Here is a 244176-nt window from a genome sequence, read left to right as displayed (position 1 = left end):
GCAGTTGTCTGAAAATCACACTGAGAAAGTTTTATTCTAGATTAGGGGTCTTCAAACTTCAACATGCATCAGAATTAAGAATTACTGATTAAGTCGGGTGGGACCCAGGAATTTGCATTTCTAAGTGTCCAGATGGTGCTAGTACTGCTAGTTAGGAAACTGCACTTGGAGAACCTCTGCGGTAGTGGATCTCTCATGTGGTGTTCTCTCAGATGAGTGAAGCGTAAATACTCTTGCTGTAAAGTGGAGTTCTTCCATCTGGTTTATTGAAAAGCTTGAAGTATATAGTTAGACCCTGAAGGTAATGTGAATATGCAGGCTTTGAAATTACAGTAGGTGATGTGACATACAAATTGCTCTTTCCACACCGTTGGGTACTGGTACTTGTTCCCTTTACCTGAGTTTCTGTCATTTTGACCAATTTTCCATTCTTTAGAATGAACTTAGCCTTCCTACATACTCCCAGGTAGATTTCAATGTTTTTGCAATGCTTGGTCATTCCTTTTTTTTTTTTTTGCCTTATCACATTGAATTAAGCTGGTTACAAATCTGCTTCCCCTTGTACACTAGGAGCTCCATTCCTTCTAGGATTTAGCAAATCACTAGCAAAACTGAATCTGCATGATTCAGAAATGTTTTATGGCAAGATTAGTGACAAAAAACCTGACCTGAACTGATGTGGGACCATTTTATAGACTCAATTTATTTCTCATAGTGTAACTGTTCTTCCATTTCATTGTAAAGTGATTAGGAGGTGCTGTTCTAGATCCCATGGGGAGTGTCATGTATATGCGGGATTATTACCTTCCCAAAATCTGAAAGTCTTTATTCTGGAACATCTGACTTGGAATTTTAATATAAGGAATTGTAGGACCTGTTTTAATAAAATGCTGCTTATTTCTTCCATTTCCTCATTCATCATTCTTTCATTGCCTACTGCATGCCAGGTCCTGTAATAGGCACTGATGGTATAGTTACAGACCTTGCCCTCAAAGAGTTCATCTTATGTGGAAGAAGTAATGGAGGGCTTGCAAACAATGCTTTTTCTACTTATTTACAAAATTGATATGTCTTATTTTTGACTGAACATCTACTCTGCTTGTGACCTGTTCTCAGCAACAACTTTTGACTGTATTTGTACACTGACTCCAAGCTGTTATGGATTTTTTCATCTTTAAACATAGCATGTCTTTAGGTGTCCTGGTGCTAACCCACTTTGTCTTCTGCCTTATTTTGCAGAGCTGTATGACTACACCTTGCCCTCTAGTGCTCATGTTCTGTACACATGTATCTTACCACTGTTGGGTATGCCTTGCAAGTGATTCTGGGGATAAAGTAGTTCTGGAAATCCTATGGAACATCACTGGCAGAGAAGCATTGGAGGATGACTTCTTAATCAGTTTTACATTGGTAGTCTTTTGAAGCTATATTGACTCTTTTTTTTTTTTTTTTTTTTTTTTTTTTTCAGTGCTGGGGATTGAACCCAGGGCCTTGTGCTTGCATGGCAAGCACTCTACCAACTGAGCTATATCCCCAGCCTGCTATATTGACTCTTGATTGGCTTATTTTATCTCTCAATCCATTAGTAATACCCTCTGTTAGTCCATTAGTTATACCTTTAAACTCTACTAGGTTCCTTCTTATCATGACACTTAGTTGTAGTGACAGTCTTTACCTGATATTAGCTTTAGCATAGAAAGGAAAGTTGGTCCTAAGAGTACAGAGAAGTCTTGGTAAGTCTAAGTACAGATCTGCTTCTAGACCCTACAGAGAATCTGAAAAATTCTCGGGATCTCAGTGATTCTCTGCCTCTTTGTGCATCAGTGCTTTATTCTTCCTGCCAGTTGGGTTTCTACCACTTCCTCCAGCTCCCCCCCAGCTCCTGAGTTTACATGTAGTAGAGACTGACCAGCTGTTTCTGAATGCCAATCATATTCCTGCTGGGAAGAAATTAGCCCAAATGGATCAGTTTTCCAAGGGGTCTAAATGGGATAGAGAGACATGGTCTTGCAGTGCCAGCATGGCTTCTGAGAGTCTGCCTTTGAAGATGAGAATGGACATGGAGGTAGGGGTGGCTCCTGGAATCTCCCGGGATAGAGGATAAAATTTAGAGTTTAGGACCTGCAAAGAGGAGTCAGTAAATCCCCTGGCTCTGGGTTGAGATCTCAGAGTGCTGTACCCTAGGAGAAAGTATGATGAGAGTCTCAAATTGTAATTGAGTTTCAGTCCTTATTAAATTGGATTGAGATGATCTCTTAGTATCACCAGGTCCCAGTAGAAGCTATCATAAATCCTCGGGGAGAAAACACCCTAAACCTCAATTATTTCCACAAATTAAGTTTTCAGATACATGGCCCACAAAAATGACCAAGCACAGGAAAAGATAACATAAGCGAAAACCAACAAAAGTAACAGACTCATGGTAGCGCTAGATATTGTCATTATCAGACATATTAAAATAATTATGATTATTGTGTTCAGTGAGATTAAAACATGAAATTCTAATTCATTAGAGAACTGGAAACTATATATATTATATTGTATATATATAATATACATATTTATATATATATAGTATATTGTATATATATATAATATACATACTTATTTATTTACAAAAACCATAAAATTTGAAAAAGGCACAAATTCTAGAACAGAAAAATGCCCTGAAAGGAACACAATTCCATATTTAGTATTAATCTTCAAAAATGATTGCGGTAGGCTGGGGTTGTGACTGAGTGGCAGAGTGCTTGCCTGGCATGTGTGAAGCACTGGGTTCGATTCTCAGCACCACATATAAATAAATACAGATCCATGAACAGCTAAAAAAAAAATGGGGAACAAAGACATTCTCAGACAAAACAAAAGCTGAGAGATTTTGTCAACAGGTCATACTAAAGGGAATTTAATTTGTAGAGCAGAGTTTTTTTGTTTTTGTTTTGGTCAAAGAAGCAGAAAGAACTTAAGGACAAGAGAAAAGGCAAATATGAATATTGATCTTACAGGTTTTTGTTTTGTTTTGTTGACCAGGGATTGAACCCAAAGGATCCCCAGCCCTTTTTATTTTTTATCTTGAGGCAGGCTCTCACTAAGTTGCTTAGGGCCCCACTAAGTTACTAAGGCTGGCTTTGAACTTGTGAGCCTCGTGCCTCAGCCTCCTGAATCACTGGGTAGGGTTTTAAATATATAGGTTAGAGCGCACAGCACAATGGCAGAGAAATTAAAATACTTGGGTGTTAAAGTGTTCTAAGGTTGTTATGTTGGAAGAATAAAAATGCCAGTAGTAGGCTTTCATGTATTAATTTAAAGATAACTACTAAAGGAATAGTAGAAGTTTCAAGCTAAGACAGGGAAAGAAGTGAAAAAAGCAAAAAATAAATAAATAAATAAAAGATCTAAAAACAAAAGGCAAAAAAATAGAAAACAGGGCCAATAGAATACACAGGGTAAAATATAAATTTAACCCAAAATATGTCAATAATTACATTAAGTATAAGTGGACTAAATGTTCTAACCAAAAAAGCAAAGATCATTAAACTGAATTTAAAAATTCAACTGTTTACTGATAAGAGACACATCTAAAACATAAGGATAAAGTGAAAATAAAGATAGAATAAACATGCAAACATGTATAAAGCTAATATGGTTGTATTTTGACAAAGTATACTTAAAAAGCCTTATAGGAGATAAAAAAAAAAAAATGGCCCTTAAAAATAATAAGATGTTCAATTCATAAGAAAGATACTGGGCTGGGGAGATAGCTCAGTTGGTAGAGTGCTTGCCTTGCAAGCACGAGGCCCTGGATTAGATCCCCAGCACAGCAAAAAAAAAAAAAAAAAAAAAGAAAAAGAAAGAAAGAAAGATACTGTTCTAAATATTAATGCACCCGATACCCATTCCTCAAAGTACAAAAACAGTACGGGTAAAAGATGAAAAAGCACTTCCAAAAAGGAGTTTATTCACATTGCCTATAAGATGAGGTGGGTATTCAGCAATGTTAGTTATTAGGGAAATAAAAAATTTAAATATAGTGAGATACAATTACATAACTATCAGATGGACCAAAAAGATTGATAATGTGTTAAAGTGTGGAAAAACTAAAATATGATTGCCAAAAGGAGTAAAAAATTGACAATATCTGCTACAGCTAAGCATGTGCCTACCCTAGGACCTATCAGTTGCAGTAATTGGTATATGCCCAAGAGAAATGAGAGGATATAATCTCCAGAAGTCATGTTTACAAGGATGCTTATGGCAGAATTTTTCACAATAACCCTAAATTGGATACAAATAAAATGTCTATCAACAGTAGAATGGGTAAATAAATTATAATTTTGTAATGCAATGTGACATAGTAATAAAAAGAATAACTACTTTATTTAACAACATGAAGGAAGCTCATAGACATAATATTAAACAAAAGAAATCGGACACAAATATGTACCTTGATTTTATTTTATGCATTTCAAGAACAGGTTAAAGTTAATAAAAAAGCGGTACTGCAGAAGAAGGAAGCAATATTGTCTTTGAATGAATAAAACTGATGCTAAAAGTGTCTCTATCTTGACTTGATAATTATGTGGGTGTGTACATACAAAACTTCATTGAACTATGTATGTGAGTTTTGTGTACTTTCATATATGTTATGCCTTAGCAAAAAATACATAAAAACTTCTTGGACCACAAGGAGAAATGGACAAATCCACAATTAACAAGGTATTTTACACACCTCTCACTTACTGATAGAAGATGATTTTAGAAATCATTAAGGATACAGAATACTTGAAGGGCATAAACTTGATCTAATGTATACATAGGGCACGCCGCACCTGCCCACTGAAGAACATGCATTCTTTTCAATCTTATGTTGAGTGTTTACACATCTGGCCATGTGTTGGTCCATAAAGCAAGTCTCAACAAATTTCAAAGGATTAAAATAAAGTATGTTTGTCTATAAGGCATCTAAGGTGGAGATAAATTTCAGATGATAATTATAGCATTCTGTATGTTTTGAAATTAAGAAATACATTTTAAAATCATTCCAGGTCAAAGAAGAAGCCATAGACAGATATCAGAAAAATACTTTTCAATGAGTGGTAATAAGTACATGTTGAAACTTGTGAAATATAGCTATGCCCATACTTAGAGGGGGATTTAGACCTTTAAATACGTACTCAGAAAAGAAGAAAGGCTGGACGTGAGTGAGCTAAGTGCCACCTTAAAAAGCTGGAAATTAGGTTTATTCCCTTCAGTCTTTGCCATGTCTTTTCAGCGCTCATGCTGTCATGTGTGACAATGACCAATGTCCTGTCCTTTCCAGTGGCCTGAGTTCCTTGGGTTCAGAGATAATGTTTTATTCTTGGTGTCCCTAGTGCTACTAAAGTACCTGATATTTGTCCAAACTGAACTGAACTCATCATCACCATCTCAGTTGTTACTAACTTGGGGTTTCAGCCTCATGTTTACAAAAACTGGGCAGGTGACGAGATGACCAGCTGACCCGGTAGGGGATGCAGCAAAGTGGGGAGCAGATGCCCCATCTGAATGGATGCTCTAATCGATGGTTGCTATGGGAGACCCTGTGTGTCTAGTCTCCCCATTTGTTCATAAGGCAGAAATTTGGATTTTTAATATGAAATCTCCATTTTTAAAGTGTTGTCAACTAATTGATTTTTTAAAATGCAGCAAGTGCCAAACCAAACTATGCGGCCCTATGACTGCCAGTTTTCAACCCTGTTTCATTCCACGCCTTAGCAGGTGGGAATGGGCTTCATATCCCGCTGCCCCAGGCAACAGACTTCAGCAGCCTCTTCCATCCAGCGTGTTTCTGTCTGAAGAGAAGGGTCCTCCTGATGCTTCCTAATTGGATTGCTGGGTCATTTCTGTAAGAAGTTTGTAGGGTTTTCAAAGCTGCCTTTGGAGTTGGTTGTTCACCGCAGCTGAATCAGACATGTGCTCCCAGAGGTTTTCTCCCCCTCCTTTTGTTGTAACGTTCTTAATGATGCATTTTGACTTTTTCACTCTGTTTTCTACACATTTGTCACCACTTCTGCTTTTGGATTTTCATGCTGGAAAATCTGAAGCTTACATGGAAGATTGATTTTTAATGCCCCCCTTGCGTTGTTTTTCTGTTATAACATTTGCATGCAATTATGAGTTTTTAAAAATAGGAGACCACGGAGTTTGAAAAAAAGAAACTTCTGGGCGGATGAGCAAATGGAAAGGCCGGCCTTTAATTTTGTTAACATCCCAATTACATCGTGGTAACCCTTGTGACGATTTCTGTCCCTTGTAAAGCAACACCTGGTTTTAGTTCCAGGGATAGGGACCAAGACTGACTCACTCAGACCTTGCTCTGTTGTGGGAGTTGATTGGAAGGCTCGTGTTTTCCACTGGCCAGCAGAGGTCACTATTTCAAAGTTGTTAGAGAAAAAATTGTCTACAGTCCACACTACTGTTAGTGGGAGGTTTTATTTCACAGTACTGATGGGACATTTTTAATTCATACTTTTTCATATTTTCCAAGTGTTGTTCAAAAATGAATCATTTGCATAAATTATGTTAAAAAGTAGGCTTCTGTCGATAGTTGCTCATGGAGTAACAATAGCTCTCATATATTGAGCATCTGCTAAGTGCTGGACCCCACGTACCACACTGTGCTCATATTGTCTTTAATAAAGAGGAGTCTAAGGGGAAGAGAAGTGAAATGATTTGCCTAAGAACACAGTTAATCAAAATGGATTCCTAGGCCAGGAGATGTTTTTAAAATCAAGCTCTTAAGTGTTTTGGGAGTATATTTTTATACCAAAGAAGGACTATTAGCAATGTAAAGCAATAATCACCAAAGATATATGAGAGAACTGTGTATTCTTAAAGCCAAACCTTAAAAATAGCTTGATGTTTTTTCCTTACAAAACTTGTCTGCTATCTGTCTGAAAAAGCTGGGCTTGGCTTCTTGGGCCTTTTGGAAGTGTGGGGCTCTGTCAGGCTCCATTCCTCCTTCATAGGAAGATCTCCCTAGTACTGATGTTTGGTCAGAAGCCTGAAGGAAGTCAGGGAGGTAATACACTGTCTCCAAAAATGTCACCCTTAAGACTTACGTAGTAAATACATTTTACTAGAAGATTTATTATTTCAGTTTTCAAGACCAACTAAAAATTTCCTAACTTTGAAAAGGAATAGAAAAGATAGCTCTGTTTTAGTGGACTTTTATTTATTCATGTTTTAGGATTTATCACTGGGCTTTCCCACAAGTGGGAGACATCTGAGAGGACAGCTGTGTGCCTCACTGGGTAATGAGTGGTCAGTTTGACCCTTCTCACTGAGAGCAGGAAGAAAAGACTTTGCATTTTGGGGCGATATAAAAAAGCATTTGATTCCAGAGTCTCACAAATGGGCCTGGTGAACTGCTGCTGCCAGTTTCTTATTTCTAAATTTTTAGTGTTTTGTGGTTGCTATTAGTCACCATAATTATGATTTGAATAAAAAACCGTATTGTCTTTTAGATTTTCTTGGTTAACTAATAAGACAAAACTGGCTTATTTTTATTGTCAGTAAATATTTAGCAAGTTTTCACAGGAATAGCAAGTAGCTACAGTAGCAGTACTGCCCCTGGAGCAAATGGCTTTATAAACAGTGCACTTGTACCTGGATTTTAATCAGAGGCGGTGTGAAAATCTTAAGGGACACAGGCTTAGTATTCATTTGCTCATTCATCTGATCCATACACATGCATTGAGCGTCTGCTGCATGCTTGGCACTGTTCTGGGCACAGGGAGCACAGCAGGAACAAGAACAAGTTTCTCCTAGTGGGTGGTGAATATAACAAAGGCGGTGGTGAGTGCTCCAAAGAACCAGTGGAGAGCAGAGTGGGGTTTTGTTTTAGACAGCATGGTCAGGGAACGTCTCCCTGACAACAGGATGTGGTCAGAGGCCTGCGGGAGGTAAGGGAGAGAACCTGCGGATACCTGCGGGGAGAGTTCCCAAAGCAGAAGGGCCCCAAGGCAGGACCATGCCTGATTAGTTCAAGGGACACCAATGAGGGCAAGGGCAATGCGCTCAGTGGGTGAGGGAGTAGTGAGGTCAGGTGCCTGGGGGTGGGGGGGTTGGACCAGACCTCATCAGGCCGCTAGCTCTGAGAAGGACTTTGCTCTCACTAAATCAGGAGCAGCCACTGAGTCCTGAGCAAAGGAGTAACATGGGCTGACTTGTGTTTTAAAAAGTTAAGCCTGGCTCTTGTGTGGAAAGTAGACTGGGAGAGTGAGTATCAGGCAAGAATGAAGGCTGGGAGACTCCTTTGGAGGCCATTGCTATAAACCAGCAGAGAAGGATGGTAGCTGGGACCAGAGCCAAGGCAGTGAAAAGGCAAGGAGCTGACAGGTTCGGTCTATTGAAAGAAGAGTTAACAAGAATCGCTGGTGGGCTAGTTGTGGGGTGTGAAAGAAATAGAATCGTTAGTACTGACTTCAAGGTTTTTGACCTGAGCAGCTGGTAGAATGGAATTGTCACTTGCCAAGATGGAGGAGGGGGTTTATGGGGTGAGGGTGGGGGGGCCCAAGTGGATGAGTTAAATTTGGTTGCATATAACTGAAAATTAAAATTAAAAGAAAAAAATGTAGATCAAGTAGCAGCAATTTTATTTTATTTTTTCCTCATGTAAAAGATCCAGAAATAGACTTCAATGCTGCTGTGGTGACTCCCTGAGCTTATCAGGGATTCAGGCTCCATTCTAGATAATCAAAAGAAAGAAGGAAAGGAGAATGGGGTACCTCTCCCTTTCTGAAGTTCCACACACCTGCGCTTACATCTCGTTGGCTAAAGCGTCATCACATGGCCACATCTGGTCACAGGGGAGTCTGGGAAATGCCTTTTAGGGATTGTGTGTGACCCCTTAATAAAGTTGTTTTTTTCTGTTCCTGGAGGAAAAGGAGAGAATGAATGTCCAGGTGGGCTGCTAGCAGTCTCTTTCCTTGAGTTCAGGTTTGGAAGAAATGAGTTCTAGTCTTACCTCTGGCATTCTCTAGCCCCATGAGCGTGAGTTAAGATTCCATATCACTAAACCTCGGTTTCATTTGCAAAACCAAAGAACCAGACTGAATGATTTTAAAGTTTGCTTCTAACTATAACATTGTGTGAATTGAGTTTGGTACATAAGAAGGTAAATATGGGTTTCATAAAAGAGATAAAGTCTTTGAAGTAAAGATTATACGAGAAGATGTCTATTAAATGTTCTAAAACTGATTTTGTAATTGAAAGATTTCAAAATTATTCATGAAGTCAGTTCCATTCTTCTGTTTTTCAGAATGCTTTCTGCATGTAGGTCTAGAAGACTTCCATATGTGCCTGAAAAGAAGCATATGAATCTATATAATACTTGTATGAACTTGCTATTTATTTTGCAGGAAAAAATTTAATAAAAATTCAAATAATCAGCTGTTCTGTTCTTGCTCATAGATGCATTGTTTTGACCTCATTTACCAACTTGTGGACCTGGTGAATCCACAAACCACTAAACATCTGTCATACACAGATGAAGTCCCTGCCTTCAAGGGCTCCATAGCTTATTATTGGGAATACAGTAAATCCACAAATAGATGTGGAACAATATAGCAGAAAATAAATGCTCTGAGAGGAATGGATGGTGAGTACGGTGGTCTTGGGAGAGAGTAGTGATAGAGGCTATGTGTGTTTGGGTTTGTTGGGATGAAGCAAGCTGTGTGGAAAAGGGGCCAGTCAGAGACCTGGATGGACTGGGGTGGGAGTGGCCAGCTGGGAAGGCCTTCTGTGGGAAAGGAGAGGAAGGGTCCAGTTCAGCTGAAGGTAAGGTGTGGTGGTACAATGGAAAGATGGTGGCATTTGGGATCAGGCAGCCCTAGGGCTGAACCCTGAATCTGCCACTTGCCCACTCTGAGACCTCAGGCAAGTCACCTAACATCCTTGGATCTCATTTCCCACATCTATTGTAGGACAATACTCCTACCCTCTTCATTGGATTGTTGTCTGTGTCGAATATGTGTATAGAGTCATATATATCAAAACACCTCCCAGAGTGTGGTACTGTGTGCTTCCATAAGTAGCAGGCCCCTTCTCCTATATGGATAACCCATATAGGAGATGATTAACAATAATCATTGTCCCTCATGATTTTTCAAGCTGTCAAAATCTTATTGTCTTCATTAGCAGCATTTGATGTGCATTTTATATTGTCTGATTCTGTTTTCTCTATGAATACAGTGACGTGTTGAAAACCAATTAAAATTTGTATAGAAAAGCAATTGCATGTGATGAGCATGAGGGAGGGGGTTTAACTTAGTAGATTGGTACTTGTGACATCTTTGTTTCTGGAAACCGCTATTAAAGACAAAGAATGCCTTGGGCCACCCAGGGGAAATTCCAGACTCTAAAGCTGCTGTTCTTCCAGACCCCAGCCTCTCTTGTCCCTTCAAGTCCATCACCCAGGCGTGTCCAGCTTGCTTCCTAAGTAAAGCAGCCTTCCAGCCCCTTCTCCCCATCCCCACAGCCTTGGCGCCAAGTCCAGACCCTCAGCACTCTCTTTTGGACGTCTACCTATTCTTCCTGCATGCACTCTTGCCTCTTTCTCAGCTCGTTCTCTGTGCAACAGCTGGCATACCATTTTCAGAACAGATCTGATCATGCCATCTCCCCGAAATCCTTCATTGCCTTGAGGACCCAACACATTCCCTTCCCCCATCTCCTTCAGTGCCCTCCTGTCCCTTACTCCACAGCTCCAGTCACGCCACCCTTCTGGAAAGAACCTCAGTTCCCTAGTTTCTGAGCTTTTGTATGTACTCTTACCTGGTGGAAGCTTTTCCTCAGCTCAGCAACCAATTCCTTCTCATCCTTTTTGGTTCTCGGTTAGCTATCACCTCCAAAAGAAAGCTTCCTTGACCCTTCAAATCCCCCTTCCCACTTCACATCCTGTCACAGCATGGAGTCTTTCTCTCTTAGGGTCTTCAAATTGTGTCAAGCATTCATTTGTATGATTCCAGCAGTCAGAAACTCTGGAGTCTCAGGCAGCTAGGACAGGGCGAGGTATGATAGGTATTCCAGCAATATTGTTGGATGAGAATGCAGAATGCTCTGGAATGTGAACTTGGTGCTTCCTCCTTACGCTCTTATCCATTGCCTTCTGACTTCTCTATGAGAGGTTTTGGAAGGCTTCGCCTCCTTCAAGATTTCAAGAACTCCTTTGTGCTGGGTGTGGTGGTATGTGCCTCTAATCCCAGTGACTTGGGAGGCTGAGGCAGGAGGATTACAAGTTCAAGACAATTTAGTGAGACCCTGTCTCAGAATAAAAAATAAAAAGGACTGGGGATGTAGCTCAGTAGTAGAACACCTCTGGGTTCAGTCCCCAGCATATGTCTATCTCACACACACACACACACACACACACACACACACACACACACACACACACACACGACTGTTCTTCCACTGAATTGCTTTTGTAACTTTGACAAAATCTTTTGGCCAATATGTGGACCTATCTATGGACTCACCAATCCATTGGTCTATGTCTCTATCTTTTTGTCAATACCACTCTGTCTTGATTACTATAGCTTTACAGTGGGTTTTAAAAGCAAGTTGGTGCTTTTGGCTATTCTAGTTCCTTTGCTCTTCCAAAGAAATCTTAAAATTTGGTTATTATTTACATATATATATTTTTTGTTTGTTTTTTTTTGTTTGTGGCCAAAACTTTATTTTTGTTTGTTTTTATGTGGTGCTGAGAATTGAACCCAGTGCCTCACACATACTAGGCAAGTACTCTATCATTGAACCACAAACCAGCCCATAGGTTATTTCTTAAAAAAAAAAAAAAAAAATCCTGGGATTTTGATTGAAGTTGTGTTGAATCTATAGGCTAATTTGGGGTGAACTGACATCTTTATAACATTTAGTCTTTCAAACTATGAACACAGTATATCACTGAATTTTTTAAAGGCCTTTAAAATTTTCATTCATCAGTGTTTTGTAGTTTTCATCATACAGGTTCTGTACATATTTTATTAGGTTTCCATCTAAGAATATAATTTTCAGTGCAATGATAACAAATACAATGGGTTTTTAAATATTAAATTTGTATTCTGTAACTTTGGTAAACTTATTAGTTCTAGGAGGTTTTTGTTTTTGTTTATATACTCCATGGGATTTTCTGTATAGACAATCATGTTGCCAGCCAATAGAGAGTTATTTCTTCCTTTTCAGCCTGTATACTTTTTATTTTTATTTATTTTTTTCTTACTGAAGTTGCTAGAACTTATAGAATGCTGTTGAATCAGAATAATGAAAGCAGATATCCTTGTTTTTGATCCCAGGGGAAAACATTCAGAAGTCTTTATACTAAATGTAGAGGTAAGTGTGTCATGTTAGCTGTAGGTTTTGGTGTTTTGTTTGGTTGGTTTTGTGGGTAGATATGCTTTATTTAGTTAAGAAAATTTCCTTTTATTCCTCATTTAAATTGATTCTTTTTCTCTAATCACATATAAATTTTTATTTAAAACATCCCTGGTGGTCCTTTGTGGCTGTTCCAGGGTTTTCTCTTTAAAAGAGCATCATAACTTGAATACTAAAAATAGTGGAAGAAATAGGTTGGGTGCTTCATTAATAATCATCATCTTTGATTTTCTGATTGATTTATATTTTCCACCTTTTCATTGAGTCTCTATGGAAGCCCTGGTAGGTCAGGTATTATCATCTGACAGGTGTGGTATTCAGGATCCAGGGATGGTGACTTATTCATGTCCCACAGCCTGATAACACCAGAGGCATAACCATTACAGAAGCCATCCTATGGACTCTCCCCAATGGATGTGTCACAGCACCCATCCAAGAGTTTTATATATTCTAGATATTAGACCCTTGTCAGTTGTGTGGTTTGTAAATATTTTCTCATTGTGTTTTTTTTTTTTTTTTTAGAGGTGAGTTCTTGCTATGTTGCTCAGACTGGCCTTGAATCCCTGGGCTCAAGCAATTCTGCTTCAGCCTCCTGAGTAGCTGGGACTGTAGGGTGTGCCCAACCACATCCAGCTCAGTTGTCTTTTCACTGCTTTAATAATGTCCTTTTTAATTTTTTTTGATAATGTCCTTTGATGCAGAAAAGTTTTAATATTTGTCGAAATCCAATTTATCTATTTTTTTCTTTTGTTGCTCATGTTTTTGGTGTCATTAAAGAATTCATTGCAAATCTAAAGTCAAGAAGTTTTACCCTTAAGTTTTCTTCTAAATGTTTTATGGTTTTTATTCTTATATTTAGGTTATCAGTTCATTCTGAATTATTCTTAGTATACGGTGTGAGCTAGGAGTCCAACTTCATTCTTTTGCCTGTGGATATCTAGTTTTGTGGATATCTTCATTTGTTGAAGAGCCTGTTCTTTCCTCAGGGGGAGGTTTTGGCTCTCTTATCGAAAATCAGTTGTCCACAGATGTATGGGAGCGAGGCACTTTTAACTGTGAGCACTTTGGCAAATCACTTAATTTCATACTTCTACCTATAAAACTGGGATGTTCACCTCCTTATCTCAGAGGTCTTGTCAGGATTAAATGAGATCACAAATGGGAAGATCATAGTATCTGGCACAATGCATGTAAACTCTGGCCTTGCTACAAGAAAGAGTATCAGAGTAAGCAGTGTGACATCCATCACCTCCATTCCTTTTCCTTCCTCATGTCTCCAGGGTACAGGAGACCTTAGACATAGAAATGTCTGTTTTTACCTCAACTATTTGCTGAGCATATGCTTATATTGAACTGGAAGTCAATACTTCCCCCTGGCAACTTTGGGCTCCTCTTGCCTCTGAGTCAACAGGTAACAAGGGAGTTATGGTGTTGGTGGGGGTGACTGCTCTAGATTACCAAGGGGATATTGGATTACTACTCCACAATGGAGGTAGGGAAGAGTGTGCCTAGAGTGCAGGAGATCCTTTAGGCATCTCTTGGTATTACCATGTTCTGTTATTAAGGTTGGAAACTGTAATAATCAATCCAGGCAGGATGACAAATGTCTTAGACTTTTCAGGAATAAGGTGTGGGTTACCCTTCAGGTAAATAATCAAGACCTGCTGAGTTGCTTGCTGAAGGCAGGGGATGTGTGGCTGGAGGAGATGGGTCACTAGGGGCATGCCCTGGAAGGGTGCATCTGCCCTGCAGCCCCTTCTCTTTCTTTCTCTCTCTTCACTGCCCCCCCACTTTCTCTTTCCTTCCTTGCTGCCATGAGAGGTGCACTTTCCTCTGCTGGGTCCTTCTCCCATCATGTGCTGCTGCACCTTGGCTCAGAGCAATGGAGTTGGCTATATATGAACTGAGACCTCTGAAACAGTGAGCCAAAATAAGATTTTCCTCTTCTCGGTTGTTCTTTTTTTAATTTTTTTTTAGTTGTTGATAAATCTTTATTTTATTCATTTATTTATATGTGGTGCTGGGAATCGAACCCAGTGCTTCACACAAGTGAGGCAAGCACTCTACCACTGAGCCACAACCCTAGCTCCTCAGTTGTTCTTGTTGAGTATATTGGTTGCAGTGATGCAAAAGCTGACTAAAACACCCCTGGACAAAGATGGTGAGGGGAAGCACTTACCTAGAAGTTCAGGCAAGCAAAGAAAGTAGTGGTCACTCTTTGTTAATTGAGCCAGTATTCAGCAAACCTTTGCTTCATATTGACTGTGCAAAAATCTCTTCTAGGTTTTGGAGATCCACACACAAAATGCTACCCCTGCTTTCCCAGAGCTCAGTCTAGAGGTAAAGACAGATTGTTAAATAGGCACTTACAAAACAGTGTGATAAAGCAAAGAGGGTTCTGAGAGTGTGTGAGAAGATAATTTTAGCCAGAGAATTCAGAAAAGGCTTCTGGGCGAAGAGTGACACTTGAGCTGGGTATTAAATGACTCATGGGCAGAAATATGCAAGGTGGATAGGAAAGGAAAGTGTTAACACATGAGACATCAAATACACGGTTCTGAAGGTAAGAGTATAAGTTCTGGGTTCTGGAGATGAAAACTATTCCAGGGCGCTTGGAACATAGGGTTGAGTTGAGGGTAGGGTTAGAAAATGTACAGGACTATTGGGAGCAATTGCCGAGGTACAGGGAAATACTATGGTCAGTAATATGCTTAGAGATCAGTAGAGAGACCAGAGTGTAAAATGGATAATTAGGAGGAGTAGGATGGAGGCAGTGAGAAGAATCAGGAGAAATGTAGTGAGGAAGGAGAGGAGGGGGATTGTTAGATGGATTTATGATAATCAGATTTGGGAGTGTGGGAGAGAAGGGGCCTAGGATAACTCTTAGATTTTTGACTTGAGGGACTTGGTCAGGGGGCCAGTCACCTGGAGAGGAACAAAGGTGTGAGGATAAAGTAAGAGAAGAAAAAAATGGTGTTTGCTTTGGTAGGTGGATTCAGGTGGAGTTGTCCAATAGACTGTCTGAGACTAGAATACAAAGCGGTTTGAGCTGGAATATGGTTTAGTGTGAAAAGCACATATTTTTGTCTAAAGCAAGAAATGGGTTTCATTTTGCTTTGTTTTGTTCTTGACAATTAAAATATTAATGAACTTAAGACTAAAAATACAAAGAAAAAATACAGCCCATAATTCCACTGTTTAAATAACCCCTGTTGAAAGGGAAGGAGGATAGTATGTATTGTTAGACAACACAAGCAATTCAGAAAAGTATAGAAATGAAAAGTTCAGGTCTTGCCTGAGTCCTTAATCACTGTAAACAATTTCCTGTGTTTAAGGAAAAAAAAAAAAAAAAAAAAACCTGTTGGATTGGATCCTATATATCCCCAAGGGACCCTGCCTTCTACTGTGTTTAAGAGGTTTGTTGTATTGAGCACATTAAACTTCTCATTGCTTTGCCAGACTTCACAAGCCATCTGTCCTGGTAGGATAGACCTGTGAGCATTCTTAGGGAAAGACAGGTAGTAGACTGGCCCAGGGTAGGTGTGCAGTTCAGCATAACTGAATGAGCAAGCTGCATTTGGAAATTTGGAGAGTCTTTGCCTACAGGTCCAGTTGGCTAAGTGATTCATTCAGTAAATGTTTCCAGAGTCTCAACTAAATGTTCAGTGGTGTGTGTGTGTTGGGGGTGGGAGGCCATAGGACTCAGCTTCTGAACTCACTGAAGGGCAGAACTGGAAAGATTAAAGATCTTTCAACCTTCCTACTTTTTCAGGGGAAACTGAGAACTAGTATGAGGTTATGATTTGGCTAAAGCCACATGAACTGTTGGCGGTAGAGCCAGTACTAGCACATCAGAAGAGAGAGAGAAAAAGTGAGAGGGCTACTCGTTAGTGGTTAGTGAGCTACTTTGCTCCTTTCTACCTCTTCTCCTGCCATAAAAAGTAGCAGCAATTCCCAACTCCAAATCCTCAGACAGGCAAGACTTTGAGATGCCCTGTGCAGTCTTGGTTGACACCTGTTCCTTTAAGAATCAGCATGAGTTGTATAGCACTGGATTGGGACTTAGGAAGCCTGGATTTTGGTGCAAGCTCTGCCATACCCTACCATGTTGCTGCCAGCCAGGCACATCATCTCTCCTTTATATGTAGGGGTGAGTGTAACTAAAACTCCAAGATTGTTCTTACATTATTCCTCTTTGTAGGATACTATGTTTAATAAATTACAGGAAATTAAATCTTATGATTTTTGGTTCTAACATCCTTGTTTTCAAGATCCTGGGAATGCTGCTTGGGGTATCTCATTCTATGTAGAAGCCTGTGCTGTAAATCTCACTTTTGCAGTAGGAAGGAGCTCCATATGCATTTTTCCAATTTGAGACCAAGGACAAAGAGACCAGACCCAAAAAGAGTGCCAAGTCACACAGGTCAGGTCACCAGCAAACTGGACGGGGGGTGGGGGTAGATGACATGCAGAGACACTTTCAGGGGCATAATGGATCCTCCAGTAGCCTTGGCAGATAGGCCAGGCCTGGGTGAACAACCCCATTTCACAGGGGAGGAAACAGGCTCAGGAAGGGGATCTGAGCCACCACTTCCAGTCACTGTGAAGCCCCCCCCCCCCTTTCTTTAATCTTTTGGGACTGGGAATGGAACCCCAGGCCTCACGCATATAAGGCAAGTGCTGTACTCAATGAGCTTTATCTTCAGCTGGGACATCTTATTTTTTGTCCAGTGCTCTTCCTATACCGTTGGGTAAGACCCCGAGACACAGCTGTATGTGCGGGAGCCCAGAAGGCCAAGAGAACTGGGTAAGGGCCCAAAGGCACTTTGAGACCCTCACACCTGGAGGAACTCTGACCAGTGCAAAACACGTGCCCCCAAAGCAAAACGGGATCAAGTGGGCTGTGAGGCCTGGATTGGGTCCCAGCTTTGCTGATGACTCGCTACAAATCTCTGTGAGTTCTCCAGTGAGCGGGTTGGATCCTGAAAGAAACTGTCAAGCACTTTCTTATCTGTTACCTCTGCGTTAAAGGTGTTCCCTTTAGACCGGCGCCGGGTTGGGGGGAAACCCGACTTAGAGAGGTGATGGATCCTGTCCGAGGTCACTGGGAGGGGCGGGGACAGAGCCGGGGACAGAGCCGGGTCCAGTCGGGCTCCGAGGACGCTCAGCAAGCTGACTGGTGTCCAGACTCTTCTCTCCCTCTACGCCATTCCTCAGTCCAGTCCGACTCTGTGGTCAGAGAGCCGCAGGCGGAGCTGGGGTCCAACCGGCCGCCGCCTGTCAAACCCTCCGCCCAGCCCCGCACCGGGCCCCGCCCAGGCCCCCAGGCGAGGAGTCCCGCCTACGCACTGCGATTGGCTTCGCCTAGGCGGCTGCGGTGAGCCAGTGGCCTGAGCGACTGTCGGGCAACCGTGGGCCCGCCCCGCCCCCGGGGTGCCGCCCCTCTGGACGCGGCGGCGGCGGCGGCTGCGGCGGCGGCGGGGGCTGCGGCGCCAGAGGAGGCGCGCCGAGCCGTGCGTCCCGCGAGCTTCAGCGGCCGCTGCGAGGTGAGAAGGGGCGCGGCCCGCGGCCTGGGGAAAGGGCGGGCGCCCAGGGCCCGAGATCCGAGGCTGGAGTACCAGTGGTGCCCAAAGTCCGGGAGCTTTAGGATGGCGTGGGGAGCGCCGAGGGGAGAGTTTGGGGGTCCGGGCCCTCGCTCCGGGAGGGATCATGGGAGGACCGAGGCTCCGGCGAGCAGTTCTAGGGTGCGCGCGCGTGTCGAGAGCGTGAGACTATGTAGCTGTTAGCGTTGCAGTATCTGAGCTGGTGAATGAGCTTGTGTGGCACATCGCGTCCCCGAGTGCGCACTGACTGGGGCGTGCGGTGTGCGTGGGAGCCAGCCTTCACCGGCGTTACTGACTCCGTGCCGTTTTGCGCGCGCGGTGGGCTTGTTTTCTAAGTGCGCGTAGGATTGTGCGTGTCCCGGGGTGCGCGCGAGAAATTCGCGCAGCGCGGATGACCTCCCATCGTCGGACTACGGTTTTCTGGATTTGGGGGAATCACCAGTGAGTCTCAGAGGATCAGCGCCCAGGACCCGTAAGTGCGCGGTCCGCGGCTTCTACGCTCAGTTCGGCGCCGCAGAGCCCTAGAGGTGCGCAGCCATTGAATACCCGTAGCGGTCTCCGCGGCTTCGCCGGATCCCTGCTGTGTGAATCCTGACGCCGCTGGCTCCCTGTCCCTCTAGAGGACTCCGGACAGGCGCCCTCCGCTTCAGGCCTCAGTTTCACCATTCGTTCAAAGAGGGCTGGTCTCGGTGGAGACAGATTTGGGCGGGAGGGCCCAGGGGGCTCCACAAGAATTCGCGGATGACAGTGGCCGTCCCCAAGTTTGGGATCGTGAGAGCCCCTGCTGCGCGGACTAAGAGGCTTGTGCGTGGCATCAGGTGAGTTAGGGTTGAGGTAGGTGTGGTGGCGCTAACCTATTTTAGAGAAGAGATCTAAACCGTGGGGGCAGTGAACTGCCCAAAAAGGGGCCCAGCAAGAGAAGAATCTGCCTCCCTTATTCTAATGCGCCTGTGCTGTCTCCTTACCTCAGGAGCCTGGGCGACCACCAGCCGTGCGCCACGTCCCGGAGCCATGCATTGCGAGGTGGCAGAGGCACTTTCGGACAAGAGGCCCAAGGAGGCCCCCGGTGTGCCCGGCCCAGGCCGCGGGCCCGCTGCCCTCGGCGCGCACATGGCCTTCAGGGTCACGATGAGTAGTGGTGGCTGCGGTGATGGAGGCCCGCGGGACCTGTTACCTCGGCCGCCTGTGCCATCCCAGCGCACCCACGACCTCCTCAGGCCCCGGAGTCCCCGAGACTACAGCTCGTCCAAGGCCACCGCAGCTGGGAAGGGTGAGTCGGGGCCTGCCAATGTGCCTGGCCGCGGGTGTGAGAGACTCCTTTGGAGGGATTCTCTGGAGAACCTGGCGGCACTTTCTCCGGAGTTCCTCAGTTTCTCTTTTGTTGTTTGGAACTAGCTTGACAGTCTTGAAAGGATGCTTGCTTTAGGAAGCATCTAATTTAAATCCGGTAAGCACTTTTGGGGGAAACGTGTAATGAGAGTTCAGATTACATAATTTTGCTTCTGTATGTTTCTGATAAAGGTTGTGTGAAATGTCAAAATTTTATTATATGTTAGTGGGAGTAAGAACTCCTGTAACTGGTATTTGTTTGAGTGGCAGAAAGTATACTTTGAAGTGTTCCAATTGCCTTCAATAACAAAAACCAGAGGCCTTCAGCAGGATCCCCCTCCCCTCTAGGGACCTCAGTTTCCCCATCTGTCAAGTGAGGAATTTGTTATGCCAGATGATTTTTAGATTCCTGATGGAAAAATTTCTGAATCTATAATCCAGCCTGGGCCAGGTCTTGACTTAAAAATATCTTTTCTGTACTTGGTGCTCCAGAAGGATCCTCTTGGCCAGAAGTCACTTTTCAGTGCCCTCTACAACCACTGAAGCTGGCGAATAGAAGGCAGGCCCCATACAGGTTACGGCTCCAGTCAGGGATGCCTTTGCTATTCTCACAAACACGTTCATCTCATCATAGTTAATTATTGAGCCATTATTTATAGGCTTCATGCTGACAGATAATTAACCAGAAATTGGAGAAATTGTTACGTTGCTGTGCCCATCCTCCCCCTTTTTTTCTCTTTTGGGAGAAACTGGGGTTTGATTATGTCAGCACTTGGGACTGTTTCATTCTCTTTTCAGGTGATTTTTAAGGAAGACGAGAATTGTGTTTTATGGCTGTGGGCATCCCTTCCTCAGCATGGGTCCAGCTCCTTAGAATAGGTAGTCTTCCCAGTTTGGGGCCTAGTCAAATGAAATAAATGTACAGTGGTACATTTTAAAGGAAACACCTGACTTTGTACACAAGAGCTTTTTCTTGTCTTGTCTTAAGTGCCAGTCTCTTCTCCTGGAGATAAATATCATGGTTTAGGATAGATATGGAAAAAATGCATAGCCAGTATTATTGCTGGAATACACATAAGAAGTCTCTTTTATCAGGCAGAAAGGAGTGCTGTGTAGAAAGACCAGTTATGTTTACTGCTGTGCGTCCCTGACTTGCCCTGCTCCGCACACCATCCGCCCTTCCACACATACCCTCTTGCAAAGATCTGTGTTTAAAAAAATCATGGCTGTCATCTGCAGGTCGAGTTCTCTGAAGCCTTAGTGAATGCCTGTCCCAGACAACCTTTATTCCATGCTGTGGTTAGAGACCTTTCATTGAATGCGTTGCCTACGATCTTTCTACTTGTAGTCCTCCAAACCCCAATTATTTTTGCCCATGTCTAAAATGAGGCACATTTCATTGGAAAGGGCAGAGGAGGATAAAGGGATAGAAGAAAGAGCCCCTTGCTTTGTACCTTAAATTGGACTCTGTGGTAATTTTTTCTCTGAGAGAATTCTAAACTGCTTTTCTTCACAGCCTCCTGGTGAGGTTGATGGGATGGGATTTTACACACATTTGAAAGATGAGGAAACTGAGGTCTGCGGGTGGGAAAGTGTCTGGTATGTAGAAGGCCACCCGGCAGGTCAGGGGCTTTTGCATCATCCCGCCTGGGAAGAAGGGAAGTCTCAGGACAGGGACTACAAGAGGTTCCGACCTGGTATCTGTATCGCTACAGGCATGTTCCTCAGAGTCAAGCCAAGTGACCCGAGAGAAAATCAGCTTCCCCAGGGAGTTTTCAGCAGCCCTCTTAGACATGTCATTAAGGAAGGGGCAACTTCTTGCTGTGCTCACCCCCACCAAAATAGTCACCAGACCACATAACCCTTTGAAAGCGAGGTGCCTAGCTCCAAGCTCTCAGGCTTATTGGAAACAGACAGAAATACCAATTCAAACATATTTATTAGCTGTGCTGGAAATGATAAGACCCCGCCACCTATGCTCGGTGGGATGCTGGGGGATGTTATTTCACTCCTCTGAGCCTTAGGTTCCCTCATTTATGGTGAATTTACCCTGAAACTTGAATGTGAAAGAACCATCTTTGATGCCTGGTTATTTTTAAAATTACTAGTATAAGGCATTTAATGTTCTCAACCTCTGGTTTCTCATTTGCTGGAGAGGTAATAATGCCCACCTCATGGAATAAATAAAGCAAGGGTCATAAGACTTCTTTATATACTAAAATGGTAGAAGAGGTCACTTTTATTAATTTGTGCATTCTAGAGACAGTGATATTTTAGGTAAAGGGGGTACAGCAAGGAGGGAGAATGACTTGATTTTTAAAATGTTGAATGTGAAGGGTCCTAACCCTGGTCCATGAGTCAAGGGAAGCTAAGAGGTGCTACGCTTCAGGTCTTCTGTGACCACTGCTACCCAGTGACCGGAGAGAAGACCATACTGTTTGGTCGGGGATGAGGTTTCAGATGCTCTGTCTTCTGCTCAGGACAGACGCTAAGCAGAGGAAGAGAGTGAGTTCTAGAATTCAGCAATATATCCATACTTGTTGGGTCCTGTGTGTTTCCAGATCTGAACCGGGAGGCACTGGGCATGGCGCGACGTCATGGACTAACATTGTCATCATTTACAATAAGAATCACGATCTGTTTATGGCAGAGTCCCGCTTATCCAGATTCCAAACAGCTGGGAAGGCCAAATTGCCAGATGCTGCGTTTTTCTTTCTTATTATTAAACACCAGACACTGCTTTTATAAGTCCTGACGAGGAAAGAAGGTAAACATCTGGGCTTTCCACGGGTGGACAGCTTTGTGGCGATGGCTGATGATGCTTATTCTCTGTGCACAGTGCTTTACAGTTGTCAAAGTGTTTCCACACATTCCCTCATCTGGCTCTGCCTACCTTGCAGGCCCTTCCGAGGGAATAGATGTAGAAGTGCTTTGTGTCTGTAAAGTGCAGGGAGATACTGGCTCTTGTTGACGTGACTCCATTTTATAGATGAACACATGAAGGCTCAGAGATTTGATCATATCTACGGACAGTAAGTGGCAGTTTTGGAGGCTTTCAGCTCCAGATAGTGGATTCTGGTTCCACAGCTTATACCTTCTGCATGTGTGTGCTGGCAGCTAAGAGCTGATGTATGTAACCACGGCCTCGTGAACATTCCCAGAGAATTTAAAACATTTTGCTTTTGGTATTTCTTCGTCTTGAAGTTTTGGAAATTGGTAACTCGTCTGTCTGCCATGTAGTTTACCAGATGATTCCATGTGTCCACATCAGATAATGAGGTCACCATTTAATTCACAGCAACTCCCTGGACCCTTTCCACTATGTACGGAGACTGGATACATCCAAGGAAAAAGGGGATTGATGATCACTGTGAACATGAACTCTGCCATTAGTAAAAACAGCTGCTGGGACATGGCTGTAAATGCCAGGAAGTACTCAACCTTGTAGCAAATAAATAACTAAATAACTAAATAAATAAATCTCTGAAAAGAAAGAAAGAGAGGAGGAAGGCAGTTGTTGGCTGTGTGTATAGACATCAGGGCCTGGTGGCGGTGGGACATTATGGTTTCGTTGTCACAACCTGGTTGAGTTTCTTCATCTGAGCAAGAAGCCAGTGTGATGTGCTGGGGAGGTTTGGAGAGGCCAGCGCTATCCGTAATAGAAAGGTATGAGTTATTTTTAAAGCATTTCCCCCCTCTGGCTCTGGTGGGCAATTTGCTTGCATTTCATCCATTTTAAAGTGCTGGTCCTGTGATCCGGAAATAATCAGATCCAAATTTTTTCGGGGCTTGAGGTTTCAAATACGGGGGAGAAAAACCTGCTGGCCAAATGTCAGGCTCAGTGAGACAAAGAGAAACAAGTGTGTGTGTGGGTATACAAATGAGATAGGAGCATGTTGCGTCTACAGTCCTGAGAGTTATGTATCCGACAAATCTTTTATAGACATGTAGCGGAAATATAATTCCCCAAGATTCCCTAAGAATCTTGTGCGGCTAGAATTTCTCTTCCCTTCCTGCCTCCCCAGCTCTCTAGAAGCTGTTGAGACTTGGCGGGCAAAATGGAAAGGGAACCATCACACGAGATGGTGACTTCATTTGGGCCCCGTTTCTCGGTCGGTTGGTCGTTTACCTGTGGCGCTCAGCTGGCCATGGTCCTGGGACCCTCCTGGGTGTAGAAGCTGGGTTGCTGTGTCTGTGCAAATTTCTCTGTGTGCTGTGGTTTTTCTTCACACTTCTGGGGAGGGGGTTACAACAAACCAAAAAACCCACCCCATCTCAGAGTTATTCATCTCCCTGCGTTTCATTTGCGTGAGAAGCCAAGTTAGCCAGCACACTTATTTTTACAGTGCGTTAAAATCCCATTATAGGCATAAGTGCACAATGAATCATTTAAAAAATATACTCTTATGTTCTTTGTTCTGAATGTTGCATAATTATCATCATTTTCTTCGGTTTTATTTTGTGGAGTTTGGCCAGCATCCTAGAAGAGAGGAGAGACTAAAGTTCGGAAACATTTTTCAATCCTTTTTTGGGTAGGATTAGAAACAACAACAATAAACAAATAAACTTTCCTTGGAAGCTACCCAGCGGCTATCACTAACTGTGGCTTTTGCATCAAGAAGATAATTTCTCTTCCTTCTCTCAGTTTTCTTGGGAGAGAATTCCCTGTTTTGAAACTGACATGGTGGTACTTCAGTAACCTCACCTTACATGTATGGTTACAGTCAAAGTTAAATTATCATGTGTGGTTTCTAACTTTTTTTTTTTCCTAATACAGATTTTAATTGCAGTTAGTTTGGACCTAGAGAGTTGAATTGTTTCTTTTGGTAGGGGGTAGTTTGTTTTTGTGTTTAAAGAAATGGAGACAGTTTAAGGGAAAAGAAGAAATGAAACAAACTTCACCGAGCTTTGAAAAATTCCACTGCATTATACAAAAAACGAACTGTAATAGTAGGCTAGGAAAATGATCAGACTCCTGAAATATTTGTGGTGTTCGTTTTCACAGTGCTAATGATTCTAGCAGTTTAAAAATGGACTTCTTGTTTATCAACAACTGCTGCCCCAAATTAATAGTTTACAATAAAAAAAAAAAAAAATGCTTTCAGCATTGGAGGCAAAGTCCAGGGACTGACAGCTGAGTTACTGAGGAAAGCAGAATAGAGCGGGGAAGAGTTTTGTGGCTGCTTTGGTCTCCCAAAGCCTTATTTATAAGAAACTGAAAGAAAACAGGCTGGGTTGGGGTGGGGGTGGAGAGAATACAGCCTTAACCCAGTGGTCTTACAGTTGAAAGTCACCGAAAGCATCTGTTTTCTTCTTTTCTGTCTTCCCCTTAAACTCCAAAGGGTTATTCCTTTAGAAGGGTTCCGGCGGATCGAGTGGATTGTGTTAGCATTACGAGCTGTGTTTTTAAAAGTCAGCGTTTGAGTCAGATGCACCGAGAGGAGCCCTTCAGCCCGTTAACTGAATAATGCATTTCCTGTATGGCCTGAATTTATTTGGTGGTTATGGTTGGGCCAGCCTGGAGCACACACATGTGCCATTGTGTAGCTTCGATGCACGTGGACATTGCCCTTCCCTTTGAACCTCGATTTCCCCATCTGTAAAATGGGGAGCAGTTTGATTGGATGATCCATAGCCCTTCCTGCTCTGATACTATGGGATTCCGCACCAACTGAGCTGGGAGGTTTGGGAAGGATCCTGGGTGTAGAATGAGACTGCCTTTGTCTCAGGCCAGGTTTTGGACTCGATCTGTCCTAGGGAGGCTTGGCTGCTGAAGGTGAGCACAGAAGGAACAGAGGAGGGAGGTCTGCTGACCTTTATTGAGCACCTACCTACTATGTGCCAGGCCAGACACATTGTAACTGTGATCACATTTCATTATGTCCAGCAGCCCTAGTGGAGTGGAAACATTGCTGTCATTTACAGGTTGTGAAAGTGAGGTGATTTGTCCAAAGTAGTTTAGGCAATAAGTAGTGGAGCTGGGAGTTTTAAACTCAGGTTTGCCTGAAAGCAAGGGCAGTACTTTCCCCAAAGCACACTGCTCCTCAAATCCATGCAGTGTAGCTGTGGCCGTGGCTGTGGTGTGGCGTGCTGAATGCGCCCCTAGCCTGGGGGAAGGGAACAGGAGGCCCCCTGGAAGACTCCTTTCTGAAACTCCACTAATGGGCTGAGGTGTGATTTCAAGGGCAAGCTGCTCCTTTGGGGCACTGTCCCCAGCCCTGCCACAGCCATGGGGGAGGAGAATGGTTCCCAATTGTGCTTCGGGTCCTCAGGAAGCCGGGGTATGGTGAGGGCTCCCTGGGGCCATGGAGTCCCCCTTTCAGAAGCAGCGGCACTCCCTGCGCACTGGTTTTTACGGGTGATAGCCCATCTGCTGCGCCTGTGCTGAGGCCCTGGTTGTGGTCTCCCTTCTGCTGCTTCCGAGGACATCTTTGAGATGAGAATTCCCGCTCGGCCCCAGCATTCCTGGTTATAGAACACATGCATCTCCGAGCATGGTGGCTCAGGGAGCTATTAAACAATTATTTCTTTTTAAGCACTTGGTGACATGAGGAAAGACTCTGGAGGAGAACAGGCCAGGGATCCCGTTGAACTTGAGAGCTTGTGGGAAATGGGTCTTCTGTGTTAAATGATGAACAGGCCGAACACCCTGCAGAAGGCAAAGGTCCTGCTGCCAGGTTGTGTCCATGGCCTCACACGCACGTTCCTGAAATGTATTTCAGTGAGTTCTCCCTCAAGAAGTCACACTCATTCCAAAAACGATTCGTCCAGAGGCTTCTGGTCCAGGCTTTTGGCCTCTTTGTGGAGACCCTGGATCTGAAAGGGAGCGGTGGAGAAGGATTAGAGATGGCCCTGGTTGCAATGTGGCCCCGGTTTTCCTATCTGTGTCTTTAGCAGCCAGATGACTGTGTTAGATGTCGTTGCTTTTGTTTTTAAATAACAGGATTGCTGGAAAATAAAGCTTTCGCGAGAAACCAGGGAGGACCGTAAACCTGACTTGAAAAAGACAGATCCCATTTGCTGCTTTAAGCTCTCCAGAGGCCTGGAGATTGGGTTTATTTTGGAACGCTGCTGGACTATATGAATTACTTCTCTGAGCGTTGGGTATTTAATACCTAGTAGAAGTTTGTATAAGAGTTGATGATGTATTTTGCCGACTTTCCAACCCTGTAAATAAATTACACGTGCCGGCAGAGGCTGCCAGGATCCACTGTGTCAATTGAAGCTTAATTTTTATCCCAAACCACTTAATACTTTTGTCCCAGCGAGCCGAGAAAGTTACCGGGTTTCACCCAGCAGCGGGCCCTTAGCAAGATGAAGGAGGCTTAAAGAGCCCAGCCCAGGCCTCTGTGGATTCACCGATTTTTGCCACAGTTTTTGGTGGTTAGGTAGCTTCAGTTCTCTCAAGTCTAACCCTCAAGGCAGAGGATGATAATATAATTTTAAGTGTATCGTAAAAATGAAACTCAATCGCTTCCACTCCCCAACCCTGTGTCTCACCCGCCTCTCTGGAGAAAACGGCTGTAATTGTGTGTTTCGTCCCAAGGCCGACTGCACATTTTATCTCATTTGAGTGCAAAGCCCAGGTAATAACGTTGGCATTTCCAGCGCGAAACAAAATAGGGTTTCTAATTTGGAGACACTATTAAATATTTCATGCTTCAACCAAACTCAATTCTTTTTTCCTATAATAAGTTTAAATATTAATTCTCTGGAATGTCAGATGCCTAAAGCTAGGCATTTAGTGATCTGCAGTTTCAAGTATCTCGAAGAAGGTTTATGAAACAGGATATTTCACTGGGAGGGATGAGTAGTGTGTTTCAGAGATATCTGAATTCAAGGCAGTGTCTTCTGATTTACTTTTTAAAGGGAAAAGGTCATAAAATAAGTTGCTTTACGTGCTGAAGGATTAAGTGGCTTAGACTGAAATAACAGCAGGGACTTTACTGCCCCCCCCGCCCATTTATATTTTAACAATGCTTTTTGGGGGAGGGGGGGTGGGTCATTTTCCCGCCTGCTTGTCTCCTCCCCCCAACCCCCCCCCCCCAACAAGCCAGATGGCTTTAATTCTAACCAAATCCCACGCTGAGGCCAAATGATTGATCAAACAGTCATTTGTACTTACGTAGTACTCTTTGTGAGAATATCTCTGCACTAGAGCTTCTTGCCGGGCAGGCTCTTCTTAGGGGCCTTTAAATGGTTGATTTCAGACATTGGGGTGGCTTGGAGAGGTGGGGGTACAGGGGCAGATGGAGAGCCACAATCCCAGACCTTGACTCCTCAGAATTTCTTTCTTAAAGCCTTTCTGTTACTTTCCATCTCAGATAGCAGAGGGATCTGAGCTTTTTAAATACGAGGACAGAAATCTTCCCTCTGGCCTCATGACAGCAGTTATACTTTTAATGCCCATTGATGGAGAAGATACCTGTTGAGGTGTAGGTAGCTACTAATTTTAAGAGCTCTTTTAAACAGATTTGTATTTGCTCAACTGTAGCAGCACCTACACACATCTGCAGAGACATGGATTTGTGCTACAGAATGTTCTTGGTACATACTTTAAAGATTTTCCCTGAAGTTACAGCTTGGTTTGTGGATTGGCCACTAGTTGACCAGACTCAGTGTTGGTCTGAGAGCTGGGAGCCTGTCGATGCTTCTCTTTATCCCCACCTGGGATGGAATTACGTGGAGTTCCTGGGGGATTGTATTGTTCTCCTTACCCCTTTCTGAGCACCATTGTGGGCTTTTAAACTGGAAAGATTTTCCAAATCATATGGTTTATCCAAGTCCCATAAGGTTTGGAGAGGCCATGTTACTTGTGAAAGGTGGCCATGGGGCTTTTGGTTTCAGGTCTGGGTGCAGATCCTGACTGTACCACTGGCTAGACCTTGGGTAAGTTCACTGAATCTGAGCCTCCTTCCTTGCCTGTAAAGTGGAGATAATTCCTGTCTTAGAGTGTTGACATGGAGTTTGGGGATTGAGATAAAAAGTCTGCAGAGCACGTGGCTCAGGGGCTGGTGCACAGCAGGTAGGTCACAGAAGGGAGTTGGTTGCTGGTCTCTCTGAAGATGGAGCTGGGACTAGGTCTGGGTTGGCTCTTATCTGCTGCTGTCTTTCCTCTGCACGGTATTGCCCTATCCCCTTACTTTTTCTTTTTTGGTGTAATTGAAAGAGTAAGAACTTGGAATCAGATTGAGGTGTGGAGAACATAGATCTGATTGGTTTCTTGGCTTCACTCTGAGCTAGGGGAAGGTTAGGAGTTATGGTCCTTTGTGGAGTGGGTGAAGACTCACTTACAGGTCCTGGCCCTGGGTCAACCCAATATGCTCAGGTAACTGATGGTGACTCTGGTGTCCAATAGGATGCGTATGGGGCTGTCTGTGAGGTGGATCTAAAGGCACAGACCCCTCCACCTGCCCTGGTTTGTTGGGTTGGGAGTTGCCATTGTACTCGACCATCCCTTTGAATTACCTAGATTTTTCCTCCTCAATTTTTTAAAAAATATTTTTATTATAGATGGACACAGTACTTTTATTTTATTTATTTATTTTTATGTGGTACTGAGGATCAAACCCAGTGCCTCACATGGGCTAGGCAAGTGCTCTACCACTGAGCCACAACCCCGGCCACCTTCCTCCCCAATTTAAGGTGCTATTCCCCTCTGCTCTCCACATCTCCATGTGTGCCTGCCTCTGCAGTACTGCTGTGGCTTCTGCCTGTTGATTCCTGCTGGTGTAGATATCCCGTGAAGCCATTTAATTCTCCCCCCATTCACTTCTTGTGAGGTGGGTATCATGATTCTCATTTTAGAGATGAGGAAAACTGAGGCCCAGAGAGGTTAGGTGACCTGCCCCAAGTTTTGGAGCTGGCAGGTGGTAGCTACAGGCCCACCTGGCCTTTCCCACTCCTCGCCACCTTCCGGGTCCTGCTGCCTTGGGTCTGATCTGGCCTCCTCCAAACTCATCCTCCTTCGTCAACCTCATCCTCCTTCGTCTTCTCACTGCCTACGTCCCAAGTCAGGCCTGGCTCATGTGTTCCTCCCTCAGGGATGCTGGGCTCCTGGGAAGTAGGGTCTGTGATGAGTGCCTCTCTGACTTGCTGAGTGCTGGGCCCCAGTGGGGTAGATCTGTCCCTCTCCAGTGGATGGAGGTGGGGCTTCCTGGAAAGTTCCCAAGCAGATTTTCAGTACAGCAGCCTAGAGGGCCTGAATTTCTAAGACTTTCTTCCCCATTTGTAAAGTGGGGAGAAGGGTCACTGCTTGGCCAGCTGTCGGGGCACATGTGATGGAGTGTGTCAAGGTATCCTGGAAACTGGAAGTGCTCTACCTGTGTTTGGTGGGTGATTGGTTGGTTCATTGCTATTTATTGAATGCCTGTTCAGGTTTGGGGTTCAGCCTGGGACCCTGTGGTGGATTAACCAAGCCCTCACCTTCACAGAGCTTGGAGCCTGGAAGGCAGGTAGACAGTGATCGGGCATTCTCAAGGTCCCTCCCAGACTGACCTGGTCCCCAGCATCACCGTCGTTTCACTTGGTGTTCTGTCCTAGGCAGACTCCTGCCTTCCAGCCAGTGTCAGCGTGGTAACCTCAGACGATCTCACCGGGCTTTGGTTTGTGGAGTTATAAAATGGAAATTTTTGCCGTCTCCCCTCTTGAGGCTCTTCTGAGAATCAGTGAGGTCAGGGTAGGAGAGGGCCGGCTGCTGGGGCCTCTGAAGACAGGCGGGAAATCCGGTTCATAGAGCAGCCTTCTGCAGGACACTGGTGGTGGTACTCACTCAGGTTAGTCTGGTCAGGGTGGGGGGCTGCCTTGACCAGCCCTTCTCTTGCATCAGTTGCCAGTTTCTGCTGGTTAAGCTCCTCTCGGTGTTTCTGGTTGCTGTACACTCAGAATACAGAGGAGCTGTTTGCAAGGGAGACGTGGAGTCAAGGGAATTCCCATTGTATTGGCCACTCAAGTAGGGGGCCCTGGGACCATTGTACACCCTCATCCTCGTCCTTCCCTTATCATTTTCATTATGCTGTAATCACTATTTACTGAGCACTGCCAGACACTGGGTCAGTCTTTTTTTTTTTTTTTTTTAAACACATCATCTTGTTTAACTTTATAACCACACTTGATGTGTAAGTGTTCTTCCATATGAACACTTATGGTTATTTAAATTAATTACAGTTAAGTGAAAAATCCAGTCTTTTTAGTTTTACTAACTGTATTTCCAGTGCTCAGTAGAAACATGTGGCTAGTGGCTACCGTTATTGTGCAAATGTAGAACATTCTCATCATCACAGGAAGGTCTGTTGGACAGGGCTAGTCTGGAATATCATTGTTTAACCTGTTCATTTGTTCATTACACATTTCCCAACAGCCTCTCCTCTGCTAGGCTCTGTGTCCTTGGCTCTGCCTTGGGGAGCCTCCAGGGGAAAGGGCAGGCAGGTGGATGTACCAGCTTTGAGATGGGACCAGCATGCTGGTTACCAGGTTTGGCTCCTGTTGGGGAAGCAGACCTGAGTCTTGGGGTCTCAGGTCAGTACAGGACAGTACTGACAAGAGGTCAGAACAGACTTTCTTGAGAGGTGGTCTTGAGTGGCCAGGTCCCGGTAGGTGGGCTTTTCTGGTCTTAGGGAAGCAACCCAGGGTATGTGGCTAGTTCTTGGAAACCCATCTCTGCCTGGAAACAGGCTGGCTGTGCCCCATGCAGCAATTTAGATAGGAACCTGGGGATATTATTTTATCCCTGACTTCTAACAAAGTACTTAGTCTTTCTTCTAATCCTTCTTTGGGAGATGGCTGACCCTTTGAAGATACTTTAATGTATTAATCTTTATTTTTCCACTTATGTAAGTACTACATACTTATAGAAAATCTGCAAACTATAGAAACATAGAAAGATGGAAATAATACTTATACTCTCACTCCTTTTATTTACAGTTTGGTACATTTCTTTTCAGTTTTTCTTCTGTCATTTAACTGTATATTAATATATTTTTATATCATTGAGATCATTCCAAAACATAGTCATGTATTTATTTCTACATTTAACATTCTAACATAATGAAACTTTCCCATGTCAATAAAATTCTTCATAAACATCCAAAAATAGGTTAGATTTTGTTGAATTTGTTAAATTATTTTGAGTAGGTCATACATTAAAATGGTTCCAAATTTGGAAGTTCCAAAAAGAGTACTTAGAGCTCACCTACCTCTTCTTTTTTTTTGATTGAACCCAGGGCCTTGTGTGTGTGAGGCATGCGCTCTACCAACTGAGCTATGTCCCCAGCCCTTCACCTACCTCTTCTCTTCCCAGCCCCAAACTAGCAATGCTGGAAGTTTCATCTGGTCTCACAGAGGTAGTTTATGTGCATACGAACAAGTATGTATATGTATTATTTGGATATGCATAATGCTTATAAGTTTTCAGCCTTTCCCCTAGGAGAGTTAATGCTGCAGTGACTATTTTTCTGCAGCAACCTTCATTTGTGTCTCTGATATTTCCCAAAGTGAAAACTCCTAGGCCAAGGGGTAGTACCGCTTAACACGTCTCACTACATAGCCCTTCACCAGGTTGCGCTAATTTGCCCAACTACAGGCAGCGCCTCCTTGGAGGACGTGCTAATCTGCATCTTCACCACAGTTTCAAAATTCCTGTCCTGATTTGAAGGTAGCAGTGACATCTGGTCACCATTTCATTTTGCATTCATTTCATTATTTGAGTGGTGGAACCTGTATTGTGTATTGATTGACAGTTCCTATCTGTCTGCAAATTGGTGTTTGTAATTGGGGTCTGAATGTTCTACTGATAAGATTTAAAAATTGACATCCTTTGAAGTGCTCTCATCAAGAAGGTCAATGCTTTATTCATCGTGTTCATTGCTAATATTTTTATGAGTCTGCTGCTTAAACAAGTTTTTATGATGATTTTGAAATAAAAACTGAAAATTTTTTATGTAGTCAGTGTGCCAAGATTTTCCTTTGTCGTTCACTTCATTGCTTTTCTTTCTGCCTCTCAGCAAGCCCCATTGTTTATTGTTATTGCTATTTGTGGTAACTTATTTTATTAACGTTCTAAAAATAAATGTTTACTTTTGGCAAAATAAGGCTAAACCTAGCTTTTTAAATAACCTGATGCAGTAGGGCTTTCAAGAGAGCTCTGTGCCCCTGCCCTCCTGACCTGTGGAGCTGCCCACCTCCAGGGGGCACCTGCCGTGTGCACTTTTGTGACACGCTGGCCTGCCTTGGGTTAGGGTTAGGGTTGTCGTTGTTTTTTAGCCTTTTCTCCCACTCATCTCAGTTACAAAAATAAAACCAGTCCTAGTGAACCCTCTCGTGATGCCCCGGCTGGCACAGTCACCGCTGTCTGCCCATCACAGACACAGTCCCTTTTGTCCTGCCAGCAGCCCTGGGAAGGAGTTACTGTTCTTTTCTCTGATTTGTAGATGAAGAAACAGACCAGAGCCTGGTGTGGTGGTGCATCCCTGTGATCCCAGTGACTTTGGAGGCTGAGGCAGGAGGATCGCAAGTTCAAGACCAGACAGCGAGGTCTTAAGCAACCTAGTGTGACCCTGTCTCAAAATAAAAATAAAAATGAAAATGAAAAGGGCTGGGGATGTGGTTCAGTGGTTCAGTACCCCTGGGTTCAAACCCCAGCATCAAACAGTGCCCCCCACAACCCAGACCAGAGGGGAAAAGTAGCTTGTCCAAGGCTTCATAGCTGGGGCTGAGGGGGAGCGGTGAGGAATAGGCCTCTGTAAGGATTTCTGCGACTGTGTCGGTGACTGCCTTTATTGTCTGGTGGCTTCCTACTGTGATAAGGTGCGGATTTTGTTCTCTTCAAGGCCCCCTTTTGCCCAGTCTCCCATCTGCATGCCCCACTTGGTGCATCACAGTTCTGTGGTCAAACCAGGGTCCAGTTGGGACCTGAGTGATGTGTGGGCAGCTGAGGTGGGACCTGTGCTCTCTGGGTTCTGGCTGAGCACTGAGTTAGTGGATGTGACCGAGGCTTTGGCTGGTTCTGAGGCAGGACCTCAGGTGCCTAACATACTCTGGGTTTGAGACCCTTGCCTAGCCAGCTTTCTTTAGAGGGTCGTTGAGGCACCGTGACATGTTCTTCCCCATGCCAGATGGCGAGGAGGGCGCTGTTCCTCCTCACATAGCCTGAAAGCCTGAACTCAAAGGGGACCACGCGGCGAGCAGGGCACAGCCTGGAGGGACTGCTAGTGGATTGCTTGTGGAGATAATAAAGGCTGTGGTTGGGTCCCTGCCAGGTGTCAGAGTGGGTGGGCATGCACTACCATGTGGCTCTACCCATTTCATAGCGAGGTGTGTCAGGGACCTGCCTGGTGGTCATTCTCAGGCCAGCCCTGCCCAAGAGGACCTCTTGCCAGGCAGAGGTGAGAGACTGCAGGGGTCCCATGGGACGCAGTGGGCGTGGAAGGAGTCTGCCTCTGGCGTGCCCCAGAGAGCCCCATGGCACCTGGCTTTGCCTCCATCCTGCTACCCCGCCCCAGCCTAGGCAGGCCCAGCCAGGCGAGGGGAAGAGGTGGCCTGTGAAGGAGGCTTGGAGTTGGGATTATTAATCTGGATGGGACATCTTGATTACTAAATGGAGACCGTTCTTGGGACTAAGAGTTCTTGGGACTAAAAGATATTTTATGATCTAAGAGTGATCCAAAGAGTGGAGGGAACTTCCAAACTTCAGTGACTCCACAGGGGTGGGGACAGGGAACAAGTATGTAGATGGAGTTTTGAAAGGGACACGGGGTGGGGGGGAGCGCGGAATGCTGGGTAATGACACAGTTGTTTCTCTAGCAACCTCTGGACTTCACTTTCTCAGTGTAGCGGGTACATTTGGGAGAGCATATCTGTCAAATCACATGCCTTGGGAATATTTGTTTTCTGGCACAACCTTTTGTTTTTCTGAGGTTAAATTTGACCTCCTGTTGCTTATGGGTCTAGTAACATTTTCCTCTAATTATTCCATCAGTCGATCAAATACCTGTCGATCATACTTTCCTAAGTATGTTCAGATGCATCAGGCTTTCTTAGTCCAGGTCCTAAACTGGTTTGGTCTGCAAAGCCCCCTCCTGGGATGGTTCTTCAAGGCTGTCCTGTACAGGACCACCTGATCTTGGTTCACCCACCATGGTTCACAAAGCCTGGCTGATGGAAGGAGAAGAGAGATTGAAAGGATGCTGGGTAGTTCTCAGAATTTCTTGTTAATGATGGAGTGCTGGGCTTGGAAATGACATAGACAAGAACCTTACCCCAGAGCCACTGCGGGGCCGCCCGTGGAGACTCCACCAGCCCAGTGCACAGCGTGCACTGCTGGGACTGGGCTGCAGGTTTGAGGCATTCCCCCTGGGTCGCGTTCTTATGACCAGAGTCCTTTGATGGGCAGAGCCTGCATCTTGTTTGCATGCTATGGCTGCAAGGGAGGCTGAGAAAGCAGGGTTTTTTGTTTGTTTGTTTTGTTTTCTTTTTTACTTGACAAATTTTTATTGAACACCTTGCTGGAGCTAGGCACTTTTCTAGATCTGGGGAGAACAAACAGACAAAAATGTGCCCACGAAGCCTACATTCTACAGGGGGAAGACATAGTAATCAAACAAATAACTTAAATATAAACTTTTATACTGTGGGATAAAGGCAGGGAAGGGGCCTGGGGCCTACTGTTTACAGCATGGTCAGGACAGGGTGATGCATGAACCCAGTTAAAGGATCTGAGGGATGTGACATTGTCAGCCTCTCTGTTTTTTGGTGTGTGTGTGTGTGTGTGTGTGTGTGTGTGTGTCCTCACTGGGCTCAGTGAGGGCTTCACCTTTATGATGAGTCGTTTTCCAAGTAAAGGAAAGGTGTTCAGCTGCTGGGCATCAATGGACAGAGGCAAATGTCCTTTGTGCTGTTGTGCTGTTTTCTTTTCTTTGGTTTAAGCCCATAACCTGCCAGGGCACATCTTCCAGTGGTTTTCCAAGAAGGGTGAATGAGGAGGTGTGTCTCACAGGGTCTCATCCTGATACTGTTTTGCCTGGGTAATTTAAATGAGAGCTAAACACTAAACGTTTACTATTACAGTGTCAGGCACTGTTCTCATTGCTTTGTGTGAATCAGTTCATCCTTATGATAATCTTTGGAAGTATGTAGCAGACTATGGTTATGCCCATTTTACAGATGAAGAAACTGATACTTATTGAGCTGAAGTGACCTTGGCCATGGTCACACAACTAGTTAAGTGGCAGGTCTGGGATTTGAACTCGGGCTGTTTAGCTTCAGTACTGATTGGGTTAAGAATCAGCCAGCTTCCCACATTGCTGTGGGGTAGTCCAGAGCCACACTGATTCTGGATACTTTGATACTTGGTGCAGATGCTGCAGGCCCCTCCCCTACCCACCCCACCTATTTTCTAGAAGGGTTTAGGATATTCTGCACATCTTTGGTGTTCTGAAAATTTCCAGCAGTGTGCCTTGGAGTGGCTTTCCCCCATTAATTGCACTGGTGCTTGGTTAGCTGCTTATTCTGGAGGCTCATAACCTTTAGTTCTAGACACTTTATTGCATTTTTTCTTTGAAATTCTTTCCCATACTATTTCTCTGTTGTCCTTTTCTCCAAATCCCAGTAGTTGCCATGTCTGGCTTTCTGATTTAATCCTCTAATTTTCTTTTTTCCCCAATACTGCTTTTTTTTTTTTTTTTTTTTTTAATCTCTTTTCTGAGAACTGCTTTGAACTTATCTTTCATCTGATTTTTTATTTTAGTCATTTTGAGTTTGCAAGAGCCCTCTCTTGGTCTCTGGTGGCTCCTTTTCCTGGGTCCCATCTCTGCTTATGGATGCAATATCTTATTGTACCTCTCAGAGGAGATTGTTTTGAGGACATCACACGGTGCTCTCTCCTATTTCCTGTGTTCCTGTTTTCCATTTGTTAACAGGTTGTCTCATTCTTCCAGGTTGAGGGCTATTCTTGCATGCAGATGCCAGCCTTTGGCCTTAGGAAGACCTGACTCTGCTGACTGCACACTTTCCACTGTCTGTCACCTTGGAATCCTTGCTTCCCCTTCTGCAGCCTTGCGCTTATACTTGTGACCCCATCTCCCTCTCTTACTCTCATGGTTCGGCCCCTTGCCCACCCTGGTTAAAACCGAATGGCATCTCTTATGTGGTGTCAAGGAAACATGCAGCGCCTAGAGTGACGGAGTCTAAACGTGGGAGCTCAGAGCTCGGGGTTTGCTCCCATTCCTGGTCCCCCACATCTCTTTGCTGGGTGCACCTTCTTTATCCAAGGTCAGACTGTCCTGCTGTCTTCACACCCACCTCTGCTTTCCCTCCAACTTTGCTTTTGCAGTGACGGCAGCTGTAGCTGGGTTTGCCCTTGGCACGTGCATGTGCTGCAGGAGCTGCCAGCTTAAGTGGCCATGCCAGAACCTCATCTCACTGCCCTTCTGTGCCCTTGCCTGTCCACAGACCATGCTTGTCCGGGTCCCTGTGGCCCCCATGTGGCCAGACCTAGCCATTGTTGCCCACTTCATCTCACTTGTCCTTGGGGCCACAGGGACCACTCCTGGGTTGCCCTGGCTGCCGACCTGCACTGGCTGCACTTTCTCACTGACCTTGGCTGGTGGCTTGACTTGCTGGTGTCGCCCAGCCTCAGGGCTCAGTCCTGACCCTGGGTAGTGTTCTGCATCTCCACCACCACCTGGCCTGTGCCACTCCCGGCTCCTCTCTCCTGGTTGTTGTGGAATCTCCACGTTGGTCTCCCAGCTGTGAACTCCTTTCTGTACCCAGCAGCTTGTGCAATTGTGACTTAAAATGTGAATGGTACCACAGCCCTGCTCTGACACCCTCCGCCCATTCTCTCTTCTGCCCTGGCCTACGGAGCAGATGTGGCATTCATCATTGTGCCTGTGTCATTCTTTGCTCCCCTTGCTGTACCTCGGCCATGCTGGCCTTTCTGTTCTGTGAGCCTGGCAAGTTTGTCCCTCCATAGGGCCTCTGCAGTCCTGTCCCCCTGCCAGGTGTGCTTTTCTAACTCCCCTTCCCACGGCACACTCAGGGCCGAAGTGTCACCTCTCAGTGGCACCTTTCTCGACACCAAGTCCCTTTGTGTTATTACTCAGTTGGGTTTTCATCTCAGCACTTGTCATTATGCAGTAATTTGCAGTAATTTGCTCTTAACAGTGAGAGCCCCGTGAGCAGCAGGACCGGGGCATCTAGGGCAGCATTGACCTTAACCTGGGGGTGGGCGGCATCTTCCTGCCACTCCTCACCACCCTGGCGGCGGTCACCTTGGGCGCCCATCCTTTAGGAGCAGTACCACACTTCACTCATCTCTGTTTCCATCTTGGGTACCAGCCTGGCACAGTGATAAAAAACGCATTTCTTGTGAATCTTGTGAGAGCCGTGGTTTTGACGCTGCCTGCAGCTGGGACAGTGGAGAAGATGGGGGCTGGCAGTGAGGCTGTCGTGGACCCGGATTTACAGTCTTGGGGACCGGGGTGCTACATAAGAGCTCTCAGTCTTCTCTTCTGAAAAAGGGAGATGATAATCCATGCCTGGCTTCCTGTGAAGCTCAGAGGGACACTGGCAAGGGAAGGACTTAAAAAAAAATCCCTCATTTTTTGCATGCATAACCCACCCTGCACTTCAGGTGATGTGCCTGCGTGACTGTGGGCTCAGGTGCACCCAAGCCCACAGGCAGAGAGCTGGGTTCATCTTGCCAGCACTTGGAGGCGCCTGATGATTTTGTCGGTGAGGCCCTGAGGCTTGGAGAAGACCAATGACTTGCTGGCAGTTCTTGGGGCCTGTGCTGCCTGTTTTCTTAGAGGCCTTGGACCTTGTTTGTTTTTAGAACAACAACGACAAAAAAAATCCAGGTTGTTTCTAGTTTATCATTCTTTGCTTAGTCATTTCAGCGGGGAGGGGGGACTGGAGAGGAGGAAAGGAAATGAGGAAAAGGCCTCAGAAATTCCCTGGCCAGTGATGTACCCCATGCCTGGGGCGCAGGTGGCAGGCACCTCATGAAGAGACCGCAGGGCCTGGGGACTGGGTGTCCTCCTGGGGGAGGCTCCAGTGTACCATCTAGATGAACTGGTGTCTTTAGGACCAGCTAGCCAAGGCTTTGGCCCTATCTACCCACCTTGAAGAAGTCTTTTCTGCCCATCTCTTCTTTCCTTCTCTCTTGTGTGCTAGTGTATCCTTTGTTTCTTTTTAGACTTTGTCACCTCTTCTTTCTGTTTCCTTGTTTCCCTCCTTTTTGGGTCTTCCTTTTTATTGTCACTGTTCCTGACTCTTGTTTTGCCCTTCTGCATCTTTCCATTTCTTTCCATTGGCTTCTCTTGGCTCTTTTTTGTTTTGTTTTTTGTTTTTGGTACCAGGAATTGAAGCCAGAGTGCCTAACTGTAGAGCCACATCCCCAACCTTTTTCTTTTTAATTCTTATTTTTTATTTAGAGACAGGGTCTCACTAAGTTGCTTAGGGCCTCACTAAGTTGCTGAGGCTGGCTTTGATCTTGGAATCCTCCTGCCTCAGCCTCCTCGGCTGCTGGGATTGTAGGCATGTGCCACTGCACCTGGCTTCTGCCTCTTTTTTTTTTTTTTTAAACCCTCTCTCTGTTTCTACCTTCCTGGGTCCATATTCACATTTGGGCTCCTGCCACCTACCATTTCTTAAAAAGGGGCAAGTGACCTCTTTTTAAGAGAACCCATGTCATAGCCCAGGGCCCTTGGTGGCTCTGCCTGAATTAGAACCTGGCATGCCTGGCCAGGGCCTCCCATGGTCCAGGGCTGGGCAGAGGGCAGGAGAGCAGGCTCTGTGGGCCTCTCTGGCTGCCAGAGCTTCTGAGCAGGCCTGGGATAGACCCCGCTACCCGTGACCTTACTCGGGGCGTGCTCACTGACCCCATCTGTGTGCCAAGTCCTGTGCTGGGCTTTGTCCTCTAGGGGCTCTGTGTAGGGATGTGGACTTGGAAGCTGCTCATTGTGACCACAGTGTGGCAGGTGATCACCAGTTATGCACAGGGGAAACTGCGGGGCCTTTCCGGAACCTGCTGCGGCTATAGGCCCCTCAGTGGTGGGGCAGCTTGAGCCAGGCTTTGAAGGGCAAGGAGGTCTTGACTGCGTGGTAAACAGGGAGGGAGAAAGACATTCTAGGTCCCCACAACCCAAAGTGCAGTTTGGGGCAGCCGCGTCAGCGTTGCCTGGAGCTGTTGAAAATGCAGAGTTGCAGCTGCACTCAAACCCTGAGTATCTGCTTTTCACCAGAACCCAGCAGACCCATGTGCCTGCAGAACTGAGAACCACCACTGCAGGCAAAGCCTGTGCAAAGGCCTGGAGCGGGTTGTGAGCTGCTGTGTAGACTCTGGGGTGGGACTTGGTGTTGTCAGAGCAGAGATGTCCTGAAGGTGGCTGGAGTCAGGCTGTGAAGGAAGATTGGACTCACACTGTGCTGGGTCTTGAATGATCCTCCGAGGTCGAAAACGGAGCTGAGCTAATGCCTGCTACTTCCAGACTCAGCCCCTCAGACTGCTGTGTCATTGAAGGTGTTTAGGGATCACTAGGTCCTGCCTTTCCATTAGATGAACAGGAGCCCAGAGACCCCAGGTGACTTCCTTAGGGCCTCACAGCAAATCAGAGAAGAGATTGGACTGAAAAAAAAAAACCACATGAGGGGTGGGATAGGGCTGAGTGGTAGAGCAGCTTGTCCAACATGTGCCAGGCCCTGGGTTCCATCCCAGCACTACACAGAAAGAACAATAGCAAAAACCAAAACATGCTCCATGCCAGACACGGAACCAAATGATCCTCCTGGGACTAATGAAGTGGCTCATTCCCCACTGGTAACCTTCTTGTAACAGGCAGGAAACTGAGGACCTGAGAGGCAAAGGCACTCGTCTAAGTACTAGGGAGAGCCAGAGCTGGCCTTGACCTCGTCTGGCCAACTCCAGAGTCTGAATTTCCTGCTGTGCTCTACTCACCTGGAGGCAGCAGACACCCCTAGAGGTTTGTAATCAGGGAAGGACATGGCCAGGCCAGGTTTGGGGAAGATCACACTGGGAAGGGACTGCTAAGCTCTCTTTGTGGACTTGGATGACCAAGTTCTTTCCTCCTCGTTCTCACCTGTTGGGTTTGCATGCAATTCCGCAGAGGTCCTCTCCGAGTCTGACTTGGTGTTTGTTGTGCTGTGATGGCAGAGGTACTAGTGGGTGTCTTGGCCCTGGAACCGCAAGGGATTTCCTTTTGGCCTGTGTGGGTAGTTTGAGCCCTAGGGTAGGGGCTGAGGGCAGGTGTGCTCAGAGAAGCTCGTGTCAGGGACGCAGAGGGGTGGCAGTCGTGTTGGGGAGGGGACTGACCAGCCCTCCAGCGTGGCCACCCTGGCAGGCTCCATCCCACATGTGATTCTGATTTGGAGGCCTGTGTAAAAGTTACCTTTACACCACTCTAATTACTCTGTTTAGGAACGTTCTCATGTGTGGGAGGGTGCCTGGCACCGGCTCCCCACATGTGCTGGGGGCTATGGGCGGCACTGTGTGTGCACGAGCGTGACAGGCACCCGGCTGGGGGAGCCTGCGGCATGGGTCAGGGAGCTCCTCTGGAGTTCCTTGTAGAGAAGGGGGCGTCGGAAGCTGTCATCGCCCTGTGCATAGGTGTTCTTGTTCCCACAAGGGGAGATAGAGCCTTGAGGAATTTATAACAGGGCATTATCTGCCTTCGCTGTGTGCCTTTGGGCAAGTCCCTTCACCTCCTTGAGCCTGGGTTCTTTGCATGCCCAAGACCACCTGCCTCGCAGGCTGTGAAGGCAGAATGAGATGAAGCGCCTTGTGGGGGGGAGCCGTCTTCCCAGGGCTGCGGTATCACACGCACGGTTTCTGGCGCTGCAGCCTCTCTGTGAATCGTGAAAGGCTGCAGGGCTATTTCGTTTACGGCCAGTGGGGGAGATGCCTCCCCACCTGGGGCTGGAGGGGCTGGCCCAGAGGGGGCTGGAGAGACATAGGCCAACACCCAGGACTCTTTGGAGCTTCAGGAAGAGGGAGCCCCTCCTCAGAGCCAAGTGGGGTGTCCCAGGAGGGTGTGCAGTGTGTGGGTGGGGGACTGTCCCAGGGAGCCATGCTGTTGGTCTCTTGTGTTCCCTTCCCCACCCATTCTTCTGCTCAGGGATAGGATGTCCGTGGGTCCTCCCATGCACCTCTGTGTCTGCCCATTCACCAGCCTCCAGCAGTAAGGCTGCCCCCCATCCAGCTGTCCAATGTCTTTTCACCCGTCCAGCCCTGCTTCCATCTGCACCCGTTTGTGTGGACACCCACCCTCTCAGCCCCACTGAGCATGCTGCTCTGCTCTCCTCTGGAGTACACAGAGATGAATCTGAAGCTCTGCTCGTGGGGGTTCATGGAGGTAGTGAGGCTCTCGTCTTGGACATCAGGAGGACCATCAGCACCTTGGCCTGCCTTTCGGGCTGAATCAGATCAGAGAGTTCATCTAAGAGTCTTTCCATCTCTCCATGCACTTGTATGTTTACCCATTCACCTGTCCACCCAGTGCCCAGCTGTCTAACCCACCCTGGCGTCTGCATCACCAGACCTGATGCCATCTACCTGCCAGGGACCACCCAGGTACCTGCTCCCCACCCAGCCACCCAGCTCCCCACCAGCTCATTCACCTTCACACAGCCGACACCACCCCTTACGTGTGGCAGGGTGTTGGGTTCTGGAATATTCACCTGTGGACGACCTGGGCCAGCCGTTACTTGGTCTTGATTTTAAAGTTCCTTCCAGCTGTGACATTCTGTAACACAGAAGCAGAAGCACACGGTGGGGCTCCTGCTCTCGTTTAGGAATTCATGCACTAGCAGTTACTGAGTGCTTGCTGTGTACCTGACACTTTTCTAAATGAGGGATACAATGGTGAGCAAGACAGACAACCCTTGACCTCGTAGAGTTGACATTCTAGTGGGGAGACACACGTTGCACAAGTGGACAATGACGTGGGGGGGGGGTCCATACTGCTGTGGACCCAGTTTCCCCAGGGAGCTTCCAGTCCAACTGGAGGTGAGGCAGGTATGTGCAGAGGCCACACTCCTGGGCTCTGCGGGTATGCTGCGTCCCAAACTGGAGTGCACTTTAACAGCAAGGACGACAGGTGGTCAGTGGGACAGCCAAGGAGGACTTCCTGGGGAATGGCAGCCAGAGTTTACTTAGGAGGAGGGATGGGCCAAGAAGCAAGTTGGGCTACAGTACGGGGGGACCTGTTGAGACATGCAAAGTGCCTTCTGTCCCTTAGCAGCAGTCCAGTGCCTGCACATTGAGTGTTGGCCCTGCTCTCAACTTGCTGGGTGCCACCAGCCTCTTTCCTCCTCTGAATCCCAGTCCCAGAACCACAGAACAAAGGAGCTGGATTAGAAGAGTTGTAAACTTCTCTGGACCATGACTCTGAGATCTTTGAGTTTATAAAAGGGGAGACATATTTATATGATGTTTTATGGTGGCATTCTTTGAATCCACCATTTTAATCAATAATCCTTGTAACACAGTCCTGACGGAGAGGGGGTGCTACCCACTTTTGACAGATGAAAAAACTGAGCCTACGCGGTCAAGCTGCCTCTGGCCTTTGCTTTCCCTGCACAGTTCTGGGCAGAGATCCACTGGTGGACCAAGTTCAGATCAAACTGGAGCAGGCTACATGCTGGGGTCCGTGGGCCCCATCTTTGTCCAGTACCTACGCTTCGTTTCTGTTTGGGGAGCAAATGGTTTCAGTGTCTTTAATAGCAAGAACGCTCCAACAGGAAGTTGTTATTAAAGGCTTCCTAGTAGACAAGGATCAGCCAGGACGCTGACACAGCTGCATGGCCCCAAGTGGCAGAGCTGGTACTCAAATCCTAGGCTCTGACTCCTCAGACCTCGTCCTCCTCTGTATCTGATTCAGGGCTTTCGCAGCAGCCTGGGAGGGTGCCGGGAGAAGGGAATTGGAAGGAAGAAGGAAGGTCTTTATCATACCATTGTCTCCTGCACCCCCCATTTGAGGAATGTGGGGGAAACACCCCTCTTTCTGGGGCTTCAGGGGCTCTCATCTTTCCACAATGGCCATAGCCAGGTTGTGGTCCAGCCAGGAGTGCTTTGCGATTTAGCAGGTGCTGCCAGGAGAGTCTTTTGTTGAAGGGTTCGGTGTGCACTTGGATTATGCAAACTGAGTAGTCCCAGCCTCCCTATTAATTATGTACCTTCAGAAATGTTCCTGACTATACCCGGAGTTCCTGCTCGTGAAACTCCACAGGTCAGAGGCCACACGTGTTTTGATTTTCTTGCTTGAGGTCTTATGTGTTCAAGGTAGATTTATGCTACAACCTTTGTTTATTGACTTGTACTTTTCCCTGTGAACCTGATGGAACATGACAGACGATATTTACAAGGCACGTGTTTCTGATTAAATCATGTGAGACATTAAAGCTCGATAAATGAAAGCCCCTTTGAAAGACCAAGTTCAGAGAAGGAGGCAGCCCCTGGCGGGGCCTTGAAGGTGCAGTCTCCTCTCAGCTGGCAGTAGAAAGTGCTGAAGGTGGCAGGAGGTCCCTATGCCTGGATGGGACTCTTTGTCACTACCCAGCCAGGGACATGGGCTGCGGAGGGGTCTATGAAAACAGACCCGAAGAGCCCCTCTTACTTTTACTTTCTTGGGAAGAAGGAGGAGAAAGGGATGCTCTTTCTTGAACACCTACTGTGTGCCCATCTCTGGCACCTAAGTGCTTTCCCACAGAGTCCAGTTGGACAGCCCAACAGCTCTGAGGCTGTCACCGGCCTGAAGGGGATTTGGAATGGCAGGGTTCAAGAATGTGAGGGTAGTCACAGGCTGCCCTGCCTTCCATTGTCTGTGACTCTGGAAAAATTACTTTACCTTGCAGGCCTTGGTTCCTTCATCTGTAAAATGGGGACAACAATACTGTCTCTTAGGTGTGCTCCACCATACATTAGCCAATGTGGCAATCACTGAGGCACTTTCCAAGGTCATTGCCAGTAGGCAGATGAAGCCAGAATGCAGCTCTTCAGTTCTCAGGGCCTTTCCTGGTGCTGCCCAGGCTGGTCCAGTGGGGATGGTGCAGGGGCAGCCCATGGCCAGCAAGGTGGCCTGGCTGGGTGTACCACAACACATGGGACGTTCCCTTGGCCTGCCTCGGACTCCTGAGAGCAGTGATGGGGATCTCGGTAGGCAGGATTAGTCTAATCGGGAGTCTCTCCATGGAAGTCAATTAAAGGATTTGAGTAAATCTAAAAAGTGGAAACAGCTTGGAATGACGATCCCCTGCCCCTCCCTCCCCGTCCCCGTTGCTCCTGCCTTCCTACTCTTGCTCCTGTTGCCTTGGAAGGAGTCTGGGGGTGCTGCTGACCCATGGGACTGTGCACAGCCTGGACACTCACCTTGTTTTCCCTGCCTGGACCCCTGGCAGCAGGTGGCTTGACAACCCATGAGAGCAGGATTGGATGTTTCTCATATTTCAAGTTTTTCTTTAGGAGTTGCCCTAGCTGGTTAGCTGCCTTGTGGGACAGAGGCTGACAGGGAAGAGTGGAGGCTGGTCCTCCTCCCTCTCCTGCCCTCCCAGTGGAAAAGTTTGCTTTTGGAAACATTGACACTTTGTGTAAGGGCCTTATCCTTCGTCACCTGCCGTTTCCCTGGAGATTGCACATCTGATTTTTGTCAAGATGTGGGGCAAGGGAGGACACTATGGGGTGGTGGGCAACTGGCTTTGGATTCAGCTACTTGAGTTCGTCCTTTGGCTTTGCCCCTCGTCAGCTGGGTACCTTGGGCCGGCGACTCTCTGGCCCTGGGCCTTTGTGTCCTCGTGTGATAAATGCAGTCATAGATGCAGTTGTAGAAATGAAGGTTCTGGATGGGGGCCAACACGGAGTTAGAATCTGCTAGATCTTCCCAGGAGGCAGCACGAGGCCTAGGAAAAGCCCTGGCAGGTAAAAAGCCCCTTGTGGGCCTGGTGCCTGGTTAGGTACAGGGTGAGCTCAGGTCCTTCCCCTGGCCCTTCCCCCCATCCTGGCCTCCCCTTCCTTGTCTGCAAAATGGGAAGGAGAAGCCCCTTTCTGCCTCCCACGAGCCAGGGAGTGCAAACGCACTGAGGAAAACAGACGTGGAAGTAGCAGTCAACCATGACAGCGACCTTGCTTCCCACAGAAGGTCATGGAGCCTGCTGGCCTCCACCTCAGGGCGCTCTCTGTGGCGGGTGTTTCTCTCAGAGTGGGATGTGACTTGCTCAAGGTTCAGGGCTGCCAGGTTCCACAGAGTTAGCAACTAGGCCGAAGTTCGCACCTTGGCAGAGACCCCCCACTCCTGGGGACGGAGTGGCTCCCTCTGTCCTAAAGTGAGCCCTCTGTCCCCCGCCCATTGCTGCACCCGGGTGTAAGGGTGTGGCTCTGTGGTACACGATGGCAAGTCCACTGAACCAGCAGCTCCACCAGGACAGGAACTGGCTCATTTTTGAGTGAGGGAGTGTGTGGCCTTGCTACTAATCCTGTGTCCTTTGCCAAGTTCTTTTCCCTCTCTGTGCCTTCGTGCAAGGGAATCAATGAAGCCTGCTTTCTTCCTGCCACTGATTTGTTGTAAGGAGTTAAAAGCGTTGCTGACGGTGAGCAGGCAGGAGCCCATCTAAAGCGTTGTTCTACAAGGTGCTGTTGTGAGTGCGGGTCCTGGGGGCGGGCCGGGTTCTGCGGTGAGTCAACCATTCTTCCACGTAGGGAGAGAAGAATTTTTAAAGGCTACGTACTGTGCTAAATGCACCAGTGGCGCTGAGGGAGCAGGGTTTGTTTCTTTAGTAGGTAATGCTGATTCTCAGAAAAAGCTAAACAAATCCCCCCTTATTGAAGAATGCTGCTCGGGGCGAGACTTGATTAAAATCGGAAAATCTAAGAGGCTTAACTGTGTGCGGTTTGGGTTGTGGGGGGGAACAGGAGTGCTCTGCCCTGCACTGTGTCTTGCTGGCCCTGGTCACAGAGTCTGAGGCCATGGAGGGTCAGAGGCAGTGACAGGCCCACCCTGCTTTTTACCAATGGGGGCTGGAAAGCCTTCCCAGACTGGGCAGGCAAAGTGCCGAGCCGAGCACCTTCCCTGGGGCTCTGCTGCTTGGGTTGGAGGTTTGTGTCAAGGGCTGCCTGGGGGCCAGTTTGCTCCCATGGACTCTTTGGGACAAAAGCTGTCCTGTTACTCTCAGGGTCTCAGCCTTGCCTCAGTCAACTCGAGAGGGAGGTCTCGTGCTTTCCAGCAGCTCTAGTGCCAGGTCTGTGCAGGTGCTGTGCATGGGTCCTTCCTTTATAGCTCTCAGCTTCTGCATCCTCATCTGTAAAAAGGGCATATGGATAGTCCCTGCTTCAAAGGTGGAGGACGAGATTGAGCAGCTTGTACGTGGAGAGTGCTTAGGACAGTGTAGACCACAGGTCACATGGGCAGTACATGGCAGTGCCTGTGGGGCCCGGTAGGAAGGGAAGTCACTCTTTACATCAAACATGCTGGCAGAGGCTTGGAGAGGTGAAGTCACTGACCCATGCTGGAGAGGCCCAGAGTGGGGGATTGAAATCTGGGTCTGGACAACTTTGAAACCAGAGAAGGTCTGTTGAACCCCTGCCCTGTCTCTGCCCTGCCAAGGGGACAAACTGCAGTGGCCTCCAGTGCCACTTACCCTTGTGGCATCTTAGGACAAGATTCCGAGGCCTGTGGGTGGGTGTTAGCAGATTGTGCAGGGCTGGCTCTCTGCTTGGACTTTTATGGTCACTCAGAGGATGTTGCTGGAGTTCTCAAGGTGGACGGTCCTTGCGGACACAGTTGTTCCTCATTAATTGGGCTGATTGACTTTCAGGGCACAGTGCCAAGTAGCAGCAGGCCCTGCTCTGGAGAGCAGTCCCTACCCTCACACCTTGCTCTCTGGGCTTCTTGGGAGGGGTGTCTGGTGCCTGGGCCAGGATGGTGAGAAGAAATCTTTGGCTTATGTCCAGGTAGCCCGGGGCAGCCCTTGGTCCCCCCCCATTCCTACCCCAGCCAGCAAGCTCTGCTGAAGCTCTCTGCCCCCTACCTTGTCCCAGGTTTATGCCGAAGTATATGTAAATGCAGGGAGGCAGGAACATGGGAAGCCTGCATGCCTTCCCTAAGTACATCTTAAATTAACTCCAGGCTGGGGCTGGGCTGACCGTGGAGGAGCCTGGGTTCTTTGATGCAGTGACAGCTAGTAGTAGCAGTTATTTCGTTTTCAAACCAACAGTGCCTTCCTAGCCAAGTCATTTTGACTCAGAAGGCACAAGATGGTGTAAAGGGCCAGGGATCTGGAGCTAGACTCCATCTTGAGGTTGAACCCTGATTCTGCCTCCATCAGCTTGAGCAGTCACTTCTTTCTTTGCCTCAATTTCTGCATCTGTAAAATGGGGACAATGATAGGGTTTAGGACAGATTCACGAGCACTCTCAGTGAGACAGGAGAGGAGGGTGTCAGACAGGAGGAAGCCAAGGCAGAGCAGACTCTGGGAGTCTCTGAACCCTAAATCCCACCAATACTGCCAGAGATATCACTTCACACCCACCCAAGTGGCTATAATCAGCAAGACAGTAATAAGCGTTGGTGAGGGTGTGCACAAACTGGACTCTTCACAGACTACTGGAGAGCATAAAATGGTGCACGTTCTCAAATAGTTGAACATTGGACCCAACAGCTCTACTCCTAGGTCAGTCCCCAAGAGAATGGAAACTGTGTTCAAACAAAACTTGTTCCCAATGTTAATAGCAGCATTGTTCACCACAGCCAGAAATGGAAACCACTCCAAATGTCCATCAGCTGATGGATGGATAAATAACACCTGGTATATCCACACCATGGAATATTATTCAGCTATGAAAAGAACCAAGTCCTGATACTTGCCACAACATGAATGTACCTTGAAAACTGTGTGCTTTGTAAAGAAGCCAGGCACCAACAGTCACCAAGCATGTGGTTCCATTTGTATGAAATGTCCTGAAGAGGGTAATGTACAGAGATGGAAAGTGGATTAGTGGTTACCAGGGATTGAGAGGAGGGGATATAGGTGTGGGAACTGCTCATGGTGTGGGGATCTTTTGCTTGGTGAGAATGTTCTAGACACGGTGATGGGTGCACAACATGGTGAATATAGTAAAACAACTAAATAGTACACTTTAAAAATCTTGTGCTATGTGAATTATATCTCAGTTAAAAAAAAAAACAAAAACAAGAAAAGCAAGCCCCACTCCGGCCTGATCAGTCCCCTCCACCCCTTTGGGACATGTTCTTCACTCTGCTCCAGGCGACATGAGGTGTGGGCCAAGCCCTTCTCTTGCTGCTCTGCATCCTGCCCCTTCTTGACAGCCTGGGTGAGCCAAGAAGTAAGCGCCTCCCAGGGCATATTGCAGGAGGAAGTGTGGAGTTTTCCTTTCTGAAGATGGGTGGAATGAGGGGTTGCCCCTGTGGCGAGGACCCCCATGAGGGGAAGGGAGAATCAGGGGCAGGAACATCGGAGTGCTCCGTGGGGCAGGGGGCTCTCAGGCTGAGTGCCTTGTGCTCTGCCAGTGTTCCGGAACGTTTGGGGTACTGTGGGACTGTGGCGGGGCTGAGGCCTGGCTGAGCACATCGCCGAGCTCTGCCCTTCCCTGACAGAGGCAACCCAACTCAGGGTCTGAACTTTGTGTCAGAGAGACCTGGATTTGAGTTTCAGCTCTTTTCCTTCTGGCTGAGTGACCTTTGGCCAATCACTGAACCTCTCTGTGTGTCTGTCTTCTTTAGTGGATGTGGGTTGTAATAGGCATGCTGTGGACTGAATTGTGTCCCTCTTCCAGCTGAAGCCCTAACCTCCCAATATGGTGGTATGTGGAGATGGAGCCTTTGGGAAGTATGTAGGTTTAGGTGAAGTCATGAGGGTGGAGCCCCCACAATGGGATTAGTGCCCTTGTAAGAAGAGACACCAAAGAGCCTACGTTCTCTCTCCTCACCATGTGAGTTCATAGCAAGAAGGTGGCCTTCTGCATGCCAGCAAAGGGCCTCCACCATAAGCCCCCATGCTGGCATCTTGACCTTGGGGTTCTCAGCTCCAGAACTGTGAGAAATCAGTGTCTGTGTTTGGGCCACCCCTCCCCATCAGTGGCCTTTGTGACTGCAGCCTGGATGAACCAGGAGCGGAGCTCAGGGGTGGGCGCACGCAGCACAGTGCTTGGCGTGTGGTGGGAGCACCTGTGATGAGCAGGTGGCTCCTTCTGGGCGTGGTGGTGGTGATGGGCAGCAGGACCTTGGGGGAGTCATTCACACTGTGAGCCCATTCCCTCCTCTGGAAAGCAGGGTCCAGGTGCTGCCCACGGAGGGGCCAGATGAGATGATCTAGGTTGAGGGCTCGTAGACTGCGAAGGGACACATCTGTGGAGGGGCTGGGTTTTTACGGGATGGAAATGCTGGAAGACTTGGCCGAAAGTGATGTGAGATGAATGGCCAGCCGCTCCAGAGGGCAGCAGGTTGAGAGGGCACCCCCGCTGGAATGCTCTCCCCAGGGAAGAAGCGGAAGTGACTGTTTCAGCAGCATCCTGTCTGCTTGCACCAGGCGGTATGGCTGGACAGAGGTCCCGGCCTTGACCCCAAGGGCAGGGGCTCCGAGCCTACCCATGCCACATGTCTGAGCAGGGCAGCGGGCAGTGCCCATGAGCAGTGGTGCATGCTTGGGAGGAGTGGGGCACTGCCTGCCAGCAGCTTGTTCCCTGTGACTGGGGGTGGCGGCCAGCCTTGTCCCCGAGAACCTGGGGTTATAGGCACAGACTGCAGCCAGAGCTGCCCTTTGGGAAGAGTGAGGACAAGGCAGGGAGCTCCTGCTCCTGCCCCCTGACATCAGGGATCCGGAAATCTCCGGATGGAAAATCCCCGCCTGGAACTCCTGCTGCGTCATCCTCCCGAGCGTGTTCTGGGGATCCTTGCCGTCCTGTTTGCCTACAGAGCCCTGGCTGAGGTCGTCCCAGCTCAGACATCCCGCAAGCCTGGGAGCGCGGGGAGGGCGTGCTCCCGGGAGGGCCCATGGGGTTTTCTGGTTGGCTGTCTCCTGGTGTCCTGTTTGTTTGCTGTCTGGTCTGGGGCGAAGGGGTGGGTGTGGCAGGGAGTCCTCGGAATGCTGGCCTGGGCAGCTCAGAAGGCTTCTCTGGGGCAGAGGAGGGCAGACGTCAGAGAAGGGATGTAGAAGCGGGGAGGTTTTCAGACCTAAGAGGTTTGGCCTGCCCCTCCCCGTGGGTCCCTGTATTTTCCCGAGGGGTATTGTGAAGTCATCGTAATAGTAGGAGGCGTCCTCGTTGTTGTTAGGATGAAGTGAGGTAGTACATGCAACCGTGTCCAGAGCGGTGTCTGGCACAGAGTAAATGGAACTCGCACCTCAACTGGACAGTGCAGGAGGCATGGAGGATGGGCGGCTCCTGCCAACAGAGCCACTTGTCCGAGCTGCTGTTCAGTGCAGCTCCACTGACACTTCTGAGCCCTGAGTGGGGCCACACCCTTGCTGGGGGTGGAGGGTGGATCTGATCCTAACCCTGCCCCAGAAATGTGCACGGCCTGGGCTAGGGGCTCAGGAACAGGCAACAGCCCCCTAGAGGAGGGTGGGGTTAGGGCATTGAAGTGTGAAGAGGGGCCTCAGGCAGGTAGAGGGCACCTGCATGTGCAAGGCCACTAGAGTGGAAGGTGAAACCGGGAAATGTGGGAGAGGCTCATAAAGAGCCTCCACTGCCCAACTAGGGAGCTCCCAGCTCCCCCACCTGTGCCCAGCAGGCAGGGCGCCCCTGTGGGAGTCTGGGTGGGGTGACCCGCTCAGCCCAGCATTGCTGTCTTTCTTCCATTTTGCTTAGCGCATTATCACGCCATTGGGGTTTGTGCCGCACGACTGTCCTCCGCACTACCTGGGTAATGTCCAAAGGTCCATGCCCTGCCTCTTCCCAGCTGCCTTCCCTGGCTTGAGAGAAGCAGGCCTCGGGGGTCACTGATTCACTCATTAACTCATCTGGTGAATACAGACACACCTCCTGTAGAACTCTGGGCATCATGGTAGGTGAGGTGAGGGGGCATCCAGAGCAGGACGGGGATGGGCCACCATGCCCAGCGTGTTCTGTTCCTGATCTCTTGTGGCTGTCTGGAGAGACTGTCTCTCTTCCCAAAGGGGAAGTCTCTATGAAACAGAGTGCTGCAGAAGTTCCAGAAGTTCTGGGAGGGGATGGTCTGTTCCTGCAGAGGGACAAGGATTAATGCGGGTGGGTGGGGCTTGGTGTCAGTGGGGAGGGAATGCCAGGTGGTGTGACCAGCATGGGTGAAGGCAGAGGTGGGGAGGCATGTGTGCATGCATGCATGCACGTGTGCGAGGGACAGCAGAGTGCTTCCTGGTGGCCTGGAGAGTTCAGAGAGAGGGGTAAGGCTGGGGCCCTAAGTGCCAGCCAGGTGGGGGTGGTGCATGGGGAAGTTTTACTCATTTCCATGCAGACCCAGGGTCCTGGAGAGTGACTGCTTGGTAAGATCAATCTTTACACACCAGTTCTTTGGAGAAAGAGCAAGAAGTGAATTTATCAGTCTTGAAATGGGGGTGCATAACAGGTCCTGTGTTTGCAGAAAGGTAACTTGTTTTTTGAAGCCATTGTAAAAATCCTCAGAGGTTTCTGCCCTAATGCAGGAGGCAATATTTCTCCCGTGGATTCTTTAAAATTTGAGTTTCAAGCGGGGAATAGTGATGCATAATTTATTTCTCCTGGTGCTTGATCTGAGATCCCAAGGGAAAGAACAGGAAGGAATTAGTGAGCTCTATATTACAATTTAATTGCTTGAAGGAAAAATATTATTTTTGATTGTTAACCATTAGCTGCTTTTCGTTTTATTAAACTCCAGCCTGTGCCGAGCACAGCAATAGCCACTTGGAGCTTGCCAGCTCCTGAGGGTGGAAAACCCTCAAAATTGTCCCACCTTGTAAACCAGGGCTTACTGCTGGGATCTGCGGCCCTGGGAATTCTTGCGTTTCAGGCATCTGTGCTTAGTGTGCAGCCTCCTGACTGTGTGTCCTGCTCCCATTGGTCCCAGGAAAGGCCCCTGGTCTGACAGCCCCTATCCTCCCCTGAGTGAACCTGGTTATGTTTTATAGTTGGAGAGTTTTCTTTTCTAGAAAAGAAATACCACAGTCTCATTTAGTTGCTAGGGCTAAATGAGACTGTGGTATTCAGTAGGTGCTCAATAAAAGCCACTTCTCTAGGCCTTTGTTTCTGTTCTAGGCTCCACGTTCATGTCTGCCAGAGGCCTGCTCAGAGGGCCAGCCCCACCCCTCCTGCCTCCACGGCAGGGAGGGACCCAGTGCTCCCAGTGAGGGAGGAGGCGCTGGCCAATCCAGTGGCCCTGTTGGGCTGGGCCTTCACTGCTGGATGCCTGCGCTGTCCCTGGTTGAGTGGTGACACCACATACACATGCCTCCAGGGAGCTTCCCGCTGGACAGATGACCAGTGAGTAAAGGCCACATTGTAGAGTGACCAGGGTGGTGTCTCATCCTGCCTGGGGTGTAGGGCTAGGCATGCGCTGGAGGGTGGCCGGTGGCAATCTGAGGGGATTGGTGGAGGAAGCTGTATTGGTCCACTATTGTAGTCCCTGGTCAGCCACCTTCTGGTGCCCCATCTGTGGTGGCTGCCCTTGACCTTTGCCCCCCCCCCGCATCCTGCTTTTTCACTCTTCACTGATGGTTTGTTTTTCACGCATCCTGTCTTTGGACTTCTCCGCAGCCTGGGAGGCCTCTCTCCCCCTTTTATAGGTGGGATCTGGGAGCTCACAGAGGTGATGCTCCACCTGAGGTCCCACAGCCTGAGGGCAGGGTGTCCCAGGGCTCTCCTGGCCCTGCCGTAGGGGCCTGCTGGCCTACAGAGTCTTTCACACAGAGAGGGCTTATGAGCAGATGTGGGCCGACTGTGGACTGTGACCTTTCCGTGGACTTACCTTCCCTAACGTGCTAGGAATCCTGGCCCCTTGGTTGGGGAGGTAGTGAGTGACATTTTCCCAGAGTAGCCTTCCTCCAGAGTGGCATCCTCCCTTCTCCCACGCCCCGCTGGTGGCTACGGCTGCTCTTCTTCATCAGGACTATTGTCTTCCGCGACATTTTGTGCTTCATGACTGACCCTGTGGCCGGGATTTTCAAGACAGCCTCAGGATTTAGCTCTCTGTTGAAGACTCATGGTGGGTGCAGGACTCTGCTGGGGACCCTGAGTAACCTTGTCTACAATAAGTCCTGTGGCTCTTGAATCCAGGGTCTGAGCCCTCGAGTGACTTGCCCAAGGTCACACAGCCTAGAAGAGGCAGAGCCTGGGTCCTGGTAGCATCTGCCTGGCGTGGACTTTCTTCTTGGGTCCCACTCTTGCCCCACTAGTGTGCCCTTAGCTCGTCCCACCTGGTGCCCAGATGGGCAGGCCAGTGGTGCCCCTGAGTTGGCTGGCAGGGGCAGGAGCACAGGGCCCCAGCACATAGGGAAGAGAAGGCAAAAGGGGTCCAGGCCAGGGCCACCCATCTTGTGAAGAGAGAACATGAAGTTCTGCATTTGGATTGACCCGGTTCTGAGCACCTACTGTGTGCAGTGTGCTTTGCTTTGGTTACTTCCCTGCCTGCCCAGCTTGTGAGCCACTCTTTCCACTCCTGTCTCTGGTGTTTACCCACATCCTTCTCTGCCTCCATTTGGCTAACTCCTGTTGCTCATTTCAAGGCCACCAGAAGAACTGCCCTGACTCCCAGGCAGGTCAGAGCCCCTTCTCAGGGCCCCAGTCCCTGGAACATCCCTCCACACAGCACCGACTACCCATGTGGCAATTGCCTGTTTTCTGTCCCTCTCACCTGGCGGTAGCTCTTGGGGGCCTAGATCATGTGTATTCCCCTGTGGGATCCAGGCGCTGTCGCGAGCGACAGAGAGGCGAGTGACTAGAATTTGGTTCCAAACAAATTGGCTTTATTTGATACACTCGGGATAACACAAACCTTAATCTTTCTAGTATCACACATCAATCAAATCGAATGGCAAATAAACACACCTCAATCAAATAGTCCAAAGTTTTCTCTGCCTTGTCGGTTCTGACGACCCCGAGTGCGACGTTATCTTAGTTGGAGAGAAGATGATGACTGGTTTTGGAACTCCCTCCAGCCGATGGTCTGGGAATCGAGGACGGGTAGGCTCCACTGATTGTGAAGCCATCAGAGTAGCGGAGTCTCGGTAGGCTTGAAGGATGGATGATCGATGGGGCTCACGAACCTGGCTGACGTGGATTCGCCAGGAGATGTGGGCTGAGCCGAGGAGCTGTCTGAGAGGGGAGTTTATGTACCCTTTTTCTTGGTTTGTTTCCAATTCTGGTCCAGATGGTGTCTTATCTCCTTGGTGTAGCGCTCTCGTGACACTTATGTCTTTTTGGCTTGCCGTCCACTAGGGGCTTGTTATTTATTCGTCAGACATCCATGTCTGCTCCTTTTAGGCACCCAGCACCCAGCACCAAGCCTGGCCAGGACAGGTACTCAGGGAAAGTTGGCTCAGTTGGCGGATAAGGAGCCTCCTCCAGTTTGAACTAGATACTCTGTTTCCCAAAGTGCCTTCATATCCTCATGGCTTTGCGTTCACAGCCGTCTGGAGAATTGGGTGAGGCAACAGACACAGATGTGTTTTCCAGGTGAGGAAACTGAGGCTCAGGAAGCTTCCCAAGGTGATGCGCCATTCTCCTCCCCTTTTGACACATGCCACAGATGGCGCCTGCTTTATAGCGCCCACACCCTTGGCGACCCCGTGGCCAGGACTGCTGTAATCAGATGGCCTTCCTCCCCACTGAGCTCATGCTGCTGAGGGAATGGAAATTTGGATCCGTGGGTGGGGGTGAGAGGCTGGCTTGGGGGTGGCTCTGGCTGGGGTGCTGGGGGACCAGAGTGGGGTGGGGGTGGCTGGGGGAACATGCCAGAACCAGACTTAGCTGTTCTGGCCTCTGGCACCACAGGCTGCTGAAAACCATCCCAAGTGGCTGGCAGACACCAGCCCCACACGTCTGGGTGTCCACAGGCTCTGCGTGCTGGGCATTGATGGGAAGATGGGTGCGACTAGCTGCCTTTTGAGGCTATGCCGACGGTGCTGGCTGGAGGCCTCCAGAGACTTTGAGTACCCTTGAGATTGGGCTCAAATTCTGCATGGTTCCACCAGGGGCTGTGGCAAATCATTGTGCTTCTCTGCCTCAGTGTCCTCTCCTGAAAAAGGGGTGATGGTAGTCTCGGAGGACACAGTTGGGAGGATCCAGTTACTCCACAGTGCACAGGGGTGGATCTCCCTGGGTTGCTGAGAAGTCCAGGTGAAGCGCTGTGCACACTGTGCCTGTGAAGGACATGTCTTGTCTCAAAAAGGGTAGAAGTGGATACTGAGGGACAGAGCCTGGCTCTAAGCTGCTTCCCGAGAAAAGGGGGTCCCCTGGAGTCACCCAGGGCCCAGCTGATGGATAGGCTGTCCCAGCCATGAAGATGGTTCCAGTGGGCCAGTTCCAGGAAGAGCTATGGAGTGTTCTCAGGGGGCAGTGCCTGTCCAGAGAACCAGTCCTGCCAGGGCCTCGGGCAAGTGTGTGGTTCCAGCACAGCCAGAAGGCCCAGGCTAGCGTGTTTTGGATTCCCCCAACTTCCCTTCTTGGCCCTGCTCCTAAACACAACCCTGAATGCTCAGTCAGATAATGGCAGCACCAGCTGGCAGGTTGGTGTGAGGGCTGATGTACCTGGCGAGGGTAACATGTTAGTATGCTTAAATCACACAGCGAGTGCTCAGTAACTGTTAGGTATTTTATTGTGTTTGTGATATTCTTCATATTATTACGATATTATTTCCACACACATCCAAAGGATGTTGGATCCCACTTGCTATTTTTATGGCTGTGCTGATGCTTTTATCCTTCAGGCAGTGTGGAGTCATGGAGGTTTCTGAGCAAGGGTATGACATGGAACTGGGTTCCAGGATGATTAATCTGACAGTGGGCTTACATCTCATTATGTGGTGTGGTTAGCTCAAAGAGGGATTTATTGTTTTATGATATTGAAAAAAGTTTTTCAAATCCATTCCTCTTTAATTAGGGGAAAAAGAGGTTGGAGAAGAAGGGAGAGAAAGCTGGTGTTAGGAAAAAAAGCGTGCTGGGTGTGGTGGTGCACACCCGTAATCCCAGCAGCTCAGGAGGCTGAGGCAGGAGGATCACAAGTTCAAAGCCAGCCTCAGCAATGGTGAGGTCCTAAGCAACTTAGCGAGACTGTCTCAAAATAAAAAGTGCTGGGGATGTGGCTCAGTGATAAAGGGACTCTGGGTTCAATCCCTAGTAACACCCCCCATAAAAGCAAGCAGTGTTGGGGTGTCAGGTATTTAGCAGACATAGGAGCTTTAGACTGGCCTGGTGTGGCCCGCCCTGTCCCACGTTAAACTGTGACTGTGGCAATCCCCACCTGATCTCCCCCATTCATTCGGGCCTTGAGAGCTGCTGTGGAGGGACTAGAATAATCTGAACATAAATCATCTCAGTGCCTTCAGAGATGCAGACTTGTGGGGTGGGGCTGGTGGTGGGTGTGATTCTGGATTGAGGTTGTGGGGAGAAGGAAGGTTGGAACTGATCATGAATGGGATAGAAAAGGCCATTTAGAGAAATCAGAAGTTCTATAAGGTGGAGCCGCGCAGAAATGAAGGACCCTTTTTAGCAAACCCGGAGCTCAGCCAGTGTATGATTTGATGCTGGCTGAGTAGCTGCAGGGAGTGGCAAACAGAAAAGGCCTGGAATCTGGGGGTATGCTAGGAGGAGCCCGGGGGCCAGGGAGAGAGGGAATGGGGATGGAGGAGATCTGCCTGTCCCTGGAGACAGGGGTGGGGTGGATGGCTCCTCCCCATGTGTGTGTATGTATTTGGGATTTTGGGCCCAGGGGCTTCTCAGGCTTTATCCCCAGTGATTCTGACTCATAGAGTCCAAGGAGAACCCCAGATTCTGTGAGCAGTGGGAAAAGGGACTTTGAGGAACACTGATTTAGGGTCCTGTACGGCTTTTGTGATGGTGGTAGAGGAGATGATGAGACCGGCCAGGCTGGGTCAGAACAGGAGTCTGTGGGTAGCAGGTGGTGAGAGGCTGGGCCTAGGCACCCCCCACTCTTGGTGCAGCTGGTAGAAGGACAGAGGGAGGAGCAGCCCTGGCCTGGGTAGAGGTAGGGGACCCTGGCCTGCTAGGAATATTTAGAGGACTTTGGTCAGAAGCAGGTTGTAAGTAGTGGTAAAATTGAGGGTGTGTGGAGGTCCAGCAGCTGGGTGGAGACTGGAGATGGGAGTCTGAGCGGGCAGAGATGGGGGTCCATGGCGTGAGAGACAGGCAGGGCCAGAGCAAGCCTGACAGAGGTATGGTCAGGGAGGGCAGAGAATAAGGCGGGACTCTGAGAAGGACCAGTGGCTGCCCAAGGGCTTTACACTGACCTTTCTAACAGCCTCACAGGTTTTCCTGCGGGAACAGAGCCTGCTGGGGAAGGGCAGCCTGGGGCTGGGTGGTCCAGCCTGTGGTGAGGGCTACAAGCTGGGGGCTGGTGCTCCAGGTGGGGAGAGAGGTCTGACTCCCCGTCGCCCACTGTCTGCTCATTCTGTATTTCTTAAGGGCCAGGCTACACAGGCTCCCTTCCTTGCTGAGAGGCAGTGTGGCCTAGTGGTTAAAAAAAGGGGACCCGGAGCCCCGGTTTGCATCATCCTGTGCCTTCACCTGCCAACTGCACAACCGCAGGAAAGTTCCTTCATCTTTGTGTTTCAGTGGCCCCACTACAAAAAGCGGGGAATTGTGCCCACATCAAGGGGTTGTCATGAGGATTAAATGTCTAAATATACACAAAGCAGTTAATGTGGCACCTGGTTTTCATTATTCTGGCTCCAGCCCCGCCTTGGACAGTCCATGCACTGTCACCAGCATCTGTTCTACTGATGCCAGTCCCTCCACCCAGATGCCCTCTGCTCCCACCTCTGTCGTGGCCAGCTTAAATGTGCCCTCAGACTCTCTTTCCCTTCACTATACAGAGGGATGAATCGTCCCTGCCTGCCTGCCTCCCTCACTGACCAAGGGACAAGTGGCACCCTGCACAGCGCTGGACAGCGGGGGCTGCTCAGTTCCTTCCTTGTTCTGTCATGTCCATTTCAGGATGGAGAAAGTTGAGGCTGGGCGGTGTTTATTGTGTGAAAGTGTCTTCCCTCCACCAGGGGGTTGGGTGGTCAGCTCAGGCAAAGGCCATCTGAGGGGACCCTGTCATGTCTCAGGTGAGACTGGCTCAAGCCCCAGAGAGAGGGACCTTGGAGGTCCCCCTTCCCCGGCACAGGGTCGGAGTGGAGTCATGGGCCTCCCTCTGTGGCCCTGAAGGTGCTCCAGCAGGGTGCTGGGTGGACACTGGAGGTAAGGCTCCCTGCCTGATGCCTTTCTCAGCCTCTGACTGTGGCTGTGGCTGTTTGAGTCCTGTTCTTCACCCTTTTTTGGCCGGTGCTGGATGCTGAGAACACAGGGATGAGTCAGTTCAGGACAACAGTGCAGAGCTCACAGCTGAGGGCCAGGGTACCAGTACCAGATCATGACCATAGGGTAACTCGGGGTTGGGGTCCCAGTGCAGGCTCTGAGGAAGTGTCATTCAGGGCTCGTGCTGGCCTGGCAGGAAGGAGACAGATGTTAGCCCAGCACGTGCAGTCCAGGGGTGCAGGGCAGCCCATCAGATGGGAGCCGTGGGCAGGGCTGACAGGTAGGCGAGTGAAGGCTGGTGAGACAGAGTCCCGAATGCCAGGCTGAGCTCCTCGGACCTCGCCTGTGCTCCAGGATGCTTCCCAGAGGGGCAGGGTGATGACACACCACACTCCTGGAGAGCATAGGCCTGGCTCATGCCTTGCTGTAGGCCCAGAGAGGGACAGGAGTTTGCCATCGTCACACAAGGCACCGGCACCACTGTGACTGGATGGATTCTTAATGTCTGTGTTTGGGCAAGATGCTGAGATGAAGGTCACAGGGTAGGGGAGTCACAGAGCAGACCTCGGCTGGTCTCCCATTTCTGTGATCACCGTTTGGTGCAATGGGGCTCTTGGCTCCGGAGGGTTCAGGTTGGACAGAGCTGGGCAGGGAGCCACCCCTGTGGCCTTCACCTGTGGGCAGAGTCGTCAGGACAACCCGGGAGTGGTAGTGCTCCCAGCAGCGGCCCTCCTTGCCCAGGTGTGTGGCGTTCCCCCATTTCTCTCCTGGTTCCAGGGTGATGGGGCCAGCTGAACTATGGGACCCCCGACTCCCCATTCCTGTCTTCTCCTGGAATGCTCTTCTTTCACATTCCTCCACGTCCACACCCTCCTCCTTTCCCAGGCACAGCTGAAGAGCACCTACTCCAAGAAGCCTTCCATGTCTGCCAACTGCAAGCCCAGTTCACATGTGCCTCTCTCAAGTCACCAGTCACTTACAGAAATGTCTCACTGCCCCTTAGGATGAGGTCAGGGTCTCACAGAGACTGCCTGAGAACAGCCTGGGATACCTGATTTGGCAGTCCCTAAGTCCTGGCTGTTCTTCAGGAATGAGCGTTGCTTCAGGGAAGAGGCCGTCTTGCAAGGTGCTGGAGGCTGAGTGCCTTTGTTCCAGGGCCCTGCCAGCTCATGTCCTGAGGTCCTGTCCCAGCCCTCACATTCCCTGGGATTTTTCTTACTGGGGGGTAAGGTCATGCTGTGTGTGGCAGCCCACCCCTTGGCACTGCAGGGCCTGTGACATCAATAGCGAGGTGCCCTCCTAGGGCCTCTGGAAGTGGTAGGTAACCACGCCCCATGTCATGGACTGCCCTCCCTGGAGAAAGGAGCTGTCATCTGAAAGCATCTAGCAGGATCCCCAGGCTGCTGTATAAGCAGATAGCAACCCTGAGGGGCGCCACTGTCCCCTCACTTCCCACCCCCAGAGACCCTTTTGCACACCCTCCTCACCCTCAGGGTTGCCTGCTCCCCGCCCTGCCACCATCTCCTGCCCAGGCAGGACTGGCTTCCTGGATGGCCCCTGCTTACACCCTGCCACCTCTGCCTTGCCACCTTGGCTGTGGCCACAGCTCTTTGTGCACATCCCTGTGCCTCTGCCTGTGCAGGGCCGAGGCCCCGCGTCTTTCTTTTGGTTTTCCTGGAGCACTTCCTGTGAGCCTTTTAACACTCAGTTGTACTTCTGCAAATCACCCCTGAGCATCTTTCCCTCCCTTCACTTGGGGTCCTCTGCTGCTGCCCGCCTCCTTTCTCTTCCCTTGCCTGGGCCTGGACCCCTCCCCTCTACCACAGTGCTCCCCATGCCGGGCTCACCCTGGGCTCTAAAGCCAGCTCTGCTGTCTATGTAAGGACTGGGGCTGCTCTCGGAACCACCCCGCCCCACCCACGAGGGTGGTGTCTAAGGAAACAGCCTGAGAGAGTGCTCAGTCACCCACAAAGTGCTCTTGAAGCAAAGGTGGCACCTTTCCTAAAATCACCATGCCTGGTTCTTGGGTCCACGGATGCCTGGTGTGGAGTCTGCCCAACTCCCAGGCCTTGAGGGCTGTACGCAGGAGCCCCTAGAATCCTCAAGGTGCTCCACAAATGAATACTCTCCCACACGCCAGACTGAGCACTCAGTGTGGAGACAGTACTTACTTACCTGGCCCAGTTTCCTTGAGCCCACTGTTGTGCAGGACACTTGCTGGCACTGCGGGCCTGCCCTCAGGAGCTTATGGTCCAGCAGGGATAGCATGACATGGTGAGACCCAGGAGGAGCAACGTGCTGGGGAGGCGCCAGGGAAGATTTGAGGAGGAGGCACCCTTCAAGGCAGGTCGAGGTGGCAGGCTGTGGGGTGGTGTGGGAAAGGTAGTGCAGAGGCACGAGGAGCTCCTGTGACCGGCTGCTGCTTTTGTGAGAACCTACACAGTTGTCTGGGGAAAGGAGGAGAGCCCCCCACCCTCTCACCTTCCCCTGCCCCTTCTCCACCCTTCCTTTGTCAAGTGCTCAGAGCACATTTTGTAGGCAATAGTCAAAATCTAGACTCAGACAGATTTATCCCCATGAGCCCCTGTTGGCATTCCTGGGCACAGGAGGGAGCACAGGCCTGTGGGGTGTTTGCAGAGAAAACAGAACCTAATGAGAATCTGATGAGGTGCTTGCCTGAATCTGGGATGGAGCCTGGGGGCTGCCACCCACGGGGCTGCCACCAGCAGTCCTGCTGGGGTCCGGCCAGTCTGGCTTCCGGCTGGGCAGCCCCAGTGCCTCAGCCTCATGGCGATCCTGACGGCTCAGGGGGGCTGGAGGTTTGTGGTCATGGAGGAATCATTTGCCTCTGTGACTCTTTCCTTGGCTGTGAAGTGATGGATCCCACTGCCCCCAGTGAGAGCGAGGCCTGTCTGTGAAGCCCATATTTGTGGAGCCTTCACAAATGGCAGCAGTTATTGCTGTCACCTGGAAACAGGGCTGAGGATGAGAGTACCAGGTCACTGGAGCTCCTTAGCCAGAGCCCCTGTCATGCATCCTTCCCTGGGCACTGAGGCGCTGGGCTGGGTTCAGGGGTGGGGTCCTCTCTCCTGCGCTTTGCTCTCAGCAGGGGGCCCATCCTGTGTTGTGCACATCTGGGCTGGAGAAGAGCACACAGGCATTGGTCATCTGGGTGCCCTTTAGGGGGTTCCTTGGCCTCCCATGGCCCAGGGGTGCTGGGGGTGATAGCATCCCCTGGAGGAGCTGTGTGGACAGACCGTACAGGCCTGGTGGGTGGTTAGGGCTTCAGATTCCGAAGAGAGTGAAGTTGGATGGTTGGACGAGGCGTTACCTAGAATGACTGGGAGTGAATAACTGAGAACCCCACTGGAAGCCCTCAGGAGACCTGGTGTCTTCCCTCCTTCCTGACATTCTCTTCTGCCCCCTAGATGAGGGCATTTGCAGGGTAAGAATGGTTCCTGGACTGGGAGCCCCTTCCCTCCTCTGCCGAAGAGGCCAGTGGCCCCTCTCCAAGTCTGGCTCTCCTGCCTGGCTCTGGCCCTGGTTCTGGCTCCCACCTTACCTACCTCCTTCATCTACCTCCATCCTGGGAAAACCTTCTCTCAACTCCAGGAAATGCTGGGTTCCAGCCCAGCCTCCGCTCCTTATAGGCTGTGGGACCTCAGCTAGGGCCCTTGGCTTCTCTAAGCTGCAGTGTCCTCGCTGGCACTGGAAGAGCTCTTGGAGCCTTTCACACACAGCTCTAGGATCCTTTGTGTGAAGGAAGGGCTCTGTACTGTCAGGAAGTTCAGTTTGGTGACAGGTACAGTAACCCTGCAGGACACGGTCCCACCTCCCTACATGGTGGACAAGGCCCTTCATGATCTGGCCAGAGTAAACTCTGGCCCCACCCTGCCTCCATGCAGGCCACCCTGAACTTCTTCCATTCTCTGAACCTTTCACACGTTCTCGTACTTTGATGCTTTTGTACAATCATATTCTTGGCTGGAGGGAAAGCTCCTATTTGTCCCTCAAAACCCAGCTCAGAGGTTCCCATTCTGAATCTTCCTCTTACAAGCAGAGTCAGTTACCTGACGAGCTCCAAGCACCATTTACCCTGTTCTAGTTTCTGCGCTCCCCTCGTGGGCTCCCCAGAGGGTGTGAGCTTCCCAAAGAGAAGGAGCAGGTCTGATTCACCTGTGCCTCCAGCACCCAGCTCAGCGTCTGTTGCAGACCAAGCAAGGACCCTTTTCCTGTGCTCAGGAGGAGCTTGCTCCATTTTCCACCTGTTCCTCTCTCCCCATTGGAAGGAAAAGATAGTACTATGAATGAGGACAAAGCAGTGTCCCCTATCAGAAAGGCACGGGAGTGATAGAAGGTGGAATGGGGCCAAGACAGCGGGGAGGATTGTGCTCTGCGATACCAAAAGATAAGAGGGGCCACGATTTGACATGGCCATCTACTGCCTCCAGAATGGGCTGCAAGGGATCCTAACTGCCTCCCTCCCTCCGGCGTCATGACAAGCATTTCTTGTCCCTGGGGTGAGGAGAGCCCCCACCTAAAGAGGCCTGCGGCTTGGTGGGAGAGGGAAGAAGTGACCACAGGCGGGCCGCTGTGATGATGGTGGAGATGGCGGTGGGAGCCGAGCCCCAGCCAGCAGCCTGGTGTGAGCCAGCAGAGCGGAAGTGTGGACCAGATGCAGGGATGCAGGGCGGGTGGAGGAGAAGGCGGTTTCTGACAGAACCTGTGCGTGAGAACATTGGGGACAGTGTCGCAAGTCCACAGGTCTGCAGGAGGATCAGCACAAGTTGGGGACAGCACAGGTTCCCAGGAGACCTGGGTGCAGTATAGAAGAGGGGTTGTAGGGCCAGATGGGGGCAGGAGTTCTGGGCCATGATGCTGTGGCCAAGGTCATGGTCCCTGGGGATGGGGTTAGGAGCCAGTCCTGTAGATTTGGCCACTGACTGAATATAGAGGATGAGGGTGAGGGAGGCGGCAGTGACAGTTGTCTCAGGAAATAACTTGTTGGAAGAGGGGAAAACACACAAAGAGCTCAGAGGGGATCTCTGCAGCTCAGGGTAATTTTGGCTGCGGAGAGCCAGCCTGCTAATCAGATTGTAAAAATCAGGTACTGGGGTTTTTGCAGAAAATGCAGCAGATCAAAGCCAGGGTCGATTAGGCTCTGATTAAACATTGCTGAGGAGGGTCAGACTCATTACCGAGGAATGTACACAGGCCGGCAGCGCTGACGGGGGATAATAACAGATCGCGCCTGGCAGCGCAGACACCACGGCGCTCTGAGGACACAGTCCTCCATGGCGGGGTGGCCACAAGGAATGGTATGTCCGCAGGCTATGATGGGAATGGGGGTGCAGGGGTGTGTGTGGCAGCATTAGGGTCAGCGGGCTCTATCTGGTCCCTCTCTGCAGCCTCTGCTTGCCTCTTTGCAGCCTGTGGATAGAGACTGCCATGCGCTGTGACCCTGGCAGCCAGGGCCGGGCAGGGCTGCGCCTCCACCTTCCTCACCTTCAAATGCCTGCTTGCTGATGCTCTCTTTGCTATGCGTTGTGCTTTCCCCTGTCTCATGTGTCCCTCCCAGAACTCTGCTCACACCTCCTCCAGGAAGCCTTCTCTGACCTCCAGCCCAGCTCAGGTGGGTCCCCACACCCCCATTCCTCTGGATTGTCCCCCTCCTGTGAGTCTCTCAGTAGCAGCATGCCTCAGCACATCCTGTTTCCAGCTCAGGTCAGGCACAGAGCACAGGTCCAGCTGTGCTCACAAATCTGGGCAGAGCTAGTCCCTAGCCACTTCGCAGGGAGAAGATCCAGGACCTGTGCTGAGAGGCTGCCAGAGGACAGGTAGGTGTGGTAGCTGCATGAAGGAGGCTTATGTAGAGGAAGAAGGGAGCAAATGCCAGGCCACAGAGCCTGGACTTGATCCTGTGGGTCCTAGGGAGCCACTGAAAGTTCTTGGATTGGGGACAGCTCACAGAAATCAGGCTGAAGGGCACTGAAGGGACCTTGGTTTTCTCTTCTGTGAGAGGGGGAGTCCCTCTGAACAGCCAGCTATCCTGGGGGATTTGCCTTTTACAAATTGGCTCACTTTGCAGGGTAAAGTGAGGCTGACCTGCAGTGGTCCCCATGTGGGTCCCAAGGGCCCCAGACTGGTTCTGATCATGGAGAGGCTTCATCGGCCCAGGTGTCCAAGAGAACAGGGAGACCTTCAGAGGTCTCTGATGGGTTGGCTGGCCTGAAATCAGGCTGAGCTTTTGGTTTATACCTTTCACGAACAGACATACCTCTGCATGATGTGGCAGCCTGGGACCCTCTGAGGTTCTGGCAGCCTGGCTTCCTCTGGACAGGGCGGGAGGAGCTGGACTGTAGGGTTCCAGCAGGAGTGCCACTGATGCCAGGGATGCTCTGTTGACAGGTGCTCGCTCCCTCCCCAGGGCTTTTGCTTCAGGACTGCACCCTCTGGCTTCCTCCCCTGGACCTGCATGTCTGGCCCCCTTGCTTGGTCCTTTGCCCAGCACTCCTGCCCTGTGCATGGTACGCATTCAGAGAACAGACCATGGGTGGGTGATGAAGTTTTAAGAAGCTTGTGTCATTTGCAAACACCCCTTGCATCGTGCTCACGAGGGGCCTGTGTGTGCAGTAGTAAGAGAACTCAAGAGCACTGAGAAGGGAAGTCACCAGAGCACTCCCAAGGTGGCGGAGGGAGACGTGGACATGCCCTGCCTGGCTGGGAACTTTTGGAGTTTAGCAGGAAGGAACACAAAAGCCCTTAACCTCCCAGCTGGAATGTGGACACTTCATCCATCCTGCTCTTCCGTCTCTCCTCGAGGCCCATAAATGTCCAATTTGGGAAAAGGATTCAGCTCTAAGCCCCAGCAGAATAAGGTTGATTAAGAAACTGAGCTTCATAAAATTGTTCATGCTCCGGCAGGCTGATGGGTCAGACCTGGATCTCAGGCCTGGGAGGGGTACAAAGCGCCTACCCTTCCAGTATAGGGCCTCTCTGTGCCCAGATTCCTTCTGTAACACCCTTTGTAAGCGACCAACCCAATGTCCATCATAGGTGCTCAATGTCTCTTAGGGCTCTCACTTTAGAACAATATTGCTCCTTCCTGGGCCCCTGGATTGCTCCTTCATTCCACACTCCAGCTCTGTGCCGGGCCTTTGGCTGGGGCTAGAAACACAGAGGAGGTAGGAATGGCACTTGCTATGTCTTCAGTGCTTACTGTGTGCCAGACACAGTGCTGACAGACTAATGCAGACCATCTTGTTTGACTTGCAGGACCCTCATAGTAGGTGGGTACCATGTTATCCCGTTTCCCAGACGAGGCCACACAGAGGTAATTTGCCCAGGGTCCTGTAGGAAATAAGCAGCAGGACTGGGGCTTGAACCCAAGATCCTTTGGTGCCTGTTGCTGCTCTTGGTCTGTGTGTGGTGACTAGATGAGGGCCCTTGGTGAGGGGCTCAGGCCCTGGGTCTGTACTCATGCCCACCTGGGCAGGGTGGTCCCGAGGGAGCTAATGAGTGTGAGTGCTCCCCTGAGGGCCTGGCCAGGGGCAGACACCCAGGAGGGCTAGTGGCGTGTATGACAGTGCGGATGGAATGGAGGAGAGTGTCCCTGAGAAGTAGGACCCCAGACTGCATACGCCAGGACTGGGCTCCCCATCTTCCCTTCTAAAGCACCGTGTCTCCTTCCACAGCCTCGCTCACTTAGCATGGACGATCATGTCTCAGTTCATGCCACTTCTGCAGGGAAACCTCCCCGGCTGCTCTCACAGTTCCCTGCATGCAACCTTGAATGCATTGACAGCTAATTTTTTTATTTGTGGGATCCTTGGGTTACTCTCTGACCCCTTACTGGGTGCTAAGCTCAAGTCAGGGACATGTGTTAGGCACATCACCATGTTAGGGGCAGCCCTTTCTCTCTTCTGGGCTTCAGTCTTCTCATCTGTAAAATGGCAGGATTGTCTGAGGGATCTTTGTTTCCTCTTGTCTGTTTTCATTGCTGTAACTGAAATAAATACCTGACAAGAACAACTTAGTAGAGGTTAATTTGTTTGGGCTCACAGTTTCAGAGGTTTGGTCCATGGTTGGCTGACTCCATTGTTCTGGGCCCTAGGTGAGGCAGAACATCATGGCTGAAAGGTACAGTGGAGGAAAGCTGTCAGCTCAGGGCTACTGTGAAGCAAGGGGCAGGGAGGGCAGTGGGGAAGATGAACCCTTGCAGGGCACCAGTGACCCACCTCCGGTCTCCAGCCACACCCCACCTGCTGACAGTTGCCACCCCGTCCATCAGTCCTCTCCTGATCTAGTCATTTCACACCCTGACATTCCGCGTCAACACAGGAGCTCTTGGGAGACACTCTGTACACCTCCCTGCTCTGGTAGGGGTTTGCAAACTCCTTGGCACTGTTTCTGTAACAGACAGGCCCTCCCAGACCAACAGAAGGTAAAAAGCCCTCCTGGTCCTTTCCTTCCTTGCCTGTTCCCCTGGCTCTGCAGTTAGTACTCATGAAGAATCCGTTCAGACAAGGGCATGAGGTATTCTCTAATTGATGCCAACCACCCTTTGTGGGGTCACCAGTCCGTAGCACTTAGGATCACCTCCAGGGCCTTGGCCAGCTCCAGTGCCCCCTTGTGGAAATTCATGTGGCAAGGCATCCCCCAGAGGAAGGCCCTGATCGGGCAACAGTTTATCCCACTCACATCTTTGAGGGGAAGTGAACGGCAGAGGGTCATTTCCCCACCAGACGGTGAGCTTCTTGCAGGGGCAGGGACAGCCTCCTTCACCTTCCACCCCGTGCCTGGCCCAGGGCCTGCTGCCAGGGACTGGCCTTGCTGGTGAGTGGTGAACAGCTGGAAGGGTGAATGAGTGGTTGCAGGGTGGCCCCCGAGCTCGGGTGTTGAAGGGACTTCAGAGGGAGGGGGCTCCTCACCTTACAGCAGGAAGCATCTGCGCAGTGCTGGAATGGGCCCCGCCACCCGTGCCAAGAGCTTATTGCATGCAGCACAGCGATTGCAGATTTCCTTTATTCTCCAAGAGCCGATGAATTAGTTGAAAGATTAAGAACACTTGCAAAGTAGCCTACAAAGTGGTTTAAATTAGTGTAGCATAAACTTAGCACACAAGTGTGGGGCCGGGAGGGGAAGTGGGCAGAGAAGGCTCCGGAGTGAAGAAACATGGCTGATGGGGAATGACTGGCTCAACGGAGGAGCTGATGGGAGATCAGAAGGCAGCTCCTGCACTGCCCTCCTCGAGACCTTGAGCACATCTTAGTCTCTGAGCCTGTTAGGGAGAGCATGAGATGTAAGCTCCCCGGGGCAGGTCCTCTTTGTGCCCCAGGCATGGAACAGCGGGTGATTCACAGGCGTTTGTGGGATGGGACACCCTGGACAGGCTCAGCCCCTTCTTACCTGCCCTTGATAGTCCTTGACAGGAAACCACCCTCTTGGAGCCGTGGAGGCTGCCTATGGCTGGGCACAACTTGCCACTGGCAGCGTCCACTTCTTTCCTCCTGCTTGTAGTTTGACATAAATACTCTCAAGTCTCTGTCATGGGCCTGGGCCCCTCTCCTGGCTCTGGCCAGTATTTTCCATCTCCTTGGCATCATCCCTGGAGCAGCAGGCCAGCGAGGGGGCTGTTGTAACAGGCCAGGCAGGAGACGACCAGGCCCTGAGACTGCCTGCAGGAGCCAGCCCTGCTGGCCCGGTCTCTTCACCCACTGTAGGCTGCATTCCTGGTTTTGCTGAGCAGCACTGGGGAAGGACATGCCATGTGCCAGTAACCTCCTCCAGCTATTTGCAGACGGAACCACATCTTGCCTGCCCTCCTGGTGCATGTGGAGGTGCCAGGGAAGCAGAAAGGTGCTGTAGTTGTCTTCTTTCATTTAATTTCAGTAACTCAGAAACTTGTGTGGACCCAAGGTTGGGATGAGGGCTGGCACACCTCCCTCTGATCCTAGCATTTACTGTTAGCATTTGGGCCCAAGGCCTGGAAAGCACTGTGGGATCTGTGTCCAAGGTGGAGGTTATCTGACCAGTGTCTGCTGCAGGGTGGACGTGTTGGAGGTAGTAGATGTGTGTGCCACCTTTTGGAGAGGTTTGCCTTAGGTGCCATCAGGAAAAAACTCTTGCCCAAATCTTCAGACATGTTTCACACTGCTCACTTAGACAGCAGTGAAATCAGATCTGGTATTTTATTCCTGCTTCGGAGTTATTAGAATTAGGCTTTAAAGACTTGTAGATGGCCTGAATGACTTTGGCTTTGGACTGTCATGTATTCTTTCACTCATTCAGTCTGCATGCATCAGAAGTATCACACACTCATATGCCTGTCCCAACCCACCAAATAAGGATTTGTCTTCTGACCATGTGAGTTCTAAAAATCATCTCTACTGTGAGCAGGATGATCACTGTACTGTTCCATGCTATTTGCAGCTCACAGAACACTTGTCATTCTGCAGTTACATTTACTATTCTCAAGATAAGGTGGTTTTATTATCTCTATTTTGCAAGAGAGGGAGTGGGCTCAGAGAAGCTAAGTATCTTGCCCAGGGTGACAGAGCTGTCAATAGCAGAGATCTGTGACTGTCTCCATTTGTCCCAGCACCCTAATCTGGTAGTGGTGCCAACAGGTGGCAGGCCCAATGCTCATGAAGTGGGTAGTGTCCACTTCCTGCTGAGGGCATGGACAGGGAACTAAATTTTCTTAGTCTTTTGGGGTTTCTGTGTTCCCACCTATTAAACTGGTGTGATGTTTATGAAATCTTTCTCTTCACCTTTTCTTGGGAGGACATGAAGGGCAGATGCTCTATTTAAATAAAAAGGTTTTGACACTAGTGGTAGCTGAGACATGAAGGGCAACCTGCCAGACCTTTTCTGAGTGGAGTGAGTGAAGGTCTCCCTCCCTTCCTGCCTTCTCCCTCTGTTTGTTAAGCTGCCTCTCTCTCCAGCTGTGACCTGGCATTGGGGACCTGGCGAGACCAACCTGGTGCCTGACCTTGAGTTCACAGCCCTGACCTAGCCTGGGTAGGGGTAGGTAGGTGAGAAAACAAGTAATTTCCTTGCCTGCTATAATATGAGGCCACCCTGGGTGCTGGAAGAATGTGGGGGTCAGCAGGTGGTCAGCAGTGCTAAGTGTCCTTTTCATAAGAAGAACTGGTGAGCTGAAGAGGGAGGTCAAGAAGTAGGGCAGTCTTTGCCCCCATGGAGTCCCTGTCTGGTACTGTGCAGGGGCCTTCTGACCTCCTCCTTCAGCAGAGCAGGAGGCAGGTGTGACTGCTGTCCTAAGGCCACAGGCTCAGAGAAGCACAGGGGCTGGTCCAGGATGTACATCTGGATTCGAACTCTCATCTCTGGGCTAGACTTCTTTCTGGAACTCCTCACCATCCCCTGGGCTCTCTGTAGGTGGGGGAAGTGGCTTTGTGGGGCCCCCACAGGAGAACTGTGGTTTGGGGCTGGGGTCTAGGCCTCAGGGTCTTCACTGCCCTGTTCTGGGCTCCCCCAGCCCTGGCATACTGGGGTCCTGCAGAGCAGCAGATGCTGCAGGTCAGACATTCAGCCTCACATCTGGGCTCCCTCCTCCTTTCATCTGAAACTCAACGCAGATAGTCTCAGTAAACAAACAGTAAATTCAACAACACAGTCTTCCTGAAATGCCTTGTAGTTATTTTAAGGCTGTTTGGGGGTTTATTTTAATTGCAGGCCCTGCTCCCACAGTCATCCAGCTGCTGGGGACACTTGTGGCTGCTGGTTTCCTCCCCTTCCTCCTGAACCCCTTCCCCTTCCTACCGGGGCCCCAGCTTGGCCTGGAGCTGGCAAAGGAGATAAAGGCAGATGTGAGGCCTCTCCCCCAGTGCTCCCCAGAGTCTTAAGAGCCCAAGAGCCTGGGGCTGCAGTCACAAGAGAACCTGGCCTGGTGGGAAGAGGACACGGAGTGGGGGTGACTGCCTAGGCTGTGAAGGGGTTGAACAGCTGGGGCTCTCTTAGATTTCCCACTGGGAACCAGGGCTACAGGAACATCCCACTTGACAGCAGAAATGGTTTGGAAAGTTGGGTGTAAAGAAGCTAGGTTTTCGTCTACAGCCATACCACCCTGAACGCGCCCGATCTCGTCTGATCTTGGAAGAAGCTAGGTTTTCTGGCAAGGATAAGGCCCCTGGGGACCAACTTGTCCATTGCTGTCCTTCTACAGTTAAGGAGACTCCCTCCCCGCTGTCCTTCCCAAGCTGGCCCTTCACTCTTGCTCTGCTCCCAGCTGACCCAGTTTGTTCTGACTGACAGGTCCAGGTGCAAGCCCCACCCCCACTACCCAGTGATGTTCCATTTAGCTCAGTGGGCCTGAAATCAGAGCCTCTAAGTTCCAAGACAACTAGGCAGTCCTGGGGTGGGCACTTGGATAGGCTGTGAGCCCATGGTTCTGGGCCCTCTGTACATTTCTGCAGCCCCCCCACCCTATCCATGGCGTGAGCTGGTAGGTCCACCAGCCCTTCCTCATTAGTGGGAATTACAAAATTATATACTGGGGCTGAGGGCTCGAAGAGCTGGCCTTCTGTCTGACAGACGAGTGAGCTAACCTTTCTGGGCCTTGGTTTCTTCATCTGTTTGGTGGGATGAAGAGCTGTTGCCATTCGGAGAACATGCCTCACAGAGCCATTAGAACTGAGTGCCTCGCTCTATTTGAAGACATAGTGGTTCTCCAGCAGGGGTGGCGGGGCACCTCCAGGGGTGGGCTAGGAGTGCCCCCTGCCTCAGGAGCTGGCGCAAGGCTGGCTCACCAGCCCGTCTGCTCCAGCATGTTTCCCAGGGAAACACTGGAGGAATCCCACATTTTTTGGCCTATTTTCCAAGCCCCAGGCACCAAAGTGGGAACTCCAGGTGTTTTTTGTCTCCACGGATGGCGCACCATTATTCCCGTTTCACCCACGAGGAGATGGACACTGGTGGGGATGGGCACGCGCCACAGATTCACTTTTCCCCTGAGAGGGAGGAGGACTGGAGGGACTCCTGCCGACATACACACTGCCTATGGGCTGTGCTTGAGGTGTCAACAGAGAGGTGAGAGAGGAGAGGAGAGGAGAGGAGAGGAGAGGAGAGGAGGAGGCATGGCGGATCCAGGGATGGCGTGATAGCGAGACGTGAGGTGCTCCTTGCGGGTGCCCGGGGCCGGATCCAATCGGAGTGGGGCCCAGGCCCTGGGAGACGTCTGGTCTGGGCCCCTCTATTTATTTGCACATCACCAGATGTAAACTAATTTGTTTAGCAAGAAAAAACACATTTTTATTGCCTTCCAAACTGGGCTGTTTTTCCTCTGGCCATCCGTCGTGTGCTGATGGCCAGGCCAGGGCGCAGAACTTTTGGGAACAGGCTTAGGTGTGGGTGAGGCCAGGCTGTCATTTGCAGGGTGTTTCTCCACAGTGGGCCCAAGAGCCAGGAGGACGTGCATTCCAACCCCAGCTCTGTCACCACTGCCTGTGAGACTGTGCCTGGCAACTGACTCCTTTTAGCCTCTGTGTTCTCTTCTCTAAGACAGGACTCATCTCCCGGCCTTCACGGAGGCCTGTCTGGTTCCCCCAGTGTTGCTTGTTGGTCATGTCGGTTCTTCACTGTGCTGTTATCACCTGTCGCAAACCCACCCTCCAGGTGGGAACGTCCACCTCTGCGTGGAGTCCATTATACCTCTTGTTGCCCTTGTTTTAGGGCAGCAGGAGGAGGAGGGCTGGGGACAGTGGCACAGGCCTGTAATCCAGGCAACTTGGGACACTGAGGAGGATTGCGAGTTCAAGGCCAGCTGCAGCAACTTAGTGAGACCCCGTCTCAAAATATAAAACAAAAAGGACTGGGGATGTGGCCCAGTGGTTGAGTGCCCCTGGGTTCAGCAGTAGGTGCTGTTCTCAAAGGGAAACACCCCAGGAGTGGGGAGGAGGGGAACTTGGGTGCTGTATCACTCACCCATTGCTTTGGTTGGTGCTTTTTCTATGTTACATCATTTGCTCCTTGAGGTCCTGCAAAATAGGAATTATTAACATTCCTGTTCGAATCATTGAATTTGAATTTGAAGGCATGTTTGTCTAAAGTCCATATCCTTCTGCATTAGGCAATGTGAGAGAGCAACTGTAATGCTTGAAAGGGGTTATTAAAGCTCCCAGTCCCAAAATGAGGCAAGAGAAGGGTACAGCCCTGACTGGGCCCTAGAGGGTGCTACAGGTCAGGAGGGATGCTGCTTTTGGCTCAAGGACAAACCTGGAAGATCTGCCCATTGGCCAAAGAAGGCCTGGATGCCTGGCTTGATTCAGCCTGATTTTCCTTCTGTTGTGTGCCAGCCCTGGGTGATTTCTGAGTTCCTGCAGAGCCCAGGGATGTGCCGGACACTAGGGATCTGCCCTCAGGGGGCTCCGAGTAAATGGATCATTAGAATGGAAGACCAGGGCAGGGCTGATGGGGTTGTAGGGAGACCTCTTAGGGGTGGAGGTTCCAAATTGGGTTGCTGTGCCACAGTGTGGGGGAGGGGCGAAGCAGCGAGGAGGGGGGTGGCCCAGCACTTGCCCACGTGAGGAGACTAAGCTGGGCAAGGGGGAAGCTTCTCTGTCTAGGCCCCGGCTCATTGCTGTCAGAGTCAGAAGGAGAACTGGAACTTCTGCCTGGGTCTCTCTGAGGGTCTTTCCTTACCCCTTGTCCCTCAAATGGAATCACTGGGCTGAAACCTGTGGGGCCCGTGGAGTGGGGTGTCCCCAATTGTTGCTTTCCCTAGACTTGACCAAAACCTCAAGCCCCAAACCAGAGCAAATGGTGCTAATTTGCCGAATCCCAAACCCAACCCAAGGATTAATTTTTTGTTCCTGAACCAAGTCTGTGATTTCCTCCTCAAAATAAAAGAAAGTTCTGTTCAAGAAATTTTAAATCTGGACTAGAACTTTCCCCGCTCCTTCTAGTTGTGCCTGGGAACTCTTGGATAAGGTCCTGGTGGCTGCTGGCTTGGAACTCAACTCTCGTGGCCAGGTAGAGAGGGGAGGTGGGGTGGGGCGTGGCACGTCGGTGGAGTGCTGGTGAGGGAGGTTTTGGTGAAAGAGGTGGCTGAGCCCCGACTGAAGCACCGGCCCGGGACCCAGAAGACCCGGGTTCGAGTGTGACTTTGCTGCTCCTTACCTCTTTATATCCTCTAAAATGAGGGAGACAGTCCCCTTGCCTGCAGACTTGTGCGGAGAAAGTCCCCGAAAGTGTCTGTGCTTGAGACCAGTTGTGTGAGGTGATCCAACAGTGACACCGCCTGTTCATCAGCTTCTTGTGTTCAGCTTCCACTTAGATTCCCCAGACAGATGATATGGTCCCTGCTGGGTTCAGAGACTCTGGGTTCACACAGAGCAGGGCTATGACTTGCCCAAAGTTGGGCCCTCAGGTATGAACCTGAGCTTCCGATTTGGGGGAGCAGCAAGGCATGGACGGGCACAGGCTTCCATGTCAGAGTGTTCTGTTTGAGCTCTGTGGCCACAGGCAGGTCACTAGACCTCTCTGAGTCTCATCTCTAAAAGTGAAATAAAATCTCAAGGAACTGATTTCTCGTCCTTGCTAGGATTAAACTCACCAGCACTCCTAGAGTCTGGCGTCTCAGAGGTGCTCAGAGCGTTAATTGTTGCATGTGTACAGGAACCAGGGTGAGTTTGAATCAGGGTTAGGGAAGAAGGCCGCTTTGGGGAGGTCCAGGTTGCTGGGGTTGTGCAGACTCCATCTTTAGTCCTAGTCTGGCAAAACTGGGGGCCCCAGAGAACCAACTGTTGCCAGGTGAGAGGCTGTGCTCAGCCTGACCCGCCGCGCAGGGGAGGTCCTATCCAGTAGCAGTAGTAGCAGCACTGTGTGCAGGCGCCCTGTCCCCGGCCCTGTGCCATGGCAAGGGAAGGGTCCTGTGGGGCCCTTTTTCTTCATATCTTCCTGGAGTCTACCTAGAAGCCTGCGTCCCAGGCTTGGCTCACCCCACACTGCCAGGACGATCTCAGGCTCGTCTTGGCTTGCTCTGGGGCAGAGGATTCCTCTTCTGTAGATGGAGCTCACAGATTCCTGCTAGCTGCACTGGGGCTGTGAGCCTCTCTTTCCTTCTGGGGACAGCATGGCTCAAGGACTGTGTAAGTCTCAGGGTTTCTCTGACTGACATGAAGCTGGCCACGCCTTCTTGCATACCTCTCAGGGGTAATGTCTTTGTTTTGGACCTGGGCTATGTCTGCTGCATTCCTCCCAGTGGGCCGCAGGGCTCCTGGCTCAGCATCTGGAGAATGGTGACAAGAACTCAGGCACAGAGGACTGAAGTAACTTAGGGCCGTGGTGGAAACCAGTGCTTCTCAAGATGATTGTGCATAAAAATCCCCCGCAGCCTTGACAAAATCCGGGTTCCTGGACCCTGTCCCCAGAGTCTCTCTGTAGGGTTGGGGTGCCTAAGAATTTGCATGGTGGGTGAGTTCCAAGGTGAAGCCGATGCCACTGGACTGTGGACCACACTGAGTAGCTGTGAGCCAAACCACCCTCACACACATGTTGGCCATGGTAGAGGAACTGTCTCAGCTGATCCTCCACCACAACCTCCCATTTATTCTTGCTGTCATTTAGACATTGGCATTGAGCTTGACTGGAGGAACATGTATAGTAGAGTGACTTAATTCCTATTCCAGAGAAAAATATGTTCATGTAGTTGGAACTTTGCCATCTTATTAAAGAATCTGTCCATCCGCCAGAGGCTCACTGGTGCTACTCTATCCCAGGACCGGAGCTGGATGACTTAACAGATTTGTCCCTGACTAGGAGGACATCCCAATGTGGTAGGAGAGGTATGGGCAGCTCAAGGAGTAGTGGGTGTCCATAGATAGGGACTATGGGGGTAGATATCAAAGAAGGCTTCCTGGAGGAGGTGACTTGCCCAAGACCACATGATTGATGAGTCAGGCTTGAAGTCAGATCTCTCCTGCACTGTGCCACCTCTTTATAGAGCCCTTTTGGCTCACTTCAAATGTGATTTATTTTGTTTTTCCTCTGCTGGGGCAGTGTTCCCTGGGCAAGTGGCCCCAATACTTATCCAGCCTTTTAGAGTCATCTCATTGCAGAAGCCATTCCAGTATTCTGCTGACAACAAAATCCTGTGGGGTGGGCGTGGACAGGAAGTTAAAGACATATAGCAGTAGAGTCCCAAACTGAGAGTGGCTCAGGAAGGTGGGAGGTCGGTAGGGACCCAGACTGGAATGAGGCTTCCATGAACACTGGCGCCACCCTGGCCTTTATAGGCTGGAGATGGTGCAGAACACAGAGTGCCTGCCAGCTCAGGGAATAGTGCACGTGACACCAGTGTCGCCCGGCTGCCTGGACCTGGCGGCGTCTGACCAGGCTGGGCCAGAAGGAGAGCCCCATGCACAGCCTGGGGGTGGGATAGGAGTGGCCAGGAGCCCCGTGGCCTGTACCAGCAGAGAGGAGGGTGGTGCTGCGGGAGCTCCAGGGCTCTCTCTGGCCTGGGCAGCTAGCTTGGGGCAGCCATGGTCCTTTCTGTATCCAGCCCTGAGATGGGCATTGTGGGGCACACATGAAAGGAGAGAAAGGATGAGAGGTTTATGTGGGAAGATGGAGGAGAGGAGCAGGCGGACAACCCCTCAGGGCACACCAGATGGCATCAGAGGCTGCAGGCCGACTTCACAGGGATCTGCAAATGCTGTCCATCCAGCTTACCATCCTGCAGCTGGACATGCATGGCATCTGCTCCAGGACCCATGGGTAAACAAATAATCCATGGGTAGGGGATGCTCTGGGCTGGGGATAGAAGGTGATCAGGGAGGGCTTCACAGAATAGCTGAGTCTGGAGGAGTGTGTAGGCATTCACAGACAGGAAGGTGAAAGGGCATTGCAGGCAGAGTCATGTATAATAGTTCCATTTGCACAAAGAGAGGGAGGCAGGGAGGTGGAGTGATCTACCCACAGCAATGGAGGCCAGATCTCCTCTTAACTCCTTGTGTGCTATTCTGCCCACCACCCCACACTGCTTCCTAAGTCTGGTCTCAGCCACAACAGGGGCCCTGGGCTTCTGTCCCATTTTAGCACATGGAACAGAGGGAGTGACTTGCAGGGTGGGCTTGGGTTGTCTGAGGGCAGGACTTGACTTCATTGGTCCTGGCCCTCCAGGGTACTGTGAAAGGCCACCAGCAGCTTGACCAGGGTTCCAGGCCACAGCTTACAGAGAGAAGGTTGAGAATTTCCTATTCTACCAGTCAGGGGAAGTCTGATTGAGATTGTTGCTAATGGTCGAGAGATTTAAAAAGTTAAAAATTGGGAATGAAGGAAAGGAGCTTTGGACTTGAGCAGATCTGGTTCAAGACTCCGCCTCACTTCAACTGACTTGGCAGGCCTAGGTCAGCATTTCACCTTCCTAAGTGTATCTGTAAAACTCTATGAAGAGGCAGCTCTCGTGGAGGCAGCTAGTGCGAGGCTGGGGAGCGCTGAGCCACACGTCGTGCCCTGCGCTGCCCAGACTAGCGAACAATACAGTCAGGATGGCTAAAGGTGACCCCAAGAAACCAAAGGGCAAGATGTCTGCTTATGCCTTCTTCATGCAGACTTGCAGGGAAGAACACAAGAAGAAAAATCCAGAAGTCCCTGTCAATTTTGCAGAATTTTCCAAGAAGTGCTCTGAGAGGTGGAAGACAATGTCTGGGAAGGAGCAATCTAAATTTGATGAAATGGCAAAGGCGGATAAAGTGCGCTATGATCGGGAAATGAAGGATTATGGACCAGCTAAGGGAGGCAAGAAGAAAAAGGACCCTAATGCCCCCCAAAGACCCCCGTCTGGATTCTTCCTGTTCTGTTCAGAATTCCACCCCAAGATCAAGTCCACAGATCCTGATATCTCCATTGGAGATGTGACCAAAAAGCTGGGTGAGATGTGGAATAACTTACGTGACAGTGAAAAGCAGCCATACATCACTAAGGCTGCAAAGCCGAAGGAAAAATATGAGGATGTTGCTGACTATAAGTCTAAAGGAAAGTTTGATGGCGCAAAGGGTCCTGCTAAAGTTGCCTGGAAAAATGTGGAAGAGGAAGATGAAGAAGAGGAGGAGGAGAAGGAGGAGGATGAATAAAAACTTTATCCGTCTCCTTGTGAATACCTTAGAGTAGGGGAGCACCGTGATTGACACATCTCATTTTAGATGTGTCTGTTTCTCTCATTAGTTTCAGTTACAGAATTTGATCACGATCATATTGTAGTCTCTCAAAGTGCTCTAGAAATTGTCAGTGGTTTACATGAAGTGGCCCTGGGTGTCCAGAGCACCCTGAAACTATCAAGTTGTACATATTTCCAAACATTTTTAAAATGAAAAGGCACTCTCGTGTTCTCCTCACTCTGTGCACTTTGCTGTTGGTGTGACAAGGCATTTGAAGATGTTTCTGGCATTTTTTTTTTTTTAATTTGTAAGGTGGTGTTAACTATATGGTTATTGGCTAGAAATCCTCAGTTATCGACTGTACATATCTAGAGTCTGTAAAAAGAACAAAACAACCAAGAAAAACTCTTGATGCTCCTTGCTGGCGTTGAGGCTGTGGGGGAAGATGCCTTTTGGAGGGGCTCAGGGCGTGCACTGTGAGTCTGGACCTGTTGACACTGCGGTGGGCATCCCTTTAGCTTCAGGTTGTCTTGTTTTTGTATGTAGTGATATAGCATTCTGCTGCCTTTCTTAGTTGTGGAAAAAGGGGGGTCAGCTGGCATGAGAAGTGTTTGAATTTTTTTTAGTTAAGTACAGTAGATTTTAAACTTTGTTTTCAAACAAACTGTAGAACTTTTCATTGTCAGCAAAGAGCCACTGCATCAATGAAAGTTCAAGAACCCTCTGTACTTAAATACAATTTGCAATGTTATGTTATCTTTTGTATGTTTAGAATGCTGAAATGTTTTTGAAGTTAAATAAACAGTATTACATTTAAAAAAAACTATGAAGATTCAGTGAAATAAGTGCATTCTAATTTATATAGGTACTTAATAAATATGCTTTCATATATTTCAGTTTCATATATATGACATATATATAAAATTCATCTGCCTGCTTCCCTAAAATAAACTCCATGGAAGAAGGTCTCTAGTCTGCTCCTGAATACCTCCAGTGATAGCAAGCTCACTGCTTTCAAAGACTCTTCTTTCTTAAGTGAGATTTGTCCCCTTGAAGCTTCCTCCTTGGTCCTGGTTCCAGTCTGTGAAGCCTGAGGCACTGAGCCAGTGAGCCTCCCTTGTTCAGGAGCCATCAGCCAGGCGACCATGGGGCACCCTTGTCAGAATGTGGGGTACCCAGGTTTTTTTGAGCATGTGGTGCCAGGAGCCAAGCCTGGCTCAGCTGGCCTAGTGGGACTCCACAGAGTTTTTGCACGTGAACGTTTTTCTTCTCGTAAATGCAACTTGAGATCTCATTACCCTGTGAATGCTGTGTATAATAGCCACTCTGTCCTTCAAAACATTCTGTCCAAATGATATTGGCCAAGTTATATCCCACCATTACATACTATAATGCACCAGTAAAAAATATGGAAAAATAAAGTATAAAAAAACCAAAACCCTCTGTCCTTTAAAAATATTTGCTACATGTGCATGCAGGAATATATCACAGTGAATCCCAATGTTATGCATAATTATAATGCACCAATAAAAATTTTTTAAAAATGGGCTGGGGATATAACTTAGTGGTACATCGCCTGCCTGATACCCATGAGGACTTGGTTTTGATCCCTGGAACCACAAAAAAGTAAATAAATAGATAAAAAAATCTGCTGTTATGAAGACAGGTTCTTCCTTCCTTTCTGTAGATTATTTTTAAGAACTTCTCTACTGATAGCATTATAGCAATAACTAATTCAAAATGAGATGCATTCTTTGACAAATGCACCTTCACAAAAATATAATCAGCTTCTCCTGCTCACGGCTCCTTTCTGACCTCTGTCCACATGTATGATTTTTAAATAGTTTGAATCATTCATGGATGATACTTTTATAGTCTACTTAAGTTTTCTTCATGAGCTGCATGAGCCTTCACAGTAACAGTCAAGGTATTTTTATTACGTGTATCCTCCCTGACACATAATCCTTTCTCCATTGATGGACATTCAGGTTGTTTCTTGCTTTTCATGCACGGTTATGAATGAAAACGTAATGAATGTCCATTTAACAAAGAGCCAGACAGCGCCTCCTGCAGGCCAGGTGACGCGCTGGTGCTGCAGAGTCAAGAACAAGGCACCTTGGAGGAGCGCTGCTGCGGAGCCCTGTATGTGGACAGATGACTTGACTGAATCTGGTTAGTTCTCCTCTGGGAGTCTACAGAGAGGCAGGAGCCCTGCTAGGGCGCTCAGAGACCAGCATGGAGCAGTCGGACCTTCACCCTTTGGGATTTCATCTGGGTGGTGTCTTAGGGTTGGATGAAAGATGTCTTCCTTTTAGAAAACTGCCGAAGATGTGCAACCCATACGTTTTCATTAAGCAGCTGCTGAGTACCTGGATCTGGAGCAGAAAGCAAAGAGGGGGGCTCTTCTTGGCTTTAAGTCAGAAACAGTCCTGTTGTTAAGATAGCATGGCCTCTAAGATGACGTATTAAGAAGCTATGGGCTGGGCTGGGGGCGGGGTACCTCAGTGGTAGAGCACTTGCCTACCATGAGTGAGGCACTGGGTTCAATCCTCAGCAACACATAATAAACAAATAAAGGTATTGTGTCCATAAAAAAAAAAAAAAAAACAAAAACAAAAACAAGCAGCAGCTACTACAGGCTTAGAAAAGGGAGGCATCAGATGGGGGTTTGTGGGATGAGGCTCATTTTGGGGGAATTGATAGTCCAAAAGCTCGTCTCATCTGCAAACCTCCTGCAGCCTGAGTCACTCTGTTTGTCCAGGTGCTGTGTGACTGTGGGAAGCTACGTCCCCTTGCTGGGACAGCCCTCAGGTTCCTGCCAGCTGAGCCATTCTTGGCTAGAGCTGGTTTAATATTGAATCCAGAGAGTGGTCCAGTTCAGAAATAGGATTCCTGCCTGGACTGTGGTTGCTGAACTGCCTTTGCTTGGGTCATTTAGATAAAAGCAGATAAAAAGCCAGACCCATAATCTCCATGTGTTGTCACAGTCTGCACAACTTTAAGTGTCTGCTGCTAGTCTGACAAAACAACACTGGCCGGCCTGGCTGGGCTGCAAGCTGCCCTGGTCAGCAAATCATCTCCGGAGCAAACAACCTCTTCCCTGAATCCTCAGATGTGTGATTTGTTCAGTTTAGCAGAAGGTCCACTCTGGGCAGGCTTGTTTTGGGTTCTGAGTGGGGGACCCAGCCCTGATCTCAGGTTGCTCTCAGTCTGTGACCATGTGGTGGGAATGCCTGGGACCCATTGGAGCTATGGAGCCCAACGTCCTGCCAGCCTGCAAGGCCCACAGGGGCTGGGATGTGTCCAACTTTCTCTCCACAGTCCCCCCAGCAGCTGGCACACTGCCTGGCACAGAGCAAATGCCCAGGAGATATTTGAATAACTAGGACGTGCCTACCCCAACCCAGGTAAGTGGTGGGGGCAGGTCATCACCCAGCCTTACCTGGTGGGAACTGTCCTCCTTCCCTCCCTCCCTCCTCCCTCCCCCCTCCCTCATTCCTTTCCTCTCTCCTCTTTCATCTATTCCTCACTGAGCTCCTACTGGCTACAGACAGTGTCCACAGGGAAACCGTGGAGCTCTGTTCACACCCCACCCCCTTGCCATGGATCCTCGGCATCCTACGACACTAGAGTGCACATCTCTGTTGTCCCTGCCTCTCACCTGGGAGCTCCTCTGGTACCAGCCCAGGACAGAGGACATGTTTAGCTAAGGACTATGGGTAAGCACATGCGAGGAGGCCCAGAAAAGGCCTCCAGAAATGCTGAGCAAGGAAGGGCTCATTTTAACTGAAGACCATTTGGGAGAAGTCCAGGCCCAGTTGAAGTGCTTCCCCTGACCAGTTACATGACCTTGGGCCTTACTTTCCCTGATCTGGGCCTTACTTTCCTCTTCTATAATGCAGGGCACATCATACGGTATCAGGAGTGCCAAGAAGACCATGGGTATAAAAGCACCTTGTGAAAGAAACTGCTTTTCAGAGAAGTGAGGGATGCAGATGGAACCCACGCCTCACCCTGTCTTTCAGTATCGGTGCTGCTGAACATCCTGTAATGTACAGGACAAACTCGGGAACAAGTTGTCTGGCCCACATATAAGTAGTTCTGGTTGAGAAACCTCGGTGTAACTCGAGTTTAGCTGGAGGAACAGATCCCTCCCAGTGATCTGTGGAGAAGGTGAGGTGAGCCAGCGTCTTTGCCTAGGGAAGAGATGTCAGGGGAGCGGAGGAGGCCGTTGTTCAGAGGGGCCAGATGAAAATTTGGAGTTTTACCCAAAGACAGCAGAAAACCACTGAAGGCACATGCGTTGGTTGGAATGTGTTCCCTCTGAAATTCAGGGATGCCAGTGTGATGGTACTAAGAGCAGTCCCCTAGCTGGGAGGGAGCTACAGCTCAGCCTTAGAACATTTTGCCCTCTGGACCCCAGAACCTCCATGGAGCTTGGGCAGCAGTGCTTCCAGGGCTCCAGCTCTGTGCCAGTCAGGCCAACGATTCACTGGTGCCACCCCCTCAACCACTCGGCAGGCGCCAGCCACCTTGCTGGGAAGGATGGCTCTGCCCCACAGGACAGATGAGGAAACCCAGCCTAGAGCCGTGAAAGTGACGCTCCTGTTTTACATCCTGCTCCCTGCTCACCCCTGGGGTCTGGAGGAGAAAGCCTCAGCTGGTAGAGCTGAAGGAGCCTCCATCTGTCGAGAGGTACAGTTGCCCCTGGAGTTCGTGTGTGGATGAAGTGGGAGAGCACAGGGAGAACGTGGGTCCCCTGCCCAGTCCCGGAGCCCTCCGTCTGCTGCCTGTGGTCCTTCCTCCCCCAGCAGTGCCCCATCCCGCCAGGGCGTTGCGTTTGGTTCAGTGTGATCAGCGCTCACTGATACCGCATGCCAGGGTTTAGAAACCGAGGAAAGAACAAGAAAGGCCCACGGCCATGGGCTACTCAGTTGGCTGTGGAGACAGGTCGTGGGAACAGATGGGGTTGGTGGTCATGGACTAGGTGCTGTGGCCTGGGCTGGGCTGGTGCCTGTGGTCCTGGAGCAGAGTGGGGAGAGGGGAGAGGCATTTGGGAGGTGGCAAAGGCCATTGGTTGGCTTCAGATGGCCTGGCTCCAGAGTTTACCAGGTCTGACTGTGGGCAGGTTATTTACTCTTTCTGTACCTTAGTTTGCTCATCTATAAAATGGGGCCATTACAGTGTTTGCTTTGTAGGGCGAGGGGAAAAGCCTCTGTAAAGAGCTGAGAATAGCCTTAGCCCATATTGGTGCTCAGTAAACAGCTGTCACTATTATGGTGATTGACCAAATGGGTGAGTGGGCTGAAGGAGGTGTTGGTGATGTTGCTCTGAGTGTTGGGAGTTGGGGAAGGGGTAGATTTGGGGTTGGAGTGGGAAAACAGCTCAGTCTGGTTGACTGGGGTACTGTGGGGCATCTGATGGAGACCTGGAGGACTTTTGGGGGTTGGCCAGGCCTGTTAGAAACTGCCTCCCATCTGCCTCCAAACCAGGAGGTAGATGGCCATACACAGGACAGATCTGCCCTTGGGATCCCCCGTTGATGATTTTGAGTGTCTTTAGAGCTCTGCAGCAGAAGACGAGAGAACAGCACTGCCATCATCATCGCCGTCGTCACCGTGATAACGGCAATGATAACGACTACCACTCGTGCGGGGTTTACGTTGACCAAGCGCGTACCCGTCCATTACCTCATTGGGAACACATGGTTCCAATAGCAGGCGAAGGATGCATTTCTTTTGGGTCCTAGGGGGCCCACTCTTCTGAAAGTCTGTTTCAAATAATAATACTGCTGCACATTTTTATAGTGCTTTGTACTTTGTAAAGTGCCCTCACGTCCTCGCTCTTATCTGGCCCTCACTATGGCTCCTCACGTGGCCCATCAACCAGGGAAGAAGATCCCCTTTGACAAATGAAAATCTGAGGCCTTGGGAATTGCGTGGCTTGCTTGAGGGCTCCCAGCTTGTGAGGCTGGGACTGTGGGGTCCTCATTTTTAGTGAAGCCCTCCTTCAAGGGTGGCCTTGCTTCCATACCTCCAGGGACAGGAAGCTTCTTGCCTGTGTGGAGCAGAGACCTGTCCCCACCTTTGTGGCCCCCATTGCTCTCCACCCTGGTCCTGGCACTTTGCCCGGAGACACTCAGGCAGCTGAGAGGTCAGATGGGGAGCTTCCGCTGGGCTGCCTGACCCTTCACGGGGGCTCTCACGTGGCCCCATGGTACGCAGCTGCCCCAGCCCCACCTTAGCCTGGCCTTAGTGCCACGTCTGTTCCAGTTCCTGCTCTCTTGCTCCACATTTGGGCACACCCTGGCTCTGCCCCCGAGCCTGGGCAGCATGGTGACTGTGTGGAGGCCATGGAGAAAGGGGGGCCCAGGGTGTGTCTGGAGCCTGGGTACTGCCCAAACCTGGCAAGCCACACCTTCCCTAGGCCGTGAGCCAGAGGGGCTTTCCGGTCCCTCAGTAACTTGTGCCCTTCCCAGCATGTCCCCTTGAAGGTGATTCCAGCAGTGTGGGCCTGTGTGGAGTGGTCTGGGGAGCCTCGGAGACCAGGTATTCTGAACATTTTCAGTGTTGGGTTTTGTCGTTAATGAGAGCCAATAAAGCCAATTAGGCTTCTCTGAGCATTTTGTTCCAGTTGAAGCCCAAACACAGCCGGGCAAATGAGCCATCCACGAGGAGCCCGGTCTGCCTCTGCCCCTCTCTCTTCATGTGCTGCCTCCTCAGTGTCCCCACCCTAGCCTCCCCTCCAGCTCACATACACCCTCCTCCAGGAAGCCTTCCCAGGCTGTCCAGGGCAAGGGGCTTTTTCTGGCCTCCCGGAGTCTTTGGGTATCTCTCTGTCGCCAACGACTTGCTTACCTGCCGACCAGTGCATCCCACCCCTGTCCCTCATTCCTAAGAAATGTTGGCATTTCTCACTTTGCACCCTCTACTTGGCCCTATGAGCCTGGTGCTGCTGAAATGTATACATCTTGTCCAGTCCTACAACTCTGTTGGGGGACACTGCCCAAGGCCACTCAGTGAACTGGTGGTGAATGATTGAAACAGCTCTTCCCATGCATGTCCCACCTGCATGGCTGCTTCTGCTGCAGTGAAGCCGCTGGGGCTGCTGGCTGCTGCCTATCCTGGCTAGCTGGCAGAGTGGGCACCGGAGGTGGCGGGGGAGGGGCCGAGCTCTGATTTGCAGAGAACCACTGCTCACCTTGAGTCTCTCCTTCCCACAGAGCGCTGGGAGGTATAGTCCTGTAAATCTGAGCACCATGGAGAGTCCCAGTTTCCCCTGTCCAGCCAGATGACCGGATTAGAGGGAGGTGTTGTGGGCGGGGCCCCAGCTCAGGGTCTGAGTCTGCGTGCTGGCCCTGGGGCCACCCTTCTACCAGCCCCAGTGTTCCCTTTTTGCCCCTTAGGCTAGCAGTTGGGATCAGGGCACTGTGGTCCAAGTTTCTCCTTCCTTATCTCAGGGTCTCTGAGGCATTTGAGGGTGGAGTTTGGACCTTGATCTCTAGTTCATTGTTTGACACGCACGTGACCAGGGGCCAGTCCACCACATCCCCTCCGCCCACTGGCTTCTGGGTGCACGTGGGGTATGCAGTCCTCATCTCTGAGAGCTCTGATGGAGGAGATTTGGTATCTGAAAGACCTGGTGCCCTGCCTGGTATGCAGTAGGTGCTAAATGAAGAATGTGCTTTACACTACCTAGGAGAAACCAACCTCTTCCTTGCTGAGAAGCGTGGGTGGCTGGGTGGGAGAGTGTGGAGAGGGGGTGACGTGAGCCAGAAAGACCTCGCCAAGCCTGGAAGATGGAAGAGAGGCAGTGGATCCCTGCCTTCCCCGAAGGGAGGCCCTAATGCCTTTCGGATGTTCCCCCACTTGCGGGGTCTGGGAAAGGGGTGTGGCTCCTCATATGCTAACAAGATGGCTCCTCAGCTCTGAAAAGGTCTGGGAGAGCCTAATGAAGACGTGAAGAGCTTCTGAGCTGGCTAGGACCTTTGTGATCACTTGGCCAAGACACCCCTTGAGATGAGGCAAAGGGGCTCAGAGAGGGAAAGAGGCTTTCCCAAGGCCACCCAGCCAGAAGGGAGGAGAGCTGGATCCCTTCTAATCCAGGCCTCAGACAGCCAAAAGAAAAAGGAAATAAAAAAAGCAACTGACTTCTATTGAGCCCTTATGAAATAAAGGGCTGTTCTTACGGCTTGCTATCTTCATCTCATTAATCCTCACAGAAGCCCTTTGAGGTGGGAACTATTGTTTCCATTTTACAGATGAGGAAACTGAGACTTGAAATAGTTGACTGCTTTTGTCAGGGTGGCACAGTTGGTGAATCTTATTCCCTTTGCAATGCTGCCAGGGGACTGAGAGGCCTAGGCACCAGTGGCAGGTGGGGGGGCATGCCTGTATCCCCACATGAGTGCCCTTGGCTCTGCTCAGCCCAGGACAGCGGTGTGGAGTGTTGTTTTGACACCACTGTGGAGTAGAGATACCTGGGTGCAGGTGTGTCGGTCACCCACTCACTGTGTGACCTTGAGCAAGACCTTTGGCATTCCTGGGCTGTTTCCCTTGGTGGTGAAGAAGATTGAAGGACTGCATGTCCTGACATCTCTGTCCTAAGAGGTTGCTGACCTCCTGTGACCACTTCTTCCCAGTGCCGGCAGCTCTCCACTGCAAGCTGAGTACTAAAGATTGATCTGTCCTGTGCCCTGCTTACCCTCCTCCTGGGCTTACTCCAGAGACCTGGGCCTGTGCTGTGCTTTGGAAATGTTTTCTTGCCTTTCCAAGCCTTCCTCCTTCCCAAGGCCTTCTCCAGGGTTGTCCCAAGCATCCATAGACTAGTGTCACTGGGTATCAGTAAATGCTACTTTCTGTCTGTTATGCATCACATCTAGTCTGTCATGATCTCCGTCCACAGGAGGGGAAGCTGTGGGGGGTCGCAGGGCCAGGATGGAGGTACAGAGTCTGAGCCAGCAAATGCCCTGGATTTGAGCTGGATGCTGAAGGATGAACAGGAGCAGGGCATTCACAGAGGGGACAGCCTGTATGTCAGCCTGTGTGCTCCATGTGGGGAGCAGGGAGCACGGGTGGGCAGGGGAGTGGGGGATGGTCAAGGCTGCACTGGTGGGGAGGCCTGCCCATGACCAGAGCCTCAGCTTGACCAGGTCACTGGAGGCCAGAGGGAGTGGGCTAGAAGGGGACCAGCTTGCAGGCTGGGAACCCAGGCAAGGGTGTTCCTCCAGGCAGAGGGGATGAGGCTGGGAAGGAGGGGACAGGAAGAGTGGGGTACAGGCAAGGATGGATGAGCTACATAACAGGCTACCCCAAACAGAGGGACTTAAATCACCCCAAATTTTGTCATGTCTCCCAACTTATGGGTCAGGACTTTGGGACCAGACTCTTCCTGGTGATCCTTGTTCTCCATATGTCATCAGCTGGGGTCACTGTGGTGGTATTCGGCTGGCAGCTGGCCTGGTTGTGGGGTCCAAGACAGGTTGATTGGTCATAGTTGGCATATGGGTGGGGGTGGCTGGAAGGGCCCCTAGTGGGGCACTTCTCCCTCCTTGTGTCATCCTCGTGGGGTGTCTCCAGCTGGGTAGTCAGCCTTTTGTGGAGACCAGGGCTTTAAGGTTCCAAAAAGGAGGCTACCAGTCCTCCTCAGGCCATGCCATGGTCAGGCACAGTGGCACCTTGCGTGCCATTTGTCAAAGCAGTCATAAGCCAGTTCAGATTTGAGGGGAGGGCCCACAGACTGAACCCAGGGGTGCCCTATCACCCAGCTGTATCCTCAACCCTTTTTCTGATTTATTCTGATTTATTGTGAGACAGGGACTTGCTGAGTTGCTGAGATTGGCCTTGAACTTGTGATCCTCCTGCCTCAGCCTCCTGAGTATCTGGGATTACTGGGGTGTGCCATGGCTACTAGCATGGACCCACCTTTTAATGAGAGCAGTGTAAAATATGGGGCCACCCTGATGCTGCCCACCCCCCACCTGCCATCTCAGTCTCTCTTGGTTAGGTCTGAACCATTTAAGGGCTGGGAGGTAGAATTGTATGGGGCCTGGTTGTCAGTCACTTGGTAAAGAAGCTTGGTTCTGTGGTGCAGATTTTGGATCTCTGTGTTGGCAGCACACATTTTAGCTACTGACCTGTAGCTTTTTTCTTATTTGCATACACCTAGGTCACTAAGAGTCTAAGCACCGGGCTGGGGATGTAGCTCAGAGGTAGAGTGCTTGCCTAGCATGTGTGAGGTCGTGGGTTCAATCCTCAGCACAACAGCCTAAGCACGCCTATTCAATTCCTGAGCACCAGCTGACACTCCAGCCACCAGAACATACACCTCAGCCCAGTTTGCACAACAGTATGTGGTCTCAACCCAGTTTGGGCCACTTACTACAGAAACGTCTTGAGGATTCTGAGCTTAGCAAGAAAGAGATGGTGTGATCTACTAGTGATGTCTGCCTTGTCGAAGGCGAGGGGAGTGGCAGTTTTGCTGTCCATCAGCCCACTGATTCTATCATCCTCTTTCCCCTTAGGACTTCTCAGACCACTGCCATTATCAGGATCCATCCGCAGCTCTGCTAGTCACATAGAACCAGAGGACCAGCAGATTTGCATGGACTTGTCCCTTGGAAAGCCTGCCAATGTGCCCTTTCCCCTAACCCTTGCAGCACAGCTGGCTCTCCAACCCCAAGGCACTTGGTTGACAGATGGAGCGGCACTCCCCACCTCCCGCGGCTAGCCCATACCTGACGCCGGCTCTGCGAGCGCTAACACCAACCCTTATCAGCCTCACACCACATGTCTTAGCTTCGCCATCTCCCGCGAGCCCCCTCCGACCCCGTTCTCCACCACGGAAGGTTTAATTGTTGCAAATGGAATCCGTGTTCTACAGAAGTCCAATAAATCTGCAGTCTGTCTTCCTGGTAATCCATCACAGATTGCAAATCGCACGAGGAGAAGTCTATAAGATATGTTCTTCATGTCTAGTATGTTGGGTTATTTTCATGTCTTGTGGTTTGAATTTGGCCACTGTCATTTTAGAGGAATTTCCTGCCATCTGCGTTCAATTGAATTTTCTCACAGATTTGTGCTTGCTTGTAAATACTAGAGGCTGGCAGAAAAGAGAGCTTTGTTCTTGGTGACATTTCAGAAACCCGTTCATGCAGCCTCACTGGCCGATCTGCAGTGCAGCCAGGAGGGAGGAGTGGGGTGAGGAGAAGGTGCTTTGGGGCTTTAGGATGCACTGCTCCCTACAGGGACAGGGTGGGGCACCAGGGCAGCGTCTCCTCCCTACCGTCCTTCCTGCCTGTGCAGGACCGATTCCGAGGAGTGTGTGCATTTGCACTGCTCTGCCTCCCTGCCTCCTCTGCTGGGGGCAGGACAATCAGGCTGAGCCCCTAAATGGCCACATCTTGGCACTCTGTTTTGGTGTGAACTCTTGATGATGGGAGAGGCTGCCAGACCTGAGTAAAACTTCAAGTGACGTGGGTCAGGGCCCCAGTTCTGCTGTATCTTGCTATGTGATCCCAGACAAATCACTAGCCTCCTCAGAGCTTCCTGTCTCTCATTGTAAAATGGATTATTGAATTGATCCTTGCCTCAGTTGTTAAGGATTAAGAGATGCGTGGGATTTACCTGGTAGCAGGTTATCTATTTATTTATTTATTTTTGGTACCAGGGATTGAACTCAGGGGCACTCAACCACTGAGCCACGTCCCCAGCCCTATTTTGCATTTGATTTAGAGACAGGGTCTCACTGAGTTGCTTAGTGCCTCGCTGTTGCTGAGGCTGACTTTTTTTTTTTTTAATATGTTTTTTAGTTGTTGATGAACCTTTATCTTCTTTCTTTATTTATATGCTGTGCTGAGAATTGAACCCAGTGCCTCACACATGGTAGGCAAGCGCTCTACCACTGAACCACAACCCCAGCCCCTGAGGCTGGCTTTGAACTCACAATCCTCCTGCCTCAGCCTCCAGAGTCGCTGGGATTACAGGGGTGTGCCTGGCATGGTGAGTCTTTATTGCAGCAGCAATTTATTGCCAACCTTCCATGTCTCAGGCCCTCTGCTAGGCATGGGAAATGGAAAAGTGAATAAGAAAGATATGACCCTTGTCCTTGAGAGCCTCGCTGTGTGGACTAGCAGTTACTAGGATGGGGTGTCCGCCATCTCTTGGGTGGGAAGGACTGTGATTTATATTGATGAAGCATCTCGTTGTTGGAATGGTAAGGATGATGGTCCCGCGTGTCAGGTGCTGTTCTGAGCACTGCACATCCTTAACTTATTTGGTTCTCCCAGTAGCCTTTGAGACAGATGCTCTTTCCATTGTATACAAAGAAACTGAGGCACAGAGAGATTACATGGGCCTACCCAAGACTTCAAGCCGAGCATGTGGGAGTGCATTTGATAGTATAAATGAGAATAGTTAAATTCATAGGTGAATACATGTTGTCCTGATAGGTAGTATGCAATGGGAAACATTTGGGAATGGCTGTCCAGAGCAGTGACCATCCACTTCAGTGTGCACAAGGAGCTTCAGAGAACCTGATTAAACTGCAGACCCCTGTCCTCCTGCTTGGGGCACACAGGAAGTCAAAGCAGGGTGCCCAGCAAGGAAGGAAACTCCAGGGCCACTGATCTAGATGTGCAGGTGAGCCGCCCCGGCCCCAGGTTTCTTACCTGAAGATGAGTACGGGTGCCCCTGCCTTGCCGGCCTGTGGGGCTGAGCGTCTTGCTGGCTGTGAGCACCAGGACACCTCACCTGCTCCAGAACAGGACAGTGCCCTTCTGGGGAGTCATTTCTGTCCCCACATAAGCAGGCTGTTACTTCTGCAAAATTAAAAACACACCCCGCTCAGAGAGCAGCTCCATCCCTTCCTTCCTTGTGGGCAGAACTCCTTCACAGTCAGCGGTCTTTCTGTCACGGTTCTCTCCTGCCCTCCTCTGAGCCCATTCTCGGCTTTCACGTCCACAGCGTGCCGATGCTCCTTGTGGGAGGGTTACCAGCGGCCGCAGTGTGGCCAGGGCTGTGGTCATCTCTGTCTTTCTGACCTTGGTGCGTTTGCCTCTGCTCACTCCCATCCTTGTGGACATGGCTCTGTGGCCGTGTGCTCTGAACACCTCTCTGCTCCTTCCCAGACCTCCCTCTTGGCTCCATCTCATCGCGGTGACCTTTTGCGCACTCATGGTGGTCTCAGCCTGACTGGGGCTTTGCGGGGCACCCTCTTGTTGATGGCTCCCAGGTCTGCGCAGCCCAACCTTGCCTGAAGCTCTGACTTGTCTAACTGCCTCCCCGGAGTCTGCACACAGATGTGGAGGTGGCAGCCTGGATTTAACATGTTCAGAATCAAGTCGGGCAGCCTGGCCCAGACCTGCTCCCTCGCTCTTACTCTCTGGGCTCTGACGGTGGAGGTTGCTCCCTGCCTGTCTCCTCCACATGGGTGGGGACTTGGCCCACTTTGCTTGCTGATTTATCCCTGTACCTAGTGTCTGGCACAGAAGAGAGCTCAGTAAGTATTTGCTGAGTGAGAGAATGGATGGGGAGTTGAGACCTTGGAAGCTGCGTCCTGCTGTGCTCACAGGTGCTCTGCTCTTGTGCTGAACTGTCTTGCTGTCAGTCCCTAACCAGATGAAATTTGGTGCCTCCTGTGTCTGCCCCATGGCGGGGTGATAAGACTGAGAGCCCCTTCAGGAAAACCAACCCTGTGGTCCCATGGACCCTTTTCCTGATGGCCTGGTCCAGGTGAAGACTTCTCCCTGTGGAACCTTCCTTCCTCCTTGCCCACTGCTGGCAGCCAGGAGGGCCTAGCCAGGGCAGAGTTGGGGATGGAGTAGGATGAAATGTGCAGGGAGGGAGGGGCATGGCAAAAAGCCAGCCTTTCTCCACTGCAGGCCCTGCGTCACAGCTGGCTTCAGGCCACGCCCCCTTTCAGCAGGGATGTCTCTCTCACCCTCCTCCCCTCCCTGGTTACAAGCAGTGTCTCCCTGGATAGAACACCTGCAGGCACACCTGTGCCAGCGGGAAGTGGGGTGTTCACGTGGGAACTGGGAAGACAGGCAGTGGGATGAGAGGAAGGAGAGAGGGAAAGAAAGAAGAAGAGGCAGAGGCCAAGAGGAGGGATGGAGAGAGATACCCACTTGTGGAGAAAAGTGGAACCAGACAGTAGAGGTCAGAATGCTGCAGGAAGACACCAAAAGTCAGGACAGAGATGTCCAGGGGGAAAGAAATGAGACAGCACGAGGACAGAGACCTGGGAAGGGGTCTCCTGGCCACAAGGCATGCTTGTTTGCAGGCACTTCTGCTGGGGGTCATGAGGAGCAGACTGGGGACAGGACACTGCATATAGCCTCCATGAGCAGAGGAACTGGAACCCTGAAGTCAGATTCTCCATTCATTCATTTGTCCCCATCCATATGTCTGTCTACCTGGCCCTCGTTCAGTCCAGTCTTTGCTAAGTTCCCATCTGTGCAGTCGTGTGTCCCCAGCACCTTCCTTTTCCCTCCTGTGGCGGCCAGCCTTGGTGACACTCAGTTCCCACGCTCACCTCCAGTTCAGCCCCAGCCTGGGCTCGTCTCAGTGGGCTGTCGAGGCCTGCCCACGGTAGGCATGCCGTGAATGTGTGCTGGGGAGAGAGATGTCAGAAAGAAAGGGTGGGCTGCCGCACGTCAGCCCTGCCACCCTATTTGGTGGTCAGCGTGTTCACCTGACCAGCTGGAGGTGGGTGGGGAGCGGGCGTTGCTGCTCTGTTTATCCTCGTTTGCAGATGGAGAAGTGGAGGTGCAGTGACCACTGGGTGACCTTCTCAGAGCCACATGGCCAGGAGAGGGTGGGCCAAAGTCATCATCACCCTCCCCTCTTTTGGGGGCATGAGCTGGTCCTGGTGCCTTTCTAGGACTGGTTGCAGAGCCTAGATCCTGCCGTGTCCCTGTGGACCTCAGTTTTAAGAGGGGCAACCCAGGAAGCTCATTTTGCACAGGGGTTGGGAAGCCACAGAACCCACGTGGACAGTATCACTGGGACCTGAGTTTTGGCCAGGCACTAAGGACTCAGGTGAGTGAGACGGTGTCTCTGCCCTCAGGGGGCCCACAGTCACAGGGCCTGGGGACACAGATATAGACCACCATCCAATCCAGGATGGTTTGGGGCCCACAGAGATCCCCTGGCCATGTCACCAGAGCCTGTCCTTCTCAGCCGTCCTGTCACCCTATTTCCTTGCCAACACTAGTCTCAGGAGCTGGTGACCAGGGACCCTGTCCAGGCATGGCCGACGGACTTCAGCCCGGGCCTCAGCCAGGCCTCCCGCCCTCCAGTGCCTGCATCGTGCTGTCTCGGCTGCTCTGATGAGCTGTTTTCTAACAGGAGCAGGGCCTGGCTCTCACCTGGCATTGCGACTGCGAGCTGGCACTAAAGCAGAAGAGTCCAGCATGCCCAGCATATGCGAGGTTTATCACATACAGGCACATGGGGTCCACAGGACAGCTCTACTGTACAGATGAAGATGCCGAGACCACCAGAGGAGGAAGCAGCATAGCTGGGAAACCCTGCCCGCCTGCCGCCAAGCCTGCCTGCCGTCTTTCTCCTCCACTGACTGCCCCTGTGATCATGTGCTGGTCATGTATCTCTGGAGAGGCCTAGGGGACTTGCCACGTTTCATTTGCCCTGAAGCCCTCCCACTCCTCTACTTTGGGGGAACCTAGGGCCTGCTGAAGCTTTCTGCTTGTAACTGATGGTTGAGAAGAGTGGGGACAGCACCCCACTTACCAGCCCCCCAGCCCAAGGGCCTGCCGCTTCCCCCAGACCCACCTGAAGACAGCATCACAGGGACTTGGGGCTCTAGTCCCCTTGGATCTGGCCGAACAACACTGGAAACATGTTCCTGGGAATTATGTGGTTAATTTTGTGTTTTTGTTTAGGCAGGGCTGGGAGTGGGAGCCCTTATTAGTATCAGTTTGGAAAAAATACTGAGGCCTTCGCGGCCAACTGCTTAATAGTTTTCATTGAATTAATTTTAAAATGAGAACCTTGTTTCCCTTATTTAATAGTAGAAAACGACTTCCACATTCTGCAGAGTAACAACCTCAGTTATGGGCTCTCCACAAACAATATGCACATTAAAGGCATCTCTCTGCCCAGATGTGGAATGAATAATTTTGTGCAAACTATTTATTATAAGCACACACTGCACTAGGATATATTTTTTTTAATTTTTATTTTTTACTGTTGTGGTGACAGATCCAGCCCAGAACTGGACTATTAAATGGCTCAGACTCTGGGTCTTTCAAGCTATGAGAAAAAAAAAAAAAAAAAAAAAAATGGAGTAGCATTTTAGAAACACCATAGGGCTAGCAGGAATTGTTAACTCATTTGGACTGACATCCAGGGCTCCCGGGCCAGTGCTCAGTGTCTGGGCAAGGGTAGTGGAGGCCGTGCTGTCAGGTCAGTGACAGCTCCAGGTAGAGGCAAGCCCAGAGCAGGATGTGGTGTACGGATGGTGGGACTCCAGCACCAGAACATGTCCTGCTTCACCCGTTCACTCTTCTGTTCATCTTTTCATCTGGTTCTTAGTTATCAGAGATCCACCTTATTCCAGATGCTCAAAACAAAACAAAACAAAACAAAACAAGAAAATAGTATTTATTTTATTCTAGCTTCTTGTAGCTTTATGCTAGACAGAGCATTACATCATTTGATCTCATGATTCCATCAGGTGTGGGTGGTGTCCGGAGTTCATTGATCTCTTCCTGGAGCATGGTCCTTTGTAGGTATTTTTATGTTTATAACCTTAAGTGCACAGAGCTGGATTTTTTTTTTTATGGTCAAAAAAAATTTTTTAATTCATTTTTATTGAAAACAAATGGGATACATCTTGTTTCTCTGTTTGTACATGAAGTAGAGTCATACTGTTTTTGTAATCATACATTTACCTAGGGTAATAGTTTTTGATTCATTCTGTTATTTTTTTTTCTTCCCCCCCACCCCTCCCACCTCTCTTATCCCTCTATACAGTCCCTCCTTCCTCCATTCTTGCCCCCCTCCCACCCTCCATTATGTGTCATCATCCACTTAACAGCGAGATCATTCGTCCTTTAGTTTTTTGAGATTGGCTTATCTCACTTAGCATGATATTCTCTAGTTTCATCCATTTGCTTGCAAATGCCATAATTTTATTATTTTTTATGACTAATATTCCATTGTGTGTGTGTGTGTATATATATATGTATACACACACCACAGTTTCTTTATCCATTCAAAAATATGGAACACTTCACGAATTTGTGTGTCATCCTTGCGCAGGGGCCATGCTAATCTTCTCTTCTCTGTATCGTTCCAATTTCAGTATATGTGCTGCCAAAGCGAGCACACAGAATTGGATTGAACACACATATTGGTTTGGGTCACTCGTCTTTGTCACTGTCTTTGGTCCATTAATGTACCTGCCTATCTACCTGTCTCTGTTTCTGTCCCTTTCTGTCCCCCATCTCAGTGTAATGAACCACCCAAGCCGTGGGTAGGGTGGTCTCGCCCCATCTCATCTCCTGCTTCTAATCTGGAGGTGGTAACCTTAGTGAATTCTGTTCCCACTGTTCTACTTTGATTCCCCTCTTTATTGAAGTAAATCTTGTGTTTATAAAAGCACACAGATCACAAGTGTGCAGTTTGATGGATAGCACAATGTGAAACCAATCCTCAGGTCAAGAATATGCTGTCACCCCAGCGAGGCCCACTCATGCTGCCTCCCAGCCTCTATTCCCAGCCTCCTCCTCCAGAGTACCCAGCACCGTGGATTTGTTCTGCTTGTTTATGAACTGTATGTAACTAGGGTCCTATGGCACATATTCCATCTGGCTCATTTCACTCAACGCTATATTTCCGAAATCTATTCATGTTGCTGCGTAGCTCTGGTTTATTCATTTTTATTGATATATAAGATTACGATTTATCTTTTCCACAGCTAGTAAACATTTGGCTTGTTCCCAGTTTTTTTATTGTTATGGGTAACATTGCTATGAATATAACTGTACATGTCTTACAATGTGCATGTACTTGTACTTCTGTTGGGCACATGGTAGGAATGAAATTACTGAGCTATGGGTTTGTTTATTTATTTATTTTTATATAATACCAGATAGTTTTTGAAAGAAGTTATACCATTTAATTCTCTTAGCAGAATAATGATGTTAATAAGGATAAGGAATCAGGGGAGTTTTCAGTGTTATGTTTCTGGACGTTGTAGGTGATGCTAGTCATTCATTTTCACTGCTGTGTTGTATTCCATTGTAGTGTTATCCACTCTGGTTGGTGGATATCTAGCTTGCTTCTGGTTTCTTTCTTTCTGCTATTATAAATGATACTGCTGTGTGAACTGTTTTGCACATTTCTTGGTAACGTATGCAAGGGTTTCTCTAGGGCATTGCCCTCAAACTTTGTCTGAGGACCCCTTTACACTTCTAAAGATTCTTGAGGACTGCTAAAAACCCTTTGATTATGTGTGTTGGGTCCAGTGTTGTGCTGGTAAATGTCTAACGACTGTCTCTCAGCGTGGGCCGGGGGCTGACTGTAGTGTTCCTTGATTTCTGTGGTCTTCCGACTCCCCTTCCAGAACTCTTTTGCTCTTGGATGTCACTGAAGGCTAGAACCCCAGGGCTAAAGGGCATGTGACTTCTCCTTTCCAGCTGGTCTCGAGGGTGGTCGACCAGTATGCTCCCCCACAGTGCATGGAAGATTCTGTTCCCCCATAACCTACCCCACGTTTGGTACTGACAGGCTCATTGCTTTGGGCCTTTTAAGTGGGTATAGATGGCCGCTCGCTCTGGTCTTGAGTTGCATTCCCTGCGGTCCCAGCTTCCCAAAGGGACTCATAGGAAGGCCTGGTGTGGTTGAATCCCACCTGGTCAGCCTCATTTTGCAGGGTTCCACCTGGTGGACCCCCCCTCCCCCCCGCCCTGCCCAAGGCCTTTCCGCCTTGGTCATCCTCCAGGATTCTGCCGCAGGCCCGAGCACAGGGTCAGGAATGGCATGGTGCGTCAATAAACCTCTGACTGAATGAGAACTAGAAGGACTCAAATAGACTTGGGTTTGAGTCCCAGGCCGGCCACCTCCCTGGGAGAGTCGCTTAGTTCTCTGGACCTTGATGTTTCCTTCTGGGTACTGTGAAGGTGACGCCAGTTACTTCTTATGGTTGTTGTAACATGAAACTACCCAGCACAGATGGCGTGGTCCTCCTTCCCACTCTGGCCTGTGCCTCCAGCACCGTGGTTTGCAGGGGTCTGTCCCCTTGCCCTACTCCTGGCACCCTGGCCTGCCATTCTTCTCACAGTGAAGGAGCAGAAGTCACTCATCTGTTCAGCAAGCATTTGCTGGGCTCCTGCTGTGTGTCAGCAATGGTCCCAGACACTGGGGATTTATCCACAAGTAAAACTGACCCAAATCTCTATCTTCCAGGAGCCTATTTTCTAGTGGACAGAGACAGCAAGATAGGAAAATATGGAGTATGTCCCTTGGTAACAAGTACAATACAGAAAAATGAGCAGGGAGGGGAGACAGAAGTGTTGGAGAGGGGCACTTGGCTTTTTAAAGAACATGTCAGGAAAGGCCTCAGGGGCCATGTGATGTTTAAGAGCTGAAGTATGGGAAGAACTCTGAAGCTGTCTGGGGGAAGCACTGCAGGCAGAGTGCACGCAGTAGGTGCAAAGGCCCTGAGGCCTTTGTGAGAGGTGGCCAAGAGGCTGGTGTGGCTAGAGTGGCCTTGTTTGTTTAGTCAATTAATTCATTGACATTTACTGAGCACCTGTACCTGCCAAGGTCTGTTCTAGACACTGGTGATGAACTCAGACCAAGGGCTGCCCTCCTGAATCCTGTGTTTTTGTGAAAGAGTCAAGCCATAAACCAACAAATAAGCAAGAGAGTATGCTGTCATCACAGGGCCCCAAGTGATCCTTTATATCGTGAGTCAGATCTGTCACTCCTCTGCCGTTGATCCCCACTGCTGTGAGACAGCACCCACTGCACTCAGATGGGAAGCCTGCCTCTTCACACTGGTCTGGGGTGCGATCCCAGGTCCTGGGTCCCGGCGTCTTCTCTCTTCTCTCTGCCTCCTCGGGGCCCTGGTGCTGCTCCTTCTTCTCCCTGCTGGAATTCCCTTCCACAGGATATCTGTAGCTGCACCCTCTCCCCTTCTCAGGTGCCCACGGTCCACACACTATTTCAGGGTGCACACCTGATCCCCTGACCCTGCTTTGCTTTTTCAAAGAACTTTTCCCATTTTAATACATTATATTGTTTAATATATTTTTCTTATTGATCTTACTTCTTATTTGCATACATTCGTTCCAGGAGGGCAGGGACTTGTGTCTGTTTTGTCCTGTGTCATCGCCAAATGTCTACAACAGCATCTGGTTTAATTAAACAGCAATTGGTTTAATGAGGAGGTGTCGTGGGCACAAAGCAGGTGGGAAGCTGGAGATGGATGGGCAGGGGTGTGGGTTAGCTGGTGGTCAGGGGGCTGTGCAACTGAGCGGGGCTCCTGGCTTGCTGGATTGCAGGAATGGGAAGCCCCTCTCCAAGCGTCGTCATCTTCATCTGTGACATAGGGACATCACACACCTGCTGACTGGTCTGAGGGAAGTAGGACGAAGGGTTTGGAGGGGCCTCACTTGTCAGCCTGGTGGCAACACCCCTGGGGCAGTGTGGAGGGGGCCTGCCGTGCTGCCCTTTCTCTGCCAGCCCCCTGCGGGCTCCTAGTTGTCCTGGAGGTAGGTCATCCCATGCTGAGTCCTCGTACTAGCACTGTGGAGAGTGAGCAGAGGATGTGAGGGTAACATACTGGTCAAGGCTAGGAGGATTTCCAGTAGGATTTGAACCCACAGCCACTGTGTTGTGCTGTGTCCTTGAACATCAGCTCTGGATCTGCCTCATGCCTCCTTCCCTGTGGTCATGGGGAGACGGAGTCCCAGATGGGGAGTAGCTCATCAAGGCCACACAGCCTGTGCATCGTGGAGTCTGGGCTCTGCTGTCTAGGCCCCCAGCCTGAGCCCATCCAGGCCCTGTGACACCAGGACAAGCTCAGGTGACTCCACGCAGGGTTACCTGGAGGACAAGAGCAGCTGGGACCTCCTCCCCCTAAGTAATAATGGGCCATTTCCTGCTGCTCTGAAGGTTTGTTCCCAAGGCTTGCTGGGGCAAAGTTAAAACTTTACAGAGCTTCTGGAAAGAAGAAACCTGAGTGTAAATCTGGTTTATGGCCAGGATAATAAAGTGTCTGTTCTAACTGATACTTGATGCCTTGGCCTCTTGATTCCTTCCATATGAAGCCCTCTGCTCTTGGGTCATGACAGAGCCCAGTGGTTTCAAGCGTCAGGTACCAGGAGCCAGGAAGGCAGGATACAGAGGACTTCAGGCCAGTCTGCAGTGTCAGATTGTCCTGGCCCATTGTTAGTGACAGGATTCATTGCTTCACACCTCTGAGCACCTACTGGGTGCCAGGCCTGTGCTGGGGCACTGGGAACAGAGAGCTGCCAGGTTAGGATGGGTCACAGACATGCAAACCAAGGGAGAGTGCAGAGGGCAAGAGCCGGGACCAGGGTGCCAGGCAGCCTGTGGGCGATCAGGGAGGGCTTCCCAAGATGGGCAAGATGAGTGGAGTCACAGCTGTAGGAGGAGGTGCTTCTGGCCAATTGGGTGGCATATACAGAGCCATGAGGGAGGACAGACTAGAGAGACCAGCCCCAAAGCATGGAGTAGGGAGTGCTTCACTCAGAAGGCTTCCTAGAGGAAGGGCGATACAGGATGGCCCGAGTTCACGAGCACAGAGGTCAGGGGGGCTGGGTGAACACTGATGAGCAGTGCTGGGGGGTGTGACAAGGTGAGGGTCAGGTGGAGGCCCAAGTGCTGTGCTCCACCCGAACCTCGCCAACACTGGTGCAGGTGAAGTGGACGGGGACCCGGCTCCTGCCAGCTGTGCCCACGGCTCTCTCTCTGTTGCTGACCTTCATCAAAGCAAGGTGGCATCCTGGTCCTGGAGCACTGAGCTGCTGCTGTTTATGATGACGGGGTCCCACTTATCAGATTCCATTAGCCTGATTGATTCAGGTGCACTGGTCCTTGTAATGGGGAACAGAAGCAAGGACAGCTTTGGGGTCACTGTGCTCAGTGCTGACTGAGGCCAGGCTTTCCTTGGGCACCAGTCACACCATTGAGCCCACCGTCCTCCTCAGGGCTGGGGGACTAAATGAGATGCTGGCTGCAGGTTCCAGCCCAGGGCACTCCGTGGGCCTTCATTCCCTGGCTCTTTCCAGCACAGATGGACATCCTGATGGTCCCTGGGAAGCTGGAGGAGAGTGGAGCTGTTAGGGCTCCACCGCGTTCCACCCCCAGGGGAACGGAGGAACTCACCATCACCACCACCTACCCTTCGTCCTCCGTAGGTCACGGAGTGCCTCCAGCCTCAGCCTGTGTGACAGCCCCACACCCGCAGACCAGAGTTTGTCACATGTGCTTTCTCCAGTGAGGAGCCCAAGTCCAGAGAGTAGAACTGAGGCCTGACGTCACACAGTTGGCAAGTGGGGGAGGCAGAACTTGCACCCCGAGCTCTTCCCAGAGGGCTCAGGTTCCTTGCCCCACCCCTCCCTTGTTTCCTCCCCAGACACAGCAGGCACTGGGATGTCACCGGGGATGTCGCTGGGGGAGCTCACAGCCTGGGAGTCAGTGCCAGGCAGGGCGAGAGGCCCGCACAGGAGAAGAGAGCAGCTGGGAGGGTGTGGGCATGCTCCTCCAAAGGGACGGTCCTCCCAGGCAAGGGACCTGCATGTGCAGAGCTGGGAGCCACCTGCGTTGGGGCACAGTGGCACTCCTCATTTGTGAAAGGACAGCAGAGAGTTCCCAGGACCTGCTGGTTTTGCCACTTTGGGGCCACAGCTCCGTGAGAGCAAATAATGGTCCTTGTGCAGGTGGATGGGCAGGGCCAGAACGAGTACAGGCTCAGTCAGGTTCAGGTTAAGATATTGACATTAAGATGCACAGGTGGCTCTGGGCAAGTCCCTTTGCCCTTATGAAGCTGTGTGCAAGAGTCGGGTGGGAGGGCCTCAGTGGAGGTGGGGCTTAATGCCTGTGCTGCTGCAGGTGACCTCCTGACTTTCTCCAGGGCTCCGTGGCTGCATTCATGGCCTTCGGGTTTAGGTTTGTCTGTGCACGAAGATGGAGCAGAGATATTTGTTTTGGGGTCACCCCATAGAGAAGCTGTTCGAGATACTCTGAGGCCAGGTGTGTGAAGGATTGACAGGATTGGCAGGGTCTGAGTTGGGTTGCAGGTCTGACTTGTTGGGAGGAGAGGAACAGGGAGGGCAGGAGTTCCTGGTCACATGGTGGGGCATCGACCCCGTAAAGTTTTTTTTAACTCTTGGAGCCTTAGGGATGTCGGGTCAGGCATCTTGCTTCTCCTCTCAGAAAACCTAGACCCAGGAGTCTCGTGCTTCCATCTGCTTTGGCTCACTGCTGTCTCAGACAAACCACAGCACCTGAGAGGCAGGGCGCAGGCCCTGGGCTCAGACAGCAGTGGGTGCGGCTCCTGACCTTTCTGTGGGAAGCACTTGGCGCAGGATCTAGTTGCAGTGGTGCCTTCTTGAGGGATCCAGTGCCCTGTCCATCCATCGGTCTGGTGACCTGTCATCCCGCACTCATGCAGCCAGGGCGACCCTCTGGAGCCAGGAGGCCTGGCTGCTGCTGTTGAGAGCTCCAGCTGGGCTGCTGATTGTTCAGAAGAGCTGGGGGCTCTTTCAAAGGAAACTGCAGTCAATTAGTGGAGAGTGGAATTTGAAAGGCCCAAATCCCTTTTTACCCCAAACTTCAAATCTGGTTTTCGTCAGTGGCTTTGAAAACAAATACCAAAAGAACCCTTTTTTAATTCCTTTTTTCCTTTTCCCCTTTTCCCTTCCCTCCCTCACATGCTCTTGTTTCCTGGGCTTTTATCTCTTTGCAGAGTCAGCTCTGGCAGCCTGGCCTGGCCACACCATGGTGACTGAGCAGGTGGCTGTGTGGATGTCACAGGCCCTACCCTTCCAGTACATTCTGGAGCCTTGCCTTTTCTTGTAGTGGTTGGTGAGGAACCCAAGGGGACACCTGAACCTTGGGTTTGTAGCATACTGAGTCCCTTGGGCCATTTCTATCCCAGTCCAGAAAAGGTGCCCTGGAAAGAGAAGGGTAAAGGAGGTGGTGGCAAGATGCTTTCGGGGACCAGAGAGGGCCCAGTGCACAGCAGGGTCCTCAGGGAGGCGCCTGGTCACCCATACCCGCATCATCCATTGCTGAATTACTGACTCATTCATGCCACAGACATCACCAAACATCTGTTCTGGACCAGACTCTATGCTGGAGTTCCCAGAGTGACCTGACCTAGCATCAGTCTTGGAGCAGCCTGGAGCCTAGCGGGCGAGCGTGGAACAGCTGTGCCAACCCTGGGTGAGCAGGGCTGGAAGGAGAGAGCCGGGAGCAGGAAGAGCCTGGCGGGCACGGGCTAGCCTGTGGTAGTCAGCACGGGCTTCCTGGAGGAGGAGCCGTTGAAGTGCATCTTGGTGCTGAGTGGAAGTGCCAAGGAACGGGATGAGGAAGGGCATTCCAGGCAGAGGTTCAGAGAGCAGGGGCCCAGAGGCAGCAAAGGCGGTGGGCGCTGCTGTACTGTGAGAGCAGGTTGTGGGGAGAGGTGGGCGCCCTGTGTCCTGTGCACCCTGTGTCTCACCATGGTGCTCTGTGACGTCCCTGTCCCATTAGCTCCTAAGGACAGGGTGCCGTGTCACCTGGACAACCCAGTGAGGCAGGTGTTGTTACCCCATTTTACAGACGAGGAGACAGGCTCTGAGGGACAAGGGACTTTACTGAGGTCCAGCTCAACCGGGGACGAGTGCCTCTTGGGCGCAGAGCCTGGTCTGTACACTCTGTCACCCTAGAGGAGCTTCCATGTTGGACCCTGCCGGTGGGAGCTCAGGACATCCGGGACGCTATCCCCGGAGGGGCTTGTGTGGGACCTTGTGCTGTTTTTGCCTGGCCGGGCTCCTGTGCTTTGACACCCTGTTCTGTACCTCTCAGTTCTGCTTTTCCTGCAGCTCTTCTCATGTCACAGTCCCGCCATGCATCTTGGCCTCCAGGAGCTGCCTCAGTGCAGGCACTAGCGAGTGTGTGTGCACGTGTGAGACAGGAGAGGGGCAGCAGAGTGGCCTGGGTTGCAATCCCTGCTCTGATGACTTTGGGCGGGTTTCCTCACTCTCCTCCATGCAGTGGCCCGGTGACAGGGCTCCCTCCCATGGGGCTGCACAGAGGAGAGACGTCCAAATCAGTGCTTGGCATAGTGCCTGCCTAGCAAGTGCCAGGCCAATGGCTGCGTGGCTGCTGGGTTCCAAAGGCTCACGAGACAGGCCTGGTCAGATCCAGGCTCCATACAAGAGCAGAGTGCTGGGGACCTCAGAAGTTCTGCCGTCCAAACCCCAGGTGTCCAGCAAAGAGCAAACCTGGGGAGGGGCAGGGCAGGGCAGGGCAAGACTCTAGCCAGAAGAGGCGTGGGGCTCTGGCCTGCTTTTAACCCGGCTCCCAGCCGTTTCATTCAGTTACAGTGGAAAGGGGTTGACTCTGTTGCTCCCGCGGGTTTTTTCCCTTCTCAGTGGGCAATCTTCTCGAAGGGGCTCTGTGGAGTCTTCCAGAGGCAAGTTGGTGTTTGTGTGCCTGAGGCCTGGCATTGGCAGAGAACTCAGTTCTGACACTGCTGTCTCTGGCCCCCTGTACTGGCTGTGTCCCATTTTTGAACAATCATAATAGTGACAATTTATGTAGGCCGCGCGCAGGCACCTTCTGTGTATTATTTTAATGTGAATTTCCCCGCCTCAGTATTTGTTACGTGTATCACCTGTCTTATAGAAGAAGAGACGCTGCAGTGTCAGACTTGGGATTTGAACCCAGGCCCAAAGACAGCAGAGCCACAGCTTTTCACCATATCCGCATTCTCCTGCCTCCTGGGTGGGGTGGTGGTGTGGACAGTGGGCCTGGGGAGAAGGTGTCTGTGCTTGGAGGTCCTTGCTACTACCTTGCCAGCCCCAGGCCCTATAAATATTCACTGAATAAACCTGAGTTTGCCTTTCGGCCTGGAGAGAGGGCTGAGAAGAAATCCCCACCCTGTCTCCAAGGTAAGACAGGAAAGAAAATATTATCGTCACCCTCTGGTGGATCTAGCTCCAGGCCTCTGTCACATTGTGAGTCACCTGACTGTCTGGTCTCACTGCAGCCACAGAAAAAGGGCCCGGGTTCCAACGAAAACAGCTTGTGAGCACCTGCTTGGAATGTACTGATTGATTTACGGGGCACCTGCTGCCAGCCTGAGGAGATGGACAGGTCTCGGAGTAGGCTGAGCCCAGTGGGAGAGAGAAGGGACCGAGGAAATTAGCATTAGCTTCCATGAGGGTAGCCCAGCTGCAAACCGGAGAGACTTTCCTGGCAGCCTGGCATGGTGGTGTCAGACTGCACAGCCAGGAGGGGTTCTGTGGTCCTGCTGGGCCCACTGATCAGTGGCCCCTGTGGCCACACCCTCCCCTGCCTCCCCAGGGCTCCCTCAGTGTAAACCAGAGAGTGCCACCAGTGTCGTGTGGCTCCTCTGTGTCCTCTGGTGCAGTTCGATCTCTAGAACGACCCTTTGGGGGTTAGTGATGTTACCTGCATTTTACAAGTAAGGAAATCAAGGCTCAGAGTGACTGAGGACTCGCTCCAAGTCACAGTTACCAGTGACAGATTCTGGTTTCAACCCTCGAGTTTTGACCTGTGCTCTTAATAACTCTGCAAAGCTGCAGGACCCTGGGGGTCCTCTGGCCTGCCACACCCCCTCTGCTTCCCCTCCCTGCCCCCAGGTATGGATGAGGCCCCCAGCCTCAGAGCACCCACAGCCTGCTTGAGATCTTCTGTCAAGTCGGGCCTTTCCCAGGGACCTGCCACTTGTTTCCTGGTCGACCTCTTCTCAGGGCCTCCCTCACCCCCCTCCAGTTCACTCCCAGCCTCGTGTCTTCTGGCTACTTCTGCCTGTTCCTCCTTTGGCCTTTTACTCTATAGAATTTTAGGGTTGGAAAGGGGCCTTTGGGCAGTGAGGTGGGCTGGCCAGGACCTCACAGCAGTGTGTAGTTGTGACATGGACATGGGATTCCCCACTCCCCGAGTCCTAGGGTCCTTGCCACTGCTCCACAGAACCCTGGTGGCCCTGCTGGGGTTGGGAGGTAGCACACGGAAGGAAGGAGGACATGCTGGGCTCAGGCTCAGTCAGCCAGTCCTGGGCTCTGACTCTGCAGTGACCCCTGGTCAGTCTTGTGCCGCTCTCAGCCTCATCTGTCAGCTGAGGGCCTGAGCCCATCTGGAGGAAGCCTGTCTCTTTGGGCTGATACCGTTTTGCTCAGCCTTCCCTTCCTGTAGCCGACACCCTTTGTATGGTGCCATACAAAGCATTTATCCAAAATGCTTGGTGCCAGAAATGTTTTAGATACCAGGGTTTCTCAGATTTTGAAATATTGCATAGATTTTACCACTTGCTCATCCCTAATTTTGATACCAAAAATATTCCAAAAATCAGAACTTTTCAAGCATCCTGTCAATGCTCAAAAATTTTTGGATTTCAATTAAGGAAATCAGTATAGAGGTTCCTCAAAAGACTAGGCATGGAACCCCCATATGACCCAGCTATACCACTCCTTGGTATTTATCCCAAAGAATTAAAGTCGTCATACTACAGTGATGCATGCATACCCGTGTTTAGAGCAGCATGATCCACGATAGCCAAACAATGGAACCAGCCTAGGTGTCTGTCAGTGGATGAATGGATAAAGAAAATGTGGTGTGTATGCAGCCACAAAGAAGAATGAAATTATGTCATTTGCAGGAAAATGGATGGAACTCAAGAACATTATGTTAAGCGAAATAAGCCAAGCTCAGAAGGTCAGGGGTCCTATGAAAGTCAGAGAGAAAAAAGAAGTGGGAGGTGTCTCATGAAAACAGAAAGGACTTGGGGGGAAGTGGGGAGAGGGGAGGGAAGAGACAGGGAAGGTTCTGGGAAACAAAATGGACCAGATTATGTTGTGTGCGTGTGTGAATATGTAACAACTAATTCCACTATTGTGTACAATTATAATGCACCAATAAAAACTCCAATCAAGATGTTGCAGAATTATTAAGCACGATTTATGAAGAAAAAAAGTTCTGGATTTCAGAGGATCTTGGAGTTTGGATTTTTGGTTGCAGGTGCTCAGCCTGTGGTGGCTGTGACCGTAGTGGAGCCAGCAGGCGCCCCACTTTAGTCGTTTTGGTGTCCAGCACCAGCCAGACAGGCCTGTGGTTATTGTCTGTCAAAATGAAAAAGAAAGGGAGCCCTCCCTTACTCCAGAGACGCCTTCCCTGCTTCCACTCCCACGTACGCTGCCACCCAGGTGGGAGCCCCTGTGCCCCAGTGTTGTGTGGCCACCGGCTCCCCCTGCATGGCAGTCGCTGCCACATGTGGATCCATCTTCAACCCAAGCAGAGTCATCTCTCTGAACCCAGCGTGGATCCTGGCTGTCTCCCTGCCCCGGTTATTTATTGTCCAGGCCTGGAGGTCGTCCCACAGGGTGTCTCCCGTGCAGGTCCAGTCATCCCCTGGCACTGGATCCTCCAGTTGCCCCATTTGCCAGCTTCTCTGATGCCCCTGTCTCTGCACATGCGTGTTCTGCTTCAGGAACATCCTTCTCCTCCCCGCCTGTTTGGCCCTGTCTGTCCATCACTGCCTGACACGGGGAGCACTCGGCTGTCGGCAGCTGTGGGGTGCTCACGAGGAGACAGTAACATTCCCCCATCAATGGGTCACTGTGGGTCCTGAGTCCTGGGTCTCAGTGTCCTCCAGCAATGGCCAGCAGAGAGAGGCAGCTTCTTGCATGGCAGCGTTGAGAAGCCAGTACTTGGTGAAGTGGGCAGACCTGCCCAGGACACTGCATCCCCATGCCGCGCTCACCTTCCATCCACCCATTGGTCATTCAGCAAGTGCTCCCTGGAGCCGAGGGGCGGGGGCCAGAATTAGCCTAGTCCTGCCCACAGGAGCCGAAGGAGCTGAGGTGGGGACAGTGCAGCTCACAGAGCAACACAGCAGGGGTCGTTGCACCAGGCACACAGCCTGTTGAGGGAGGGGGAGTCAGACTCCAAGTGGAGAGCAGCAAGAGGCAGAAAAATGCCAGGAGAGTAAGTGACTCACAGAAAGCCCAGCAGGCATTTGTCAAGTGGCCAAGTGAAGGGGCAGGTTGAACACAAGTAAAATTGGAACAACAGGTGGGAGTGCTTGAGTGGCTGGAATCAGAAACCTGGGAGTGGATATCTGCTTGTCTTATTTGTTTTCTGTGCTATTACAGAATACCTGAGATTGAGTAAAGAAAAAAAAGTTTATTCTGGCTGATAGTCCTGGAGGCTGGGAAGTCCAAGATTGGGCACCCAAACCTGGTGAGGTTCTTATACTCTTCAATTTGAGGCCGAAAGTGGAAGGGCAAGTGGGCATGTGCAGGATAGAGAAAGGGGGACTGAATCCCCACACAGTGCATTCACCTATTCTCTCAAGAACTGCATTAATCCATGTGAGAGAGCTCTGCTCCCATGACCCAAGCACCTCCCCTGGGCCCCACCTCCCAATGCTGTCATGTTAAGCAATAAAGGTTTTAATGTGAACTTTGAGGAGACACACTCAAACTGTAGCACAGCTCTGTTCATAAATTCTTAATCTTTTGATTGTTGTTTTCCTTTCCATGCAGGGTAATGTCAAATAGGAATGACCGTGGCTGGCCTCCTTGTCTTGCTCCCAGTATCAAAGGGAAAGCTTTCAATATTTTACCACCAGCTGTGGTGTTTGTTGTTGACTTTGTGTAAATACTCTTTGTCCCATTAAGGAACTTCCTTAATTTTCCAGGTTGGCCAACAGTTTTCTTTTTAAATCGGGAATGGATGTTGAATGCAGAAATGCTTTTTCTGTAGTTGAGATGATTGTATTATTTTCTTTTTAAATTTACTAACGTGGTGAACAGCATGAAGTGATTTTCCAATGTTAAACCAACTTTGAGCTTTTTGGATATATCCAACCTGGTCATAATGTATTTTTCCCAATTACACATTGCTGGATTCAATTTGTTAATATTTCGCTGAAAATTTTTGCATCTGTGTTCACGAATGAAATTATCTTGTAATTTTCCTTCCTTATGCTTTTCCTTTTGAGGTCTCATACCAGGGTTTTCTTAGCCTTATGCAATGTAAGAGAATTATTTCTTCCTTCAATGTTGGGTAGAAATCACTGGTAATGCTATTTATACCTAGCATTTTCTCTGTGGGAACATTTAAATCCATTAACTCAATATGCCTGTGCTTACAGGATTATTCAGGTTTTCTATTTCTTTTTTAATCAGTTTTGTCAAGTTATATTTTCCTAGGAATTTGTCCATTCTGACAGCAGTTCGCAATTAATTGGCATAAAGAAAACCATAATATTCTCTAAGTATCTTTTTATTGCCTGTAGCATCGAGTGGTGTCTCATTTTTCATTCCTGACACTAATTGTACCTCCTCCTTCTTTATTGTAATCTTCCTTGTTAGTCATTTGCTAATTTTATTAGTCTTTTTGAAGAACCAGTTTTAGATTAGTGTACAGATCCTCTCTGTTGTGTGGTGTGTATGTGTGCATTTATTCTTAGATCGCTTATTTCTTTCTGTATCTTTATAATTTCTATTTTATCTTGACCTTTTTTTTTTTTTTTTTTTTTTTTTGACATCTTGTGGTGGGTATTTAACTTATCGGCACTTCTTTCCTGACAAACACAGTGAAGATATTAACAACTATAACGCTTCTCTAAGTACTCCTTTAGCAGCATCCCACAAGTTTTGATAAGTAGAATTTTCATTTTCAATCGTTCAAAACAGTGTCTAATCTCCATTATATTTCTGACCCATTATTTATGGAGTTTGTTTCTTATTTTCTGGGTATGTAAGGTTTCTAATTAGCTTGGTCAGAGAACTTGTTCTGTTCATCTCCATCCTTTGAAATTAGTAGAGACTGGCTCCCTGGCGCATTCGGGGTCAGCTTTGTAACTGTGGATGAGGACCCGACTGTCACTTGCTCAGGGCTCCACGGCATCAATTTTTGCCTCTCTGCTGCTCGTTCCCATCAGTATACAAAACTGCTGTTATTTCTAGCATCTTTTTTAAAAAGCCAAGACCAAGCCAACCTGTCTTGACTCTGCATCTTCAGCTTTCTCCCTGTGTCTCTCCTTCCCATTTGTCTAAGCCTGGCTTCCTGTGGAGCAGAGGCTTTCTTGCTCTGGGACGGTTCCTGGGTAGTTCCTTGGAAAGTGGTCCCGGGAAGTGGGAATGAGAGTCAGGCAGCAGGAAGAGCCAATGCTGCTCCTTCCCAGGGGCCTTCGCAGTGCGTCGGGAGTCTGGTCAAGCATTGACTCCTGGGCTCCCATGGCTATGGATCCATCTGTCGATCAGCCAGTCAATTGTGTAGCCTCCACCCACTTGGAGGTTGGGACTGTGTGTGTGCCTGGCTGGTGCTGCTTGTAAGTGGCCTTATTCAGCTGTCCCTGCCCAAAGCTGGAGCCTGTGGAGGCTGCCTGCAACAGAGGATGGAATGAGAGGTGGAAGCAGAGGATGCCACAGGGGCACAAGAGGAGCCAGGAGCCCATTATTGCTGTACCAGAGGAGCAGGGCACGTCGTGTGCTGGAGTGTCGCCCTCCATCGTGACTGAACTCCAGTCAGGCCCTCCTGCCGCCCTCACAGGGGACAGCTCTGGGTCCTTGTTTCCCCTGTCCTGTCAGCAGCCATGGACACAGTCCGTTGTTCTCTGGGCCCAGAGACGCGTCCTTTCACAGCCTCAGGATGCTTCTCTCGCCAGGCCTGCCTGCCCTTCTGTCCCCTTCCTCCCGCTGCCTCAGCTCACTCACCTCTAAACGCTGGCGAGCCCAGGGCTACAGCCTTGGACCGCAATCCGTCACGCTCTCCCTAGTGGTCTCATCCCGTATCACAGCGTTTCAAACCCCGTCTACTTGCTGTGGATCCTGATCTGCCCCCGAAGCCTCTGTAAGTCCAGATGCCAGCCCCATTTTCATTAGCAAATCTGAGACTCTAAACCTCGCTCGGCCAGGATGGAGCTCCGGCGGTGTCCCCTCAGTCAATGGCAGGGAGCTTCGGGATGAGAAGTGTGGGGTCACCCTTGATGCTTCTCTCTCTCCAGCTCCTCAGAACTGATCTGTCAGCCAGTCCTGAGGTCACCACACACATTCATCCAGAACCCAGCTGCTTGTCCTCCTGGCTGCTGAAGCTGTCACCATCACAGGTCCCTGGTGGATCTTAGTGACTCTTTTTTTAAAAGATGGGGTTTTGCTATGTTGCCTTGGACTCCCAGGCTCTTGTGAGCCTCCTGCCTCTGCCTGCTGAGTGCCGGCTTTGTAGTTGCCTCTTGACTGGCCTCACCGCCCTTGCCCCGTGGGCACCGCGGCCAGAGGCACGCTGTGAAGACAGTGGTTCTTGCCTGGTGCAGTGTGCCCTCCAGGGGACATGTGGCAACGTCCAGAGGTGTTTTGATGGTCATGCTGGGAGGGGGCCTGTGCACTACTGGAGAAGCTGCTTGCTATCTGGAGACGCTCGAGATGGCCCCCCAGAACAAGGAGCTGCCCAGCCCCATTCACCAGGAGTGCCGAGTTGGACACGTCCTGTGTTGAAACCCAAGAACTGCTGCTCGTCAGCTTCAGCTCACCCCAGCTCCTTATTTTATCCAGATGTGGTGGTAAAACAAAATCTGTTCAGAGATCACCGACACCTCTTTTTTGGGGGGGGAAACCAGGGATTGAACTTAGGGCCCTAGACCACTGAGCCACATCCCCAGTCCTATTTTGTATTTTATTTAAAGACAGGGTTGCTCACTGAGTTGCTTACCACCTCGCTCTTGCTGAGGCTGGCTTTGAACTCGCGATCCTCCTGCCTCAGCCTTCTGAACAGCTGGGATTACAGGTGTGCACCACCACACCCAGCCCACACACATCTCTTGCTCTTTTGGTTTCATCTCCTCCTTTGTGCCCTCTGGTTTATCCCAATCCAGCCACACTAGCTTCTAACTCATTCTAGAATATTAGTTAGGTCAATTGCTGCCTCAGGGCCTTAGCACTGGCTGTTGCTTCTGCCTGGAATGTCCCCGCCCCTATATCCATATGACACTTAGTGAAAACTTCTTTGGACACTGTAAAAATGCATCATTTCTTCAAATACGTCCTATTCTCCTTCCTGTTTTATTTTTCTCTTCCTCACTCCCGTTCTGCACAATTTACTTATTTACTGATACTGTCCATTAGAAGGGGAACCCCACGAGAGCAGAAATTATTATCCATTTTATTCACTGCTGGCACATAGCAGGTGCTCAGCAAAGATGTGGTGAATGAATGATGAATGAACACCGCTTCGAGAAGTATGATGTTTAAGTTCACACACGTGACACTTACGATCGTGGCTACTCTGTGGTATTGCTCAGGGAGATGGTAGATACCCTGCCGTAAGGATCTTGAAAAATATAACACAGATGGGGACAATTGGTTAACTATTTGAGGGGAAAAAAAAAAAGCTAAATCCTCACCCACATTATCTTACAAAATATATTCCAGATGGATTAAGGAGTTAAGTGTGAAAAATGAAGACACAGAAATTTAGAAGGTATTTTAGGGAAATATTTATCCGATGTCTAGTTGGAAAGGGGCGAGGTTTACAGAAGGGCCACGGGGGTGATTGAACCCAAATGCTGCTAGAGTACTTGAAATGTTTTATAGGTAAAAACTGATCAACAACAAGAGGTGGTCTAGAAACGGGAAGTATGTGTGCTATGAAGAGAAAAGGGGGTATATTTAAAACACAACAACAGTCCTCAAAATGATAAGAGAATCGTCTGAAGGACGGTAACAGATGGCAGAGGAAGAAACACAGGGAGCCCAGTGGTATTTTCAAATATTTGCCTTCACTGGTAATCAAATCCAAATAAAAGTGAAGTATCCTTTCAGTCTCACAAATCAGCACAGATAAAGGAAATCCTGACGCACATGGCTGCTCCGTGCAGGATAGCGGGCCCTCTCATGGTCACTGGCGGAGAGTAGATTGGGACGCTCTTTCTGGAGGGCAATTTGACAGAATGTTCTGCGAGCCTGGAAAATATGCAGCCCCTTTTGCCCTGTCATTCCTCTTCTTGGAAGTGAGCCTGAGGAAGCATTTGGAGCTGCAGGCAGTGATTTATGGGCAAGGGTGCTCATCACAGTATTATTTATAAGAGCAAAAAATTGGAAACAACCTAGTGCCTAATGACAGGGAATGGCTAAATAAATGATGGTATAATCCCATGAAGGAGTACTATACAGCCGTTCAAAAGGGCTTTGAAGAATCCTTAGTGAAAAGGGAAAATGCTCTTGATTGGGTATTTTTTATAACAAATACTAAATAAATAGCAATCTGTAGTAAGATGCTACGTGTGTGTGTGTGTGTGTGTGTGTGTGAGAGAGAGAGAGAGAGAGAGAGAAATATACAGACTTGAACACATGCAATTGTAGTGGAAAAATATATCAAAATCTTAGCAGTTTGAGAGATAAGATAATGAAATTACTTTCATTTTGTAAAGATGTTTGCCCCCAAGTTCACCACAAATGAACGTGTACAGCCAGCCACAGGTTTCGCTCAGAAAGGAAAACCCAAAGTGCACATATTGAGTTGTCTCAGTGCTTTCTCAAGGGCTGTGCATGTGTAGGAATGATCCAGAAGGCTCTCCAGGCTTTGCACAATACACAGATCTAGCAAATAGAGTCCCAAGAGAGATGACAGCCCCGAGGAACTTGTGTTCCAGTGACGGAAAGACAGTGAGCAAATACAACGACTTGGAAGTAGTCCTATGCTAAGAGGAAAAGCTGACTCCACAGACCTCTGCAGGCAGTGTGATCCCACGCAGCCACCCTGAACTGTCCGGCACAGGGCAGCTGGAACAGCTGGTGAAATGGCCCATGTTCACGCGTGTGTGAGTGGTGGTTTAGATTCAGGTTATGAAGGACCTTGAATGAAGGTGACCTTATTTGGGAGTGTGGTGGTGGCCAGATCTAGGGAGGGCTGGCAGCAGCAGTGCAGCGGGGTCCTCTGGAGCACCCACAGAAGCACGGCTGCCTAGCCCCCACCCCCAGCTTCGGGTGTGATGTCTGTGGCAGGGACCAGCTGTAGTTTCAAAAGCTCCCCACTGCTGTGGATGAAAGCCACTGAGCTGAAAACAGGCAGAGCAGGAGCCTGGCCTCTGCCTGTGAGCCTCCCCCGATGGCCACCCCTTCTGATCTTCCGAGGTATTCTTTTTCGGTCCCAGTATTTGAGCCTTGCTCATGGAGTCCTCCCTGTCTCCACCCCGCACTTTGTACAGGTTTCATATCCGGTGCTCACACCTGCTAGGTGAGGGGAGGGGATCTTGTGGCAGTAGCGGGCAGGCGGAGCGCACAGCCCACTTGTCCTGGCCAAGTTACTTGACCGTCTGAGCCTTGGCTTCCTTGTCTGTCGGGTGGTGGTGACATCCCTCCCCCAGGGCTGATAGCACATAGGTGCCAGGTACTCAGGTATGGCGACGAGGCTGCCCCGCTATTCTGCCACAGTGTGTTGCAGAGTGGGTGCTCAAAAACGCGTGCGGTGAGTAGGGTGCTCACCTCTGGCACCCACCGGCCCTCATTAGATGTGATGCTGGCGTTCATGTTGCTGGGACTCTGGGGAGTTCCATTAAAGCACAGCACTGGGCACCTCCTGTGTGGCCATGGAGAATACAGGGATGGAGGAAGTCACTCACTTCAGGCAGGCTGTCTGGGGATCCATACAAGAAGCATAAAAATGCTCTCCCCAAGGGCATGCTCTGGAGAGCAGAGACGCAGGCCGTGTGCTGGCAGGAGCATAACTTGAGAAATGATCATGGAGGGGTGTCCAACCTAGCTAAAGGTCTAGAGGTGGACAGTGCATAGGTCACTCGGGGGAATGGCCCCACAAGGCATTGGTGGCACTCACACCCTTGCTGTCTCTTTCCCAGGTCTCCTGTGACCTCAGACTGGATCCCCTTTTCCTGTACCTTGTTGGGTGGGAAGAGCAAAGGCTCTGGAGTCAGGAGACAAGGCTCTGGCCAAGAATCAGTCATTTTGGAGTATCTTGGAGTCCTCCTCCATAAAATGGGCACGATGTTGTCTTCTTCACACATTTGGTGTTGTGGCTTACGCAAAATAAGCCACGCCCAGCTCAGCAGGTACACAGTTAAAGCTCTTTCCTGGGTTCTTCCTTCCTCCCTGCCCTACCTTTCCTCTGGTGGATACTCAGCTTCAGGAAGTCCCCATTGGATTTACCAGCCAGGCGGATTGGCCCTGTATTCTGCTATCTCTTCGAGATAATAAATACGAACAAAACCCCAATCCGTTATTAGCTTCTTCTAGACTGTCTGCATGATTTATGGCTTCAAAGTGTCTCTAGTTAATCTGTCGAAAGGGATTTTAAATTTCATCCGTCTTCTCTGCTGGCAGCCCCCTCTACCTCGAATTCAGCTGTTTGACATGTCTAGTACTGGGGTCCCATTTTAAAAACATTTACAGTGGGCCGGTGGGGGAAAATAATCGGAGATGGAGCAGCGAGCAGGAGGCTCAATTTGGCACATCTGCTTTGAATTCTACGCATCTCCACAAGTGCAAATAACTTGAAAGTTCGCCCAGGGAAGAGGTCTGCTGTGCCCACGAGGGCTGCCTTAGGTGACTTTAAAGGAGAGAGGGATAATTACTGAAAATGAATTGTCACTGAAATGGAAACCTCCCGATCCGCCGGGCTGGCCATCTGCTGCTCACATGTGAGGGCGGCCCACTCCCCCACTGCCGGGGCTGCGGAGGGCTCCACTCTTGGGTTTTTAACCTCAGCCTCCCAGGCCACTCAGGTAACGAGTTGTTCCAGATTCATGCTAACCAGGGTGGGGGCTCCCAGTGTGCGGCTGTGGCTGGGACATGGGATTAGGGCAGAGGCAGTCACTGGCCAGGATTCAGTTCAGCAGACAGGTGGTAAAGGCCTCTCTGGCCAGCAGGCCACGGAAGATGCGTGTGCGCACACACAGCACTCCACAGTTCCCAGAACCCTTACACCATTAGTGCATGCGGGGGCTGAGCTGCGTCCACATACTATTTAGTGAAGACGTGTTAAGCCTTGGGGGCGGGCCGGTCATGGTTGGGTGAGGGTGCAGGGGTGTATCAGCTGCGGTCCTGCCATTGGGTTCAGGGAGGGAGATGATGAAGGAGTGTGCCTTGGGGTCTGCATCTCTGAGGGGGCAGAGCAGAGATGTTCAGGAAGGATACACTGAGGGCGTCACTTAAGGTGGGCCTCCCAGAATTTGTGCATGCGTCAAATACTTGACGAATCCCTATTATGAGCCAGGCAGTATTCTTGGAACTGGGTAGTGATCAAAACTGACCAAGTCCCTGTCCTCAGAGAGCAGAAAACAAAAACGTCGTCAAGAAACAAGATGTTTTAAGTAATGATGAGTGCTGTTGGATGGTAGGATCGGGCGGTGTGTTTGGGAGATTCCCTGGGGTGGTCAGGGAAGGCCTCCCCGGCCAGGTCAGAGGCCCGTGGGTGCAGGCTGGGCGCATCAGCCCTAGGGCACAAGGGGCACAAGAGGGGCTTTGCAGTCGAGCTGGGTGAGGGGGCAGTGTGCAGAGCCAAGGCTGCGGCTGTCGAGGACAGACTTGGCAGGAGCTCCGGGGCAGGGCAGGGGAGGCAGCCCCTGGGGAAGTGATGGTTGTCTGCTGTTTGTTTATTTGACTTGCCTCTAACTGGATTAACGGCCCCACTAGCTCACAGTAATGGGAACTGCAGTATTTGGCCAGAGTCTGGTCACGCCAAAGAGGTGTAGGCTTGGAGCAGAGGAGGATGGAACCTGGATGCCCAGCCCTGTTCCCTCCCTTGCCATTCCCAGAGTAGCCCCCACTCTGCCCTAGGAGGCACAGGGATAGTGCGGCTATTGTCCAGAGTTGCTGGAGAAGCGGGTCAGTGAGACTGGCTGCTGCCCTCCCAGCTACTCCAAGGTCACTGGACCCGGACCCCTGTGGGGGAAGGCAGTTCTACCTCTGACAGGAGAAACCGTCCTGGCAGGCTGGCGTGAGCTCCCCTGTGGCACCACGGCCACCCACGCCCAGAGCTGGCTGTGGGGCCTGGCCTTCAACTTGCATGTGGGCACTGTTTCTGCACAGATGTATGGACCCAGCTGAACGGGAGTCTGGGAATCCTACAGATCTGAGTTTGACTCAGTTTCTTCCTGTGAGCTTCTCATTTTCTCATCTGCTAAATGGAGAAACATTTTTTAAAATTTTAGCTTACATTAGCATGAGGCCTAGTTCCTGGCACACAAGAGCTTACTCCATGATGGCTGCATATCCCAGGGCTGGGAACAGGGGGTGCCATCTAGGAGGAGGAGACAAGAATGTCAACTGTTGAATGAATTCTTGAATAAATGAAGAATGAATGGATGGGTATTGTTTGCTTATTCGAATTTGGTCCATTCCTGGCCAGGTGATGGAATCTGACTCCGTCATGACAGGCTGAAGTCCAAGGTTACTGATGTGGCCTCCAGGCCCCACCCACACAGCCCTGCTCCTCTTACTTCATGGACTTCCCCATGAAGCACCCAGAGTCCTCAGTACCTTCCACGATTGCATGTCTCTGTCTGGAGATTGGCCTTGCACTTTTACTGCTCTTCCTGACCTGTCTTCTGGCAAATAATCTTTCAGGATTTAGCTCAAGAGTCTTCTCCTTGAGGATTATTTTCTGACTCCCTCCTACTCAGAGCAAGAAAAAGCAGTGGTCAATGAAGCCAAAGTTTGCCAACCAGGCCTGGAGCTGCCAGCAGCTAGACTTGTGGTTTGTTTTCTCTTTGGAACTGACCATCAAGAATAAAGCCCTTGATGACAGAGTAGGCATCAGCCAAGCAGGCTGGCATTGCCTCGCCCTGGCTTTAATTCTTATTTCCCTGGTGACTAAAGATGCAAAGCTTCTCTGCACCTTTCATGTGCATATTGGCGTGTGTGTAGTGTCTTCTTTTGAGAAGCGTCTGTTCAAGTCTGTTGTCCAAATTTTGATTGGGTTTTCTTTTATTCCCCCCTTGGTACTGGGGATTGAATCCAGGGATGCCCTACCACTAAGTTATAACTTTTTATTTTTATTTTTCATTTTTTAGTTTTTAATTTTGAGACAGGGTCTCACTAAGTTTCTTAGGGCCTTGCTAAGTTGCCCAGAGTGTCCTTGAATTTAAAATTATCCTGCCTCAGTCTCCCAAGTAGCTGAGATTATAGGTGGGCACCACCATACCTAACGGATATTTATCCTTTAATTGTTTAATTATAAGAGTTCTTTATATATTCTGGATACAAATATATATATACACAAATATATGTATATATATATGAATACTTCTCCCACTCTCTGCCATGCCTTTCTAAATGGTGGTTTCCAGAAAACAAAGGCTTTTAATTTTGATTCAGTTCAGTGAATTGACTTTTTTTTTTTATTTTATTTTATTGTAAACAAATGGGATACATGTTGCCTCTCTCTTTGTACATGGCGCAAAGGCATACCATTTGTGTAATCATAAATCCACATACAATAATGTTGTTTGATTCATTCTGTTATTTTTTCCCCTTCCCCCCACCCCTCCCATCCCTCTTTACCCTCTATACAGTACTTTCTTCCTCCATACTTGCCCCCCTCCCTAACCCTAACTCTAACCCTAACACTAACCCTTCCCTCCCCCCCATTATGTGTCATCCTCCACTTATTAGCGATATCATTCGTCCCTTGTCTTTTTGAGATTGGCTTATCTCACTTAGCATGATATTCTCCAATTTCATCCATTTGCCTGCAAATGCCATAATTTTGTCATTCTTTATGGCTGAGTAATATTCCATTGTGTATATATACCACAGTTTCTTTATCCACTCGTCAATTGAAGGGCATCTAGGTTGGTTCCATAGTCTGGCTATTGTGAATTGAGCAGCTATGAACATTGATGTGGCTGTATCTCTGTAGTATGCTGATTTTAGATCCTTTGGGTATAGGCCAAGGAGTGGGATAGCTGGGTCAAATGGAGGGTCCATTCCAAGTTTTCTAAGGAATCTCCACACTGCTTTCCAGAGTGGCTGTACTAATTTGCAGCCCCACCAGCAATGTATGAGTGTACCTTTCTCCCCACATCCTCGCCAACACCTGTTGCTTGTATTTTTGATAATCACCATTCTAATTGGGGTGAGATGGAATCTTAGGGTGGTTTTGATTTGCATTTCTCTTATTACTAGAGATGTTGAACATTTTTTCATATGTTTATTGATTGCTTGTACATCTTCTTCTGTGAAGTGTCTGTTCATTTCCTTAGGCCATTTGTCGATTGGATTATTTGTATTCTTGGTGTAGAGTTTTTTGAGTTCTTTATAGATTCTGGAGATTAGTGCTCTATCTGAAGTATGATTGGCAAAGATATTCTCCCACTCTGTAGGCTCTTTCTTCACATTACTGATAGTTTCCTTTGCTGAGAGAAAGCTTTTTAGTTTGAATCTATCCCAGTTATTGATTCTTGCTTTTATTTCTTGTGCTATGGGAGTCCTGTTGAGGAAGTCTGGTCCTAGGCCGACATGTTGAAGATCGGGACCTACTTTTTCTTCTATAATCTGCAGAGTCTCTGGTCTGATTCCAAGGTCCTTAATCCATTTTGAGTTGAGTTTTGTGCAGGGTGAGAGATATGGGTTTAGTTTCATTCTGTTGCATATGGATTTCCAATTCTCCCAGCACCATTTGTTGAAGAGGCTATCTTTTCTCCATTGCATATTTTTGGCACCTTTGTCTAGTATTAGAAAGTTGTATTTATTTGGGTTTGTGTCCGTGTCCTCTATTCTGTACCATTGATCTACCTGTCTATTTTGGTACCAGTACCATGCCGTCTTTGTTACTATTGCTTTGTAATAAAGTTGAAGTTCGGGGTGAATTGACTTTTTAAATGCTTCTTCCTTTTTGTGATCTAGGAAAATTTTGCCTGTCCCAAGGTGTGCACTCTTCTAGTTTTATGGCTTTAGCTTTAAGTTCAGATTAGTGGTGCATTGTGAATTAAGTTTTGTGCATGGTGTGCGTTAGAGGTCAAGTTCATTTTTTACATATAGTTGTCTAGTTTTTCTAGCACCATTTGTTGAAAAAGACTTCTTTTCTTCATTGGTTCACCTCGACACCTTATGAAAAGTCATATGTAAGTGTGGATTTACTTGTAGATATTTCAGACTTTCCATTTTTTCCATTCATTTGTATATCATTTCTTACACCAACACCATACTGTCCTGATTGCTGTAGCTTTATATATAGTGTGAGTCCTCAAACTTTGTTCTTAATCTTCGATATTGTTCTGGCTGTTTTAGGTCATATACACATGATGAGATCATCCTGGACTATCCTGTTGGACCCTAAGTCCAAGGAGAAGCATAGATATATATATCTCAACCTTTCAGATTTTATCAAAAAGTTTGCCAGGATTTTGATTGAGATGGCATTAAATTTATAGGCCAATTTGAATATTTGACATTTTGACAATTTTGAATCATATCTCTCCCCATTTGTTTAGGTCTTTGGTCTTCTTCACCATCTCTCAGTGGCAGTTAATATTTTTCAGTGTAAATTTCTTACACAACTTTTGTTAATTTTGCTCCTAAGCATTTTTATGTGTTTTTGATGCCGTTATATGTGGTATTGCTTTTAAATTTGATTTTCCCATTATTTCCTGTAGTATAGAATTACGATTAATTTTTACAAGCTGATTTTGATTTCTGTGACACTGCTAAGCTAATTTATTCTTTTTATTTACTTTTGTTTGCTTTGGGAGGTTCGTTAGGGCTTTTTTGTGTTGTCCAAGGTCCAGGCATTATGCTTCTTCTTTCCTCCTGTTTTAGTCAGCTTTCTTGCCACTGTGACCAAAAAGACCCGACAAGAATAATTAGAGGAGGAAAAGTTTATTTGGGGGTTCACGATTTCAGAGGTCTCAGTCCATAGCTGGTTCCTTTCCTTACGACTCGAGGTGAAGCACATCATCAAGGCAGAATTGTGTGGTGGAGGAAAGCAGCTGGGAACATGGCACCTGGAAGGGAAGGGAGAGAGAGAGAGAAAGAGAGGCTGATTGTCCTCATCATGATCAAAATATAAACCCAAAGTCACATCCTCCTCAATGACCCACCTCCTCCAGCCACACCTGCCTGCCTACAGTTATCACCCAGTAACCCCATCAGCAGATTAATGCACTGATCAGGTTAAGATGCTCATAACCCAATCATTTCTCCTCTAAACTTTCATGCATTGTCTCACACGTGAGCTTTTGGGGAACACCATATCTAAACCATAATACCCACCTTTGTGCCTTTTTCTTTTCTTGCCCATTTCACTAGCCAGGACCTCAGTGTTGAATAGGAGTGGAGAGTGTTGTGTTCTTACTTCATGCCCAACATTAGGGAAAAAGCATTTCCTCTTTCACTGCTAAGCATGATGTTAACTGTCGTCGTCATTGATATACTTCTTTATATGGAGGAAATCCTTTTCCATTTTTCTAGTATGCTGAGATTTTCATCATGAATGACTATGTTTCCTCTGCATCTGCTGAGCTGATCATATGGCTGTTCTCCTTTATTCTTCTGCTTCAGTGAATTGTGTGTATTGATTTAGAACCACTCACACTCTGAACTAATCACACTGGGACATGGTATATTATTGCCTTGATATATTTCTCAATTTGATTTGTCAGTATTTTTAAAGAGCAGATATAGGATTGACACACATATTAGCCATTAATATGAAATTGTAAAAAAAGGATTTTAAAAGTTGGTTGTAAGTCATAAAAAGTCCTAAAAGCTGGATAAAGTAATAAACTAAGAAGCCGCACAAGCATCCATATCACACTTATGTGTTACTTGCTAAAAATAAATAAGCCAAGGTTAATAAGTTTTTCTGAGAAATTAGTAAAAGCATCCTTTTAAAAGGGATAAGAATTGGCAAGACAGAAAATGGTTTAAAATAATGATTTTTTTTTTTTTAAAGTGTGCATTAGTTTCTTGAGGCTGCTGTGACAAATTACCACAAACCTGGAAATTTAAAATGATGAAAAAAAATCTTAAACAACAGATATTTATTCTCTCACAGTTTGGGGGGGCCAGGAGTTGAAACCAGGGTATCGGCAGGGCCATGCTGTCTTCTGGTCACTCGTCTGTCTATGTGTCTCTCCTAAGGATGCTTCTCATTGGATTTAGGGACAAACAGGACAGTCCAGGATGATCTCATCTTAAAATCCTTAACTTTATTATTCTTCAAAGATCATTTTTCCCAAAAGGTCACATTCACATGTTCCAGAGATTTGGCAGGGGAATATCTTTTTAGGGGCCTCCATTCAACCTAGTGCATGGTGAATCCTTAAGATTTCCTGTGTGAAACATCAACATTTGATTACTGAATCAAATGAACTAAACTGAATAGTAAACACTAAATAAGAAGACTAAACCAACCCATGATCCTAGATTTTTGACCAATTTAATATTTTTTAACATGCTCTGAACACAAAATGAAAACTTACTAACTAAAACTAAAAGCATCTCCTCTAACATAAATTATTGTCATCTTTATAAATGGTTAAAATAAACAAGTTTTGGGTAACTGTTTATTTGGAAATTATGGGAATGTGGCCATTTGGCAAAGTAATTTGTGACTAATTGGCTTTTGATGAATTGGTCATTTGACACATTGGTTTTTGTCCAGCTGGCTCTTGGAGAATCAGTGTTCATCAAGTTGAACTGCCTCCCGCACGGGCCTGGGGCTTGATGTCTGGGACCTGGCTGTGAGGCCCACAGGGGCGCCAGGCAGGCTGAGTGCTTGGACAGGGATCCAAAGATGGTCTTAGACTAGGAGGGAGATCCCAGAAGACCTGGCTGTCCCCGGCTTTGGCCAACCTGGGTTCTCCTGTGTGCCTGCTCCCAGTTGGCTAGATGAGACTTTGGGGACACAAATAATGACAACCCTCTGTTGATCACATGCCAGGCCCCAAGCTAGGTGCCTTTTTGGCAGCACTGTCTCATTCGATTCTCTCAATGAGTCTGTGCAAAAAGTATGCCCTGCATTTTACAGGTGAGGGCTCAGAGAAGTTAGGTTACCTGGCCAAGACTGCACGACACTGCAGGTGAGTGGCAGCATTCAGATTCTAGACCAGGTTGTCGGTCTCTAAAGCCCATGCTCTTAACCATGGGGCCAGAATGGATCAGATCTAGTCCTTGTCCTCAAACAGCTGCTGATCCTGTCAGCTCGTTCGTAATTTATTTGGGCCTCACTACAGCCTAGCTTGGAACGCATTCCTGTTTCTCCAGAAGAGGAAACCGAGGCCTGGGTGAGATGTGGGACTCGGCCGACGGCTCAGCATCAGACCTGGGACAGAAACCAGGCTGGACCCTGTTCAGTCTCTGGTGGCTGCCTCCACTTCCAGGGTGGTTCCTGGATTTCTGCTCCATTGTGTTTTCGTCTCTGAAGGTGGAACGGGGCTGTAGCCCCTGCCTTCCGTTCCCCAGCCCTCCTTGTTTATGTCCACGTTAATGGGCCTTTGCAGGCTGGCCCAGCTGCTGAGTGAGAGCCAGTACGCCACCTGGAGCTGCGTCTGCCGCAGAATGTTTACGGCGCACAGAACCGAAACGAAACAACATCCATCTTGTTGACTGGTCCCAAACACTGCGCTCATTCATAACTGGGCGGCCAGCGGGGTCCCCAAGCTTGGCAGTGAACTGCCACAGCTCAACCAGCACGAACGGCAGTAGAGGGTAGGGAGAAAGCAGGCCAGCTTCAGGGGACTCGCACCCTCAGCCCGGGTGGCCCTCTTTCCATCTTCTGTTCACCCTCTTCTCTGAACAGATGTGTTACAAAGGTGGAGCACCGTGACATCAGGGTTGTCTGAAGAAAAGATGCTGGGTCTCTGAGCTGGCCTCAGGAGCACAGACGGCCCCGGCCATGGGCCTCAGCAGACTGATGAGGTCATTGGTATGAATGTGAGGTGCCACGTTCTAGAGGACCGTGGCCTGGCAGCCTAGCAGAGCTTTGTCCCAGACAGACCTGGTTTGCAGCCTGGCACGGCCCTCGTGACCTCCCAGACTCAGTGTCCTAATCTCTTCAGAGAGATTGATGTGGGCTGTGTCTGTCAGAGCAGATGAGAGAATCTTGAGACACAGTCGCAGAGCCATTTGTCCCTATAAATGCCCCAGCTTCTCCAAGCTGCCAAGACAAGAGTGTTGCCTTCTCTGGCCGCCTGCAGGAAGCAGCAGGGAGGCGCCTTGGCTAGAATTGTGGAGAACTGGTTCTGGTCCTGCCTTCACCGCTGGCCTCAGTGTGACCTGGAACAGGGCCCTTACTCTCACAGGGCCTTGGCCTTTCTTTTATATGAGAGGCAGAGATTAGGTTCTCTCAGGGCCCTGTTAGTGCTGACATCTTACAGTGGGCAGCCTAGCGATTCTCACTGTGTGCCTTTCCTCTAGGAATGGCCCTCCTTAGCCTGTCGTCAGCCAGTGGACTGGAACTGACTGGGCTGATCACTGGGAACTGCCCTGGTTGAGGACTGTAGTCTGGAATCTCCAGCCCTGGTGTTAAAGCCTAGGTCCCTCTTTGTAGGTGTGTTATTCCAGAGAAGTGTTTTATCTTCCTGGGCCTGTGTCCTCATCTGTTTAATGAACTAATTGATCTATTTTAAAAGATTGTTGAGAGGTTTAGATGCGACCTTTGGCAGAGTTCTCTGGCCCCCTGGGGTGTGGACACAATACCCCATCCACATGGTATGGGATGCAGAGGAGGGACCCTGGCATGTGTGGGAGTAGTCAGCCACATGGGGAGAGGGTGGCAGGAGAAGGGGGGCTTCATGGCAACACTGATGGGAGGAAGGACCAGGGAAGGCAGATTTGTATTCTGGTCCTTAAGGGAATGTCAGTCCTAGCACATACATCACAGCATCGTTTGCTGTCTCTGTGGCTCACCAGAACAGGTACTGTGAGACAGCAGCAGGGTCAGGCTCATCTCTGTCCCAGCGCCCAGCCTGGGCCTGGCTCACAGGAAGAGCTCAGGGGGCAGGTACATGGGGCCTTTTTCGTCTAGTCTAGAGAAAGCCTTGGGTTCTGGGGGACAAGGCCATAGGCCAGACCAAGCAGGCTTATCAGTCAGGAGGAGTCCCCAGTGTCAGGACCTGGAGTAGGGAGGAGCCCCTTTTCTGGATCAGGAAGCCTTTTGACAGGGGACTCATGATGCTCGTTGGGATTAGGTGTGAATGTGAACATTTAGAGGCACCTGGGGTCTACTTCCTTTGTTTTATAGAAAAGGAAACTGAGACCCAGAGGCTGAGAGTTAACAGGTAGGGAAGGCCCAGAGCATGAGGCTCTGCTTCTTGCTTTTTCTTTTTTCTTTTTGTTCCTTTTTGGTACTGGGGATTAAACCCACAGGCACCTTACCACTGAGCTACATCCTCAGCCCTTTATTTATTTTGAGACAGGCTGAGTTGCCAAAGGTCTCACTAAATTGCTGAGGCTGACCTTGAACTTGTGATCCTCCTGCCTCAGCCTCCCAAGTGGCAGGGATAAGTGTGTGCCTCTGTGCCCAGCTTTCCCCTGGACTCTTCACCTTAAGTGTGGGAAAGAGGGTGGAAACTGTACGTGGGACTATTGAACCCAAACACAGAGTCCATCTTGCCAGAGAACCCGGCTGCCTCCCGAGGAGATGAAGTGAGATTTCAGAGCAGGCTTTCTTTCCCGTGGTTGTGGCAGCAGTGTCCCTGAATGGGCCTCCCCCCATCAGTGTGTTCCCTGGAGCCCCCTTGCAGCCTCAGAAGTCAGGGAAGGGTGGTCCTGCATGGCTGGGCAGCCCACTGCTGAGGCGCCAGCTGAGCCAGTCTCCCGCCCTCGAAGACGCCCACTGCCGTTCCAAGTGAAAACACGGCTAGGTGCAGGCACGTTTCCTCAGACACATCTCTGGGAGCGTTCCTTGTGTCTCCACACCCATCTCTCAAGGAGGTCTCTTGAGTGGATTTCAGCCAGTCAAGCCATCATGGCTGGAGTGGGTCTGCAGCCGCTGGCCCAGCGGGGGGACCAGCATCTAGGGAAGGACTTCTTGCCTCTAGTCTCCTAGACTGGTTTTCCCTGGTGCAGAGGATCAGGCCTCACCCGAGGCCTGGCCCAACTCTCCCCTGATACGCTGATATCTCCATTTGTTCTTTTTCTCATTTGCTTTCCTAGCTGGCATTTGATGCACTTATATGAGAGCCACTGCCTCACAGGGCAGACAGAGCACAGAGAGGGAGTGCACCCAGGACCCTGTGGCACAGAGGAGGTGGCGAGGGCACACTGGGTGTGGGAACAACTGAGGGCATGCTGGGAGAAAGAACAGGGCGGGTCTGGGCAGCTGTGAGCCGTGGGGCTTGGGGGAGGGGCACGTATGCTGGGAACTGCTGGAGAAGGTGGGCTGGGAAAGTGGGAGCCACAGAGGGTTAGGAGCAGGGGAGACGGCCAGATTTTTTTCAGGTAACCCTGGCTGTGTTGGGGGAGGGGACAAGACCGATCAGGTGGAGGATGGTGGTTTGAAGTGAGGCAGAGTTGGTAAGGCAGGGAGGAAGGGAGGGGGTGGGGACTGAGGGTGGGGATGGGGACTGAGACAGGCAACAGAAGGGGAAGTTTGAGTGGGCAGGGTGTGGACATGAGCTTAATCTCAGGGGTCTCATTTGTGTCCTACAGAACCACCTTCTGGGGCCCCCTCCTCTGTGATTCCTGGAGTTAGCCTGACACTTGCCCCCGCCATGTTCCTAGCACAGGGCCTGGGCTGCCAAATCCCCCTATTGAGCATGGGGACACTGTGAGCCTTCCTCTGGGTCCTTCTGAGTTCAAGACCCTGTCCCTGAATCTATAATCAGACCCTGAGTTTCCAAGAAATCAAGACCCAGTCCTGCCCTCTGAGGGTGCCCGTGAGGTAAAGGAGCACATTTGGACCAAACCCCGACTCTGTCACACTTGCTCTGTGCCTTGGGGCAGACCTGGCTTTCCTTTTCTGGAGAACGAGTTGCTGACTGGGGTCACGGTCCTCTGCAGCATGAACTTTCTCTAATATGACCTTCTTTGTACTGCTTCCTTTACGCTCCTGATGTGAAATTCATCCATAATGTAGTCCACCTCTGCACCATCACTTAGAAAAATTCCCTATACTGTTTTAATTGTAATATAAAGGAGAAATGAAAGGAAGCTAACTCCTAAGTCACGTGTGATTCCACGTGTCCATGCTCAGCTTGAATGTGCCAGAAGGTGGGGTGAAGTTGTCAGGTATTTGCACCTGCGCGGGCATCCCCAGCCTGAGGGGTGCACAAGTGTCACGGGCAGAGAGGCCCAGGGTGACGTGGTACTCAGAAGTGGTGAACAACCCTTGGTCAAGGTCCAAACAAAACACAGTACAGTCTTTCCCTAATTTACATGGTAGTTCTTCCATGCCTGGAAAATTTTGTGTATGTCAAGACCATGAAAAAAGTACTTTGTGTTTATGTGTAAAATGGACCTATGTTCTAGGCTTAGATGACCAGGGTGCTTGTTTGCAGATAGTTTGAATATCTGGCAAGATATTAAAAAGTTAGTGTAGGATTGACCTACCCTTGGCAGCAGTGAGTTGGCCCCTCCCCACTAAATGCCAGTGGTTCCCAGTTATGTGACCTCCAGAAGTCTCCCAGGGGTTTCCAGTGTGCCCCTGGGGAGATCCTTGCTGCAGTGGGGTCTGAGGGTGCAGATGGGAGCCCTGGAGGAAGGCAGCAGAGGAGAGGACAGGTCTGGCCACCAGGGCTGGTCAGGGGCAGCCTCTCAGAGAAGGGGCCCTGGGAGTCGGTGGATTCAGATCTGGGGTGGGGAGGGGGCATTTTCAGAAGCCAAAGCTGTGGCTTTGCCAGCCTTTCTGACCTGTCTGTGGAACAAATCACCTTTTCCATGGGGTGTAGAAATTCTGCATCTCTGCGGGACAGGGAACCCTTCCCACTGCCTGGTCTCTGAGCTGTGTCTCTGCATGGTGCCCTTTTCCTGCAGGGCAGAGGTGCCAGTGCTGCTCCACCTACCATGGGGACATGGGGATAAAGCCCTCGGAAAGTTGAGCATATCCTAAGTGGAAAATGCATTTACTATTTGTCCCCTAGCAGACGTGGTGCCCCACTGACAGAGGTGCTGGGACCCACTTCTGCCCCACAGCAGGACTGTCTTGGGCACACCTCTGGCCAGGGAACAGATCAGAATTCAGAATTCAAGTGCGGGAAACTCCTGCCAGGGACTAGAACTCTCTGATCCCTCCCACAGAGACGGGGGGAGGGGCTTAGGTGCTGCCTGGCTGCCCCCACCTCAGGCAGTCTGGACCGGGCAGGCCCCCATTGCTGTCCTCTTGCTGGATACCTGCCTTTTGGGCTTTATATTTTTTCCATTGGTCTGAAGGAACATTTCATCGTTTGGGAAAATACCAACATGGGCATAGGAGTTAACTTATTAGCTTGATTTAAGGGGAGAGGATTAAAAAAAAGGCTGAACGTGAAATCATAAATATATATCTGATGTTAACATTAACATTTATGGTCCTGTTCTTGCTGGAAAAACAGGTAGACTACTTTTGCCTTCAAGAAATTTTTGTAGATTTCAACAGTCGTTTCCTCTAGATTTCTTGACATCCCAATACTTTCCTGAACTTAGATAAAAATAGTTTTTGGTGAACATCCCTGTTCTCCTGGTGACTGGGGCCAGGCAGGGGCTGGTGACTGGGGCTCCAGGGCTGACTAGGAAATGGCAGCCGTTGGATCTGAGTATAACCTCGAAATTAGAAAATGTCCCCCTGCCTGATACATGCCATCATTGAATCTTAGAAACATAGAAATTGAAATGCTAAGCATCCTCTAAGAGGGAGAAATTGTTTTAGGCTCCCAGATGCATAGAAATTTCAACTCTTGAGTTTTGGAATCAGGATCATTTGGTATAAGACATAGAATCTGAGGACTTTAAGGGACATCCTGGTTATTGGCTTGGCCACCCCTCCTCCACCCCAGATACTGAAACATGCTAAGTACATGGAATATTTACTTCTGCCAGGAGGAAAGTTTCTTCTTTCCTTGGGCTTTTGCTTTGTCCCCTCCCATCCTAGAGTCTCTGCCACTCGTGGTGAGACAGCAACCATCTCCTCCACTGGCATGGTGCAGCCCCTCTCAAGGAAGGAGCTGGAGGCTGTGGGGTACAGAGGAGGGAGAGGGCATTGGCACCTGCAGCCCCACCCTGAGGGAAAGGGAGCCCTGAGTCCTGGGAGGCCCTGGGCAGCACATTCCTCTGCCAGCTGAATGCCCTGTCTCCTCTAAGGCTGTCCCCCTCTGTCAGCTGTTGAGGGGAAGAGGACAGGGGGTGGTCCACTGGCCTGGCATCTGGGAGTGTCCCACTTTGTCCGTGCCCGGCAATTGCTTGCAGTGGGCTGGGAGGAATGGGCACCTGCACCCAGACCAGACACCTGGACAGTGCTCACTACAGGCTGCTTAGGGCCCGGTGTCTAGTCCCACTCTGTCTCTGAATGATTTGTTCATTTTTAAGACAGTATGATATATTTTGATATATGTAATATAGAGAGTTTTAAAATTTTAATTTAAAATACATGTGCCACAAAACTCACTTTGAGAGAGATCAGTTCTGAGACCGAGGTGCACGGGGTCTTGCTGTCACCACTGCCATCTGGAGACAGGACGGGTCCCTCAGCTCAAAAGAGCAGTGGAGAGAGTTGAAGAAACACTCCTAATCGTACAGCCACCATTCTCCCGCAGCTGCTCCTCCTCCTGAATTCTTTTTTCAACCCAGAACCCGGACAGGATTCCAGGGCTCCCTGCACTCAGCTCACGGTCCGGTCCAACAGCTTCCTGCTGCCGCTGGGTGAAACCCGGCATCCTCACTCCGCCTCCCCAAGGTCCTGCAGATCTCCCTCAGCTTCCTTGTGGCCTCACTGCCTTCCTCTCGCCCTTGCTCACACTCTTCATTTAGCATAATCCTACAAACATTTTCTCTTCAGTAAATCCAGGAAAATTCATGATGAGACGCCTCGTAATGAGACCAGGTCCCGTAACACACGCTGGCTGTCGGCGGTTGCTCCCATCCTCCGTCCTGCTCTTCACGGTGTGGGCTGCAGCTCTTCCTTTCTGTGGAGGTTGGGCCTGGGGAATGGATGGGTTTCAGAAGTGCCTGCCTCCTAACCACTGGAGACCTTCTCAGGTCCCATGTGGTGTGGATTTGGTGATAGCGGGCTGTTCTAATAAATAAAAACACTTCCCGCCCATGCACTGGAAAAACCCAGCAAAAATACCATTTTTAATTAACTGCATAAGAACACATCTCTGAATTTTTAAGTGAGTGAAGTTTGGGGACCATGCTTAGTGCATGATGTGGTTTTATTGCATCATGTTTAATGTCTGTACAATTTCTGTTACTTAGCTATAGCTTAATCATTCTACTAATATATGGGCTACCTCCTATTATTTTCCAATAATTCTTTTCTAATTATATCAGCAGCTGGTCTGGTGCACACCTGTAATCCCAGAGACTCCAGAGGCTGAGGCAGGAGGATTGCAAGTTCAAGGCCAGCATGGGCAACTCAGTGAGAGCCTGTCTCAAAATAAAAAATAAGAAGGGCAGACGAAGTAGGTCAGGGGTAAAATGCCCCTGGGTTCAATCCAGAGAGAGAGAGAGAGAGAGAGAGAGAGAGAGAGAGAGAGAGAGAGAGAGAAAGAGAGAAAGAGAGAGAGAGAGACAGAATGCAGAATATGCAGGATAAGGCGACACTGTCCTTCTGGAATGCAATTTGGATGGTAGGTAGGACAGTTCTTAAAATTTTGTATATCCCTGATAACAATCCTGTGTCTAGCTGATTAGACTGTCTAGGCTGTCAATATGGATGACTAGTAAGACAGGTCCATGAACACATTCGTTACTTGTTTCTAGTTTTTCACTTTTCTAAACAATCTTAATCCCACCTTTGAAGGATAAATAAAATATTTACAACCATAAAATAGAAAACTTAATTCAGTCATTAAAATTATTTGTTGGAAAGGGCTTTGTGCATCTGATATAGCAAATCATCTCGTATCAGACTAACCTTCTGTCTTGGTCTATTTTATGCTACTAGAATATGATGCCTAAGATTGAGTAATTTATAATGAGCAGAATTTATGGCTTACTACTCTGGACGCTGGGAAGTCTGATATTAAGGTGTCTGGCCATATTTGGAGTAAGGAACTAATTAAGGTTAAATGAGGTCATAATGGTGAGGCCCTGATCCAGTAGGACTAGTGTCCCCAAAACAGGAGACACCAGAATGCTCCCTCACTCTTTCTTTCAGTTCTCATGCCCACAGGAAAGGCCATGTGAGAACACACAGTGAGAAAGGGGCCTTCTGCAAGCCAAGGAGAGAACCCTCACCAGGAACCAAACTAGCTGATATCTCAATCTTATATTTCCAGCCTCCAGAAATGTGAGAAAATAAAATTCAGTTGGTTAACCACCCAACCTATGGTGTTTTGTTATAGCAGCCAGAACAAACTAATACATTGGGAAAACAATCAGCTATATCTACCCTAAGTTCCTTAGTGATGGGGAACAATGTCAAGGTTCAAAATGTCAGTGCCTTCCAAATCTGGTAGAGCTGGCCTTGCATCCTTACTCTACCATTTACCAGCTGCATGGTCTTGGCCATGTCCCTTCCTCTTCTTTTTCCTCTGGAAAATAGGCATGGGAAAAGCCTAGGACTGTGTCTGGCACATAATAGATTCTCCATCAGCTTCAGTATTCATCATACAGCATCCAGTGAAAAAGCAGAGGACAAGAAAATATGTATATTATCCTTCTACCCTGGCTTTTTAAAGTAAAAAATGCATACAGATGCCTGGGAAAGCACAGCATATGCTGTGGCTCTCTAACTGGTAACCTTCGGATGATACCAATTTTCTAATTTCTGCCTATCTTTATTTTCTCTCCCCTCCCTCCCTCCCTCCCTCCCTCCCTCCCTCCCTTCCTTCCTTCCTTCCTTCCTTCCTTCCTTCCACAAATACGTGCTAATTTGGCAACAGTCTGAGGAAGAGCTGACCCTTCCACATATTTGTATACACACATATCTGCACTTATGTGTGACCAGCCTTGGGGCTGTGCACTTCCTGGCCCTGGACTGGGATGGAACTGATGTCTCGCTTGGTTTCTTTGCAGGGCTGTCCTGAGGTGAGTCTGCTCAGGTTTTATTGGCCCAAGTCCCTGTAAATCTAGCTTAGTTTTAAAGGGGGAATTTATGGGATTCTTGTGGTCTGGGATAAGAGATGGTGGGCGGCCATAAGCCCGGCGTAAGGCCTCGACCATCAGGAGCTGTCGCTCTGGAGGCCCTGACCAGGTTACAGGCCCCCTGATGGCTGTGAACACTCTAAAGTGGCTCCAGCAAGTAAGTGGGCCTTGGCTGCCCCGCCCTGCTGGGCTGAGGTGACTGGAGAAAAAGCCTGACTGTTCCCTTTCCTGGTTCTCCTGAACAGGGAAAAGGGGGTACAGCAAAGCGTCTGTTGGGCAGATAGGGCCTTGGGAGCTGAACACAGCTCAGATTCTGCCTCTGCCGGTTGTCCTAAGGTGAGTCACTTGCCCTCCCTAGGCTGGGAAGTGGGGCGCACCAGGCTTCCCGTGCTTTATCAGCTCTGTGCCCCTCTCATCAGAGCCTGGCCTGTGGGAAGACCAGATGCAGAGGGGATGCAGCCCTGCTGCCCACTGCTTGTAGAGTCCCTGCTCAGACGCCTGGGGAAGGGGACTGGTGAGACCTTGTTGGCCTGAGGCTGCCCTTTCATGGCTGCTGGTGCACACTGCCCAGGAAAGCAGGCCTGCCCCAGGGAGGCTGTGACCTTGTCTCCCCTCCTACCAAGGTACCAAAACAGAGGGACCTTTCTTAAGGTATCAAATGCAACAGGCACCATGCCAGGGAGTCCACATGTCTTATCTCACTTAATCCTAACAGCTAACCTCTGTAGCTACGATTCTTATCTCCATTTTACAGATGAAGAAACTGAGATGCAGAAAGGTGAATTAGACTCATTCTAGAGTCAAATACCAGAAAGTTAATGGCAATCTGGGGCTTCAGCCTAGGTGCATGTGTGTGACCAGAGCTTGTCCAATTCCTATAATCACAGCTTCTGGCCTGGAGTAGGCATGAAAGTGAACGTGGGTCAGTCTACCCAGCCAGCCACCCTCCCTGTGTCTGCACCCTCTATTGTGGGTCTCACTGTGTGCTGGGAAGGAGGGCATGTCCCCAGTGGGGCCCAGGGCCTAGAGACCCTGCCTGCTGTGTAAGAGTTAGATGAGCCTCTTCCACAGCCTGAGCCCTGTCTTTCCTTCTTTGTGTGTAATAAGCTAGGTAAAGCCACATTTTGGGATACACTGATATTCAGCAGCCCTGGGGACTCAAGGTCCTTGTCCTGAAGGCTCTCACAGACTTGCAGGGAGGCAGGACTTTAGCTGCACTGAAGAGCAGTGGAGTGGCAGTACTGAGTGTTCAAAGCCACCTGGAGTGATAGAATACATGTGAAATGCCAGGCCTGTGCAGGGGTACAAGTAAACCCTGAGTGGCAACTGCTCAGGGACTCTGGGAGCTGTGTGTTGCAATCAGGGAGTTGAGAGCCCAGGGAGAAGAAGCTGGACTCTGAGGGCCCACAGTGTGTGAGAGGGTCAGGCACCCTGAATGGGTGGCAGGGATGTGGAGCTGCAAAGCCTTGTGGGAGTGTAAGGTGACATCCAGGTGACAGGACCCTGGCTGTGGGGCCCTCAAGCCAGGCTGAAGATACTTCCATTTATGAAGTGCCCAGCAGAGCTAGCCCTGTATGCAGTATTTTGATTACCATGTCATCTACTCCACCCTGTAAAATTCTCCCCATTTTACAGATTCAGGAAAGTATGATCATTTCCAATTCTGAATCTATCTCTAACTGCTGCATAAGTTCAGGGATTGGCAGATTAATAGTCTAGGAGCCAGAGATCTGTTTTTCTAAATAAAGTTTTATTAGACCACAACCCCACTCCTCATTTACATATTGCTCATGGCTGCTTTTTATGGTACAACAGCAGAGTGGGGTAGTTCTGGCAGGGACTGGATGGCCATCAGAGCCTAAATTGTTTCTTATTTTGCCTGGTAAAATTTGCTAACTTGCTGTGTGGACTTGGGCAAGTCACTTGCCCACCTCTGAGCCTGCCTAGCCAACTCCTGAGGGTTGCAGTGAAGCTCTAGGGTGATAGCTGTGAACCTTTACTGTAAACTGTAAAGGGCAGTGCTTCTCCCCAACCTGCTGCTGGGCAGGCACTAAAAGCCTGCCAGTCAGTGAACATAGGCCTTCCCGACCCTGCTGCCGGTGCTACTGAGGCTGTAGGGCGGCGCGTCTGGGCCCGAGTTGCTGAATGCATCGTTGTCCACTCTCGAGCAGACTTGGCAGGTTTCAGCATAAATTAAAATTCCTGTGGGGAGTCACCTTATATGTGGTGCCACTTCACAGCCAACTCATTATGATAATTTGCGAAGCTCTCTGGTGTGTAACTGGAGCTATTTACTTCAGATTTGCTGGCTGTGACCTCATCCAGACTGCCCAGCCCTACATTTGGTGAACCTCAAGTCTTGGAGGCTGGTCCTCCTGAGTCTGACCTCAGGGTCATCCGAGTTTGATCTTTCTGGGGATAGAATGCCTCTCATACAGCTCCCTGCCTCCCTGCCTCCCTGCCCCGAGCTGGAGGAGAAATAGAAGAAATAAGTATGATCATCATTCCTTTCCGGGTGCTTCCTGCAAGCTAGGCGCTGTGCCAAGGGTGTTGTATTTATAATCTTGCTTTTACCATAACCCGGTAAGGTAGGTGTCAGCACCATTTTACAGATAAGAAAACTGAGGTTTGATGAGGAAAGTACACCAAATTCTTACCTGACTTCAGAAGTGCCAGTCCAGGCTCCACTGTGGATTTGCTGTGTGACCAGGGAAGGTTCTTGCCTTCTCGGAGTCTCAGTTTATGTATTAATGAATAGATGTTCAGTCAGTTCCAGCTCTGACATTCTAGGATTTCTCTCCAACTTGTAAAAGTGAGCACAGGTCCCATCCTCTCCAGTGAAGAGGAACTTCATTTGCATAGGGAAAGTCACCTCCAAACTCCACTCTTGGCCCCTTGTGGCACAGAAGGAGTTGTGACTGCTGGGTTCCAGCCCCTTCTCAGGGCACCCCCACTTCCTCCTCAGGGCAGCAGGGTGGCCCCTGGAGACAGTGTGAACAGGAGTGGGCCTCCCCATCTGGGTCTTGTGATGCCCTTGGAACAGAAAGGCCAGATTCCGTCAGCTGGAGACAGCACCCACGTCTTTCCTGACAGACTTGCTAGGCAGCACCCACATCTTTGTGATGGTGGTGGCATCTCTGGGACACACATCAGCCCGCTTGTTTAACCTGCTAGCCTCCAAGCAAGCAGAAAGCCTGGGGCAGTCTGGTATGGGCTTTAGGAGACCTTGCTGTGGGCCCTGGCTAGGCCTGCAGTTACTGTATGACCTCAGTGGCTACTTGGCAGCTCTGGTGTTCAGTGTCCCTCAGCGAGATTGGGAGGTCAAAGCTTCCCTCCAGGGCACTGTGGCAGTACAGGAGAAAAAGGGCTGGAATGGGCTTGAAGCACCAACCAGTGCCCAGCTGTGACCTGAGAGGCTCTCTCCTTAATCTGGCCTGTTTATTTATTGTAGGAAAACCTCTTACTGTCTCCAGGCAGGAAGCAGCTGATAATGACTGCTTCTTCCCATGGAGCTGATGGGTTTGACCTCAGCTCAGCCTGTACTGTGTACTGAGCAAACTGCTTAACCTCTCTGATCTTCCCCGGAGTCCCAGTTGGGGATGCTTGTTTGGGGGTCTGTAGTTACTCATCAGTTGACTGAGAGACAACAGGACAGAGCAGACCTTGAAATCTAAGACATCCGGGTTTGGATTGTGGCCCCCCTCTTACAGACCTCTGAGCCTGGACCGAGGCAGCTAATCTCTCCAAACCTTGGCTTTTCCTCATCTGGAAATGGCTGTACCAGGCCTGCCTCTGGGACGGACACTGGATGAGTAAGGGCTTCATAAAAGCGAGGCTCCCGCCGCCCATCCCAGGGTCTGGAGTCTTCCTTTGCTAGAACAGCTCCTATGTGAGGGAGGGGATAGGGGACCCAGAGGCCCCCAAAGGGCTCAGCGTGTCCTTGAACGAAGCTCAAAACTGCCCCCGCCCCCTAGGACCCTGGGAAGAAGACCCTGGCGAAGCAGCCCCGAGTGATGATCAAGTGTGCTCTGCTCCAAATGCTATTAATGGTCATAAAATTATCCACAGTTTTCTGAGGCTCCGTCCCAGGGCTTGCCTCAATGGGACCATAAAATCACATGCAGGAACGATTTGGCAGAGGCGAGCACGGCCAAGCGGAGACGGAGTTAAACGAGCTGCAGCCTGCTCTCATTAACTCCGCCATTCACTTTGTTACCAGGGATTTCTTTTTAATTAAAAAACAACCAAGTTATTAAAACATAAGCCTGTGAGGGGCTGGCTGAGCAGCCGCCGAGGCCAGTGGGGCAAGTGTTCCCCACAGCAGGGTGGGCTTGGGGCCCCGGCCGGGAAGGTGGCGTGGAACAGATGCTCATCTGAGCCCCCAATAGGCTGCCTGAGCCCCTCGTCTCCTGGGGACCTCGGGAGCACTCATTCTCATCTGCAAACTAATGCGCCGGGCTGTGAACCCTTGGGGCCTGTCCAGAGCCACAGGCACAGGCTAGTTAGGACCATCTGGCCCAGCGGAGTAAAGGCCCCCCTAGGGTGGGCTAGAATTGGGGTTGGTGGAGGTGGGCCCCTGGGAGTGGACTCTCTAAAAGGCCACTTATTACAAAGGGACTAAGATGTGGGGCTTGGGTCTGACAGACTTGGCCAGAAACCCAGCTCACAGGTTCACTAGGTGTGTGTACTTGGGTGGGAATGTCCCTTCCCTGAGCTTCTTCTGTTTTCTACTCTGTCAAATGAAGACAATGACATGCATACCTCCCTCAGAGGGCAGCAGGACCCCAGGTGTTTCTTTTGGTGCTTGTCCTTAGCTTAAGGGATTGACCATGCTCTGATATTCACTTTTTTTCTCACCTTGATTGTTTATCTTGCTCAGTGTTGATGGTACCCGGACAACACGTGGGCCCCTTAATAAAATTTTATGGCATCTGTAGGACACCTTATAGGTTTTGAAGTGCAGTTTAACCTCGAGACCGCTTTCTGTTCCAGACGCACCTGTAGGTGCCGGCACTATGCCAGGGCCTTTGTGTTTCTTCTTTCAAAACCTCACCACCTGGAGAACTGATGTGACTGTCCCTTGTTGCCCAGGGGAGAGGAGGGTCAGCCACACGCAGGGATTTGCTGAGTGGCATGGTGGGCTTGGTCAGAGGTGGCCCAAAGGTTTTGCAAAGTCCATGTCCTTGACTCCTCTACATCACCCCCAGAGGGGACAGAGCAGAAAGCCCAGGACGTTTCAGGTCAAGCATCCACATCTATAGGAGAGAAAGAGGCCCAGAGAGGGGAAGGAGCTGAGAGCAACCGTGCCTGATGTCTGGATGACACTTTATGTGTTTTCAAGGCCTGTCATGTCTATTGCCTCAGTTAAGCCTCCTGGAGATCTGTAGCCAGGCAAGGCAGGGCATCCGACAGGCTGCCAGGGAACCACGGGCATGTGGAGGGGAATGAGCACACACTGCATTTGTGCTGTGAAATGTGACTTGGGAAGCAGCACAGGTACGGCTTTGGTCCTGGGGATAGTAGATGCTGTTGGACTGCATCTCCTCCTTAGCACACTTATGCCAGTACCCCTGGGGCCTCAGAGCCACCCATGCTGGTGTAGCAACTGTGCAGGGATGGAGGTGCAAGCAGCAGGGATGACAGGCTATCAACTCCAAGATGCCAGGGGTTTATCCTGCTCACCAGTTTCCTACTGCTAGAATAGTGTCTGGTACACATTAAGTGCCCAGTGTTTGCATAATGGTCTAAGCACTGAAGTCTTGGCATCTGCTTTGGAGGTTGGGGATTTTATTACTGATCCTGCTGGCTGGGTATGGAACTTCAGCAAAGAAGTGCAATCCCTCAGGTGGTACCAGTCTCTGTCCCAGCCACCCCAGATGCCCACCCTCTCCCCGTGTCCTCCTGTAGCCTGTCCCCACTCACTTGTCTCCTCTCTCCCTGTGGTTTTTGCCTAGTGAATGGGAGCTATGGTCACTGCACCCCCGGCTCGGAGAAGGGTCTGCTGGATCTGGATCTTGCTGAGGGCCCCAGCCCCACCTGCCACCAGGGCCTGTTTCTCCCTGCAGGAACCCCGCCACCCCGGGGCCACCCCCCAGCCTGTGAGAGGCTGCTGCATTTCCCCCACCCTAACAGGTACGTGCCCATCCCCTCCTGTCCACCAGTCCCTGTGGACAGTCCCTGAGGTCCAAGGATCAAGGGCCTAGGATCTCACCGAGTCTACCTGACATGGGACATACCGGGAAACTGAGGCTCAGGAGGGCCAGGGACTGGTCAGAGCCTACTGGCATAAAGATGCCTGGTCTAGACCCTCCTGCTTTGCTGGAAGCCCAGGATTAAGGTGCAGCAGGTTTGGTTTCTCCTGAGACCTTGCTCCTTGCATTGCAGATGACTGCTTTCTCAATGTGTCCTATAAGGTCATCCCTTGATCTGTGTCCTAATCTTCTCTTCTTATAAGGACATCAACCTTACTTAACCTTAATTACTTCCTTAGAAGCCCTGTCTCCAAACACTGCCACATTGCAGGGTTGGACTCTGACATGTGAATGGGGTGGGAACAGTTCAGTTTCCAAAAAGCAACACACATCTTTTTGGCTTTAAGCTGTGCATGGTTTAGCAAGTGTCAAGTGCTTCTCTCTCCCTGATTATTCATGAGGCTTCCTAGCAGTGCCCAGGTTCTCCAGGGAAGTTCATTCTATGTCAGGTGGAAGCTGTGCTAATCTAGGGAGACTAGTGGGATTTTGTTTGTTTGGTACAGACAATCAAAAATATCACTTGTCACTTTGAATGTTGCCTTGACAACGTAGGGCAAGGAGAGCCTGTACCCAGTGAACTACAACTGGCAAAGTCACTGTGCCCTGCTACCAAAGTGGCAGAACTTGAGCTGACACTTTTAGAAGCTAAAAGGAAAAGAAGGCCCAGTCCTAGCCCACAGCCCAAATCCTGTTCCCTCCCCACCACTGCTGGTACCGTGTGCTTGGGTCACCTCCCAGTCTCGGACTCCTTGATCTGCCACCTGGGCCCCTGCCACAGCCACTTGCCAGCCTTCTTGCCTCTAGCCTAACTCCCTGATACTAACCAAATGGCTCCCTCTCAGCCAGAGAGACTGCACGTGCATGTTCTCCCACTGAACCCCCTCGGTCCTGGGGCCCAGGAACCATTGCAAAAAAGCAGTAGTCACAGGTGCTTACTGTGGGCCACAGGCTCTGCCGAGCTCTGCATAAGGCCTGATTCCCTCAACCCACCACGGCCCCAGGGTGGGGAAACTGGGCCAGGGGGGCGATGTACATAGCCCAGGGACATCTAGCCAGTGGTGAGGAGGTTTAAGTAACCTCAGTGACGTCCTGATGCTGTCATTCCTGGGCATAAAGTGACTGCCTCCACGGCCATGGTTAGAATGATGTGGAAATACAGCTCAGGTCCTAACTCCTTCCCTCATTGGCTCTCTGGGTGACCTTGGGCAAAAGCTGAGCCTCCTTTCATTAAAACAAGGTTAGAAATACTGAGTGAGCCGTGGACCCACCAGCATGAGGAGACCTTGTGATCTGGCCCGGCAGCCCACACTGCAATCTCTCTGCAGGACCCACATGCTGACCTCTCATGTCATGACCCCTAAGCCCAGTCCCCCACCCTTCCCACCCTTGATTTTTTTTTTTTTTTTTTTTTTTTTTTTTTTTTTTTTTTGGTACTGGGGTTTGACCTCAGGGTCATTTAACCACTGAACCACATCTCCAGCCCTTTTCTTTATATTTTTGTTTTAGAGACAGGGTCTTGCTGAGTTTCTTAGGGCCTCACTAAGTTGCTGAGGCTGGCTTTGAACTCGTGATCCTCCTGCCTCAGCCTCTCCAGCCACTGGGATTACAGGCATGCCCATCCAAAATGAGGACCTGGTTTTGGTTTCATCCTGTTACTAATGAAGAGCCTATTGAGTGCAATTGCTGACCCTTAGCCCGGCTGCAGTCCCTGAACCCCCTGAGGCCTGGGCCACAGGAGGCCAAGGTCCCCCTTCTCCCACAAGTCTCTGCTTAAGGAAACTGATTACCCCAATTTGAGCAGCTCCCCTCCAGAGTCAAGAATGGTCATCAAAAGGACATTTGTGTCCTTGATACTTAGAATGTCAAAGCTATAAGGAAATGAAATGGCCTTCACCTTAAATCATATGACTGATGGGACACTGGCACCCTGTTGGCAGCGTCGTGGGAAGCCCAGGCTCTGGATTCAAACCCATCCGGGTGCCAGTCCTGCCCTATCATTGCTTGCTTCCCGGGCTGTGGCAGGTGCTTCTGCTTCCTCACCATAAAACAGATGTAGTGTCTCCCTTGAAGTATTTGTTCCTGCAGTCTGGAGATGCTCCCTACTCCACCCTGAACTGTTCAGAGCACAAGAGATGGGCTTTGGGAAGGTGCTGGATGCCTTCAGCCCTCAGCTGCAGTTTCTGCTGTCCAGAGCCCCGTGCACAATTTCTACATAGGTTGTGGGAATTCCCCAGGGTGCACGGGGCTCAGCAGCAGAGTGCCAAAGCCGCCTGCCATGCCTCCAAGGAGCCAGGAGGGTGAAGGAGGCCCTGCCTCGGCTGCACTTAGGAACCATGTGACCTCAGGGCCTGAGCTGTCCCCCTCTCCTCCTGATGCCAGTCAGTTTTGCGTCCATCATTCCAGTAGCTCAGTCCCAGAATGCTACAGCTGCTCCTCATGATTGCCATTAGTGATTAACCTGATACTGTTTCCCAAAGGATGCTCCAAACAGAGGCTTCCCTGCTGCCCTTTGCTGCCCAGCCCACCTGTGCCAGGCCAGCACTGCAACCTCCTAAGCAGCATCTGTGCTTTTACTTTTTTAAACTCCACTAGGTCCTGACTGCTAGGTCTTGACTGCATGGAGCTTTCGCTAGCACTGGGAGCAGGGTGTGCATTTGCTGTCTGCCTCAGAGTTGAAGCCCCTGGTTCCCCTGGGCACAGACTGGGCAGCAGAGCCCTTGGATGGGGAGAGAGTTTGCTACTGAGGGAGGTGGAGGGTTGCTCTTTGTAGCTGAGAAACAAACAGAAAGCCCTTCCCCCACTCCTTGTACACAGGAAAAGAGAGCTGTGCTCCTGGTCCAGGCCTGGGCAAGCCTTGGGCCCTCTTGACTCCTTCATCTCTGCGGGGATGGAGCTAGAACTCGGGCCCAGGGCCTCTAGCTCTGAATCCTCCTCTCCTCTGCCTTGCACTTGTGACTAGAACTGAGAGTGCTGTAGTTATGGGGAGCCAGAAAGGGAGGGGCTGGGGCTGCAAGACTGTCTAGGGAACAGAGGGACCAGCTATGCCCCACAGCAGTGCTGTAGCAGCGGCAGTAATAGCATCGTGCACCACGCTATCCTCTTCCCAGAGGCTGCCACTTGCTCCCTACAACCACCCTCCGAGTTCTACACGGAGGCTTAGTCCTTGTTTCACAGGCAAGGAATCTGGGACTCAGAGTCTGGGGAGGTCTCAGGAGGTGTCCTTGTCAGACTTTGGGCACAAAATTGGGTCTTTTGTTCTGCCAGCCAAATAGAGGAGCTCTGCTTTCCTGGTCGCTCTCCTTTTTGGAGTCCTCTGGTGACAAGCAGGCCCTGGTGATTCTGCCTCTATCTAACCTGGTCCCCACCCAAGATGGTAGGCACTGCAGTGTGAGAATCCCTGTGTCTTCCTGAATCAGGCCTCCTGTGAAGTGGGCAGAGGGAATGCCCGCATTTGAGAGAGGCCTTCTCTAGGAAACTGTGTACCATGTTGAAGATGGCCACCGTGGCAAACCCCAGTCCTGGCACCTGCGCTATCCTCCGCACTATCATGGGAAGGATCACTGAGATGTCACTGGTGAGAAAAGAGGTCCAGGACTTGTCTGAGTTGGCACGGCTGGGGCAGGGCTGAGTCTGGCCTCAGGCCCAGGCCTCCTGCCTCTGTGTGCTGCCCTGCCTGGCCTGCTGCTGGCTTCTTCCCAGAATGGCAATTTCATGCAGTCCTGGTGTCTGGGCCTGAAGTCCCAGGCCATTCACCTGGGAGCTTCTCCTCGGTTAGTGTGAAGGTACCCCTGTACCATGGCTGAGCCTCAGGCACCCATCCACTGATGCCAACAGCAGGGAAGACAGGCTGCTTGGGGTAAAACTTCAGATGTCATTTTTAGAAGGTTTTTCACTTCCAAAAAACTTACAGAGATTAAAAAAGATGTAAGGGGCCTGTAAGGAGAATTTAAAACCCACTGGACCTGGGTGTTCCTCCACATGCCAGCCTCAGTCTCCTTCCCACAGAACTTGCTGGGGTCAGAGAAATTTCTGACCCCAGGACAGGGAAGACCCCAGGCAGCCTGGGAGGAGGGCCCCAGGGCTGGAGCCGGTCTGGCTTTGGTAAAAGGATGAGGGGTCCTTCTGGCATCTCCTCTTCACCTGTTCCAGCCTCCTGCCTCTCAACTCCTCACCCCCAGCCTCTTCTCTCCCCCACCCGACTCTTCCCTGCTCTCAGACAGCCCATCTCTGATCTTCCTCTTCCTCTGTTTTCAACCCTCAGCTTCTCTGCAGGACCCTGTGAGGCCTCCCTGCTCTGCAGTGCCCACCCCCTCATGACTTCTCTGACCACTGTCTTCCAGGTCACCTAGGCCCCAGGCCACGTATGTGAATGGCGGCCTCCCAGCCACACAACACATCAAGCAGGAATCCCTGCCCGATTACCAGGCCATGGCCGAAGCTCGCACAACTCTGTTGACTCACTGCCGGGCCCCGCCAGCCACCGGCCTGCACACAGATTTGGACCTCCCCAGCCGAGACCTCGCCAACCCTGCACCTTCCTGCTACCTTCTGGGCAGTGAGCCCAGCTCTGGCCTGGGCCTCCAGCCTGAGGCCCATCTTCCCGAGGGCAGCCTGAAGCGCTGCTGCCTCTTGGGCCTGCCCCCCACCTCCTCAGCCTCCTCCGCACCCTGCACCTCTTCTGACGTCACTCCCATCATCCGCACCTCCCAGACAGCTCTAGTCACCTGTGTAAATGGACTCCGGAGCCCACCTCTGTCAGGAGACCTGGGGGGCCCTCCCAAGCGGGCCCGGCCGGGCCCTGTGTCCTCTGAGAACAATGAGGGCACCTTGCAACTTGAAGCCTGCCGGAAGACGGGCTTTCTGAAGCAGGAGCCTGCGGACGAGTTCTCAGAACTCTTTGGGCCTCACCAGCAGGGCCTGCCGCCCCCCTACCCTTTGCCTCAGTTGCCAGTTGGCCCTGGCCTTGCAGGGCTGGGGCTGGGCCTGGCCAGCAGGATGGTGGCTGGGCGGCAGGCATGCCGCTGGGTGGACTGCTGTGCAGCCTATGAGCAGCAGGAGGAGCTGGTGCGGCATATTGAGAAGAGCCACATAGACCAGCGCAAGGGTGAAGACTTCACCTGCTTCTGGGCTGGCTGCGTGCGCCGCTACAAGCCCTTCAACGCCCGCTACAAGCTGCTCATCCACATGAGGGTGCACTCTGGTGAGAAGCCCAACAAGTGCATGGTGAGTCCCCGCAGGCTGCCAGGCCTCACCCCAGCCCCACGGAGCAGTGCCCATCTCACCGCCCTGGAAAGGCTCTCTGGGGGCTAGGTACAGTGCTGTGGGTGTGGCCCCTGGTCAAGATGGTCAGTGCTGCCAGGCATGGTGGTACACGACTGTAATCCCAACAGCTCAGGAGTCTGAGGCAGGAGGATCAAGAGTTCAAAGCCAACCTCAGCAACTTAGTGAGGCCCTGTCTCTAAATGAAAAATATAAAAGAAACGATTAGAGATGTGGCTCAGTGGTTAAGTGCCCCTGGGTTCTATCCCCGGTACAAAAAGAAAGGTTAGCACCACTGTCACAGGGAAACTTGGCAATGCCACACTGTCATCACCGTGTGCTCTGTCCCCGACCCTGAGGCACTGGACATGCATTAGATGTGCTTTAGCATACCATGAGGCCCAGAGCTGCGTGGCCTGAAAGTTAAGCAGATTTGGCCAGCCTCTCTCTCACATGCACCACCTGGTGGTGGCCATGACAGGCTGGGAGCAGGACTCCTCCAGCACTGGGCCTTCACCTAGTGTCCTTCCCAGAAAGGCTTCTGGGCTTCCTCCCAGAGCTGCCTACAACTTGGACCAAGGAGCACTGGGTCCTCATAGGCATCTGGCCTTGAGCTCTCTGGACCTCTGGAGGGGCTTTGGGCTAAAGGGTCAGCAGGTAAGGCCCTGCTTAGCGCCAGCAGTGTTCCCGCTGGGGTTGAGACTGAGGTTTCTGGGGAGGTAGAGAGAGAGACACGTGTGTGTATGCACACAGATTCGCGCACGTGTGCACACTGACTGCAGGTAGCCCACTCTCCAGCAGAAGCGCCTGTCTGGGAGTGGAAGGGCCAGGCTTACCGTGTGCTCCATAAGACAAGAAACATGGGCCACCCAGGCCACAACTCAGTCCTCCCTGCTGCTGGGCAGCAGCAAGTCTGGTCTGCAGGGGTCAGTATTATAGCCAAGGTCGATTTCCTCCATGCCTGTGCACTGTCACTGTCTCTGGCCCCACCTTGTGGAGGTTAGGTTTGGGAAGGAGCAGTGTCCCTGCTCAACAGTCTGGGAGGCCAGGCAGGAGGCAAGAAGCTCTGGTGACCACAGTGTCAACTCATCTTCCTTCCTGGAGTCAGCGCTCACCTTGCCTCAGGCCTGTCTGCCTGTGGAGCTGTGAGCCAGGCACACACCCATCAGCTGAAGGAGTTGATTTCATAGGCAGGTGAGCGGCAGTAAGCCGTTGGTGCCAAGGACAAGAGAAGAAGGGAGCCAGCTGGCAGCCTGGTGTGAAGAGGAGGTGGGGAGGATGGACTGAGCAGGCCATGGATTTGACTTGTCACCTGCCTTTGGGCTGAGAGTATGCCAGCTGGGGGACTGGTGGCTGGCCAGGCTGGGGATGCCCCAGCTCATTTGGGGTCACATGTGGCTTGCTGGAAGATGTGCCCCTGCTTGGAAGGCCATGACCAACAGATGGCCCTCAGGCCAGGACTGCTGGGAGGCGGACTGGCCTTTCTCTCCTGGGACCTTGGAGGGAGGCTGTGGTTCTCCTTCATGTCTTCTGTCATGTGGGTGAGCCCACTGGTGTCTATGGGGGCATCAGTGGAGGCTGCCTGGTCCCATGAACCCTGACATGATGGAGTCAGTGGCTTTCTTATAGTGGGGCCTCCGGTGTGGGGTCACAATGTCCAGGAGTATTTGTGTTGGATATCAGGGCCCTCAAGGTGATCTAGGCCTTCCTGCTCATTATCCATCTTGGGAAGTGGAGGCCCAGGGAGGGAGGCCGGGAGCCTCAATGCATTCTCAGGATCTCTCTCCTAGACCTGCTGGGATCTCACTTGATTCCAGATTCCACGGGACACTGGCTCCTGCCTGGCCCAGCGGCCCACCTGGATCTGTCACAGTCCTTGCCTCGGGGGACCGCATACTCAGGGATGGGTCCCTGATCCGTTAAGGACCAGGACCAGTGACAGGTCCTGGGATGGAGTTTGCATAGGTCCAGGGAGGGGAGGCCCACAGGCTTCCTGGAGGGGTGATGTCCAGGCTCCCTGGTGACTGCGTTTAGTCTTCACGAGAGTGCTGTAAAACTCAGGGCTTCTTTTTCAGGTGAAGAAACAAAGTCCAGCCAGCCTTCCTCTTGCTCCTAGGAGAACACTTGGTCTTGACCTTCAGGGTTAGGAGCACAGTGATGGGTATTCTTGCCGGCGGTTGCTGAGTGCTGACCACGTGCAGTTGCTGATCTAAGTGGTGGAACCACAGCCCTGTAGTAGATATTGTTAACCCCTGTTTGCAGATGAGAAAACTGAGGATCAGAGAGAGTGCTCAATTGAGCTAGTGAAAGACAACAATAATAGCAACAACAATAAAAAGAATTGTAATAGTAGTAGTAATAATTAAAATAAAGTCTCAAGTTGCCCGGCTAGTAACCATTGGAGTGGGATTTGAACCCACGTCTTTCTAAACTCCCATAAATTTTGTCCATAAATTTTCTGTTGAGCTCATGCTTCTCTGGAACCTTAGGGCCGGCCCTGCTGGGTGCCACCATCTGCAGCAGTCTCCTCCCACAGCTTCGGAGGCCTCTCAGCTCCTCCCGGAGCCCCTCCTGCCTGCCATGGGGTGGGAGTGATCCCCCCCCCGCGATGCTGGTGTAGAAGGTGACCCAGGGATGGGACGGGCCCCAGCCCGCACCCAGATTAGTACGATCTCCCTTCCCTGTGAAATTATTAATTTCTCATGACAGGCCTCTGCTACCATGCGCTGTAATAGACAAAGGAATTTTGGACCTGGAGCCTCTGGAGAACAGGAAATAGATGAGACATTTTGATTGAAGAGTAAATGGCCACTAAAATAGCAGTTAATCCTTTTATTATCTCTCCAGCAGCCGTTTCCACTGTTCTTTCATGAGGTAAGCCCCCCTCTCCTCATCCAGCCGTCACACCCCCAGCCTTGCAGCTGCTTTGAATTTAGTCTGCGGAGTCTCTGCTCAGTACCAGGCAGGCCCCAGGGTGCTGGCAGGAGCCAAGCGCTCTGCCGGGGCACCTCAGTCCTTCAGCCAGACCTGGACTGGGGACTCACTGGCCCCAAGGGAAACTGCGCCGTCTGTCCCCAACCCTGCCCTCTGTGCAGTCCACAGGAAGCTCCCTGATCTCTTTGCAATATCCTGTTATGTTTCTTACGTTGCCTGAGTTGTCTTAGCCTTATGAAATCTGGGGCTTCATCTGCCTCGCGATAACAAGGTTACATCCAACCCAAACACTGACGCGACGCCTCCAAGACGTCAGCTCTGGAAAGATCCGTCTCGTGCTTTCTTAGGTTGGTTCTCCCAGACGGCCGAAATTTTGATTGTCTGAGACTGCAGAAAGGAGCAGCCTGCAGAGCCAGCTTCTCTGCACACCAGGAGAAAGAGGCAGAGTGAGAAAGGACAGCTGCTCAGAGCATCCTTTTCCTGTCCTGGGTTTTATAAATAACGACAGGAAGAAGGATCCTTCACCTTGGTACAGAGTTTAAGGAAAGCTGGGAGCTGGGACCCTGCACGGGGAAGGGCAGAAGTGAAGAGCCCAGGTCTATAGTCCCACACACCTGGGTCCCAGCCTGGTTCTGCCGCTGCCAGCTGTGTGACCTCAGATAGGTGATCTACCTTCTCTGAATTAGAGGATAAGCGGTTGTAAAATGGAGCATCAAGTGTACTTGCCTTTTAGTGTTGCTGTTATTAGGGTTAAAAGAGATGGTGCAGGGAAAGGACTTGGATCATTCTCTTCTTTCCCCATCACACTCTTTCCTATTTGTCATCTCAGGAGATCAGTACAGTAACCCCAGCAACGAGAACAGGGTTGTTTAGAGCTTTTTATCTTTTTTTCCTGATAAAGAAACTGAGGCTGGGCACAATGGCATAGGCCTGTAATCCTAGCAGCTCGGGAGGCTGAGGCAGGAGGATCATGAGTTCAAAGCCAGCCTCAGCAAAAGCAAGGTGCTAAGCAACTCAGTGAGACCCTGTCTCTAAATAAAATACAAAATAGGACTGGGGAATGCGGCTCAGTGGTCGAGTGCCCCTGAGTTCAATCCCTGGTATCCACTGCCCCCCCCCCACAAAAAATTAGAAAAGAAACTGAGGCTCAAGCCAGCCATCAGTGGCAGAGCCTGGACTCGATGTTGGTGAAGCCAGCAGGTTCGGCAGTGCTGAGCTGGGTGCTCCTGCAAGGGCAGCTCACCAGCTGTGCCAGCCACGTCTCCCAGGCAGCCCTGATCCTTTGTGCCTTGTCCATTCAGTCACTTACAGGTGACTGCTCTGCACCTGACAGTATCTGAACAGGATGCCCAGCCCTGGCATGAGGGCAGCAGGGCCAGTGGCACTGGGAGGAGGCCCTAGTGTGTGTGCCCTTCTCTCCAGGTGAGCAGTGACAGCCTCAGGGCTGGACTCCATCCTGCCCAGGCTCTGCTATTGCTGAAGCTGCCTTGGCCTCTGGTCTCTGCCTCTTACGTCCCTCTCCACCATTCGCCAGTCTGTCCCAGATGTCTTTGAACCTGGGGCCAGGAAATATGCCTGGTCAAAAGCTGAACATTATTGATTAGTTAGATTGAAAGTCGAAAAACTGAGGAAGCTGGTTGCCTGGCTGGACCTCCTGGGGGCACCTTGCCCACCACCTGGCATGGTCCACACTAATTCCCATCCCCGCAGACCCAGAACTTCAGGCTCCCCCCTTGCCTGGGGTGTTCAGAGGAAAAGGGGATTAATGTAGTCTGGGTCACAGTATGTCCAGCTGTGAATCTGCATGTCCATTTTACTGAAGAAACTGTTTCTGATGTTCATAACCCGATGGCTGGCTCTGTGTTATCCAGCTTGGCCTCCTGCGCCATCCATGGGCCACACTGCTGTTGACCACCCAGCACCTTTGCTCAGCCCTTTCCTTCAGCAGAGCATGGTCACCTCTGTGTTTCAGATCCCAGTGGGTGTAGTCCCTGGACATCTGCCCTTGCTTACCGTGTCCTGAAACCAGCCCCACGGGCTTGGGCATGTTTCAAGGCCAACACCCCAACTCATCTCAACATCTGTGCCTCACACTAAGGCTTCCCTGGGAGCCTGAAAAGTCTGAGCAGACAGATCTACCAGTCCAACACCATCATGTACAGATAGGATACAGAAGACAGACCCAGAGAGGGTGGTCAGGAGCCCAGGATTGCACAGCAAATGAGCATCAGTGGGAAAACAGATAACCAAAATTTGGGGTAGGTTTAGGCTACGGGAAAGTGGCCCACAGACAAGGGAAGATGCTTCCCCGTATCACCAAGAGGCAGGCTCTCCATGTGCTAGGCCTCATGCTGGGACTAGAAGGTCCCGAGGTGCAGATAATGGGACTTGAGACTTCTGACATCATGGGAAGAAGGCTGCCCTTGAATTCTGTGATATTTTTGCTGAATGGTGGAGGGAAGTAGGAGAGCCAGGAGCTGAGAATCAGAGGCCTGCTGCACGACCTTGTCCATGTTGTCAAGGGGGATGGGAACGTTATTAAAACAGTTGAGTGCTTTTCAGCTTGTGTGGGACCTCCATGGACACAGTCAGCCCTTAGAACATTCCAGAAGCCTGGGATTACTATCCCTGTTTTACAGATGGAAAAGGGAAATCTAATTCAGGCCTAAGTTCAGATCCCAAGCACACTGTGAGGTCACATTTGAACCCGGACTCCAGACTGTGTCCCAGCTCAGCTCCATGCCACCTTCTAGGCAGAGGGTCATTGGTCTGTTTACAAGTATTGACAGAACACCCAGACCTGAAATTAATTCAGCAAGCTGACACTGGGCACCTCTGTGTGCGCCTGAGTGGACCCCTGGATCACACCCTGCCTGGCCTCCAAGCCTTGGTTGGTGGGGAAACTGATGGGCATTTTCATGGAACTGTTTTGCCCAAGAAGTCAGTGTCCCATGATCTTGGGCTGTCCACCGTGGTTTGATGGGATTTTTGCTGTCTTGGAGGGGAGGACACCTTGTGGCCTGAAGAGTGAGACATTTCACCTATTCCAAAATCAGTCACCTGAAAACAGTCTCCCTTGCTGGAGGCTAGAGTTTATGGCCAAATTAAAAAGCTGCAAAGTGGAACATGTTTTAAAGCCACTGCCCTGGAGAATCCTGCTGTAAACGAGTCCGGATAGGCCAGGATGGTCCAGCCAGCTCAGGTCGCCAAGTCCACCCTCTTTGGGAACAGGCCTGAACTTCACCTCATTCCAGGGTGGAGAAGAAACCGGGTAGGGAAATGGCTTTGGGCAAAGGCAGTCTGCAGGTTGGCATCCAGAAGCACCCACGTTAACGGTCCCTCCTGGCATCCTGACTTCTCCCCATCCCGAGGCTGCTTCCCTTAAACTCAGAGAGATTGCATTCTCTAGGTTCATTAAGGCCTTTGGGCCTTGGCTCATTCAGATTCCTCTCTCTAAGATGCCTCTCCCAGCTTGGCAAACTCCTACTCATCCTTCATAACCCAGTCAGAGCTCCTGCCCCAGCTCAGAGCCTCCTTTAACAGGGCTTCCTGGTGTGGCCAAGTGTTTTGGGGATTACAGGCCCTTTGGCACCTGGCCTTGATGGTAGAGAGCTGAGCCCCTAGGACGGGGGCTCTCACCCATGGCTCTCCAGCCTCATTGCTCCAAGGTGGACACTGTCCTCCAGAGCCCTGTCCTGTGAAGTCGTGATACCCACGGGACCTTGAAGATTGTCATGTTCACCTGGGGCTTGAAGCTTTTCTGCAAGAAAGCCTGAATTTGAAAGCCGACTGTGTTCCCAGCTGTGTGACCTGACTTCGCAGTGCTGTTCTCTCTCCTGGGAAGCAGAGGGTACAGTTTTGTTGTGAGGCTCCACTGAGGGCCTAGATGGCACACGACACATGACTCTGACTGTGCCGGACTCTCCACATTAGCAAAGGAGGAAAAGGGAGTAAAAAATGGGCAGTGGCTATTCAGTTTTGAGCTTCCCCAGAGGAACAGAAAAGGTGGTCGTAAGTCCCAGCCCTTCCTGGGCTGGTTTGGTGACCTTGGAGGGGTCACTGTCTGTTCTGGCCCACCTAGGTTTCCCAATCTGTGAAATGGAGTCATGTCTAACACTCCGGTTGCAGTGAACTGTTCGAGAGGGACTCAGGTCGCTGGTGCCCTTTTCTCTCAAACCTGCATGCCAGCACCCCTGATCCAGGCTGCCAGCATGCTTTTCTCCTCCCCTGGCTTTCGGAAGTCAAGCCCAGGGGGCTGATAGAGAGCAGGCTCCTAGAAGCCAGGGTTCTTCCTGTTCTCTGTCCTTGTGGTCAGGTGAGAGCCCCAGGGACCACTCCAGCCACTGTGTAGAGGGGAGGCTGAGGCCCGGGGTAGAAATAACTTGCTGGTGAAGGGCAGAGGAACTGGAGGCAGATGGGACTGAACGCCCACCCAGCTCAGCTGCTCGCCCCTGTGCAGCCTGGGACAAGGCACTTTACTCCCAACTCTGTGTGTCTGAAAAGTGGGAGTTGTGATGCTTACCCCAGGAGACGTGGGGGGCCATGCTCCCCAGACTGCCAATTCCCTGTTGGCACTGCTAGGCTCAGGCTGAGCTGCTGACTCCCAGTTAAGTGCTCCTGCTTGTAGGCAGAGCTCTGTGTTCACAGGGGTCACCTGTGCAGGTGTTCCTCTACCTGGGTGCTCCAGCAAGAGTGGACCCTGCCCATTGGGCCTCTGCCTACTGCTCTCCTGTGCCTCCTCCCTCCTTCCACTCACCCCACCACCCTGCCCTGGCTGCATGCCTGCCCCCCTGCCCATCATATGAAATTCTGACCCAGGAGTCAGTGACCAGGCCAGGCAGTGGCTGGGCACACAGGACAACCACTGGAGTTCAGATCTCCACCCTGCTCCTTAAGCAGTTGTGGGACTGTGCAGTAGTGAGTCACATGACCTCTGAGCCTCAGTTTCCTGCCCAGGGAAAGGGGACCGTGTGGTGAGAACTGAGGTCACGTGTGTGGAACTCTAATCCCATGCTGGGATCATACAGGGTACTTGAAGACAGGAGCCCCGCGTTGTCTTTTGTTTTTTGTTTTTAAGTCATCACAGGGAGAATTCCTGGGAGCGCCGAACTTGAGAGAACAGGAATACCAGCCAAGTTCTGAGCTCTCAGTGCTGCCTGATGGAATATGCAAAAAATTAAGGATGAGAAAACAACCCTCTGAATTGAATTTAAAATAATATACGAAAAACGGCTTTTGAATTTAATGTAAATGGAATTGAAATGATTCTCTCATTGGAATGAGAAAGTCAGATAAAATCAACAGTGACTCCGAGAAAGTATCCAGACCGTGTTTTCAGAGGGGGGCATCCTGGAAACGGTCAGTGAACTTCGAGATGGAGCACTAATAGGCTCTGTCTCGCGGGCTGGCAGAGGGGTGAGCCAGAGCCAGGGCTGTGTGCCTCTCTTGGACCTCAGCATCCTTCCACATCCGTTAAAGGGGTGGTGGGCCAGATGACCCCTACGGTCTCAGTCACCTTGAACACACAGGATGCTCAGGAGAAGAGGAGTGAGTCTGTTGTCCTCCCTCTGGAGGGAGCCCTGGGCTCCCCTCTGGTCCCCCTCCCCTCTGCCAGCCTTTCCGCATGGCTTTCTCCATGCTCGCACTGTGCCAGGTACCTCAGAGATGAAGAAGCAGGGAAAGGCCCCCTTCAGGATATCCTGAGAGTGGGGCTTGGATGAGTGGGTAGGAGCTTTCCCGGTGCAGACTGAGGAAACGTAGTCCAAGGAAAAGGAATGGCAGGTGCAAAAGCTTTGGGACGTGGCGGTCCTGGGGCCGGTGTGGGTGTCTTCTTGGGCCTGGAGTGATACTTGCATGGGGGCTGGAGACAGGATCGATGATTAGAATTGGCCCTCAAAGGGCCTCGAAGTCCAGTATGAGGAACTTGCACTGTACCCTGCGTGCAGCGGAGAGAACCCCAGAAGTTTCTTAGCAGAAGAGTGACATAATCAGTTTAGACTTAAGAGTTTTGGTGTGGTAGGTACAAGGGAGGGTGGCAGGGCACAGACGAGGACTCCAAGGCCCAGGTGGGCATCAGTCCCAGTCTGGACCCTTTCCCCAGCTCCACCAGAGCAGCCAGGGTCAGGCCGTGCCCCTGGACACAGGTGTGGCTGTCGGGCAGCATCAGCATCCTCCAGCCAGGCCAGGCCTCAGGGTCCGCACATGAGTGGGTCACCAAGCTCAGTCCCCCTTTGGAGACAACTGCCAGCACATTTGCCAGAGGGAGTGGAGGGCATTTCCCATAATGCGGTGCCGTAAAGTTTGCACAACTGTTCTTTGTTTTCCATCCGTCCCCACCATAAATCTCCCTCCTCTGCCAGGACGGGGCCTCTGTGGTCTGCAAGTGATTAGGGCACAGGCTCACACAGCTCCGCCTCCTCCTGTGCATTCTGCTGACGTGGGTAACGATAAAACGGGGCTGCCACTGAGACCGTGGTCCTGCAAGTCGCCGGGAGTCAGCCTGCCCTTGCTCCCTCCGAGTACCCACCCCATGCCTCCCTTGTTGGGCGTGCTGTGTTGGGACATCAGCCTGCGGGGAGCTGGGCCATATGTGTCTTAGGATGGGACACTGGGACCAGAGGTCTCTGGTGGGCCTGACAAGTTGGCCTAGTGAGCAGCTATATCAGATCCCCGAAGTACGGGGCTTTCAGGCAGAGAGTCGCGTTTGCACCTTCCCTGGGCAGGGCCCTGGGATGCAGCATTTTGTTGGATAGTTCCTGTGCTCTGGGAATGTGTAGGGCAGTGGCCGGATCCCAGTTTCACAGTGGGGTCACTGAAATCCACAGGGTGGAAGGTCCCTGGATGTCACATCTAGGACTTCATATCTTGCCCCATGATGCTCCCACTGCTTAGAGTAACCTCCAGACCCATATTTATCCACAAAGCTATGGCACCCAGTCTGCTGAACCCCAAAGTTTTGGGATTTGCCTATGGGGTTATTTCTGGTCAGGCTTCATTGCCAATGAATTTGATAGTAACTGGAACCCAGGGTTGACTCCAAGCAGGAAAATGGGTCTTCTGTACCCCCAGATACTTCTTTAAGATCCTCCCTGCCCTGCCTGTTCCCACCGCTCTTCCCCACAGGCCCTGGCCAAGGGAAGGTGGCTCACCCAGGCCACCAGTCAGACCCCCTGGGATTGCAGTTTTGTTCCTTGCAGATGTGGAAACTGAGGTCCAGAGAGAGGATCTGGCTCATGGAAGATCTCAGAGCCAAAGAATCATAGCCCAGCATCCTTGCTCTAGCATCCCCGTAGTCAGGTTTCCCAGGTCCCCCGGTGAGAGCTTACCTGTCTCGCCTCCCAGCTCTGAAGAACACTGGCTCCTGCATGCACGAGAAAAGAAACTTCGAGGTTTCAGCACCTCATCCGATGCTCCTCCCAACCCCTGCTGCACCCTTTGACGGCCCTGAGGCCCAGGGCTGGGGGTCACGCGGCAGGAGAGGGCTGGTGGTGTGTGCAGCACTCGTGTCAGAATCACCTTCCCTCCTGGCCGAGTCTGGTTGACAGAGCGCCACCTGCAGGCTCCAGGGAGACTGACCAGCGTGGGTTTTAACCCTCACACCTCCTGACGCACTGGAACAGCGCGGATACACAGTGACTGGCTGCTGTGCGTGTCAGGCCCACAGGAAGCCTGGCTTGTACAGAGAGCCACACAAGCACACAGAAATGAGCTCTTTGCTTCTCCCAGGGTTCCCACCCGCTTTCCTTCATTAACACAGAGCCTCAGGGCCCATGTGTCTGTGCGTGATGAACGCTTTGATTAGACGACGTTCCCAGCCATTAAGGTCTCACGATCCTGACTCAGTCCAGTGGGAGACAGCAGGGCAGGGGACCAGAGCTCAGCTCTCTCCCTGCCACTGCTCATGAATGCCCTGTGGCTCCGTGTCAGTCACCCTACCCCTTTGGGTCACTCTTCTCATCTAGCAACTGGAGGGTTTAGACTCCAGCATCCCCAAGATCCTTTGAACTTAGACATTCAGACAGCCATAGTTTTTGTTCCACTTTCCTGATGGGGGCCCAGGGGAGGAGGGAGGTGATGGGAGATAAGGAGGCAGCAGGTGGTCCCTCCTGAGCCCTCTGACCCCAATTCCTTCCACACTCGTCCCTCATGCTCTCCTGCAGCCACGGTGGCCTCCTGGCTGTTCCTCAGATGTGCCAAGTTCCCATCTCAGGCTCTGTGTGCAGCTGTTCCCTTTGTCCAAATGCTGTTTCAGCCCACCCTCTGACCACTCACTGGCCTCTGTAATAATGTCCCTGACCGCCTTTTGGAAGTAGCACCTCTGGCCACTCTGCCCCCGTTCTGCCTGATGTCCTGTTACGTGTTGTCTGTGTTCCTCCATTCAGCCGTAAGCGCCACCAAGTCTCAATCTCTTTGGGTCTCGTTCCCTCCTGTGTGTCCAGCATTGTGACCAGTTCCTGACACACACCATATGGAATCCGTAGGCATTTGCTAAGTGCAAGTCACTGAATGTAAAAGGAAGAGTGGCTCAGGGGCAGAAGGGATGGGGAATGTGGAGAATCCAGGGTTTGTCCTCTAAAATTAGGTGTTTATAACATGGGGTTGTCTTGGGGACTCTGCGGTGCTGCCCAGGAGGCATTTCAGATTAGGCTGACTGGGGCAGTCTGCTTAGGAAGCTCAGCATCTGGTATACAGTAGGTACTTAGCACTTCCCACCCATCCCTGGCCCCTTTTCCCCTCCCTTCTTCATCTATAATATAGGTGCTCTGCCCTGATTCCCAGGTTCATGGAATGTCAGACTGAAGAGCGTATATATCTTTACAGATTTGGAAACCGAGGCCAGGAGAGGCTCTTGCCTAGCTTCCCACACTGTTTCCATAGCTTGGGAGGAAATTGACCATCAGGTCCTCCATATAGTACATGCTTCTTCATTAGTTCCTGCTGTGGCTGCTGTTTATCATTAATTCATTTCCACAGATCCTATTTTATAACCACAGGCACAGAGATGGGGCAGGAGTCAATTTTGCATTAATTGGCAACAAAAGGGCTGATACAGGCAAGAATGCAGCATGGGAAACAGGTTGCTATTCCAAAGCCGGTACTCTACAGTGTAGGGAAGGCAGGCAAGAGGTCCTTGATAGCAGTGTGCTCTTTCGCAGATATCAGATTAAACCTTTGTGCTTTTTCAGCCAAACTTTTGATGTTGGCATTACTGTCCCATTTTATGGATGAGGAAACAGGCTCACAGAGACCCAGAGCTGGGAGTACACCCCCTGGTCCACCACAGCTCCAGGGTACTCTCTGTGGTGATTTTCTGTTATTGAGTGAGCTGATTGCCTGTCCCCCTTTTTAGCGAGCTCACTCCTAAGGACCCTGAGAGGTCTCTTAATTAGTTCCTGCAATTCCTCAAAAGCAATCACATCTAATTTGGGTTTTTCTCGGATCTGGAGTCGAGCCCTCCGTTTAACCTGTGCCTGGGAGGTTTTCTTGAATCGAGCGTCACCTATGTGAGTGTGGGAGGGAAGGATAGCCCACCTCAAGGATGGGGGGAGGGTGCTGGGGGCAGCTGGCCTGGGGTTCCAGCCCTGAGAAAAGGTGGGAGCTCCGTTCCAGGAGGAAGGGCTGCGTATGCTGGGGCAGAAGACAATGAGGGAGGCCCCGTGGCTGGTGAGAGTCATAGGGGACTGGAATACAGGTGTGCCCACAGCTGTAAACTCCTCAGGAAGACTGGGCCCTGCCCTCGGGGCTCCGCACCTGGCCTGGCCTGGCCCGATCTCCTGGGCATCATGACCTTGGCTGGCCAACTATCACCTCATTCTGGCCTCAGTTTACCTGTCTGTTCAGTGGAAATGATAACCCTGCCCCATCTTCTGGGTGATGCTTACCTGCCCTGCACCCCATATCTTTGGGAACCATTGCTTATTTCCCTGGTGGATGAGGACCCTGGGGCTGGAGAGGCCAGATGCAGGTGGAGTCACACAGCAGGACCGCGGTGAACCCCTGTGCAGGCCATTCCCTGCCCCACGTCTCCCTGAGTTCTGTTGCTGCTTGCGCTTGGTGTGGTGCCATTTCTGGGGCCAACTCTGCTCCCACTGCTGTGCCCCCACTACCCCCATAAGCCCAGCTCCAGTGCTGGGGAAAGATAAGGTGTGGTCCTGTGGGGTGAGGGCTGCGCCTGGCTCCAGTTGTTAGGAACGGAGAGTCTGCCGCCTGCAGTCAACACCTCTGCAGGGAAGCTGGCGGCTCGTGCCTCCAAAGCGCCAGTCCTTTAATTGTCTCCACGTTGTGAACCTAGGAAGGTTTGTCTTGACAACTCGTTGGTGAAATCAGCCAGGGGAAACTCCCAGTCCCAGCCCCAGCCCCAGCCCCAGCCCCAGCCCCAGCCTAGTGGTGGGTTCAGCCTTTCAAGAGCTGTCTGAAGTGGTTACTCAGAGTCTAAATTAGATTCACCTGGCAGGACTCCACTCCCCCTTGGCATGTTGGTGATCCTGTTAGGGAAAAGCGGGAGTAGGCCTGGAGCCCACGTGGCCATCAGGGAGATGGGTAAAGTGAACAGGGCCCTATCATGACATTCTTGAGCACTTTTGCCTCCAGGCCTCTTCCTCCATGAAAAATTTTAAAAGTATTTTTTTTTTGACAGCATTGGTATATAGACAAAATTAGTATCAAATAACATCAATTTCTTTGACCTAAAGATTCTCTTCAAGCTGGGTATGGTAGCACATAGAAACTCAGGAGGCTGAGGCAGGAGGATTGCAAGTTCAAGGCCAGCCTCAGCAAGTAGCAAGGCCCTGAACAACTTAGCAAGACCCTGTCTCAAAATTTTAAAAAATACATACTTTTAAAAAGGGGCTGGAGGTGTGGTGCAGTGGTTAAACATTCTGGTATCCACCCCCAATTTTTGTTTTTTGCATTATTCTTCCACTTTTAAATCAAATTTAAACTTTTTCATGAGTTCTTAAAAACTGGGGACTCTGGGTTCTGTACCTGATGGATGTCCCCCTGACAGCAAGGCCTGCAGAGGCAGAAGTGGCACAAGCTGTGCCTTGCTTTGTCCCTTCCCTTCTCTGGGTTTCAGTTTCATCCTCTGTGAAAAGAGATAGGTAGAGGAAATGCCAGAAAATCCTGCTGTCATGTTCTAATTTGTTCCCTTCTGTTCTAGATGATTTTGTTCCTTATGGACAAGTTCTTGTTTTCCATTAAGAATCCATGGGTATTTTACAATAAAAGATCTATATGCAGTTAACTTGACATAAATTAGAGAAAAGAATGTAAATTACATGGGAGCCCTAAGCCCATTTAGTTACCGTGATTGAGCTGTATTTCTTGGAGCTTCCTGGTAACCAAGGTAAAGAGGGCAACTTGTTGAATTGCTGAATTCTTTTGGTTTAGAGAAGGAAACAGACTAGCCAGCTTATATGTTGGGACTGGTTTTACCTGGATACCAGAACTTCTGAAACCTTGATGAGAGTTACATGAGCTGATGGCTAGAGGAAGGCTGTACAAAGGAGAGAATTTATTAACACAATTATAACCCCCTCACCGAACAAAACAGGCCCTGTTTTCACAAATAACTTTGCTAACATTCTTTGAGAAAAGCTGAGGGTGAATAAATAGCAGCAGTGAAAGTCCTTGGGTTGTGTTCTTGGTCCATTCATACTTCGGCTCTCTCAGCCCTTTACAGTGAGGAAATTGAGGCTCAGAGGAGGTAACTTGACCCCAGCCAGCCAGTGGGACCTGGCTTCAGGCTTCTGTAGCAAGCAGTCTCTCTCTGCAGACTTCCAGACTCGGCCTTACTCTGGCTGGTGCCCTCCCTTGCTCAAGCAGCATGTAGCATAGTGGATCCTTTGAGTTTTAAAGAAGAGGGCGACATTGTGATACCCAGGACCTGGTGAAGAGCCATTGATCTGGGCCCAGGGCATCACAGGAGCACCGGGCAGGAGGTGGAAGAGGAAATCCCAGGAGTTGTTCAGCGCTGGCCAGTGTGGGAGGTAGATGCTGACGCCTGGCCCGCATGGTGTGGAGGAGGAGAGACTGCTGCCTGCCAGGTTTCCTAGTTACAAGTGAAAGAAAGCAACTCTGCAGTGATGAGTGCCGCATCCCCACTTGGAAATTTATGGGCAGGCCCTGGGGACCATAGACCGTGTCTATGGGGGGAGAGCCAGACTAGATGGGCAGGACCCAGGACCCCAGGGGCCTGCAAGCAGGGAGCCTGCCCCTGCCTGTCCAGGATCAGCAGTCACTCAGACCCATGGGAGGGGTCCTCACCTCCCCAGCCCCTGCGGCCTCGCTCCAGGGCCCTCACAGCTGTCGCAGGACATCCCACGGACCAGGCCTGTCTGGCCCTGTAGGCTGTTGGGGATTGGCCCCTCCAAGTGAGAGGCAGAGGAAGCTCCCCCGGCCCATGCACTCTCCCCATGCTGAGTGATTGAGTCTTTGCTGTGGGAAACAGGCCAACCAATCCAACTGGCATGTTTGTCAGCTACGGAAACGATTGGGTTTGAGAGAGAATTGGAGGGACAGTGGAAGAAGGTAGGGAGTTTGTGGCATGCAGGGGCCACAGAGGGGCCAGTGCTCAGCCTCTATTCTGGGTTCTCGAATGAATGGATGCCAGGTATCAGCCTGGCAGCTAGGGGGAGGAAGGGGTGACTTGTTTGGGGCATGCTGAATAGGGACTTGTCAGCCAGAGGTCCCAAGGGGACGTGGGATTTGCAAGTCTGGGGCTCACAGGACAGGAGAGGGTGTGGTCATCCCGGAGGTCGGTTTAAAAGTGGAGGGGGCTGGAGGAGCTGGTCTACGAGATGTGGTGGGCCCTTGAGGAAACCCATAGGGGACAGGAGCTGAAGAAGACAGCAAAGTGAGATAAAGAGGTTGGTGGCCCAGGGAGGGTAGTGCAGTGGGGTGGGAGGAACGGGTTGAGGGTGGAGCCACGGGCAGAGCATTTGGAGTGGGGAGGGTTTCGTGTAAAGCAGAGGGAGCCTTGTTGGAGTGTGGCAGAGGAGAGCAAGAAGGGGTTTTGCTGGGTTGTTTTAATTGGTATTACGGTTGTACATAATGGTGGGATTTGTTGTTACATATTTGCCATATTTGCACATGCACACAACTTAACATTATCATTTGGACACGATCCCTCCCCAGCACTACCCCCTCCTCCCTGTCCCTGGTCCTTTTCCTCTATTGTACTGATCTAAGCAAGGCATTTTAGAAGTGGCCGAGGGGCACACTAAAGAGAAAACTGCAGGATGGTTCTGGGTGGCTTGGGCATGGGGGACAGAGTGGAGCCCTTTGCCCTGTGTTGGACCAGGCTCTGTGTGTGTGTGTGGGTGTGGGTGTGGCTCTGTGTGTGCACGCACGTATGTGTGCAGTGTTGTGGAGGGATCCACGTGGGCAGAGCTTGGCTGTGGATCAGTTCTGGGGGGGATTGTGCTGGGCACGTGTCGGAGGACCTGGGGTGCTGGAGGAGGCAAGGCCAGAGGCCTGCTGGACAGGAAGGTGGGGGAGGTCAGTGGGTGAACTGACGGGAAGAAGAGGTAACTGTGGCCATCATCATGGCCTTGTGCCAGGAACTTCTGGAGCATTCGGTGTGGCTCATCACAAGCTGAGCTGGGCATTACTGTATCTCTCTTACAGATAGGATTGCTGAGAAGCTCAGCCACGGCACACAGTGAGTGCTGGAGCTTAGCTCTCCACTGCAGTCAGACCTCCCAGTAGGACCTGTGAATCTCCCTGTGGGGTGGGTGGAGGAGGAAGATTTGGGGAAGTCATTGGGAACCAGGAGGAAGCCTGGACTCAGGAACAGGCTTTCCCTGAACAGGGCCTGAGGTGCCCAGGGCACGTCTCCAGGAGCAATGGAGGGGCTTCCAGAGGAACAGTGGACCTCCAAGGCAAGGCTGCGTGGCAAGCCAGGCTTCCTGTGGCCGTGCTCTGGAGTCACAGGTGCAGTGAGAGCAGTGGGTGCTAGTGCCGGCCCTCTCCTGGGTCCACAGGAGCACACAGGGCTGGGGTGGTTTGGGCTGCCCACACCCGCTGGGCCCTGGGAACGCTTGTGCGTGTCCTCCTGGCTGTGTGCTTGCCCTGAGTTCCTCAGAAGGTAGCAGGCCCACAGGCTGGAGTGCAAAGTCCTCCACAGTAGCCCTGCAGCCACCCGGCTCAGAGCAGCTTCTCTGTATGCACAGTGGTGTGTTCATTCATTCACTCCTTCGTCACCAAACACCTGCTCTGTGCCCTCCTTGCACTGAGTATGGGCCACACGACAAAGGATTCTGCCTTGGAGATGCTTGGAGTCTAGACAGGGAGACACACTTGGGACTGGAGCTACACAACCATGTGATGAGTCCCCTGGAGGAAAAGGAAGAGGAGCCCAGAAGAGGGCCCCTAACCAGCACGGGAACTTTCCAGAGAGAGGCTCAATGGGAGTTATCCAGGTGTAAAAGGATGGGAAGGGTGTCCCAGAAGAGGGAAGGGCATAGAAAAAGGCCAGGAGGTGAGAACTATTGGCCAGAACACCGAGTTGCTGGAGGGAGACTGAAGGGATGTGCAGAGGCCAAATGGGGGACCTTGTGGGTCAGATGGAGCCACTCAGGCTTGGTGGGCTGCAAGTCCCATGGGTGGGTAGGAGCAAGAGGATAAAGCCGTGCATGTGAATGTAGAAGTGCATGTGCTTCTTGGGCCTCGGGAGGGCCAACACATTCTCAGTTATGCAGGGCATTCCCTAAAATCTGTGCCCTACTCTTGTTAACTAACAGGTAATAATTTCATTCTGGAGCTTTTTCCAAAAACATAGTTAGTGTCTTTGGTTGCCTTTTCCCAGGGTTTAATAACCCCTCTTCTCCAGGTTTATATAGGCGGCTGGACAGTGTGGTACTTGAGAGCAGTTTTCCAAGTTGGCCACAGAATCCTCTGTGTGGGGCCAGGGTGTCCATTGAGGACCCAGCCGAGATGTCAGGCCCAGACGGCTGCCGCCTCTGCCCCGGGAACAATTGTGCTGATTGTCCAGAGGGTCCTTGTGAAGGAGCCCCAGCTTTGGGCAGAGAAGGTGTCCTCCCTCTGGTAGGCCTGTGGTCAGGCCCTAGCTGAATTTGACACCCCCACCCCAGATTTTCACTGTATTTAAGTCCAGACTGCGTAGCTAGGCCCTGCTCACAGTGCCCACTGTTACTGGCACAGCTAGAACTTCACATATGGTTTGGACAAGAGGACCAAGTGGGGCTGTCTCTTTATCCATTTTGGGGACCAGCACACATGAGGACCTCACCTGCCATCCCAGTCACATGGAACAGACTGTGCTGTGTGACTTTGGGCAAGTTACTCTGCCTTTCTGAAGCTTTTGTTTCCTCATTTGTAGAATGGTGTACAGGTGAATGTCCCAAATGCAGTCCCTTGGAGGAGGATTCATGTAAAAGTGACCTCATGGGAGGCTATGAGGGACAGTCCGCTACACGTAACAGTAACAATGCCTGTTTTCCAGGGTGGGGAAGCCATGTATTGAGTACAAGGGGATCTGAGGGGAAGGTGGGCCAGGTGGGCAGTTGCAGGGGAAGTTGACCAAAGGCCCGGTGACATCGGGGAATCTGAGGCGCAGCTTGACCAAGGAGGGCCTCCCAGAGAGTAACTTGCCAAGCACTGGGTACCAGTGTGGCAGCAGTGGAGGTCAGAAGCCCAGGGCGTCAGGCTGTGTCACACCCGCCCCAGATCACAGTGCTACTGTTTGGAAGCCTGGGGCAGGTGGTTTAGGAGCAGAGGTCTCTGTACACAGGCCAAGTCGGCCCAAGTCATTGCCTTGCAATTTGAGCAGCAGTTTGTAAGGCACAGAATGGAGCAGAAAGTAAGCCTGACGCCATGTTCACTGAGTGACCCGGAGAACCGGTGGTCTCCTGGACATGGTCAGGGTAAACCAAGTCAGTCTTGAGGAAAGCACTGAGCCCGGGGCCCTGGCTTCTCTGTGCATCTGAGTCCTTCTCTGAGGGCTGTGTTTGCATGTGTTTGTGTCTGTGTGCTCTTCGCGTGTGCGTGCACCAGTACCTGGGCTTGTGTGGGGGCCTGCCTGTTGGTATCCGTGGGCATGTTGGATGGGTCTCCATAGACCAAGATGGCATGTGTGTTCCTGTGACTGTGTTGGTGTGTGACTGCGCCTGTGTATACCAACGGTTCGTGTGTCCACACAGCATTTATCTGGGTGTGGGCTCTGCAGCCTGAAGAAGGCATTGCTCCTCCAGGGCAGGATGGCTAGAGGAGCACCCCTGGAAAGGGCAGGCAGGGCTAGGGTACTGAGAGTGGATGCCAACAGGGGCCTGGGGGCTGCTGCCCACAGTCCTTCTGCTCCCAAAGCCCAGCGGGAGGAAGCTGTTGACACGGTTTTAGCTCTGTATAGGAAGAACTTTCTAACAGGCAGGATCTTCCCCAGGGGACAGGAGGGGTGAGAGCCCCATCCCCCCAGTGTGGCACAGAGGCTGGCCTGCCACTTGGCAAATGAGTTCAGCAAACATCCCCGAAGTCCTTTATTCCAATCAGTCCTTGAACTGGACTCAGCCTTATTTCAGGTTGAAGTCCAGCTATCAGGGATCCTAAACGATGGTGATAACCCTTAAGACTGATTCCCCAAAGGAATAATAAGAGCTGGAGTGATTGAGCCCTTCCGCACCAGGTGCGGTGGTCAGCGGACTAACAGCTGAGCTAGGTGTTGTTTCACAAATCAGAGGCCAAGCAGAAAAGCGACTTGCCTGGGTCCCCATACTGTGGGATTGGAGCCCGCAGCTCTGGCCAGGGGAACTTGGCTGCCAGTCCTCCTCCTTGCCCATCTCCATGCAGCGGGGCTAACCTGGGCCTGGAAGAGGCTCGTTTCTGTCTGCAGAGCTTACGTGTGTCCCAGTGGTGCCTGTGCCACCCTGCCTGCTCGTGGTGCCATCCCCTGAGGGTGCGCAGCACCAGGCTGGGCATCACCAAGTCCGTGGTGGCTGTGGAGCCTGCTGGGATTTTAGTCCATCTGGAATGTGAACGTCCCCTGACTGTGGGGGCTCTGGGCCATGGTGCTGCCTGGTGCAGCTGCTCCTCTGACAAGGCCAGAGTCACCCTTCTGCAGCTCACAGTGGCCACAGGTAGAAAAGGCAACTGGTGTCTCAGAGGGAGCACTGGGTCAAATGGAAGAGGTGGCCTGGCTCCCTGCCCTCCCTGCATTGACTGTGCCAATCATTATTAACATAGCATTAAAAATAGCAGGCAGTGCTTAATACATGCCAGATAGCCCCTAAGTTAGGGTTCGCCTCCAACACCCGTGAGGGAAGCATCACTGTCCCCACTTTACAGACGAAGAAGTGGAAGCTGAGGGAAGGGAAGAGACTTGCCAAGGCCGCCCCTGAGGGAGAGGAGACACCAGGATGTGAAGTAGCACTGTTCAGCCTTGGAGCCCTGACTTGTGTTAAATTTTTTTATTGTATCATATTTGATAGATTCAGAAGAATGCATGAAAATATGTGTAAGTAATAAAGCGTAACAAAATGAACATCCGTGAATTCCTGGAACCTCTCTCCATTTTCTGTCCAGCATTCTCTGCTTTTCTTAACATGGTTCCCTTGCACATACATATCCTGAAACAATGTATTGTTTAGTTTTGCTTCATTTAAAGTTTTATAAAAATAGTTTACAGTATGTGGTCTCTGCAGGTTTTTTTTCAACTTATGTTTTAAAGATTTTTCTATATTGGATATAGCTATAATTCATTTATTTTCACTACTGCGTAACATTATATTGTGTAAATAATTCAAATTTTAATCACTCTCTTGTTGATGGACATTTGGGGAGTCTCAGTTTTCTGCTAGTACAGACTATGCCACTGTGAACATTCTCGTTCACGTCTCTGTGAATCTGGGGACCAGTGTCACTAGAATGTGTGCCTAGAAATGAAATCGCTTGGTTAAGGAGTGCAACAGTTCCAAGCTGTTTTTAAAAGTTGTCTTAGCAGTGTGCACTCCCTCCCACAGTATGTAGAAGTTCTTTGTTCCACATTCTCGAAAGCATTGTGTGTGTGTGAAGTGGCATCTTATCCTCATTTTCAAATGGGGGATTACTGGTAAGGTCGAACCGCTTTTCTTAGTTGTAGGCCATTCAGGTTTCCTCTTCTGTGAAAGGCCCTTCATGTCCTATGCCTGTTTTTTTCTTTTCATCAGTTGTCATCTTTTTCTTATTGAATTATAAGAATTCTTGGTATTTCCTGGCAGTTTATGACTTACGTGTTCACTTTCTTGATGGTACTTTTCCTAAATAGAAGATCTTCATTTTAATGAGTTGGATTTATCAGTCTTTTATTGTCTGTATTTTTGTGTCTCTTATAAGAAATCACACTGCATCTTGGCATAAATGAATCCTCTTGTGTCATAATGGGAGGATTTCTTTTTACATTTTACTCTCACATTTGAGTTTTGATCCACTGGAATAAGAGTGTGTGGTGTGAGGTGAGGATCAATTTTTTATGACTTGTATATCCAGTTGTTTTGGATATCACCTGTTGAATTGATCCTCCTCCTCCTTCATCATCATCTTCTTCTTCTTCTTTTTTTTTTTTTTGGTGATCTATAATGCCATCTTGTCATATCAGATTTATGAGTCTGTTTCTAGGTGCTTCTGTTCCATTAGTCAGTTTTTATTATTTCTGTAACTGCCACCACATCTCCTAATTACCGTAGTTTTGTAGTAAGTTTTTGCTAGGATCTTTATGTCTTTTACAAATATTTTTTAGTCTGAGATTTATTTTCTCATTCTCTTAACAGTGACTTTAAGTGCAGAGAAGTTTTAAATTTTCCAGCTTATAAATATTTCTTCCATGGATCGTGCCTTTGATGTTTCTAAAAAGTAATCACCAAGCCTAAAGTGACCAAGATTTTCTATGTTATCTTCTAGGAATTTTACAGTTTTGTGTTTTACATTTGGCTTTATGATCCATTTTCAGTTAACATCTGTGGCGATGTAAAATCAGTGCTACATTCTTTCTTCCTTCTTTCTTTCTTTCTTTTTTTTTTTTTTTTTTTCTTTTTGGTATATGGATATCCAGTTGTTTCAGCACCATTTGTTGAAAAGATTTTATCTTTTTTGCCATTGTATTGCATTTACTCCTTTGTCAAAATCAGTAGATACTATTTGTATGGGTCTATTTCTGGGTTCTGTTCTGTTCCACTAATCTATTTGTCTATTCTTTTGCCAATATTAAATTTTCTTGCTTACAGTAGCTTCAAGTAGTCTTGAAGTCTGGTAGTGCCAGTCCTCTGAGTTTGTTGTCCTTCAATATTGTGTTGACTTTTTTTGCTTTGGGTCACCTCCCCACTCATAAACTTTAGAATCAGTTAATATCTACAAAATAAGGCTGGTCTCGTAGTTCAGTGGTAGGGTGTTTGCCTAGCATGCATAAAGTCCTGGTTTGGTTTGATCCCTAGCCCCAATGAAAAATAAAAATATAACTACAGAATAACTTGCTGGGATCTTGATTAGTATTACATCAAATCTGTAGATCTAGTTGGGAAGAACTGACATCTTGACGACAGAGTCTTCCTATCCATGAACATAGGATATCTCTTCACTTATTTGGTTCTTTTGTTTCTCATCAGAGTTTTGTAGTTTTCATCACAAAGATCTTCTACATACAGGTGCTCCTCAAATTATGGTGGGATTATGTTCTGATACTCCCATGGTAAAGTTGAGAAGTCACAAGTTGAGCCATCTTAAGTCAGGGACTGGGCTTAGCATTTCATTTTTAGGGAGTACTTAATGTAAATAATATTGTGTTTTAATTTCAAATTCCTCTTGTTCGCTGCTCGTATATAGGAGAGTGATTGACTTTTGTATGTTAACCTCATATCCTGCAACATTACTGTAATTGTTCATTTGTTCCAGGAGTTTGTTGATTCTTTTGGATTTTCTATGTATACCTCCCTGTCACCTGTGAACAGTTTTATTTCCTCCTTTCCTATCTGTATTTCCTTTAGTTATGACTTCCAGCACAGTGTTAAAAAAGTAGTGATAGAGGGGACATCCTTGTCTTCCTTCTTATTCCTAATTTGCTAAGAATTTTAGAATATATGAGCTTTGAATTTTATCAAATGATGAATTTTGTCAAATTCTCTTCCTAAATTTATTAAGGCTATCATATATATATGATAGTCCCCCCCATATATAGTTTATTTACTGACATTTGTAAATGTGGTGGGTAAAATTTTCAGACTTCTTTCATTTTAAATGTTAAATCATTCTTGGGATTCACCCAACTCATTTATGTGTTATCTTTCTATACATCATTCAATTCCAAGATTTTTAAATCTTCCTTTATAAGTGATATTTGCTTATAGTTCTCATTTTTCATACTTTCCTCATTTGATTTTGATATCAGGGTTTTATTGGTCATACAGAATGAATTGAGGAGTGTTCTTTTTTCTGTTTCTTGAAGAATATGTGTATGATTAGAATGATATGTTCTTTGAACACTTGGTAAAATTTGCCTGTAAAACTGTCTGATGTTATCCTTCTGAGAAGATTTTAAACTGCTGCTCTAATTACTTTAATTGGCATGGAGTGATTAAGGCTTTCTGTTTCTTCTAAAGTTAGCCCCTGCTCCCCACCCTAGGAATTTGTCTGTTTCCTATGTTTTCAAATTTATTGCCATTAATTAGTTATAGTGTTCTTTTATTATTTTAAAAATCTTCCCTGGGTCTGTAACTGTTTCCCTCTTTGTTCCTAATATTACTCTTTTTTGTGCCTTATGTCTTTTTTTCTCATTCATTTTGCTAGAAGTTTGTCTTCTGCAGTCTTTTCAAGAACAGATTCCTGACTTTGTTCTATGGTACTACATGAATTTCTGATTTTATCTTTATTATCTCCTTCCTTCTACATTTTTAGTTTATTTTGTTGTACCTTTTTTAATTTTTTAAAAAATATTTTTAGTTGTAGATGAATGCAATACCTTTATTTAATTGATTTATTTTTATGTGGTGCTGAGGATTGAACCTAGTGCCTCACACGTGCTAGGCAAGTGCTCCACCACTGAACCACAACCCCAAACCCCTTTTCTAATTTTTTGAATGGGTCTCCTGGCACCTTAATTTTCAGCCTTTCTTTTTTCTCTGGCATCATCATTTGCAGAATGAATTTTCCCTTTAGTGCTCTTTTTACCACATCTCAGAACTGTTGATGTGTAGTGTTGGCATTATGATTCAGTTTTTGATCAGTATTATAAACATCCTTTATGATGCTCTGATTGATGTAGTGAGTCTTTAATTTTCTAAATGTTGGGACATTTTTCCCATTTTTAAATTCATGTCTAATTTAATTTTACTGCAGTTGGAGAAAATTATATGATATGAACCTTTAGACCTAGCATATGGCATTTTGGGGGGTAAATATTTCATATGTGCTTGAGAAGAATGTTCATACCCTATTTTTAAATTTTTTTTAAAGTTCTGGATGGACCTTTCTTTTATTTATTTTTATGTGGTGCTGAGAATCGAATCCAGTGCCTCTCACATGCTAGACAACGCTCCACCACTGAGTACAACCCCAGCCCCTCATACTGTATTTTTGTTCAGTAGATCAAAAGTCTTGTGTCATCTAAAGTTCAAAAATTAATATTTAATTAAGTTTTTTCTTTGTTCAACCTATTATAATTAAGAGAAAAATATTGAAACTTCCCACCAAGGTGGTAAGCTTTGAATTTCTGTCCACATCATTAGGTTTGATTGCAACACCATTAGGTTTTTAGAAATGTAAAACTTTTATTGTTAGGTAATAAGCCTATCCCTAAAAATTTTTAGTTTAAATTCTACTGGCTCTAATATGAATATGGCTATACCAGCTTTGTTTTGGGTAGTATTTGCATGTTATATCTTTTCCTATCATTTAATTTTCAACTTTGCGTGGTCTTATGTTTTAGCGTGTTTATTGTTAAGTAGCAGATGGGGGTTTGGTTTGTTATGCTTTGTTTCTTTAGTTCACTCTGACATCTCTCAATGAGAGTTCAGTCTATTTTTGGTTATTGTGGTTACTCAGGTATTTGGACATGCTTCTGTGATCTTACGTTTTGCTTTCTACTTTTGTTTTTTCTATGCTTCCTTTTCTTGTGTTTGTTTCTATCTGGGTTGTTTTAGTTTGCTTTTTTGATTGTTTAAGAGGTAGTGGTCATTTTTCGTTTGCTCCCCCCCAACCCCCACCAAAGTGGTTTGGAAAGTTATGCACGCTAATTCTTTTCCTTCGGTGTTCACCTTTGAATTTTGAGCAAGCCTTCTTGACCCGAGAGTGGAAGGTGAATACCTTAACCCTCTCTCTAGCAGCACAAGAGTCCTAAGGAGCTGTCTGTAATCACTTCAACCAAGCTTACCTGCTACAGCTGTACGGTAATTCTAAATCTGACCTTTTTTCATTTTTTCAGTTCCACGTTCAGCATTATAATTTTGTGAAACAATATGTGTTGAACTCTACCTACAGATTTACAAATGTGTTTGTGCATCATTGGTTCTTATGCATTTTGTACCTTTTCTGGAAGAATCTTCCTACCTTCTGGAGTTCATCCTTTGGGAGTTCCTTGAGTCTTTAAATCTTCCATCCTTACCTGGGAAGATAGTTTTCAGGAGACGCTTCTGGGTTACGTTTATTTTATCTCAGCACTTTGAAAATGTCTGTCCAGCACGGTGTGGTGGCACACACCTGTAATCCCCACCGTAATCTGGAGGCTAAGGCAGGAGGATCACAAACTTGAAGCCAGCCTCAGCACCTTATCAAGACCCAGTCTCAAAATAAAAGGGACTGGGGATGTAGTTCAGTGGAAGAACATCCCCTGGGTCCAATCCCCAGTTAGCACCCCAAAAAAAAAAAAATTATTCCATTGCATCTGGCTTCTCTTTGGTTGTGAACAGTCTAATTGCCATTTTCTTATGGGTTCCCTTTGTTTTCTTAGTATTGACTTGAAGAGCAGCTACTTTGATAGTCTAAGCTTTCACCCCTGTGAGTAGGAGTGAATTTGATTATCGATTATCATTGTCCTTGCAGCTCTGGTGGCTCTCAGCCCCTGTCCCCTTGGCTCTCGCTTCTCCCTGAGGCTCTGTTCTTCCTGCTAGAGGCTCTGAGTGAAGGCGTCCTGTGCTTCCTTATTCTGGCTTCCATCTCTTATTTTCTAGCTGCTTGTCCCTCTAGTCTGGATGCTGTGAAATGTTTTCATTTCTTTCTTCCGGTTCACCTGTGTCTAATCTGCTCTTTGACTAATTTCAGTCAAAAAAGAAAAAAAGAAAAAAAATTAGATTAAAAAGTTTATTTTAAAATAAAAGTTAAAAAAATAAAGTGACATTATTTAGTCAATGCATTAAAAAGTTATTTTAGCTTTTTCACTTTTTAAAAAATTTTTTAAATTTATTTTTATTGTAAACAAATGGGATACATGTTGTTTCAGTTTGTACATGGAGTAACAGCATACCATTTGCATATTCATACGTTTACATAGAGTAATGGTGTTTGATTCATTCCGTTATTTTTTTCTTCCCCCCACCCCTCCCACCTCTCTTTTCCCTCTATACAGTCCCTCCTTCCTCTATTCTTGCCCCCCTCCCACCCCCTGTTACGTGTCATCATCCGCTTATCAGTGAGATCATTCGTCTTTTGGATTTTTGAGATTGGCTTATCTCACTTAGCATGATATTCTCCAATTTCATCCATTTGCCTGCAAATGCCATAATTTTATTATTCTTTATGGCTGAGTAATATTCCATTGTGTGTGTGTGTGTGTATATATATATATATATATATATATATACACACACACCACAGTTTCTTTATCCATTCATCAATTGAAGGACATCTAGGTTGGTTCCATAGTCTGGCTATTGTGAATTGAGCAGCTATGAACATTGATGTGGCTGTATCTCTATAGTATGCTGATTTTAAGTCCTTTGGGTATAGGACAAGGAGTGGGATAGCTGGGTCAAATGGTAGGTCCATTCCAAGTTTTCTAAGGAATCTCCACACTGCTTTCCAGAGTGGCTGCACTAATTTGCAGTCCCACCAGCAATGTATGAGTGTACCTTTTTCCCCACATCCTCTCCAGCACCTATTGTTGCTTGTGTTCTTGATAATCACCATTCTAATTGGGGTGAGATGGAATCTTAGTGTAGTTTTGATTTGCATTTTTCTTATTACTAAAGATGGTGAACATTTTTCATATGTTTGTTGCTTGCTTGTAGATCTTCTTCTGTGAAGTGTCTGTGCATATCCTTAGCCCATTTGTTGATTGGGTTATTTGTATTCTTAGTGTAGACTTTTTGAGTTCTTTATATATTCTGGAAATTAGTGCTCTATCTGAAGTATGAGTGGCAAAGATATTCTCCCACTCCGTAGGCTCTCTCTTTGCATTGCTGATAGTTTCCTTTGCTGAGAGAAAGCTATTTAGTTTGAATGTATCCCACTTATTGATTCTTGCTTTTATTTCTTGTGCTATGGGAGTCCTGTTAAGGAAGTCTGATCCTAGCCAACAAGGTGAAGATTTGGACCTACTTTTTCTTCTATAAGATGCAGGGTCTCTGGTCTGATTTCAAGGTCCTTGATCCATTGTGAGTTGAGTTTTGTGCAGGGTGAGAGATAGGGGTTTAGTTTTATTCTGTTGCATATGGATTTCCAGTTTTCCCAGCACCATTTGTTGAAAAGGCTATCTTTTCTCCATTGCATATTTTTGGCCCCTTTGTCTAGTATGAGAAAATTGTATTTATTTGGGTTTGTGTCCATGTCCTCTATTCTGTATCATTGATCTACCTGTCTATTTTGGTGCCAATACCATGCTGTTTTTGTTACTATTGCTTTGTAGTATAGTTGGAAGTTCTGGTATTGCGATACCCCCTATTTCATTCTTCCTGCTAAGGATTGCTTTAGCTATTCTGGGTTTCTTATTCTTCCAGATGAATTTCATGATTGCTTGCTCTATTTCTGTGAGGTACGTCATTGGGATTTTAATTGGAATTGCATTGAATCTGTATAGCACTTTTGGTAGTATGGCCATTTTGACAATATTAATTCTGCCTATCCAAGAACATGGGAGATCTTTCCATCTTCTAAGGTCTTTAGCTTTTTCATTTTTAATTTCAAGAAATTCTATTTGGTCCTTTTCAGATCTGATCTGACTGATGGTTTTCTATAATCTCTTATTAACTTGCTCATTTTTTGAAATTGTCCTTTCCTTCTTTGAGCATTTCAGCCATATTTATTTACATGCTAAGTCTCATAGTTGTAAAATTTGAAATCTTTGCGGGGAGCTAACTTTGTGGCCCATTGTCTTTCCATTTCTCTGATCTGCTTAGTAATCTTCCAGTATGAGGTCTTGATCTCTGGACACACTGGAGAACTTGACTGAGCATGCTCTCCCTCTAAGGGATTGCATTTGTCCCTCCATATCTATGGGGGAGCAGCCCCAGGATTCCCCAAGATACTTAAATCTGTGGGTGTTCAAGTCCCTTATATAAAATCATGCACATTTGCATATAACCTACACACAGTCAGATGCATTTTTTTCCCCTCAATTGTTTGAATCTACAGAAGCAGAACTCATGGATATGGAGGGTTAACTGTAGTAGCATTTGCTTCTGCCGGAAGCCAGGGAGAACTCAGCTTCAGATCTCCCCCAGAGCTGGCAGGTCCCTGGGCTCAGTGTGAAGGTCCAGCCCTGCCATACCTGCAGCGCTAATGCCCACATCTGCCCTTAGAGGAGACGTCCCTCACAACCTAGTTTCAGCTCATGAGCTTTGGGGTTTGTTTCTCCCCAGCCTGAGATATTCCTTACCTCCTGTCACCCAAACAGCACAACAGTGTTTCATGCATAATCTGGTCATCTTGAAGCAGAATGGCCCAGAAACAAAACCTCAGTCTCCCTCATCTACAAAACCAGCACCAATAATAAATATCCTGAAAATTGTTGGAAGAATCACAGAAAATAGTATATAGCAAAGCATCATGAGTGTTATTTTAAGAATAACTGTCACATGTCGATCTTTTATGGTGCTGAGTGCTTTCCTTGCTTTATTGCATTTAATTCTCCAACAGATCTGGGTCTGTCACCACCTCCTCTTTATAGCGGGGACACGGAGGTTTCCAGTGGTTAAGGTTCATCTTCATCACCTGTGTGATTAGAGGAGGAGAAGTGGGCCTCTCTGGCTTCTAGGGTCTCCATGGATGCCTGCCTGTCATTGGTGGGGCAGTGTGGTGCAGTGCAGAGTGTTGGCTGAGACTCAGAAGGCGAGGGTGGTGTCCTCGCAGGTTCTTGCTGGGGGATCTTGAGCCAGCTCAGCTTGTGGTCTGGGGTGCCGACTGCAAGCATCCCCGGTCTGCTGGTCTCGTAAGAGAAGACAAGCGACCTGGAGGTGCAGGAGAGTGTTTCTGTATGTCTTGAGTCCCCATGAGGTGGGGCCCCCTGCTGGAGGCTTACCCTGTCCTGATGCCCCCAGGTTCCTGGCGGTTTCCCGTTTTCCTGAGATCCATAAAGGCTGGCATTGACTCTGACCTTTCACCTTGGCCCTTTGTCACCTGTCAAGATCCTGCACACTGCTGGTGTTTGGCAGGTGATGATTATGGGAGTAAGCGACGGACTCCACTGTGTCACTCAGGAACCCTGTGTGCAGCATCTTCATCAGATAGGGCTGCCCAGCCTGTTCCTCTCCAGCAAGTCCCCTTTTCCCCACATGGCGCTCTGGCATCTCTGCCAATCCATGTTGCCCTCTGAACCATGCTGGACTCACCCTTCCTGGTGGACAGATTTCTGGTTGGGTCAAGATGGTCTTTGTAACCCCACCTGCCCCCAGATCCTCTCTTTATGTGTGACATAGCAAAAGACTTTGAAATGAGGCAGCCCTGGGTTCAAACTGTCTTCACCACTTGCTGGCTGTGTGGACAATGGTATAACGTCTGTAAGCCTCAGTCTTCTTACCTTTACAATGGGGGCGGTAAGGCCCACCTCCCTAGGTGTAGTACCTGGTGAGGGGGAATTCCCTATTTCTTGCTCCGCTTCTTGATCTGTCCTATTTGCTGGCATATTCCTTCCAATCAGAGCACCCATAGGCCTGGCTCCCTTGACCTCACACCTTAGGATGTCACTCCTTGGGGACATCTTGGCCCACTGACTCCTTTGGTCTCTACCAAACCCAGCATGTCCTGTGACTCCCGAGTACACCACCCGCCCAGGCTCGTTGCTCTCGAGTCTGCCTGGCCAGGAAGCAGCTGCCAGGGAACTGTTTACCTTGGGAGCATGGCCTCCTCCCCAGCAGTGTTTCCAGTCACAGAGCGAGGGCAGATTTATAGACTGGGTTACACAGAAATTATTTAAGGCCCTGGTCAGCCAACAATAATGTAAAGACATACAGCGCCTGTTTGGAAAAAGCTTGCAGTGAGGTGCCCACACTTCTGTCTGATTTACAGTGCAGGCTGAGGATCCAATTAGCAATCACAGCGGTCTTTTAGCTGCAACCCAGCACCTTCCAGGATTATGCAGACTTTCCAGGTCTGGGGCTATGATGAAATTATAGCTGGAGGCTTGTAAAGTCATGCACCACTTACAAATGCAAGTATAGTCTTAACTGCCCTATGCTCAGTTTACCTGCAAGGCCCAAGGCCCCTTGGCCTGGTGGCTTATTAAAGCATCCCTAAGAGATTACTACAAAGAGGGACCTGGTTTCCATCCTGGTTGCCCCAATTTACTGTGTGATCTTGTGCAAGTAGTCTAGCCTCTCTGAGCCTATTTTCCTCAGCTGTGACTTGGCTAGTGGGCACTTGAGGAGACATTGAGCCTTGTGGGAACCAAACAACCAGGTGGTGGCAGTAGAGAACTCATCATGGTATCTGGCACACAACAAGTACTTGGGAATGGAGTGGATGGTAGAGATACTGAAAGGAGCATTCCATAGCTGGCTGGCATCCTCTCTGGTGCTCACTTGGTAGGGGCAGGAGTGGGCACCATGTCAGGATCAGGGTGGGGACAGTAAGAGTGTTACATTGCCATAGTCCCTCAGGCAGCAGGGCCTGGGGTCCTAAAGTCTGGGTGGGCACTCACCCTGGAGCCAGCCCAGAGGTGCATGACCACCATCATAGGATGCTTCTGAGAAGTCCACTGAGTAGGTCATCTGGGCCTTCTTAAAGCACCTACTCTGTGCCCTGCCACCCTGGGCCTAGAAGTGTGCTAGACACAGCCCTCAATAAATATTTGCGGAAGGCCGGGTGGAGCCAGTTAACTGACGTGCCCTTAGGCCAACCAGGCAAGCTCAGATCCTGCCTCAGGTCCGACCTGTGTCCCGCCCTGTCCTCCCCACTACGGCTTCCACCTGTACCACGAGGCAGGAAGGGCCAGTGTGGGCCTTGGAGGGAGACAGGTATCCTCTCAGCGTGTGGATCAGCTTTCCCCTCTCAGAACTGGCCAGCAGGGGTGAGCTTAGCCGCACGGCCGTGAGCAGGGCTGGGTGTGGGAGGGCTCCAGTCACTGGCAGGGGCGCACCTGGCAACTCCAGGCTCCTCCTCAGTGATAGGACGGAGTGAGGCAGACACAGCTCTTGGACTGGGTGGAACTGACTTTCCTTCATCTGGCTTTGCTGGTGAGCTGTGAGCTTCACCGGCTTCTGGTTGGATTCTTTTCTGTGTCTGTGGGCCCTGCCCGTAGCAAAGTCTCAGGTGGAAATTCTTGATATTGCTGTGTACATGGTGCATTGTTGGGAATGAGGCTGTGGGAATCTAGAGGAGCCGCTAGTCCTGCCTGGGAGGTCTGGGGGGCTTCTTGGAGGAGGAAGCACTAGGTTGGACTGTGAAGGAGGAGCAAGGCCCTTCCAGAAGAGGGACATTTGTGGGCAAAGGCAGGTGAGCACATGTGTGTGTGTGTGTGTGTATTAGTGTGTGAGAGCACAGACGTATGTGAAGGTGTGTGTGTGTATGAGCTTGTGGATGTGTGTGGAAGAGCCAGTGGAAGAGTAATAGACCAGCACCCATGTGTGTCAGAGACGGTGTTCGCACATGCACGGCAGAGCACCTGCTGAGGAGCTGAGACAAGTTGACCTGGGCTTGTGGCGAGATGCCCAAAAAGAGGGGCTCTCTGGACTCAGCCCTTACATTAAAGGGGTCAGGCTGGACCCTGAGGCCAAAGGGGTCACACTTATGGTGGCAGAATGGACAGGAAGTCCAGGCCAGCAGCTGGACACCAAGGAGCCCACTGATCATCATCCCAGGCTGTAGAGGCCTGGCAGGGCAGGGGAGGGATTTGCAGAAGGACAGTCGCCAGGACTGAAGGACTGATGAACAGTCAGGAGGGAGGAGAGAGGGGTCTGTGGGACCTAGAGCTCTTCTAACCCAGAGGCCAGAATTTCAGGATGATTCTGGAAATAAAGGAATAGCAAGGGGGGTTGTGGCCTGTGGGCTCTGGGCCTGAGGGTCTCTCTTTGGTCCATCCCAAGGCAGTAGGCCCCAGTGCCTGTCCAGTCTGAGCCAGACTGGGCTCTAAGAAGAGTGGGCCCCGCTGATGACAGTACAGTCCCTGCCCTCAGAGAAGTCAAAGTCCATAAAGACAGGGTTCCTACAGAATGTCAGAGACCAGCAACCTCCCTGCATTGTGAGTTACTGTTTCTAAGAAGTCCAGGTTCTACAAAATGTTCTAGGCCCTTCTAGCTCTGCGTGGTTCTGCCCTCTGTCCCTGCAAACCCTTGTCCGTTTGTATCTCTCCTGGTTTTGGTTTCCAAGACAACACAGACAAGTCCAGCACTGCTGTCGCCTTCCAGATGTCTTAGCCTTTAAGCTATGGGGTGCTGGCCAGGGCTGGGACTTAGGTAGTCACATGATAAGTACTGTCCATGTCTGGTAGGTTCTGTGTAGCCCAAGTCAGCACCAGGAAGCACAGACAGAGGGTGGCCTGTGCATGCACACACATGGCCCTGTGTTTGGCAAGGCAGTGGGCTCAGCCTGAGGGGAAGGTGGCTAGTCACTCATTTATTTGTTCTCCTTTGGGCACCACGACACAAGCAGGACACCCTCCTTGACCTTGCCTGAGTCCATCTGGCTTGCCGGGTAACCAGATGCCAGAGGAGGGCAGTGTGACTGACAGGTGTGGTTCAACCCTCAGGGAGCCAGGGGGTGTTCGTCAAAAGGAGACATGAGAACAACTCGAGCTGAGGGTCAGGTTTGGGAATGTGTGACAGTCCACCTGGGCTGGAGGTTAGGTCAGGGAATGAGATTAGAGAGGTCAACTGGGGCTGGGCTAGCGAGTTGAATGCACACAGAGGAACTGAGATATTTCTTGGAGATCTGTGAGGGGAAACAAATGGAAACCTCCTAGGCCAACACTTTGATTGTAAGTGACAGAGCTGGAGATTGAATGCCAGGGGATGACAGTTGGCCGTCAATCCTCCCTGCATTGGGTTCTTTGATGGTGTCCATCACTGGTGTCCCTCTGCCTCACCCGCCCATCTCTGCACATTGCATCTCCTGTGACTCTTGGTCACATTGCTTGCACATGGCGTGTGTTTGAAAACACACCCTTCCAGCATGACAGGCAGTGCCCGCCGTAGGCCTGGACGGGCTCCATCCCTCATCATCCAGAGCCTGGTCCCTGATCTCATCAGAGGCTCCATCGTGCTTTGATTTGGGGCTCTCCTAATGATGTTTGATTGACAGTAACTGGAGCCAGTCATAAGCTCATGCAGAAGGGAAGATTATTTATGTGTTTTCTGCTGTTCTGTTAACAATGACTTCAGAGGGGCATATGGAAAGGATAAGGGATTATTTAGAAATCAGAACTTTTCAAGAGACTGGAAACAAGTTGATAAAAACCATTTAGGTACTATAATGTGCTTCATTTAAAGAAAAGATATATATTTACCTAGTTGGTCTGATTTTACAGGAAGTGGGTTAGGAAAGGTATTCAGAAATGTAATTGGAGTGACAAGATATTTCATGGTAGCTGCTGGACAGTACCATGTGGCCATGCGATCTGCTCTGTTTCAAAGCCCACTATGGAACCAGAAGGCCAGGTTCTACCCCAGCCGGTCTCAGCCTTCGCTCCATTCCCCCAGAACTCCAAGAGGTTTTCTAGACTTTTCCTTACATCTAGCCAGTCACGAGCACCGAGGACCCAGCCTGCTCCTGCATGTCACTGCAGAGTATGGCATGAGAGTCCGGTCCCCGTCACTCTGACTTTCTGCCTGAGTGGACATGAGCTATTTCTGCCACATTCTGTGCCATGGTTTCTTCCTCTATAAAATGGGGATCGTGATAAGAACACCCACCTCTGGAGCTATCCCAAGGGCTTGACAAGCTGATGTGCAAGATGTCCAGTTTGTTCAGCCAGGAAGGTGTGTAGCCAGTGGACAGCTTCGTTTGCAGGCCCAGGCCTGGCCTGTGGGATGGCCCTGAGGGTTAGGGAGGTGAGGGCTCTGTGGGTGCCAGCCCAGTGCAGCTCACGTGCCCCCCACACCTCACTAGCACCAGGATACTGTCATGGAAGGAGGCGACACTGGCTGTCAGTGGAGGATGAACAAAGACTGGGTCTAGCACCCTCCTGACCCCAGGAGGAAATTCTCTTATCTTCACTGAGTGTAGTTTCCCAGTGTGTTGGTTTCTGGGTTGGGGGCCAGCAGCCCATCCGATAGAAAGACCTTCATTCCCAGGCCTTTCTGGAGGCCCAGAAACACAATCTCAGCCCATGGGGACAAGTGGGGCTGTGCCACCAGCTCACATCTGTGCATTGTACCCACATGCCCACACACATACACCCACACGGCCTCTCCTCTGTACTGTGGCCAGTGGCCTTTTCAAAGCACAACCTGCAGCACTGTGGCTCATTCAGCATGCTCTGGAGCACTAGCAGGGTGTAGCTTAGAGGATGTGTAGGATAAGAGTGGCCTGAGAGACCCTCTTAGCTCATAGGGAGGAGAGGGACCTTCACCTGACTGGGGAGGGGAGTTGACCAGTCTTTAGAGCTGAGCGTTCATGTGGATCTTTCTGGAACATAGCAGCCCCATGGGTCCCTGAGCCGAGACAAAACTGCCCCATGGATAACAACCAGAAAGCAGCTAGACCCTCCCACGTGCCCACCTACCCTGCCCTGCCTGTGAGGCCTTCTCTGTGCTACACCCAGAGAATGGCTCTTTCCTGATGAGAGCCTGGGAGGATGGGGTGGCCCTCAGAAGCCTTCGCAGTTTCAGGGGTGTGTCAGGGCAGGGCCGCCCTCCTGAGCCCACAGAGCAGTGGCCCTCAGGAAGATATCCCCAGCTTCTCAGACCTGGTGGATGGGGCCTGATGACAAGCACACTCCAGGTCAGACTGGATCCCTAGCGTGACCCCAACCCCATCCCCACATTAGCCCTCAATGTCCCTGTTACCTACAGGCTCAAACCTGAGTGCAAACTGACACCCATGAGCTGCTTTTTCAGTCCTGTGGTATCAGACTTGTGTCTAATCCTGGCTTCTCCTCAGATGTGTGGTGTGACATTAAGCAAGTTGCTTTTGCTCTCTGAACTTTCTATTTTCTTTTTGTCTTTCTGCAGTTGGTTTATTTCAGTTAACATAATGTTCATCTCTAAGTTTGTAAGCTTAAGTTTGCCTGACCCCAACTACCTACCACTGTCTGTTATCCAGATATCACCTGCAGTGTGGTGAGGGGTGATGGAATCTTCTAGACAACTGAAGGACTTGGGTTCTTGGGTTCCCCTCGTGACCAACTCATCACATGACCTCAGATGATTGTTCTCCCTCTGTGTCCCTTAGTTTCCTTATCAGTCAGGAAGAGGTTGTCAGACTGCCCTCCCCTCCTTGGTTGTTTTTTTTTTTTTGCTATTTATTTATTTATTTATTTTTATTGTAAACAAATGGGGTACATTTTGATTCTCTGTGCATGGAGTAAAGGCATACCATTTGTGTAATCATAAATTTAAGTAATGTTGTTTGATTCATTCTGTTATTTTTTCCCTTCCCTCCACTCCTCCCACCCCTCTTTTCCCTCTATACAGTCCTCCTTCCTTCATTCTTGCCCCCCTCCCTAACCCTAACCCTAAACCTAACCCTAACACTAACCCCTCCCACCCCCCATTATGTGTCATCATCCGCTTATCAGCGAGATCATTCGTCCTTTGGTTTTTTGAGATTGGCTTATCTCACTTAGCATGATATTCTCCAATTTCATCCAGGCTCAGCTGCGATGATCAATGGGAAAGTGCTGTGAAGTCCAGGTGACAGAAAGGGATGCTGTCAGAAGAATGTGGAGGTCAAGGCCCCGTGGCTGCAGGTTGACCTTCTCTGCATCAGGAGGCTGCCCTGGCAGGGGCCCTGGAACCAGCCTTTGGAGGCTTAGCATCCTTTTTAGAGACTTTCAGGAGGCTATCAGGGCTGATGTTGCTGGGGCTGGGGTATAGCTCAGTTGGTAAAGTGCTTACCGTGCATGCACAAGGCCCCGGCACCACAAAAGCCGACAAAAAGGCTAACGTTGCTGGCTCCCCACTCTGGACAGCAAGGCCTGCTCTGTGAATGCCAGGGCTTGCCTGCCTGACCTTACCCACTTTTCTCAGGCTCCCTGGCTCCATCTCTTTTCCTGCCTCAGGGTCTTTGCAATGCCTATTCCTTTTATCTGGAACTTTCCTGGAGCTTAGCATGGGTGGCTCTTTTTACCCTTGAAATCTCAACTTGAACGCCACCTCTTCAGCAAGGTCTTACTTGACCAAGTCAAAAGGCCCTCCTCCCCCACTGCTGTGCTCCTGTCTCGCCACAGGGTGAGGCTGTGGCGACACAGCCACATGGCCTGATCACCTTATTTACTTGCTCACTTGGAGGGCACCTCTGTCACCCCACTAGCAGGTGAGCTGCCACAGGCAGAGGACATATGTGTAGTTTCTCGATAGTGTCTCCAGCAGCTAGAGCAATGCCCAGCATCTTGTGGGCACTTCACACAGACTATTTCATGGATGATGGATGGGTGGGTGGGTGGACAGGTAGATGGTCAGATAGAAACGGCTGCTTCAGATGGGGACAGCATTCAAGCAGCCGTGTGAGCCGTGGGGTGGCAGAGTGGGGTCCCGTCCCGAGGGAAGGTCGGTGAGGTCAACCCCTCCAGCCGAGGCTGTGCTGTGGGTTGGATCCTAGTTCTGAAGCACCCCGTGTGGGCCAGGGCTTGCAGGGTGGCATCGCCTACACCTTCCACAGGAGCCATTGTGGGTGGCTGGATGGGGTGAATGAGTCTGAAGAGAGGTTGGTGGTCCCACAGCCTGCACTGGCTATCACCTCCGCCACCAGGTGAGCCCCTGAGCCAGTCAGGGCTCTACGTTCACCCCTTCCTGTGTAAAACGGAGTGGCACTTGTACCTTCCTCATAGGGTCATTCAGTGTTTCAAAGGGCCCATGTAGTGGGAGCCTCCTCTTCTGTCACTGAGGTAGGTAGTCAACCTGCCCAACTCCCTTCTCCAAGGTCGATGACCAAAACAAAAACAGGAGAACGTGCAGAGAGGTCCTCTCCTGTGCGGCTACACTGTGCGCCTCAGGCGGGGCAGAGGCTCTGGAGTCGCAGGATGGAGGGTGGAAAGAGGGTTTCTCTTAGCCACGGGAATGTTTGTTTTTCTCCTCCAGGAACTGGCTGTGGTCGTGTAAATCACCCCAGAGGAAATCCAGAGGGCCCCCAAATGCATCTGCTGGTTTTTACAAAAAAAAGAAAGACAGACAAAGACAACAGCCTTTGTGGTCGGCTTAAAAGTATTTCAGTCATCAGCGAACAAGGGAAGAATAAACCCTGGGGCAGGCAGGAATGTGGGCAGGGGCCCTAGAGGGAAGGCTGGGTGAGGGCCCGTGACCTGCCACCAGGGCCCTGCTGTGCTGAGCAGAGCAGTGAGAACAGGAGCTTGCGTGAGGGCTCACGGGAACCTGCCTGGTTCCACCCGTGGGGACATGTGTCCCACCCACTGAAGTTTGAGCCCAGGGCCTGTAGTGAGGCCTGGGGAGCCTGCAGGGGTGACTTCAGGGAACTGTGACCTGCGGGGTGTGGGGTGGTGATGCTTTGGGTGATTAGGAGGAGCAGTATGTGTGTTCAATGATTGGGTTTGAATATGGAGGGGGCGTTTGCAGTTGTATGTGGTTGCAAAGTATAAGTTTGGGGTTGTGGTCGGGGCGTAGGGTTGGGGAATTTTCTAGAATGTGGTTGGGGAGTAGTTTTGGTGCGGGGCGGGGGTGTGTATGCAGTCAGGTACTGTATACGGGGCGTGGAAGCGGGGTTGGCGGTGACTGACGTTGCACCGTCAACACCCACAGCACACCCACACCCCAACCGCCACACCCTGTCACACTGGAGCGTGTGTGGTGCCCGTGTGTGTGTGGGAATATGCGTTTCAGTCTAAGTTTGGGGATGTGTGGTTGTGGCACAGGTTTGTGTTTGAGCGTGGTTGGGTGACTGGCTGGGTGTGCGTGCAGGGTCACGCGTGCGTGCCTGGTAGTTTTTGCGGAGGCCATGTGCGGGAGTGCGCATTGGCGTGGTTTGCAGGGTGTGGGGGGATGACTGGTGTGCCCAGGGGGTTGGTGTTGGTGTTGGTGTCGGGCTCACACCTCAGCTGGGAGAGCTGAGGGGTCCCCTGGCTGGCCCAGGCTGTGGTTCTCACTCGTATCCCCCTCCCTCCTGGTCAAGTTGAGGACCGCACATGCTGCTGGGATGTGCGCCTCTTGGAGGCATGCCACCGAGCTAGAGCCCGGAGTGGGTGGAGTGTGGTGGCCAAGGCCATTCAGAGGCCTGGAGGCAGCAGTTCACAGGCATGTGCAGGAAGGCTGAGGAATTGGGGAGCGGAGGAAGGGGGGCTAGGACCTGGCAGGAGGGTGGGTGGCAGTGCTCTCAGAGAGCCTGGCAGGGGGAGCACTGCCAACGGCCTCTGCTTGTCTGCCCCTTGGTGCAGCTTTGCCTAGGTCCCCAGGCTCTGAGCTGCCTCAGGTAGAGCTGCTGGCGTCGTTCGAGCAGCTCAGAGAGGTGCCGGGGCAGAGATCCTTACCCCATTTGACCCATGAGGACACAGGCAGGAGAGAGAGAGCATCCTGAGACCCCCAGCTCCACAGAGGCTAAAGGACCCTCCTCCACCTGAGTTTCTCCCACCTGTGAGGCCTCTGTCCTGGGCCCAGGGTGCTGGGTGAGATGAGCCACCATAGTTCCTGAAGCACTGGCTTGAAACTTCCCCGGGCTCCTCAACAACTCTGGAGAGGCTGGTTTTAAATTTCATTATATAAATGTGACATAATCATATGTGAGAAATTTTACAAACCAGGAAGAGAACAGATGACTCCAAGCTACCATGGTGGGTGCTTTCATTTGGTCCCTATCTGCCCTTACGGGAGATAGCATTTAGCACTGTGTCTGCAGAGTAAGTACTCAACAAGGAATAACTTTTTAAGGTCATTGCCCAGGTTTTAGAATGAGAAGGGTCTGAATGCCAGGCCCTCCTCCCTGCCATCTTGAATGAATACTTTACCTCACACTGACTCAAGTTTTCAGTGGAGCTGTTGAGAGGGATAAGAATACTTAGAATTGTTAAATGCAGCGTTAAAGCTACAGAATTCCCTTGATTCCATGGCACATCATGATCATCATTTTTCACAGCAGTATTGTGGTCCATCATGTGGATCGTGGAACAATTTACTTGGCTTTCCCACTGTTGAACTGGTATTCCGCTATTTATATTTCCTAACCCGAAAATATTTCATTAGCTATCTTCTTGCATAAAACTGGTCCGACCTCTAGCCTGAGCCTTGGCAGGTGCCCAGAACTGAGAAGTCAGAGGGCAGTTTGAACCTGGCTCTGTGAGTCCACATTCCTCCATACATAGTCACATCTGACCCCCGACCCCAGGGCAGGACTCCCCTGGGCCTCTGTGGCGCCCACTTCCAGCCCGGGCCTGCTGCTGAGGCAGGCCAGGGACGCTCACTTGCTAATGTGTTAACGGCTGAGCCCCTGTGGAGCTGGCTTCATCATCCCGAAACATCTTCGCCTATGATTTGCAGTGGGTGGTTCCTGAGCCAGAATGTGGGAGAATATTCCTTTTCCACCCAACTGGAGCAGGCACGCCTGTAAGGAAATGAACTCCTTCCTGAATAAAATCGAATCCAGATCCCTCAAGGTTGGCAAAGGAAAGAGGAAACCTCATCATGTGGGCTCAACCTGGTGGCTGAGTCCTGTCAGGAGAGTCATGGCCCCTTTAAGGGGTCTCTAGCTGCTGTGCCCCAGGCCATCCCCAGGTGGCACTGTTCCCCAATTGGCCCCTTGGCTCCAGGGTGGGACGGATCTTCCCTAATGCCCCAAGATGCCACTTCCTGGGGGAGCACCCCAGAAGGGCACTGCTCTGTGACCCTGCTCGTCTTAAGGCAGGAATGATGATAATAACAGCAGTGCCTCTATTCAGAGTTGTTGCAGGGATTGAAACAGTTAAGACACATAAAGACTCGAACGGGGGCCCTGCACGTGGTAAGTACACCATAAATGTTACTTGTTGTTTAAACTCAAAATTAACTTGACTTTTGCAATCATCTGCTAAAGGACTTGTACCCAGACTGTATTAAAAACTCTTACAACTCAGTAATAAATAAGTAGCCTAATTTAAAAATGGTCAAAGGACTCGAATAGACATTTTTCTAAGATCTACAGATGGCCAAAAGCACAGGAAGAGATGATCACCATCGTTAGCCATCAGGAAAATGCAAGTCAAACTAGAGCGAGCTACCACTTAGCACCACTAAGTGTCATCAAAAGGATGGTTGATAACACGTGTCGGGGAGGAGGTGACAAAACTGGAAGCCTCATACCCTGACGGAGGGAATGTGATATGGTGCAATAGCTTTGGGAAATGTCTGGCATTCCTCAAACAACTAAACATAGACTTAGCATCCATGTGGGTCTATGAGTTCCGCTCCTAGGCGTATGCCTAGAGAATAAATGTCCACCCAGAAACTTGGACGTGACTGTCCATGACTGTTCATAGCAGAATTACTCATAATAACCAGACAAAGAGAAACAACCTAAAGGTCCTTGGGTGGATGGATGAATAGATAGATGGATAGAATGTGCTATCTCTACCCAGTGGAATATTATTTAGCTGAAAAAGAACTGGTTCATGCTGCCGTGGATGATCCTTGAACTGGGGCACTGAGAGAAGCCCAAAGACTACATGTTGTATGATTCAATTTACATGAAGTGCTGAGAATAGGCAAATCAATAGGAAAGAAAGGATATTAGTGGTTTCCAGAAATTAGAGGGAGGAATAGAAAGTGACTGTCTGTTCATGGATACAGGGTTTCTTTTGGATGGAAATGTTCTAAAATTCATTGTGGTAATGGTTACACAAGGCTGTGAACATACTCAAAACCACTGAATTGTAGTTTAAATGGCTGGATTTTACGTGTGAATTACATCTCCACAGAACTGTTCACAACAAAACAAACAAAATAGTTTCTTGCTAAAGGCTCATGGACAACCACAGGGAGACAGACACACAGCATAACAATCAGCCAGAGAATCGGGTCCCAACCTTGATCTTCCTCCTGGTCACCTTCCCAGGGCAGGGGCTGTCAGTAACTCTTACTGTGCCAGAGCACTGCAGCCACTTCTGAGCGCCTGTATGACCTGTCCCCAGAGCCAGGCCCAGGGTTCTGGTCATAGCAAAAGACAGGTTTGCCCCATGGTGAAGCCTGAGTTGGGATGACATGGCCTGAGCCACAGCAGGCGTCCATACACCATGTGTCCCCTCCTACGTCTTCTGTCTGAGAGCCACCAAGATGAACGTGAGAGTGCCAGTGGAGACCCGCTGAAGGCTAGCAGATGACCCTTGCTGAGTGCTGCATGCAGACCCCAGCTCTCCCCACAGAGATGTCACAGACCAGGCCTGGTGTTGGACAGGTCAGAGTCCTATGTTGGTGTGATGGGGCCCTCAGAACAGCCCCCACCCCACCTTCAGGTGCCTTGAGCACACACTTGGAATGTCATGCCAGATCCAGAAGGGACCTGTGAGATTGACTTTGGTCCCTTCCCCTTCATTATACAGATGGGAAGACTGAGGCCCAAAGAGGGGATGGGACTGGAGGAACGAAGAAAGGCCCTGGAGCCAACCCAACTTGAATTCAGAGCCCAGTCTGCAGGGACTCCTGGGGAGGCCTTGAGCAAGGGTCGTTTGTGGAGTTGTCAAGATGGCAAAGTGAGAGGAGACCCGGATTATGGGCCACAGGTGCCACCCTTGTGCCTGGGATGTGCCGAGGGAGGCAGCGAGAGATGCAGGAGGAGACAGTGCTCTGAGTTGTGAAAATACGTATTTGTGGAAGTTTTATGCTTTTGCAGCAGACATGGGAAGCACAGTCAGGTGCAGACAAGAAAGCGGGAGTCCTCACGCTGCCCACTCACAGGGAGGCTTGCCGGGCTCGTGGCTGCTCCTGGTGCTTGGTTAAAGTAGAAAGGACTTTATGAACCAGATTTTTAATGAGAGATAACTGCCACTCTGCTCTGGTGATCTCTGAAGCCAGGCTTGGCTCAGCACAAAGGGAGAGGCAGAGGAATTGAATATGTCAGGTGCAGTCTGAGCCTGTTTCAGCAAGTTTGTGTTCTACAAAGTGGTTATTCCAAAGATGATGAAAACCCACTGTGTCACACAGGGGCTCAAGGTTCCAGGTCTGCACGGGCCAGCGGGTCCTTCGGAGAGCTTTGGCTGTTGGTGAAGTTCTGGAGTGCTGGGGGTGTCAAGGGGAGTTTTGCCTCGGCGCCTGAGAACTGGGACCTCACAGAGATAAGTAATATGTCCCATACGCCCGAGGCAGGAGCCCGCGGTGGAGGTGGAGTAGAGCGCTGGACCGGGAGCAGGGCTAGTTCTGTGCTGATGGGGAGGGGACGGAGGTGTCTCCACTGAGGATCCACTGCTGCTTCTCCTATGGCCATGTTGAGCCAGGAGCTGTTGGCCATTGCACTTTCTCTGGGTACGAGGAGAGTGACCCTGGGGCCAAAGGTATCACAGGTCTGGGAGTCTGGAGAACTAGCTTTCCATCTCAGGTCACCTCCAACTTAACAGGCAACCTTGAGCCAGTGTCTTCTTCCCCACCTCCATTCCTCATCTGTAAAATGGGCACACTTCAAGCTTCCTTTTGGACTCTTGACTTCTGTGATTTTAAAAATAAAGAGCATTTCTCCCTACCCAGGGGTGAGACAGGGCAAGGGCACCTGGCCCTGATGGAGCAGATAGTTGTGCTCAGCAGACCTGCCCTGAGCATCTGCTGTGTGTCCACTCCTTTGCTGGGCCCTGGAACGAGGGGCCAGTTGGGACCAGAACAGTGCTGTGACTGACTCCCCTGCCCCCCAGCTGTGTAAGACAGGGACAGAGCCTGACAGTCACAGAGCCAAGTCCAAAGGCTGAGATAGAGGGAAGAACCCATCTGGGGTGCCCAGGGGAATCAAGGGAAACTCCCTGGAAGAGGAGGCATATGAGCTGGAGCTGAAAGATGAGCAGGGCTTTGCCAGGTGGAGGGACAGGAGAAGGGCCAGGTCAGGGACATCGAGAACAAGCACAGCATTCCAGGTTGCACAGATGTACTGCCTCTCCTGGGTGTGTTGTTGTTGCTGCTGGGACCCTGTCCCATGCCCAGAGGTGGTGGGCTTCACTCACTCTCCTTTGGTCCTTAAATAAAGCTGCCCAAGACAGCCCCAGGACCAAAAATGACAACAAACATGCCTAAAGCTGAAAAGACTTAAACCCAGACTTCCTGACCCCAAACTCACACCCAGACTAGGAGGCTCAGGGCTCCTGGTTGCTGCTGAGAAGTGAAATGTAGCCCTTGCCCACCTCCACTGTCACCACTATTTAATTAAACCTGCCTCTCTATCTCCCTGAGATGCCTCAGTCATCGCTGGTTACCATGTGTGAAACAGGAGCTTGGTGATGTCACCCCCATCAGGAGGCATCCATGACCCCGCACATCCAGTGGGTGGACCTCGAGTTCCCTGGTGCAGCCACACAGCTGTCACCATTATGGGCTTTGATCCCCTCCGGAATTCATTGTGCTATCTCCATGTGTATGTGCAGAAAGGGTGTTCAGAAGGAGATCCTTTGTCCATATCACATAGGACAGGGTGTGTCCAGGGTCCTGTTGCCCAAAGCAACTCACCCGAGGTCACATGCAGAACTAAAAAAGAAGTTTAGAATCGCAACCCGTACCCGTCTTTTAAAGTATGACACTGTCCATTGTTATAAAACTTCAACAAAACTGCATAGCGTGGAATACAAAGCAGTAGGCATCAGTGAAGAGAGCGAAGTTAGAGGAAGCAGGAGAGATTATCCCTGACCACCTCACTCAAAAGCAACCACGGTTTAACACTTTAGGGCATTTTTTCCAGGCTATGAAAACTACACTGTTAACTAAAAAGGACTCATACTCTGCCTGCAGTTTGGTGACAGTCTTTTGCTCTAGCGATGTAGCTTGGATGAATAGCCGTGTGCTGTTTGTGAGAGAATGAATGGCTGGTGAATGACTGAGTGAATGTTAATCTTCTGTGGCCCCTGGACAAGCAGGCCTTGTAGACTCTGTCAGGACTGCCTTCCCTAGGAGTCAGGAGCCTGTGTCCCTGTCCTGTCAGACTCTCTGTCCCCAGTAGGCTTGGACTTCACTGGTGGGCTGTGCTGCAGCACTGTCTGCACAGCAGGAGGCGCCCTCCTGCGCCATTCTTAAGACCTTCATGATACCAGGCACCTGGGGCCCAGAGACGTGGGGTGATTGGCACCAGTTATAGACTTGGGAAGGGGTCAGGATCTGAATCCAGACCCAGGTGACTTAAGGGCACCCTGTCCCCCAGAATGAGCACGTGGGAGCATGAAGAGCCTGCCCTGAGGACTGTAGGGGTTGCACTCTGCCAAAGCTGGGGGACCAGAGGTCTTGCCTGCTCTGGGCTTGTCCCCACATTAACACAAGGGCTGTGGAAGTCCAGCCAGTCCTAACACAGGGTGAGTCTTGGAAACCCCTGGACCCAGAGAGGAGTTCCTTTTGGGACCCAGAGGATCAGAATCTCTGCAGAGGAGCCCCCACTGGAGCTGAGCCCAAACCCCGAAGGAATTCCAGGCCGAGGGAATTGCATATGCAAAAGCAGAAATAGGAAGTTCCAGTTAGCCCAGGTATTCAGTGTAACTGAAGTCTGAGGAGGGCCTGGGGAGCTCAGGGAGCCAACCCTGGCTGGAAACCCCACGGAGGCCAGATGGTGAGAGGTGGAAATGCCAGGCCGAGAGGCATGGGTTGTATCCTGAAGGCAGTAGGGAGCCATTGATAGGTTTTGAGCAATGACAAGGGCAGGCTTGTGATTTTGGAGTCTCTGGCAATAGGGTAGATATTGGATTTGAGGGACAGTGGCCAAAATGGAGACAAGGAGGCTAATAAGAAGAGGGGCAGGAGGGGCTTATACTTGGCACCGCCCTGGCAAGTGAGCAGCTGCAAGGCCCCACCTCAGCCCTGGGTCCCAGGTGACACCAAGGCTCCCAACTTGCACCCTAGGTGGAACTACAGAGCCCCTCTCAGTCTGCAGCCCCAGGCCCTTGGCCCAAGTGCCAAGCAGCAATTTATTTTCTGTAAATTATTTGTGCCCGAGTCATAGCTGAGCGGCTCAGCACAATGGCATCCTGCTTTTTGTCTTCCTTAATTTTCCAAGCCAAAGCTAAATGTTTTAATTTTACATTATTCCTGACATAATGCTAATGGGTTCCAGGCAGCTTTCTGAGCCGGGTAGCACGGTCTGCTGAGCCAGGCATCTGGGCCGGGCCCGGCTCCCGGGAAAGCTCCTCTTGCTACCCTGGGGTCTCAGCAGAGAGAGCTCCCGAGAGAGTCAGGCGACCTGCCTGGATGGCAAAGCACCATCTCCCCTGCAGTGCCTTGGGATGTCCCATTGCAGGTGAAGGGTGGGACATCTCCCCCAGACCTCCCAGAGTTCTCCAGCCTGTGTTGGGCTGAAGGGCTGGAGGTGTAGGATTTGAGAGAAACCAATGCCCCCACTGTGGTGGTTACTACTGATATTATTTCCTGGTGACAAGAAAACATCCAGTTAATTTTTTTTCAGTCTCCTTCCCGTGAGCCAGCATTTCCTAAGTCTGTGGACCGCTCTACTTTTGATGTCAGCATTGTGAGGCAGGGGCAAGGGCTCTGGTGTCAGGCAGCCTGGTGCCACATTTCCCCTGGGTCCCTGAGCCTGTTCTCTCTAAAAGCCTGTTTCCTCATCTAGGAAAGGGGGTTCCTGTGGTCCCCGCCATCCTGAGGACCCTGAAGAAAGCCTGCACGACCTGATGTGCCTGTCAATGCCAGCTGACCCCCTCCTCCTTTGTCTGTGTCCCTTGAGGGGAACCATCAGCGGCATCTATTTGACTTCAATCAGAACCTAACCTGAAGCCCATAACTGGAGTATGAGAGAAAAAAATCACTTTAAATTTGTCAGATTCCCTTTGGTGAGCCCCATGTTCACAGAGAATGTCCATCTTTTTCTCTCGGTTGCATCTAAGTTCTGGGATATGGGGGGCTTATGTAGAACCCAGAAGTCCTCGGAGTCACTTCTTGCACTGACACCTGCTGAACCATCCCGTCCTCTCTCTGACCATCTGTCTCCTGTCCAACCAATAGTCTGCCTTGGGGCCTGTTCAGGCTCACTATTTCCCCCATGGCTCTGGGGGACGACCCTGGTGAGAAATCTGGAGCCTGCCTGCAGGGGAGCCCCAGGTGGCCTGGGCCCTGGCTGGGAAGAGCCCAGGCGCAGGTCCCACAAACATGGGTAGGGTGCTATTAGCACCCATCAGGCTTGGCCCCAGGGGTGAAAAGGCAGAGTTCAGAACCTTTAGAGACCCCCTGCCATCCCACACGTCTGACTTCCTGTTCAGCATCCCTAATTCCAGCTGGAGCATAATTTTGGGACTGAGGGCACAGGGAACTCTGCTCTTTCTCACCCTGAGGTCTCTCTGGGGGCCACCACTAGTTTGGGGGCCCACTGTTGGACGGACAGCTAGCCACCTCCCGCCCTGCTCCACACTTCCCTCAAGACTCAGGTACGTGCTGCCGGGTTCTTTCATTCATTAATAGATAGTCACAAAGACCCACTCTGTGCCAGGCCCTGTGCTGGGCACACTTGGATTTATGGCCAAAACATTGTTTGAAATACTAACTTCATATGTGACTCATCTGTCTCAGGAGTTCTTTCCATTTGGCCCTAAGGCCTGGGATTTTGAAACCCAACATCTGAGAACTGGCTCCTCTCTTCTCTGCTTTCTGCTAAGTCATCTCCTCCTTCACACTTGAGTAGAGGCACCAAGCTATTCTGCACAAACCCATTTGACAGATGAGAACTGAGGCCCAGCAGGGAAAGGGACTTTGCCAGGGTGTGTGACCCAGGCCTCCATCTCCCTGTCTTCACATCACAGGCCCAGTCCTGCCCAGTCATAGGTTGCTGTGATGCTGGTGGGGCCAGGGAAGAGAGGTGCTCCACAAACTGAGGCACTGGGCCACCAGGAGGGTTCCCAGCCTCTGTCCCCAGCCTCTCATTCCCTCCATGGTTGGCTTTCTTGTGTCTGGATTTGTGCATGCAACTCGTCCTTAGGAGTAATGCCCATTTTTTTCACTGCTGTAATGAGCATTCAGTGCCGATTCCTGTTCCTTCATCCACCTTTGCTGAGCACCCTCCCTGAGTCCAGGTGCTGGTTCAGTGGGTGGGGCCACATGTGGGATGTGGCCCTAAGTTGCTGGCACAGGACAAGCCCTTCTTGGGGCAGTTGACCTGTGGTAGATGGCTGTGTGTAGTGGGGAGTGGGGGCAGTACTGAGGCAGGTCACCTGTCCTATTCATACCTCTGAGCTCCAGGTGGCTGATCTGAGCCCATTTAGAACTGTTGACTGTCCCCTGAAAGTAACCTTAGGAAGGAGTGACGTTACACTCTCCAGACAGCCCTGATGAACACACACACCTGGCTCTGATCCTGGACATCAGAACAGGTGGCTCACCACCTCTCCTGATAGTGTGCTTGTCTTACCACTGAGCAGTTGTCTCTGTGACTCCCTTGCCAATGACACCCCAAGGTCCCTGTTGCTCCCCAGAAACTACACACACCATTGAGCCTTTCTAGCCCTGGCTTCTGCCCCCACCAGCATGGATCTGAATGCTGACCCTGCTGTCTTCCCCTGGCCCCAGCTGCTCCCTAACAAGTGGCGCCCAGGGCCTCTTGGGACATGCTGGTGGGATCTGAGCCTCACATGTACCTGGGCAGGTTGCTTTCTGCACCCAAAATCTCAGACAAGAAACTGCGGGCTGTGCCTCGGATTCCTCGTGGCTTTCAAGCAGCGGGTAGACTCTGGTCTCTTCCCTCCCCAGGCAGCTGCGTGTGTATCATGCAGAACTGGACATGAGTGCAACTGCCATGTGCGTTGCCTCCACCCACTGCCTGCCCTGGCCAGGCAGGCCCTGGTGGGTAGGCAACTCTGGTAAAGCCCTGCAGAGGCAGGTAACTGGGCAAGGTCACCCAGCAAGGTATGACAGAGCCAGGATTGCATCCAGGTCTTCAGCCCCTGATGGTCTAACCGCTGCTCCCTGTTGTTTCTTCTTGGAACTTGGGAGAAGAGCCCAAAAGGGTACTAACATTTCCTGAACACCCGTCCTGTGCCAGGAGCAAGGCCACATCTGATGTCCACAATGTGCCTGAGACTGGGAGATTTGACCCATCTTGCAGTGAAAGCACTGGGGCTCATGGGCTAGAAGAAGAAGAATGGGGCCTGAGCCCAGATGCCCTGCCCTGTCTGGGGTGGCTGTCTGTGCCCAGGGTCCCTCTTCTACCTCCTGCCACAGCACTCATTGGCCTCGCCCTCAGACATTGTCATTGTACTGCCTAAAATGCTGTCGTCCCAGCAGTGGGAACACAAGCCCCTGCTCGAGGTTCCCCGTGACAGTGCCATGTGGGTTTCGGGGACTGCAGTGAGGCTGCTCCACCTCTGCCCACCCCTCGGGGACCAACTCCAGGGCACCAAGTGAACGTGTGCAGCCTTGCAGGGTGGCCAGGGAGAGATGGACAGTGTTGGCCGTAGCACCAGCCAGGGGAATGGCGGGAAGGAGGCTCAGGGAAGGCCTCAGCAGGGGCCAGGGTTTCAGGCAACCCTTGAAGGAGCGGGAGGCCTGGACAGCACGTCAAAAGGACTTGTGGGTAGGGGACACTGTGGGCAGAGTCCTGGAGGCAGGAAGGGGTGGATGGTCTGGGCTGGAGAGGTCAGCAGGTCATAGGGTGCCTGAGACCTTCCTTGTCTTGGGCTTCTCATGCCACATATGCTCTTCCTGAAGCCAGTCTGGTCTAGCCACCATGGGGGGAGGTCAGGAGACTCCGTGGGCCTGGCCTCTCCCCCTGCAGCCTCCATGCCACCTCCTGGGTGGAGGCTGTTTGGAGCCTCAGGTGTGTGGGAGCGTGATATCCGGGGGCCTGTTGTGTTGGCGGGTGTCAGGTCATTGGTGTGAGGACCTCTTGGAAGTCTTTTCTGTGTGTTGTCTTTGGGTACCAGGTCATTTCTCCCTGGGCGCGCACACACCACCGGAGGCCGTCCATGTTGTAGTCGTGGGTGGCTTTCTCCACGTGCTGTGCTGTGCATGGCACGAAACTGTGTCTGGACTGGAGAGTCAGTGTGCTTGTGCATGTGGTGGGGTCTGGAGCTCCGAGTCCTTGGGTGTATGCAAGCATGTGTGTGCTGCCCATCTGTCTCTGGGACATGAGTTGTGGGGTGTGCATGGTGTATATGTGGGGGTGAGCCTGTGGGTCTTGGCATGTGCGCGTGTGTGTGAATCTGGGTGCATGTGTTGGTGGCCTGAGGCTCTGCGTCTTTGGCATGTGGCTTGGTTGGGAGGAGAGGTGCTAATGTCAGTGTGTGTGTACGGGTCTGCATTTCTGGGTCTGTGGCTGGTGGCTTGGTGTGTGTATGCATCAGCCATTCTGTGTCATCTGCTCTCTGCTGGGCCCTGGCCTGTAGCCAGGCCAACCACCACATCTCCAAGGATGTCTAGCCACTGCTTAACACTGGGAGTGCCTAGACGTGCCACATGTCCTCTCAGGCCCCAGCAGAAGCAGACTCTGCCCCCTACACCCCTATTTTGGGGGACTGCATGTACCCCTGGAAGGTCATCCTGGACTTCTGGACACTCACTGGCTGCCTCCTTTCTGGGACTCCCATCAACTGCTGGCAAGAGGAACCTGTTTCTTACCTTCTGCCTTTCTCCCAGAAAAGGGCACAGCCCAGAGCCATTAGGGTGCTTCTAAGAGGAAGGGTCAGGGGTCTTCAATCCCACCACACCAGCCTTGGAAACTTCCTTACATGGAAAGGTGCCCCCTGCCCAGCCTGGGAGGGAGACCCACGCCTCTTCCATTTTCCCTGGCCTGGCTGTTGCCCCACCCCTCCCTTGGCCTACCAACCTTTCTAGGTGGTTACAGAAGCCCAGGGAGCTGAACAGGCAAGAGGTTTCCACATTGACCTCGCAGGACAGCTGCCTGGGTTGCAGGTGTGCCGAGGGCACAGCGTCCACCCAGCCGTTGGGCGGGCATAGGCTCCATCCTTGGTGAGCTCTGGGACTCTCACTCGACTGGGCCTCAGTCCACCTCTGATAACAGGAATTGCTGTCCCTCCCTAGTGAGACTAAGGAGCTGGCGTTTAGAGACCCCAGCCCAGTCCCAGGTTTGCAGCAGAGGTGAGAGCTGCTGTCGGGGCATGATCCCCCTCTGCCCACGTCACATGCTTGTTCATCTGTGCAGAGGGCACTTGCTTACCAAAGCGAGGCCAGACCCTCAGGCCTCACTCTCCAGGGGACAGAGTCTGGGCCAGTGCTCTGCAGCCCCACCTTCCAACTCTTCTGTGTTTGTCCCTTTCCTTCTTGCCCTGGCCTCCCTCCACAGGACAGCAAATGGCTCTTCACGGAAGCCCCAAGCAGTATCATAGGGACAGTAACCTCAGGGCCAGCCAGAGTCCCCCTCCCAGGGTGTGGGGCTGAGGAGTAGACCTCAGTTGCTGGCTGCCTGGCCTTTGAAACTAGCCAAACGCAGAATTATTTGACATCTTGGAGAAGGATCTGGCACCACACATTTCTCCCATCTAAATCATTGTTGTAAAGTAACTTAAAAGTTTGTACAAAAATAAGAAGTTGATCCCGGAATGGCCTGCCAGACTGTTGTAACCCAATATATTTCACCCTTAAACCAGAAATGTGTTTGTTTAGAAGCAAGTCACTGGCAAATGCCAAAACTGGAGGCATTTCCTCCCCTGCCCCACCTCATGCCCTGTTCCCCCAAACCTCTTCTTTAGTCTCTGGGTCCAGATCCTTGTTAGAGCATGAGAAAGTGGCCTTCTCTCCTCTGTGGGCCATGTCAGCCATAGGGAGGAGACTCGGCATTCATCAGGCACCAACTGTGTGCCAGTTCCTATTCTGGGCATGTCCTTTTATTTACTTTTAACAGCTGTTTGTGGCGGCCCCATTTTAGGGAGGAGAGAAATGAGGACGGAGATGGGGTGATTTGCCCAGGTTCATGGCCTGGTTGGTGGAGCTGCAGCACAAACCCCTGCCTGTGAGACCTCTTGCCTGTCATCCTACTCCAGACAGTAGAGGAGAGGACAGGGCCAGCTGTGTGCCAGGCACCAGGCAAGCCTTCCCAGCATGTCCTTTGTCCTGTCACACGTGAGCGAAAGGCTCAGAGACAGCAGCCTGCTGAGCTGGTGAGCCAGCCCTGTGGATTCCAATGACTGACCCAGTGCCCAACTGGTCCTGGGCTTCAGCCCTCCCCATCCCCAGCCAGAACTCAAAGGGTCCTTGGGCTTGGCCTGGAGGGGGAGATGCCAGTCCCTCCCTGGCTCCCACGATGGCTCCCCTGTCTTTCATCTTGTGCCCTCCGCTCTGTGAGCTGCACGCAGTGGTAATGGATCACAGTGGACTTTTTTCAATTAGGTTCTGATTTTCCCCTGCTTGTTACTATAAAACTCCAGATGGTCTGGGGCTTCACGGTTCCCGGGGTATTTTCCCCATTATTTTAATCTTCTTTCCTAACACACCCCACATGTGGGAACAGGGCTCTCCAGGCCCTGCTCTGTGGATCAGCGGTGCTCTCTCCACTCTGCGCCGGGCCTTCCCTTCTGTGTGGTGGCATCATGGGTGTTTCCCATGCCAGCTCCATGACCAGACCGTGCCTGGCTTTGCCTGGGATCAGAACCCATGATGGTCTTAGTTTAAAATCACAGAAATAGCTCCTGAGTGATAGCCTGGTTTGGATACTTTATGTAGGGGACCCTGGAGCAGTGACCAGCATGGTTAGGGACACAGAGAGTCATCAGCCAGACCTGAGGCCAGAGCCCAGCTCTGTCAATTACTGGCTGTGTGATCGGGGGTCAGTGACATCACCTTTCCCAGCGACGGTCTCTTCACCTGCAGAGTAGGGCTGGAAAGTCACTTCAGTGGCAGGGCACGCTGTCTCAGATCCATGAAGCACTGCACCCAGCCAGCAGTGGGCGTCTGAGAGGGTGTCACTCAGTCACTAATATCATTCTGAATTTACACCCATTTCATTGTAGGATATTTTAAAGTGTGTGCATTTTAAGGTGGACAACAGAAACCGAACCCATCCTTCCATGTTTCAGTACTGTTAGGCTTGCCTCCGCCCCGCCCCCACTCTGAGCCCCTCCCACATAGCAGTCACCTCTGTCCTAATAAACCTGGGTGTGTTTGGTTAGCTGAGCCAGTGTGTTCAAATTCACCTGACCAAAAGCTGCCCATGTAACTCTGTAGATGGATGGTATCAGGGCTCTTGGCCACATGCACACAGGCTCACAAGCACCCCCGTGTGCCCAGGTGTGCCCCTTTTTGTAGAGGAGACATCCAGGCTCTAATGAGTGGAATGAGTTTCCACAGGGCCAGGTTGGCACCACACTGCTCTGATAGAGAAACAGACATCAAGTGGGAGTAAGTGGGGGTGGGGGGATCAGGAGGCTGCAGGCCCCCAGGTGTGTGGCACTAGGGTGTGGATCCAGGCTGTGAGTGGACAGGAGAAGGCGGCCTACCTGGCTGGTGGTGGGCTGAACAGGGAGAAGGAACAGGTTTCTGCTCAGGCACCCAGGTGAAAGGCGAGAGGTCAGCGCAGGGGTAGTCCAGCCAGCGAAAGTGGTCCTGGAGTACCGTGGGGTGAAGAGCCTTGTGTCCTCATGTCCTGTCATTTGCTGGGCCACATCCATGATTGCCAGGGGTGTTCTGTGCAGTCTTTTGGGATCCAAAATCCCAGAATTTGCCTTTTTCAGAATGAATCTCCACCCATGCCCCCAAACTCCCATTTCTACTCTCCTTTCCTTCCCTGCTCCCTTCGTTCTGCCTCAGTAGATCATTAGCTGTTTTCAGAACACACACCACCCTGCCAGTCTCCCTGCCTGTGCTCATCTTTGCCCTTGACCTGGAACTGTTTTCTTGGCACCCTGCTGCTCCAAATCCTGCCTGGTCCCCCTTCCACACACCAGATCAGCCCCTTCCCAGGGCTCTGAGCACGTTCTGCTGAGTGAAGTTATGGGGCTTTTGTGGGTTTTGTTGCCCCAAAGTCCCAGCTGCAGCACGCATAGGGGCAGCACCGGAGGCAAGATGGCGCCACTCACGTGATGATGAGTGAGACAGCGAGTGGGCGGAAGGAAGGATGAAGTCACATAGTAGCAATAGGGCCATGAATAATCCTTCCGAGCCAGCGGCTTGTCCCACTGAGGGTTGCAGATCCGAGGTTCTTTCCTTCAGGAGAGGTGGCAGTTCTGACTGTGGCTTGGCCCGGGCTCAGGGCCCCAGCACAGTAGGATCAAGCCCCTCCCTGCCCCCTCCACAGGGTGCGGGCCTGCTCTGCCAGGGACTGGGGAAGGAGGGGGATGTCAGGAAGGCTCCACCCCTTCAGGTGCCCCCAGGGTACAGAGCCCATGGACTCCTCATGATGCCCAGGGGTCCTGCCTTAGGGCCCATCCTTCACCCTCTTGGAAATTTGGAAATCAAGGCCAAATCCAGGGATGTGCCTGCTGGCTCCATTCCTGCTCCAAGACCTATATTTTGGAAGCATCTGTACCCCCACAACACAACAGTGGGGACGACTCTCCCAGCCCCACACAGGGGAGGACCTCCTCAAGCCACTCTACGGAGAAAGAAACTGAGGCCCAAAGAGGAGCCCACATGCCCTCAGGCCTGGGCAGGCCTGGATGCTGTCCTGACGGGCTTTGCCCGGGTCCCTGAAACAGCCTCCTCCCAGACATGTCCTGATAAGGCAGCTCTCCTTCTCCACCTTCCGCTACCTCTGGGTGCACCTGGAGGGATGGGCCACTCCCATCAGCTCAGCTCTGGTGATTTTCAGAGGGAGGGAGCTGTCAAGGCTGGGCCACCTCACACAGGTGCATCTGGGGCATCAGCATGTATGCACATGTATTGAGGCACCTTGGTAAACACCAGGTGAGGAGGTGTCCTCTTGGGGGCATGGACCCCTGTGCTGGCAGCTGCTGCTCTTACCCCAAAGGGGTCACATTTCTGACCCACCCTTTGCCCCATGATCAAGATCCAGCCCTGCCCTCAAGGAGCTCAGCCTGGAGGTTCAGTAGGAGGCAGGGTGGAGAATCCCTCTATCACCAGCTCAGGCAGCATGGGGGGCAGGTAGAAGCTTCTCCTTGGAGGGACCTTAAGCACCAGGGCACACCTTGTTCAATAAGTAAAGGAAGGAAAGGCTTCTAGGCCTAGGGAACAGCTGGAGCAAAGGTCTGCAGAATGGAGATTCCCGACAGGTTCAGAGGCAGCCACAACCCTGCGGTGTCTGTGGATGGGAGAGACGGCTGGGGCCATGTTGGAAGACATGAACACCAAGCCGCGGATCCTGGGTTTTTGAAAAATGTTTGAATTAAATTGCCAGGGACTTGGAAAGGAAGATCTCCCAGGAGGGGCACAGTCTGAACAAAGGCTGGGGGTGGAAGAGTGTGCAGAGATGAAGGGTCGGCCCAGATAGGGATGTGTGGACCCCTGGAGAAGATGATATACTGATCTCCAGAGTCTGGTGGACTCGTCTGAAGTCAAGAAAATCACGCAGCTCAGAGGAGTTATTGCCCTCTGCTGTCCAGGTCCCCTCCCCACACAGGCCAGGGGTGAATAAAGGGGTGCGCTGGCTGCCGGGAGGAAGTTCCGCTCTCCGGCCCAGCCTCCTCCTCCTCACTTTGGGAAGAACTTGGCACCAGGCCAGAGCAGGGGAGCAGGGGGCCACTGGTGGCCCATCACTCCCACTCAGGATTTCCTTCTGGTTCTGGTGCACGGAACAGGATAACTTCTGGAAGCCTGAAGGGGAGGCCCTTCTAAACCCAGCTGTGAGTGGCTTGCCCTGGGCCAGCCCCAGCAGAGTGAGGCCTACATTTGTGACAGGCCTTCAAGGTTTCCTGGTTTCTGGCCTTTTGTCCTCATGTCTGTCCAGGTGGTTCTGTCCTAGCCTCTGCTCCATCTGCTGCCTCTCCCCTGCCTTGGGCCTTGGTGGCTTTCATCTACGATTGCTGTCAGCTGTCTGTCTCTTCTCCCATCCCCACCTGTCACCAGCAGCCAAGGGTGGTTTCCTAGAACACACGTCTGAACCTGTCCACTTTTGCATTTCCCGTGTGAGCTCTGGCCCGCTGGAGGTTCTCTCGGCGTCTTGGTTCCCCAGCACAGGCTAGGGCCTGCCTTCCTAAACAAACAGCCTTATCCCCCAAGTTACTGGGTATTCAGAACTACTCTGGGTTGGGGGCACTGACCCCACCAGGGCCAAGGCATTAAGCCCGGTAGACCACAGGGTCTGAGTTCTGCCCACAGTCCTTTCCTGGCACCACCCCCAAACTTGCTAAGATACCTTTAAAGCTGGTGAGAGAAAAAAAAAAAAATGGGTGCCCAGTTGAGAGAAGAGGGAGGTCAAGGGTTCCAAATGCAGACACAGACTCCGAAACCTGTCAGCCTCTTCCTCTCCCTGCAGACAAGCCCCAGAGAAAGCAGGTGGAAGAGCAGGCCTGTGGGAGCCATAGCCCTCACGGAACAGCTGCCCCACTTCACCCCAGGCCACCTACGGCAGGGGTGAAGCCCAGTGCGGGGGTTACATAGGTCCCGGTATGGATCAGTCCTCACAGTTGGAAGTTCAACCCTGGACCTGGAGCATGAAGCCAGTGGTGTGGCAGAGGGAGCCTGCCTCTGGCCCCTTCTTCCTTTGGGGTCACCCCTCCTGCCCACCTGCTCCTGGTGAGACAGCAGGCATAAAAGAGCCACCTGGACTTTAGCATCAGACTTGGCCCTGTCTTTGCCCTGTCACAGCCCTGGGACCTTGGGCAAGTCACTTTACCAAGGTATCTGAGATGGGGACCTTGGTGCCTCATACTGCACCATCCCACACCTTGGTGCAACGGGTGCTGGCCACCACTGGCTCCCATTCTATCCACCTTCATGGCAGAGCATCAGCCCAGCCGGAACAGGGCCAGGCAGCAGAGAGAAGTGGGAGAGGGCAGCCCGTCACACCAAAGGGTTGGGGTCTGCTGACCATACTGGCCAGCACTCAAGCTAGACTTCGAAGGTTGAGGGGGTATTTGTGGACGGCCGTGGGAGAGGACATTCCTTGCAGAGTGACTTGCATGAACAGACTGGAGTTGCCTGGCCTGCTTCTGGCATCCTAGAGTATGGGGTGGATACTAAGAGAGGCAGGAGAGTGGGCAACTGTGTGGAGAGTGGGGTGGAGGAGAGAGGGCAGTTAGATGTCTGAGAAGAGAAGGCAGAGTGAGCGAGGCTGCAGGGACAGGCACCAGGCTGCAGGAGGAGGGTCTGGGGGGCACAGGCCCCATGCTGCTTTCCTCACCCTCCACCATGTGGCTCCTCTGCACGCCATACACAAGCTCCATCCAGGAACGTGACACAACTGTGCTGCCCACTACGTGCCCAGCACAGGGCCTGGTACGTAGTGGGCACAGGACAGCTAAACAGCCAGATGATAAATCAAAGCCACTTCAGTGTACACATGTGCTTATTAGTCTTACATGACTTAGCATCAGGGCTGTGCTCCAGATGGACAGGCTGCTTGACACTCCTTGGGGCCCTTCTATCATCCCTGATGGTGGCCACACAGCCTCAAGTTCGAGACAGGGAAATGCAGCATGGGCGGGGCGGGGGGGCTGTCCAGGCCACTGCCCAAGCCTGCCTGGCACAGAACCCTCAAGTTGAGGCCTGGGCCTCCACATGCTAAGACACGCGCCTACCCTCGTCCTCACAGAGTCCCTGTTAAGGGCTGTGGCACAGTCAAAGCGCATGGCGTTGGGAAGGGTCCTCTGCACCCAGATTGGAGCCCCAGTGGCACATTGCTAGGTCAGGATGCCCTTCTTCTGGGCCCTAAGCACCTCATGTAGGGCTAAACCAGAGCTTCTGGAGTCCTGGTGGGACAGTGGGGACCTGAGGGCGCAGGTCAGACGGACTTGAATGGGTGCTGCTTGTGGGCAGGGTGGGGACCCCCAGGGCTGAGAGCACCCCTCACCAGCCTCTCCTGCAGTTTGAAGGCTGCAGCAAAGCCTTCTCACGCCTGGAGAACCTCAAGATCCACCTGAGGAGCCACACAGGCGAGAAGCCGTACCTGTGCCAGCACCCAGGCTGTCAGAAGGCGTTCAGCAACTCCAGCGACCGTGCCAAGCACCAGCGCACCCACCTTGACACGGTAGGCCTGAGGGGGAGGCCGAGGGTTGGGGGGCTGCACGCAGGTCCCCCACTTGCCTAGTGCAGAACCAGAACGGGGACTCTGCCTTTGTCTTTGGCCCTGTTGACAAGTGGAGCAGGCTAGTTCTCTGGCAGGGGTCTGGGGTGTCCTGTGCATTATGGGATCCTTAGCAACATGCCTGACTTCTATCTAGACAGAGAAGAGGAGATTTTCTACCTCCCAGTTGGGACAAAATATCTCTGGACATGCCAGATGTCCCTTGCGGGGCGGGGTACAAACTCAACAGGGTCCCACAGCTGAGATCCCCTGACTTGGCCCATGGGTACCAGCCCCGGCCCCAGGGTCCTCGTGTATCTGGATGGAAAGAGTGGGTTCCCCTCCTCCCATCCTCTTCTGGGGTCCATCTGCCACACCCAGAGCAAGCCACTTTCTGCTCTTCCCAGCCCCTCCTGGGCACAGGCAGAGGCTCTCCCGGGCCACCTTTTGACCCCCGAGGACGTAGGTGGAGTTGAGAGGGTGGTATGTGAGTCCAGGCTCCAGCCACAGCGACCTGGCCTCCAGCGACCTGGGTCTTTCCACCTCCCTTCCCTTGTTTGTGTCAGACAGTGGATAACCTGCAGCTATATCCCAAGGTTGGCCCAAGTTCTCCCCATAGAGACCTCAGCACTTAACAGACACATGGGCTCTAAAATAGTCCCCATGCTGACACTGCTGTCGGGTCCTCAACCCATTTGTCAGAGGGAGGAAGCAGGCTCGGGGTCAGTGCTTGCTCATGGTCACACAGTTGGACAGTGGCAGAGCTCACTCAGATCCAGGCCTTGTGACAGCCTTTTTGGCCCTGGGTGAGCGGGAACATGCTCTGTGAGGACCCCAGCCACCATGCCCCTCAGGAAACTGGGGTCTGCAGCCAAAATCCACATCTGGGCCCCAGGCCTGCTTCTCTGCTCCTCCTGCAGATTTTGGGGGCTCTGCAGTGGGGACTGGGAGGGCTGAGTAGCTGTCCAGCCCAGCCTGTTCCATACACAGTTAAGGAAACAGGCCCAAGACAGCGACTAAGCCACCAGGCTAAGTTGGAGGCCATGAAACAGCGGAGGCCAGAGCCAAAAGGATACTGACAGGCCTCTCATCCAGCTCTATTTTATAGCTGGGAAAACAGACCCAGAAAGGAAGGAGGAGACAGGAGTCATAGGACCAGGCCCATATAGACTCTATATACCCCACACCCTCCATAGTCTCTGTGTCTCTGTGTCTCTCTGTCTCTCTCTTTCTCTCTCTCTCTCTCTCTCACACACACATACACAGAGTTCAATCCTGATGACAACTGAAGGTGTAGGGGCCGTATCCCCATTTTGTAAACAAAAAAATCGAAACTCCAAGAGATTGTCACTTCCCTGCTACAGCTGGCAAGTGGCAGAACTGGGTTACACCCAGGAAAGTCTGATTCCAAGTCCAGCGCTCTTCGCTGGAAAAAGCTGATGTGGCAACACTCTGGATGGGTAGAGCTGAGCAAAGGGGACAGGGTAGCAACAAATGACCCCAACCCCAACTGAAAGCTGACCCACCCCCCTAACTTCCAGGCTTCACTTTCAATGGCTACACTGGGACCTGAAATGAGAAATGATTCTAATACCCCCCTGCCCCTTGGTCCCTTCTCAGCCCTGGGACCCTGGGGCCCTGGGGCCCTGGCACCCTAGCCTGCACCCTGAGGGTTGCAGATTGTGCCCCAGGATCCCTGGTTATGTCTCTCAGAGGTCTCAAGGCAGCACCAGCAGTGCCAGGCTCTGACCTCTCCCCACCTCCCAGGCCTGGGGGGCCACCTACCCTGACTCAGCACCTTCTTCCCGCCCTCATTACATTTCTTGGACCCAGCCCAAAGCAACAGGCTTTTGACCCTACTTGGTATGTGAGCAGAGCTCCAAGGGCTAGATCAAGTCAGGCCCAGAATGAGCCCACAGGGTTGTCTCAAGAGGTTCCTGGAAGCCTGGGAGGTACAGCCACCAAGCCCAGCACCCCACTTGCACTCTGAAACCTGCATAGACACCCAGGCACCTCCCCAGGTGCTGTTATCCCAGCACCCACTCTCAGCATCCCAGTGGGCCAGGCCCCATGCTGAGCAGGGCCTTGCTTTTCAGAAGGGACTCAACCAGTCCCTGGCTCCACCTAGCATCAGAGAACATGGGGTCCCTACCCTCCACAGGCAGGAAAGTTTCTTTAAACAGACTGGACAGAACCAGGCCTGGGCTCTAGTGCTGGCCCTCCACCTGGTCCCAGAGGTCTAAGGAAAGCCACCTTACCTCTATAGGCTTCAGTTTCCTCAAAGGTAAAATACCTGCCTCTGGAGAAGCTGTGCAGCCCTTCCTTTCCTGCCCTGTTGCCAATCCACTAAATGTGGACCAGATTCTACCCTGTTCCCGGCATGCAGTGTGGGTTTGAGTTTTGGTGGCCGTTGGTCCCTCTGTGGGCCTGAACAAGCTGCCATCTTGCTCTAGACCTCAGTCTTCCCATCAGCAGAACAGGGTGGGATGTTCTCTCTCCTTTGCCGGCTTCACTGCACCATCCATGACTGCAGATGGAAGGAGTCCTGGTCACACGCACTCTGGCTGTGAGGTTTTATGTACCATGTGGGCCTCCATGTCTTCCTCCACAAGCGGGACTCAGAGACCACGGATGGCCAGTGCTTAGCTAAGTGCCTACACCCAGAGAGCAGTCAAGGACAGAGCTGTTCTGTGAGCACAGACCAAATGGGCTTTGAGAGCTACAGTGGGCCATCCCCACACAAGCCAAGAGGTAGCCTTGCTGTTAACAAGAATGAAGCAGCCCTGGCTTTGGATCCCGTGTGGGACCTCCAGGCCTGGGATCTGGCGGGTGGCTTGGGACAGTCACGGGGTTTCCTGAGAGCTCACAGGGGAGCTGGGCCTGAGGAATGTTCTATACACGTCAAACCCTGGAAAAACAAACATGGAGATGGGCCCTGCTGCCCTGTTTCCAGGCAAGTACGCCTGTTTCATGGTGCTCTGTTTGTTTGCTTTTTGACAAAGTGTGTGTATTTGTATCAGTGTCCCCAAGGGACAGTGCCTGGGGCTGGCTCAGGGGCCAGGCAGGGCAGGGCCCCTGGGGGAAGGGGAGGAGAGAGAAAGAGAGATGTGTTGGGATGGGGTCAGGGCCTATGAGAGAGAGAGCGCGTGTGTGTTGGGGTCGAGGTTAGGGTTCATGAAGTCAGGGTCGAGAGGGGCTGTGTGTGCGGGGGGACTCATGGTGGAGGCGGCAGGCAGTCCGACAGGCCTCCCCTCTCCCGCCCCTGCCTTCCTGACGGCCTCAGCAAGCTTCTCACTGCTCTCTCTCTCTTTTTGCTCTCCTCCGTTCTTTAACCTGGCAACCTCTGCGGCAGCTCCAAGGTATGGTCATCTCTTTCTGCTTCCCCTCCCCGTGAGGTCCCTGGGCCGTGGCACCTCTCCCTGGCAGGGGCAGAGTGCCTTGAGGTCTGGGGACACGTGGTATGTCTGACGGGGCACAGCAGTCCCTGGGACTTACTCTGAGAGGTGTCATCTCCCTCAAACACTCTCCTGTCCCTGCCATCCCAGGTCAGGGGGTTCCCAGGGATCAGAACCACTCGACGTGTTCTAAACGGGAAACCTCATGAACTTCAAGCCCCAGGAGCAGCCAGAATCCCCAAGCAGGGCCTCGTGGAAGCCCCTGGGGAGATATCAGCTAGAGCCATCAGGCTTCAGGAATTCGGGATGAATCTGGGTCAATCAGATGGGTCCCTCTCCTGGTGCAGAAAAATCAAGGAACAGACCCAGCAGCCCAGGTGGACAGCACTGCTGGTGCAAAGCTTGGGGGGTGGAGGGAGCAGGATTTGAGGACAGCTTAGAGATGGGGGTGACGTGAGCTGGCAGGAGAGGTGAGGGGGTCCCACGGTGGGTGGGGACAGGAAAAGGGATGAAGACTGGCATGGGGTCCTGGTCTCAAAGGGCCACCAGTGCCAGGTGAGGGTCTATGTTCTAAGCGCCATGGAGCCACTGCGGGCTTTATAGGCGGCATGGCTGGCTGTGTGAGGGAGGAGGATGGGAGGCCTGGGGGCATGGTGGAACCTGGGGCAGGGGAGCAGTGGGTCTGTGGGGAGGAGACTGGCCCACTCCCCAAGCACAGGGAATGGCCCCAGCCCCTGTGTGCTCTCTGAGGCCAGCACCCTAGGCCACCTGCAGCGGTTGCAGGTGCAGTTGGCGCCCACCTGTCAGGCGTGGGCAGCTGCCAGGCGGCCCCTCCTCCTCTGCAGGCAGCTTTCGCAGGGCCCACGTCGGCTCGCTGCTTCACTGCAGCTGCAGGGTACAGAGGGTGCGTCTCTCTCAGAGCCAGTGCCCCCGGAAGAACCCAGAGAACTTAACTGTCCTCATTTGCAGAGAAGAGGGAAGGCAGCTCCTCCAGGTCCCGCGTGGTGGGAGAATAGAGGCAGCCCTTTCTTCACTCCTGGGCCAGGCACCTTCCCCACACCTGTGGCCTGTAGCCTGTCCCTTGCCCCATCATCCTCCCACAGCAGGTCACCCAGAGGGACCTTGGCTCTCAGAGGTCACTCACTGACCTCTGAGGTCACTACTGACCAGTGCCCCTCTGATGTTACAGAAGCCATACGCCTGTCAGATCCCTGGCTGCTCTAAGCGCTACACGGACCCCAGCTCCCTCCGCAAGCACGTGAAGGCCCACTCAGCCAAAGAGCAGCAGGTGCGGAAGAAGGTAAGCTGGCCTCTGAGCCAACCCAACTCCGCAGACACCCCGTGTCCCGCCTGGCCGCTGCCCGTCTGCCTGTCTGCCTGTCCGTCTGCCCCCAGCCCTATCTCTATTGCCCTCTGCCACAGCTCTTCAGGGAGCATCTGACATCCATCCCTGTGTTGGGCACTGAGGGTACAAACAAAAGACACGGTCCCCAAGGTGACCCAGTGCAGCATAACACAGCAGTCAGGAGCCTGGAGCAGGGGGCCTCGGCCCATCTGCATGGGAGCAGGAGGCCACAGAGGGCAGTGGTTGGGTGTGACTGGAACCACCTGCAGTGCTTGCCACTGCTAGCTGGGTGTTCCCGGGGAAGGTCCTTCAGCTCTGTGCCCCCTGTTCCTCAACCACCGGGGAGGGCAGGACAGTGACAGGCTTGCTTGAAAGGGCACCAGTGAGGACTGAAGGAGCAGAGACTGAGAGTGTGCATGGAGCTGATGAGTTCAGGTGAGAGGAGTGCTCCCCGGGGGACCGGAGTGAGGACTGCAGTGTAATGGCTGTGACATTGTGCAGGGCCGGTGGCTGCTTGTCTGCCTCAGGCTGGGCAGCATGGCAAGGAGGAGAGCAAGTGAGCCAGGGTACACACTGCAGGATCAAAGCCATGCCCGGGAGATCGGGCTCTGTCCAGTTGAGGCTCTTGAGAAGAGAAGGGACACATCACCTGAGAGACGCCTCTGGGGCTGTGTATAAAACGGGCTGGGAGTGCTTGGAGGGAATTCCAAGGCCAGGAAGCCACTGCTGGAGCAAGAGAAATGGTGGAAGTCAGTCTGGGGCAGAGTGAGGGGCGGCAGAGGAGGGGCCGGGCTGGGCGGGGCAGCAGCAGGCACCCAGGACCAGACTTGGGCGACGGCATGGGCGGTGATGCCCTTCATTAAGGGAGAGAACCCAGGGCCACATTTGTAGGAGGAAGTGAGCAGGGGGTTCCATTTTGGACCAGGGGTGTGAGCTGCTGGGGAAGCCAGGCCAGAGCGGGAAAGGCGGGTGACGCAGTCGAGCCTCCCAGGCTGCCATGACCTAGTCTTAGTGGAGAGAACTGCAGAGGCAGCCCAGGCCACCAGCACGACAGGGGGATGAGGGAAAAAAGTGTATTGACTCTTCAATTTAACATATGGAGCCTGTATTGTGCTCCAGACGCTGTCCCATGAACCGTGGATACAGCTGTGACCGAAACAGCAAAGGCCTCTGGATGAAGAGATGGGCAGACAGGGTTGGGATGCCAGGCATGAGCGGGCTTCAGGATGGGGCAGGATGGCCAGGCTCATGGCCTGGGACTCTACCCTACAGGCAGTGGGGAGCCACTAGAAATGTTAGAATGAGAAGGAACGGTTGTCAGTGAAGGGGCTGAACTTTAACATGGCTGCCTCCGTGGCTCAGGCACTGTACCTGCTGCCTCACGTACTGCATCTTGTTTAGTCCTCCCTATGATCCTAGAAGTGGACACTGTTTTTATTCCCATTTTAGAGATATGGAAACTGAGGCTGAGAGGGAGTTAACAAACCAGCCCAGAGTCACACAGCCCAGAAGTGACAGGGCCAGGGTTCTATCCCAGACCTGCCTGTCTGCAGAACCTGAGTGCTTGGCACTGCTTTCAGGTGGAAGGCTGAGTAGGGACAAGAAATGGCCCAGGCTTCAGCAGGCTGGGGCCCCAGGGCAGGGAGGCTCCTGTCCCGAGTGGACCAATGCCCAAGGACAGGAATCCTGCCCTGGTTTTCCCAGGCTCCATGCTTGGCTTCCCCTGAGCCCCCAGAGACTTAGGGCCGCAGATCTGCAAACTTCCCAACAATAAGCATCCATTAGGAGCCACAGGATGATGAATCTTTCTGGGTAAAGCGACCCTTGTATTATGACAACTCCTTGGCAGCACTGCTGCATTTCAGAGAGAATTAGAAATGCTTTTCTTCCTTAATTCTCCTCTCCTGCTGTTCCTAATCCCATCGACATTGCGGTCTGCAGGAACATGCCTTGGCCTCTCTTGCCAGAAACTTCATTTACATGGAAAACAGCTGCCGGGTCAGGGAACTGGGAGCGTGCCTTGGGCCTGGCGTGCCTCCCTCAGGCTGGTGCCGACCTTCAGCCTGAGAGGGTGGACACGTCCTCGGGGCTGCTCAGCCACCCAGGGTCGTGGGGCAAGGCTCTACCCTGCCCTGGGCCTGTTTTGTCCTGGGTCAGGGGAGTGTGTGGATGGGTCAGCCCACAGGCCTCAGGCTCTGACAGCTCACCTTGGGGTTCCCTCCCGCGCAGGTGCTGCCACGCACCACCCAGTGTCCCCAGGGTGCCACCCCATCCCCACTCTGGCTCCTCTGGAGACGTGGAGATGTTCTGAGATGACTGTCCGTGGGAACAGGGATTGGCTTGGACAACTGGGTGCGGCCCAGCCCAGGCTTGCTCGTAGCCAGGCCCCTTGGAGTCCTTGTACCAATCCCCTGTGCCTGTGACCACATGGGCCTCAAGCAGCTGGCCCTGGGCCAGCCCCACACATGCACTTCCCAAAGCCTCCTTCACAGTACCCATCATCTGCTCCTCGGGGCAGGTGAGGGTGGAGCACGGTTGTTGATACAAATCTCAAGCAGGGAAGGTGAGACCCAGAGAGGTTAGGTTACTTATCCAGTGTCACACAGGCAGTGAGAGGTGGAATGGGATTTGAACCCAGCTCTTCTGTGCCTAGCACTGGACTATTTCCACTGCCCCTTGTGCAGATAAGAGGCATGATGGAGGAGGTGGGAGGGACAGACACTGCGTGCCTATGCACTTCCCTCCTGCTGCCCCTTTTCACACATGGTGTGTGTGCTGTGCACCTCAGGCTGACCTCAGAAGGCCTGATGGCTGCTGCTGGCCGTCCATCTTGCTTTGTGCTGATGCCACACCACCCATGGCCACTCCCAGCCAGAGACTGCATGCAGCCCTCAGGGATCACACGTCGCAAGTGACCCCCCTCCTGAGAGATGCAGGACCCCTAACTCCCAGTCAAGGAAGCTTCCCGCTGCCCTGGGTCAGGCTGCCCTGGGTCAGTGGGTCAGAGGGCATTCCCAGCCCCCCTGAAAGCCCCCACTTTCTGTCACACATGTACTTCCCCTAGTAAAATCCTTGTGTATCAAATCCCATCTTGGCACCTGCTGCTCAGAGGACCAGGAATAACATGATCCCCATAGTGTACAACCAGCTCATGTCACAGATGAGGAAACCGAGGTGCAGTGAGGAGAAGGGGCTTGCCCTGAGGCTGCGACCCACTCCTAATGCACGGGGTGCAGTGGACAGATAGTCTCCCTCTAACACCCCTCCTTCTGCTTGCTCCCCAGCTGCACGCAGGCCCTGATGCAGAGGCCGACATCCTGAGTGAGTGTCTGGCCCTGCAGCAGTTTCACGCATCCACACAGCTGGCTGCCAGTGACGGGAAGGGCCATCGAGCCCTGGGCCAGGAGCTGCTCCCAGGTAAGTGTGCAGGGAGGCAGGGCCAGGGCCTGAGCTTCCCATAGAGCAGTGGCGCTCCGTGGCGCTGGGGCTACAGGGGTGAGACTCGTCGCAGGCACCCGCTCCCCTGGACCTGATTGCCTGCCTGCCTCTGGCTCCCACCTTCCACCCATCTTCTCCTCCAGCTCCTCTAACCAGGCGGATGCCCATCCATACACTTCCATGGCTCCTGCTGCCCGTGGGGAAGTCCGTGCTCCTCAGCCTGGCCTCACCAGGTCTGGGACCTCCTGGAGTCCTCTTGTCCTAACCATGGCACCTTGGATCCAGTTCCTGGAACATTCTACTCCTTTTAACTCCCAAGCACCCACCCACACTTTGCCAGCCTCTCTTTTCACTAAGGGGCTCTGACTCGACCCGGGGCACCTGCCTCCTGCCCACCCCTCCAGGAAGCCTTCCCCCGGGTTGCCTGCGCTCCAGGGCTGAGCACTCTAGGATGTCACTGTTTCCCATCCATCAACCTACCAGACTGGCTGTGAGCAACTCAGGGGCAGGCCAGGGTCCTCCTTGCCTCAGTCACCAGCACCCCAGCATGGGGACATGCACAGAGCTGGGCTGGGGGTACATGTGGCCCTGCCCCAAACATTGTGAAGAGAGGCTGTGGCCCTGGGTCTGAGATCCAGGCTCTTCCTCATTGCCCATCTGCTGGGCCACCTTCAGGGAGGAACCACCTTCAAGAATCGCCCATGCTAGCCAGGCATTCTGGAAGCACATGCCTGTGATCCCAGTGGCTCAGGAGGCTGAGGCAGGAGGATCAAGAGTGCAAAGCCAGCCTCAGCAACTTAGCGAGGCCCCATCTCTCATTAAAATATAAAAAGTGCTAGGGATATGTATCAGAGGTTGAGTACCCCTGGGTTCAATCCCCAGGACAAAAAGAAAAAGCCAACAGAACCCATTTTGACTGGCTGTGGCCTGAAGACCTATTTCATCCCAGCACAGCTCCTGCTTCAGAAGGAAATCCAGGCCTGGGGCTGAGGCTCAGTGGTAGGGCACTTGCCTCGCACGTGTGAGGCACTGGGTTCGATCCTCAGCACTACATTAAAAAGTATAATAAAATAAAGGTATTGAGTCCATCTATGACTAAAAATATTTTTAGAAAAGGAAGAGAAATTCAAGGCTTCCAGAGGGTGGGCAGCTTGGCACAAACTCACCACCAGCTCATGATTAAACCCTGGCCAGAAGCGGGGCTTCCTGAACCCTGGACCCTGAAGGCCCGTCAGGCCTGACAGCCAGAGCCTCTGGTTCCGCCAAGGCAGCCTGGCCGTCCTTCCAGCAGCTGCTGGCTGGGGGCAGGTTGCAGGCCACAGCAGGAATTCCTGGCCCTGCGGCTTGGGAATCCAGCCCAGATGAGGGCAGCATGGCCTTTGGATTCCAGCCGACAGTTCCTGCACTCTGCCCTTGACTCTCTAAAGAAACCTCAGCGTTAGGGAGAAAGCTGTGTCCACCCTCTGGGATTTCTTGAATTACTCTAAACCATTTAAAATATTTTTTTATTTTCTAATTTTATTCTTCCTCTCAATGTTGAAGTAGCAGGAGATTTTAAAATATGTCACAGCCTTCCCCAGGAGGCCTTGGAGGAGCAGGTTTTCACCCGTCCTTCAGGTGGGCACTTAGGGGAGGGGCCGCTCCCCGCTCCAGGCAGGGGCCCCTCTGCCGTGGCTCCCACGCCCAGGGTCAGAATTCAAAATGGCAGGGCTGGACTGCCCAGGGATGAGGACACAAGGGCCAGCACCCAACAGCCAGTTGGGCCTGCTTGGAGCTCCTAGTTGGGGATTCCTGGGCTGCTCCAGACTCCACGGGGAAGGGCACTAATACCACCAATGGCTTTCCCAGGGGGAAGGTCCTGCAGCTCCAGCATTCCCGGGAGGATTCAGGCTGAGCAGAGGGACTAACCAGGGTCATCCAGAAAAGAGAGCAGCAGGGCCAGAGCCAAAGCCAGTTTGTTCCCCCAGATGCAGCACAGAGTAGTCCCTGGGAAGAGGGCCAGGGGCAGCCGTGACGATCTCTGGGGTACCTGGTTGAGCTAGTCACTTTACAAACACCATCTCACTTGATCCCCAGCTGTCACCCAAGCCACAGATGAGCAACAAATTCCACCAAAAGCAGTGTCACAGGGGGAGGGATTCAGGACCATGCCAGCCTGCTGAGACCTGTTGCTCTGGCCCTGAGATAGTGAGGAAGTGGTACTTTCCTTCCCGCTTTGTGCCTCAGTTTCCTTCCCAAACTGCTGAGAACACACTCAAGAACACGCAGCAGGAGCTGCAGAGCCTGGGCCTGTGTGTGTCTGCTGTCACCCCTGCCACTCAGCAGTCCCCAGTCACCTGCTGGGGAGTTGCAGAGGCAGGGCTGAGCCAGGCCCTCCACCTAAGGCTGTGCTCTTACCTGAAAGTGCAGTGCTGCCCTGCTGCCAACACAACTCCCATGCCATACTGAGCACCTACTGTATACCACCCCTGTCCTGGTCCCTGACCTCCAGCTCTTTCCATCACAATGAGGACAGGGAAGGAACAGCCAGGCAAACCCAGGGGTCCTACATTCCCAGATTCGCCCACCAGGTCCTTCTGCAGGCCACACAGCAGATGGCTGAGGCACAGCTGGGAGCAGATGCTAGGGCCAGAGATTAGGTACCCCTGCCTGAGGACTGGCAGCGCCACTCTGCAGCCCGGTGTGGTGTGTTGGGGAAGGCTCTGGCGTTCTCGTTCTTGCTGATCCTAGGAAGCTCCTGCAAGCACATCCCTCTGCAGAGGAGACCCTCAGGAGCTTACCTGGCAGGTCTGTCTTCAGACCCACAGTGCCATGATGGGCCTCGAGGCTGTGAGTGAGAAGCACGAGGTCACGTGGCTGGGGAGACGGAGCAGGACCATCAGGACCCAGGCCTTCCCAGTTGACAGGCTCCAAATTGGTTCAAGATGGCAGGCAAGGAGTGGCAAGGGAGAGCCCTGCACCAGGCTCCCTCCACAGAGACCCCCTCAGTGGCTTCCTGTGGGAGCTGGCAGGGGTGTGGCCACAGCAGGGAGCGCACCTGATGGATGGACAGACAGGCGGCGCTGCCCATAGGAGCAGAGGTCCCCGAGGTGGAGAGGTCTGGGGCTGAGGTAGAGGGTACTCAAGACGCCCCCAGACTCCAGAGTCTCATGGCCATTTCCTGGGCCAGCCTCAAACTGACTTTCTCTCCATATAGCCTAGGAGACAGGCCTGAGTACCTGCCCACCGTGTCACTTTGGGCAAGTCATGCATCTTGTTAAGATTGACTTTCTTCAGATCATGTTATCTCCCGCGTCAACAGTTTGGAGATGGTTAGGCCACACCTGTGGAGAGTGAACTTGGCACACATACATTCATGAGCATGACCGGTGTCTCAAGAGGCGACTTTTGCCCAGCACAGCCCAGCCGCAGGTGCCTGCCGGAGTCCCTGACGGTGGTCTGCAGGCCAGAGTTATGTTGTCCAGCAGTTTCAGCACAGAACTTTGGGGGGGCATTCTCCCCTGGTCACAGTCGGTGTCTTGCTCCCTGCAGTCCCAGCACAGCCCAGGCTGTGAGATTCCTTACAGCAGCCTCAGAACTTGTAGGCCCAGGTCAGAAGGGCCAGCCTAGGATGCACTAGACTTGGAACCCCAAATAACTGACAAGTAAACTGTACCCGATCCTTGGTAGAACCTCATGCCTTCTCAGGTTGGTCTTTATGGAGCAATAAAAAACAATGCGCTGGGTACACAATGACCAGAGTGACGTTCAAAAGGTACAACTGGCCATGAGAGGGACCACTGACCAGGTAGAGTGGACACTGCACCAGAGCAACCCAGACCACAGCTGCTGGGGTCACCAAGTCCTCCCAGGGTATCACCTTGATGCATCGATTTCAGGGAAGATGATGTCACTTGCTTTTATTTTATTTTTATGTGGTGCTGAGGATCGAACCCAGGGCCTCCCTCATGCTAGGTGAGTGCGCTACCACTGAGCCACAACCCCAGCCCCTTGATGTCACTTTCTATTCAAATGAACATAGCTGGATTGAATAGAGAAGGCAGTTGGCCTCTTCTTCTTCTTCTTTTTTTTTTTTCCCAGATTCAATAGGGAGCACCAAACACTCAGCAATCCTTGCTGTGCCCACCTCAGGCTTCTATCCCAGAATAGGGTTTTCTCCATGAACGTGTTTAGGGAATGCTGGCCTCCGTTGTTCTCAAACTCTCAACTGGGCCTCTGGACCAATCGCTGACCAATCAACCTAGTGTCCTTCGTGAGCTCACCTGTCTTAACAGGGGGTAGAGGTGGTAAAAGGTGGTATCACCCTGTGTTCTCTATAGGTTTAGAGTCTGAGACTAGGACACAGCTGACCCCTCAGTCAGAACCCTTAGGTGTAAGTGTACAGCCTGCACAACCAGCCATGGCCACTCTTCTCAGGTGTCCTGGGCCAGCTAGTGTAGGCATCCTCTCTTCAGAACCTCTCACAGTGGACACCCTGGCTCTGCTGGACACACTGGCTCTCCGTTACCCTGCGGCAGCATTGCCTATTAGAAGGTACCATCAAGCCCTGAGAGCGGTTTCCTGTTTCTCAAAGTTCTTTCCATCCCAGGTCCCCATCAGCTCCTGGGGCAATTCAGAGCAGTCCCCTGCTTTTCCAATATGGCCCCACCGAGGTCTGAGGGTCCCTGCAGGCCCCTACACCAGCACACACACACACACAGGGTCTGACCACCCTGTGCCTCTCACAATCCCTTGCCAGCCCTCTTCTGCCATGAGAGTCAGCCCTAGCCCTGGACACGGCCTTTTTGTCAGAGTCTGAACCAAACAGAGTGGGCTCATCGCCTCCCTCTGTCTAGCATGTAACTTCTACTCATACAACTTTACTCATTCCCTTCCTGTTGTCTTCTCCATAAGCAGGTACTAGGTGCCTGGCCATCCACAGCCATCTCCAGGGGTGGCCAAAGCCAGTGAGATTTGCTTGGTTCCCTGCAGGTGTGTATCCTGGCTCCGTTGCCCCTCATAATGGGCTTGTTCCAGGCATCCTGCCCCCCACGCATGATGTCCCTTCCAGGCACCACCCACTGGACGTCACCCCCAGTTCCCACCACCACCTGTCCCCTCTGCCCACGGCTGACAGCACCAGGGACGGGTACGTATACCACACCAGTTCTCCTCAGGGGACACGAGTGGGCACGCCGGGGGACAGCAGGCATCCCAGGCTCTCTGGACGTTCTGTGTGATGGCGTAGCCTGCATCCGTGAGGCGGGTTCTGCATACAGTGCTCTATACCGCGCTCTGGGCACCATCCATCCCTGCCTCCAGTGACCCTGTGAGGCAGATGGTGCTGGCCCCTGGCTTCCGGGGGCCCCTGGGAAGGGCTGTGCCCGCCTGTCTTCTGCCACACCCAGGCCTCCCTGGGAACCTTGGCTGGACTTCTCTGTGGCTTCTCATGTGTTGGACGAGTGGGTTGAATGTCCCCTACCCACTGCAGGCAAGCTGGTTTGGGCATCTCTGGCCACTGTGACCACAGCCCAGCCTGCAGGGGCTGCCTCAGAGCCCGGCTGTAGGTCCCTACAGAGGGAGCCGCTCTCCCTGTGTTCAATGTGGTTCTCGTTGTGGCCACTAATTGCCTGGCAGTGTGTCCGTCGCTGACTCCTGACACCGCTGAAGTCTGTTTGGCTTGCACGTGAGCAGAAGAGGCTGAGGCCTGCTGGCTCTCCAGCCCTGCCATTATTGTTTGCCACCAGCAGTGACTTGATCCAATTTGTCACCCGAGCCCTGTTCCCAGCAGCGCCTTCTTCCCATGGCTGCAGCCTGAGCCTTGGCCAGCATGTGCCTGGGACCAGCCTGGTGTCAGCATCCACTGCCCTTAACTGTGCTCCTCCTCCCGTTCGTTCATCCATTCCTGTGTCTGGTTATTGAGTGCCAGCGGGCAGGCTCTGGGCCCAGTTCTGGGACCACCAATGGCGAGGAGCGGGAGGAGGAGCAGGAGGAGGCAGGCCTGCAGGGACTGGCCATACAGGGCAGGTGCACGGAGGGCCAGGGCTGGGGGAGGGCATCAGGGAAGGCTGCCTGGAGGAGGCAGTGCTAAGCCAGGCCTCCAAGGGGAAGGCAGAGTCGGTGCAGTGGCCAGGTGGCGGGTGTGGGGAAAGGCAGGCATGGTAGCAGCTGGTGTGCTCTGGGAAAGAACCACTGTGTGGGGCACCAAGCCTGCAGGAGAGGTCGCCAGGGCCGGGCTGCGAGGCCCGTGATGGGGCCTCAGTGTTGAGCAGTGACACGGTCAGGCTGGGGAGGAGAACGTGCCTCGCCCACAGCAGGGGGCTGGGCTGTGGGAGGCAGCATGGAATATGGGGTGCAGGATGGCAGCCTGAGCCAGGGCCAGGGCTGGTCTGGGCAGGGGAAGGGACATCAGAAGGCAGGAGTGCTTAGGACAGTAGGAGTCAGGAAACCTTGTCCTGGGCAGAGGGGATGGGCATCGGGAATGAGCCCAGAGCAGCCCACAGAGCCGCGGTAGCTGTGGGAGACTGTGGTGGAGCGTGGGTGACAGCCACAAAGAGGCAGCCTGATTGGGTGCAAAGAGAGACCCAGAGAACCAGGCTCTCCCTGAGCCTCGGTGTCTTCCTCTAGAACACCCTCCTGTAGGAACACGGTGACGGCTGCTGCTCACGCCTGACATTGTACCTGTCACCTGGTACAGGTTGCTTTGACAGTAAGCCCCTGCCCCATGCCAGCTCAGGCCACCTGCTCACCCTCCAGCCAGCCCCAAACATCTCCAGCCAAAGGAAAACAAACCACCGAGGCCTCTCCTGCCGCTCAGGCAGTGCTCGCTGCTCCGCCTCATTCATCACCTGCCTGCCACCCGCATGAGTGCTGTCAAGCATCTCTGCCGCCAGAGACAGGGTGGTGACAAGACAGGACTCCGCCTGCCTGCAGGGCGGCCAGGAGTCTCTTCCCAACCCAGCCAGGTGCCAAGGCCCCTCAGTTCAGCGCGGGGAGACGGGCCCTGTGCCCCCCGCCAGCCCCAGGCTCAGCCTGAACGGGTTTCTTTTTCATCCCCTGAAAAGAGAGTGGGGGAGGGTCGCAGCCTCCCTTTCCTGCCAAAGTCAACAGGGAACGGCCACTCGAGGCTCCCCAGCAGTCTGCTGCGACATTTAAATAGCTTGACAGAATTATCTGATTTGCTCAAAAATATGCTAAGAGGGCCTGACTTCATGACCAAATTTATTTACCCTGGCTCAGTGAAGACGCCCAATAGGGTGGGCTTTTCTCCAGCTCCTGGGCGAGGTATTGAGCCCCTGGTCCGCCAGGCCAGCGAGAGGTCATGTTCATGTCCCTAGGTTCCAACTGAAGCAGAAGCATTTGATGGAGGGATCATTGGCATGACTCAGAAGCAGGCTCCAGGTGACCTCTGCTCCCTTGGGGTTCAGGTGGACGGCGTAGCCTCTGCCCGCACGTCTGCTGTGGGTAGAGTGGGGCTTTGTTTGATGTCGCTGACTGTGAAGGTGGCAGATGTGAGCTGGCTCCGGCAGGCTGGGACAGGGAAGCGAACCTGGGGAAGGCTGTGCCCCGCTGGCTGGCCCTTCTCATTTGTGCATGCCCTTCATCATGGATTCAGAGCTGAGCCATCCAGAAACGTGTTTGTCAGTGCTACCAGTTTTCTGCCGCAAGAGGCCCAGGCTGGGCAGCAGGTGACCCAGAGAGCAGAGGGCTGGGCCTCGAGTGGAACGGACACCACACAGCAACATGCAGCCCCCGGAGGATGGAGGATGCGCTCTGGGCTGCACTGCCCACGCCTGCCTTCAGTGATGGGCCCCAGACACGTGCATGGTGACAGCACAGTGGAGGGGCAGGGACAGCAGGATATCCAACTGAAGGGAACAGAGGGGGACCAGGCACAGCTGCAGACAGGGAGCCCCATCACTGGCCCCTGCATATCACAGTCCTGCTTCCCCTGGAGGGTGGATCTGTCCCCATAACACCTCATGCAACAGAGGGTGGGTGAGGGCAACCAGGTCGCCTGGGTCTGTGACGTGGAGTTTGCAGTCTGTCTTAATGCAGGGCCAGCAAACCCAAAGAAGAGAACAGAGACCCAGCTCCCAGTCCCGCCCAGCCGCGGGAAAGCGCTGAGGCTGTGAACCAGGGGCTCCGGGGCCGTACTGCTGATGCCCTCCTCTCTGTGCTCTGCAGGTTGGGGCCTGGCCTCCTCTCACCCATGGTCAGCCCCCTGAAGGGGCTCGGGCCGCCACCGCTGCCACCATCCTCCCAGAGCCAGTCCCCGGGTGGCCAGGCCTTCTCCACGCTCCCCAGCAAGCCGTCCTACCCACCCTTCCAGAGCCCTCCACCCCCGCCCCTGCCCAGCCCACAAGGTAAGCCTGGCCGGCCCTCCCCACCTCCACCCACCTCTTGGGGAACCCAAAAGCAATGGCACACCGTCCTGGGGGAGGCTGAGAGGTACTTCAGGAATGACAGGCCAGGCGCTGAGGGCCATGCTGGGCAGAGCTGGGAAACAGGTGCTCAGTCAGGGTGCTTCCTGGAGGAAACTGGTCCTGAAGGTGAGAAGTCCGCTCCATCCCCAAGAGGGAAGGGCTTCACAGAGAGGGACAGGGCTGGAGGGTGGGCGAGGCCTGCCGCCTGGAGGAGCCTGTGGCAAGCCAGCATGCCCTCCCCAGAGCCCAGCCACAGAGGACTCCAGCACAGCCATTGCCACCCCACCTCCCTACCCGCAGGGCAGAGCTGGGAACAGCCCAGGGCTCCAGGCACCTTCCCTGCCCCTCACCCTCTTCTCTCCCTCACACCATGCAGCCGAGTGGACAGCGTGGCTGTGGGATGGGCCCTCCCTGACAAGCCCTGTTCCTTTGTTAACGCAGCCCCGTCACGACCCTCCACAGGCTACCAGGGCAGTTTCCACTCCATCCAGAATTGCTTCCCCTATGGCGACTGCTACCAGACCACAGAGCCCACAGCCAGTGGGGATGGACTGGCCAGGGAGGCCCACGGTTTTAACCCCCTGCGGCCCAACGGCTACTCCAGCCTCAGTGCACCTTTACCTGCTTCAGGTGAGCCCTGCTTGCAAGCCTCCATCCCCCCGAGCACCCACCAAGGCCCAGCCCTGTGCTGGAGCTCTAGGTACATTGTCCAGCATCCTCGGGACAGCCCTGGGCAACAAGGTCATCCTGTTTATGAAGGGGGAAGTGGATCTCAGAGAATCCCAGGCCCCACGGGGGAGGCAGAGTGTCAGGCACAGGCCCTACTGGGCTTTGCACCTGCCTGAGTGAGAAGTCAGTGCTCCTTCCAGAAACCCAAGGTTATGAGTGTCTAGACTCGGGTGGGTTTCTGAGGACACAAGAATCAGACTGGGGGCTCATGGCCTAATTGATGCTTTATATTGATTGAGTACCTACTGTGTGCCAAGCACATCTGTGGACCCCGCAGATAGAGCCAGGAATGATACAAACTTTGATTCCATTCAGCCGGCAAAGAACCCTGCAAGAGACAGAGCCTGGCTTGTGCTTCTCCTCGGGCTGCTCCTGAACTAGACTGTCCTGCAGGGCCCTGGGATCCAGGAGTAGGAGGGTCCATCTCTCTCCCCATCCTTGCCTTGTGTGGAGAAGCCCAGTGATGGGGAGGGCTCCACGTGGCCCACTGTGGACTCAGGCCCGAGCAGCAAGACCAGGCCTGGTCAGGGCGGGGGCTTCAGATAGGTCGAGTGACACCTCCCAGACCCCCTGGTGCAGATCCAGCCGAGGCTCAGACACAGGGGAAGCCGAGAGCCTGTCTCAGAGGACTCTTGGGCAGTCCCGAGGGCCTGCAGCCAGAAGTAGAGGGACAAGGACATAGAAACAAGCACCACAGCCGCAGATAGCACATGCAACCTGTGGGCACATCCGTGGGCACATCTGTGCATGGGTCTTTGTGGGCATGTGTACCCAGCTGCTCCCGTGTCTGCATCTTCCAGTGTTGTGGGCTAGGTAGGCGTGCTTGTGTGTGCAGGGCTCACCCAGGAGGCCTCAGGAGCTCCCAGAGCACGTCTGTACTCGTGTACTCCGGTTGTGCTGCGCCCATGGTCACGCACCAGCCAGCATGCAGTTACCCATCCCCCGACTCACGTTTGCATCCACAGGCTTGGGTGCTCACGTGCGTGCGTGCACACATGAGCATGCTTGAGCTGGTTCGGCGTGTGTGCCCGTGTGTGCACGTATGTCTGTGAGTCTGATGCAGCGTGGGTAGACCTGCAGGTGGAAGCACGCCGTGTACAGACCCACGTGGCACATGGTCAACATGGGGTTGTGTGTTCCGTGTTGGTGCGCGTATGGATTGGCATGTGATCAGGCACCAGCGCTGTGCCCAGCACTGCTGGCCCTCAGCACCCTGTCCTCCGTGCCCCATCAGACCAGAGCAGGATCTCCAGTGCAGCAACCAGGCCTGAAGTCAGCAGCTCTGAGGGGAGCAGGAGCAGCCAGATGGGGAGGGTCTTTGGGCCTCCCCTTCTCCCAGTGCCCACGTAAGGCCCCACTCAGTGCCTTAACTGCCAGCTGCCCGGCCTCTGTCAGGACAAAAACGGACTCAGTCTAAACAAGGAGGCAGGGACTGAAGTCCTCCATATAGTTCATCCTGAGCCCATTTTACAGAAGGGAAGACTGATGTTCGCTCATAGACCACACAAATTTGTGACAGCAGCTCTGAGACAGGGCTTATTTAGGACAGGGATGCCTAAGATGACTCTTCCAGCTCCCTCCCAAGTCAAGGGTCTCTCAGCACTAGACACTCCACTCCTCAAAGACAGCATGTCCAGTGGAAGAGCCAGGTGTCTCTGGCGCCAGATGGACCTGGGTGCGAGTCCCAGTTCCCCCACTTACCTGCCGGTGACTGCTCTGAGCCCATCTCCTCAGCTATAGAATGGAACACTGAATCCCCCCTCTTGGGATTGTTGTGCAACTTAAGTGAGATGATGTTTAATGAGCACTCAGTAAGTGCCCAATAAGTGTGGTTCCCTTTTCTGGGCTTCTTCAGTCTGGTAGGGAGGAAACTGAAAGGGTAGAGGTGAGCCAAGCTCTACCAGGAGAGGCCACCCCTGGGGTTTGACCCCTGGTTCTCCCACCAACTTTCCTTCCCTCCCAACTTCTGCACCATAGCACAGCCCTGGGGGACAGACGACCCCACACCAGCCGGGCCTGGGCTCCCTGGGAATGCGAGGCTAGGACTCCTCCCAGGCCCCTCCCCAGCCACCAGCTGCCCCACCTGGACAGGCTGCACGAGGAGACCTGCGAGGAGGCATGCTGAACAGCTGCCGTCCTCCAGCTCTGACCCCTCCTGCCTGCCCACAGGCTATGAGGCCCTGGCCGAGGCCCCATGCCCCACGGCGCTGCCACTGCAGCCATCTGAAGAGGTGGTGTCCAGCGGCCCCGAGGACTGCGGCTTCTTCCCTAATGGGGCCTTCGACCACTGCCTGAGTCACATCCCTTCCATCTACACGGACACCTGAGGAAGGCCCCGTCCGCCGCTCCGCAGATGCTGCTTCTTCCACCTTCGTGGTCTGCCACCCTCCCTGCCCCGGGCCAGAGCAGCCAGGCGCCCACGCAGGTGCTGGGTGCTGCAGTGACCCACCCAGTGCCACCTGTGGGGGTGCTGTCTGGACTCAGAGGTGCCCACCAGGGACCATGGCCCTGTGACGGTCCCTTGATTGTGTCTTCCTGTTTCTCTCCCCTACAGTTTTGAAATCACAGACCTCGTGTATATAAATGTACAGAACTTCTTTTCCATTCTCTGCCAGTTTTATACTTTTGGTTTTACAAGAAAAACATTAAAAACTGGAAACAAGACTTGGGATCTGATTCTGCTTTTCGATTTAGCCTAGCGGTCATGACAGGAGAATATGAAGGGCATGTGGAACACAGAGCTCGGGCCTGGGCAGCTGTGGGGCTGGGAGTCACCTGTCGCCAACCACATCATCCCAGGACAACAGCCAGGCAGGGTTACCTCCAGAAACAGGTGAGCAGACAGACCAGAAGGGTTCAGTGAGCAGCACAGGCCCCACAGGTGGATGGACCTGGATCCCAGCTCTGTCCTCTCTGGCCCCCTGCTGGCTGGGCCACTCCTCAGCTGGTGGGACAGCAAGCTGTGTTTTGCTGCCTGGCTCTGTTGAGAGAAGACTGCATGGAGGGTAGGAAAAGCCCCCAGGATGGAGCCCAGCTCAGAAGGTGAGGGACAAGGGCAGGCCCCTGATGTCTGGTGAGGTACAGAAAGCATCCTTTGTCCGGGGAGCCCACGCCCAGCCTCAGTGGCTATGGCTGGAGAGGAGCCCAGTCCTCAGGCTGCAAGGCTAGCCTGGCTTGCCACCTACCCTGCCAGGCTCCAGCACCCAGCAGAGAACAAACCCACTGTCCAGGCCTGGGCATTTCACTGTCACCCTGATGATCACCTGGTTAAAAGATGAAGGAAAATTCTTGCCTTGGCACCAGTGAATTGCAACAAAGCAAGGGAGGTCACATAGCCTGTGTGCCAGACCCTGTCCCTGCTCCTGGAAACAGCCTGGGGAGGGTCTTCTTGCCCCTGTAGCTGAGCAGCAGCAGGCAAGTCTAAATCCAGGTCAGGGACCCCCCTTTTGGAACTACACATCTGGCTTAAGTAGGCACAGTGAGGTGGGAAGATCTCGTCAACCCCCTGTTCATAGAGGGGAAGCTGAGGCTCACAGAGGACACCCAGTCAAGCAGTGACCGATCTATGCTGTCTGCCTGGCTCCTCAATCATCTGGGGACACCTCAGTCACACCAGCTCTGTGAATCCTCTCACGATGACTGAGCAGATCTCTGCTGCTGGCTCCACCCTGTGCTGGGTGGGGGCCCCTGTGGGGCTGCACCAAGCTGCTTCCCCAGGACCAACCTGGAGCCGTGGGAGGGAGATGGGTGCCTGGCAGCAACGTCCCACTACAGGTCTTGGCTCCAGTGAAGTGGCCTCTCCCTTGGGCCCCACTCCAGGCTGGGTGGTGCTCCCCATCCCTCGAGTGTGGGCTTTGAGGAAGCCAGGTGCTAGGCTCCTTTGCCACCCTGCCACCCCCGGGTGGCAGCCCCTTCCTTCAGCTCTCCTCTCAACTCAGTCTGAGCACTAGCTGTTTCTTACCAGACCGTGACTGATACTTGCCCCTATTTTGCAGATACAAGGACTGAGGAACAGTGAAGTTGCGTCACCTACCCACGTGACATAGCCTGCCAATGGTAGAGCTGAGACTCAGACCCAGGCCTTCAGCTCCTGTCCTGGCCCCTGCCTTCCCTCTCAGTCATGGCTTCCCTGCCTGGGCCCAGTCCAAGCCCCACTGGGGGCTGACCCAACCTCACACAGCACGTTGGGCTCCCGACTCCCACCCAGGGTCCCTCACCCCCTCATCCCATCCCCCATAGATTTTATGGAACTAATTAGGCTATGGCAAAATTCCTTTCACAGGGATGCTCAGGAATCAATGCTGCATGTCATTGTCAGTACTTAATCCACTCCAGATAAGCAGAATTAAGCTGTACAATGAGGACATATTTCTATTAATAATGGAAAGGGCTGAGCCCCGAGCAGAACACACAGGGAGCTGGCAGTTGGATCCCATTTAATTTCAGAGGAGAGGGAGGGAGGGAAGGAGACAAAGGCAGGGAAACAAAAGAGATGGGTCTGCGAGGAGGCAGACAAGCGAGCGGGCTGGAGCCCGCACATAGTAGGGCTCATGGGGTTGCAGCCAGCCTGGTGACTGTCAGCATCACTCCTCTGTCCCTGCTGGGGACCGTCCCCACACCTCTTGGTGCGCTCACCCTGACATAAGCAGGGCATCCTCCGCATGGAGGTGCTTCCTTCCCGGGGCTTTGTCCCTCACTTAGAACCAGCCAGGGCCGCAGCCCCTTCCCAGCTGTCTCCTGGGCCTGGACCTCCGCAGCCTCAGGCCATGGGAGCCTTGCCCACCACCACCACTAGGGCATGACAGTCACTCGCCTAATTGGCAGGGGTGGTGCCACTGTCACTGCGCTGAGGAAGGTCAACATGGAGGGGGTTGGTCTCACTGTGCCTGAAGAGCCGCTGGGGAATGGACCACAGGCTGGGGCCCGGTGGGCTCTCTAGTGCAATGAGTGAGTCTGCTCAGGAGACCCAGGAGACCAAGGCGTAGGGACAGTGCCCAGGCCTGCCAGCTGATCATGCTGCTCCTCTAGCCTGGCCACCACAGACCACCCTGCAGTCACAGCCCCTATCCAGTCCAGACCAAGACTGCCCCCCATAGCCAGCCTCCTTGTCCTCCTTCAGAGGCCCATCTCTTCCTGCTCTCATTCCCTTTATCCTCCTGTTCCCCTGTGTCACCCTTGCTCTGCCCCTGGCCATGTCCTGCCCTCTCCCTGCCCAAGTGCCCCCTCCGCGTTCCAGCCCTGCCCGTTTCCTCTCTCCCTCCTCCACCGTCTCCTTCTCCAGCTGCAGCCCCGTGTGGGAAAGCCTTCACCTGCCAGGTGCCTCAAGGGCAGGACAGCTGTCTTCTCTCTCCTGCTCCCTCTAATCTGTGGTGCAGAGAAGCAGTGACCTGCCGAGGAATGTAGAGCCCTGGTGGCTGGCGGAGGAGGGGTGGAGAAGAAGAATCCTAGCAGGAGAGGCATTTGGGGTGGGGTCCTTCATTCAACCCAGGTTCCACCTGCCAGGGGCCTTGGGTGGACGTGGGACATCCTAATGTGGGACATCCTTCTCTTCGACCCTGTGCCAGGCCCAGGATCCCCTCTGTGCTGTACACAGGGGCCCACACTGGCCTGCCCTCCAAGTCTCGCCATGCTCCTTCCATGTTCCCAGACCGCCAGGCTGGGAAGGCCCACTGAGGCCCGCGGCGCCCTCCCGCACGGCACTCACGGGAAGCTAGAGCCTCTGGGAAACCTGGGTCTCCCCATGCCCACAGCTCCAGCTCCAGATGGGTGTGAAAACAGGGAGTCAAGCAGGGGTCATCGGGGGGACAGGCAGGCTTGTACCTTGGACGCCTGCTCCACAGGATAGGGACTGAGCTGGTGAAGCAGCCACTAGAACACAGGCCCTAGAGGGCAGCCCCCCACACCGCATCCTCCTCACTGCCAATCATGGGCTCCCAGGACAGCCCCTGGTCACAGAAGGTGCTGGGTACATGCTCGTCAAACCCATCCATGGACAAGGCTACCGACCTGCCTCCACAGGGCCTCATGCAAATATCTGTGAGCTCAGTTCCCCTCTCCAAGGGAGGACACAAGCACAGAGTGGCCTGGTTAAAGTTACGGAGCAGGTAGCCACCAGCAGTGACGAGCCCAGGTCTTTGGGCCCTGCCCATCACCAACCACTTAATCTTTTCAGGGCACCTCAAACACTAATGCCGCCAGTGCTTTCTGGCTCCTAAATAGTGTCAAGTCACTCATTTGGCAAGGTGTGTATTGACCCATTTTTCAGAGGAAAGAACTGAGGCTCAGAGAGGTAAATTGCCCATGCAGTCCAGAATTCCAGAGCTGGAATTCTGTGACACCTCCACCCAGCCCACCCTGCCCTGCTGGTCCGCGTGACAGACCAGGACTTGGGGCCCTTGGGAGCCACCTGAGGACTTCTGGCATGCACCCTTCTCACCCATCCAGAGGGGACCATTATGCTTTTACAAGTCCTGATTTATATACTGGCCTGGGCCATCAGCCCTGCCAGGGATTTATAGGTTTCTAGTGGTCAGGTCTCTGGGGAAAACACAAATAGAAGTGAATTGGGAAGGACTTGCCAGCCCAGCAGCTAGAGTTGAAGCCCGACTCACTCCCAGGGACCCTGGGCCTGCAGGTCAGCATTGTGGTGCTGGACTCGGGTCTCGTGGGGCTATTTTGAGGGCAGCCCAGAGCTTGACATGATTTGAAGGGGTTGGGGACATGGGAGGTAGGGAAGTCGGCTTTGCTGGAGTCAAAAATGCTGACACAGAAGATGAGCCCATCACGAGAGTCTCTGGGGTCCCCTGTGCCATTCTTTACTCTGGTGTGTGCTTGAAATTTTCCAGAAGAGAATTGAAGCAGTCTGGTGTGGCGGGGCTGGGATTTTCTTGTGTACCTGACGGCATGGGCAAGTCCTGAAGCCCAGTGTGGCTCATCCAGGCTGAGGCCTTACTGCAGGAGAGTCTGGAGCCCAAGTTCATCTTTCCTATGTGACTCTCTTGTCATAGCAAGGACCATGTTGGTGGCCCTGCATCCCAGGTGTCCAGCAAAAGACCTGACACACAGCCGGGGTTTAATAAGTGCTTTTTTGAAGTTAATTTGTCAGTGACAAATAAGAGTACATGCAGAACAGAAGCCAGGGCAGGGAGAGGCCGTTCACTTCATTCCGAGGGCGTAGGATGTGCCTGGGAGCACAGGAGACCCAGATCTTTGATCCTAATGACAGGCTCCGCAGGGTTCCCTGTTCCTGGGGAATAGAGCGCTGATGGGGAAGGAAACTGCGAAGTGCTGTGCCCAGGGGGCCTGGGATTTCCACCGGAGTCTTCCCCTCTCCCAAGGCCTGAGGCTTCCCCGGGTGTCAGTCATGCCCTCACCAGACTGTGAGCAACCTGGGACGCAGCTGAGCCTGAGCCCCAAAGAAGTGGGGTGGGGTCTCCTGCTAGAAAGCAAAGGGTGGGAGGTGGAGGCAGCCCCAGGGTGAGGTCACTAAGTCCCAGGCAGGGCAGACTGCCAAGAACACAGGCTCAGGCCTGGACACTGTCCCTCACCAAGCAAGACATGGCTCGTTGTGTAGCCAAACCCCTGGAGCCTGACTTTACAAGATGGTTCTGCGCCCCAGAGAGGCCCGGAACGCAGCAGACACACACGGCTCTATTTTTACTGGTGGAGAAACTGAGGCTCAGGAAGCCTGTAGTTCTTAAATGATGGTGAGGCCCAGAGTGTTGGCAGCAGGATTCCAGAGTTCCCCGACCCACTCAGGCACGTGCAGACTGGGCCTTGGGCAGCTCACCCGAATCTGGGGTTCCACTCTGTAGGATGGGACAATGGCTCCTCCCTTGGTGGGTGGATTCAATGTGGCCATAGAGTGAAGGCCTCCTACCTAGTGGGCATTCAAGAAATGCAACTAACTATTAGTATTTCCACATAAACACCCAGAATGCTGTCTCCACAACTCCAGCCAAGTTCCTCATGATGGGCCAAGGAGGTGGTCTGACTTACCTGGGGAATCATGGCAATTCAATGGTGGATCTAATCTCAGGACTCCCAGAACAGCGCTCACATCACCCCATGCTGTCTTGGGCAGAGGTCTCGCTGGTCAGCATGCCCCGGCCTGTCTACCCAAGGCCTGGGATCTCGATTTAAATTCTGGCTGTGCAACCTGAGACAAGTCACGGGCTCTCTCTGGGCTTCAGTGTCTTCAAATGAAAAATGGAAAATCATGATCAGATTGTATTGGAGGGGGACATAAGAAACTAGGTGCAGTGGCACCTAGTGACAATGAGGAGCCGTGGATGGAGTGGGGAGGGGAGGTAGCCTCCATCTGTTGATTTGCAGGTGATCAGTTCATCATAGCCTGCTTTTTTCTAGAGTTTGAGGCTGCTCAGAGTACCCTCACACTTATCTGGTAAGGTGGGTTCCTGGAAACCTCTCATCACTCAGCACCACAAGTGCCCCCAGCGTGACCATCCTTCCCATTGCTTACAAATCTCTGTCTTCCCTCCCTGTATTTTATGTGCTCTTGGAATAGTTTCCTCCATGGAGCCCTCTTGATGACCACTGGACACCTGCCAAAGCACACGGCATTACTTTCAGCATCTCCCTGAGTAGGCTAAATCGGGAGGCAAATTCTGTTCTTGCCAGACACGGAGACAGAACAGAAACCAGCCGGACTGCAGGCCTGGGCTGCTCGAAGACAAAGCCATCACTCCTAGGTCAAGATATCCTCTACAATCATGCCACCTACCCGCTTCCATTAGCAAGAGCCTGTCTTAGTCTCCCCAACTTTCAGGACTTAGTTGTGACAGCCAGAGTTTTTTGGGTCTCTCTGCATGCTAACCACTTGACATAGGTTAACTTACTCACTCTTCAAACAACCTAGAGAGATTGGAAATCTAGGCTCAGAATGCCAGACCTGGTCTCCAGGAATCGCTCTTCTTCCTCCTAGAACAACTGCCTCTCTGAGCCCTGCTTTCCCTAGGCTGTCCTTCCCTGGTTTGTTTGGTTCTGAGCTACTGGCATCAGAGCACAGCAGGCGTTCGATACTTCTCCTTGACAGCAAGCAAAGCCTCTAGGCCACAGGCTCAGAGCAAGAAGAGACAGAGGAGTTAAAGCCTTCCCAGGTCACTTGGCAAGTGGTCAGTAGCAGAGGCTGGATGCACAGGTCTCCACACTCCCAGCCAGAGCTCCAGGACTCCTCCAGCCCCTCCGAGCTGATCAGTCATTCCATGGCGTTTTCCTTGGGCCATCTCATCTCCTAATAACCAGGAGCTCCCTCCCCAAGGGCCAGGTCACCAAGTCTTCCACCCAGCCAACACTCAGTATGCCACCAGGCATCGATGCTGACAGGTTGGCTGGTGACCCATGCAGCTGTTAGACTCCATCCTGGGAGACGATCCCAACTCCCAAGCCGCAAGGACCGAAGGTCTTTCAGTCACCAAGACTCGGAGTCTGACTCAGGCCACCTGGGAAGGAAAATGGACTCAACCCCCATTTTACAGATAAGGAGTGAGACGCCTGGGGAGAGAAGGGATTTGCTCACTAAGCATAGAACCCAAGCCAGGGCATCGCTATCAAAATCCCTTTTCCCAAAAAGACTTAGCCCAAAGACACTTTAGATCCAGCTGCTTCTCATTTCCCTTCTAGGTCTCAGCTCATGCTGATCAATTCATCAAACTGTCTCCAACTCTTTTCTGAGCCGGGAACAGAAGAACAAGATGATTCAGCCTGGTCCCAGGCCTGGACAGACCAGGGAGGAGACGGGCACATACCTGTTCCCCATTAGAGTTTTATCACCTCATGTGAACAAAATACAGTGCTCTCACACTCCCAGGGATGAAGCCCCCTACCACCGAGGCAGCCTCTTCACCTTGGTCTAGCTCTGGTCAGGAGAGAACCTTCCCTTGGTGTTCTGGACACGTTATATAGTGAAATACAGCCATGAATGTGGTGTGGAAACAATTTTTTAAGAATACATTTGTATCTCAAAGAAAATCCAGAAAGATGTCCCGCCAAAGGTGAAGAGTGGTTTATACTATTTTTCAAATTTGCTCTAGACATTTAATAAATGACATTATTCATACTAGTTACAGAATACTAAAACTAAGGTTTTCTTTAAGGGCTAAAGAAAATGATAACAACTATAAATCCCAACCTCTCATTTTATGGGGAATATGCTTGGAACTGTTGCTTGGAGGAGAGGGAAGATGGGAGAGTGACCAGTTGACAAAACTGAGACACAACTCCTATTTTCCTTCCCTGGAACCCAGTAGGAGCCTGTGGGAAGAGTTGCTGTTCTAATGAAGATGTCTTAAAAGTCCATTCCCAACAGACTTTAAATATGTTTTGCTTCGTTTAGAGATGAGGGATATTTTAGAGTGACAAAAGGGTCAATTCATCAACAAGATATGACAATTGTAAACATATATGCCTCTAACAGCACAGCTTCAAAATAAATGAAGCAAAAACTGATGGAATTAAAGGGAGAAATAGACACTTCAACAATAATAGATGGTGTGTTAGCTCTTCATTGATGTGACAAAATACCTGAGAAAAACAATTTCAAAGAGGAAAGATTTATTTTGGCTCCCAGTTTCAGTTTTCAGTCCAAGGTCAACTGACTCCATTGCTTTGGGTCTGAGGTGAAGCAGAACATCATGGCAGAAGGGCCTGGAGGGGGAAAGCTACTTACCTCATGGCCAGGGAGGAAGGGCAGAAAAGGCGGGGGGTGGGGGCAGGGTTGGGAACACGAAATACCCTTCCAGGACACACCCTCAATGATCTACTTCCTTCAACTAGGCAACACCTTCTAAAGTGTCCAAAATGTCCCAAAATGTCATCAACTATGAACTTGTCAATGGAATAATCCATCCATGTGGTAAGAACCACCCCCAATCCAATCACTTTACAAGAGTCCCACCTCCGAGCATTGCTGCACTAGGGACCAAGCCTTCCCCACATGAGCCTTTGGGGGACATTACAAATCCAAACCATAACAGCTGGATACTTCAATAACCTACTTTAACAATGGCTAGGATAACTAGACAGATATCAACGAGGAAATAGAGGACTTGAGTAACATTATAAACCACTAGACCTAACCAACATCTATAAAATACTCCACTCAACAGCAGAAGAATACACATTATTCCAAAATGCACATAGAACATTCTCCAACATAGACTATAAAACAAACTTCAATACATTTAAAAGAATTAAATTATACAAAGTATGTTCTCTGACTACAATGAGTGAATTAGAAATCAATTGACCCAGGAATTTGAGGCCAGCTTGGGCAAGAAATGTGAGAAATTAGAAAATACTTTAAGAGGAATAAAACTTAAGTAAATAAGGGATATGTCCCAAGATTGTGAGATGCTGCCTAAAAGTAGTGCTTAGAGGGAAATTTACAGCTGTAAATGCTTCTATTAAAAAAAGAAGAAAAATCTCAAATCAATAACTTAGCTTTCACATTAAGACATGGAATCAAGAAGACAAACTAAATCAAAAGCAAACAGAAGAAAATAATTAAGATTTGAGTAGAATGTGCATGTATGAATATACCACAATAAAACCCATTATTCTATATAATTATTATGCACCAACTATGAATAAATACATGCTTAAATACATAAATAAAATGATCAAAGGGGAAGTTAATGAAATAGAGTGAAGAAAACAATAAAGTCAACAAAACCAAAAGTTAATCTCTTAAAAATATCAGGAAAATTGACAAACTTTATCATGATTACCCAAGCAAAAAAAGGAGAAAAGACTCAAATTACTAAAAATGAGAGCAAATTAAGATAATTACTGAATTTATGGAAATAAAAAGAACTGTAAAGAAATATTATGAACAACTGCATGCTAACAAGTTATTTTACAAAAGATAATTAACATAAAATGGGTAATTTTCTAGAAAGAGGCAAACTATTGAAAATGACTCCAAAAGAAACAGAAAATCTAAATAGACTTATAACAAATAAAAATATTGAGTTGGTAATAAAAAAGGAAAAAACGTTCTCACAAAGAAAAGTCAGGTACAGACAGCTTCAGTGGTAAATTTTACCAATGTTCAGATTAATACACACATACACAACCCTCTTAAAAAACTAAACTCTCAGGACTGGGGCTATAGCTCAGTTGGTAAGAGTGCCTGCCTCGTGTACTCAAGGCCCTGGGTTCAATCCCCAGCAACCCCCCCCCCCCCCACACACACACACACAAACCTCTTCCCAAAACTACAAGAGGATGGAACACTTTCCAGCTAATTCTATAAGGCTGATATTACCCTGATACCCAAACCAGACAAAGATATCATCAAAAAACTACAGACCAATAACCTTCACGAATATAAACTCAAAAATCAACAAAATACTAGCAAACTAAATCAAGTAACACATAAAAAGGATTGTATGTCATAACCAAATAGTATTTATCCCAGGAATGCAGAGCTGATTTTCTATTTTCTTTTGTTTTAGTTTTTGAAACAGTATCTTGCTACATTGCCCAGGCTGGCCTCAAATTCCAGTGTCAAGTAATCCTCCAACCTCAGCCTCCTGTGTAGCTGGGTCTATGGGAATGTGCCACCTTGCCCAGCCACAGTTGGTTTAACATCCAAAAATCAATTAATATAATATGTGATATCCATATAATAAAGAACAAAAACCACAAATCTCCATAGATAACAGAAAAAGCATTTGGTAAAATCTAAATATACTTTCATGATTAAAAAGAACACTAAAAAATGAAAATAAAATAGAACTTCCTTAATCTGATAAAGACTACCTATAAAGACCCACAGCTAACATCATACCTCACAGTGAAAGATTGGATACTCCCACTTAACATAGGGACAAAAGAAGAATCTTCACTTTTTTTTTAAACATTTTTTAGTTGCCAATGGACCTTTATTTTATTTACTTATTTTTATGTGATACTGAGGATCAAACCCAATGCCTTTACATATACTAGGCAAGCACTCTGCCACTGAGCTACAACCCCATCCCAGAATCTTCACTCTTGACACTTGTAAGCCAACACAGAACTAAAATTCCTAGCCAGAGTGATTAGGCAAGAAAATGAAATAAAAGGCATCCAGATTGGAAAAGAGGATTATATTTGCAGATAAATGTTCTTTACATAGAAAGTCCTATGGAATCCATACACACACAAACCTAATAAAACTAAAATAAATAAGTAAATAAGTTCAGCAAAGTTGAGAGATACATCAATACACAAAAATTAATTGTATTACTACATGTTTGCAATGAATAATCCAAAAATGAAATTTAAAAACTTCATTTACAATAGCATTAAATAAATAGTAACAGCTTTAACAAAAGTATAAGATTTATACTCTGAAAGTCATAAAACATTGCTGTAAGAAATAAAAGAAGAATAAAGTAATTGGAAAGACATCACCTACTCATTGTTCAGAAGACTTATTAAGATATAAATGTTCCCCAAATTCATCTACAGATTCAACATAATCCCTCAAAAACCCAGCTAGAGTCTTTGCAGAAATTCCCAATCTGCTCATAAAATTCAGAAAGAAACTCAAGGGACCCAGCATAACCCAATCTTAAAAAAACAAACAAAAAAAAAAAAAAACAAAAAAACAAAAAAACAAACAAACAAAAAAACACAAAATTGGAGGTCTGACAGTTCATGATTTCAAATTTTAGTTTAAAGTTACAGTAATAGACTTGGTGTGGTGCTGGCACGAGAATAGATACATCAATAAAATTACATTGAAATTGCAAAAGCAAACCTTCATATTTATGGTCAATTGATTTTTGACAATGGTGCCAAGACATTTAAACAAGAAAAAAATATTTATTTCTACATTTGGTACTGGGACAAGTGGATATTCACATGTAAAAGTATGAAGTTAGCCACTACCTGATGCTATGTACAAAACTTAGTTCAAAATAGACCAAACACCTAAATTAAAGAGTTAAAATTATAAAACTCTCAGAAAAAATATGAGTAAATATGACCTTGGATTAAGTAATTTTTTTAAAAATATAACATCAAGAGCACCAACAACACTAAAGATAAATTGGACATTGATAAAATTAAGTTTTTGTGCTTCAAAGAACACCATCAAAAGAAAGTGAGAAGGCAATCCACAAAACAGGAGAAAATATAACTGATAAGGGAATTGTACTTAGAATAATATTAAGAACTCTAACAAGTCAATAATAAAAGATATTGCAGTTTAAACATGTGCAAAAGATCTGAATTGACATTGCTCTATAGAAGATTCAAATGGCCCTTCAGCATATAAAAAGTTGTTCAATATCATTTCCCATTAGGGAAATGCATATCAAAATTCCATTGGAGGACTGGGGATGCAGCTCAGTGGTAGAGAACTTAGCTAGCATGCTCAAGGTCCTGAGTCCAATCCCCAGTACTGAAAATTTTTAAAAAATCCCACTGGAATACCAGTAGAGAGGAACCCATTAGAATGGTTGTCAAAAACGTCAGATAATCAGAAGTTAAGGATGTGGAGAAATCAGAACTCCCCTGCACTGCTGGTGGGAATGTAAAATGGCACTGCTGCTATGGAAAACAACTGGAAGATTCTTAAAAAGTTTATTATTAGTTACTATATGAACAGGCCATTCTATTCTAAAGTGGGATAAAAATCCCAGGGAAATTAAAATGTATGTCATGAACTCTTATACACAAATGTTCATAACAGCATTATTTGTAATTGTCCCAAAGTGGAAATAACCCAGATGTTCCCAGCTGATGAACAGATTTTAAAATGTGGTACATCCACACATTGGAATATTATTCAGCAATAAAAATAAATGAAGTACTAATACAAGCCACCACATGGGTCAATCTTGAAAACATTATGCTAAGTGAAAAAAGCCTGGCCAAAAGACCACATGCTGTATGACTCCAAAGTTTATACAAAATGTCAAAGCAGACAAATCAACAGAGACAGGAAGTAGCTTAGTGGTGCCCAGGAATGGGAGCTTGAGGGGACATAGGGAGTAACTGCTAATGGGCGTGGGGTTCCCTTTTTGGGGTGATGACAATGTTTTAAAATTGTGATGAGGTTGCACAACTCTGTGAACACTGAAGCCATTGAATTGTTCACTTTAAATGGGTGACTTGCATGGTATGTAAATTATCTTGATAAAGCCATTATTGTTTTTTAAAGTCTGTGTGCTGAACTTGTTGCTTATAAACTTCTTAGTGTTGACAGAGTCCAAGCACTCTAATTAAATGACTGCCTCGGCAGAAGCGCCAAGTGACTATGACTTTTCCCACTGGTCCTGCATTTCTCAGTCCCCTGCTTGGTCACTTCAGAGACAGAAAATGAACAGGTCAGATAGTTTTTAGGGAAAAATGAGTGTTCTTCTGGGGAAAAAAAAAAAAAAAGAATGTCTAGGAAGGCTGTGCATCCCAGCACAGGTGAAAGCCAACTTTTCTGCAAACTGGTCATTAAAGGAAAGGGTCTCAGCTATAGAGAAGCCCCAAAGAAACCCCATAGAGACACTCTAGAGATGCAGGGACATAGGAGGTGAGCTGAGCATTCTTGCCCCTGCACTAGAAGCACATGTAATTTAAATTTTTACAGAAAAGCTTTCCCCCCACCTCTTTTGTTCTTTCTCCAGGGCAGCAGCCTGTGCCAAAGTGTGGAAGGGAGGGGGCAAGCAGGACAGAGGGTTGTCCAGTCCAGGGAGTGGAGACCTGAGGGGCTGGAGGGGTCAGCGGGCCGGTGCCACCGGGGGAGTTCCGATGATCTCACTGGAAGCTGCTCACATCTCTGAGCCCATTCCACATCTGTCACTTCCCTCCTAGGGCAGTAGTGGAGTCCCAGGAGACAGCACATTGTCATATGCTTCATGGGCTCCGGGAATAGAGCAAGTGCTGGATAAATAGGAGCTGTTCTAATGATGCAGATGTTTCTTCGACTTCCCAGATTGCCTGACACTGGTAAACTGTCACTGACACCGCAGAGAGGGACTGGATTTAAGCATTGGTCTCAAGGTGTGAGGACAAGAGAGGAGCGGTGGAAGATGGGGACTGGGGAAGAGGGGCAGAAGCAGCTCAGGTTTGCTGAGGGGTCCTTACAGGGGAGAGTAGGGTCTCCACAGAGCCCCAGAAGTGCATGGGACTCAGGTACTGGGTATTGAGGAAGATGGGGTAAGGGGTGGAAGGAAAAGAGGGGTGCTAGGGGAAAGACAGTGGCTGGACTTGCAGGCTCCCCAGTGCACCCCCCTCATGGACAGCCCCTCCCTGTCACTCACCTTCCACTCCCAGAAGACCAGTAGCTGGAGGTTTGCGCTCTGCAAGAGCAGATCCAGGAGGATCCCCACCCAGGAACACCGAGGGACTATGACCCCCATAGGACAAAAGGCTGGGGATTTCTTGAGGAAGTTGACCTCTGGAAATGGGCATCTCGAGTCCACCAAAGAGAGCCGACTTGCCAGCAGACCACCCTAGCAAAATCCACAGTCAACACGCACCCCACCCCACAAGTGGGAAGAGCTTCCCTGTGGCTTTTCAGCACCTCATTTCTGATCCAGTTCGCCTGCAAAGATCTCCAGGAACCAACAGGGAAAACCTGGAGGAAACAGGGCTCAAGCAGGCAGCAGAGCAAAACGGAAACAAATGAGACAGCTAAAATGAAAGCTCAGAGAGAAAGCTGGAAGGGGACACGAAGGACATGGCTCAGAGTAGGTGGAGACCTAGAAACGGAAAATGGGAGAAAATAAATGAGAAGTTTTAACTATCAATTAAGGAAGTTCCAGAAACTATGAAGATGAATACATGTTGCAGAAAGAGAGAAAAGAGAAAATGAAGGAAGGGAAGTTATTAAAGTTATATTAAAGCAATATAAGAAAGTTTTCCCAAACTGAAAGGATTCCAGCCTGAGCGGGCTCATGGGGGCGCCTAGTTCAATGGACTCCAAAACCAGCACCAAGCTGGTCATTTGAAAAGTCCTGAGGACCAGCAGTAAAGGGGCGGGGGGGGGGGGGGTCCTTGAAAAAGGAGGAGGGAGGGGAAGGGGGATGGGGAAGAGGAAGGGAAAAGAAAACCCCAGGCCAAGATGTGGAATCAGAATAACATCTGATTTCTCAAAGTAACGCTGAGAGAACCATTGAGCAAAGGCCTTCACGATTCTGACAGAAGCCAATTTTTAACCTAGAATTCTATGGCCTGCTGAACTATCAATCAAGGTTAAGTGTAGATTAAAGATATTTTCAGGCATGTGAGAACTGGCAGAAGAAAAAAAAACTTTCTGTGCACCATTCTTCAAAGTTACTCGAGGTCAAGCTCCAGCAAACAGAGGGTACAAACCCAGAATTCTGGCAAACAAGGGCTCCCTACAGGAGAGGGGCAAGGAGGAGCTGGAGGGCAGAAGCTGTGCTGCAGGACCAGAGGGAGCCAGGGGCTGAGCAGGCAGATGGAGCCGAGACCTCGGATGCACTGGACGGAAGGACAATGACAGCGAGAGGTGTCCATCATATGGGACTGGGAAGAATTAACACTAGGAACATAGACAACTAGACATGAGAAATCAAGGCCATTACTAATCCAGAAAAGGGAAAAGGAATCTAATCATAGTACTTGGTATTGTTCATTTTTACAGTCCTGATATATAGAATGCCAATTTAGCTATGACTCCTGGGAGCTGGAAAGAAAGGCCGGGTTTCACGGCCAGTGTAACCGTCCAGGTGAGGAGCCAGGAGTGGCCAGTTAACTTGCTGCTCCAGAGCAAGCAAGCAAGTCCGGAAGAGATGGCTCTAGAGAACGTAGCTGCCTGAAAGGTGGAACTGGGTTTGGGGCTGTGTGCGATAATTTGGGGATGGTTGGTTTTCATAGTGCTAGTTGATTTTTTAAATAATGAGTTTGTATTACTTTGAGAAAAATGAAAATTAATGTCCCATAGGTATGATTACCCCGTCTGGCAGTGAGGACACTGAGGCTCAGAAAATCTAAGAGACTTGCTGCAGACTCAAGCATGGCCAAGTCAGGACAAGAGCTGGGTCCCAAGCCCTCCAGGACCAGTCCTCTGCGGCCAGGTCACTCTTAGTGCCCGTGATTACATTGCTGGCCCCAGCAAAGGTGAAAACTGGAATGTCACCATATTGAGACTCGAGAGGCCAGTCTGCTCCAGCTTTGGATGCTTAAAGGACAGTTTAAAAAGTTCAACCTTTTTATCTTATGGCTGGTGGAGTCAGTGGAGTTCAGAAGAAACATACGACCACGGCTTGTATCTGTTTTTTTTTTTTTTTTTTCTTTTTAATTTCATGGTTTGTATTTATTTGATCCAAAATATTTCAAAGAGGAGAAATATGGGACCAGAGGAAATTCTTCTCAGTGACCGTGAATTCCCAGGCCACAAAGCAGTGGAGACAATTTCCATAATATTCCACCTTATTCTGCACACGTTTCCAAGCAGCCTTTGATGCTGCAGTGCAGAAGGCAGCCTCACGCCTCCTCTCTGAAATGAATCAACCACCCTGCACCACCCCACTGGGCTGTCCCCCAGCCCACCTGCTTTTGCAGCCTCAGTCCCCCCACCCCCGCCGTCCACTCTTCCCTCATAACCTCCTTTCCGGGGGGTGTGTTTGCATGTGGTATTTGGGGGGTGCCGGGGTGCCTGTGGGGGATGGGCTCCAGGAACCCTCAGCCACAGGAGCCTCCAGGCTGGTGGGAGACTTCCCTACACAAGGGCAATCACAAAGCAGGTGAGAGAGGCCTCAGGCTTCCACATGAGAGCCCTGGCCCTTTTCCTGTCTCGCCACCTCCCCAGGCCCTGCACTGCTCAGTCCTGCCTCTTGTCCATGCCTTTGTCTACACTGTTCCCTCTGCGGGAACACTGTTTCTTAGAGCCTCCCAGGTCACTGCCCTCATCAGATTGCACACCTGCTGTAGGTGAGCATCTCCCCGTAGCCAAGGCCTCGCAAAGGCTGGACCAGGTGTGAACTCCCTTGGAGTGCCCAGCACGAGGCCCCACGTGGGCAGCGGCTGGTTGGTACTTCTTGAATGAAAGAAGAAAGGGATGAACCTGTGACTTCAGGGCCTGGAGGTAGGGCCAGCCTAGAGCCCTGATGAGCTGCCTTCACCCACACAGTGGGCTCTTGGAGGCTTGTCCCCCCACTCACCCCGGTCACAGCCACTTGGGGCAACTGCTACAAAGGCAGATTTCTGGGTCTCTCTGTGGTCTTCTGAATAGGCTGCATTCTCTTGGGCCTGTCCTCTGGGGTGGTTCAGATATTTGCAGTCCCCAACCCTAGTCCCAAGGGGTTTCTGCCTGGGTGCTCACAGTAAGTAGGGAAGAAACTGCCTGTCCTGGCCCCAAAGCCCCCCACACGGCTCTCCTCGCTGTGGGGATTTTCAGGAAGATGAGCTTGGAAGCATTCAGTTTCTTTGCCAGCCTAGTCAGGGCTTCTCTCCTGACAGCCCAGGGGACTGTGAAGGTTTTGCTAGTGGAGAAACATTCTCAGCAAACTCCAGAACCCCACAGGCCAGGCTGGGGGTCACCTGGCAATCAAGAGTAGGAGGGAGACCTCAGTCAGGCAGTGGGACAGTGGGGCCAGCCCGACATTCTGCAGGGTGGGGGTGGGGAGGCACAGGCACTGGTGGGCCCTCTCCCAGCCAGCCTACCTCCCACTACCCACACCTACCCAAGGAAGAAAGGCACCACCATTGACCAATGGGGAAACGCCCAGAGATCACCAGCTGGACTTGCCTAGTCCTTGACAAGCTGGGCCTTGAGTGAGACTTCCTGCTTCCTCTTAGGGCAAGAGAGGCCCTGCTCCATGACAAACTTTCAGATTTTCCTTGGTGCTAATGCTGGCTTTGAAGTATGTACAGTGAGACTGCTGAGCTGAGGGATGCGCTCAGATCAGGGGTAGGGTTGGGTCCTGGCGCCCCCTCGTGGCCGTTCCTGTGGTTTCCCCACAGACCTGGCTGGGTGCAGTGTTGAAGGGACCACAGGGGACCTAGGAACTGACAGGTTGCAGGGGGCTGTCCTGGGTGGCAGAAGGGACCAGAGATGAAACTCCCTTGGATTCAGTGAGCAACCTGGGATAAGCCCGTGACCACTACCAAACCAAATCGTCAGGGAAGACTAGGGCAGAAGGGACCTCGGGGCAGGCCAGGCCCCTGCATGCATGCTCGCTACCCAGGGGAGGCAAGGGAGGCCTACGGACGCCTGCCTGGGTGTGAACAGAGAGGTGCTGGGAGGGCGCGTCAGCATCCACTGTAGGGTTCAGGGGAAGGGGACTTTCAGAGCTGGGGGAAACTGCTTTCCCACACTCACCCCCACCTGGCTTCCGCCCCGCCCAGACCCCAGGGCCGGAAGCCAGCCTTCCCCTCTGCTCCTCTGTCCTCCCTCCCTCCACGGTCCTCCTTCCCACACTCCCACCTGGACAGCAGGGAGGGCACCATGCAGACTGAGGGTGAGCTAGAGCTCATGCCTAGCCTCAGTGTGGCTTCGAGCCCCGTCACCTGGCGTCCCTCTCCCCGGCTCCTCATCCTGCACCCATTCTACATCAAGGACCCCACTGGCCAGGTCCTGACCAGGTGCTGGCAACAGAGCCCACCTGACTGGAACCTCCAGCAGCCCAGAACCTTCTCCTCTCCGGCTTCCCACCCCTCAGCTGTCGGTCCCCCCTTCTAGTCCCAAGAGCCACCATCTAGTGGCCCTTGGGACCCCCTCCCCCAGCTCCCCTGCTCAGCCTCTTCCTTGTCACCAGGGCTCGAAGTTCTCAGGTTGCCTTATTGCAGAGGCACACAGCCCTCACTTCCTACACTCGATTTCTACCCCTGACTTCACAGCTCAGTTTCAAAAGCTGAGTTTACACCCACTCGGCATCCTAGCCGCCTGGGTACTCCCACCCTCCTTGTTCTTATGGCCAACAGACACTTTGAGACCCTCTGGCCCCCACTCTCCAGTCCCTGCTGCCCCGTTCCCAGGTTCCACTCCCGCCCCAGTCAGCTCCTGCCACTCAGGACTCCCCGGCAGCCTCGCAGCAGCACCCCTCTCCCAGCACAGAATGCCGTCTCAGGTCGGCCCCAGGCGTCGAGCCCCTGCCCCGCAGCTTCTCAGAGAAACTTTTCACACTCCTCACCCATAGCCTTTCTCCCCTGTTCTGGGCTCAGCACATCTGCTCAGGCCAGAGACAGGGTGTTGTCCTGGTTAGTAGCTGAAACTGCCCTAAGAAGGAATCTGGGCATGCCCTGAATGGCACCTGAGTCACCAGAGCCCACACAGATGGCAGACTCTTTCCCTTCCTGGCTGCCCCCTGATGCTGGAGTTTGTGGAGTCTCCTGGGCCTCTGGGACAAGGTGGAGCTTGGGCCCTCCTGGCTGGATGGGGAGGTAAGCCTGTCCAGCCCAGCCCTGACACACGCACACAGGCCTGCACTCTTCACCTCAGGCCTTTGCATATGCTGTTCCTCCTGCCTGGGACACCCTTCCACACAGTGCTAGTGCCTCCTCCATCTTCAGTGCCATGCCTAGAGTCATTTTCTTTACAAAGCCTTCCTGGGTGCCTAGACTGGTTTGGGTCATGATCTAGGGACAACCCATGATCCTATGTCACCTGGGCCCTGCCCTCTCATCTCTGGGGAAATTCTTTTCTTTTTCTTTTTCTTCTTTTCCCAGTTCTGGGGATCCAACCCTGGGCCTTGCACATGCCAGACAAGCACTCTACCACTGAACTGCACCCCCAGCCCAGGAATTTCTTTTAGTTCCTCAAATATGAAAACTCTCCAGCTCAGAGTCTTTACACGTGCCTCTTGTTCTGCCAGATCCATCTCTGTCCATCCTGTCCCCAATTTCTATCCCCAAAACCTTCCCGGCCCTGCAGTCGTTCCTGGCTATATTCACATCTGTCCTCTAAAGAAGTAACAGCTAATCCTTCCCGGCCTGCTGCAGCAGGCTCGCTCTGAGCGCTTCCCACGCATCCATCCGTGTTGCATACGACCGCCTGATCGTCTGATCGCTATCCCTGTTTCACAGATGGGAGGTGAGGTCCTCGCCCTCCATCCCAGGCCAGAGCGGAGCCCCCAGTCTGTGCCGGGAAGGGCTTTCCCAGCCCAGAGCTCCACGAAAACAGACACTCCAAATCTGGTTTCAATGGAAAACAGCCTGGAAGCAGCTCCCACAGCCCTGCCAGCCCAGGATAGAGGCTGCGCGTCCCCTTTCATGCTGTTTATTCTTTTGAACAAATTGTGAGTTTTACAAGACATTCAAGGCTTGTGGTGGCAAACACATGTTCCTGTGGCGAGAGTCACTGGGCCTGCTGGGGTGAGCGCAGGAGTGCGGCCGGTGGCCACCCAGGCCCCTCCATGCCTGGTCCTCCCTGTGTGGCAGGCACCCTGAAGCAGGCACTCATCTCACTGCCCTGAGGGCCCGGGAGAGGCCAGCCCCACCCCAGGGTCCTCTTCACATTCCTGGCCCTGGCACTCAGGGGAATGCCACCTCCCGGATTCTGCAGAAGCTGGAGGCTGGCAGCATCTGAGGAAAGGCACTACTAGTGTATCCACTCCGCAGAGAAGGAAAGGGCATGGAGAGGGCTGTGACTAGGCCAAGGTCACGTGGCTGGACGATGAAGAGGCTGGGAGTGGGAACCTGAGTCCCCAAACTGGCTCCAAAGTTGGTTCTCCCCACAAACATCATTGGAGCCTTTAAGGCCAAAGTAGCAGAAGGGCTGTGGGTCCCCCAACAGTCACCCCATTCCTGGTGCATTTTCCTGAAAGAGCCTGGGGCACAGCCTCCCAGCTGACTCTGCACCTTGGGAAGCCACTCACCTTCCGGGTCTCAGTTTCCCCCTCTTGCAGAACAAGGGGAATGGGGTTGGTGCAGAGCTCAGGGTTTCCAAGACAGAGTGCGCTCCAGGCGCCCGCGCGGCTGCCAGATTGCGCCCTCTGAGTGGCGACACATGGGACTTGAGGCCCTTTACACGCTCTCTGCTCTACTGATTTGACGGGTCGCTCTTGGAAGTGCCCAAGGCAGCTGAGGTTGTGTTAGTCTACGGTGCATCCCCACCAGAACTCTGTTTCTCAAAATAGGCTCCGAGGGCTCCGTGGAACACGAAACTGCATAAAGTTGTCCCAAATGTCAGCGGTCCCGCCTTTCTGGAGGATGAATTTGGGGAAAAGGCTCACCACACATTCAAGCGTACAGGGTGACTGCCCTTCCAGGAATCCTGGAGGAGCGCTCTGGCCTCAGGAGAGCCCAACACATTCAGTCCTGCTTTGGGGCCCTTCCCACATCTGCACTAAGCTGCTCCATTGGCCCAGCTCTCTCCTCGGCTCGACCCAATGCTCAGACACACCCGCTGCAGTCCCCGCTGGGCCCCCAGGACTTTGGGTCCATGGGGATAGTTCCTAGGAAGGGAAGGGCTGCAGAGCCAGGGAGGTGAGGGCAGGTGTCTGAAGAGATGACACCGAGCTGAAATCAGAACCATGGAAGAAAGTCAGCCAAGGAAGAGCATCCCCAGGAGGTCAAAGAGCAGAAGCAAAAGCCCTGCAGCCGGGGATGGTGGTACGTGATGCCTGTAATCCCAGCAGCTCAGGAGGCTGAGGAAGGAGGATCACAAGTTCAAGGGCAGCCTAAGTAAATTAGCAAGGCCCTAAAACAACTTAGTGAGTCCCTGTCTCAAAACAAAAAATAAAAAGAGCTGGGACTGTGGCTCAGTGGTTAAGCACTCCTGGGTTCAATCCCCCAGTACCAGAAAAAAGCCCCTCCCGTAGCAGGGATGAGTGTGTGGGAAAGGAGGAGCTGGTTTGGGGAAGAGTGACAGAAGGAAGGGAGAGGTTGCCAACCAGGGCAGGACAGTGACATCCCCACAGCCAAAGCTGCTCGCCTGAGCGCCGGCAAGGGAGCGCACGAGAAGCCTGGGCCGCAGGCTGGGTTATTCTGCAGCAGTGAAACTGCAGCCCCAGCACTGCAACCCGCACGTAGCGCCACCTAAGGAGAAAGCCCCAAAGACCCCAGCCCAGAACAACGTCCAAGAAACCTTTTAGGAACACAAGTGGCTGTGACGAAATAAAAAAAATGGAAAACAAGCACTCTGGGATTCAGGATGCTGGGTGACGCGGGTCAGGGAGGTGGTCTCAGGATGGGGACCGGGTGGCTGGAAGAAGGGTACCGTCAAGGGCCTGGTGCATGTGTGGAGTGATGAATTTGTGGCTGCTTGTCACATTATTAAAAGCAAACAAGCAAACAAATGGAAGAGGGCCACGTGTAGACAGGGATGAGAGCACCCTGTGTCTGACCTTGAGGTTCAGGGGATGCAGACCCTCAGAGACCAAGGGTTGGGGGCTACATGGAGCATAACAGGAGCATTGCAGGGTTTGGGCCAGAGGAATGGCCCAATGGGATCCATATTTGATAAGAATTACTCTAGTTGTTTGTGGAGAACAGGGTGAGGGAGCAGAGAACTGGGGAGGAGGGTAGAGGCTGGGAGTCTGGTGAGGAGGACATTGCCTCCTGAGCTGAGGGCAGCAGGCTGGAGGTGTTTGATAAGGTTGAGAGCTGTTTTGCTAGGCCAGATTTGAGAGGCCAGTTGATCAACTTCCCTTGCTCCTCACACACAGATCTCTTGTCCATCCTGCTGTGTCCTGAGGGCTGATCCCTATCCATAGCATCTTCTGACTTCCTTTATTCCCTGGCTTCTAATAAGGGACCAGAGGGCAGGAAGAGAAGAATTTGAAACAGCTCCTCTAAAATATCAGATACAAGTCAGGTGTGGTGGCATACCCCAGTAATCCCAGTTACGAGGGAGACTGAGGCAAGAGGATGGCAATTTTGAGTCCAGCCTCAGCAACTTAGCAAGACCCTGTCCCAAAATAAAAACAAAAAGGGCTGGGGATGTGACTTAGTGGTAGTGCATCCCTGGGTTCAATCCCCAGTATCCCCCCATTCCCAACAGATACACGGCTACGACCTGTACCAACTGCCAATTAATAAGAATCATAGTGTTGAAGGGAGCTCTTTAGGTTTTGGAGGCTGGGTATAGCACACCTGGGGTGTAGCTCTGACCCCTTTCCTGGGGCATCGGTGAGGCTGCCAAATTCAGAAGGGCCCAAGGAAGGAGGCTGTGCATTGAGTCGGGGCTATGGTGGTAGCAACCCTGCACCACTGGCAGATCCAATGGAGTGTGCTCTGTCTGGGAGAGATTAGGGCTGGGGTGGGGTCCCTGATGTGCCCCCTAGAATTGCAGCACAGACCTCTGAGGTATTGGAATGCTACCAGCAGCAATTGAGCCACTGGACCCTGGTACAGATGGACCCCCTAATCAAGGGACCCAAATGACTGTGTGACCTGAGCAGCTGGTGGGGTGACTTCTGTTGCCCACCCATCCTGCCCCCAATCTTCCTTCCTTTCTTCTCCCCTGCTCTGCTCCCACAGGCTGAGCCCTGTGACCAGGTCCAGAGGCTCTTTGGCCGCTGATTTCTGGCGGGGCTCAGCATTGAGGAGCCCCAGCCCGGGACGGGAGGCGGGGAAGAGGGAGGGCCTTTTTTCTCCCAGCTCCCTCTCTTTGGTTTGGCCCTTGATGGGAGGTCACTGCTGGCTCAGTCCAACCCGACATGACTCTCCCTCCAGGTTCCATTAGCCACCCTGACTCCTGGCACCTCGGGCCTCAGGAAGCCAGCCAAGCTGCCTCTCGAGGTACTCACCCTCCTGTGGTTCCCTACTCCTTGCCAAAGCTTTCTATCAGTTCCTTCCTTCATTTAAGCCCCTCCATCTATCCTAATTTGAGCATGCCATCTGTTTCCTGTGGGATGCTGACTAATGTCAGAGCTGCGCCTTTTAACCAGGTGCGTGGTCAGAATTCTAAAATGGTCCTGAGTCTGGCCCCAGCACACATGGCCTGTACGATCCCCCGCCTTGAGTCCAAATATAAGGGACCCATCACTCAAGTGACTAGTCATATATGACTCTATCACAGCAGAAGAGATAGTCCTGCTGGCTTTGCAGAAGCAGCAGCTGTGTTGAGAGGGGCACATGGCTAGGACCCCAGGGCAGCCTCTGGGAGCTGAATGGCTGCCATTGTCAGCCAGCAAGGGAAGGGACACTTCAGTCTGGAACTTCCAGGAACTGCACTCTGCACCAATGGAGTGGGCTGGGAGAGGACTGCAAGCCTCAGGGAGAGGGAGCCTCAGCTGGCACCTTCCTTTCAACCAGCCAGACCCTAGCAGAGGACCCATTCAGGCCATCGCCCAATTCCCGACCTCCAGGAACAGTGAGATAAGAAACAGGTGTTGTTTTAAGCCCCCAGGTTGGTGGTAATTCACTATGCAGCAGAGTTAATGTGCTGGCTTTTATCTGCTTCTCCAAATCCTAAAGCTGGCAGGAGCGCAGCGCTGCATGTCGCACACCGCTGACTGTCAAATGCTGCATTT

At 51.1% G+C, this 244176-nt stretch overlaps 2 protein-coding genes and 1 long non-coding RNA gene across 6 annotated transcripts; 2 read left to right on the top strand and 1 right to left on the bottom strand.

Moving 5' to 3' along the window:
* Nucleotides 1-9006: 9006 nt before the first annotated feature.
* On the bottom strand, nucleotides 9007-14774 carry LOC306655458. The gene is made up of 2 exons (XR_013762262.1): nucleotides 14594-14774; nucleotides 9007-9342 (listed from the first exon to the last, which is right to left on the bottom strand). It is a non-coding gene; the product is annotated as an uncharacterized lncRNA (long non-coding RNA).
* Nucleotides 14775-17896: 3122 nt separating this feature from the next.
* On the top strand, nucleotides 17897-220453 carry GLIS1 (GLIS family zinc finger 1). Of its 4 annotated transcripts, none has more exons than XM_079103148.1 (11): nucleotides 17897-17960; nucleotides 18988-19287; nucleotides 137268-137445; nucleotides 141905-142787; nucleotides 200280-200441; nucleotides 205062-205172; nucleotides 208502-208634; nucleotides 213627-213783; nucleotides 216822-217000; nucleotides 217523-217690; nucleotides 219767-220453. In XM_079103148.1, the coding sequence occupies exons 2-11, from the start codon at nucleotides 19029-19031 to the stop codon at nucleotides 220114-220116; spliced, it is 2580 nt and encodes an 859-aa protein (XP_078959274.1). In that variant the 5' UTR covers nucleotides 17897-17960; nucleotides 18988-19028; the 3' UTR covers nucleotides 220117-220453. The 4 variants fall into 4 exon arrangements, with proteins under 4 accessions (XP_078959274.1, XP_078959273.1, XP_078959276.1 ...); XM_079103147.1 differs by lacking the exon at nucleotides 17897-17960 and adding an exon at nucleotides 18017-18835; XM_079103150.1 differs by lacking the exon at nucleotides 17897-17960 and having other exon boundaries at nucleotides 19009-19287; nucleotides 219959-220453.
* Nucleotides 77246-77888, top strand: LOC306639522 (high mobility group protein B3-like; the record flags this gene model as incomplete). Its single annotated transcript, XM_079103171.1, has 1 exon — nucleotides 77246-77888. Exon 1 carries the CDS (start codon nucleotides 77304-77306, stop codon nucleotides 77886-77888), a length of 585 nt encoding a protein of 194 aa, XP_078959297.1. The 5' UTR covers nucleotides 77246-77303.
* Nucleotides 220454-244176: the final 23723 nt, after the last annotated feature.

This window comes from Sciurus vulgaris, assembly GCF_902686455.1.
Source record: "Sciurus vulgaris genome assembly, chromosome: 1".
Classification (NCBI taxonomy): domain Eukaryota; kingdom Metazoa; phylum Chordata; class Mammalia; order Rodentia; family Sciuridae; genus Sciurus; species Sciurus vulgaris.
Note: the sequence above shows the minus strand (reverse complement) of the source record. Positions and strands in the feature narration are given on the sequence as shown.

Excerpts from the sequence above, each read along its gene's own strand:
- GLIS1 (XM_079103148.1), top strand. The coding sequence starts at position 19,029 with ATGCATTGCGAGGTGGCAGAGGCACTTTCGGACAAGAGGCCCAAGGAG. Across the intron at positions 19,288-137,267 it reads GGCCACCGCAGCTGGGAAGG|TGAATGGGAGCTATGGTCAC; the intron begins GTGAGTCGGGGC and ends GTTTTTGCCTAG. Across the intron at positions 213,784-216,821 it reads GCTGACAGCACCAGGGACGG|GTTGGGGCCTGGCCTCCTCT; the intron begins GTACGTATACCA and ends TGTGCTCTGCAG.